Consider the following 243,793-nt stretch of genomic DNA (forward strand, 5'->3'; position numbering starts at 1 on the left):
TGTGCTTTCTGTTTGGAAATGGCGTGTGTGTTGCAGGAAGAGAAGCAGCGGGACAGTAATCTCGTACACCAGCTTCAGGCAGTTGACATGCAGAGTTCTGCTTCTGCCAGAGCATTCCTCTGTGGCTCCAAGAAATTCACCTGAAGCAAGCTGCTATGATCATCCATTAATGCTTACTTCATTTTTCTAGGTGCCCACTTTGGGATGCTCACTACCTATAGGTGGAAGACATGCATCTAATTTTTGACATTATAGTTGCTCTCAGCAGGTAAGAAGCTGACTCTCTATCATCATGGCTGTATCTGGAGAACATCTACTGGTGCTACAGAGGCAAAGAGAAATGGTCTTAATACTTTAATGTCATGGCAAGGTCCCTGAATTCATGATAATGTTCCTGAGGAATCTTGTGCTTCAATGTTAAAAAAGAAGTATTAAGACAGATAAACTTCTGTACACCTTCCTGTTGCTCATTCCTGTTTCCCCTTCCACGGTGTCTAATTTGTCTAGTCACATATATAGTCAGAGTATGCCTTTTTGCCTCTTTTTTTCTAACCTTGCACAGTGTTGATGCCCTATCTTAAAAAAAAAAAAAAAAAAGGCCCTTCACTATTCCTCTCTCCCAGTGCAAAAAATGTCCACCAGCTTAAATGGAATTGAGTTTGTGAAATCAAACTCTCAGAAATTAGGAAATATACAATTTCTTTATCAGTCTCACAGAACAATCATTGAAAATGTATTTCTAGCCCCATGAATCTCCTTATGGATCTTCTTACCTCCTACACTACTGGAGTTCTTTAGAAACTTCCTCTTTATTGATACTTCTTCAAAATTTGTTTGAGAGGCTTGAGGATGGTATTGTTATTTGGTTGTACCAAATTAGTGAATATATATTAATATTGGTTGTCATACTGTATATCCTTAAAGCCTAGAATACTCAGCATTTTTATAGCACTCAGCATTTTGATATCCTACTTTGCAAGAAGCAGCCACATAGTGGAATTTTATTGTCTTTTATAAAGTTATGGATTGGAAAGCCACATAGCAGGAAGAATGTTACAGGGTGATTAAGGCTTATTAAAGGCATAAGCAAACGCTGAAAGGGAGTTAGCGAGAACTGTTCAATAACCTTTTCAGTAAATGGCACTAATTTTTCTGTCCACGCTGGGTAAAGTCTCTAGTGTAGATCAGAGTCAGCCTGCTGTTCTGTCCTGCACAGAAACCAGGGAAAGCCTCCTCCTGCATGGAATCAAAGTGGTTTTAGTGGGCAGATGGCGGTGTGGTTATATGACACCATGTTCTAGCAAAACACTGCTCAAATGAACTGCTTTTTTGGAAATTGTCAAGTAAAACGCTAATGACCTTTCCAAGAGAAATCGGCAATTTCTGATTCACAGTAGAACATGGGATGGAAATTTTTAGATTGCAATTTTCTTTCATTCTCTAAGAGTTTGTTGGAAAGAAAGCACTACTAGTATGTCTGAATCCTCAGACACTTTATGCAGGAAGCTGGCATCAAAAGTTTATTTCACAGTGTTTAAGTTCATGTTGATTCATACCGCAGAAGTAATTTTTTTTTCCCCCTCTAAATTTCTGCCAAATCGCATTTACTTGCTAGGGCTCATCTAGTCTCTAGCATTACAGCAGGGTTTCAATTGTCTGTCTTACCCAGAGGTAGTGCTAATGTCCTTTTTTGTCCTTACAGAGAGGAGTGGTCTGTGGATAGAGTACCATGAGTGAGAATCAAATCTCAAGAATTTGGAAGTTGATCTAGTGTCCCACTCTGGCACAGCTTTTCCGTGAAACATTGAGTCACTTACCTTGTCTGTGCTTTACTGGTCTTTATGTGTCTAGCTATCTATAAAGTGAGATGGTTAAGCACAGAAGTGCCTTGCAAGGTTTTAGGACAGCATGTGTTGATATTTCCATGGGGAGCCCTCAGATGTTTCATCTTCTGTCCTTGCAGTGACTGATGCTTTTGAGAACTCTCAGCCACAGCTGCTTGGCTAACTGTAAGTTGTATAAACACTGCGGTTTCAATCTGCTAGTTTCTTGAAGGCTAAAATTACTTTTCTTCTATGAAAATATGGTAGTTGTTTTTGATCTGCCTACAAATTGAAGGAAGGGATTTCTTTTACTCCCCACCTCCTGAGTTAAGGTTAACAATGGCAGTGAGTGACAAATACACCTTTGCTTATGTGTTTGGGACAAAGAGCTGTTTGCAGATCCAGGGCCTAAATAACTTCTACACCATGACCTATTTCATCAGTGTCAAGAGGCAGTCAAAAATTACATGATAGTAAATGGCTTCAGCTGACAAGCAGCTCTCATGCAAAAAGTGTTTTTATGGTTGCTTAAGCATTAAGTGCTTTTCTCCATAGTTGTACATTTGACAAGCAGGGTTTTTTTTAATCTTATTTATCTCTATTTACTTGATCCAGTAGTATAAAAGCAAAACACTTCAATGAGGAAATAGATTTTTTTGACATACCACCCCCCTGCTGTTTCTTAAATGACTAGTGTTTCTGCCTCTTCAGTTTTGTTTACTTGATTCAGTGAGTTAGTCAAAAAAGGCCCTGCCTATAAGTGCATGAGTTGTCCCATTCAGATTCTTGTTTTTAAAGTCAGACAGTTGCTCCCTTGCTTTGCCAAATCAAGGCTATAAGCACTGTAAATCACGTATTTCACAGGAGGCTGCTGCCCACAGAACATCTGAGCAGTTCAGTCTCTCCTTAAGCGTAGAGCAGACTTGGCAAAAAGCATCAGAATTGGTGTAGCCAGCGTTCAGTGGTTCACCATTACTTCTGATGACAAATGTGACTTGGTTTTCTGTGTGTTTTGGGGAATTGTGCACCAAAGAGAACAAAATACCATGCCAATTTTAGATGCTAAGAACAGACACAAGGACGTGGAACAGATCCCCTAGTCTGATGGTGGTAATTTTCTCCTGTTACTTTCCTAAGCTTTTGTTTGCCAACTCTTTGAGGGTGGGCTTTTACTTTGATGTTTTATTGTCTTTCAAATCACTAGTTTTACTTCTACCACCAGTAATTTTTGGAGTGCTTTGGAGGGAGGGGGGAAGGGAGAAAAAAGAGATGTAGTAATTATGAATGTATTTGGTTAGATTATGAAGTCTCAAAGCTCATTAAAAATGAGAAACCATGGCAACCTCAACAATACATCCCCCACATATTATACCTACCTAACAATGTGCAAAGTACATTTAGAAAAGAGAAATTAAGCATAAAGAAAAGGGGAGAAAAAGCATTCACTTTTTATATTGCTATTTTTAATTCTCAGATCCTGAATATTGACATAGTTGTACTGGCAGCACTTCTAACTCTTACATTCAAAAAAATAAGTAACTGATTATTAGGTTGAATATGGGATCTCTTCTCAGTATTGTTCTTTATTCTCCTGAGATTTCCTATGTTTTATTTTTAGTAAAGGACAGATTTAATGGGAGGTTGGTAGCCAAGGAAAGAAAATGTGAACATTGCAGTTCCCCGGACCTGTCCTCTCTTAAGAGACATTTAGAGTTTTTGATAGTCCTGCCTCTCCTTGAGTCTTCAGATCACAAGAAAATGTGCAGAAATTTCTCTCTCTTACTGTGCTAGTATATGCCCCATATGTAGTGTAAATCTAACATCAGTACTGGTCATGTAACTGAAAGATTCTTGATCCCTGGAACCAAGTCTCTTGCAGGAACCGTGCAGAATTACTGGATCCATTTGCACATGAATGGTTGAAGAATGAAGAGGTTTTTGATTTGTAGTTTGTGGCTAGGCTTCTGGAATTCAAAAGCAGGGTGTCTGAGGAAAGGCATCCCCCTGTTCTAAAGCTGTCTTCCCTCCCCCCCCATCCTTGGAGTTCTGGGGAGAGTCATCAGGTGGGATTGAGGACAGCAGCTCTGGACTTCTTTCAGGTAGGGAAGGAGCGAACCAGAGCATGGTGGTCAGTTAGCAAAAGTTACCTTTTGCGATTTATAGAGGGATAAAAATTTTCTAGTGATGGGTATCTGTGGTCCACAGTGAATTTAGATCTACAGAAAACAGTTTTGCTTTTTATTGGCTAGTGGTCAAAACCTTGCAGAAGCGATCCACAGCTCTCCAGGGTATAGGACTGTAAACTGAAAAGCACTGCTGGACTATAAACATTGCCTTGTCTTAAAGGTGAAATTACAGCTCTGTTAAGATCAATTAAAGGATTTTAGACAATACTGGGTTTCACTCTGGTTCTTATGTTTAATTATGCCTATTTTCTGTTTTAAAATACAGAACGTTCACATTTGAAGTTTAATTAAAACTGGTATACCAGAGGATAAACATGAGGCGGATGTAGCTTTCTCTTAAAATACCTCGATATCATGAGGATTAATCATGCATCTCTTGTTCAACATGAGACTCTGCATTGTAAGAAAACAAAAATCTGTTCTAGAGGCTACAGCAGTACTTGATAAAAGTGTGAATATGCGAAAGTGGATTCTGGAAGTGGCAGAAGGAGGTGCAGTCTAACTGCTTTACTCAGACTTTACAGACCAATGCTTATATATAAAGAGAATGAAACAGCTGGCCATTTCCTTTCTAATTTTGGTGGAGTTACTGTGATTAGTCTAACCTGAGAATTTGGCCTTGAATACCTGCAGTATCTGTATAGAATATTTTCTCAATTATGTCTGAAAAGCTGTGCCACCAAACAGATCCTGAGTGGAAAGTTTACGTTGAGTATGGAAATCTCTGTGATTCAGGACGGATAGGGTTGTGTGAAGACTGGTGTCTGACTTCAGAAGAAAGACTTTTGAGCAGTGTGTACTGGAGGGCAATCCATCTGCTGCATTTCTGATTTTTCTTACCCTCATAAAGGTAAAATTATTTTAAAAGGCTGTAATTAAGGACAAGAAAGGGGAGTGGTTCCCTTATGCTGCCTGAGATTTTGTATTTTGTCAGTTGTAGGACAGTGGTGACCCTCTGTCATCTTTGGAGCAAGGACTTCAAAACTGTCAACAGGAAAATGTTCTTTGTGTCACTGATTTTACTGTTACCAGTATTCCACTGTTGTAGAAACAAAGTTTCCTCTGGCTTTTCTGGAAAGGTATTTTTTAAAAGTGGAATCTATGCATAAATGGGAAATCTTTTTTTCTAGTGGCAATGGCATTACACATACAACCGCTGTAACTGGTGACATAGAATTGTGTTCCTTTTCCTGTGCCATGTATATGTGCCAATCAAGAGATTGGGATTCCTCAATTCTGCAATAAATTTCTGTATGCATTTTATGACTAACTTGTTTATTTTTAATATGCTTGTGGTTAATTGTATGAAATGTTACCTGTGAATCTCACAGCTTGCTTGGCTGCACTATGAAGAAATGGAGTCACAAAGATTGCAATGACCTTTTGGGAAACTAAAATGAAGCTAATGCAGTTGCTGGATTTTGTTAGGAATGCTTTAAAGGTACAGCCAAAAACAAGCTCATAAATGTTTGATTTCAAGTAATAGCACTTCAGTGGTACTAACTGATACAATTAAAACATCTTAAAATTTGCGTGGAACAGAATACAATTTTCTAGATAACAGTGCTAGGTAAGTATTGGTAATAGATGTTAACACAAAAGCCAAAGGGCTCTGACCTCCATCAGGCCTTCCTGATAGAGGTTTTTAATTTTCTGTGTCTCTGTTGATCCAGGATGTTTTGTTAAAAACTTGGAATAATGACCCTGACATCACACTTGAACTGTATTGGCCTGCTCAGGAAATGCTTCCTGTATTACATCTCTTCAAAAGTCACACTTTCTGTAAGGGTCATTCATTGCAAGTTTATCTGTGTTTTCTATAAAAGCATCTGAATTCAGATTTTTTTTGGTTTAGTAAGGCAGAAGATGAAATCCTGATGAATAAGGCCTAGGAACTGAGTAATCTAAAAATGAATAACTGACTGACCTTTCTGACACCCCACACTACTCTTCCTAAAGGCCATAAGTGGAAGGCAAAGGAATAATTTTAATTTGTCATATACTCCTATTAAAAGATAATAGACTAATACGATTCTGCAGCCTCAACAGCAGCTTTGCTTTAGCATAGGCTTCATTTCTATCTGGCTTTTTGTTTGTTATGTCTGTTATAGTTTTACCAAGTTTTTAAAGTCTTAATCCCATTGACTGTTGTTTTTGGATATGATGTAAAGAGGTGACAATAGATTGCACTGCTGTTGCACAGAACCAAACTTGACTTGCAAGTGATTTGCTGAACCAGCCTGCAGCTGGTATTGCTAGATTCTTACTGGAAGAACAAGAATAGAAGGTATGCTGGGGGGGGAATTTTTTAAATGAGGACACTAACACATGTCTTCAATTAACCAATTATAAAGACTGGAATGTACTCTCTAGTCCTTGATTAGTGATCCCTACACAATCTTAAAACAATGTAAGCCCTTTGGCTTGAATGTCCAATATAGAAGGCTTACTACTGGTTCTGACTGATCAAAGAAGCTCCACAGATTGCTATTTGACTGATGATGTAGCTATTTCTAATTTAAATTAGCAATTCTGCAGACTCACATGTTACATCCTCTCCAAAATACAATAATTTTCTCTTATTGTAGTCTCAGTCTTTGACAGAGTAAATTTTTAATGACTAATCAATATGGAAATTTCAGGTAGAAACAGAAATTTCTGCAAGGCCCTTTTTTTTCCTAGGGCTTGTAGATTTCATGGATGTTTCTTGAGAAAAGTTGTTCGTTGTCTGAACAAGCTGTGCAGATCCTACTGGTTTTAAACTGGGAGGGCAAAAAACCCCAAACCCCCAAGCTAACAACCCATTTTCCCCAAAAACAGTTTTTCTTCAGCTGCCTCGTCACACTCTTGCAGGAAGTGACCCTGGCAATCAAGCAAAACCCCAGCAAAAATACAGCTTCATGGGAATAGCAAGACAGTCTGTTACATAGATGCTAACAGTACCCGATACATTTCAGTTTCGATCCCTCTGATCTAGTAATTGTGCTTATTGTGTTTACTACTGCTTTCAGGCTGTTGCTTTCAGAGTCTCAGTGAGGCTGCAAGTGCTAGAGAAATGGAAGGGGCATACTGGGTAAAGGATGCCACTGGCATTCTAGGAAGATTATTTGGAAACTAAACGGTTTGCTTCAACAGCAGTCATACACTTTCAGAAAAGCAAGGTTGAATTTGCAGAGTTTGAAGAGTCACAAGAATGCAAGTCTCTGGCATGCTATCAGGCTCTAAGGAATGTTCTTTTTCTTTTTGTTTACATTTTCCCTAATGGAAAATCTTGTAGAATTGAGTAGAGTTATATGCTGCCTGAGAAGGATTCAGTCCTGTAATCAAAATACTTGTTATTACAATTTGTACTTTTCAGACTAACTTCTTTGATTTTGTTTGGTCAGGGCTGTTTCTAAATTTTGGTCACTAGATTTTACCCCTCCCATAGAAATTATGTCATGTCATGGTAATGCTCAGGTGGCTGGGAGCAATATCAGAATTGAGCTGAAATAGTTTACTATCTCAGTTTATAGCTAAAGACAGCAAGTGTACATTGTGTTCTGTATTTTTCTGCAACATAATTAAAAATAACCTCTAAGTAAGCTTTTTGTTAAACCAGGAAAAATAGAAATTAACCCATTGGAGGTAAAGGCTTGATGTTATGAATTAAAAGGGCAATCGTAACCATCAGGGTCCTTCTACTGCTTGTTAGTGTTTGGGTTGAAGGGTTGGTAGTGACCTAGTAGCAGTGTCTCAAAAAACCAAATTTCACTATCCAAAAGGTTCTGTACTAAATGTAACCTTGAGGGTGCAAGCGATTATCAGTGGTGTTTGTACTGTTGGTCAAGGTAGTTGAAGTTGAGCACGTATTTCCTAAAAGTGTAATAAGCTGTACTGCTATTATCTGTATTAAAATCATTAGTTTCAGTCAGTCAGAAGCATGATTTCATTCTGAGACATTCTGGATTATCTGATTGGAATAGGAAAAACATGACGAATCCCCAAAAGATGGTTCCAAAATGCAAGCCCAGCACTCTGTTAGTCACTAGGAAACTTAATACAAATACATTTTGTAAACTGCTTCAAAGAAATAACAATCAATTTATGAATTTTGGTACTAAACTTGTGAAGTGATCCAGTCCCATTGAAATTCATGGAACTAGCATTACTAAAATGTAAATACTCTTTTTAATAGTCTCAAATACTCAAAAATTACAAAGATCATCATGCTGTTGTAGATGGGCACCAGTCATAGAAGAAAATATTCCCAGTTTCTGAATAAGGAGGAATTAAATGACAAAAAACCCCAGGAAAATCCGGAAAGCAGCAACTACCGATTACCTGGATAGAGAACAACATCTCTGTATTCTGCTGCTGTATTTTGGGGAATGAAGGACTAGCAGGAGGTAAAAGAGGGAAGTACAAGAGGAAGAAGTAGAGGGAAAAGGAAAAGATGACTTGCATGACCAGTCTCTCTGATCTGTAACACAGTACTTAATAATTTCTTAAAGCCTTTGCTGCTGCTGCTATGTGATTAACAGGATTCTCTTTTTGGGAGAAAACAAAAAAAACAACTAAACAAAAAAAAAGTGGGAAGAGTGAATAATCGGAGGGAAAATCAGTGGCTCAAACCCAGGAAGTAAATAAAGCCATTCATACAGAAATGGACCCAAGCTTTTCTCTCTGTTCTCACAACTGACCAGAAACAAGAAACTCCCAAAGCTGTGTAACTGCCTCAGCAGGTGCTTTAGTTATGGAGCTCAGTGTGTACTAATGCAACTTTGTAGCTTCTGGATGGGATGTTTATGGGCATGCCTATAAAATAATATAAAATGACTACAGTTTGCGTATTTTAAACCTTCCTTTTACAAGAGGTTGGATGTGACTTTTAAATGCTTAGGATTGGCATGCTGAAAAATCTGAAAAGGAAAATGCAAAATGCAGCAAGTTTAGCTCTGTTGGCAATGAATAACATTATGTGACACTTTTAGATGCTCAAATACATCACTAAATCAGAACACTACTAGAGAGTCTTTCTATAATATGAAGAGTAATTGCCTAACTTAAATTTTAGTCAGACGTTGGCTTAGAAAAAAGTCCTAACTATTGTAGAATGGGGAAGGAAATTATTGTTAATTACAGTACTCCATAGACTTAGAGCAGCTTTTATGTTTTCATCTGCATAGGCTGTGAATTCACAACTGAAAGAACTGGTGCTGGCATTTTACATCTAATTAAATATGATTTTTTTTTTTTTTTTTTAAGAGACAGAAACAATATCTTGACTTGATCTATCTTTGATTATCAATTAGAACTAGTAGGGAAAAATTTAAAGCCACGGTAAGTGGTTTGAAATAATTAAAATAATTTTAACAGTCACAGCTTTTGTTAAAGTGCCTCAGAGTATAACCTCAGAGTTAGCTGCCAGGCAAGAGTGCAGCCCTTGTTAAGAAAGGTGCCAGTGATCTCTGTGTTAATCTGGAAGGATGCTGTAGTACGTAACAAAAGCTCTAAGAGAAGAATCTTGTCAGCTAGAATGCAAATGAACGGGCTGACAGAAGGGCATTTTCTCTGGCGAGGAGCTGGGTTCCTGATGGGAGTGTGTGAATGCATGACTGGCAAAGCTTTCCGAGTGGCAATCTTTATAAGGTGTTTTACGTTGCTTGTCTATTAAAGGGGAGAACAGTTACGGTAGAAAACATATGTGTGAAGATGAGATATGACAATGCTATAACAAGTTGTCCATTAAAGCTTTTCTTATTTTTTATCTCTTGGAGAAAATATTTGGAGAAAAAACAGGAGGAAAATGAGGATGGATCATAGCAGAGAAGGACAAGATTTTCATCACATTTCACACAATTCTGTACAGAGTTTCAGATTTTCTTATAAGACCAGAATCTGGCTCACATTTGGCAGGAGATTGTGACGATAAAGGCAGTCATTCTTTGGCTCTGAAATCTTGCACCATTTGTATGGTTTTGATGTAGAGCAAAGGGAAATCTGGTGACTTTTAAATGGGTTTTTACAACTTAGCTTTTTCATTGAAGTCTGATCGAAGGTCACACAGCTGCACCGAATCAGAGCAGGCAGTGAACACAGCTAAGTCCCTACATGGGAGGGAAAGAGGATTCAGGAGAGCATTACAGGGAAAGACGGTTACAGGCTTATGGGGAGAACTAGGGCCTACTGACACACTCAGTCTCACAATTTCAGCTCCTGTGAATCAGGAAAGCGAGACCTTTTTAGCTTTGTATCCAGGTAAACTTCACAGGCCAACGGGATTAGAGTGAAAGGCTCTGATGGAGAATTTCAGATGAATACACCATCTCTTTCTTCAAGTCTATAAGTGTAAGTTTGAGGTTCCAATGTCATCTGCCATGTAATCCATCTAATTGAGGGTTTTTTCCTAAACATGAAATGGTTCTAATTTTACTTAAACTGCAAATATTAATTAATTTTTTTTCTAGTAGAGCTTGTATTGCTGTTTCCTAGACCTCCAAGGTTGAAAGCAAGGCCTGTAATAGTTTGTAGCCCTTATGAGTCAAGCACACTGGAGGAATGTGATGCACGTTCACCAGTATACTGCACTAGTAGCCTGTTAGTTGGTGGAAGAGAAACTTCTCTGGTCATTCTTAATCACTATACATTCTCAGTACCTGTATTGGAAATGGGAAATAGCATTCAAGTGTCCTTTTCTATTCCCAGGAACAGACCCGTATAGATTTAGAAGTGTTACATTTTTCTGTCACTGGCCCGATGTATCGCTTTCATTTCTCCCAAAATTCTGGTACTGTTAGAAAGAAGGGGGAAAAAAGAGGCATGGGTGAGAGAGACAATAGGGTTTAACAAAAGAGGAAGCCATTTCATTTTAAGCCTTCTCTCTGATGGGGTCCCTTCATCTAATGTATTCCAGATTAAGCAACTGTTGCATAGCGTGAATTCCATAGTGTCTGCCAAATGTAAACAAACATTGTGTATTTCAGTGGAAAGGCATTTGATTTGATGTTGAATTTTCTTACTAGTGATTTAACAAATGAAAGATTATCTTTTTTTTTTTTTTTAAAAGGGTGATATAGTTGTGAAACCACTTCTCTCTCACTGATTAATCCATCAAGCTTCCATCATGCACATGTCCACTATTAAGTTAATACCAGATTTTCTTCAACTGGATGGGAGATTTTTTAGGAAATTTTAGGAATGTTTTAGGAAATAATGAAGAGCATAGCTTTCTGTGCTCAGTCAATCTTTGTATAACTACTTCAGCATATCGTCTAGTTATAGAAACATGTGTGTGTATATATATATGTGTGTGTGTGTGTACAACAACTCTAGCATATTTTAGCTTTTGTTACCGCTTCAGCAATCTCAGTCTCTCAGATACTGCATAAAGAGGAAGGAAAGCATTGCAGGTCTTTCACCTTTTTTGAAGGAAATTTGCTGAAGTAAACTGATAAGTATGCCCTTTCAGCACTGACTGCTCAATTGTGAACCAAAAAAAAATAGTTTGCTAAATCAGGGCTCACTAAAACTTTTGGTTTTTCTTGCTCTCTACCTTGTGGTATGACTAATGACTATTTTGTTGCTGGGTATTGCTGCAGAGACCCATCCATAGCAATGATAGCAGCAGAGGTAGTCACAGCAACAGCTGTAGAAGGCAGAACTTACCCTCCTGCTGTGGTGTTTCATTTGTGATCAAATATTGCAGGACTGGAAAGTACACTGATACCAGCACCATTAGGTGTCTGGAGTAAAATAGATCGTTGGGCCTGTTTGGGTGTTAGGTGGAATGAGAAAGAGTAGTTTAACAAACACTCAAACTGGTACTTGTTTGAGGAGATATATCTCTGTCTTGATAATAAAAGCACATTTCCTCTTGTCAGGCACCTTAACAAGCCACAAGGATGGGCACGTGATGGAACCCTCTCCCCTTTCTGATAATTTCTAATATAAAGGGCATCTTATATTATGAAAACTCACTTTACAAGAATTTTCCCAAGCAGAGCAACAGTAGTATTTGTTTTTATTATTTTTTAAAAAGAAAGAACAGTTGTTCTTTCAACAAATACTCTTTTTTCAGCAGTATTTGCTTGGATCAGAGCAGCATCAGGACACTGACAGATGCTGCTTGAGAACCTGGGCCTGGTGCAGCAGCTACATCACTTAAGGCTCACACTGGAGATCTGTTTGTGTCAGGAAGATTAGGACTGGGCTTCTGGCCTCACTGCCATTGGCATTTTTATATCCATTCTCACAACTTTCTTGGATGAATGCAAACCTGGATAGCCTAAAATTTCAGTTAGTATAGTGAACTCTTGAGCAAAAAATGGGAAGTGTTTGATGCAGGCTGGTTTTGGCATTCACAGGAGTTTTTTGTTGCTTGGCTTCTTTCCCACCTTCTCCTCCCTCTGCTGCACATCAGTGTAGCTCTCTCCTCAAATGGCACTGCATCATGTTCTTCCCCCATTCTACTCCTACTCCAAGATGTGCAAGTAGATTTAGTGACAGCAAGGAAGTCTTGGAAGAATAACCTATTCCTGTTTTGACTCAAGAAATAATGTGCATTTGGAGGAAGAATATGTATTGTAATGTATGTTCAAGTAAAATACCAATGTGTTCAGCAGCTAATCATGTTTTTAATGGCACATACACGTGCTGTGTTTCATATGCTTTTGAATGCTTGTATCTCCTTCCATGCCTAAGGTAAGGAACAGTTAAGGACAAGGCAGCACTGCTAATAGGAGTACTTCACCCAACAGAGAAAAAGTGCCCCAGCGAAGACATTACAGATCTTAAGAATATGACTGTGCCTTACATGCTTAACACACTCTTAAACGAAGCCATAGACATGAAAAGTGCAATCTTAAAGATGGGGCCTTTCCCATCTCTGAGTTGTTGTAAGCTCTCTGCAGACTCAAGCAGATTTTGTGGGAGAGGGAAAGGGAGATTGCAGAATAGCCAGAAGCCTGCCTACAGCTGGACTGTCATCTCCTCACTGAGGAAAATGCAGTAATTTGGGAAGATCCATATTAACTACTACAAAATGAAACTATCAACATGACTGTGTATGGAAATAAAGACATCTGGCAGGGTGTCCACAACCAGCCGTGGACTGAAATAATGATGTAGGGATAGCAAAACTTAATATGTGGGAGAGAGCAAGGTCAGAAAGCAATGACTGCATTTAGTGCAGTAACAGGCAGAAGGTGGTTACGATGCATCTTCAACCAGGCCCTGCACTGTGGGGAGATCCTGGCTCCACTGCATGCTCTACTCTCCAGAATGGATGTAACTAGCTGAAAGGTTCTGGTTTCTTCCTTTTCCTCAATCATCTCCAGTGCCCTGACAGGACAGAATAGCGTAGAGATGTAGGACTTCCCCAAGAGTCAGTAAATTCTGCAGAAGGGAAGATGCTGGGTCCCCTTTGTAGGCACTTCAGGTCATTTGCACTGCAGGAATGGAAATTCCCTGCAAAACAGGAGGGATTTTACAGCTTCCAGATAATCTGTGTAGAAATGCGTGCATTTTTGTGAGTAAGCATAGTAATGTTCATATACAGTAAGTGCAAACCCTGTATTTAACCAGTAACGGTTAGATGACTCCTGAAATTTCATAGTAAGAAAGAAGAGAGTTCCTAGTGACTAGAGACATCTTTTAGACATTGGTGTATTAGGCAGAAATCTGTGTGGGAGTACTGAGCTTGTCGTTTGTACAGTACATGCGGTACAATACTGAAATAGCACGTTTATCGCCCTAGAGACTGCCTGTGGACACTGATAGTTTCTGTGCTTTCTTTGCAGTAAATAATTTTTTTTTTTTTTTCAGCAGAAGTCTATTTTTATATTGGGGTGGTATAGCGATCTTGGGCTAAAGGAACCTTTACGTTAGCATAGCTCGAGCTCTGAAAGGGTGTAAAAACGGTTTAGAGAGAGCTTATGGGTAACTGTTTTTCCAAATGCTATGCATAGAGAGTTAAGAATCCCAAGGCCAAGGTTGATTAATTTTATTTATCTAATGTACCTTATGCATGCTGTGTTCATGGCAACAGTTAGTATCATATGAAATTTAGGGGCACTTTTAGGAGGCTGTTTAGCTACAGGGAGCTAAGCATTAATGACCGCCCCCCCATTTCAGTTCTTTACAGTACATGGGTTTTGAATGGCAAGGCACTGTATAAAAAAACCACAGAGTGTGTTATAATGGATAGAAACTGAAGAGATTTTATCTCTGCATGAATTCATAAAATCTGATGATTATTACTTTCTTAATGGCTTCTTTTCAGCAAAAGTCACTATCACACTGTGGCTTTTCAAGGAAGGATGAATTCTGCTTGTTCTACTGCCAGCTTGTTATGAAATGGCATGTTCTGCTGCTTTTCTGAGTGAATAATACTTTAATTATAAGGGTGGGCAGTAACTGCATAACAACGAGGAAAAAGGGATTGGGTATTTGGGATAATAATATTAGAGAATAAGGGAGCTGCCATTCTTGTGTGTCTGTAGTCCATTTTGACTGGTATTTGGACTGGTTTGAAAGACAGTGGCTTAAACTAGTGACAAATGCGTCACCAGAAAAGATAAGAAAAATCAAGTTGTCTGATAGTAGATAACCTGGTTGATACAAAAGTTGTATACCCTAAAGTTGGAGCCTGGTTTGCTCTGAAACATGTTGTTTACTGACTTCCAAACTTTTTGCTTGTGTAAGCCATTATAGTTCTGGTTAGTTTATTATTTAACTACATAACCAGTCTTGCTTTTTACATTTGAAAAATTCTTCAGCTCAGTGGCATCATATAATGAGAAATAGCAGAGGCTGATTGCACCTCATATGGGGAAGTCTTTCCATTCATCATCTTTCAATGTGTGACCTTTCAATGTTGTCTAGGACCTCCTTGCTTCCCTTTTTCAAGAGCTATCAGTGCTTTTTTTAGCTGCAGGTTTTTTTCTGTGGCCTTAACTATACTCTATATTTTGAACTGTGATTTAAGCTAAAGCAATTATTTCACCTAATATTTCAGATAGTGAGTTGTTGATTTATATACTGGAATTGTAATATTTCCTGTCTTATTTCCCATCATATTACTCTTGCATTTTTCTTGGTTTTGTAATCACAGTTTTTAATTCCTATAGCAACACCAAGCTCCTTGGTGGAGGAGGAGTAAGCTCATGCAGAGTCCTGGATAGATTCCCTGGCTGTTGAAACCCACTGGTAGGCTTGAAAGATTTAATTTACCATCACAATTTTGCCTAGGAATTTCTGAGGGGCCTTGGAGAGCATTTGGCTCAAATATGTAAGTTTAAAATTAGACAGGTTTAATTATCTAGCCTGGTAAGTGGCTTCTGTTCAGTTCTAATTTGGGGATCAACCAGATCAGCACAGTGGGAAAGGTTGATTATTAATTTCTCTGCAGTTGCATGCTACTAGGTGTCACATGGTTAGCAGAAGAGAAACAGATAAATAATTATATAATTGCATGTGGATAATTACAGGAGTTCATGTTTTATTAGTAACCTGCATTCAAGATTTTCTTATGTGCATAATTACAGCAAAACACAGTAGTATCGTAGTTCTCTCTTTACTGCACTGTATGATGTCTGGCCTAATAAGCTGGGTAGAGGCCCTTTCTCACCTTTCAGCATACAGTTAATATCTAAAAAGCTGTAGCATGTTTTAGTCTCTTAAGTCTCTTTAATCACTAAATATGCTGCAGTACATTAGTACACTGTAGCTGTTGGAATAAATAATTAAGGTGTGGTTGTCAAAATTAATTAATACATTAATTTTTTATGTGTTATTCTTACTGCTTTAAATTATGTGTATTCAGTTTATGATTAATTCACAGATTTCAGCCATTCTTAATTGTCATGCATGTGAATTTTCGTTTTAAAAGTCCTGTATATCTAAATGTGCGATTTTTCTTGCATTACAGTAGAAGAGATGAGACTCCTTGTTGTTGATGGAACACTTGGTTGATGGACTGTCTAGATATTGTATAAAGCTAGTGATGGTTTCAGTCAGTATTACGTGCTCAGAAGGCATAAGAAATAAAAAGAATCTAAACTTTATGTATAAACACCTTTAATGGTTGTGTATTAAAAATGCTGCCATCTTGAAATAAGCCAGATTCTTCCTCTGAGAATCTTCCTGTGAGAAGAAGGTGTACAGCATATTAAAGGTAACTGATGTGCTTCTATGTATGAGTTCGGACATCAGGTATTTCAGTTGAAATGGTCAGGTTTTGAGGATAGGCTCCTTAAATATTTAGGGATTTCTGATTTTGAGTGATCATACATTACAAGTTGCAGGATAATTTAACCAATGAGCAGTTCTGAATGTTTTCATGGTGTTCAGGCTTTTTACCTATTCCTAGTGTAAATGTTTTCTGCTTTAATGTATACAGTCTTATCTCTGAGCTCTTCCAGTTTAACACTGGTGGTGTAGTTGTGGCATATTTTATTATATGTTTGTTTGATTTTATTTTCATACTCTTTGAATTTATTTTCTACTGCATTTAAGATGTATTCATATGCTTTGTATGAATTGTACTGACAAATGTCTAGAATGTAAGGAAGACCAGTAGGTCCTTGGTTGTTTATATACGTCAGCCCGTTCTCTTTAGAGGTGATGGTGGATGCTCTGAAGAAACGATTATACCTATGGAGCAGTCCATGTATGTTCTGTAGCATGACAGAGAATTCCCCTGTGTGCAGCCAGCCCTGATGTACCACCTGACAGGCTGAACCCTAGCAAGACTGCTGCAGTTTGGGCACTTGTAATGCAAAGTTACTGGTGAGGCCCAGTAAACAGGGAGGAGAAATACTGCATGCTTCTGAATCATACAGTCCTCTAAACAGACTGCTGTATAGTGCATGGCTTGTCCTTCTTGAATTTGCCTTTCTTTGGATTTAATTAGTTTAAATATTTGGGGTGGGGGTGGGTGGTGGATTGGAACCATTTGCCAGGTGAATCAATATTGACATCAGAGATGAGCCATCAGGGGTGTTAATATTATTTATTTAAAGAAAAACTAACTTAAAGTTAGGAGGAGCTTTCGTCATTCCTAACAATGATGGGGCTTTTGTGTTTTTATTATTAGTTTAGGCAAATTTGTGGGCCTTTCTGAGAGTTACACATATGAAGCATCTCTAAGTTGAAATGCAATTCCTTTGTATTATAGCAGATCAACTTTATCATTATTTGAGTTGACAAATGTATGGTTTTTAATGAATCACATTTGGCTGTGTTAATTGAGCACAACTGAATCTATTTACGTAAGTAATGTAGAACTGTGGTATTTTTTTGGTAAGTAAAGTAAAAATCTGCCTACCTTCTGTATTAATTACCTCAGTGCTTGCTTTTATTAGAATAAGAGAAATAATTGTTTTCTAACAGAATACATTTGCCTTGCAAGTGCGATTTCAGTGTTTTTATTGATCATGACATATCATATATAGGAAGTGTATGGACTTGTTTTTTTTGTATCTGATATACTGATGTTCATACTTCATGAAAATACTTTGAGGTGTGTAATGGTGGATGGACTCTGCCTTGCAGCCATGCAGTTGTGATTGCCTTGATTTTTCTGGCTTCACAGCTGCTCTTCTTGAGCTGTTTTCATATAGACTACCAAAAACCCCACTGAATACCAACTGCTTCTCTCATGAGATCATATGGATCCAGTATGAGAAGGTTCTCTACATAAACTGTCCTCTGACACAGGCAGCCCCAGGCTGATGCTAGCACATAGGCTGCCAGGTAAGCTTTCTGTAAACTTTGATGTAGTGGCTGGAATGCCAGAGGCGTGGTTGCATTGTTTCTCTTCTGAGCTGTGGATTAACCTACTTCAGTCGCCTACCGGTGGGTTTTTTTGTTTATGAAAAAGAATGTGTCTGGTGAATTGTTTGGCATGTTTGCAGAACTCAGCCATGTTTCCCACTTTCACTTTTACAGACTTAGTCTGGAGAGTGTGGTAATCTACTTAGTTGTTGTCCTTATCAGATTGACAGCTTTGCTTTTCACATCCCTGGAAACATTTCTTGAATACTAACTAGTGTGACATTGCAACAAACCTAGAATTGTTGAGGAAATCCATGTTTGCAGGAGAGGTAGGATATACATTCTTTTAATCCAGGTTCCAAACTTGTCTGCTAGTCAAGCACATGCTGGACACAGCCTTGTATGTTGTGGACAACAGGAATCATTTCAGCTGAAATGCAGACTGCCTTTTGCTGCCCTGACAGGACATTTTGAGTTTAACGTGGAGAGACAACACTTGGTGAAAGATCATAGTTCAGTACGTAGGTTCATTTTGGTCTTGGTCTCCGTTACCACTGTTCATTACTGAGCAAGCATGAAAATAGTCTGAGATACAGACACCTGCTCCCATATGATTTTGTTTGTAAATTTACTTAATTATTTCACATAATTGGCTACTGAAAAAGCATCTAATTTTGACAAACATTATTGATTATAATGTTAAGAGATCCTCATGGTTCAACTAGGCACATATTGACAAATAATAAATAAGGTTTTAAAAAAGTGCAATTCAGATGTCATACTGAATTCAAGGATTAGGCTGTGTTGGTGCTTTCTGCAAACCACAGATAATATCCAAACGGGAAACAGGAAATGAAATATTTACAATTTGGTCTGTATTTTTACAGGGAAAAAGGCTAAACAACTCTAAAGGGAAATTAAACCTTATTCAAGTAGACCGTAAATGACGACTCCTTTGCACACTTCAACTATCAAACTAAAAAGATTTATCATTCATAAAATTAGAATCTCTACATTTCTTTTCCAGCTACCACCCTGAGCAGTATCATTAAAGAATTTAATCATAATTTGTGAAGGTAATACATGCCCATGTACGTGCAAACGTTGTGGCAAGGAGGGCCGTAATGTCTCCAAATCCATAGATATGGATAGGGAAAATATTAAATGGTGAAAGTGGCATGTGGAATTGGTGTTACATGTGTGAGTCTCAAAATAACACAAAGGGTAACTTCAGCAAGGAATGCACGGAAGTGTAATTCTCAAGTGCTCACTAATGAGCCTTCTTCAAACAATTTATTCATTGACTCTGGATGACGGACCAAAATGGCAAGTGACCTTGGTGTCACAAGACAGTATCTTTTGGGAGAAGAGCTGTTTTTTCATCAGCCATGTCAGTCCTCTGTAAGAAAAAAAATCTTTGTGTATGTAATGAGAAGCAGACGTTCTAGGAAATCGTGTTATTTAGGATCCTGAGAAAAGGTTTGAAGATTACTTTTGCTCTGCAGAACCTGAAACAAGACAGTATCATTTAGAAAGGTGCACTGCCCTCCCACAGATAGATTTATCCCTGCACTGCCACTGGTGTGAGAACTAGTTCCTAGCTGATACAAAGGTAGCATGGGGTGACATTTGCTTTGACTCATTTCCCCCTCCTATGTACAGACCAAGTCTTAAGTTAGAATGCAGATATGCCACTTAAATCTGCAGAGAGGAGACATTTAGATGTTATTTCTATTTAGCATGTTAGCATGTTTTATCTCTTGAGAGAATAAGGAGGAAGAGTTAAGCCTTTTTTTGGCCCAAAAGCTGCCTTGTTGGGAACCCAAATGCATTGCTGTTTGTTCTGCTACCTACTGAGAAAAAGACAGAAATTCAACAGCTGCGAGCAACCTCGCAGCTCAGTCTGGCAGTGTCCTCTGTCTGTGCTTCTCTGTGACCACCTGGGAATTATGTCAGTTGGAATGTTTTTTTTGTTTCCCCCCCGCAAGGCAAGATTCCACCCCCCTGCCTTCTTTCTCCTTGGGTTTCAGTAGCGTTTAGAGTCTCTCTAAAATCATCCCTATAAGCCTAGAGGCAAACTGTTTAAGGCATGCTTTTTAAAATTTTCTCTAGACATATGGAACTTTTCTGACACGGAATTATTATTATGACACATAATTATGATTGGATGTCTTCATTCTATAATTGCATGATATATAATGAGTAGCAAAAGCTTATTTCCTCTGCTCTTTGAATACTGAACTTCTGAGATTAATTAAGCTGATACTGAAAATGCTTTTAATTATATATGCTGCGTAAACATCACTGTTAAGATCAGATGAGAATATTATTGCCTGAACAGTTTCAAAATTTTTTCAGGTACCCACTGTGTGTTTTATATTACTGTCTGAAGAAACGTGGGGGGGTTTTGGGGGAAAAACCTCCCCAGACAGTGGATGAAATAATGAAGGAGTACCTGAATATTTGCTGAAACATAGGTCAGCTACTTTGGTCTAATTGCAGTGTACAAAAGCAAGCCACTGTAAAATTAAGAACATTTTATTTCAATAAATAAATGCTTCCACATGTCTAATCCCTGATCTAATGTCCCTCTGGAGGTAGGAAGTTAATGAAATATGTTTCTATCCTTCCTTCTGAAGCTACAGTCACCGCAAAATCATATTAATAGTAATGCCAGAAATTATACAATCAATAGGACATCATCAATTCCCATGACTATTCTTCTCAGTCTCCCTGTGCCATACTTCATATGCACCAGTACCTAATTCTGATCCAGTGTCAGGCAGAGTCAGTGTTTGTTTTATTTCCATAGGAGAGACTCACTAATGTAAGCAGGCACAGTGCCTGCTAAGAGAAACTGCTGATTGTCAGCATGAAGACAGCTATCAGCCGGTCTGAAATAATGACAGTTGGCTTGTGGGCACGCTCATCACCTGTGTTGTCCATGAATCTCTTTAAAGAAGGAATTATTGAGACTGGCTAAGTGATAGAAATTTATGTGCTTTATCCGTAATCGGATGCATTTCATATACTTACTAAACTGGTGGAAACCCTTTGTGAAGAGAATTATAGCTGGTTTTTGGTGACTGAGTTTGTGTGATAAATTTCAGTTCCCTGATGAAGACAAACATCTCTGCTGAAATCATTCAGATGGAAGAAGGAATCTGAATTTTAATAGCACTGAATTAACTGATGTACTAACATAATGGAATAGAGATCTTGCCATGTTTAACTTTTAAAAGATACGTTGTTAGGTTTTTTTAAGACTTGTCAATATGCAGGAGTAATGTAAATGAGGCAAAAAAAATTAGTTAGATTTGTGGATTCAATACATTATTCAGTGTTTTTGGAATAACTACTGCACACCGACAGCTGTGATTTCTACCTGTTCTCAGCCATGCAGTTTAACCATGGGGCCACTCACTGTTATCAGTGATTGCACTAGTACTTTTACACATACAGTGTAAGCATACAAAGTCTTATTTGAGGCAATTAACCCATGAAAAGGAATATATGAAGTGAATGCTTCTGTTTTGATGTGATTTGGTAGCAGTAACATAGTGATACTCATGGCAACCTACTTTCTAGCCCTTCTCTAGCATGGCCATTGTGTACTCCAGCCTGCCAGTTCCTCTAACTGTCCTTTTGATGGCTTTTCTCAGGAGTTAGTCCTGCTTTTGCTTCTGTGTTTTCAGAGACTTCCTTTGAATTCTACTTTTCCATTTCATCTCATGATTAAATGAGAGCATGCATCTGTAAGTTATAAAAGGACGTACTTTTGAATCATATCTATCATCTCCATCACATTAGTTCACACTTATTACTGGTCTTGAAATGAAACATGACAAAAATAAGTTGTAGTCTACAACCCAGCCATCTTGCTGTCTCTTAAGTTCATAGCTCTACATGACATAAGGAGTATTTTATTATCAGTTGAACATTTAGAGTATTATCAACATGCAAAAGTAGTATGTGCGCAAAAGAGATGTGGGAAATCACGACATGTACTTGAATTTTACATGAGCATTTTTCATAGGTGTTCTCAAAAGCACGATGTAGCTTTCTAGTGAAAATTGCCCCAGAGAAAAACTGCATTTTTTTAAGGTAATATCCATAGTCCTCACTGAGGGTTATTGAGGACAGTCTGTGAGCATGATTTGAAGTTTTTTCATTTAGATCTGAGTTGGCCACAGTCTTACCACCTGAATCTACAAGCAGTTTCTTCTCACCCTCTTCTTTCTGACTTCAGTCTTCAAGAGATATCTTGTTGTAGGCAAAGAGGTAGGCAGAAAGAATAGATGAAGTAACAGTTAATAAATAGCAGATGGTCTTGTGAACTTTCCATTTCATTGGAGGTTTTTGGGAACATATGCTTAAATTAGCAAAAGGCAATAGGCAAGGTAATTGTTGCCATATGTACTGAGTATATGAACATATTATGGCAAAACCAGGGACTCCATATCTTGTAGTGCATGCTAAGGCTCCTCATTTTCCAAAGAGAACTTCCTGGAAAGTGAGCAGAAGGAATTGTTGAACATCTCACGTTCCATCTGAACATAAGAAAACACCATTTTTTTTACTGTGACGCTGATTGAACACTGGCACAGGTAACCCAGAGAGTTGGAGTCCCCATCCTTGGAGATATTCACAGCCTGACTGGATGGGGCCCAGGGCACCCAGCTGTAGTGGACCCTGCCTGAGCAGGGCGGTGGTCTAGATCTGCAGGGGTCCCTTCCAAACATAACTGCTTTGTGATTCTGTCTCCTCCTTCAAGACTACATTCACTAAAAAGGAATTACCATAGCTGCTCACTCACTCTTTAAATAGAAGATCTCAAAAAAAAAAAAAAAAAAAAAAAAAAGCTCTCTGAGTACAAGTTACTCCCAGGGAGATTCTGATTGAACACAAGAGGAAAATTTTTCACAATGAGAACAATCAGCCATTGGAATAATCTCCTCGTTGAACTAGATCCTTGAGGTCCCTTCCAACCTGGTATTCTGTGACTCCATGATTCTTACTTGAGTCAAGGAAATCAGTTCAGTGATTCTAATACGCAGAAGGATGGACTTTGGACAGAAAACTACAAATGTCACTCTTCTTGGTAGTATCCTAAGACTCATTGATTTATGGGAGTGACTGCCAGTTTGTTCATGAACAGCAGAATTTTGTGTAAATGATTCAAGTGTAATTGATTATTTGACTGAAATTAAGTTCTATGCAAAATGTTGCATAGAAAAGCGAAACAAAAGGACTAGAAGTTACAAAAGATTAAGCAAAGAAAGAGTAGGCATCTTGCCTGATAGTTAATATGACAAGATGAATGAGGAAACTTCATTGTCATCTTACAGGTCACAGCACTACAAGTGACAGACTACGACCTCTACTTGGAACAGCTGTGAAAGATATACTATAGATATCGAAGCATTCATTCAGTATTTTAGAAACAAGAGAAGCTGTCAATGATACCTTCTTGAACAAAACACAGTCCATCAGGCTCTTAAGATCATCCGCGTGTGTGTACATGCAGACACAGTTTCTAGGTTTGAATGTGATGGGAAGATCTCCCAAGGTGTAAAAGTTAACACCTGATTTCCTCTGCCTTCATGTAGCAGGGAAGCAGTGGAAGGGAAGCCCACTTGTTTTCACACTGAGGTGTGGGCACATGGTGTTCCCTGTTTTGCAAAAAGCCAGAAGACTTCAGGTGTTCCTTTTTCTCAGGACCTGTCCATGTTTGTGAAGACTGAGGAACGAGCTGAGGCAGAGATGCTCTCAACTTGAGATAAGCGTCCAGCCACAAAATCTGTGCTGAATACTGGCTGAATAATGAACTACATTAAATCACCTTTGGATGAAATATGCTCAGTTAAGATGTTTGAAGTGCTTCTAATAATAACGGATGATTGAGAAGATAATCCTCAGCATTTATGAATGGTTCAGAATGCTAACTGAAGGTCAGCTTTGAACAGTTAAATAACTACTGTTTTCATCACTTTGTGGTGAAGTACTTGAGAAATTTTGGGTTGGACCAGTAGAAGATAAAAACGTACATAGACACTCCTAGTCATGACAACAGCTTTACAACCAACTTAATGATTCTGAGGAAATTGATTTGGGTTATTTATTTTTTTCAGTCACCCTAGCCCACTTTGCAGAAGCACGTTTCTTGCAGTACCCTCTTGGTTGGTTCATCCGTCCTTTTTATCCATCCTTAAAAAAACCTCAAATGCATATTACCTATGGTAGGGAAGGCATTCGTCCCACAGTGCTGTGGATCCACCAGTCCGAATTCTGCAGAGCAGTGCTGTGCTTTGGGAACAGGCCCACTGATTCTGTAGAGTTACTACAATTGCTGAAGTAGCATTCATTGTGCAGGCTGGAATACTGGTGTGGCAGATACTTCTTTCCTGTTATGCAAAGTTCTGTGAGCTGACTGCTTCTAACAGGCCACCAGCTCAGATAATTGTGCAGCTCTCATTAGAAGCTTAGCTCCGCATAAAGTATTTATTCTCACAAATCTTTGTGGAGCTGTTTTTCAAAGGATTCACCTACTATGATAACCATGGGATGTTGTCTGTGGCTGAGTGGTGTTAACTAAATGGACTACTGATGGCATTTACTTTTCTCTGTTCGTAAGCAAGACATACGAAGCAACACTTTGAAAGAATGTAATTAGGTAACAAAATAACCTCCAGAGCAGAATTTTAAAAGAGCATGCCTGAAGTTTCAAATCTTTGTATCTATGTAATAGGTACATTTAATTTTCACTACTGCACATGTTAATTTGGTGGTATTTATAGGTTAGATCTATTTTTCTTGTTGTCATAGAATCATTTAGGTTGGAAAAGACCTTTAAGATCGAGTCCAACCATTTTGTCCTTTGTCATCTTCATGCAACAGTTGAAGAAAACAGCAGAATTTAGTCCAGTACAGTTTTCTACATGGTTTAGTTCTCATGTGATCTTGCATTTCAAAATGGTAGATAATTGGCAGAAGCAGAACATACTGGAGCCTGTTGTGGTTTTGAGTTCTAACCAGAGTGACAAATGGTCTGTGAAATTCAGAAGAAATGTGCCTTGATATTATTTCTGCAATTCCACTTAAACAGAGGAGAAGTAGAGTCACTCTTTGTATTCAAAATTCACTCATAGTTTGGGGAACAGGAATTAGTCTGAATTCCCAGCATTCGATAGTATAAATTTTCTCAAATTTCCCAAGACAGTCCTCTTTAGCTGTTGAATGTACACAGGGCAGAGTGGGCCATCCTTGCAATAAATTATGAAATACAGTGAACCACTTCACCCTAACATAATATGTGGGGAAATTCTGGAAAGAAATCTGTACTTCTGGGTATAGAGAGCACTGGAGTGTCTAGCGTAGGAAAATCCTCCTTGAAGTTTCAGAGTTCACAGTACCACTTGGCAGTTCCACCATTAGCAGAGTTGCTTCAATTCTGAAATCACACTGTATCCATGCACATAATCACAGCATTGGAGTTACTAGGGGAATGCTGATTGCTCAGAATTTTGAAAAGCTGCATCTCCATTTTTAGTGCCTTTTTTTTTTTCTACTGCTTCTCTTAGAAGTTGCTTTTGAGTGATAGCACCCAGGCAGGGAATTATATGTTGCCTCTAATACATCATCTTTGATAGGTCCAGATGCCAGAAACATTTTAGTGGTGTTTGAGTAGTTCTTCGCCTCAGCCTGTCCGGCTGCCTCAATTACGGGGTGTATGTTTTTGAAGGAAAGGCAGCTGGGAGGTCACTGATAACCAAAACAGTTGGCCAGTCTGTGTGCCAGATGGCAGTGCAAGGCTTGTGAGACTCCATCTGAACTTGCTCTTGACCTCAGAAAACAGAAATAGCAAACTGCAGGACCAGCTTCCCCTTGTCTACCCTTAGCAACGGGTTGCAATCTTCTGTACTCCTTTGGGCCAATGTAGGGAGCATTCTGCCTCTCTTCAGGAGGAAGTTCAAAATGAAATTAATGGAATTTATTCTTAAGCTGGTTGCTACATCTCGATTTATTGGCCTATTTTATTTTCTAATTGATAGAAGAGGAATCCTATCATTTGGGGTTGGTCTTACTAGCAATCTTTTTCCATTGACTATCACTTTTTAAAGATCTGTCTAGTTATGTCTTTGATGCACTTTCCAATGAAGTATTTTTAGCATGCCTGCAGAACATAGAATAAACTTTGATTTTTTTTTTTTGAATACAATTTGTTCTTTTCTGTCTCAGAAGACTTAAAAGGTTGACCAAGAATTACAGTTCTGTTGACTACACTGCTTTGTACTGCTGTCTTTGTACATTTGTATAGCTTCCCTGTCTCTTCTACAATAGGCATTTTGCGTATCTGTCAAGTGCTCAGAAAAATTGATTCATTTATGTTTTCTCTTTCCCTCTCACTAGTCATTTACAACCATCTGAAATGGATGTGTGTTTGCAGCAAAGAAGAACTCAAATTCACTAATTGATGCACAAATACGCTCATTTACATGCAATTTTGGTTTTTTTTTTTTTAGAAATGCATCTATTTGCATAAATAAACCCTCTTTCCCAAATATTAGTGTGAACAAAAGCAGTTTTCATGGATGCCAAAAAAAAAGTGGCTGAATAGAAAAGCCAATTCAGAATTTGCATAATAGTTACTAATTGTTTTCCTTGCTACTAGCCTGTCTCTGCTTAATAGACAATATTGGCTACTATTTCATTTCTGGATACAGTTTGATGCCTGCAATTCTAGGACTTGGTTCTGTACAGGAGCGCAGTAGAGAATGGTACTGACAGAGCCTCAGTCTCATGATGTAATCAGTGCAAGACTTCTCACCAGAAACGTACTTCCCTTAGTATGGTAGAACTAGATAATTATTTATTCTCACAAAACATTGTGAAGTTTGGAGAAAATCTGTTTTCTTTGGGGGAAGGAAGATGTATCTTTGTTGCAGCTGACTGTGCCAGCTTTGGTTTAATGTATTGTTCTTTCAAAATGGTATTGCTAAAGCCTCCAGAGAGATTATGGAACATACACTGTTTAAATTGGGAATAAATAAATAAATCTCCTTCTATGTGGTTCGAGTATATTTAATCAATATCCTTCGTTTAGAAATGCAGAGAAAGACCTAATGTGTTTTTATTGTTCTTCTTGGTATTTATTGCAGCGTTCTTGTGTTAAAATGTAGTAGTCAATGGCTTAAGACCATTAAGTAAGACTAAGCTATCAACCGTCTTCAGGAAACGGAAAGCAAAATTGGGTTTTCTGGACAGAGGTTTATCAATAGAGAACTCTATTGATTCTCCATTTAAAGAAAGGGAAGAAGAGTAGACAAAATATGTTTTATTCTGGAACAAAAAGGATTGTTTTATTTCAAGGATATTCTGATGCACCTTTAACTTTACTGTTAAAAACTAACTGCTTCATTTCAGCGGAGTTAGTGATTCCAATGCACTCTGCCCAGAGAAGAAGGGAACAGGGAAGATAGAACAAGCCATGCTTTACCTTCATCATGGCACCATGGCAAAGGGACTAACCTGGATTTTGAAACACTTGCAATTAATTTACAGCATGCACTGTGAAATAATTCTGAGTGGCTGTTCAGATTTATGAGTTGGAAAAGTTTTGTAAAACACAGGAGAGAGGAAAACCTGTTTGGAGGTTTTTATTAGGAAATGTAACTGGTGTCACTTTTAAACTCAGGTTTGTCTGTGGGCATGGAAGAAAGTCTAGTTTGTGAAACAACAGTTATTAATAGAAGAATTGTATTTCCTAAAAAAAAAAACCAAAACCAAAAACAAACCCCCAAAAAACCCAAACAAAAAACCACACAAACCAAAAAAAACAACCCCCAAAAAACCACCCAAGATTTGCAATTATTCTTGAGAGGAATGTGTTGGATTTTTATTATAAAGACCAGTTTCTAGAGAGGATCTGCTGTGTTTGTGTAAGATTTATGTAAGTACATATACAGAGAGAAGAAAACAGTGTATCTGCATTTGTGTACACTCTTCATCTAATATTCTGGAATACTACATTTAGGGATGTAACGGCCTATGCAATATGTCCTCATCCTCTTAAATGCAATATTACTTTGGAAAGTTTATATTCTTTGTAATTAAATGTTATTTCTAGAGTGCCAGTTTTGGTTACAGCAGCTTGAAGCTGAGTATACCTTGGTAAAAGTTAACTACATCTCTGGTCCAGATCAACTCTTCTGTTTCTGTGAGGATGATGAGCTTGCTTGGGAAGGGGTGTTGCCTCGGTGAGAAGGTAGAGTATTTCATCACAACTCCTCTTCGTACTGTGGATCCTGAAGTTGTGAAAAACTGGCAGATGACAGAAGTAATACTACTGGCTCTTTGTCTATATTCTCAGGATATAGCGATGCCATTAATGACACCTTCAGTCTCATGTATAGCAGCATTCATCATTCCAGCCAATTTTGGGGGGGAACTTTCTTTTCTCATGTGTAACTTTCTTCCTCTCTCTTGCCTGTACTTCCTGCTTTTCACAGTAGTAGCTGTAGAATAATTTCAGGAAGTGCATCTATTATCGGTCTTTACAGATGTTTCTTCAGCTTGCCCCTTTCTGAAGCAAATCTGTTTCCTTTAAAGATGCAGTGCCCCTTTCCGCTGCCCTGACGGTAATTCAAAATCTCTCTGAACAGTACTGCAAGTGGTTTCAGAAACATCTTTATAAAGTTATGGTTGAACATGTGTAGCTATGTTCCTGTCTTCTCAGGAAAAGTTTGACATTGTGGTTTCCTTCATAAGAAATGTATCTCTGTTGAAAAGGAAACATACCTTCCTTTTAAAAAAGTATGCCGTGAAGAAAGCCGCAGGAGAGACAAAACGGTAAAGCTGGCAATACTGCCATGTAAGAAGGTCTGCTGCCCCACTCTTCATTCCTGGGCACAGGCCATACATGGATTTGTGTGCCATGCAAACCATATGTCTCACCATGCACACAGGATGATTATGGTGGATTTTTGTGTAATGCTTTTCTCAGTAGATTTCAGAATGTTTAACAAAAGAAAAAGGGTTAGTGGTATCATTCCCAGCATGCAGAGGAAGAAATAAAGCAAGAAGGAGTTAAATTTCTAGGAAAGAAATGGTAGAGTGCAATGTAAGGTTCAAGTCTCCTGAGACTGATATTTCTGCCACTCTATTACATTATATTGCCATTTATGATGGCAATGATCCTTTTTTAGAAATATATGGTGAATTGAAGCAATATAGATGAGGTTTAATTTGTTCGTTGGCTAGTGACATTCATCCCTTTTTTGTTGGTTACGTTGTCCAAGGTGCCAAATATTTTATTTTCATGTTTTGTTGTCAATTCAGCAAAGATTGATGTAAAGGCTTCACTCTCTGCAGTTTTTAAATTTAGTGTAGATAACAAAAAGATACATTAATCTTTCTACATTTCACGTCTAGCAGAGGTCACCATCCCTTTTGGACCAGTGTGTCATTCAGCTTGTTTGTTTTGGAGGTATATGCAGTGAAGTGTAAACAGGAGGTATTGGAGCTATCAGTACTAAATGCCTCATGTACCCAGATTCTCTAGATTGCAGAACAAATTGTTTTGCTTTAATCTCCTCATTCAGCAATCATATTTTAAAGCATAAAAAAAATTATGATCTAAAAATTGAGATGTACAAATACAGTATCGGAAGGATTAATCATCCCGTGTTTCATCCATAGTGATTTCATATGATGAGATTTGCTTATTATTATTATTGGTAGAAGTATTGGGGATTTTCTTCTGCATAATACAACTATTAATTTAGGGCTTAAAGACCCATATGTTTTGCTTTAATTTCTTGTCATGAAACACACAGTGAGCTTTTCTACCCAAATATTAATTAAAGGCAAAATGTAATTTAGCTAATCATAAGTGTCATTTACTTATTGGAATGTATTAATAATTCTCTGGAAGAATGAAGTTACCAGTTTTGTTTTATGTGAACTGATCTTCTACAGCTGAAGCCAGCAGGTCTGATGACTTTTCTAAGAGCAAAGCCAGTTAAAAAGGGGGACAAACAAACAAGTCTACAAAACCTGATCCTGTATCTTTACTGAGAATTTTAAGTAGCAAAAAGTCAGGATAAGGGTATGTAAAGATGCCCAAAAAGTAGTGAACTGTGTGCCGTGATTAGATGTCACTTGTCGGCCTTCCCTGTCATTGGCGTGTACCAGTGCGTACTGCCAGGCCACGCGCTCTCACCTCTCTGTGGTGCCGTTCTGCGACTGTGATAGGAACGCAACTTCTCCTCTGTACCACGCCTTCATTAACAGTGGGGATCATATACGTGCACTTACACTTCTCTAGAAACTAGTTCCATTCCTCTTGCTCTTCAGTTGCAGGTCTGAATCAGGTCCTTTTAGCAAATCTGAAATCCTGAAGACTAAGAAAGAATTTGTTCTTCTAAGAAGGATGTATCTCAGCTTCTCTTCTTTGGAGTATTTGGATTAAAGTAGCAAATCAAATTCCGCCAGTTCTCTTTCTAAATCTGTGGTATCTTGCATGCTTTTTTAACAAATACAACATAAACCCGTAGCATAAAGTAGCAGGAATAACAGGATAAGTAAAGAACTAAATTCAGATTAAAGTCTCTTGATACCTTTCTCTTTTGTCTGTATGCCATTAGTATCAATTATCATTATCATAATTAAACAAAAAAGGCACTGTGTGAATTTTACATTATATTCTCTTGATAACGCTGGAGAAACAATACGCATGAAATCAAATTTTATAATAGCTATAAAGGCAACTTCCATAGTAGCTTTTACAGTTTGCAGTAAAAGTCTTTGGTGGTTGTGCAGTTCATAGTAAATCAATCTCCCGCTTTTTAGTTCATTGTATATTTTGAGGCTATAAAATGAATATTTGCAGCTATGTTTTTCTAATTCCTCCAGACATTGGTGTGCCTAGATTGAGCTAAGTATCACATCTTCACCTGATAGTTTTGCTTGTCCTTGAATGTCATGGACTTCATCTTGCATGTTTCAGGTGATTTGTAAAATTCTTGCTGAATTTAGTGGAAGGGCCAGGTCTTAAATAGTTTCAAATCTTTTTTTAATTACTGCTGCAACAACAGAGTAAAAAGACCAGAAAAGCTGTATCGCTTCTGTTACATGACTGCTGTCACCACTGTAAACACCAGGTATGGAACAGACCTGTGTATGCATGCAGCTGTGATAATGAAAGAATCGTGAGGGGACAACAATTTACATATGTCTAGAATAATCCTTGACTTCATTTGGCCTCTTTCCCTACCTTATCATGTGCTCAAGGTATTTTTAAGATGTAGAAGAGGTAAATGTATTTAATACTATACACTGGGGGGGGGGGGCGTGTCATAGCATTATTTCTAAGTTTTGAAACTGTTTTTGGACAATACAATGTCATCATACAAAGCGATGAATAGTTTAGACCTACTTTTGTAAAAAATACCATATATATAGCTTAAACCAGCTTGTTTGTAAATTGTGACGAGAATCTTGTGAAGCCTTTTCTTTGTGCAAAGTAATTGCTGCTGGCATATTCATTTAATAAAATGTGCCTTCCTCTGGCACAGTGAGTAATAATGCATTAAGTTAGACCTTTCATTTATTTGAGATAGACAATAGATGACATGTCCAAAGAGGGAACCTAAAACATTTTTTCTTTGCAAAGTAGGAAATGCAAAGTAGGACTGTTCAGGCTAAGAGAGGTTAAGAGCAATAACTGATCTACTTGCATTTTTGGATGGAAGTGAGTTTTTCCTGTAAACAAATAGCTGAGAAAAAAACTCATGGGAAGTGATCCAAAACAGTGATAACTTGTATAGCTTATGAACAAAGCAGCCCATCTTATGAAGTTGTTTGGAAAAAAACCTAAAAATGCTATTTTCCGCATGGTTGTGACTACAGAAGGTTGATAAAGTACCACAGTGTGGTATTTCTCTCAGAAGGACTCTTACTGGATCTGTAAAGTATCACCTCTTACCAGGGATTTGGCTTTTATGACCAGAGGATCCTCTTTGAGGATTGAGGACTGCTGGCGAGAGACGGGATCCAGTTGACGAAGTGGGGTTAGAGCATCATTGCCAACAGATGGGCCAACCTGAAAACACAAGCTGTATATTAGGAATGAAGAGGGAAGGAGATTGTAACTGCAGTTAAGTGAGGAAGCAGTTGACAGGCTTGAAAAGCAAAGGTTGTTGGGTAACTGCAGTTGAGACTTGCAGGGGACATCAAGGGCAACAACATGAGCTTCTACCACGAAAGGAAAATGTGGGCCCACTGCTGAATGTAGTGGGTGATTTAGTGACAGCAGGCACACTTAAGGCTGAGAAACTCAATGCCTTCTTTGCCTCAGGTTTCAGCAACTTCTTTGGTTACAAAAAAGGTAGTCAGCAGTGTGAATGATAAAGTTCTGAACACATTACAGTTGAACTGCGCTTCTGAAATAGAGGGAGGTGTGTGGACAGTATCTGTACTGCCCTTTTTGTAGAGGGGGGGTGAATTCCTATCCATTCGTAGCGGGAAAGGGAGACATTGTTAGACCAGTCTCTTTGTCAACAATCAGCAGACACAATGAGGAATCTTCAAAAGCAGCATGTGCTAAAAGTGCAGCACATGCAGTGTGTATGTTCTGCCAATACAGCTGTCCACTCTAGTTATTGCTTACAGGAAAACAATGCTGTGCTACAGTTTACCAGTAACTGTAATGGGCCCTAGACCTACCATTGCCTAAGCAAAAAAATCTGGTCACTTGTTTTATCTTGTCCAAGCTGCCTGCACTCTGATGAATTCCATGAAGAGGCTGTGGGAGATGGGGTACACAGGGGTGTCAAGAAGCAGAAGGAGCTCATTGCTCCACTGCTTTTCTTTCATTAAGTATATATGCAACCTGTCTGAAATAACCATGCTTGTGTGCATGAGAAAATCACACAGTTACAAAATCTTCATGTGATAAACTGTTTGAATTTAGAAGTTCTTGGAGGCAATCTGGAGGACCCATTTCATGCAAGAGAAAAAATGAAGCTAGTAGGTCAATAATAAAGCATGCATGACATGAATGAATTTATATACACTGGTTTTATCAATGTGGCAGGATCCATAGAAAAGATGGTTAACGTTTCTTATTATTATTTGGTTCTACTCAAAATAATCTTTCTCTCATAAAGACCTTGAAGTGTCTAATGTAAACATGCTGTTTTCCTTACTAAACGTTCGTGTGTTTTCTAGTTTCTGGCTCTGGATAGACACTATTCTTTCATTTCAAAATGGCTGTCCCTGTTGAGTGACCCTGCCACCCTTCCAACCCCATTGCTACTAGGACATGTACGTGTTGCCTGCTCTTACTGACATCTGCCTCCTTTCTGCCATCACCTGCAGAATTAAAGAGAAATACTAATCTAAGAACAGAATTTCAGACGTAGCACTAAACAGGCATAAATTCTCATTACATTTATTGCAAAGATGCTTTAATTTTCATAGTTAATGGTAGTTGCTAGGCAGAGCAAAGGTTGTCCTAAGATCAGAACAAGATGTTTAATTAATTTTTATATGAATCTCTTACCATATTAGAAGTGATAAATTTATGCCTTTTGAAGTGTACTTTAGTGATGAATTGAAACTAACATGCAAAATATCCACACCAATATTTGCAGTTCTCAAAATCTGACTTTGTTCTCCAGCATCTCTCTTCGTTGCCTTTATGCACTTTCTGTTAGCAGACACCATTGAAGTGACCAATAATAGCAGGACAGATAGAGACAGAATTGGGAGACACTGTTATTATGTAGTGGTTAGAACTGGAATAGGGTTTACAGTATGGCACTGTTCACTAGAATCTTTTATTTAAATTACTGGGTTGGAGAGCCCTGGTTCTGTGGTGAAGAATCAAAAATAGTTGACTAGACACCAGATTTTAAGGGTTACCACCCTAAGTATTTATGGAGGGATTTGCAGGGAAAATGAGGCGCTTCTCTCATGTGAAAATCATCATGACTGTTGCGCACAGGTGTTTTTGGAAATTCCATCTAATCTCCTACACGCTGTTTGGCGCCAAAATGCTTTTATAAATATGGCCTTGGATGTTGGTTGGTGCAGATGCCATTTGATGGTATATGCAGGTTGATACAGTGCAGCTTGTCACCTAAAGCCATGGGAATTAATTCTTCTCACTCAAGCTTTTTGGAATATGTTTTCCAAAACAAACATCTAAAAATGAAAGAGGGAAAGAAAATCATAGTTTCTGTGACAGCTACAGTTAAAGAAGATTTAAGACAGAATACTAATATGACTTACAGAAATTATATTTTTACAGAAAGAAATCACTGTATTCATTACTGTATTAATGGACTGTTCATTATAAACAGAAATAATATTATATTCTCCTACAGCCTACTTAGTTTATGGTAATATTATTTCTATTATGTTATTTCTGAAATCCTCACCTTAAAAGCACTTACGGCAATTTGTAAATATTCTTCTGGTTTTGGTTAACTGGGTAGGACTTGAAATGCTCAATAGCTTCAAAATTACAGACCATTTTCTCTTTGCTGTTTAGAATGTGAGCTACATATAATTTTAAATAAAATTGCTATACCAAGTGTCATATGCAGAGCAGGATATAGTCTTAACACATTGTATTAAATGTGATATTTTAGAAAATATTTCACTGCAAGGAGATATTTCATTTAAACCCACGATGACATTGTATTTACATCTTATTTTCTTTCAAGAACTAAAAGTGTGTTTTGACAAGAATTTTACACATAGAAGTACTAATAGCATGTTAATTAAGCTCAGAAGCTGACAGTGTACAACTAGTAAAGCTCTTTAAGATAACCCCTTTTCCTATTCTGAATTATAATCAGCCTTCAAAATTCATGTTGTTCAGGAGACATTGTTAATCTGCCTTGTGTTTATTCACTTTAACAGTAAGATTAGTTCAGGATTCCCTCAGGCAGACTTTAATAATGATTTGTCACTTTTGGAAGAGGACCTTCCCATTTATTAATTTGCTCTTCTTACCAGTGATTTTGGCTTCAGTGGTTGTGTTTTTTGAACACACAGTGTTTTGTCTGATTTAATTTTTCCCAACATGTTTGTGTTCAATTTGTTGTATGGCAGAACGTCAAGACTCTACAGCCATATCAGAAATTCTGAGAATTAATTGGGCTTAATTCAGTGGAAATTTTATTTCACAGCTGGTAATTCTAGAGCTGCCTTGGTGTAGCTCTTCTGGAGTGTGATACTGGCTGAGAGGAATGATTTTCCCGATCGTAGGATGCCTGCTGTATTGCTTTCAGTAGAACCTCACAGACTGTGCCATGCATGAAATGTGACTCGGAAGACACCATGGAGCATTTGCCACAAGTCATAACCTAGTGGCCAAGCAGCGGGAAGCCATGACCGCTTGTGTTAAATCTGTGAAAAGCAAAGGAGCGGAAGGGAGATGGGGAGATAGTGCAACTCATTTGCTCCCCACTCCAAGTAGAGATCTTGTGCCTTAGGCAAATGAAAGCACTATGAAAACTGCTGGATGGGCAGAGAGTGCTGAACAGCAGCGGAAATCACAAGAGTGTCTTTTCTGTGTGGCAAAAGGAGGAGTCTCTTATCTGAAGAGAGAAAGGGATGGGAAAACCATTATAGCTGGGAGAAATTTTAAAAGGATGTGGAGAAAGTGTGAAAGATTACAGGATATGTCACCTTGTGCAGCCTGTCCTGTGTCACAAGAGAAAAGCAGTGACAAATTTTCAGGAAACTTTCAACCAACTCTTCTTAATCCTATGAATGAGGAACTGGGTCTTCACTTCTTGCTGGCGAGGGTCAGATCCCAAATAAAGCTTTGAGTCTTTGTAATTTCATACTTCTTTATACTGTCTTGATGACACCTGAGAAAGTAGTCCAGGCTCACAGTATGTCTTACCTAGATGTTTGCATCTGCTTCTGTTTTTCTATCTGCTTGTAGGCTGGAATGTTATTTTCATTGCTTCCTCAAGAAACTGCTCTGTGTTCCAGGTGCGCTGTAGCTTTCTCTCCTCCCATAGCAACTAAATTTTAAGATTCTAAGATACTTTGGCTTTATATTGAGGTGTTACCAGGGTGGACACAGTTGAGATCTTTTGAATTTTTTATTCACCTAATATTTTTGTGTTCAAATTAAGTCTTACAGCCAGTGCTAGAGCTAAGCTACCTTATTCTTAGAATAACATGCTTCTGGCAATACCGAAGGTCTTACCTTTTTTTTGCCTTTTTTTTTTAACTTTTGAGTTGCAAATAAGACAACCCTTTTTCTCTGTAAAGTGATTGGCTGATGTATGCATGCCTGAACACACAAAAATAGTGTCTATATGTATGTTACATAGATAAAAGTTTTATTTGTGTCCAGAATGAAGCAACCACTGAAGTCCTGCCATTAGCTTTAAGAGTACCCAGTGGGGTTCACCTATCTGCAGACTTGAGCAGCAGTAGTAATAAGTCTGCACAGAAAACCAGACAGCCTGATAATTTTGGATTGTGAAATCAGACTGAGCACAGAGCCTTTCAGTGACTGAAACCTAACCATGCTAACAAGCTCTGCAAGATGGAAGAGGGTCATTTCCCTCAGTCCATCTGAAACTGTTTTTTATCTGGTTTGCTTGCTGTCTACTATGCTCAGTGTGACATTAAAAAAATGTTGGCAGGACTGAAGGCTGTTTTCAACTCCAAGATACGTAAGCAATCTCTAATTTCTTCTTTGTAAGTGTGCATCAAATCATATATTTGGAAAAAAATTACCTGAAATGCAATTATTACATGTGCAATTACATACATGCTGGATGTATAGTTATGTATCATTTAAGCTTGCCAGTAATGTGTAAGAATGAATTCTAGATGTTACTGTTATCTCCTTTTTCATAGGTAATACGTGTTTCTTATCTTATTTTAAAATTACAGCAGTGGTTTTATGAGTTATACTAACATTATTATTAGCAGTATCAAGCACAGTATCATGGCAAAATGGGAGGAGAAAAAAAGAATTTTGAGCCAGGGCCTGAATCTGTGTTATTTTTAGCACTTTTCAAGTTACTATTCATAACTGCCAGAAACTGACAAGCAGGAGAAACACAGTGTGAATCAAGATGTTCAGTTGTCATCTGTTCACATTTTTAATTTGTGAATTTGACATGCAAATAGTTCCTTTGCCGCTGGTGTTGATGTTGTTGAATGATGTATGCACCCTTGCTGATACATTCATGATCAGCTATATGGGGGCTTTGGTCTAAAATAAATTGATGGCTTTCTGTATATACTAGCCATTACATGACATTCCCTGTGGAACTGAGGATAAGACATCCTCTGTTGGATAACTAAGGATAAGACATCCTAAGATGTGTTAGTTCTTATTGTGAATATGCTTCTTTATAACGGGTCACAACCGGATAAATAGTCCTAAGAGGAGTTTTCAAAAAAGTAAGCAGTATTCTTTATGTATTTCTTAATTGGGGAAATAGTAAATGACCTACCAAAGAGAATGCCTCTTACTCTCTCATAGTCTCCAAGATAATTCACCAAGAGAAAAAAAGTTTACTTGAACGAGGCCATTATTTTCTGGTTTCCCATCACAAGCTTTTGTGGTGTGCCTACCTAGCCCAGAGAATGAAAATCTAAAGATCTCCAGGACAGTGCTGTCCAGTGCTTCATTTCAACATCATGCCTGTCAGTGTAACTGCCAAAGAAGAAATAGAAGGCTTGTCACACAGAATAGAAAGAGGCATTAAAAACTGACAGTTATACCAGAAAAGAAAACGGAATAATTTTGTGGAAGAGCAAAGATACAGAAAGGGGAAGAGAGTAACTAGGAGAAAGAATGCAGTGGAGATCAGTTATTACATGTTAGGAGAGAATTTAATTGTCCTGGAAGTTTGGAACAAGAGAATGAAAGAAGATACAAGCAAAAAAGTGAGGTGAACCAAAAGGTAAATGGAAAGAGTGAATTTAGCAAGGAAAAACAACCATAACTTACTAAGAATGGAAATCAAAATACCAAGATGTTGCATTAAGAGGTATAATAGTTCTATAATACGCTTTGTAGAACGTACCAAACTACAATAATTTTATATATTCAAAAAGACTATAGAAATGTTTCTACTTCCCATTTCTCCAAAGGCTTTTTTTTTTTTTTTTAACATTTTCTTGTCGTATGGTATTTTTCCATACAGTCAAAAGATTTTCCAGTGTAATGGGTATGAAGACTGAATGGTGGGTGTAAGTGTGGTCTAGCAAGATCTATAGAAGTGTAATGAGCATCTGTTAATTCTAGATCTGGAAAGAATCTAACCTCTGTCCTGAGATCCAGTAGCAGAGTCTGCAGTAACCACAGAAGGGCACATGAGATCATGGTTTATTTCTTAAGTTATGGCATCCATTGTGGGTCTAGTCGATGGGAAGGGAGCAAGATCCCTGAGCTGCAAAACATTCAGAATGACTTGCAATAAGGATTTATTCTCCTACCTACATACTCACTGCTATTAGTGCAATTTTATCTGAATTTTTTTTTAAATTCCAATTAATTGCTTGAGTTTAGTGCTAGCTTGAAGCAAATGCTGTCCGGCATATGGATTGTGTCAGCAGTCCCACTGCAGAACAGAGGATGGTTCAGCATGTGCTTCTGAAGCTCGTTGCCTTGGCACTGCTGGGAAGAAAAAGCAGCACTGTCTGTTGCCTGAAACTAGAAGGATTCTTTTTGTTTGTTTTTGGCTTTTTATCTGAAAGAGAAACAGCTTCCACATTTTGTGTGGAGTAGTGGGGAAACGGTTCCATTGCTTCATCCTCTTCTGAAAGGGATGTTATTCCAAAAGCCTCAGCAGCTGATTTGGGGAAGAAACAGGAAAACATGTATTCCATATCATAGCTGTGCTCCAATTTTACTGGATTTTTTTTAAAACACTAGTTTAACATTTTCCTCCGTGAATCAAGTTAGCATTAAAACTCTTTGACAACAGCTGTTGCTTCGTTTAGAAGTGGCAAATAGATTTTAAAATCTGAGACATTTTCCTTCCCAAATCAACTTCTATTCTTCCTACAGTACCTAAAATGATCATAAGGGTTGCTGCTGGTTCACTTAGCTAGTGAATTGGATTTTAAACTGTGTATTCGCTACAGCTTATGACCCTCAATTTAGAAGATAAATGAAATGTGGAAGATGTGTGGAGAAACAATGTTCCACTATTTCCATTCACTTATTTGGTGGTACGTTAGGGACTGATTTTTTTTAAAAATTTTCAGAGTTAAAAATATGCAGGCATGGGCCTGTACTGATTTTATTATTATTGTTATAAACAGCCAGTAAAACAATTCCACCTCTCTTGGGAAGAAATACTGATATTTTAGCCTAAAGTTAAATTAACTGTTACAAAGTAAGCAAAATATTTCTTCAAAAATATCCAATGGTCTTGTGAAGGGCTAAACCTTCAGCACTGTATCTGCTTTGCACTGTTTTATTACTGTTGTATCCCAATAATGTCTGGAGGCTTCAGTTGAGATCAAGATCCTGGTATGCTATGCCCTGCATAAGCTTAGAAATCAAGACTGTCAGGCCATCTGTGTGTGCTCTCTGAAGGGTATCTTAATAAAAACCTGCCATTTAAATTATATTTCAGGTGATCAATAAAATCAGGCCATAACAGTGCCGTTGCAGTCCTGCTAGGCATTCATCCACTTGTAGCTGTTTTCCTAATTAATGCACATGGACCATTTGATCTTTCTTATTTAGTTCAAATAGAACAGAGCAGAACAGATGCTTTCCAGAAGAGTCAGATGGTCAGGATCGCTTACTGGGAAACTAGCAAACTGAAGCAGAGCAGGGACTTAAAATTACACCCTGCTGGGATTATACCCTAACCACAGGTCTAGTAGCTGTTCTGGAGAGCGACCCTTTCTCTGTAACTTCCTGCCAACTGTTACACTGCGGCAGGCGTATGGTAAGAAAACGCCATCTGCCTGTTCGGCACCCTCCTCCTTCAGATCTTTTGCTCTTTCGGACCTTGAAGATTCTTGAAAAGTGTCAGTTTTGCGATGGGTTCTGGAATGTAGTCACCAAGTTAATTTTGCATAGCAGGCTACATTTCAGTACGGAAGTGTTCGTCTTGAATAAAATGTTGGTATGGAGTGCCTGTTTCCCATACCCTCACCAGTGTGAGTAGGGATTTCAAACTGAGCTGTGTGTTCTGTGTTTTTAGGTACCTAAGTGGCTAAATAGCTGAAAAAGCTGTTTTTTAAATGACTTTATTTTCTTCTTACTGGAGTTAAAGTGAATGACTACTTCAACTCCTTTATGCGTAAGCCAGAGATATGACTGTGCTGTCACAGTAGATGGGAGGATTAATGACTCATGCTAATAGCATGCCTGGAATATGCTGTTTGGAAAACTGTAAATATCCAAGATGAACTTGAAATGATCTGAAGTTAATGCTCTGACTGGGCATTCTTCAAGCTGTCCTGATCACAAACTCTTATTGTGTCTACCTTTCAGCAGATACATCAGACTTGCCAGTAGGCTTGGCCCACTGCACTACCAAGGTAGCACAGAACTCACTGTAGTTTAAAAGCTATTTGTGTCTTAGTGTTACCACTTGCAGTGTGCCACTACATTGAATGGTTTTAATCATGTCTGTTCACCAGAGGGTTTTTTTTTAAGCTTTGGAGGTGTTGACACAAAGAGACAGAGGTGATACAGTCACCAGTTACATTTTACTGTCAAAAATGAGGATTTATAAAAATATAATTCCTTAGGTGATCCTAAAACAGGGAGTAATTTCTGTGACACAGTTGTTTTTTTTCAATAATACAATGTTAAAGGCATGGCATTAATGGTATTTGGATAATTTTTTTAACCCATCAATTGCAACAATCATATCTTACATAAATAAGGAAATTTTTTAAAAAGATAAAATGGATGTTTACTATGAAAAGTAAAGAAAAAAATTAATATCAATCCTGTTTATTACAAACTCATAATATACGAAGCTGTGGATTACCATGCTACATATACCCATTTTGCTCACAGGCTGATGTTTAAACAAACGTTGTCTGCCAAACTAAGACTATGTCTTCTATCATCTGCTGCTGCTGTTCTAATGGCTAATGAAACTGGACCCAAAAGGTTTTCTCAGCTGTTCAAGAATTTTGATTGGACCCAATGAATATATCATTCATACAACAGGTTATTATTATGTCTAATATTCAATATTTTTCTTCAAAAGACAAAGCAAAAAAATTATTAACACTTAGAGTCAAGCATACGATGTAAAAGAAGTTAGAATTGTTTTGAGGTTCTAGAAATATCTATTGTGAAAGGACTTGAATAGCAGCTTGCTTTCTAAAGTGACTGACTTCCATATTTTTGATAGCTTTCTGCAGGGGACTAGCAGTCACAACTCAGAAGTTTCTGTTTCTGATTATACTTCTGATTTCCTCTGACCTAATCTTTATTTATCCATTTGTAAGTAGATACAGTAATAGCTATTTCACAGGGGCATTGTAAGACTATGACTTACAAAGTATTTCCAGGTCTTTGAATTGAAGGCATGAGAAGTGCTGTTACTACTATCAGAGATCTTACAGTAAGTCTGATGGTTTCAGATAACTCTGTTAATATTTGGGTAATATCAATGTATATTAATATAAAGTGTGTATACATTTTGTAAATTATTTTTCAATATCTGGATTGTTGTCTTCTGCTTAATTTTGTGTTGCTCTTTTCATTTATTTTTATTGTATTACTCCTTGAGGCCAGCATGTAGGGCAGTGCATAATTGTGTTGATAAAAACAGATTGTTAGTGCCTTTTACTTATGCTGTGCTTTGACAACAGGTAGAGAGCAAAGGAGGGAACAAAGTAATGTACAGAGCCGGTAGTAAGTTTGCCTCAGGCGTCCTGTCTGTTCAGTAATCAGCTGAGTCTGGAAGAGGTTTTTATTTAACCTTTGGCAAATGGTTCTCTCTGGTCACCAGTATGCAACATGCACAGTACTGTAAACCAAAGGCTTTTGTGAAACCCTTCTGAAGATACAGTTCCCTCTTCTTCTCACAGACCATATAGCATTAAATGATGATTAAAAATCTGTAGCAGTACAAGAATTTCAAAGTCTTATGAACTGTCCGCTCAGTCACGTAGTTGCTTTCGGACAGAGAGTCTCAGAGATGCGTGGTTCCCCTCAGAGACCGTGGGACTGACTGTTATCGTCTGCCAGCGATAAGTTCTGTCATTAGTTCTGCTTGTCTAAAGTGATTTCCCTTTGGCTGTTGTGGCTGCTGGTTATTTAAGACATTCCTCAGGCAAGCTGGCTGTGGAAAGAGCTCTGATCCACCTCCTTCCTGGAACTCTGACAAACCCACAGCAGTGGGTTCGCAGTCTGCCTGGAGAGCCTCCCCTGGCTCAGGGCTGCCTCGGGGGACACCCCAGCTGTCCGTGTTAATGCCTTCCGATCGGAGATACGCACTGCCTCCTGGGAGGCTCTGGCAGTTCCCAAACTTTCAGATTGTACTGAGTTCAAAGTTTTGTTTTGTGTATCTTTTCAGACATCTGCCATGCCCTCTAGCCCTGACTTTGCTTTCCCGCCATGCAGGCATTCTTGTCAGTGTTCCACTGAGTGAAGTGTAAAAAGATGACAACCTGGCATTTTTTCCTGCTACTCTGTAATTTAATGGCTAAATATGGATGAGGGTCTGACTTTGCTTGTTTTGTAATAGCCTTTTATTATTTTGGCACCGTTTTCCACCAGTATATTAGGTTGCCATTTGTATAGTCTGTTAGCTATTGTAGATGCAACTGACTGTTCACTTTATACAGTATCTGAATTATAATCAATCAATAAAATGTAACCTGAATTTCCGTACAGCATATCTGGCTCTGCGTAGCCATCCTGAAATGTCGCACTTATCTAATGCTCAGTCTGGCACACCACAATCCCTTGTAATTAACATTAGGTGTCACTCTCAGGTATTACACGGCTTTTCATGGTTTTCAGATTTGCTTTACTTGACTCTTAAAATTCCTACTTAACACACCGGAGTCTGATTCCCAAGTGATTACAGAACTTTTCTGCTTCAGCAAGATTTCCTTTTGACAGAGTGAGTAAGAAAATGCAGACAACATAAAATGCTGATAAGGGCTGAAAAAGCCGTGCCAAGCTAAGCTGAACCCTAGGAATAGGGGTGTGTAGACTTCAGGCCCTGCTTAGAGTATCAGTTACTCCTTTTTGGAAGACAGATTCCAATATGACCACCATTTTACTGTTTTTGTTAGCACAATGTATGTATTAGTTACTTGTTGCTTAGATGGTTATGTCAGTTTGAGTCAAATATTGTCTTTGAATGTGTGGATTGTGCTGTAATAAGTAGAAAAGTTAGTCCTCTGCATGTGCTCATTATAATGTTCCTGGGCGAGGGAAAGTAAGCTAAGCAATTTTGAAGACATACCAATGGTTATACAGTATGAAGACTTTTTACCAAGTAAGTGATTTCAGTGAGTTCATTTGGGTAGTTTTTCCTCATTTCTCAACTCCGAGGAAGGCAGCCAGATTTCGGAAGATGAGAGTGCTTCCAGTGAAAAGTTTACTGGCAGTTTAATAGAAGAAATCTGTGGTTGCAACACTCACAAGACCAAAAATGGTTGCATTTGTTATTCTGATAATAGAAGCAGTATTGTCAAAAATGTTGACAGTGGGAAAGCTCTTGTGAGCGCTATCAATAGGCAATTTTCTGAGCAATAATCGCAGGCTTTGGCTGGTGCCTAAAGTGGATAAATTTCCTTTTCATTGGCCACCGTCGTTCAATACAGCTTTCAACATTTATAGTTCAACACTTTAGAAGAAACCCAGAATTTTCATTAGGGACAGTGAAAATGGTCACATTCTAGCATTCACAAAACAGCACTCATAGCCATCTAATTGAGTTTCGAAGCGCTGCTCTCTATTGAAAGTCACCATTTTTCCTTCACCTTCGTGAGGTTTTCCTTGAAGCATACATCTGACTACTGTCATGCTATGGGAAAAAATTTTTGACAGAAGTTACCCGTTGTAAAGGTAGGAGAGGAGGACATGCCTTGTGGTTCAGTTGCAGGAGTGGGATTCAAGTGTCAGACTTGCCGGCGGGAGTGCAGGCAGACCACAAGGGCTGGGTTTTGCAACAATACAAAAATAAGGTTCAGAATGTCAAAAGTTCCCACTCTTACTGCCTAGAAAAATCATCCTGAAGAAACAGGTGTCATTCTACACTTCGTCTACGTTTAAGTGCTGATAGATGAGAATAGTATCAGAAAGAAAAGCTTTAAATAAGCCGTCATACGTATGCAGTATTTGTTTTCTCAGTGAGTGGGAGCCCCTCCCCGTGCTTGTTGGGGACTCCGTGACGTGATAAATCAGTCAAAAAATTGCATCTTCTGTTTTGCTGAAAGCGTGCCACAGAGTACCACAACGCCAAATGAAAACAGTATTTTACAGCAAGTTGTTGTAACGCCGGCCACTTACTTTGCGTTTGGAATAGAGTGCCGTTCTGGCAGCGTCCGTGGGCCCAGGGCTGCTGTTGGCGGCCCTGCCCAGCCCCGGTGCCCCGGGAGGCTGGGAGGCTGGCTGCAGCCCCGCGGGCAGAGGCTGCGCCGCAGCGGGAGCGTTATCCCGTCCTGTGGCCGGGAGCACTCTGCTGACCTAGTGCTAACAGACGGCTCTTATTCTTCCTGCCCTTCAGTAAATTCAAGCCTTATTACGTGACGGTAATTGCAAACAGCTCTTTCTTTACATTTTTATACGAACTACAGCTGACGTTTTATTTTGTTCCTTGCCTTGAGTGTAGAGAGGACTGGTCCTGGCAAGACCAAGGAAGTGCTCATGAAGCACTTGCTCTTTACTGCTCCTTGCTCCACTTTAAGAATTAACTTGGGAAGCCCCTGAGAGAAGTTATTACCTTAATTAAGCACTGGTGGATGAAACATAAAAAGTAATGCTGGGACACAATGAAGGGTCTGCTTATTGTTGTACTTTGCCATATCATCCCCGCCAGCTCATACTGCAAATAAAGCAGAGCTTCAGTGGAGAGGTCCTTCTCTTCCCTGTGCTATTTCCAACACAGTAGGTAGTCCGTGCCTGTTATATAGGATTCCTTACATAGGTGCAAAACAAATCCTAAATAGCAATCACAGTTATGTATGGAATAATGTCTTACGACTGACAATAAAAAAGGAAATCCACAATGAGTTGGCACGCTCGTAATACTTTGTTTATTGAAAATGCTCATCAACAAGTGAATGCTCGTAAAATAACTAAAACATACAAGAAACAGGAATATAGTTCACCAGTATTCGTAAAGTAGAAATATGCCCATCATGGACTTCTGGATAGGGAACAGATAGGTGTCACTTTTGTATACAAAGTAGATGAGGATGCTGTGAAAAGCATTCACACATTTTTCCATGTTTTGCGACAATTTTCATGTTAGAGCTCGATATCTTCAGTGGTACAGAAACTGCGCTGCATTAAATACTCATATGAACTATTTTAAACACAGTACTTCACTTTGTTTTGTCTGGATTTGAAATCCAAATATGTCACAGCAGAAAGCTCTTGATAAATACAATGTTTCCACAGTAATAACACTGTGTGGAAGAATACATTACATTTTGGTTATGCATTTTGAATGAATGTGTTTAAAGTTGAGCCACCTAAATTCATGGCGGTCCAGTTGTTAGAGAAGTTGAGCACTTCAAGTGACAAATTTCTGTGACACATTTGAATACTCTGGCGTAAGTGTTCAATAGTGTTTAAGCAATGTGTATGTAGCATATGTGTGTTATGTCAAAAAGGCAGCTTTTCATATCAGTAACGGGTATATGCAGCTTGCTCCTCACTGTCACAGGAAGTGGTGGATCAGCATGGCATAGATCAGCATGTAGGTCCTGTGTGGAAGTTTTCTGTTAAGTTCATTGTTTTTTCCCGTTGTGACCCTCTGGCTGACGAAACCCCTGCAGTGACACACAGAGAACTGACTGAATGCCTGCTGCCTCAGAAGAGCTTGCTTGGTCATTCTTCCAGTTGAATACATGGCTAAATTTCCTGAATGATCAAGCTGCTGTGGCTCCCCGATAAGGTGTCTGGAAGCTGAGAGGCCTTGTTTCAAGGCTGCTGGCATGCTGCAGGAATGAACTGGCTGGGGCTGTTCCTGTATAACTGAACATTACTGCAAACTTAACCTATTTCTCATTCTTGAATCAAATTTCCAGCATAGCTGTGCTGTTCTATTATTGACATGTAGGTGATGTAAAGTAATTAAAAAAGCCAGATGACAAGTCACATGACTTTTGTAATGGACACAGGGTAACAGCCGTGTGTCTTGTTGCAATTTCAACTTTATCAGCTTTCTGTGTTTCAGGGCGTATCAATCCTGTTCTTTAGACACATGCATTACTTAAGCATTTCCTAAGCAGTTTTCTTTAGATGTGGCATCTCTCAGTTCCATGGGACACTCCAGCATTTACAGAGTACATTTCCTTCCTGTCGCAACATCCTGGAGCTATTTCTTCAGAGACAGATTGTTTGAATTTCTGCAAATCAAAGAATGTTCAGTACTGCAGAAGAGTCACTGAAACTGCCATCACACGGTACTTCTGGCTGCACACGCCACATTCTGTTCATTTCTTTCACCTTCCAAAACCTATTTGGAACGCACCCTAGGAGTGCTTTAAAAAATGTTAACACGTTGTCAGTCACTATGTTGTCAGAACTGTTCATTTGTCCTTTCTTGCTTACTTGGAGCTTAGAAATGATTAAAAAATGGAGCTGTTCCAGAAGCTTGTAAATACTGACAGGTTTTTCACTGCTCCCTGTTCCCAATAGATTTGGCCAAATTTAAGATTAGCTATCAGATACATAGGTAGTTCACGTACATAACAGACCTTTCTGCCTGGTTTTGCGTCTATTTCGTGCTACAACAGATCCTGCGTGCTGTTTGGAGTGCAGTTCTATGTGCTAGGTACAGTATTTTTCTGGAGAAAATGAATGCTTACTCTGAGCCCTCAGATGCTAATAGAGGTGCCAGATCTGTCTAAGTATGGCTGCACTGGCTGCATAGTTGTTGGCTATCTTTCCTTACTGCCTGACTTCCCCACCCCACTTTACCCTCTTCCACCACAGCTGATGTATAGCGAACCCCAGGGGAGCCTGGCTCCAAAGCAGCCGCTCAGGAACCCTGCCTGTGCTCCTGGGTGCGGCAGAACCTACGCCTTCCTTGGGGTCACTCCGGCATCTTGTCTGCATGTACAGAAAGAAGTAATGTATTTTCAGGGCTGAAGCATGCAACTAACTGCATGAATTTAAGATGGTTACCTTTCCTTTGTGTGGGAAAAACAGACAAGACTTGCTTACCTTTCTAAAACAGTTAAGAGAACAAGGCTGAAAGTTATGAAATGGGCAGAAAGTAATATTTACTAAAGGCATGATTATGTGCTGCAAAATCAACATATGTAACAATTGAACTAAAAAGGGATAGTGTTCTTTAGGAAGCTCCAAGGTAACTGTTGAGATAGCAGTGGCCACTGTAGAAGAAAAAATAACTTTCTTTAAACAATCCTTTTACTATTGGAGGTCCTATGTTTTCCAGGAGAATCCATACAATGTTTTTGTCATAGTTGATAAACATTGTGGAAAAAGCTCGGAAAAAGCTAATAGAATGGATCAGTCTCACTTTAAGTATATTCTCCCACTCCAATGCTCTTACACTTGACATTTGAAGGAGCATTCCAGAGTGGTTGTTCAAGAGCAAATGTGGTCTTCAGCAGGGCACTGAGCAGCCCCTGCGGGACACTCTCTGTAAGGAAGAAATTCATGCATGGTGTCTATACTTTCCAACCTGTAGCTCTCTTCTGTGAGAGTAGGGCTGTGCTCACAAGTCGGGCATATGATAAGGGACAGTGAGTGCTTTAGTTATTGTTTATGTTACTGATAGCTACCAAAGGAAAATAACTGGTTCAGATGGCCTTGCTTTGACCAAGGGGTTGCGTTAGATGACCTCCGGAGGTCCCTCCTGACCTAAACTATTGTACTTCTGTGTGCAGCAGTGATTACTGTGATCTGGTTCCAGAGGTTGAAAAGTAAGATGACAGTGCAGAGATAACAGTCCAACCTCTTTTCTCTGCTAAATGCAGATGCATAGCTAGGGCAGGAGAGCTCCATACTACACAATCCAAATGTTCTGTAACTGTTAAAGCAATTTCCTATGCCAAAATAATTTGAAAGTACATATTCAAACATTAAAAATAGTAGTTCTGTTACCCTGTTTGTCTTTTTCCCCACAAAGTAGAAACTTGAAAATGTGTGTTTTTATTTAGAGAAACTTCAAGGATTTATTTTCTTTTTGCTGAATTTTAAAACTCAACAGTCAATTTTCTCAACCAAACAGCAGGAGATACCAAAATTAATGTGAAAGGACAGTCCAAACCATCTCACCCTCCTTCCAAGGCCTACTTTCATGTAATGACTCTTGTGCTATAAACACTCCGTATGTTCCAGCTTCAGTTGTCAGAGCTTCTTGCTGTCTGTGCTCTGGAGGCACTGGAACAGATGGTAATGGAGCTGTGCCACATTCAAGGTTTGCACATGCAAGTTTCTAAACAGAGACAAATCGGCTGAAAATGGGAGTACATGTTAACTGTGCTTGATGGAACTGAGTAAGAACCTCTCTCAGGTGTTTGCAGAAAACACTGCTTTTACTCTCAGTCTGAGAGTTCGGAAAAATTTTGGGACACCTGTGAAACTCCGCAATAATCAGGAGTTCAGTACAAGATGAAATTATGTCTTGATCCTAAACTCATTCATTGTTGTGAGTTGGTATTATCCATCAAATGGCTATTAAGGATTCTAAATTGTGAAAGCTAGTAGGAACAAATTCTTTGAAATAAAATCACTCTGTGTTTGTTTTCACCCTTAGAGAACAGTTTTCTCTGAAGTGAAAAGCAAGAGTTACAAATTTTTTACGTTTCATCTTCTTGCATGACAGATTAGGTTTCTTAAGAATCTTTGGTGAAGGATCTCAAGAAAGGTGTTTTGAAAATGCATGTACACTTCTTTGTTTATGTTACATCATTATGGATTAAAGAAAATCAAACAGAGAAAATCAAACAGGTATGTGAGACGTGGCTTTCCTCTACAAAAGCTTTGTTGACCCATCTCTGTGATACCTGTTTTATCCGTTTCTCTGTTAATCCTATCTATTTGGCTGGTGCAGAACTCCAGCATCTCACATTAGGAGTTTTAGCACAGGTGGTTAGTGTTCGACTGAAAATGCAGACGTACTATGAGAGATTTCTGGTTAGCATTTGAGCAGTGGTATCCATACCATTTTCATTCTTAATGAACCAGGTATTTTTCTTCCTGTGATCAGTAGTTAATACTGTAGTTAACAAAGGCAGATATTTTTCTAGTATAGTTCCAGTGCTCCTATATATGCAGAGGAGTCAAATTAGTAATCGTTTTTTCTTGTGCATATTTTAATTGCCAGTGTTTTACTGAGGCTGGCTATCTATTACCACCTTTTGTACTTTCAATATTAAGATAATATAGGGGAATTCATCTCGCCTGTCAGGAAGCAATGAGGGCTGGCTGCTCCCTATGGCACAGGGTGCTGGGAGCCAAGGGGGACCCCACGCCAGCAAGGCAGGATCTGTCCCACCGTCCCCAGTGAGGGAGCAGGGCAGGCCAGGAGCAGCCCAGAGCCCAGGTCTGTGGGCAGGTTTGTGGAAGCAGAGCAGGGCTGTGAGAAGTCAGCCCACGGGTTGGGGTCATGGTCAGGCCCGATGAAGCACAGCACCAGGACTGCTGGGCAGGGCCACGGTGATGGGGCAGGGTGGAGGCTAGGCTGGGATGGCAGCCCGTGGGCTGGGCCCAGGGTGAGACCTGACGAAGGGAACCAGAGTCAGATGCAGCCCCGGGGTCTCCAGGCAGGGCCGCGGTGATGGGACAGGGCTGGGGACGAGCAAGGCAGCCAGGCCCCTGGCCCGGGTCTGGCTGTGGAGCATCTGGGGTGCAGCTGGGGCTGGAGCTCAGCGGGGCAAACGCTAGGGCCTCAGCTGGAGGCAGCTGCCAGGGACAGGGGGTCAGCCCCGGCCACGAGCTCCTGCAGCGTTGTCCCCGTGTCCCCAGAGGGAAGGGAGCAGCCCCCGGCCGCGCCGTCTCTGAGCTGCCGGAGTGCTGGCAGCCGAACCCCCAGCAGTGGGGAGGGCACGTGCAGGGCCCTCCGTCATCAGCCACCTCACGTTAGATGTCTGATGGTGTTCTGCTCGTGTCCAGGTGAGAGTCTTTGCTCCTCCTTGCAGTTACTGGGGTAAACCCCAGTGTCTTCCGAGGGCGGTTCATCCCCAGTGTCTTCAGCCCTGATGTAAAATGATGGTTTGACTAGCTAGCAGTGCTCGTTTCTCCCCACGTTCCAGAAAGCCAAGTTTAACAGGAAAGTTTTATGACTTTTAAACACCTACAGTTTATGAATGTGGTAATGTATGATTGAACTTATGTTTTCTGACACCAGGCCTTCTCTGTAATGCTAATGTGCTTATATTTAATTGGGAAGGGAATTAGGTAGAAAGAAATAAAATTTTATGAAGATGTATTTTTGCTTTAGATCATTTTGTCCTTCCATTACAAATTAAAATCAATATGTGGTTATGATACTGGTTGTTATTGGGGTCAGAGTGAAACCTGCATTTTGGGTGAAGGAGTTTGTTGTCTTTTCTGTAGTTTTTGGTTCATAGGAGCACAAATACAGCACAGTGTTGAAATTTACTTATCCGTTGAAATGGGAAATTTTAGGCAAATGGCTGGCTCAGGTTCTGGGCAACCTTGGTTAGATATTCTGTAACTTCAGAGGGGAAATGGCAACTGAGTAGCAATTGGAATGAATCTGATCAAAGGGTTTTTATCAGAAGTTTCTGGAGGCTGTAAGAGAAGGCCTCTGCGCTTGCACCTTCTCAGGACAGGGAGGTGAGGGCAGCCATGAGCAGAAGGGGAGGCCGTGCAAGAAGGCAGTGCTGGTGACACGGCCAGTTGTCCCGGGCGCCAGTCGGTTTGTAGGTGGGCTGCAGCGTATTCACGCCCAGCTTTGCTGTTCGCAGGGATGATGGCTAGGGCTCACACCTAAGGACCGCGCCTGGGAGTAACATGTAAATGATTGTGTTGTATCTCAGCAACTGGAGATAAAGGTGGTGGTGGTGGTACTGGAGCTCACTTTTATGAATAGAAAAAAAATCAAAGTCATAACTGATTAAACCATAGCTAAAAGTAAAGAGCCAAATTACAGCATCACTGTTTAAGCAAGACTGACTGGAATGTAAATGATAACCCTATATAGGTTGTTTTGCGTGTGCACGATGTTTACAAACGGTACGTTAATGATCTCCAGCATCCAGCAAGAAGTTTTATTTTAAAATCTTTTTTGTGTTTTTATTTAAAAGACTGAAATGGAATGTTCAAAACTTACCCCAAAACATCTGGAGGCTGCAAAAGAAAAAAATAGCTTAGTTCCTTATCCACACGAGCACAACTTTTCAAATTAGATGTTGTAAATGAAAGGTTGGGCCCTGACAGGCCACTGTCAGCACTGTGAATGTCAGGCTTTGGCCACAATGGCAATGCTTTACAGTTACATGAAGGCTCTTTATTGAAGCCACTTGAACAGTACATTTTAGACTGTTTAGTCTCAAATTGCACATAGTTTCACAAGGTAAACATAGGAAAAAGTTAACCCTTCCTTAAAAAGCAGCTAATGAAGGAAAGCAAAACTACAGATGTCATAACTGCTTATTATGCAGCTCAAGCACAAGTTCCTTCTACTCTTTTTGGTGTTTGGTCATAATAGATTACATTCTTTTTCTGATAAACAGAGGCTAGCCTGCAGTGTCAAATTTGCATACAATTATGCATCTGAAAGGGATGGTGGTAGGACCCTAATCAAACAGAAATACAAGCAACTGCATTTGCAGAGAGGATGCTCATGTAAGTTTTGATTAGGAGGAGGTAAAGGTGCTCCTTCAAGGAGCTTAAATATTAGAAATATCAGGGGCTTTTTCTGGCCTGCTGTATATTATAACAGCAGCCTAAACTATAAATTAGTATCCCATTTTAGAAGCTGATGCTTGTTTTCCGTGGTAATAGCTCCGTTCATGAGCAGCACTGTGGATGTCAGAATAATTCCCCTTGGGAATTGCATGTTCTTAATACAGCTATTTTGTTTAAGCAATAACTTACAGGCATATTGGAAATATGAGGTAGCAACCATGTATTGCATGCTGAGTATATGCAGAGGACATGCACCAAAATGTTTATTCAGAGCACTGCAGGGCCCTTTTCCTGCTGAGGTTTACATTGTGCCTAGAAGCAGTGTTATATTCAGAGTTGAATTTTTACCGAAAACAAAGTCTTGTGAAAGAGTTTATTGCTATAAACTTATATGTCAATGCTGCAGAATTTCCACAGTAAGGAACTTTTAAAAATACAGGATTGGGTCTATGCTACAAAGGAAAGAATGTCTTTAATTAATTAATCTGCTGTCTTGGCTGCATTACTTTTTAATGGCTGCAGGATTGCATATTCAGTGAATAAACGGGTTGTCCAGATGGTCCTTAAATGATACTTTGAAACTGATTTTCATGAGAATATCTAAAGTAGTCACCAAAGGAGACACTATTCTAAAATTAAGTCATATAATATGTTTGCTGCAAGGCAACTACGTGTCCTCATAGCCTCATAGCTTGAGTTAATTCAGTATCTAAAAGTGAGCAAGGAGGAAGGGACAATGATTCACAGCGTAACTCCAATGCTGGATACTCTGGTCCTGTTTTCAAAAATGGTGTTTATTTCTCATGGTTTCCCTTACTCCCAACCTGACAAAGAGTAGGTCATATCCCTTCTTGAAGTGCTTAGTGCTGTATGCACACTGACTGTTGCATATCAAAATGACAGATAATTTACATACATGTTAATTTGGATACCTTTGGGGAACATTTTGACGTTTTCTTAATGTGCAGATAAAGTATTCTTTCTTTATGTCACTTTTAAAGATAAACAAAAGTGGTTTTCAGTTCTGAATTGAATGCATGCTGTATCTTTCATTCTTTAAAAAGACCTTAAACCTGAGACCTAATAACCTAGATCTGAGTACAACTGATGCCCGTAGCCTTGTTCATAGCATGATTATGCTGTGAGTAACCCAACTGTAACTAATGGCAGAAAATCCCCAGGGTGTAAATTCCCATCCAGCATGAAGGGATTATAGTCTAACCCTTAGTGATGAAATGATCTTGTCAGAGTTCACAACCTTTAAAACAATATGGTGCCTAGCAGCAAATCTGTTTAATACAGGTAATGTTCTTGCATTTTTGTTTTGTTACTATGCATACTTTAATAGAAACATCACCATTCTCAATTAGCCCATGTTTAGTAAGATTTTATTGAGTTGTTCAGTGTTAAATAAAATTGGTGAATATAAGTTATGTACAATTTATACAAACAAAGCAAGGAATTCAGGAAACAAATCACTAGGTAGTTGAGTTTTTTATAAGATGTCTGACAAATTTAGATGAAAGGAACTACTTTCAGGTTAATGCTTTTTTTGACAGATGAGCCTCTCAATATTCTTAGAAAGTGAGTAAGTAAGTACGACTGAGCAACATACCAGAAGTTTAGTCTGGGTGGAGGTAAAAATGGTAATCCACATACTTCTCTGTTTCTTTGCCAGTGTAAAAGTCTGCTTCATCAGTGCTTTGTTTCCCTTTTCCTCTTTAGCTGATAGCTGTCTCCTGTGTGCTTTGTCTATTAACTTAATACAAGCAATGTTTACTGAAATGTCATGCCTAATTGTAAGTGATAATGCTGTATGCATGAGAAATGAAGAGTAGAAGGGAGTTTTCTTTAACCTATTTCAGCTGCACAGAACAGTTTAAGATGCAACCTAGATTTTATGGGTCTGAACTAAGATTAAAGGGCATTTTTTTTCATGTAGACAAATGCGCTTATCCATTTTTATTCTGTTCACAGATTAAATCCCAATATTCAGTCTGGGAACAAGCTTTTAGATACCAAAATGACAAAGAGTATTTTTCATGGGAAGGTAGGAATCTGGAGCCTGTGCTTAAAAATACCATGCACATCCTTACTGTTAAACTCACTTGTTTAAAGCAACAGGATAAAATCCTGGTTCTGATAAGGTCAATAAGAGTCTTTTGCAAAAAAAATCCAACAATTCAATACCAAGAATTTCACCATAGTCTGTTTTTCAAAGGCTTACCTTGGAAATGTCTGATCAGCTATTACTCTTAACAGCCATCATACTCTCTCTCCCAGCCTTGTCTGACAAGAGAATAGGTCCTGAAAGGCTGGAATAATACCAGAATGTTTGCCTGTCCAGACGAAATGGCTGAGAATTTTACTGTTTTCTGTTCCAGTTATTAGTAGTTACTACTGGTTTTATTACTGAAGAGTATGACTTTCCTTTGGAGTGGGAGCATAGGCTTAAATCTCTGAGGTTTAATTCATAAACTTAAGCAGAGATTTAAGTAACTCATCTAGCAGACACTGGATGGAGCCCTACTCTCTGAGGATACCCATTTCAACTATATCTGAAGTGGAAACGCGGATCAGAGATGAAAAGCCGCCCTAATGAATCCTTCAGGCATTTTCTCAAGATATGTTGAATCTAAAAATAGCATGTCGAACAGCAGATGTGTCTCCACGTCCAAGGCAGATACTTTATGCCCACCACAGGAAGGACAGGGCCTTCCTATGGGGCCTGTCTTGTAGAGACGCAGAGTCTGTGACTGGGGGAAATGCCTGAAGCGAAAGGGAATGATAAAAATAAGTTAATTCCAAAACCCAGTCAATCTGGGTTTGATTGCTGGGTTCCTGCACTGGAGAGGGGAGTTCCTCTGAAGCTGAATGCCTAGGGAAGAGGACTGTGAGCCAGCAGCTGAAGCCCCTAGGCACAATGACAACATGTTTTGGAAAGTTCTGGATGGAGTCTTTTGTTTCTTTATTATTCTGTGGTTATGTGTATGCCTGTGCTGGAAATGCAGTTTTGCTTCATCAACCACACTTGTCTATTTATAGATTTATTTTTTAAATCAAAATTATAGAGTAGCTTTGCCAGTACTTATTACACAGAAATAGTCAGGACAAAGCCCTTTAAAACTACAAACATTTTCAGGCCTTTCACTAGTATATTGAGGGTTTAATTCTTAGAAAGAAAAAAGTAGCATTGGAAGCATAAAGGTAATATTTCCTGTTTTTTTAAAATGTAAGTAAAGGCATTTTTGAGTATTCCAAATTTCCCTTTCCTCTTCTTCCACTTCCCTTGGGCAGGCAGTGGCAGCATCTGTCTTGGGTAAGAATGGATTATAGGTCAGTCAGCACGCCAGGGCTTTAGCTAGCACTCTCCTTCCTTAGCTAAAGGAGATTAAACTGCTTCGTCTGGCTAGTTCATTTTCACTGGCTTGAGAATTGGTAGATTGTTTTTATTAGGCCCTGATAATTTTAAACATAGTCTAATGTGGTTAGTGCTTGTTTTGCTAATAGATTGGCTGAATGGCTTACTGCTTGTTGCGTTCTCATTTTTAATTAGTTCAGAGGCTTAATGTGTAACCCCTTGGTTATATTAATCTTTGCTTTATTATAGCTGAAACTCTGCCAGCCAGTTTTTATTGAACAGTGTCCTCTTATTACCTGGAGATGCATTCAGATTTTCTTTTAGATTATGTTGCAGATTCAAGAGATTGCACATACATAACAGAATGTCATGGGCTGGGTCCCATTCTACATCTAGAGAGGAATGTCTGTGAGTTATTTTCCAATGCATTCGAGGAAGGGGAGTCTCAGCTTCGCTAGTACCGTTCTCTCTTTAAGCATATAACTTCCTGGAGAGTCTGGAAGAAACAGTTACAGACAAGAATGTGTCCACATCAGGGCTGAGGAGGTAGGGAGCAAGTATAGATCTGCAGAAGAGCACCTGCCCTGCCTACCATCCCTCATCATTCTCAGTCTCATCAGAATCCAGCTGATGAAGAGGGAATGCAGCCACTCCAGCATTCCCAACTGTTGTAATTTCAGTGTTGAAGCCAGCTTCATGAGACAGCCTGTCTTTTACTGAGGGATTCTCTGACGATTATCTATTGAAAGCCCCAAAAAGATGATTTTAATAGAGAGATGCTGCAGAGGTAAAAGGGAAGCTAGAGGGAATCAGTAGAGAGCACAGAAGTAAGGAGGTAAGACCTCAGTGCAAATGGTCCTTACCTTCGCTGGATTACAATTCACATCCAGTTTGCCTCCGCAAAGGCATCTTTGCCTCCTGCCTGCTTAGCTTTGGACCCTGACCTCATGCTTTGCACGTCTCACTGACGTAATAGTGTCGTGAAAAATGTAGTTGCGTGCATATGTACAACACAGTCTGCCAGTTCCAGAGCTTTGTGCTATTCCTGTGTTTCTTGTGTATGCATGAGGTTGTGTTCTTTATATCTTATTGACTGTAAAAATGGCTGACAAATGTTTGCTTAAACTTCAAAGCCAAGAAAATTGAAAAAGTATATCTTTGATATGCGCTAGACCTAGACTCTTTAAGTCAAACTGTTGCAATTCACAGGGAGTTTTAAAAACTTTTGAGTGAAAGATCACCTGATCTGGACATAGATCCACTTCTGTGGTAAATACAGTTCTGCTATCTTTTAAACTAATTACTTCAGTTTTATCTGGGCAATTGCTTTTCTTGGAGTCTAAAGTAGCCCACTTGGATGGGTATTACACCCATCACTGGCACTGACTGAAAAGTATCTCTTAGAATTACTTGTACTTAGATCTATCTCCTTTAACTTTAGTTTAGCTTGTTAGCCCAAAACTATCAGGTTGACTACCTGCTGAAATGACAGCTGACAGCTTCAGATTCCTACAGGCTTTAAACCCTGTCTTATTTTTGTTCAGGTTGGATTTATTGCAGTCAGAGTGCCAAGATGTAATTTACAGGAATGAGATCTTGGCTGCATTGAAATGTATGGAAATTTTACTTTCAATGTCTTTTCTATTTGATGGCAAAAGTCTCGCAGTCTTAAAAGGGGTAAAAATTTATTTCTGACTCCCTAGATAAGCTTTTCAAGTTAACCTGAAGTTTAGAGAGGTCTTTAGTATTTCTTCTGTAATCATTTCAAACTTACCAAAAATTTTGTGGTTAGATTTTTATGTCTAATATTAGTTAGTGAAAAGTTTAGGAGATGTACCTTCAGTTTGTAAGAGTAAATGAAACTAGGATGCTGATGAGTCTGCTCACTGCAACCACTATTCATGTTAAATCTTGCCCACCTAGTGAATCATGTGTGATATTCCTGTGACTTAGAAAACTGCAACACCTGTTTATGTAGGCATGATCTTTTCTGAATTGAATGAAGACAGTGGGAAACAGTAACCTGGTAAGTTGTAATGAGGTTGGAAATGGGAATGGGTGTTCTGAATTTTCTGATGTATTTGTTCCACTGGAGATACACCAAAACTGGAACATGGTGCTGATTGCTAAGTTTTCTAACGGAAATCAGGCAAGTTTGCTGTCACCTCACGAATGCTGCCTGCCCTGTACCCCTTCTCCCCAGAGCACAGCCTGGTGTCAGAGCTGGGAACTCGGGCCTGAACTGCAGCTTTCAGGACTGTTTGTCATAGCAAGGAATCTGAGAGGAACATCCCTGAAATTGTATCCCTGTTCATATTGAGCACTGGAAGCATTCCCTCACATACGGGATTTAAAAGGAAGCTCACGTATTTACTTTGTCCTCTCCAAGTGCTGCAAAGTGTTCTGTGATGGTGGCACATAAAGGAAAGAGGCACAGAAGTGCACAAAAGCTGTTACAAATTTCTGAGCACTAAAAACCATTACTTGTCTCTTCACAGTATCTCCCTCCTCCTCATTTTCTGTGCCTTGCAGAATTTATTTTTGTCGTCTTTGTGGTAAGTACAGATTGTTAGCAGTGTCCCTGTAAAGCCCAAATATGAAGGCAGTTTGGAAAACATTACTTAGTTAAAAAAATATTCCTACAAGTATTTTTAAAAGTTGTTTATTTAGGATGTAAGTAAAACAAATGGAAGAAGTGGAAAGAAACAGACATGTTTAGAGGCTTGTTCACATCAAATAATATGTAGAGCTATAGAAATTAATTGTTGTATGTGTGAGGCCAGTAATAACCATAAAAATTAAGAAGTAAACAGGCCATCTTTTTGCCTCACTGAAAAGGCTTAACACTGACCAACAAATGCTCCAATAGAAGCTGTGCCAGAGTAACTGTTTGTAAATTAGTTCTTCATTCTCAAAGGCAATGTTATTTCCATTAGAGCCATATTGAATAATAATTTAAAAGCTGTCCAAGGTTTCTTACTGTTTCTATGGCTTTGCACATGATTATCAACTAAGTTTGGTTTTTTGGATTTTTTTATTTATCGACCTAGGCTATTTCAAACACTGTTGGACAAGTCAGTATTTTAACTTATCTTTCAACATGTCTTCCTCTCATGAGACAAACATTTTTTTAACCTTCACATGAGTATATACTGTCATGGTATTTGCACAGTGGGCTTGTAAACTTCAGTTAAACATAAATGCTATGTGAGCTGTTGAGGAAAATCTTAGGTGTTACCCAGTTCACTACAGTAATATGGTATACAGTAATATTGTGTGCCATGTACTAATACTAGGCATGAAAAATACATAAATAGCCTACCTCTTCGCCTCACAAAAAGAACTGAAAGGACCCATCGGTAAGAAATGCAGAAGAGAGGGGTGCTGCCCTGAGAGGTGTCCTGTTGGAGTCCTTGTCCTGCCCTGGGCTGAGCCTGCCTCAGGACATGTGCTTCCCTGCAGTTGGGGGCTTGCGTATGCATATGCATCCCAAAAGGGATGAGCAGAGGCTAGGTCACATGCTGTGCTCTTGATCCATATTTGAATACCATGGAGTTTAGCCCTTTGTCCATAAGGGTTAGTATATGCTGCATCATCTTAAAAGCAGCTCAGAAATGTCATTCCTCAAATTCCCAGTCTCTACAAGGGACCTGCCACGAGGCAGCTCAACTGTTCATCTCCCACCTCAGTGACACAGTCTGATATCTCTGGCAGTCTCTTCAAACTAATTTCTTTATTAGCCTAAGCACCTTCAAGTAATTAGATATTAAAGCTATTAGCAACAATTCCATATGCAGCGATGCAGCCTGAGTTCAGAAAACATATGGACATCACAAACTGTAATGAGCAGGCATTGTCTTTAGAGGAGAAAGAAAAGATGTTTCTTTTACTCTGTAATCATGAAGTGAATGTTAATCAGAATAGTTACCATTTCAGCTAGTCTCCATCAGGATTCAGAGAAACAGAATATAGTAGCATTTCAGTCCATTCCCTCTTGGACACCAGCACCACTAATACAGGCCAATATGTCACCTGGGAGCTTGCTCGTCTGGGTAGGAGATCTGGGAAAATACAAAGTATTAGTTGTCAGATCTCCTTTCATTCCTTTAAGTGCATTTCCTGTAGATCAGCGTAGCTGCAGTGTTTGTTGGGACATTGCTGTCTTTAATAAGCTCTTCTCAGTGATCTTTTGTAATAGTACAAAGCTAAAAAGCAAAGGTAGTGTGCTGCCAAACTATCTGACATACAGATATGCAGTTGTGACCTGAAATAAATGACCTGCCTGCAGGGCATCTTCTCTTTTTTTTAATTTTTAATTGATAAATCACTACAACAAAATCTACCTACCCATGGGACAGCAAGGTAGGAGAGTGCTACTTTAGTCAACTGCAGTGTAACTGGGTGGAAGTCATCTTTTACTAACTTGGAAGCAGGAAGAATGTAAATCTGCCCTCTGATAGCCCCCAACCTCAGTTAAGCTCTTTGATCAGCACCTGGCTGAAGTCCTAGCTTGTTCTCTCTTTCTGTTGTTCCACTTCTTTCTTCTATTTGTAATCAACAGGCTTTCCAAGCTTCCTCCTCTGGGAAGCACAGGAACCATTGCTTCCTTTTTTGCACTGTGCTGTCCTTTTTTTTTTAAAATGAGAAAAAGTAAAGTTGCTTGGGAAAGATAATAATGAGGTTTCTCATTTACTGACACTCAGCGCGTTTGTCTATACATTACAATACTGTCAAGACCTGTCCAACCACTATTTAACTTGTTCTGTGACACTTTTATCCTTAAGCTCTGTCCATCTCAGTATTGAATTAAGATCACCTTGGAGGAGTTAGCATGGTCCCAGGTTTGATGCTTCCTGCATACTTCAGTGCTGCTGCAGACCAATAATTACAGTGGTAATTCTGCTCTTATTTAAAGTGGAGCATTATTATTTTGTCTTTCATGGCAAAAATAAGCCTTAACTAGTGTAAACCCTATGAACTTCATAGGATTGTGCCATGATCAACATTTTTGCCGCCAAGTATAAGTGTGTGGAAACTCCAGACTCTCCAGGTTAAGCCTGAATAAACTGAGTAAGTCACTGAATCATTCCAGCCACTGACATGGGACGAGCAATCTGTGAGCACTGCCTCGCAGCCACAGACACAGAAGGACACTGACAAGGACCACATAGAAGCTTTCCTCGGTGACTTACATGGTTAATTTTGGTTTTGCAATAAATCAACACAAACTTACTAAACTTGAAAGAGTACTTGCTTATCAGTGATGATGAGCATTGTGTAAGTATAGCAACATCTTTGTATTTATTGTCTAAACTTCCAGGCTTATAGGAAAAGCCTTGTTTTTTCTTAAAGCCATAGAATCTTTGTCTCTTTCTAATGGCTTTAATTGCTATTTTGGAGGGGGTTGTTTCTTGTAGAAAACCTAAATTTCTTTAATTGTAGTATCTGCGAAGCAGATGCCAAGCCTCCTGTGTCTGAATTCTGTCTGTGTTTGTATGTCTGTAGTGAATCATAGAATCATATAGGTTGGAAAAGACCTTTAAGATCATCAAGTCCAACCCTAAACCAAACACTGCCAAGTCCACCACTCAACCATGTCCCTAAGTGTTCTTCACTTAGAATAACACACATATACAGCTGGTTGAATTTTGTCTCATTGCATTGGATGTATCTGAAGCTGAATTACAGAAGCATATGCACTGTCATATTGCACTATCTCCACTTCATATGCATGCCTACACTGTATCCACTGTGTATACCACTGCGTGACTGAAAAGGACGATGTAAGCAGATCATGGGGCTTACCAGCCATCCTTTCCAGTAGCTATGACTAGTGGTGGCTGGCACCAAATGTGTAAGACGCTGAAACACTCAGGAGGTGGTTTGAAGACAGTGTGCCTTCTCTTCTCATTTCATCTCATTGTGAACCAGTGGTTGTAAATTTTTGAACTAATGGTGCAACACTTCTGGTGAACCAACAGCACAGCCACATGGACCTGAGAATTCATACAACTTTTTGTTTAATAGTAGTATTTAAACCAGCTGCAGAGCAGTTACCATAGCTCCATTGACCAAGAGGAGCCAACTGTCTACAGTTTGGGAACTGTTGATTTAAAAAATTATTAAACCATTTAATGGTGGGTTGCTACTTCCTAGAAGTTAGTTATTGTTAAGAAGGATAACAAGATACCAGTAGTTAAAGAAACATTTTCTTTGTAAGAAGCATCTTTCAGGTGTGTCCATTCTTGGCTTCAGTGATTTCCTTTGACAGTGAGTTCTGAATTACAGGCTGATGTAAAAGTGTTTCCTTTATGAAATTCTGATTGTCCACATTTTTATTTTCTGAAGAACTAACTGCCTCTGTGATTTCAAGTCTGCTTCACCTCACAGTGATTTTTTTTTAAAAAGCAACTCTTCCTATTAACTGAATTACATACTTTCTTTCATGTGTCTCTCTTCTGTGGTCAGGAATATCAAATTCAGTTAACACTTATTAGTTATTTGTCTGTACACTACTACTACCAATACTTAATACATAAAGCAGATTAGTTCTGATTTGAGGAATAAATATATTGAATGTGTACTGTAGCTGTTCTTCGTAAAATAAATCTTACTGTTGTTAAAGTAAACTTATATTACCATGTACTGAAGGAACTCTATTGAGTGGTTACTGTATTTGATGAATTACCACTCTGATGCTTTGCATTTAGAGAGGTGATCTGCCACATTCAAGGAACACTAAAGGTAATGGAAGTGTATTTTTCAAACTGTAGATCAAGGACAGAAGCTTGTGATGCACTCTCCTACCTTTTGGAGAGTAGCCAAGCATAATATTTAAAACATCTTTTTCTTCTGTGGACCATCCAATTACTACATCAGTTACTACATGAGTAAGATTAAGCAACATTTTTCAAGATTAGCAGAATAAAGAGCTAAATAAAGCCATCAGTGAATTTAAAGTAAATGCAAGGTGAGCCAACAAAAATGGAGAATGAGCAAAGATCTAAATATTCCATCTGGACATTCACAATCCAGAAGGGATTGCAGCTCTGTCAGAAGAGGGTTAGTGTAAAACAGCTTGACTCTTAGAAATCAAATCAAGTTCAGCACAGTGCAATTGTTGTTGATCAAATACACATTTTCCAGTGAAACCATCTGCAATGTGATTTGTGTGTTGCCTGACCAGAATATATTTATGAGAATGCACTAGTGTGTTGCAGTAAATGAGTTTCTGTGCTATTGTTGACAACTTAAGTGATTCTTTTCATAAAATTGGAAAATAATCATAGTGCTGCCCATCTAGAAAGTGGGAATATTCAGAGAAAGTTGAACTGTCTTTGAGATTGCTATTTAAAAGAGATGGAGGCAATGCGACACTTTGAATTACCAAAGGATTGCTAGCCATGGAATGGCAGTTGTCCAGGTCATGGGAGGAGAGGAAAACACAGCATTCACAGATACCACCTGGTTGGCCTTTTTAGATAATATCTTGCAAACCTGTAAGAAGTGGCCATTCCAGTGCCGGCTTCGACATTTGCAGATTCAAGTAAACGTCTGAGGACATCTTTGCAGTTCTGAATTGAACAGCTGCACTGTTATTAGAAGATTCATAAAACCTACAAAAGACCTCATGAATTTCTAAAGACTCTGAAATGAAGAGTGTGCAGAATAACATCTGCTCATGTTTCCTAAGGTCTATTGTTGCATCTGCCCTGACAAAGAATCCCAAAGAATGCACATTGTTAATATGTTTTCTAAACACTTCATGAGACATCGTTTCTAACAGCTCATTTGAATATCCAGGAATATCCTTTCACATGAATTCCCTCTGCAATCAAACAGGAATTAAGAGGAAAATCTGTTCTTGTTTTAATATTTGAAAAAGAAATCTGCTGAAAATCAAACACAGTTGCCAGAGGCATTGATGAAAATGGTTGGGAACCAAACGACTAGTGCCTTTCTTTGATTTTCCTTTGCTGTTACATGAAGCTTTTGTAAGTTTGCTCTCACTAGTGTTTGGGGGGAGGGAGCATACGCTGAATTTTCAATGCCTGTAAAAATCTTACAGGGCTTCAACAGCACTGAAATATTTTAATTATGTTAACAGGAGTGTTAGTGAAGAGGTTATAGGGAAATGTATCACCTCTGTATTTTCCTCTTCAAAATACTCCAAACAATAGCAGAGACAATAATGGTAATAATGAAAGTAAAATTAACTCATTATTATTAATTTAGCTTCTGAACCAAGTTTTAGTTCTTCATCCTCTTCCAAGTGTTATCGAGGTTGGGGGGGTATTTTGTAAGATGGAGGATTTTCTCTGGAGAAGCTTGAAAAAGGTAGTGCTGTAAGACAAGCTTTGTAAAGTCACTGAGCTGTATGGGGATTGTGTAGTTAAAATAGAAGTACCACTACTGCCAGAAAAAAAACATACTGCAGCACATCTGTTTAAATAGAGTGCCAAAGAAAAACTTCCCTCTTGAACGATTTGATAGTCTGAAGGATTTTCTTGTTATCGGCAGTTCATTCTATAGGTGAGTGTTCTCACAGCAACTCCACTCTGCTCTTCTGTCCAAACCCAGATTTTCTTTTCTTGCTGGGCATTCCTGTATTTTATTCTGCCTAGTCTTTCTTACACTGCCACAGAATTGGCTCAGTGCAGCAGTAGTGGCCAGTGCAGTTAGATTCAGGCCCTGTGGATGCTTTTGTTAGATTGCGTTTTCTTTCTCCATTCCATCACCAAGGTTAATGAGTAAACAAAGGCTTCGTTTAATGTTATGCCGACAAGATCATGAGTTTTAAATTTTTAAAAGCGACAATGTTAAGAAAACTTAGAACATTTGAATTTTTCTAACTAGATAATTCTGGCTTCCTTCACTATTACCTTCTGAGTATATTGGGTACGCTTGCCAAGGTACTGGGAGTTCCCTCTTGATTGACATTTTCTAATTATTTCGTGACCTTTTCTCCTGTCTCTCTCTCTCCTTCATTCTCAAGCCAGTGCTTTTTAAAATAAATTCAAACTTTTTGGATGTAATTCATGTTGATTATTGTAGGCAACGGTGCTGAAATGAGTGTATTTATTGGATGTGCTGCTTCACAGACCCTCCTTCAAGAACCTGGCTTTGTAGGTCAGAGTGGTGGGTGCTCCTCCCTTTGGGATCTGCACCTCCAATCTACTCCAGATAGGTTCAGACGACAAATATGGCACGCTCCCTGCTCCTTTACATTGTTTGCCGTAAAAGGAAGAGAGCAATGTGTTGTGTTCATGTTAAGTCAGGGTTTTGTTCTCCTCGGAACCGCTAGTGTTGGATATTGGGATGTAAGAAATTCAACTTGTACTTAGGAACTGCAGTTTTGTTCAGTACATACAGTCCTGGTGTTTAGCAATGCTGCTTCTGAACTGAAGCTCTCTGACTTTCTAGTACTGCCAGGAGTTTGTGAAAGAGCCAAGAGTAATTTTCTTTCCCAGCTGATGCTGGAGTGGAGCAGACCAAGGACCCCACCGCACTGCAGGGCTGTAGTGCCACAGTGGGGAGTATCATCATTCTTTACAGTACTCCACTTGGATTAGACTGGAATAGGATAAAATTTCAAACATGATAATTTTAATATAATCCAGATTAATAATATTATTTTAATGATCTTTTTTGAATATGCATAAATATTATTTCAATATCATCTCTAAGTTATGCAACAGGCCTTTTTGTCACTTTGAATAATCGGTAATTGAAAAATCTTTCCCATCTGTTTATAATAAAAAGCATCTGTTCAACATCTGCCAGGAAAAAAGTCTTTGGTGGAAGAGAATATGTGGATTACGGAAAACAATCTCTGTTCAGAGGCCAGAAATCATTGAGTGAACCTGCATAATCTACATTTTCAGATTTTAAAAGAATGCACTTTCAGACAGAGATAGTTACCTAGGGGAAGAGGAAAGGCTGCTGAGCTCCACCTCAGCCTTGACACACAAAATCCTCCTTTTTTAACTCTGCCTGAATTTAGTTTATTATAGCAACATTAATGAGAATCACACATTCATCCTAGAATCACACCACTTCAGATATTGACCTGTATCTTAAAAAAACAGTTATTTGCAATTATATGCTAAGTCAAGTCTGCTAACATCTTTGCTTTGGGCCTTAACTGAAGCCTTTAAAATCATCAGTCCCTTTGCAAGGTGGCCATCTACATCCGTAATCATTCTTTTTCTCTGTCCACTATGAGAAGAGGTTAGTTCATGTTCCTCCAAAATTTTTATAGTATTGTAAATACCATGCCATTATAACCTAACATCCACTCCATTCTCCTTGACTTTTTTACCCCTTTTGAAGCAATAAGGAAATTACACAATTTGTTTCTTGATTCTAGATGAAAGTTTTTTACTATTGATATGATCCCAGTCTGTAACAGAAAATCAAAGAGAGCACATCTCTCTTAAAATATCAGTGTTTTTACCAAGAACCATATACGTGAAACACTTTTTCTGAGGAAAAAAGAGATCTGGGCTGAATTGCACATTGTAGTATTTGTAAATAAAGCAATAAGTGGAATGAAAAAAAAAAAAAGTATTTTGCTATTTTTGTTATGTTTCCAGAGTCTTTCAACATAAAGGCAGAATAAATCAAAATTTGGAATATTCTTTGCTAGTCACCTGTATATGCCTTTCAAAGCACATGCACGTACTGTCTGCTAAAGAAGCACTGGAAAGCAGCAAAGCTAAGCTCTCCCACAGTGCTTGTGTTCCCTCTGATCAAACCCAAACCAAAGTGGGAATCTCCCCTTCATTTCCCGATGTCATTGCAGACACATGACCATATGAAGCTTTTCTGAGCAAGTTTGGCTTTCTTAACAGGTAGCAGGAACACATTGATAAGCAGCTGGGAGTAAGTAACTACAAAATCATAATCCTTTGTTTTGGTTTCAGAGCAGTAGCCCTCTGAAATGCATGAAAATTCAAATTCTGTTGGTTACAAAGCTAAGCTAATGCTGTTCCGAAGTGGATACTCCATAAAGCAGTGGAAGCTCGTACAAGACAGCAGAGCTAGGCAGTATTTAAACACAGGCTTCCAAACATTGCATTTAGGAAATGATAAGGATTTTGATTAAAATTAATTTTTTGCCTTTTTTTGGAAAAAAAAAATCTAGTAAAGTCAATTTACATATGATTTAGTCCATTCATAGTATGGAATCTTCTATTCCATCTTCCATTGGCTCACATACGTGAAGGGCTTGAGGGACTAAATAAATCATTATATATTCTATAGCACACTATTCCTCTGATAACTTTTCAAAGAAGAATTAGGAAGCTTGCATATTAAACACCTGCAATCCGTGATAATGATAAGGTCAACTTCAAAGATAAAGATAGATTTGTACTTGGAAGTTTGTAACTCATTATGTTCATATAAAATTTCAGTTTGATCTAGAAAGATCTCTTCAAAATTAATTCAACTGAAAATTCCATTTTTCCAGGTCAAAAATACCCCTAAAGAAAACTTAAACATTTCTAATATTCTTGAGCAATGTACTGGTAATAGAAGACATAATGGATTCAAAGAGGAGTCTGGATTGTATTCCATATGAAAAGGGTTTTTCCTTTTGCAAAGCAAATTAAACAGATGTTGCAGGATTATGGTATTTTATATTTTTCTTTTTACTAGAGTCTGTGAATTTGATGTTGTTTTAATCCAAAGAACAATCTATTGCATATTAAATATGTATCTTTAAAATACATTATTATACATTGTTATTATTATAGTAGAATAATAGAATCGTTTAGGCTGGAAAAGATCTTTAAGATCATCGAGTCCAACCATCAACCCAACACCACCATGCCCACTAAACCATGTCCTGAAGTGCCACGTCTACGTGTTTTTTGAACACCTGCAGGGATGGTGACTCCACCACTTCCCTGGGCAGCCTGTTCCAGTGCCTGACAACCCTTTCAGTAAAGAAATTTTTTCTAATATCCAATCTAAACCTCCCCTGGCGCAACTTGAGGCCATTTCCTCTTGTCCTATCAGTAGTTACTTGATAGAATAGACCAGTACCCACCACGCTACAACCTCCTTTCAGGTGGTTGTGGAGAGCGATAAGGTATATAGCTGCTGTTATAGTGTTGTTTAATTTATTAAATATATTACACTATATTAGGTTAAATTAGTATTACATTACATATATTGATATTTACATGTGCGTATTTAAAATAGATGTGTATTTATGTGTGTTAAGCTGTATCAGTGTTGTTGCATGGTTTTGCACAGATACGAAGGCAGGCAACTGAAGTTTCTGCCACATGTTCTTTAATGGTGCTAGAAAACTGCATTCAAATAATACCAATTAGACGTGGGCAGGCTGTCCCAAAAGAGCTTTCCTTTCTCTCGTTATTGCTAATTGTACAAGCTTTAGTCAAGAAAGAGTGGAATTCAGCCCTAGGAAGCAGTTCTCCTGTCTTTTCTAATAATGTCTCAGAAATCCTAGCTTGCTGGAGTTTGAAAGACGACTCACACTAAGCAGGCTGAGGTAGAGGAGTGAGTGGGATGCATAGCGACGATGTACCATAAAATGGGAGGGATTTTTTTGATTACTGCTTTATCTGAAACACACATTAAAACTCCGTTGGTTCTGAGATATCTTACAAATAGCTGGGTACTTCTGTCATTATCTCATGGTCCAAGAATATTCATTTTCTTTGCAGAAATGCAAAAAGACTGAGGATTTATGGTGAGAAGGATGGGAGGACGGTGCATGAATGCCTAGAATGAAACCTGTTTAGAACTGTGCAGTGTTTCCTGTTGATGTTAACAGCCAGTGCCTGGTGTAGCTACATGTGTGTGTGGTACAGGCAGAGGCAGGTAAAACCCTGTGTGTGGATTGCTCTGCTTGAAGCAAGGAGGAAGTGCATTGATACAGGTCACTTTTTGTAGGAGTGTTGCCTGATGCTACAGTGGTGCTACCAGTTAACTCAAACTCTAAATGCAGACGTACCACAGGAATTCCTTTTAAGCTAATACGGTTTTCTTTCTTTGAAGCAAGAGTAACTTGGGACTGATCTATTTCAATAGAAGAGTTTTGCAAAAGGTATCCACATACTTCAGTGTTTTATCAGTACATCCTGTAAAAGAAAATACTTGAAAGCATGTTCTGCTGCTAGCGAAGAGTACTTTGAGATGGCGCGACTGCTTCGAGATGGCATGCATTAGCTTCATTGCCCTTATCGCTGTGGAGAGGCAGCGACCCTGAAAAGAAACAAGTCAGCTTAAGGCACAAGCTGCAAGATTTCGTGCTTGTTTCCTTCACAGTTTTGAGTCAGTATGCAAGGGTTCCCCAAACCCACAGTTCAGATCTCAGACTCTTCCAGAGTCTAAGGCCAGCTGGCATCCTGGCTGCTGGGATAGCTTGTCAAGGAGCCAAGAGTGCAAGCTTACCTGGCAGTCTGGGAGACGTGGCCTTGCTTCAGTCTGCATAGCTGTCAGCACTGACAACGCCAAGGTTCTGACAGAGCAGCAAGCCTTCCAGAAGGCAGTTTTGTAAGAAACAAAAAACCCCGCTTGCCCAAAATGCAGTATTTGAAATATTTATTATGAATTCAGCTTGTGGAGCATAGGGATTTGACAGGATGTACATGACTTCGACTTGCAATGATACAGTTACTTGATGTGATACTTGAAGTACTAAGGTATATCTTCTAACATAAGCAGATTCACAGGGTAAGGTTTGTCAAGAATTGTTTTTACAAAACCCAGCTACTCCTGTCCAGGGCTCTTGCTGATGACCTGCGCAAAACCCCCTCAGATTCAGATATTTTTCTGAACTTGAGATATGGACAGTTTTTCAAACACCATCAGATATATACTGCTCTAATGCTGGATGCTGAATTCACATGCATTTTATAACATTTTACTTTTTAAGTGTAAAACTAAATGAAACAATATTGACCATTTTTAGGAGCAGCATTTAAATACTCATCCAAACACGAAGTTTAGCAGAACTTTGGAGGTGAGTGCAGAACCATAAAGATCCTGGGATGTTTTGCACAGATTCTGCAACGCTGGAGCTGAAGAGAGCAGCCAGGAAGCAATATTGCTGAGCCCACAGGGACTGTTGCCCCAGCTGGGAAGCGGGTGAAGGCTGTCTGCTGCCGCCTGCCTGCCCCTGCCCAGCTCTCCTGGCTCCGCTGGGCCCCCGGCATGTGCCCCACATGGAGAGGGGAGCAGGTGGCGAGTGTCGGCACAAGGGGAATCCTCATCCATTGCTGCCTCCTTAAGGCATCTTTCTGCTTGCTTTGTTCTGCCTCAGCTGGGGCCAAGAGTCTGACCATGACATCTGAGATCTGGCGTAAATTGCCCTTGTAGATGTTAACCTGATAAATTATTCTGTAGTTCTCTTCAGTAAATTCTCATTTTGCATTAAAATTGGATGTTGTCTCGTATCATAATCCTGTATGTTGTTTCCATGCAAGCAGAAGTTTATCTGTAACAGAGTATTTTCTTATCAGCTAATGTAAAGGATAACTGCTCTGTTCTGTATAGCTCAGTCCATAATGAAAAGTTCATATAGTTTTGCATTGCTGTTACCTCTCATCTTCTCTTTGATGGTGATACTGAGTTTAATGTGTGTAGGACAAGAGTTGTAAAAAGCTGTTTTCCACAGCCATCCTTTCCTCTGCTGTAGTGTGCTGTTTCGTGCTCTCAAAGATTATTAAATCCTGCCTGCATTTATGTTTCTCTTCTGCTATATTCACAAATGCTTTTGTTAAAACTGAAATCAAAACAGTAAGATGACACATATGTCTGCCCTATAAGATGACACATATGTCTGAACCTCTTCCACTCATTCACATTCTCCTTCTAGCCACTCGGGTAGAAAATATCTTCAGCTCTAAGAAACAGGAGTCTCTTCTGCTGGCCTGATTGACAAAGTTGCGCCTTTAATCCCTTAATCAATGTCAAAGCCAAATACACAAAAGTATTAGTGGAATAAAAGCTTTGGTAGCGTGGAATACATTAGAATGCTGCCCTGGGGAATCAAAGACAATGTCTAGCAGGTGACTGTTACAAAGCAGGCAAACACAGGCTGAGTTTGCGTGGCAGACAATCGGAACAAGCCATCTACAGCTCCGGGTTGTTATCATTTGCAAGCAGTGGAAACAGTGACATATGAGGTGCAAGAATGTCCTTTGAATGGTGTTTATTGACACAATTTCAGATCTTCATTTGATTGTATATATATTGAACTGCTCAAGTAACACTGAAAAGTAATTATCAAGCAATTACAGTGACCTAATCTGCCCTTTCAAAATTTGGTTGTATGTTTTGTGTCATCTTATCCTGTCACTCAGTGAAATCATAATTAGGTTTCACTGCAGCATAAATGTTAGTGAAATGTGCTGTCCAAGTCAATTAGTGTTATGAAGAAAATAATCTAATCCAGTTCCTCCTCCTCATGAACTTCTTCATTAGTTGCTAGATCTTATCTCTAGTCTGTACAGGTCAGGCAGAGAGTGGCTTCAGCAACAGTGTTGTTACCTCTTTGTCTGGGGGCTTTGTCATTGCATCCCCATGTGAAGAAGGCAAGAAGCGTACCTTTTTATGGAGAGCTGTGTCCCATGGCCATAGATCAGACCATGGGCTTTTAAATGTGGGAGATTTGCTTGTGACATGGTTAGAATACAAATACCACAAAATGAGATGAGGCCTGAGCCTAGCACCATTGATGACGATAGTGCAGGGTTTACCTCTCACAATCCTATCCCATATTTGACAGTACCTTGACAAAATATTTAACTACATAGCAATTAAAGACCAGCAAAGAGTTTACAGTATAATCTTTTGTATGTAGATATCACCAGATAATTTTGGTGAGAAATTTGTTTTCTGTACTGATCCTTTTAAGATTGCCATGTTTGTTGCCCCAGTCATCTGAATATCAGTAACTCAGGAGTGTTGAAGATGCAAAGACAACAGTGTTGTCAAGATGCAAATGCTACAAATTCGTGAATCCCTACCCTTTGTGATTAAGTTAGACACAGGGTTCATTACGTGATATTGGTCTTTTATGTACAGCTGTAGGATAAATTATGATTTGTATCATATTTGTTGATCAAATTATTATTTGATAAAATATGATTTAAGGTGCAATACAAGAAAAAGTAAAGTGCTCAGATGTAGCTCCATTTTTCTGATCATTCCCTAGCTTTTCATTCTTCCTATTGTAGTTCCTTTAACACTATAGTACCTCTGGTTCTGGTATTAATTATTCAGCTGTTCTCCAACAAAGCAGTCAAGTGCAAAGACAGTCTTCTGCTTATTCTTATTTTGGTGATGACTCTGTACGTTGCAGTTAAGCATGCAGTAAATAATAGTGTAGCGTCCTTACTGCAGCTTCCTATATGAGTCAGCAAGCATATAGACAGGAGGGTTTTAGTCTTTATTGCTTTTTTTTTTTAGCATATGATTAGTATCAAGTTTCTTTTCAAGTGCTTTGTTTATGGATATTTCTTGTTAGAGCTTTGGTTTCCAAGATACTATTCTTCCTCACTGAAAGGCAACATAATTTTTCCGACTAAATCTTGCCTTTTCATCAATTATGCCATGAATTTCCCCTGATGGTATGGGGGTTAAAAGATATTTCATTTCTGTTTTGATGACAAAATTCGCTTATAGCAATAGTGAATGGTTGAGATCCTGACCTGATCTAAGGTCTGCTGAAATCAATGAGCATCTTCTGTTGGCTTTTGTTGTCTTTGGATCAGGCTGTGAGAGCATGATCCTGTCCACTGAAGTCAGTGGGAATTGTGTCTTTGATTTCACTGAACAGTGATGAAGACATTTAATGAACAGTGCATTTAATAGCAGTTGGCTGTTTCTCTGTTAAAATGAGCTACTTGCAAACACTTTGTTTCCTAGGTACATAATGTTATAGGTCGAGAAATGAAAAGTCAGATAGTCAAGTCTTCTGGAAATTCCGTGGGCTTCTCATTCTCCTCTGTTTAGCATTTCTTTATGACCAACATGACAGCAGTCATTATTCCAGATACTGTTATGATAAAGCCTCATGTATCATTCAGCAAACTGAAAACACAAAAGTTCTGTCCAAATGCACTGTAATAAAAAATCCAGGAGTAGAGCTGCTGGGGGTGCATTTCATCATGTTTAGTTTCAACATCCTCCCAGCAGCCCTCACATCTTAAGTGATGCATCACACCCCTGTATGGGCCCATTTGTTTATTCATTTTAACGAGTTCCATCATCTGCAATCACTAATATTTCAAATACATTGGTGCACAGCTGTGAAATTACTTTCTATTACTACCCCCTGGGCTGGAGTCTGGCCGTGTTACTCTGCAATCTACAAATCCCATTGCTTGTTCCCCAGGGACATTCAATCCCCTCTGAAGAGTCATTTCAAAATATTTTATTGGCACTTTGGGTCTATGGATTAACAATAATTTGATGACAAATACAGTTTTTTCCTTTCCCTTTCCTGTTCTGAAAGAATCATCTCCTTGCCTTTTTTTTTGTGTCTATGGCTGTAGAGCTATGGCACCTTTTCTGCCACAGGGTCACATTATACCTCTGTGTTATCACTCCTCTTGCTTCTGTGAAATCTCCACAGTCACCGTAACAGATAAAGAGAAATGTCTATGATTTATTTACTGCCCTTCTGTAAACTGGAGTACAATACCCCTTGAAGTTACAAAAATCCAAAGTGCAACCTGAGTCTCTCTGTTCTCAATTGCTCTGCATTTCTACAAGAAACGAAGTGCTACATCTGCTTTTCAGCTTTGTTTGTGTGATCTCATGATCATTAGTCCCGTGGGACAGAGCACAGACCAAGAGCTCAGGTGATCTTTACTAGCAGAGACAGTACATGACAAACACTTCTGCATATCTCATGTTTCTGGGTTTCTGTCAGAAAAAACAGAGCCACACAATCTGAATTTTCTATTGCTTGGCCCTTATTCAGTACGATGAAGACAGACTATATGTTTTCATACAGAGTGCAGCACATATGCTTTACTGTAGTTAGTCACATATTGTAAAGCTATTTTTTTTACATCATCTTTTACTGTTCCTGTTTAATTTTGGGTTGTCAAAGAAATAGTACTAGATACTGCATAAAGACTGATGTCACGAGCCATTCTGTTGTTAACAGTATTTTATGGCAAGTGACTTGAGGGTACATAGTTCTGTTCTACCCTTTTCCATAAGGACAAATGACCTTTTTCATACTGGCATGCATGCTTGTAGCCTCATGATGGAGGATTCAACAGTTTTGGAGCTCAAACAGTGGGCTGGACAGGCAAGCAAAGAGCATTGTACGAGTGAGAGTGTTGAGGTTGCTTTACAAGCTGTGTGTGATAGCTGTCCGTCCTTTCAGATGTAGAGTGGTGCAGAGGGCCTTGTGGGATTCAGTCCTGACATGCTGGATCTGCACAGCCCGAATCACCAGGGAAAGTCTTTGGACTTCAAAAGTATCCTCCATCAGGCTCCAGTAGCACTAACACTTGCTCAGTTAATAATTCTGTGATGTCCCTGTAAACTAAGATGTACTTAAACTAACAAAGGAAAGCTTTAACCTGGCAGCAAGTGGCAGCAAGACCTCCTTGGTTAGTGCTCTTCTCTGGGAGGTGGGAAGAGACATGCGCCCGCTGCAGCGATTGAGGAGGAGGCTGAGGGGGCACCACAAAAGCCAAGAATGTCCTGTCGACTCTCCTGGAGCACCCAGCACAGGCGATGGGCAAGTGCTTGGGCAAAGCGAGCAGGCTGGCATCAGGAGGGCACTGTACTCACGCTGAACTGCTCTCCGTGCCATGGCAGCAGCAGTGTGACTCTTGGACACCTCCCCTTGTCAGCTGTGCCTTTGCCATTTTTTTCATGTCAAATCTAGCAGTGGCCTAGGTTGCTGGCTCTTGCCATTACTGCCAGCCATACCAGCCTCAGCTGTTTGTCCACCGATCTCTCAGGAACTTAGTTTACCCTTTTCTTTCCACCTCTCTCTAACTGGAGTATAGCCCCAACCCTTTCTTCTTACCATTGGTGCTTGGCAGTGGGTGAGCACTGGGAACATCACCCTAGTTACTCTCCTAGCTTCTCAAGCCCCTGAGCCATTCAGGGATACATCTGCATTTCTCTTAATGATGTCATTTGTTCTACTGTGCGACTACAATGAGGGGAATTCCCCAGTGTTCCTCAGGATGTCCGGTACTGTCTTCAACCGGACAGCCTGGAAGATGTCTCATCCTGCTTCCTTTATGCAGACACCAGATTCTTTGGAGCACATCATTTATTACCATGGAGTCATCAGTCAGACTTAATAAAACAATAGCTTTGATGGGGCATTTAAAAATACATGGCTGTTTATAATGAGATCTGATGCCGTGGAGTTATAAAAGGAACTGTAGGGGTACATGGGTGATACTGCAATATCGCTTTGGCCTCAGGGGATTTATTTTGTAATTTAATCTTAACGTAAGCAAATGGCATTATACATTCCTGAGTTATTTAATGAAGAGCATGACAAAGTGGTAATTGTAAAGGCTGCTCCTTCCCCAGGAGTACATTCCTTTTCAGCTGGCTAATCCCAGCTATCCTGCTAGATATAAAATTGTCTCTGTGCTGCAGCTTTTTCTGTTTCTGTCTATGGACTTTGATTACAGTCCACTTGGACTTTGTTTTTTTTTAATTATATGTGAGCAGGTTCAGTCTGAAAATAATAACATTTTTCAGGTTTTCTATTTTCAGTTCTTTTCCATACTTTTTCCATTGGGATGCCTCACCTTAATTAGTTACAGTAGCTCTTTAGTTTGGCACATTATGGATCATTGTTTACTTCATTACTGAAAAGTCTAGGACTGATTGATAAAAAAGGTTTTGCATTTTGTTGTTAGTTATAGTTCTCATAATTATTTTGGCTAATTGCATCCTAGAGGTTTTATCTTTGTAGGCCAAGATGAATTTATTAATATTTATTATTTAGAAAAATTATTCAGAAGAACACTGACCTTTCATTTTTATGTGAGGAATAAATCTTGATTCTGCCTGTTAGTACCTGAAAAGGTTAATATCATAGCTAGAAAAACTTTCATTAAGAAGACACTGAAAGAGGAGATAACGTACCAGCAGTGGCACATACAATAAGTGTATATAATGCGATGTATCAGTCTTTTTGTAGATGGAAGTAAACAGGTATTAGTTTGTCCTGGGAGGAATTGGCTGTTTTCACTGATCTATGTTATGCAAATTCCCATAGGCCTCAAATGTTACTATGTCCCAGCGATTGAGGTGCTGCGTTGATGGATATTGCACTTTTCTGTGGTGAAGAGCTTCTTGACTAAACTGGTTCATAGAAGAGAGGACGACAGTGAAACAAAGGCAGAGGTTCCCTAAAAATTGTTGCGCCTACACAAGACTCCCATGCTTCTGCTGTGGTGCTCTGTCTCTTGACTGTGGCACCTTTTCTGATTTGCTGGGACTACTGTGAATGTTACTGGGCAAATGCAAGTACATATGTAACAACGCAGAGTCTTCTCTCAGTTTCCTCAAGGCAATCACAGAGCTTAGGACAAAATATTTTGGCAAGGGTTCCTTGATTCACTCTGCAAGTGTGTTAGATGAAGGCTATAGCAAACATGCATTTCTGTTAGAGTCAGAAGACATTCAGCTGCACAAGTTCGTGTTTGTATTAATGAATTATGTGCAATAAAGCCGTTTTGGGGTTGATCATGGGCATCTGCTTCAGAGTTTGGATCACTCCCCAATCATACTGCTGAAAAAAACATCATTGTCTACCTCTCATGGTGTAATGCGTTTATGAAAAAATGCAACTGATTGATTGTTTATAACACACTTTGTAGATTCTGCCTTGTGACTGAAGTTTAAGTTGTGAATCTAAGTCAGACCACTTGGTTGATAATCTTTGGCTAATGGATCATGGTTGATCTTCCATCCTCTGGGATTACCATTCACTAGTGGATACTTTTTTCAACTGATTAAGTATAGCCTCCCAGCAGCCTGGTTTTAGTATCTGCACTATCCCTTCTTGATTTTCCTGTGCTAGCGTGGGTTTGCTCTCCCTCCTGGATGACATGGCAGGTTCACTTCTTGCATCCATTTCAAACTTGGAAAAACTCTGCTGACACAGCTGAAGCTGTACGTCAGACCAGTGCAGAAGAAAGAAAAAGCACATAGACCAACTCTCTCATCAGACTGACCCATTGGCTGTAGTGCTGACAGCACAGAAAGCCTCTAGTGAAAACAGAAAGTCTTTTCCATGCAAACAGACCAAGGCAGCCTCAGCCCAGCCCTGGCTGTGCCCAGAGTCAGAGGAGCAGAGGCTGGCCCTGGTTCCGCAGCCAGCCGTGCTGAGAAGCCTCCCCTGTGCGGCTCTGAGGCCAGAGCTGGCCTGCAGAGTGGGCACAGTGGTCAACAGCTGTCTTGTAGCTGATGGTACAGATGTGTCCCAGCATAGACCACACGTAAAATAATGCCTGGCTACATTTGGTCACTTAGCATTAGTTTTCAAGGCACTTCTCGTTTTCTTACAGGAACATGTTTAGCTAACCCCGTATTTAATAAACTGTAATTTTCTTTCCCCTTGACAGCTGTTGATTTTTCATCCTCAGTGTTTTATAGCAGTGTAAAGGTAAAAACCACTGAACAAAACAAAAAAATAAATAAAATGCCTCTTTTTCATTGACTAGAGAAAACAGTGAGTAAAACCCACTTTATTTCTACCCTGTATTTTTTTATCCCAGAGGGATTGTCTCAGGAACCTTTGTGGTTTCTGAAAGTTTCACTTTAAAGGCTCATTGAAAGTTTACAACTTTTGAAAATAATGCCAATAAATAATAGAACTAGTTGGTTTTCTTTGTTTCCTGGGGTTAATATTTATGTACTTCACATCCCAGTGCCCTTGATCCGTCTGAACTTACCAGTCTAGTTTCCGCTATGTGTGCCCTGAAGGCCCATCACTGGTTGTAGGGCTGCACGCATTCAGTGAATGTGGTGTAATACAGGACCTCTTTCCTGACACGGGGCCTCAGATGCCACATAGGTGTCTGGTCCTGACTTTGTTGCTGAAGAATAGTTTTGTGAGCCTGAGGAATACAGACCAGGTTCTCAAAGCACGGGCTGTTCCTCTGTGTACAGGGTAACCAACATGTCCGCACCACAGCTGTACGTAGAGCTCCTCAGTGACCAAAAATGTGAAACCGAATGTAAGGGACTGAATGGCCGTGGGGTCCATTCTGTTTCCTCTTCAATGTGTGGGGAGCCTCTGGCAATTGTAGAACATTAATTTTCTGTGTGTGTATTATTCTTAATTGTATGTTGCATCGTTGCCATATGGTCTATATCTGGCACTTAGCTTTAGAAGCCAGCCGATTTCTTATTATTACTGTAAGCAGCAGGACATAGATAGCATGACCTAAACCAGCTGGTCTCTAAGGTGTAACTCCCTTGGTACTTAACTTGTGAGGCTTTCTTTATGAAACTGTGTAATTAGTTTAAGGCAGTGGGTTCAAACCTTATGCCTTGTTTCTGTATTTAAAGTTAATATATTTAAGTAAGTTATGATTGCAGTCATACAGGCATATGATTTTAAGAATGTTCCCTTGTTTAGGTTCATTGCAGGGTAAGTATAATGACTTCATGTTATCTGGAGCAACATTTGGATGAGAGATCTGTCATCAGCTGAAATTAACCTGCACATGTCTCAGAGGAAGATGAAGAGCATTTAAATATGCCAGCTGGAAAGCATTTGCTGTTTCCTTTTATTCCCCCTCTAACACTGAAAATCCCATAATGTGCATCTGTGTAGGTCTCATAGTGTTCCAAGTAGCGGGAGGTTTGTGTGGCATTAGGACATGTTAAGCCATTTAGACAACCTTGATGTGTCAATAATCCCTCCCGTGAATTAAAGCTGAGCAGCATCTCCTGCTCAGCCTCTCAGGCACTCTTGCCTACTCAATTTGATTTGCTTAGGGTTAGCAATGGCTTTATTAGGAAGTGAAACGCTTTTGTGAATATAACCTCCTGACCAAAGCTGGTGGCAGGCTGCTAAGGATTAATCCCACCCTCCAGTCTCAGACAGCATCTCTGGATACTGCTTGGAACAGAAATCACTCACCATTAGAAGCACACACAAAGACATAACTAATGAATCCAGTTTATCTTACATGTTGGGCCAGAGCTGCTTTTCTCCTTTTGAATGCCCAAAGCCTTCCTTTGTGTGGGGTGGGAACTTAGCTGAGGAGGAATTTATTCAAATATCACTGGAGTTTCAGTGTTGCCCGAGGATTAAATGAAGCCAGTCTATTTTGCACCACCCTATACCAAAACAGTTTAAATCAGAAAGCTAAAACAAGATAGGTTGATATGCGCTCCATAGGCCCTAATCATTGAATAATAGCTGTCCTTGCTTTCTGATTCTGCAGGAATGCAGACATATATTTCAATATAATTTTGCTGACAGAACAAAGCTGGCCCCTCACAGCTCAACTCCAGATGTCAGCCCTGTTCTTGGCACGCCTGCTACACAAGACAATCTTCACTTACCACTTCATCTCTGAAGACCCCCTTCATGTGGAAGACATCTGCTTAATCAGCAGCAAAGTTTTGGCCATGTTTTGACATGAGAAAACTCTTTGTTTTCTTTAGAAGCTTCATGCAATTCCCGACTGTCTTCAACTGCTGATGACAAAAATATGACAAAAAGAAATCTTTCCCACTTCTCTAGGGATGTAAGTCATAACCTGTCTCTCCAAATGAGGGAGAAGGCAAAGACACAGCAGGCCCTGAACAGCTGCAACTTAAGGAGTGGATCTGCACTTCCATTAACTGCCCGAACAGTAAATGAGTTTAAATATCCGAAGCACTATTCATTTTTGTCTTCAAAGCTTTGGAAATCCATCTTGCTTTGTAATAATATGGAGAAAATAACTAAAGCAAAAGGACTCTTATTTACAGAAATGTACAATAAGTTGTAGCTAAAAATACATTTAACCTCAGCTAAAAAATCAGAATAGCATATCCCAGGGTCTGCTTCATCATTGAGAATGGAAGGATAAAGCATTCTTGATACATCAAAAGAAAAGCCTTGTACAGTAGGTCCCTCATTTTGGTCCATTTTGGGAAATGTGTTCAGCAGTGACAATGAAAGGGCACACACTGCTCTGGCTGATGAAAAGCAGGCCTAGATGTTTCAGATTAACATTCTAGTGCAACCAAAGAGGCTCAGCATGTCTGAGTAATTTACTGCAAATTGGCAGATGGCTGTAGTAAAAGGATTACCATGAATCAAGTAAGATGGCAAGTGTAACAAAGCAATAGCAAGTAAAAATAATATTGATTTTCTTATTCCTATTAAAAACTAAGTGAACACCAATAGCTTCAAAGCATATTGAATGGCAGCAGCTTTTGATGCCAGCTAAGAGCTCACCCAAAGCTCCTCTTCAGTTTCTCATATCCTGTCCTGACCTCCCAGTGGCTCTGTCCCCGCTGCCTGCACTTGCACTGATTGCCTGGAAGTTTCTTCCTGCCGAGTTGGTCTGACAGCATCTTGGCTGCTGCCTAGTTACTGTTGCAGGCAGAATTGCCTTTTAGGTGCCCCAAGAGAATCACCCCAACATCCTTTGTTCTTTATATCATCACCTAAAAGCCTCCATAAGTGGAATATGTCAGGCTTTCAGCCATTCGTGTCCAAACGCCTGAGTATGTAGAACTTGGGCTTAGGGACTGTTCATTAATATAAGTGTTTGCTCTGGCATCTCTTCTTTTGTCCTTTCAATGTTTGGTCCCGTCTTCACTTCCAAGCAATGGAAGAGCCCACTCCAGATGGATCTAAGACAGCCTGTATTAAGTTTTAATGAGATGATCCCCTGGGTTGGCAAGAGAAGGTGGGACAGAAATCATCTCTTCCTGTGCTTGTCCTGCAGGATACCCAGCCTTGAGGTAGGTCAGTGTGAGACGTAGCTGGCGGTGGAGAAGGCACGTAGGTGCTGTTTCCTTCTCCCCTTCCCCAGCACCAGAGTGACCCCGTTCAGTTCCTGAAGCTCTTAGCTTTTTATCCCACTTCCAACTGCAAGAATTTCAAGAGGACATACCTTCCTTGTTTGGGAGGATGAGGTTAGTAGTTATAAATGAAATGTGAACGGATGTTGATGGCTACTTTTCCTGGGCTGCTGATTCTGAGTAATTAATTCTGTATGGCATCCCATTTGACATTGGAGGTGCAGCTGACAGCCTGTGATGAATGAGCTGTATGCCTGCTTTCACACTCGCTGGAGTTTGGTACAGACACCCTCTAGAGTTTTACACCACTGCATGCTCCCGTGTCATACCGTGTTAATAACACGTCCTGTATCCCGGGGGGGACTGCAGCATTAATGGTTGTCTGATCTTCCTAATTAGCTTGACAGATTGAGAGGTCGGGGCCCTATTAGAAATCTTGTGCCAGGTTAGTTGCACTATGTTATTTTACTGTTGTATTTATCACATGCTAGGAATTCCTAAGTGCAGTGTCAGATGTGTTCTGACTCAAGGAAAACCTGGAAAGTAAATTTGGCATTCATTTTGAAAGAGCTTGTTTGTTAAAAGTAACAAAATTGACTTATTTTGAGTCAGATTTTCCACTATTTTCATTGTCCGTGTACAAATTAAAGAAAAATTGAAATATTGTTTCCAGCAGAGTAACATTTAATCGGGGGTAATGTGTTTATAAAGATATCCGTTTCATGAAAAAGGTGATAAATAATAACAATTTAGTATAGGTGGTGGCTTGTGAGGAATCTGCTATCATGTTGTAGTGCTACAGCTTTACGCTTTGTGGGAGCTGTGGCTTGTTGCCAGAAAGTGGGAAAAATCAAGTCTCAGGTGTATTAAAATGCATTTAGCATTTTAGCTGGTGATACTCTTGTCTAACTGCAATATAAAAACCTGCTGTGGGAAGCCAGCTAGTTACATCTAAAAGGAAAAGCTGGCATGATGCCATTTAGGTTTACAGCAATTTCTATTGATTTAGTATTTCAAAAGTGAGTGTGTGCTTTCTGAATAGGGAGAGCACCTCAGTGAGTCATTAGTCTCTCTCCACTTTCTAACACAAAGGGGGCCAGTGTAGAAGGATGCAGGTTTGTAAAGAGAGAAGGATTGCTTGGCTCCACAGACCGTGAATTTCACATGAAAAAACAGAATTGGCAGAAAGCCTACCAAAGGACAGGTCTAACTGGCACATCGATTACTTGATTTTTCTGTGGTAATTACTATTTAGTTCAAATAAGTACCCAAGCAAGGCCATAATTACATGACACACATGTCCATATCGCATCCAAATTTACAAAAGTATAAAAATAACATCTGGCATCTGAAACCCAAAAAACCAAGTTAGCTCAGAGTTAAGTTTTCTCTTAGGCAGGTTGTTGCAATACAAAGCTTTTCTCTAAGCAGAGTTTGTTGAAACTTACTGCATTTCGCTTTCAATTGGAAAACATTTCACAGGACTCCTGACCAGGAGTCCCGTTTCCCCATGGTGTTGGGGTGTACCCTGCAATGGCCATCAAGGGACAGATTCCCACCTCAGCTGTACGTGCAGAATTTCACCCCACTGCTTGGAAGCCATTAGGAGTCAGTAAGATGGTGCCCAGGATAAATCTCAACAAGAGATTTCTATCAGGCTTTCTGTTCTGGAGTCAACACTGCAGATTCCTGTCCTGGTAATGCCTACAGCTAGGCAGTGGAGTGAGGGGTGACTCCTGGTGAAGGTTTCATCTCAAGGAAGACAAGTTTTCCTACTGAGCATTGTGCAGTACAGAGTCTATTTGTCACATTATATGTACAGTGCAATGCGTTGCTTACTTTTGAAGTTGTGTATGTCACAGATGTGTATGAAATAATTAAATAGTAAGGTTGAATAAGCAGTTGTATTTTGCTCTTGCTTGATGAACCTCAGAAATAACAGTTTGCTTCCCTCTCTTGCTTTACTGGTTATTTGGCCTTTTGGTTTCAGACTTAGATTTCATTCATAACGAGATCGCTTCGTTTGTGTTTCTATACTCTAACTGCAGCATGGGAGGATGAGCCCACACAATGCATCTTCTGTTTTAAACACTTTGGTGATTTCAAAGTGCTGCACCCCAGATGAATTAAAAGATGAGCTCATATTTTCAGAGCAAGCTAAAGCATTAGAAGAATGTGATGTGGCATGAAGTATCAACCTTTTTGTTGATGAACTCTGTTGGTTCCTTCATTCTCTCTCTCTCAGACGAATTTTAGAGCATTTTCAGTAATAAGAGTCTGGAGTGTGTTCAGATGTTCTTACATACTGCTTAATCAGAAATTTTTGTAATATTTGAACTATCTGCAGTGCAGTTGCTTTAGCTCAGAGGACAGTAAACAGGTAAATTAGTTAGACACAGCACTTTTCCTTAGTTAATAACTGTATTTTAATCTGTAATGTTTATTACTCTTACTATTTGTGTCAGACAAGATCCAGGAAGAGTCAGTAACGGACAAGGTAGGTAGCTTGTGAGATGCTGTACAGAAGTTGAACAGAAAAATGATCACCAGCCCACAAGTGTCACTGTCTTTCTGCATGCTGTCTTCTCAGAACTTGTTGAAGGACTTTTTTTCCCCACTCAGTTGAACGTATATTCTGTTTCTCCTCTAAGTATTTGATCAAATAGTTACAGGATACTTAAGTATCTGGTACTGATTAATTGGTATGTGATTCACAAACCAGAATAGTCTGATCAAAAGATCAGTCACCTAAACAAGATCTCTTCATTCCTGTTTCACTTCAGAAAGACATTGTATTACCTTTTATTGACAGTGTTAGAAATTACATTGGCATATTTTTTCCAACAGAGATTTTGTATAAATACCTGCCCCTTCAGATTTTACTGGCAGTTATTGTTTCATATGACTGTTTTCACATTAATTTTATATTAACAGCAGAGTTTTAGATGATCTTCATAGCATCTGTAGCCCTTACATTAATCTTTTCTCATATCTGCCTTATTTTTCAAACTTTTAAATTTTCTGATTTATCTGAAAATAATTGCTATTTAAATACATACATTTAATGTATTTATTTTAATAGTGGGCTTTTTTCTCTTATTTAGAGATAAGCTTTAGTTTTCACAGAATTATTTTATATCAATATGTCATAACACTATCATCATAATGTATCTCTAACCATGGATCTTAATCAAATGCAATTAGAAAATGACTGGTTGAGGATAAATTGCCACTAGTGTAACAGGAACTATTAAAGCAGTGAGCTCTAGAAGGAGGGAATGTGAGCTAGTAGTTAGTTGCCTAAGCATCAAAAGCAATTCGATTTTATTTCAGACTCTGTGTTGTCCTGAGTAGCAAGGGCCAGCTTGCACTCTACTCATACATAGCAAAACTGGATTCTTTACTACAATGAGATGATTAATGCCATAAAACTGATTAAGCTCTCTTACCTATTAACAAATCAATAATGATCCAGCTTTGAGCAGCGTCTGTGGCCCTCTTCTGTACAGCACTTTCTTACCTTCTCAAAAGCGTACCATACACATATTGCTGTGTTACTACTCTGTGAATAGTCCCTCTCTGCCAGAGAAAGAAGAGTTGATACCCACTTGGGCAGTTACAGATTTCACACATCCAACACATTACAAATCTCTGAATTCTGCTAATTGTTCCAAGGTTCATTAAAGGAAGACTTTCCCAAAGGGAAATGTATAGAAATGAGGCTATCAGGTGAAGTCCTTGCTGTGCCTTCCTGAGCAGCATTTGCTTTTGCGTTTGCTTTGGTTTTCCCTGTTGAACTCTGCAGTGAAGATGCTGGGTGACTTTCCTCCTCCTCTCGCTCCATCAGCTGGAGGGGCTGCCCTGCTCTCGGTGTAGCACTGTGCGTGGGGTTTCTGCCCGAGAGGGCACGCTGAAGCTGAACGGCTGCTTTTGGGATCCACATGCAAAATCACCCTCCAGTGCACAGCCTCCAAGGGGGCTGCCAAATGCTTAGAATGACTTCCAGAAAATAATGAGATGTAAACAAACAGCAGTGCTGTTAGAGAAGCATTTCAAGCCCCGCAGCTCTCCCATGGGCCACCCCACGCAATTGAAAAACCCGGCATATTTCTGGGTTCTTTTTTATATAAACTCTTCCTTTTATTGGAACTTTTCCTGAGAGCATCTGGCTTCTCCTCTCTGTCCCTTTTCTCCATTGGCTTTTTAGTTCCTTTAGTTCTCACGCCACTGCTTTCCCCCTCCTGCAGTTGGGGGCTATTTTCTAGCAACTGCAGTGAGATTAGGACTGGGATCATGACTTCAGCATTGCTGGGGTCCCATAGCCAAGCCCTGGCTGCATTACACAGCAAGGCAAGGCTGGCTCCAGCTGACAGACAGGGCAGGCAGTTGCTGAGAGCAGCGTCATTTCAGTGGCAACAAATCATCCAAAACCAGTTCTTGGACGAGAGGGAGAAGATAACTGCAGGCTGGTAGGGGAGGATATTTGCCAGCTGGCCTCAGGGAGCAGGACCGCTAGAGCCAGCTGTATCTCCAGCTATCGGTAGTAAGGAAGGCAACAGAGGAGTGGGTGGGCCAAGCCAAAAAGATAATCCTTGCTGTGGCAATATAGCGTGTCTGGATGCAGGTCAGGGGAGCTGGCCTGTATGAGGATAGCTGTAAGAGAGTAAATTCCCAATGCATGTACCAGGGAGCTCAAAACTGCCAATAAATCTGGGATTGCTGGCAAGCTCTTCTAGTAAGACTGCTTGATCATAGCCTTGAAACTGGAGATGAATAAGGACGAAAGTACGATGGATTTGACTGCTTCAGAAATCGCTTTTTCCCCCCTCACTTTTGGGGTGATTCCAGCTGATGGCCTTCACCAGTTGGACACTTGCACAGCCTCTGACAGCCCTACCAGCACAGGGTTTGTTCTAGTAGAAGGGAGTCTAATGCGGCACAACCCCTGGTACAAGTGTTTCATAACCAAATCCCATGCTCCTTGGGTTTTATGTAAGGGGTCTAGCACGAGGGTAGAAGGAAAAGTTTTAGACTGCCAGTAGACATAAAGCGTGTCAGTAGTGCAGTTAAAATAGAAATAGCTTTAAATCTGTTATCTTGGGTACCCATAGGACAGAGCCCTTCTTGAACTCTGCATTTCCACAGCTATACTGTTACCAGTATGATTTTGGGTATGTCTGCATGGCCACACATTATAGCCCCGCATATGCATGTCCTCGAGTGCAGCACATGGTGCCGCGATGCCGGACGCGGCAGACCTCCATCACCGCAGCGCTGCTGACGGTGCCGCCAGCGTGATCCCTGACTGCCTCTCAGCATTGCCGTACAGCTTTCAGGCGTCAGCCGCTGTATCCACATGTTGGCAGGTGTACAGTGTGGATATAAGCTTAGGCACCTCCTTTCCTTAGGAAGTAAAGAGGCGGTCTTTTTGGTTTTCCCTTTTTTGCGGTAAGCTCCCAGGCATCAGTCCTTGGCCAGCGCGTTGCAGTAATGCTGCTTCCTCGCAGCGCAGGGTGGGATGGTGTTCCTTACTGCCAGCAAGCAAATGTCAAAGCTGATGGCATGTTCAGGTACAACAGTCATGGAACTAAGCCATTAAGTAAGTTTGTGCGTTCATGTAGGTGTATATATATGTGTATGTGCACGGAGAGTGGGAGAGAGATTTAAAAAACAGATACTTTACCTGTCCTTGACATTGTTTTGTCAAGTGGGTAAAACTTCTGGTGGTTGGACTGAAGGAAAAAGTGTGCATTGCCCTTAGTATACAGTACAAATGCTAAGTACTATCCATTAGAAAACAGCAAGCCTAATTACATAAAGCTTTATCTGATGCTAACATCAATGGAGATCTTTGCAAGAGTTTCAGTGGGCCCAAACCATTAAGTCTTCAGAGGAAGAAAGTACACTAGATTTTGAGGGACTCTTTCTGTTCTTGTTTTTCTCCTGGAGTTGTCTTTCCCTGCTCAGTAACTAGTGACTTTGATACTTTATATTTCTGCTAAGGCAAATATTTCATTTTACTTTTCATTAGTTCAGATTAGCCAAAAGTTGAAAGATGGACTGAGCAGGAAGTACTGCAAGATATTTTTGCCATGTAAACGAGGCAGGAAACTCCCATCTAAATTGTTTGTGCAAGTTTAACGAAGTGAACCCTCTGTAGGGGTTCTTATGGCATGAGCAGAGGGTAATTAGTGGTGACTCAGTGCAGGAAAAAAATCCACAAACCTGGCTGTCGCAAGTTGTTCATCATCCTCTGACTGAAATGAATGGCAATTGCTGTAGTGCCACTTTGTGGTGAAATTGAGAAACAGATAGACATAAACCTTTCCTTTACACATAAACAGTTACCGAAGTGAGGAGCTGAGATTCCGACCCGTGGTTTAACTCTGCTCAGCTCGGGTGCCCTGGTGCCCCTGATCTCTGAGCTCATTGTCCTCGTCGGTGTCAGCTCTACATCGAGAAGGGTCACAGACTTTGCCCTGAAGGTGAATGACCTCCAGGCACTTTGGCCAAAGAGGGCAGATGTTCTCAAAGCACTGCTGACTTCACCAGAGTACCACTTTTCAACCTCTCGAGAGCAAGGACACTTCCAGCCTTTTGAGCTTGAGCACTTCATTGGCTTCATCCTAATCTAAACCTGACTTTGATCCAAAGATCTTTTATACTGTACCAAATATCTTTTAGGCTGTGCTATGTTCTAAATTGTAAATTGCCTGCAACTAGTAAAATCTCAAACCAGGCACTTGCATCTTGACTAGGGCACTGGGGCCTGAGCTGCATGGAGCCATCACAGCAGCTCCTCTGGATACGTCTGTGTCGGTGGGGCCTTGCTTGGGACCGTGTGCTCTGGAGACGGTACTGTGGACGATGTGGCAATGCTCGGTTGCATCTCTTTTGGTGTCACAGCTGTCAGGCGTGATAACAGCACACAGGAAAAGTATGGTATTTGCTCTTTGGGCCCCAAAGTAGGTAATTTATTTTCATTTTGTTTTTCAAGTTACTGTATTCATGAAGGCTACTTGAAACCAAAAAGATGGGCAAGGCTTTATTCTCTCTTTTCTGGCATAGGCAAAAATATACTCTAAAAAATCATGATATATCTAGAAGACAAGATCAACTCAAAACTGCATGAACTTCAGAGGTGTCACTTTCCTAAAACTGAAAGCATATTCCTGAATCTATTTCTCAGACTTGAACTTCATGTTCAAGTATCAGGGAGCATTATCGTATCAACTGTCATGACATCAAAATTAAATCAATTCACATTCCACACATGCTGCGTGCACACAATGCTGTTCCTACCCTGTCCAACAATACCGATGTAATTTCCCTGGTTGCAATGGAGCATTACATATAAAGTACGCCACCTTGCATCAGGACAGAAAAAGGAACAATATACTGCTTTTATTAGCACAGATACATCCGACTTCTAAGTGTGGGCCAGTATCTGCACAGCTTTGCTGCTATGACACTGTCAGCCAATATTTATATCATTTCTTGCCCAAGAAATGTTCTTTGCTGAAGAAACACATTCGCATAGTAAAAAGCTAAGGTCCTCTTCAGTTCATGGACTACTAAATGTTTCCAAGAATGACAGCGAAGGACTGTAATAACCACAGGTTAAAGGATTTTCTGTTCAAGGCCAAAAAGCCATGAGGTAACACTATTTGTATTTGCTGGGTTTTTTATTGTTTGGCTTTTTTGAGAAAGGAGAGGGGGCCACACGGGGATGCAGGCAGTGGATGCCTCTACAAATCCCAGGCTGTCTCTTTCCAGCTCTAGCATGCAGTCCCACAAGCCAGCCTCAGTGAAATGAAAGCTGCATCCTACAGAAAACAGGATATACGCAAAGAATCCTTGTCCCACAGCCCCAGGGTTTAAGACTGCGGCTGTTTGCTGCAGCTGCGGATCTCCACTGGTCTCCCTGCTGAGCCACCCCACTGGCAAGGAGTGTCACGCATGCCCAGGGATCTGTGCGGCTGGCTTGCCTTCTCCTCTGCTGCTCTACTTGTTGATCTTTCCTACCTTTTATCAAGTTTCACCTTTTGTACCTCCTGTAGACAAGTCCTGACTTTCTCTTCTTGTCCCTTTTCCAGGGAACAACATGAGCTTTGCTGTGTTCAAGGCTTCCTGTTGCTATGAAGTGATAGTGGAATTATGCTGTGGAGGACTGTGCTGAGATAGGTGAAGCAGATTGCCCATTGTACTACCTTCTCCCTTCTAGCTTTTAATCTAGAAAGTGTCTCTTCTGCATCTCCTAAGAGGATCAAATCCCCTCGTGTCCTCTTAAGTGTAAATGTTGTTGCCCTATTGATGAGCCATGCTCTCATGTACTGCAGCAGAGTGGGATCTAGCTGGGCCACCGAGCCATTGCAGGCAGCTTCTAAAACAATAAAAGGAGGAATTCCTTGTTCTCATGGCATTAGTGTGCCTTCAATGGTTTGTTTTCCATTCAAGTGAAATCTGTCTTTCATGGTAGATAATATATGTATTCTTTATTTTATTACATTCTCTTCATCAAAATCATTCAAATGTTGGTTTGGGTAGATTCAAGGTATTAGTAAGAAAAGTTCAGTGCATTGCCGTGTTTTCATGCTTAAACCTTGTGAGAAAACTTCTCTGAGACTTTTTATCCTCTCTCCTGATAAACGATAGGTGATAGGAGGCTAACAGGTAGATACTTTACAGCCTGATGGCCAAAGAGAAGTGGCCTAAATCAAGCCTTGATTGCTGGCAAATCTGGAACAAAGTGCCCAAGATTAATTGTCAAAGGATGACAATCTCTAGCCATAGTTTCCAAGGCTGTTCAAAGTGAACATTGCATTTTATTGCTTGCTGGAGGCTATGGAAAAATCTAGAGATGCTGCTTTCCCATATTGGTCTTTACAAGTACCAAATATTAATCTGGTCTCGATGACTCTAAGGTCTAGGCATCAACTAGATGTAATGGTAGATAGGCAGGTACAAAAATGTCTGGGGAGGGGGAAGAATGGACACACTAGAGGAAAAGCAGGACACTGTTAGTTGGATGCAATTGTAATTGAATTTTGTATTGTCACAAATTAACATTTTCTCTTTAAGAATTACCCAACTGTTCTACAGTGTAGAAGTGACTGGTTGGACCTTGGTCCTATAATTTAGTAGCCAGAAGAGCACAGAATTAAAGGACAGCCCATGTACCCCATAGAGAAGTGTGCTTAATCCTCTGGCAAATGTGCGCAAACACATAAGGGGCTGGAAAATTCTCATTCTTCAGGTTTTTCTGAATCCTGTATCACAAGGGCCGTTTGTGCGATTAACTGACAAACTTCCATCAGAGATTTAGTTTTTTGTTTACCAGTGTTTTGTGCTACATCATACTCTCAGCAAACCCTGACCCAGTATGAAACACAGAGTTTCACTGAATGTGATGGTACAATAGATATTTATATTACAAATAAGGTTTTTTTGCTGTGATTGAGATTTCCTCGAATACCCACATAATCTTAATGCAAAAAAGCCATAGCCCTACAGAAAGTGAATGTCTAACTTTCTAAACCACCTGCAAGATTTTGTTTGCCATCAGATTGTCACCATAATGCTTACAATTGAGAGTTAGATATTTTTAATAATCTCATTTTGCTGGTGATTTAATCTCCTCTTGTGCTTTTATAGTGCATCCTTGCGACTGAAATCCAAGGATCAGGAGTTCGTGTCCTCACAGAAGTCCCACAGCAGAACCGTTCTTCAGGAAAGCAAGTTCTGGGCATATAAGGTAATGTTAAATTCCTAACATAGTTCCACTGAGTTGTCTCAGAGGATGAATGAGCTAGAACAAAGTGAAACATTTCTCCCCTAGTTAGAATGTGAGGGAATGTTTTTTATACCCTGTGCTTTGATCAGATTTTGAAAAACAGATCAGTAGCTTAATTTCAAATAAAAAATGAGAAATGTTGCAGGTAAAGTTAATTCTTACTCCTGAGATATTGTTTTATGTGATGATAATAAACAACCTTCTGTTTCGATGGTTTTGGCAATGTCACAGAGCCAAAATAACAAAAATCTGTGTTTTCCTTGGAAGTTTATGAACATCTGATATCTCAGGTACGTATGAAGAAAATAAACTCATTGTGTCCATATTGCAATATCTAACTTTCATTCCAAGGTAATTTTTCTAAGTATGTTTTTCAAAAGATTATATATGCAAATGGCTTTGGCACCAGGATTAGCAGTTTTAAAATTGGTTTTTCACAAACCTCCATGAAAATATGGCAACAGAGATAAAAACTCCAGGCAGAAGGCAGAATGAATGGAAACAATGCCTCTGATTGAATAAGGTTGAACTTTGCTTCAGTCTGTTCAGCCTCTCACAGTTACGTTCCCACCCCCACGAGATCAGAGCTCCTCACGGTCAGTAAGGTATTCATCTGCACAGGCGATTGAAATACACAGTTACTCATTTACAGAGGGAAAGTTCAAAGCCAGGCAGGAAACAACTGAGTGGAGACCCAAGTTTCCTTATGGAGAAATGGCAAATTCCAGAGTTAAACTGCAGGAAGCCTAATAATTCCTGGGCCAAGCAGTGAGAAAAGACCGTAACAATGTCGGATAGATCTTCACAGGGCGAGTTAGTGGGGGGGGTATGTTCTTTTTTTTTAAAAAAAAAAGGAGGTTTGTAGGAGAGTAAATGTGCAGCAGTCCTCTATATCTCTTTTAATTGTCATTTCTAAACAATAGGTCAGAGTGGTCCACCTTCAGGAAAGGTCTCCCATTAATCTGAAAGAACTGGAACTGGCCTTGGCCTCTGATTTCATTACAAGTAATGGAGCTCTTTAAAAATTTAGGTGTTTGAAGGCTTTAAAAAAAAAGAATCACATTTTTGAATTGCAAAAGGAGCAAAATAATTTGGATGACCTGTATTTAAAGATCCCAAGGCTTGTATACCAGGATGGCTGTGCCAGTTTTGGCAATATGAGAATGAGAACCAAAGCCAGCTGAGATGAAAACAGTTTCTGAATCAGATTAGAGTTTAACATGAATAAACTTCAAGTCAATACCACAGAGTTTTGCTGGAATTTGGGGGAAAGGAAGTGAGGGAACAGAAAAGAGTTAAGTTCTAGTCTTCAAATTTTTGCTAGGGAGTAAAAACTATCAATTAAGAAACGAGTCCGTATTGCTCTATGAAGCCTTTTCTAAGGTTTTTGAAGTTCTGCTAGTAATGCAGAACGACTTTTCTTTTGTACCTCATCCTGTCTCGTTCAGTCTGTCTTTGTCCACCCAGAACACCCCAGGCTCCTGTATTTGGCCATGTCGACAGTTTTGCCTTCTGATCCTACCGGCTGTGTACCCATGTCTGTATCTTTCTTGAGTGTTTCTCTTACACACCTGCTGACGCTTCTTTCTGCCTTACACATCTTCAAAATCTGACTAATCCTTTGCCAATGTCCAAAGATCATCAGAGGAACTGACAAAGGAATCATCATTTCCTTTTTTTTAATCTCCACCTGTGTATGACTGGTCCCTCACTGCTTTCAGCTAAAAATTCTGCAAGAGGTGATGAGGTAAGGTGCAAGAAATGCCACTGAGTTCAGAAGCTTTACAGAAATAATTAGTGCTGGAAATTGCAAAGACTAAATTAGCCTCGTTTAATGTGCTGATAGGTAGGCTATGCCCCGTACTTTGCCCAGGGCAGAAGGTAGAGTTCAGCTCTTCTGTCCTGAGTGGGCAGAGAGCAGGAACCTGCCATCTGCCTCGTAACCCACTCCTCCCTGCCGGCAGTGAACGCTGCTCCGCCATAACCCCTCTCTGCCCTGCGTGCATCAATACCGGCACAGGGGGGGTGTGTCTTGGCCTTGGGTCTCAGTGGTGTTTGAGGGGAGAAATAGTGATGACAGAGCAAAAGCAAACTGCGCATTCAGTGCTTGTTTTATTGTTCAAGGTGAGTAAGGAACCCCAAGTCAGACTGAGTGCTTCTATCTCACCTCTAGTTATTGCTGAGCATGACTTTAGTATGATAGGAGGATAAATAGGGAAGAAGCCTGGGTTTGACTGGCATTTGAAATACAAGTGCAACTGCAAACTTGTAAAAAGTATCTTTGAAGGAATCCACACAACTTTACACTAAAGCTTCATAGAAAAATTTACTTGATGTAATATTCAGTTGTTGCTTAAAAATACAGTAATATTTTGGAGTCCTAAAAATCACAAAGCTATCTCTAATTGCCATGCTTTGTCAAACAAAGTTAGTGTCAAAATGGCAGTGATTAATGCTGACAGGGGCCCTGTAAGTTACACGGACAATGTTAGAAGCAGGGGCTGCCGTGGTATGAGCAGCGTGGGGTATCTGACACGATTACAGGCAGCCTTCCAAGAAGGGGCAGAGTTACACCAGGCACTGGTGAAGCTCTGCCACCACAGGCTTGTTTTCACATGACGGAACTTGCTGTTCTCCAACTTTGTCTTGCATCACTTTTTAAGTCACTAGGCTGCCGGTATTGGCAAGTGGTGGTTTGGGGGAAAAATGAGATGTTAATGGTATATTCATGTGGGCTGCTGTGCAGCTATGCTGCGCAGCCATGCTGGAGGTGTGTGCAGCTCGCTGGGAGGCAGTGCTGGTCTGGGACCAAGGCAAGGACTGACAGAAAGTAAGTGGGGAAGTAAGTAAGATGTAGCGGAGTAAGTGAGAAGAACGAGCCAAAGGTTTTACAGGTGCATTCTTAAGCAACAAATGCATTACCTAAGGTCCTGAAGTGCGATGTGTAGACAGTTTAAGTCCTGTTGTAGCCTTTACTTATCCTCAGAGACAGTCCCTCTCCTAGCAGGGGCAGTTACCTGCCTCCACACTTACTGCACCTGACACTGAAATGGAACCTAAAAACCTACACCCAATAGCAGCAGAGAAATGAATTAAAATTTTTGATAATGCTTACACCAACTGTATTCTATACGTGGGCTGTACAGGAACGTTGGCCGACAAGAGCTGGCTGTGGCTTCACAGCTGTTTAAGTCGCAATCACAAGATGAAATCAATGCTGTAGCTACAGCTGCAGAAATTCCAGAAATTCCTGCTCCGGGTTGCCTGCAATGCAAATCAGGGTGTGAGCGCAGGAGAGCCAGTGCTAATGCTGATCTCTCTCTCTGCTTCCTCCCAAAATGAGTGCTTGCTTTTCTTTAAAGAAAATGTGTTTTACCCTAAATTTATCAGAAAGACCAGATAATTGGATGATATAAACTGGCATAGCTCCAGGAATGTCAACAAGCATTTAATTTCTGGGGTAATTTCTGTATTACATGGCAGGAGGAACTGCTGCTTTGTGATGGACGGTAGGGCACGTGGATACTAAAGCATATGCAGTAAGACGTATTGTTACCTAGTGATTAAACTATGATATTGTATTTTAACAAGTTTGCATTGTCTTAATCATTGAATCCAATCTGCTGGCACTCACACTTAATGACTTTCTGAATGTACATTACCTACCTGGAATTAAAACTTTTCTGTTTTTCAAAGGTACCGTTGTTTGCGCCTTTCCAAAATTCTGGCAAAATGTATTTGACAGTAAGCTCTACAGTCAGGGACTTGTCACAGTGCTTTTAGATCTCCAGATGTTTTGCTTATTTTCAAGTCCAACGCATACACTGTAGTTTAATGAAGAAAAAAACACATTTTTTTTTTTCATCTCTCATCTCTTTATCACTAGCTCTTGGTGAATGACTAGAGGATTTATGAGACGCAGATGCAGCCCTCAGCTCCAGTGACGAGATTATATATAGTGTAGTGCAAAAACTACACCCTGGCTGCAAATGCCATGCAGTTGTTACAGTCATGTGCCATTTTTCTGAAGGAGTCTAGAATACAAACTCCTCTTGGATTTCTAGCACATCACTGGGCTTATAAATATTTCTGAGGTTAAAAATAAGATGAACAGCTCTGTCTAGTGGCAATTTTAATAACTACATCAGAAGGTCATTATTTCTAACAGAATTCAGCCCATATGTGTTGAATCAAGTGAGTTTAAAAATAGCTGGTTGGCTTTCTTTTACACATGGCAAATGCTCCAAGTACTTCTGGAGAGACACTGGATAAACATGCGAGGCCATATTCTGCCATGAGTTTTCTGCAAGTTCTTTTAAGAGATTTGCTGCCTTTATTTAATTTTCACCAAAAGCAATAAAAATCCCTGATGCTTTGCCATTCCTAAAGCTGTGGTTGTAATCTGTAAGGCCCTGCACTTTCCCTCCCCCCTAAAGTATTCAATGCTGGATGTTCAAAATCCATCCCACGCTCAGAAGCCTGTCATACTGCGCTGGAAGCCTTGCAGGACCAGATGTCATTTTGGTTTGGGTTTTGTGCAAGTTCCATGATACTTCCCTACATAGTTCTTAACAAAACCACATAAATGGGTAAATTATTCTGGACCCTGCCAGAAATTGGGGGTGGGGGATCCCCCACTTGAACTTGAAGTTCTGAGGCTGGAAAGGTCCTGTTTCAGACCACTGCTGAACAACTCCCTGTTTCGGGCTGTCTGTGCACTCACCTGATGTGGAAAGCGTAAGTATATTTTAGTGATCTTAAAATACCATCGCTCCGTTCTCTGTGTGCCGTAAGGTCAGGAGTTGAGGTGGCTCCGCTTTTGGGATGGAAGGTAATACCTGGCGGGTGGGAGCGCTCCGCTGGACCAGCCTGTGGCATCTTCACCTGGCTCCATCTTCTCCCACCCCATCTGTGGGCTCAGAGCAACTGGCACCAAGGGGATGTGGGAGTGTGATGGGGAGAGGGCTGCCTTCAGCTGCCTGTGGATATTGGAGGCAAAAAAAAACCCAGTTCCAAATGGGACATTGATATGCCCCTCTCTGTGGAGAGTTCTTAGCTAAGAGTTGCGGCCAAAGGGTAAATTATCTCTGGGCCTTTTGTTTTATACAGCAAGTAATACATGTATCTAATGATATTGTGTATTCTTCATGACAGCCCTTTGGATAGCTTGCTACAGTCTGAAGGAAATTCTAAAACACTAAAAATTCTAAGTCACTTCACATCTTCTCCAAAATGTCACGAAAAGATTTTTTTTTTTCCCTGAAATATCAAAATTATTTATAAAAATGTTCTTCAAAGAATTTCATTTAACTTCATGATTTTGGTACCGTAAAGTGCATTGTATGATGTATGAAATGGGAACAAAACCATACAAATCAGCTGGTGGCTCTTCTGTTAACAATTTTGGTTTTTCTATCTCAAAGGATGCTTCCGTAAATTCGTAACAGGCTAATGAGGCACATCCATAGATGCTACTGCTTGTCATCTGTGCTAAATCACTGTTCTGTTTAAGAACATGGGTCCTGGGGGAAAAAAAAAGGCTAAGTGCAAGGTGGCTCAGGTGAACCTTTGCAGAGACATTTGAAACTGCCAGAGAACTAAGATCATGCCTGTAGCAACTTCAAACGGCAAGAAAAGCAAAAATTCTTTTTCTATGGTGTGCTCATAGAATATTCTCAGGTTTTCTGTAGTGTGCAAAGCCACCTTTTCTACAGTGCTGATTTAGGTTGTGCCTGTGTCTCAATTTTTGATAGATTTAGACTGTGTCTCAATTTTCACAGTGGTACTTTGTAATAGAACACTTTCAGAGCCCTGCAAGCTTTAGATAAAATATATTTTCATGAATAAATTCTTACAAGTTAGGAAAACAATGATCTTTCTTTGAACAGATCATCTCTGTTAATAAGTTGAATGTGAGAGGTGATTAAAAAATACTGATACAAGCACTTTCACACCATTAGGTTACAGAAATTTTCCATGAGCTTTATACTGCATGAAATATTCCAACGTAGTCAAAGCAGAGAAACCTTTGAGTGCAGGCACAGCAAAGAACTGCATGTGAAAGGCAGCCTGTTCTACTTCGTGTCTCTGGTTTTCTGTGTCGAGGGTTTTACCCCAGGTGTTACAATATGTGGTCATCTTGTCTGGTGACCTGTTAATAATGAGACTAATTCCAGCACAGTTAGATAATACCTAGGTGACAGTCAGCTGCAAGGCAGGGTGATGGTGATCACCCGCTCCTTCGATTCAGAGTTTGCACCTCGGGTTTTGTTCAGGTTGGCATAAAGGCAAGTGGCTAGTGTTCCACTTGATAGAAGATGAAAGGGCACAGCAAATGCTTACTTTATTTGCAGATGACCCAGTTATCCCAAGTTTTTGGATGCAAACACTATTAGCTTGAGTATCTTGAGGTTCAGTTAAAGAAATGTGCTGCACCCAGCAGCCGGTTAAAATCCGTCTGCACTCTAATAGAGATGAATTGGACTGCGGCATTTAGCAATCAGTGTAAGTACTATGTCTGGAGTAGAGCATATTGCGCAGATCCTCCTTGCACTTGGTTGTTAGCAATTCCCAGGTGCTAAGGTGTTATCTCTGGTCTGTAAAGTTTTAGCAGCCTGACGCCCACCTACTCGGTCTTGCTTTTCTTGCTCTGTCATACTGAGTTGTGTGCTCATCAAGATAAGAGGTTTTGGAAACCCAGAGCCAGCCCACCTGCCCTCCTCCACACCCACCCACTCCTTCTTATCTACTTTAATTGATTCTTAGAGAATGATTCAAAGCATACTTGTTCTTAGGATGTTGATGGTAAAAAATACCTTTCTATCAAAAGGGAAGATGGGTGTGAAGGGAGAAGTTAGTGAAGTTGTTGGAATTATAATTGTGTTGTATATGTGCATATGCATCTGTGCATAGTGCTGCCTAGATCTGAGACTACAACTGCCTGTATTAATTGTGGTAAATCAAAATAAGTAAGCACAGATAATAAAGACATTGTATAAAGCATTTCAGGGTAAAGATTCAGCATGCTATCCTTGTCTAATGACTTCAGTTTACAGGAGGATCAAAGGTCAGCCTAAAAGATGGAAGATGAGGTCACTAGAAGTGGCTCAAGATTTCAGATGAACTGCATACCCAGCAGCGGAGCAGACAACACGTCTGTGCTGCAGTAAGAGGTTAGAGCTAAAAAGCAGATGCTGCATAGATGGCAAAACAAGTGGCACAATCCTTTTATATTTAAAACTCTCTTGAAACAAGGACTCTGCTTTTTCTAGGCAGGCAAGGCTTTATTTCTTAATCATGGCAAGCAGGTAGAGACAGAAATAAAGCTGTGACTAGCTGAAAGAGCCATGTGCAGCAGAACTTTAATGTGAAGTCTAAACTTGCACGTTTGTCTGAAATGTCCAATGAAGTCAACAGAATTTTATAAAAGGAATGCATTCTTGTTAAATCTGTCTCCTCCCTTGCAACACCTCCACTCAGCAACATAGCCTGCAGCCTTGACTCGCTTTTTGCATAAGCAAAGACTGAAGATAAGGAGAGAGAAACGATAATAGAAACCTGCAGTTTGCAAATTGCCCTGCCCAGAAAGAATTCCGGACTTTGATTCAGTTGCTTTCTCTGGACTATTGCTTTATCCCAGTTCTCTGCAAGTGCTTTTCCCTGTGTGCCCCATCACTTCGGGTTGTTGTCTTTCTCTGTCATATACCAGATCGAATCTAGCGAATTAGGTTTTTCAGTTATTTTTGTCCAACATTTAAAAGCTGCAAGTCCTGGATCATGTCTCCTTTTTCTCATTCTCCCCTTGTGCTGGGCTTTCTTTCTTATATCTCCTTTTATAAGTTCTGACTCATTTCACTCTCTTTGTGTGCTCTCATTTGGCATCTCCCATGGTGTCTGCCTGCCAATTCCTTGCAATCCCCATGTCGTCTTCTGCACTCGGTATGTTCTTGGCCGCCTGCCAATTCTCAGACTTTAAACTTCAGTATTTCTAGGATCTGCTCTCTTGAGATTTTTCTCCTTTTTTATTTCCTCTCTCTTTTTAATATTTCTAATCATTTCTCCTTTGGCCCTGCATTGAACTCTCTCTAGGCATAAGGAAAATAAGAATATTCTTTTGCAGCCTGACTTGGACCATATTGAATTCAGAAGGGTGGTATAGAGATTTGTTTAAATATGCTCCTGGAGGGTTTATTCAAAGTGCAAGGGTCTTTCAGCTGCATCTTTAATGAGAAAGATCTGTAGATAACCCAAAATTCAAAGTTTTAATATGCTCCAATGATCTGTATATGCTAAACACTTCCCTTTGTTCACAAACTTGGGGAAGGCAAGAGATGACAGGCAGCATTATTCTGGCAGTTTTATTTTGTTCTTCCTATTTGCTATAAAGGGCGTTTCCCACAAGCAATCATGTACAACTGGATGAGAGAAGCTAGCTAATTTAACAGGGAAGAAGAAATTCTGGGATTTTTTTCCATGCCAACACTTTGATAAGTACTGCAAATTTGAAACAAGTATGTCAATTAAAATGTTCACATCTGTACCTTTTTACTAATAGCTCTTCTGTTCTCTTTATAAACACATTTCTAAGCCATACTTTAAGCTCACTGCTGCTTTGGAATTCTGTTGCTGTTCTGGTGGTTCCAGTTCGTATCAAATGGTGGTTTTGCCTGCTTTTTTTATATAATAAAAATTGTGTATTTCAATAACATATAAAACAAACTTGCATATTTTAATATTAAATGGTCACAGTCACTCTCTCATACTCTTCCCTTGTCTTTATTCTACCTCCATGGGAAACAGGGACACAGAAAGAGATTAAGTCTGTGGATCTAGAAATAAATACGTGCTTGCAGAAGAACTTGCCAGTCTATACCTGAAATGCTCCAATCTGCATGAGAAATCTGTATCAGACTTAGTAGCTGGATGAACATTTGTTGCAGGCTTGGTATTTAACCTGTAATATTAAGTCAGTAATTTCTCATGTCATATTTGCCAATTAATAACTAACATAATAATCACATACTGACATATACAAATAGAGAGGGAAACTGTCGTCTCATCCTTAGGCTAGAATATTGTGTTATTCATTAATCTGTTTATACAGTTGTATAAATAGGCCATATGGACACTCATTAATGAATGTTCTTTGCACATTTAACCCCTTCTTTCTCCATCTAATAATTCGGTCTTGACTTCTGCAAAGTATTTGCACAATTGGAATAAACGTGCTGGACTAAAAAATTGTTTAAGTCAATAAGAAGCTATAAGTCTTTCCACTCAGTTGAACTAAGTTGGATTCATATACAGTATAGATATATTTATAATCAGATATTTCTGCCTATGGGTTTTTTGCATAATAATTTTGATCATATTGATCACTCATGATATATGACTTATCATGTAGGTCAGACACTACTGGTTTTTTTTTTTAACTTGATTAGATATTTATAACCTCTTTTGTTGTAATGTCACCTTCATCAAATTGCCTGAGTAAGGATGTCTACTATACATGTGTGTATGTATATACTTAAAAATACAAATTCCTTTCTATATATGTGGTTTCTGTGTGGGCAGAAAAATACAATTTACAGACATTGCTCCCAAAGCTATTGTTTCTGGACAGGCAGAAATAGTTCTGGTGGTTAGCTGTCCTACACTTAGTTCCTTTAACAGCTAATGTACACTGCATTTTAAACAACCCTTCAGCCATTCTCGCTGGAACAGACATCCTTCACGCAGCATTCGGTGTCCTTTGCCGAGCTGAAACCTGACCAGTAGCTCGAGTTCATGCCAGGCAAATGATGGCTCGGTAAGCATTGTCCACAGCGCAAGCCCACGGTGCTGGCTGAGTAGCCGGCTTCCCATGGCAGTTACACAGACCTGCTGGATACACACTGTGCACGTCTGTGATGTGCCACGATTCATACCGGCTGCTCAGCGCTTACCAGCCAATACCAGTCAGGAGGTTTATTTACCTTTGCTTTAAGGTCATATAAACTAGAAGTATAGTGATAAACTGTGCAGATTTTTCCGTTACAGACTCTTGAATACTCTCTTTACAATTTAGTGTTTTTATAAATAACTGTTTTCTATTTACTTTCATGAGTTGCAATTGACAGCAGTGGGACTCAAAAGTATGTTATGTTTCTTATTAATGCCAGATGTGTTCATCACAGCTAAAATACTGCAGTGAATACCAAAGGAATTATGCCTTAAGTGGAGTCTGAAATATAAATCTCAGGGTACTGTTCTCCAGTGATTCATGTAAACTGTCTTTCGTTTGTTTGCTCCTTAAATTCTTGTATTAAAGATACCCTAATCTGTAAGTATAACTGTCACTTAACAATGCTTATATTTAGAGCACTCTGCTAAGGATCACTGCTCTTTGCAGCAGCCATAGTAAACAGAGCAAGCATAAAGGTCCTAGAACCAAACACTGAATTTTGGTGGAGGAAGAAATCGGAAGGCACAATAGATTGTGTATGAGGGTTTGCCTGTGTACGTTTTTCAAGAAGAGTCAGTAACAAGGCACCAGAACATGCAGTGAATGGTTGATAATTGCTGCGGTATGCAAAGTGGAAATCAGTAAAAAGACCATTCCTTCATGTCTGCTCAGTGGTAGGCATTAACGCAGAGAATATTGAGCAGGAATGCAAGATGGAAGGCTGTAATAGATAGGGACAGTGTGCAGTGGAGGCATCTCAGGAGTCAAAGGCAATGTGAGAAAAAACAGTGTCTGGAGCTCAGGGTCAGTTGATATGTTTGCAAATAATACATGTGTTGCTGGTTGGATCTGTTTAAACTAGTTTATCTCTTACAAACCGATTTTTTGCAAGTGATTTAATTGCTAGTTGGATGAATGCTTGTAACTGCCTATCAATCGTTGTTTAAAGCGTTGTTTGCATTTTTGTGCCTCAAATATCTAGCATTAGTTCTGGAGTAATATGATGGGCAAGCTAACATGTATATATTATTCTGATCTGTAAATGAAAATAACTATTAATTAATGTCCAATAGCAATTATCACACTAGATGTCTTAGCTGCAGCTCTATTTTATGTGCGCAGAATTTAAATGGGGTTGGGTCAGCAGTAATTCAGCCTGATTAAGAATATGGGTTTTGGACTCTTTGATGGACTCCTATTGCTGAGCTGTATGCACATTTGAAAAGAATAGCATCAGGGAACTAGCGTGGATGTAAATGAGAACAAAACTTAACCCATAACTGTTTTCTTTACCCATCTGCTTCTTCTTTTATATGTGCAAGGGAAAGGGACCGGTAAGGAAATATAAATCTGTGATTTTGTGATCTGTGAATTAATTGCATTGATAGATTTAAAACCTCATCCTATGGAGAGAAGTAAATAGGAATGTGTACTGGATAAATTGCTATGTGGACAAATTTCATAATACTGTGCGTTAATTTTTTTAGGAGAGGATTTTCTCAAAAACTAAGATTGCTGGCTTAGCTTGATTGTCAGGCAAGGATACAAATCTTGCCACTCACCTAATGAGAACAAAGTTATGTTGATGACAATTTTAGAAAGTTCTAGACCTAATACATATTTTGCATAACAGAAAAGAATAAAAGCTGTCTTCCTTTCTTAAAAGCAATTGTGTAGATAATTTTGCATACAGTAGAATGCACCATATCCTGGCACTTTGCCTGAGTTGCCAAGTGGTGTCAGATGCAGGTTTGCCTGGGTGTTATCTTGAGGTCTTTTCCTTATTTACTGCAAAATGCGGGCCTTCACAGCATTCTGCCAAACCAGCCTAGAGAGGTGGCACAGATGCATCGGCCTTTGTGTGGAAACCCCTCTCTGGGAAAGCCTCACAAGAGAGCGACCTACCTTGGCTCAGGCTCTTTCTCTTCTGGGTTTACATCAGACTATAATACTTGGGAGCTGTGAGTAATTAAGATGGGGATTATGCTTCTCTAACAAATAGGCAGAGAAAAGCAGTAGATTTCTCTCAAATTTTCCTATACCTTTAATGTTTTACTTTATCATCTGTCTCCAGGTGAGATCAGTCAGTTGTGGAAAAACCTCCATGAACTCAGCTTGGGCAGTTTTTGGCAGTAGATGAAAAATGCTGTTACGAATGAGCCTTAAGCTGCAAGGGAAGCTTGGGGAGAAAGTTTCGTTCATTTATAATCCAGTAGTTTAACCAGGGTAACTTTTTTTCAGAATTTTATCTCCTCGAGGACAGGGAAATCTAGCTTTCTGTTCTTCATTTGCTTCTCATGTTTCTGCTGCTGCTAGGCTCTTTTTTGGGCTAAAATAAGGTGAACAAAGAGTGAATCTAGTTCTTTTGCTACTAGATGAAGCAATGGCTAAGGTCAAACACTTTCACACTTTTTCCACCTTCAAAGTTTTAGTCATACTACATTTTCAGCTGGAGGCTTGCCAAGGTTGGCTGGAAACAAGCTTATCAGCCTAGGAATGTAAGTCATGAACTTCTTTAGCTCTTTATCTAACATAAGAATTTGAATGCAGAAGAAACAAAGGATTAATAGGCCTTGGATTTTTATGTCACAGATGCTATGATGTCTATTACTGTAGCATACAGCACAAGGAATCCTTGAGCAGCGATCTAACTATAAGCCTATAATTTCTTTGTACGTAAAAACTAAACTCAAGTTGTGTATGGTTAGGCACTAACGAGTTGGGTGCTGATGACGGACAGGTGCTGCTGGCTGGACACTGGGCGAGAGTGTCCTGGAGCAAAGAGAATCTTTTCCCTTGTTCCTTTCTAGCAAGGAAAGAGCAATGGTGAAACCATTCTCTGAAGCTACTCCAGTGTGATTTCTGATGTAGCTTCATAAGCCTTTCTGCACCTGCTAATTTTTCCATGAGGTGAAGGAGATACCAGGTGCATGAGCCTGCTGTCCATCCATGTGTTTACAGAACAAAGCAGCTCTCTGCAGAGCAGGCGTGGTGTATGGCTCGCACACATCTCCCCAGTGAAAAGTAGTTGCCTGTGTTCAGTTACATCTTTGCTTGCAGACTGGTGAGCCATTGTCCACCAGCAGAAAGCAGATAAGAGGACATTCGTATCTTAATGATTCCTGGAAAAAAGTCTGGTATTCTAGCTCAGGTCCTGGATGGGACTTAGAAGACTTGCTCTAAACATGATTTAGATTTGATTGATGCATGAACAGCACCTCTTGTAGGCTGGGGACAATGCTCCATGGCCCTGGGACCACCGCGAGGCCCACGTTACACACCACACAGGGAGCCACGTGGCAGCTGTGCTGGGGATGTGATGGACCATAACCGTTCCTTGTGACTGCTGATGATGGACCTTGTGACTGCTGCCCTGCCGAAATCCTGTACTGCAGCAAGGTGTGGCAGAAGGCAAATGAAGAAGCCCGGCAGAAACTTTCTCTCAAACTGTGGAAATCAAAACAGAGGCCTTATTTATTAAAATAATTAAGTCATGTATTCATTTTCACTGACTGGGTTTTTGCCCTGTGAATACAGAATTTGGAACTGCTTGTTCTTCACTTGTTTTTCCATGTCTTGGACATTCTCACTCTGGTCATGTTTTGTTCCATCCACATCCTTTTCCGTGTAAGAACACAGTGTCTGCTGAGCAGCGGCTTTATAAAAGAAATTAATCTCTAAGGCAGTACACTTGTGCTTTTTGTCTTACCTTTAATAGGTGTTAAAATGTATGAAATATTTCCTAAGTTTTTTAAGAATCTTCGCAACTATCACTACTTTACATATTGTTATTTTTTTTTAAAGGACTCCTTTACTAATTTTACTCTTTATTAAGTGAACAGTCTTTAATAGTGTTTATCACAAATGCACATTTAAATCTATTCTGTTCCATTCTGGCTTTTCAGAACAGTCTTTTCACTTCTCCATAGAGAATAAGAAGGGACAAAAGGTGAAGCATGTGTAGGTGAAATGATGGTGTACAGCCTGGTGGAGAAAGTGGATCTTTTTTTTTAAAAAAAAAAAGTCTTGAAATCTCTCTCTTAATGGATTCAGAAGTTGCCTGCTTCCTTGCTTGTTAATGTGGGTCTATTATAACTGCGAGCTCAGCTGCCTCTGTTTAGCTTTGTGAAGAGCTTTTCATACTGTATTTTTTAAATACAGAACTAAAACCATGCTGAGCTTTTCTTTTGCCCTGACAAGAGCTTTTATGTGTGTGCAGTGGCTGCCTTCCATTTGCTATCTTGTTCTTTAGTCCTGGGCAAAGTTCTGTATGTTTTAGAAATAGACAGCCTTACCATCCTGGCATCACCTCTGGTTACTAGGAGCTTCTGGAAGCACCCATTTTTGGATTCATTATTTGCCTGTCCTCCCTTTGCATAAATAAGAGAAATATGTGTTCCCTTTGGGAGGGATAGGGACAATGGAAAATAGTACCCTTCTTGATAGAGACCTCAGACTCTTTGTCAGTGACAAGTCAGCTGTGAATATTTGTATTTCCCCAAACAAACATGTACTGTACATATATGCTGATAGTCTATTAAAGATCCTTAACCTCAGCTGCTCTATCCAGCAGGTTTGGAAGTATGCAAGGCATGCAGAGTACTCTTCTGGCAGGTAGCAATGATGCGTTGAGAAAAATAGTCTATGACAGAGTGATTTCTAAGCTAACTATTTTTTTAAGAAAGGTGTATAGAATCATAGAATTGTAGAATAGTTTGGGTTGGAAGGGACCTTTAAAGGTCATCTAGTCCAACCCCTCTGCAATGACCAGGGACATCCTCAACTAGATCAGATTGCTCAGAGCCCTGTCCATATGTAAGTATATGAATACATACAGGTACAAGACTAATGAAAATAAACATGCTAAAAGAAGAAAAGAACTTGCTTTAACTTTAACTTGCTAAGCAACGTGTTTGGCATTGTTTTGTACCTCTCTTAACAGTCTGAATAAAGAAAACAAGAGCTGAATGGGCAGAAAGCCAGAGCTCCCCTTTCAGCTCTGTTTCCCTTTGGGACTGCTGTATCATTCAACAGGGGACTTTTCACATGCTTCTATAGCCCTGCCAAGGGCCTCTTGAATCCTTTCTGTACAACTCGCTTCCAGCTTCTCCAGCGGTCCCATCCTTGGTAAATGGGATGTGGCCATTTGGTCTGCCCTTTCAGTTTTGGGTGCATTTGTGTAAGTGTCAGGAGTGGTGTAATGACATCTGTCCTTGTCCCTTTTCCTGCCTGCATACCTTTCTCTGAGCCCGGTTCTCTGTTATTTTTAAGCAAAAAGAGCTTCATGTGAAAGCAAGTCTGGGAAAGCCAGGCAGCTGTGGATGCATTTGGTGATTGTGGACAGAAGGAAGATATATCACTACGGAAAAATATATGTGCATTTATACATATAAACATATGTATTTAATAATGTGTCCAAAAAGCCCAAATAATTCATTAACAGAAGTATGTAGAATAAAAGCAGCATCTAAATGTTCATCCCAAAACAATACATCCCTCTTTCCTGTTTCTGTGATGAATGCCAGTGTATAGCGTCCTCAGTATGGACTGCAGCCATGTTTCCGTTACACCCTGATAGAATAAGGATAGGGAATTTACCCTGTCACTTGGCTCCTGCTGGCCTCTCTTAAGAATGGTGAGGGCTGCCAACAAGATCTTAGAGGCATGTATTATCACATGAATGAGATTCCCATTGCAAGGATGGAGCCAGAGGCTCACAATTTAAAAATCCATTTTAATGTTTTTAATGGATTAAGGCCATACTTTTATTGTGCTTTCCTCCGAGGAAAAAAAAGAACTAGACTTGTACTTTAAGAAAAAAAGGTGAATAAGATTTTAGATAGTTCAGGCTGATCTTTTTAAACAGACATCATCTAGTGGAAAGAGCAGAGTAGCTGCAATTTGTTGCTCTAATTTTTTGAAGACTGTGCAATTAATTGAAACATGGTAGAAAAAAATTATTTGTATGGGGTTTATAAAAGCAAGATCTTGCAGGATTAAGATGTGTGAAACTAGAAAGAAAGATTTTCCTTATCATTACCATCTCCCTTTCTGTATCAATTTCCTATTTGTATAGAACTTCACATAACAAATGCAGATTTTTAAACCAAAGATTTCATTTCTCTGCTGTGTTTGAACTGTGTCTATGGTGACATAAAATAGAGAACTGAGAAACCCTTTTTTTAATTTATTCCCTCCCCCCCCCAAACTGGTTCAAAATACAGTGTATATAATGCCAAATATATTTGTACTTAAAATCCCTCCAGGTGCAATAATGCAAGGAGTTTATTAAAACAGGTATGGACTGTTGTTAAAATAGAGTTTTCTTTCTGAAATCATAACCGTGAATTAAATCAGTTGGGTAATTAAGAATCAGAATTTGACTGCACAAAGGGCAAAGAAAGGTTTCTAATCATATTGCAATTTAAATAAATCTTTCAATCAGACTAGGACTCTGTGAGAAAGGCTGTTTTTAGACTTAGTTTTTAGACTTAATTTTTAGAGCACACCTCTTTTGTTGTAAAATGGTATACTTCTAATAAATCTCCTGTGTTTCAAAGATCAGCTTTCAAAACTTTTGTGACACAGAAGCTTGCTCTTTGTATATTTTTTCCCCTATTGGAAGCGTCTCAATTTTTGTAGCTCTAGTTTTGGATGGCTAGTTACAGTTAAGTAGTTTAGTCCAAGAATATTCGCGTGGTTTTTATCATTGTGATTGCACTGTTCTGTTAATGGTTTACTTAAAACAAAGATATATATTTGCTGTGGAGTTTGCTGCCCGGTCATAACTATCTGGAGTATTGCAAGTATTTCTAGGTTTTCACTCACAAGAATAAGAACATCTGCAGCTGGCTGTCCTTTCTAATTTCTCTTACTTCTGGCTTAAGTATTTCTCTTGGAATTCTCAGGAGATTTGTGAATGGCTTTTTAAACTTCAAATTGCTGATTAATTTTAGCCTGACACCTAGCAGGCTGTTCTGGCTGATACTGTGCAACAAGACTCCACTGCAAAGCCTATTAAAATGAGTGAAGAGGCTTCCGATGCCTTGACTAAACTGCCATCTAAGTGATCCAGCCAGCTCACGGATGGCAGAAAACAATTTATTTCAAACTCCCTGCAAAAGATTTTGCTTATCATTACGAACATGGCCAAGTTAGAAGGGGCCATCTAGACTTTTTCCCTGTACATTGTCATGGACTATTGCTGCAGCAATCAGCAAGTACAGCTGATGTTTGCCAAAGGTCTCTTACAGAGCGCGGCTGGATTCTGCTCTCCGTGGGAGCCAGGTGCCTGCTGCTGGTGACTGGAGCATTTGTGATACGGTGCAGTGGTTAATAACGTACACAGCAGTGATTAGTACTGTGCAGCTGGTCGAATGTTTCTGCCTTGTCTTCAGATAGGATCTGAGTATTTCCGGTTCTTGTGACTTTTTGGTGCTGAGGGCTTATAGTAATGCAGAAGATGGCCTATTTCAGAATTGGTTTCCTCATGCTCTGAGGTACTACAGTGAATGTTATCATTAATAGAAATAAAGTTAAACATCAACAGCAAAGAAAAGAGAATCAGGGTACAAGAGGAAAGATCATGTGTTTGTTTCATTAAGGCATATCTTTATGGTCTGCAGAAAACTTCCATACATTTATTTAGTGTTTTAATTTGTTCTTCGGATAGTTAGTTCCTCTAAGAAGTTATTTATTTTTACCCCACTAAAAAAATGAAATTGAAAAACCCCTGCCATACTGTTTATAGTGGATTATAGTTGATTTGCACTTTGCTGTTTCTCTAGATAGCCTAAATTCTGTCGAAGCTACTGCAGGACACCCCTCCACATCCCAGTTGTACATGGTGAACTATAATTTTTATTGTATCGCCATTGGATGGACTTAAATCTGTTTAAAACTAGCACGTATAAATTGAGCTTAAAAATTAATTGTAAATCAGTAAACTCATTTAGGAGTATTTACAAAGGAGTTTGGACAGGCTTAACTGAACGGATCGTAAAGAATTATTAGTTACACAGCTTGAGAGGTGTGGATTGTGCCATGGCTCAGACTGTAATGCAAGACCAAATTCCTTTCCTATGAGCTTTACTGTATGGTTGTTGCCAAGTCACAAGAGTCCATAAAGGCACATACAAACTAGTGTACAGTAAAATCCATAGAAAGGATCTGGATAGAGAAACATGTTGCTTGACAAAAATGAACATTCTCTCCCATTCAGCACATGACAGTTCACCTCTTGCAAACATTTGTATCTGATATTTAACATCCCTGAGCTAGGTCTTAAAAATAATTGCTCTTATCAAAGAGCCTATATAACTCAAAGTGACATGACTTAAGATCATTTATTTTGCTTATTTTGCTACTTGAAGAATTCATTATGATACAGAGCAAGTAGGTATCAAGCTAAGTATACTGGGTTGTAACACATGTTCTTCTCTTTTGTCTTATAGAGAAAAACGTGTTCTCTGTTTCCTTCTAGCTTCTGGCTTTTATCACTGAAAAAATCAAGAACATAAAACGCATCATAACATTGCCTGGGAATGTTATCCATTGCTTCAGTAACCTCCTGTTCAGCCAGTGAACACACTGACACTGCAGTGGGGTAGTTCTAAACGTTGGCCTGAGAAGTGCCATCTTAATTCAGTACTGTAGGACAGAGGATGCCAGCAATTCAGTATCTCTTTTCTTATTTGTCTGATTTTTTAAGAGAGAAAGAACATGCAGAAACAAGAACAGGAAGCACTTTTCAGTATCATAGGCAAACTGCTGCTTGCAGTTCTCTTTTTAGGTTTTCCAAGTAATGACACAAAGGTTAAATTTTTTTTTCTCTTGCTTTCAGACTGCATTTTAAAACATTTTCCGCCACTTTATTTGTCTTTCATCTCCTGAGAAACTTTGAATAAAATTGTAAATGAAACATAAGCACTTTGACACCACGCATGAATCCAGACATGTATATAACAGCACAGAGCTTGCTAGGAAGGAGGCAGGCAGAATTTTCTGAGAGCTACGAAGAAACATTCTTGCTGTATGTGTGCATACCTTAATCCACTCTTTACTTTTTTTCTTCTCTACCCCAGAGGAGCATAATTCAACATTGAAAAAACCTCCATATAATATGCATAATATCAGCCTGTAAAAATAAAAACCCAAAGCACAGTAGGTAAGACCACGTACAAATACGAGCAGTATTGTAACAGGAACCACAATCCACAGAGCTTCTAATCATTCAGAAGACCACTGAGCATTGTCACCTGTGCTGTAAAACCACTGAGAAGTCTCAGTCCATGTACTAGCTCAAATGACTTTTTTCAGCTCCCTAAAGCCAGCTGAAAACCAGCACTGCTAATAGTTGCTGCTCAGCTTAATGGATCATGAAAACGTTAGAGGTGATGTCCCAGCGCATTCAGGGCAGCTCATGTTTTGTTTCCATGGCCATCAAGTGAGTGCCATGTTTGCTTCCAGTTTCAGGTACTTGTAAGGCCTTTACAAAGTCAGTGGAACTCAGCTGAGTAAGTGCTCATCCTTTGAGAAAGGCTCTTGCCTATTAAAGCTCTTCCCAACTAGGTAAAGTATGTGGACTTGAAACTGCGCGAGCAGTCTGCTCTTTGTTAGGCCCACTCTTACGCACGCTGGCCAGCTGACCTGCTGGAATAAATAAGTTCGCATGACTCTCACGCTAAGTTTTTTCAGAGTAATTTGAAAAGTATTTAAACTCTTTATTAACATTTATAAAACAGCTTATTCTCCACGGCAGCTATGCTGGGCAAGGTTTCTGCTTATTTTGGGTCCAATATTGCCTCTCTGGAAGAATGCCTTTTTCAAGGTCTTGATCACCTTCAGTTTGATTTAAGGGATAAAATTAGTCTGTGACTAATTTTGAAACCAACTTAAAAGCAATAAAAATGTTTTGTCTATAGGGACTTGTTTCACAGATAAAATTAATAATCTCAGCCAAATTTACTGCTTAGGCAGAGTGCACTAGCTGTTCTCGTTCAGACAGAGGCCTTTGGCAAAACAGTACTTTGTCTATCTACTTCTTTTTTTTCCTTCCTTTTGAATCCAGAGTTCTCGTCTGGGATTCTGTTCTGTTCTTGGCTCAGTAAGTGTCTCTACCCCCATCTTTTCTCTTTTTAGTCTTCTTAGAAGTGTTGTATGAATTCTCAGACTTCTCACTCTGCTTCTAATTTGCTGTTGTTTCAGCTGAAGGTCCTTCTTTTCTTTCCTGCAATATTCTGTCTTACATACCCCCTCTCCTTTTTGTCTTCCTCATGACTGCACCTATCAGTTCTAGAATTTCAATTGCCAGAACTACCATTTACAAACCATGCAATAAATGTGCTTCCTAAGTTGTGCTTCTGTTAACACTTTGTGGTACTGAGATCTGTGCAAGCACATCACTGTCTCAGTCTGTTGAGACATTCGCCTCTGCTTTGCTGCTGCAGGAGGAAGTACTTCCTGGTATCTGTTACAATGGGAGATGTAGTGCTGTCGAAGTTGTCTTTGAAAATAATCCCAGATTCTCTGCTATTGCTTTTATGAATCTGCACTGAGCGCAGGCCCTTTGGGAAGGAGATGTAAAAGGACAGCTGGAGATCTCCTTTGTATAGGGGAGATACTAAGCTATAGAAAGCTCTGGTGTTGCCAGTTGTGTATTTCTTATTGCAGCAGTGATGTAGTGGACGTGGGGCTGAAGTGTATGACTCCCTGACCAATCCTTCTTTATATAATGATTCCTGGCTGGTCACGGGCATGTCATTTATGTCTTCATGATTTGACAAGAAGCTGGGGAGAATGGTCCTTACCAGCAGAGCAAAATACAATAGCAGCGCCCAAGCTGACCAGGTATTAAGACGAGTACTTTTAAGAGATGATTGAGTTGCTTAGTTAATGCTTCTGCTTTCAACATAGAAGTGTTACGTCTAAGTGCTGAGATGTGCTTTGGGAGTTTGTGTACTTGTTTTATATAGACATATATATACACACATAAAAACATGTATAATTTAAGAATGAGAGTTATTTTGGTAGAGCTATACAGGTTCTTGTGCATTGTGTATCTAATTGTGTTCACTATTAGTAGTCTCCCACCTTAGTTAACATAAAGTTATTTGAGAGAAGTGAATAATGAAAATTATTTCAGAAGGGCTTATTGTCTGAAGAAGAAAGAGAATTAGTGCTGAAAATGGTGGTGTGGGGGGATGAGAAAATGGAAGGTTCAGTCTGGGATGTGTCTTTTCATTTTTAAGGATCTTTTGAGAAGCAGAGATGTAAATGAACTTTTAAGTTCTGTATGGTAGGTTAGGAACTAAGTCACAGCCAAGGTGAAGGATGAAAAAAGGACTTAGATAATATGATAGAAATTATTTCCAAATGAGAAGAACACTTAACTGACTGGTATAAAATAAGAACATGAATCTGACTGGAAAGGAGACAACTTTAGAAAACTTGAGCTTAGAGAAACCATATAGCTGAATTTTGGCACACACAACAACAGAATAAATCCCACTACTTAAAATATATTTGAGCTAATTAGTGGGTTCAGAGTTGAATTAGGAACATTTCTAATAGCTTGAAGAGGAAAGATAATAAAAGAAGTGCCAATTTTTCAAAATGTTTAGGAAAGGGACAATCTTACATATACTGCTATTGACGCATTATTTGGACAATATATTGTGCATAGCACACTGCCCTGTAGGAGGGACTGGTGAAATTTGAGAATGGCCTCTCACTAAGTAGATCGGGAATTCTATCAAACTCACGGTTATTCAGGTCCAATTAGTCCTACTGCGGCCAAAATCATGGTCTTGTTGAAGTCAATAATACAACTCCCACAGCCTTTCGCAGAACCAGGATCTCACCCGTTGTGCATGCATTGATGCATAGTTTCCACTGAAGGAACTTCAGCCAAGAAGCTAAGTGAAGCATGGAATCTGAATGTAGAGAGTACAAATGGGAAACTTGAATTTAAGGAGGAAAGGCACACTTCAGAGTTTCAGCTCATTAGAGAAAAACAGATACAAGCTTTCATGCCTCACAGTCCAGATTTCCTCATTTTCTGATTCTGTTGCTATGGCATTCATAAAATTCCAGCGTTTTAATGCAACAAAGGGGGAATCTGGTGCATAACTATGGGTTAATCAGTTGTCCAGTTGTTTGAAACTAAACCAGGTTCAGTGTTTCTGAAAATCAGCCCAATTTAGGTAAGCCATTAAGTAGGGCTTAGGTATCTAACCTGAGAGATTCAGGTTTGAAAATCTCAGCCTCCATTTACAACAGCTACCCCATCTGTAGAGGCCATAGCACTGAGTTCACAGTGCTCCTGTGGAGTTACGTGGTATGTAGGTTCAGCAACCAGCAGTGGGAAAGCGGAACCGCGTCTCACTTGAAACTGCAGGGCGGGCTGGCCAGGTCCAGCGACGCAGAGAGGCTGCCACCACATAGTGGTTCCTAAATTTTATAATGTAATTTCTGTATGAGCAGAATGTTCATTCCTTAAAAAAACCAAAACCAAACCACAAAAATCCCCAACAAAAACAAACTTAAAGAATAAGAAGCAGCTCTTTGGAGACATACCCACAGTAATGATCCTCTCTTCCTCCTGTCACTTGTTCGGGCATTTTCTGTGCAACATGCAGACAAAGAAAGAATAAAGAAAGAGCAGACATAGAAAATAGTGTCCTTTAGCTGCAAAGACATGTTTGTGCAGGCTCCCAAGCTTTCTTTAGTTTCTAATAGCAACCAGAAAATGTCTTCAGCTATGGCAAGCAAGGCTTCAGTCCTTCTGTCAGGAAATGTTTGAAGTACCATATCTTCCTGCTAAACTGTTTAAATAGCAACATCTTATGAACTATAGTAATCAGTTAAAAGAATTTATATCTACATTTTTCAGAGACTTCAACTGTTCTCCTATAGAAAGGATGTTCTTAGAATTCCTGAGATGAAATTCACTGTCAGAATTTCAAACATGTAAATGGAATCCTTAAACTGGAAAAACAATGTATATGAATAAACTGGAGATGAAGGGACCCCGTTTTCAGTTTCACAGTTCTCCTTTAAAATTCAGATTCATTACACATTCGCTGAACAAAAATTAGAAATAGGTGTAACTTTTGGAAAGTTTGATAACCTTTTACAGAAATCACCTACTTTAACAATAGACAGGCCTGATACTACTGGACCTAATTATTTATATTGAAGTCCATGAGAGTTTTACTAGTGAAGATATTGTAGATATAAACTTTGTTGGAAAATAAAAAGTAACAGCAAAGGAGGACATATAATTCAAGCAAGGCAGGAAATGGCTTTCACATCAAAATTTGAAATACCACATACACACACAAAATTTGGTTAAGATATTGAAATCTCAAATACTTCCTGTTGGAAAATTCCCAAGCACCTCTACAAATGATGGAGTTGTCAGGTAGCTTCCTTCTCTCGCAGCAGATGATCTCTGGACCCACTTTTGATGCGGTAAATGAAGAGACATTATCGGGAAGTACTGCTGTGAAAGCATTGGGGTAACAAGTAATATCAGCTTAAGTGTTAGAAAACATAAGTTTATTTTTATGATCATGTAGACAAATTTATAACTTGCATTACAAGAATCAGAGGTAGCAGTACCTCAATCATTAGTCATGTTTCTCAGGGTACTCGTTCTTTCTTACTCTTTTTCTGCTGTTCTGTTCCAAGCTACATCCCAGTTTAACAGTAAAAATAGCATCTTGTTTCAACTTTGATACTCCATGAGCATTAACAAGTTCTTTATTACTGCAGTACAATGTGATTTGGTTTTCCCCTAAAAGCTTTTCGTTAATGCTGCAAAGCTTTCTACTATTGCTGATTATTTTAAAACCAGCAAAAACAATTAAGAGGAAAATAGAAATAATTAACCTATCTTCTGCTGTCTTTGGTTGATTTATAGTTAAAGTTTAGCCGAGCATTATTCAGAGTAAAATCTCACAGTCTACGGTTGTATAGAAAAGAAAGAGGAGGGGAGAAGCTACCCTTTCTACGTGGCATGGCTGTGACTGCATTGAGTTTGCCTGTGTTGCTGGAGTAACAAGTGTCCTCCTCAGTAAAATTCTGTTACTCTTATTGGCAAGAAACTTCACTCCCTTGCAGTTCATGTCCCTGCCAGAGTGGAGAAAAGAGTAACAGAAGTATTTCACCAGTGGCCTGGCTCCATCACACTTACATCTCGTCTTTTTTTCAGTTTGTGGTGACCTCTGTCACTCCTGTTGTTGTGGTGGGGTTTTTGTGAGACAGTAAGAGTCTTATTCCTTCATGCATGCTAATTACGAGATAGAGACTTCCACTAATCTTCTGAGAACAGTTGGCTCTTATTCAGCTGACTGTAAACAGACTGCCCGAAGTCATGAAAAGAGAAGAGTTTAAAAAGAATGTAATTTATATTAGTATTTCCTAGCTGCCAGTTAATACAGATGGGACATACAGTTGATTTCATTGCAGATTAAACAGCAGCTAGGCACTTCCCTTGGGGCCATTTCATCCCCTTCACCTCTGCTTGTAGGCACAGAAGGGGACATGTTGCTGAAAATGCCAACTGCAGGAGGCTGGCTGCAGCAAAAGAGTTGCGGACCCCAAAGAGCAGCGAAGCTCACCTGCGCCGTTCTGGAGTTTTAGGGGCATGGCTAGTTCAGGACCTGGTTTTGGGAGAGGACAGCTTCCAAAGTAACGCAACTTGCAGGACATGCACGGGAGTTATTTCTGCTGCAGTCAGTTTCCACTGGCACAGGTTCTTGCTTCACACCTCCCTACACCCTAAAACTGACTGGGAGATAGAGAGGACTGATAAGAGTATGGATTAAGAAGCACTGATACAGCAAACAGAGTAAGTCAGTTTATTTAAAAACACTGAATTACAGGTGTTTCCTGAACATCTCTAGGTATTTGCAAGGCTGAAGAGCTATAGCCTAGCACACACCAGAGAGACAGCCCTGAGCTTGATGATAGATTTTAAATGTTTTTGAAATTGAACATACAAAGTGTCCAAGTATTTTTCTTACTTTTCTGTTGTTTGCCAGAAAGCACAGTCCCAACTCTGAGTTTTTACACATCTCCTGTAAGTTACTGCATGAAAATTTGAATTTGATTTTTACATTAAGATCTTACAAAAATGTATATATTGAAACCTGTAACCTTTCCAAAGCTATATTTAATCTTCCAGACTTGTTGGCTTGTTATCCTGAGAGAATCTCTCATTTGGATCTGAGTGACAAGATACAATTCTGCTGTACTGAGCTGGAGGGAAGAAAATGGTGTATTTAATATAACTAAAATGTGTAGAGAATGATACTGATTACACTGCCATCTATTAAAATTATCCTACAGGACGCATACAATGAGCACTGCATTTGGGACTGTGAAGCACGGGCATTTAATTCATAAATAAAGCCAGAGTCTCACTAATGCTTTCTTTCTTTGACTTCACAGAGAGGAAAAGTGTGCTCTCGATTTGGATGTGGGGAAAAGATGAATAATCCTCTATTTTTCGTAGTAGATTTTCAGGGAATAACCACATTCACCACTGAAAATATCTGTGCGTGTCTTCTAATCTTGATCTGTCTCATACTGGTTATGATAAATGTAGTCTTCTGGATGTCAAGGAATGTTTAGTGGCAAGCAGGTACAGAACTGCTTTCTGGTTTGGTGCAAATTCATAACACTAGCTTTTAGGTCTTTTGTATTAGCTAGGAAATGGTGGACTGACTTAAAATTTTCACTGGTAAATGTTCAAGGTCATTAACTGGATTAACCCGATTGCTGTGAAGACATGGCTGAAAGCTTTACTGGCAGATTTCTTCCCTCTACATCCCAGGGTGTACAGTGTTTCAGGTTTTACGCTTGGCAAGCAACTGTGCTTTGTCTGTAATGGGCCCTATAGAAGGAGGAAACGTTCTCCCTGCTGCTACTTAGTTCCTTTCAGGTTTTTTCACTTTTGGAAAAGTATCTCAGTGATTTGATACTGAGACCTTGCTTTGTATGAGGTGTTAATAACTACATTTAAATTTCTTTCTTCTCTTAAATTATATAGTTGATTTTACATTTCTTATGATGGCAATTTTATTGTAAGGGTTTTCTTTCTTTTTTACTGTGTATGAAATTGAACACTGAGGTGGCTGTTCAGAATAAAATTATTCTTGTAATTGCATCATAGTTAATAAGTATGTGTAAGAGAATAAGCTTGTAAAAGCTGATTACCTCAGTTATTAATAATTAGGATCTACGAGTTAAGTAATATGCTGCAACTATATCCAATTCCTTGGCAATTTCATGTGGAAAGTTGAAAGATAATTTTAGAAATAATGCTGTGTGTGAATTTTCTTTATAATTAATCCATAAGGCTGTGAAATCCTAAGTGACAACTGAACTAGCATTTTAGGTTATGCTTGTGGCTTCTCCTTGTGTGCTTTGGCTGTTCGAAGCTGGTGTAGCAGTTTGAAGCTTTGTCTCATTTGTGAGACATACAAATTTGTCAATTTTAATTTCATTGTGCTTTGCTTTATTTTACTCTTAGTAAGATTTTTGTTTTTCCTGGATTCTTCTGGCAGAAGAATGAATACATCCAAAGTTTATGTGTACGTACATGTGGCTGGCTGTTCCTTATGTTTTCTTCCATATTTTCTTCTGATTGTTTACTACCTACTAAGCAGGCTTAGTATAAATAATGGTTTTTAGTATCTTTAAAAAGATAATAGAGTAATTTTAATCTATTCTCAATTTTTCTGATTCAGTGATGTATGAACTCTTGCAAGTCTGGAGAGAACAATTAAAAATCTAACAATTTTTTTTCTGGCCCTTCTCCTTTCAAGTTTAGCCAGGGGCTTAAGTGAGTGCCCATCTTCAAGTAAACGAGTTATTTTGTTGAACTTGAGTTGGAAACTTTGCACTCTCGGAAGTCAGGCATGTGTTGATGCACCAGAGTGAATTACAGCCTGCGCGAGGCTACCCTGGCCCTTTCTCCTCTGATTCCATACTCACGCGTATGTTTAGGGGGGGATTGGTTAGACAGCCTTTGCAATACAGTTTGCCATCAAGTCTGATGATAGCCCTTCTTTTTGTTACAGTTCTCTTTTCTAATTAAATTCCTTTCTTGTAACAAACACGATCATCACCTCAGCTTTCAGACTTCGTAAGTATCAGTTCAGGATTTGGCATCTGCCAAGTAGAATCCCGGTGGGGTTTTTGGTTAAACATACTCTCAGGGAGACAACCGGCCCCCCCTTGCTCCTGCCAACCCTAGTGACTTGAACAGTTTTCTAAATGTGTCTGCTTTTTCTACCGTGAGGACAGAGCTCTCATTGCTCATTCAGGAACTGCCTGTGTCACAGATGCATAGCGCAGGGCCAGCTCCGTGCCCCCCAGAACTCTCTCCTGCAACCCCCCCAGTTGGTCTCCAGCCCTAAAGAAAGCCCTCCGAGCAGTTGCTAGGTGGCAGGGCTCCACTAGCGAGGCATCTGCCATATTGTATTGCTGGTGTGTGTTGCAGGCCCAGTCTCTACATCAAAGCTTTTTGTGTTACTCTTTTTCAGTTAAAAGTCTGTGGAGAAATCAAGTTTGCATCTTGCAGGTAATGAACGCAAACTGCCCTCTCAGCCGGGTGTGAGGAAACACGTTCAGCCTAACAAAGCTTTTGCTGCTCCCAGCTACTTAGCCATTTCCTGAAGGTCACTTAGATGTAAATGACCTGAATGTTTCACCACTGATTTGGGTGACAGAAAACTTGAGAGTGAAGGCCAAGATGAACAGGAATAGGCACGCACCGCATGTCCTTTGGTGCCTCATTGTCCCATCGCCAAACCTCTGGATTGCAAAGTGTCCGGGGCTGTGAAGGCAGGGTACTGGACTCGAGCATCTTCAAGCATTGGAGGCATTTCTGTTCTGCCGATCCGGGCTGGATGCATTACACAGGAACAGAAATCACACCTAGATTTGATCTTTGATGCATTTGAGGGAAGCCTGACAAATAATTCAGTTTTGCGATTCAGTACTAGGAGAGCATTCTAAATTATATTTTACATTCATATCCAATGTGACATTTAATAGTGCAGGTAAATAATTACTCATGCTAGATGCTCCACATACTGTGACAAGATAGGGATCATTATTTTTTTCCAGCTCAAGTGGAGACAAATTTTAATTGCGGAGAAGCAGATAGTGAAGTAGGGGCATGTTGTAATCAGTATTAAATGTAAGAGAACAGAAAAAGTATCCGTGTTACTTATTTCAGGGACCCTGCTGCCGAGGCTCTCCCCTCCTGGCAGCGCAGGGACCTGTGGTGTGGGCAGCAGGAGCCGGGCAGAGCTCGTACCCCGCTGAGGCGAAGGCAGGGCAGCACCCTGCGCAGGCACAAAAACGTGAACCATGTGTCTTGTTCTGCTTTTTAAAACCTACTCTGTTCTCCTTCTGTCTAGGTTTAAGTTCTGTGATGTCCCCAAGTCACAGTTAAGTTTCAACGTTTTTGCAGACACAGGTTTTTCAGGGTGATGTCAGAATTCCCAGCCGATTCACGGTTTACGTCCTGTTTTCTAAACCAAGAAGCTGCTCCTTTTCCCAGCTTTCCCCCAGCACGCCTTCAGCAGACAGCGAGCCAGCCTCAGCTGGCCAAGTCGAGCGGTTCCTCCGAGCGCGGCGCAGGTGCGCGGGCCGTGCGAGCCCGGGCCCGGCTTGGCCCAGCCGCGGTGGCACACCACTCCTGTCGCGGGCGCGCCTCAGGTGTCAAATCGGACATTTTCCCGGCGTGGAGGGTATCCGTGCATTCCTCCAGCGAAAAGCCCGGGGCTGTCGTTACTAGGAATCGCAGGGGCTGGAAAAAGGCCCCGAGCGCCTGGAGCCTGGTCTGCTTCTCCACCCACCGAAACTGGTCTGGATGTCGTTGCTGCCGCCGGCAGCCCATACTCCGCGCGGGATTACGTCAGCGCCGAGGTAAATTAATTCAGCTTTTGACGAGGTGCGACTCCAGCTACTCCCGTCGAGTCCCGGGCTCCTCGAAAGACTGCGCTGCGCCGCCAGCCGCGGCGCTTTGCCCTGCCTTGCGTTTCGCTGCAGCCGGGCCGCCCCTGCCAGACCGGCGCCCGCCTCCCTGCCAGCCGCGCTCCGGCGGCGGCCCGGCCCGGCCCGCCGCCCGCTACCTGGGCGGCGGGGGCCGGTGGAGGGCTGCGCGCCGCAGGTGGGGCGGGGACGCCGCCATGAGGTGAGGCTCCGGGAAGGGAGCGGGCCCTCCCCTCCCCTCTCGCCGCCGGGCGGCCCAGCGCGGGCTCCTCGCAGGTGGGAGCGGCGCCCGCCGGCGGGAAGCGCGGGCTGGGGGCGGGTGCGAGCGCGAGCCGGGGGTGTTGCTGCACCTCCTCTCCCCTCCCCTGCCGCCCGGCCCGGCCCGCCCTGGCCCGCCGCCCGGGGAAGCGGCGCTGCCCGCCGCGCCGGTGGGGCTGCCGCGGCCTGAGGAGCGGTGCCGTTTGCTTCCCCTTCGGCGAACCGCGGCGGGGGGAGGTGGGGGGGTGGAGCGGCGCCGGGCGGGAGGTGTTGCCGCCGCCGCCGCCCTGAGGTTTCGCGGCGGCCCCGAGGAGCGGGCGATGGATGGGGAGGGCGAGGCGGATCTCTGCAGCGGCAGGGCGGCGCCGCGCTGGAGGAGGAGGTCGACCCCCCGGCCGCAGCCCCGCGCCTGGAGCAAGCCCCGGCCCCAGTCGTACCAGAGCCCCAACGGCGTGCTCTTCACCGACTTTCCCGTGGAGGACAGGTGCACCTTCACCGTGACTCAGCCCGCCGGCACCGTCAGCACCTGCCCGGGCAGCGGAGCGCTCCGGAGGGGCCCCTCGTTTCTCAGTTCCAGCATGGGGTCGGTGTCCCACGGGAAGGTACGGCCTCCAGCCTGTAAGGCGGTCTCTCCTGAGCGGTCCTCCCAGGTGCTCGCTCTGGTTTCGAACAGTTCTGTCGGCTTTACTGCCAACGGCACCATTACCTCACCGGGAAGCCAGCTGGGTCACCCCCTGAGGATTTCCAGTCAGTCGGCGCTTACACCGCAGCAAGAGCAGGTCGTTCCTAGGGGCAGCCCTCGGCTCTCGCCTGCTGGAAACGCGCCTTCCTCCGACAACAACAACGCGGCAGCGCTGCCCCTGCCATGCAGCCGGCTTTCCAAAATGCCAGAGAAGGTGCCGCTGGGGCCCCCCCTGGGTTCCCAGGCCGCGTCCCCGGAGCAAGGCGTGACGCCGCAGGGGCCGGCGTCCCCTCGGGACCAGCCCGTGGAGCAGCAGCCCGTGGTCCTGAGCACTAACAGCCCCGCCGCTCTCAAAGTGGGCACGCAGCAGATCATTCCCAAGAGTTTGGCGTCCGAGATAAGGGCGACGAGCAAAGCTAACAGCCAGAACGCGGAGACGAGCAAGAGGGTGCTGAAGGTCCGCAGCATGGTGGAGAGCCTCAGCGTGCCCTTGGTGGCCGACGCCGAGGAGGAGGCCGAGGGCGACCTGGACAGCCCGGGGACCCTGCGGCGAGGCCTGAGGTCGACGTCCTACCGCAGAGCGGTGGTGAGCGGCGTGGACTTGGACGGCTCTTCCAATTTTAAGAAAAAAAACAGAATGTCCCAGCCCGTACTTAAAGCAGTTGTTGAAGATAAAGAGAAATTTTCGAGCCTGGGGAGGATAAAGGTGAGTTGTGCTGATCGGTGGCACGTTGATTTGAATGGTGTAGGCTGTACAGGAGCGTGATTTGTAATCTGTTTTCCGTAAATGCTGGGGGATTTTTCAGTTTGCTTTTTGTTACCGCAGAACTTCTCGTAGTTATTGTTGAGTCTCTCAGATCACTTACAAGTGTTGTTTTCAAAGTAAAGCGGTGGAGGCTGCAGGGACGCAGTTCTGTTGAAATCTGGGCAGCTCACAGATGTGTTGATGGCAGCCTGATGCTTGCATTTCCTGCTGGATTCCCCAGCACATCGAGGTTTTCTTTCACAATCAAATTGATGTTTTAAAACTTGTTTCCCAGAAAGTAGTAAACAGGAAAAAGAGAGACATTGACTTAATACAGTCTGCCTGCTAGAGTAGACAGACTGACAGAAAAATTAACTTCCTCCCTTACTCCTCCGAGACATTACTTTTCAAGTATTTTTAAAAATCAGAGTGTGATTTTTAAATTGATAGAGACCATCTCATGTATCTTTTCGTAGCTTAATTTTAATGCCTGCAAGTAAAAGCAGAATGCCTGGTTTTAATTCTCGGTTGTAATTCCTTAGGAGTAGTAGATTTATATTGCATGTTAATGTATGAAAATTAAATTTTACAGACTTACTGAAAATAATGTTACCTGAACGTATCATATTGTAATCTTGTATTTCCTACTTTTTAAATATAATTTGTTACTTAAAATATATTGGTAGATTTCTGCAGAGTCTTTGGAATTGTGTAATAAAGTACTCCAGGCTAAGGGCTAATGCTGTAGCTACTAAAATAATTATCAGCTTTATGACAGTTTTCAGCCAAATTAAAAATTATGGTTATGGAAGCTTTTGTGAAAATCCTACAAGTGGTGGCGTAGTAATTGATCACATTGTGAACTACTACTGAGTAGGGAGGTGGTTTGTTTTGGTTTGGTGTTGGTAGTAGACTTTAACAGTAAGTTATGTTTAAAATAGGAGGACATGACATTGTCCTGTCTTTACACACAAAAGTCTTTTTGCTAGTAGCTTTTTTTTAAATAGACTTCTTAGACCATAGGACTTGTTGCACCAAAACAGCTGTTTTATTTCGGAGGTTTGTTTTGGCCTCAAAATGTTAGTTTACAGAATAATTAATGTGGTGGTTCTTTGCAGAGTGTGTGGAAAAAGACAGCCGCTCAGTCGTGTACTTTATATTCTCGTAGAAAAGCCTAGTGACAGTGAAATGAGTTGCAGGGTCACTGAACTCTTGCAAAGCTAGTGTACTATGCTTTTGAAACACAGGAAAAATGAAGCATTTGGGACAAATACGCATAAACAATGCGTGAGAGAAGGAAAACTAGAGTAGCTTTTCACTTTCAGTGACAAAACAATTGTTTTCATGAATACTTGTCCAACATCAGAAGTTTATAGATTAGGGCCTGTTAATTTGATGCCTAAGTATCAAACAAAACAGAAGTACTTGTTACTGTTGGGTATTTTGCATTCTTTTAATGTGTGTCTATCTCTTTCCTGTTAAAATCAGAAGAAAATGCTGAAAGGACAAGGGACGTTTGATGGGGAAGGTAAGCCCTTTTCTGTACAGAAGACTTGATAATATGCTTGATCACAAGAGAAGGAAACTTCAGGATCATTTTGCACACTACTTTCATACATAGTCAAAGACTAAGTACCTTGTTTTTCAGTAAACTGACTAAAATATGGAACCATAATTTTGGCACTAGACATACTTCAGGGAATATTTTAAAGAATATAGAATGGCAGGCTAAAAGTGGGGTTTTGTTTGACAGGCTTCTTTTCACTTAAACTTCTGTCCCTCCTAAAAGATGAACTGATTGATATGTCTATCTCAGCCCTAACAGTTCTGTAGAATTACATAATGAGGCTTGTTCTTCCAGCTGTGACTCTTTCCAGGTGCAAGACATAGCTTTTGTGGATCAGCTTATGGGTTTGGGGTCATCACTTGCAGCAAACACCTGAATTGTTATTCTCCTAGTTTATGGTTCATGCAGCTGTTTCTCTTTTACTCATCAGGCAAGGGTGCTGGGATAAATTCTTTGACCTTGTAATCTTGCTAGCTAGGCTTCAAGTTTAAGTGTCAGAAAAACACTATCCATGTATCTGCTTTTTTATGTTACTCGTTAATTCTGGGCTTCGCCAAGTTTGCTGCTTTTCCCAATATTTCAACAAGAAAAAAATTCTTTCCTGGCTATGAGTCCATGGAAGTTTCATTATAATAACTACTACTCTCTTGGCTTTTCTCTGCTTAATGCCTCCTTAAGGTCATCTCAGCTGCTGCGTTACCTTCCTTTTCCTCTTGTTTCTATTTTCAAAACTTTCCACATTGTTCTGTTTGCATCACCCCCTATCTTACTCTTACTTTCATCTTTTCTCACACTATCTCCTGATGACGTTTTCCAGATTCTCTTCCAATGGCTCCCTTCTATTTTGGACTGATCCCAACTAATAACTTTCTCTGTAATGCCTCTCTCAATTCAGTTGCTGTACCCAATTTCCTGTCTTAAAACTATATAGACACATTCCAAAGAACGGATGCAGAAGGCCAGACCCTGTATAACACTCAGCCAGGGCTGTATGGTCTGGGCAGGTGAAACAGATCCACCCAGCCTGGAGTAAGACTACAGGAGTTGCAGCTGTGCATGGAGCAGCCAGACCTTTCACTTCTTTCCCCTTTCTCTTGTAGGGGGAGATTGGATATTGTCCAAAGCCTGGCCCATCTCTAAAGTACCTTTTAGAGCTTGCTTTCTTAACAGCTTAATCTGTCTGTAGGTTATTCTGATCTTGAATCTCTCTGTCTTTTCTGTCTGCTTTTGAAGAGGGTGTGTGGTCAGGGAGGTTGGGAAATGGAAAGGCTGTGATCCACACCTGTGTTTCTTTGCCATTGATATTACTGAATTAATACTGGCAGTACTGTAACACATAATGAGTGTATTTTGTCATAGGCCTCATGCTTATTCAAGCAAGCTTTGAAGTTTCTATTTGGAATAGTTCTGATCTCAAATTTCTGAAATTTGGATCATTTCCTTCTCTTAGTGAAGTGTGAAGGTGGTATTTAAAGCTGACAGAATACAAGTTGGCATGGGTAGTGGATTTACAATGGTCTTGTAGATTAAAATAGGTAGACCTCCAGATTAGTGACTCTGCACTACTGACACGCTTGTTCCGTTTTTAAATTGCTGGCTAATTATGAAACACTGTACAGCAAACCAAGGAAGAAAAAATTGTTTTCTGTTTTTTCTTGACAAAGGACACATCTGTTCTTTAATTCAGTCAGTGTGGATCTTTTTGGTAGTGGTACAGTGATCCATTGTTACTGTACTGCACCATTGTCCATCCTAAATAAGATACTATCTTTGTCTGTTGGAGTTTGTGAACAGCACATTGACATTTTGGTTTCTTTCATTGTTTAAATGTTACTTACAATTTTCATGAAAGCAACTAAGCTAACTTTCTAGCAATTAATGACATACTGTTGTTGTTTTATAGAAAATGCTGTATTATATCAGAACTATAAAGAAAAAGCTCTGGACATAGATTCTGATGAAGAGTCTGAGCCCCGAGAGCAGAAATCGGATGAAAAGATTATTTTTCACTATAAGCCCCTGAGATCAACATGGAGTCAGCTGTCCATTGTGAGTATTTGATCATTGTATAGCCAGACAAAGACAGAGTATCCAGGAATGCACTGAAGCAAGTCTTTTCACTTGCTGCTGGAGTTTTTGGCTGAAGTTTGTCATCTTCTTTTCCCTTCCAAAATATAAGGTGTCTCTGAATATTTTTTTTTTATTGACAAGTTTGCAAGTATTCAGATGTTACTAATCCAAATCCGGAGGTCTCAATTTAGCTTTTGTTTAGGTTTTATGTAAGGTAACTCCAACAGCTTAAAGAAAGCATAAATCATGTTTTCTCAGTCAATTTTAGTAGATATAGACTGATGCTCCTGCCAGAATCAGTTTTCCTCGTTACCTGACACCTTGCTTTTTCTAGCGCAAGTGTTTGTAGGCTCATGTGGCCACATAACAGACTGGTTAGAGTATGTGATTTGAAATTAGCAAGAAAAAAAATTGGTCTAGTTTATGATGAAATTCAATACAACTTTGAAATGCAAAGGAATTCATATTTCATAGTTTTATGCTTTAAGATACTTTTTTTTCCCTTTTTAAACTGTGCTGGACAAAAAAAAAATAATCGAGCATGCCTCTCTTGTTTGCACACTGAATTTAAGACCCTGACTTTGTATGTCCCACAGTCACTCAAGATGGCTGCTTAGGCCTTGCCTGCACAGGTGTTGGCAGCCCTACTGATGCAGGTCCTTAGCAGAGTTACAGTTTACGCTAATGTATGTTACTGTATCTGGCTGTTCTGAATGAGATAGTGTCAGAAAGCCTGAAAACACAGGTTTAAATCTTAACAGCATGTAAACTCGGGAGTGAAATCTGTGCTTTGTAGTTCCTTTCAATAAATTGGAGTGGTGTGGACCAAACCTTAAACAGGATTTAGTCCTGTTCTTTTTTTTTTTTTTTTTTTTTTTCCTAAACTTTGTTTTTCATTTCATAAGAACAACATGGAAGTCCTGATCAATTACTGGTCTTTGTTTTACATAAAAAGCAGTGCAATTGAGAAAGTTCATTTTAGAGTCCTGTATTTGGCAAAGACACAGCTTTACTGATTCATAAAAGAAAAAAGTGTTTGAATTCACTAAAAGGGTGAATTATACTAAAGAAAAGCTGCAGTTAGTTGCAAACAAGTTTCTGTTGAATTGTTCTAAATTGCTCCAAGCCATCTCTAAGTTGATTTGACTGCCTATGTTTAATGGAAACCATTTTAAAAAAGCTGAGTTCAGATGGTGGTATTCTGCTATCCTTAATACAGTCTAGGAGGCATCTGCAGTGTCTTTTTCTTAGTAGCATCGTTAAACAAAGTAGAATTCAGCTGTTCTAATCAGTACTGTAGTCTTGCTAGCTTCCCTGCTAATAAGCTGGCAAATTAATGATACTAGCTGATATTTCCACAGGCTTTCATTGTATGCATGATTTTGAGACTAAAGAAACTAAAAATTCTGTGTTTCTCTGGTTAATTTTATCCTTTGATAGTTTGTGGCTTCTGGAGCGATATCCCTAAAATGAAGGGTTTGGGGATTTTTTGGTTTTTGTTTATGTAACTTGTAGAATGTTGTAGAACCTCATCTCTGTATGTGGCATAAGAAAGATTATTACATATCTGATCACCTAGAATATTTGACAGTTGGGGCCACTGGCTGTATATATCCTATATAAATTAGTTATTAAGCCTCAGCAAGATCTTTTAAGGATATTTAGATTTTCTGTTTAGAAGAGCTGTCTTACAGATGTTGATGACCTTTTGCAGTTTAATGTATTGAAATACGAATCCCTCTTTGATTCAGTAATTATGAAGAAGGCAAGACACTGTGGTTTTGAAAAGATTTGCTTTCAGTTTTTTTTTTTCAAGAAATCAAATACTTCAGATGTAGTTAATTTAGTTAATGTTACAAAAAAGTTTGTTTATAATGAAGTCAAATTGGATTTTTTCTGCCTTCTAGGCAAACTAGCAGTTAAATGTTCAACAGCTGAGGTATTTTGGAAGGAATGCTATTCAGTAATAATAATAATAATAATAATAATTTCAAAACCACTAATTTGTCATGAGACCAAAATAGTATAAAGATCATCTTGGTAAGAAAACCATTCCTTGCCATGCTTACAGTTACATAAACCAAATTGTTCTTTACGATTTCTAGCACAGCAGACTTGTTCAGTGTCTTTACTCGATTTACAAAGTTGGAAGTGGGGAGTATATGGGAAAAGGTAGTGCACTGTGAAAACAAAATATGGGAATCTGAATCTCATAGTGTCTGTGTTTATAACTCTCTGGAAAAATTACATGCTGTCAATGTGTATTAAAAAGTGAGTGTGGAATTGTAACAGGAAGTCAGCTGGAAAATATCAAAGTATTGGGTTTCAACATGGGTTAGGAAAGGAGGAGAATAGTAAGTTTATGCTATTTGTTAGCAGTGACTATGCTAGGAAATGGAGGGGAAAGACAGCAGAATGAATCTACTCTTTCTGCAGGATGTTTATTTGGCCATATAGGCTTGACAGCTGATGCAGTTCTGACCAGACTTTCTGTCTGAGGGGGGTAGTGAAACCTTCATGTATGGAGTTGTCAAATCCTTTATGATAATAAAAAAAAAAGGGTGTTTCTATCTTCCTGCAGTGTACGCACACATGTGAAAATAAGATTGAGCTTTTTAGACAGCATTTAAAGTCTGAAATAGAGTACTATTTAAATCCAGTTCCTTTCAAATTCCTCTCTTGAACCCTCTTCCTCTTTAGATTCCTGTTACAGATTAGACAGCTAGCAGTAGCTGAGCAGATGATTAGGTAAAGAGCTACCTTATGCACTATCTCTGTTCCTTCCAACCTTCATCTGTTAATTTAAAAGTTTAATTTAGGGAGAATAACCAGTATTTCCAAAATATATTCCAAAAGTGTCCTTCAATATTTTTGAAGAATTTCCAGCGGTCATAGGCATTGATACTAACTTGTGTGCTATATTAAATGTATTTACTTCCCAACAAATGCAGCATTCAGTTGGTAATGAATAATGGCAATGTGTATTATTGTGCATGCAAAGAATCACAGCATCAGTTAGGTTGGGAGGGACCTCTTGAGATCATCTTGTCCAGCCCCCCTGCTCAAGGAGGGTCAGTTAGAGCAAATTGTCCAGGACTGTGTCCAGTCATGTTTTTAATATCTCCATGGGTGGAGACCGCACCTCCTCCCTGGGCAACCTTTTGCAGAGTTTGACCTGACTGGTGGACTTTGAACTTGAATGTCTGTGTTTTCAGGTCCTTACTGTCCAGCCTGGAGAATATGATGCATGTTCACTTTTCATTACTACTATCAGTGCTGCTGTGATTCTTAAAAAATATTCTTGAGATCTAGCACTGGAAACAGATGTCCCATAGCTGTAATGCTAATAATTACTGAAGTATTTAATATTAAATGGGTGTTCTAGCATCAAGTCCTCCATTTCATGCCCAGAAGATTCAATGTGTTCATAGCACTGCATCAAGATTTTGCATGTTCTCTCAATTGCTGTCTCTCTAACCTGAAACACTTTCCAAGCTTTGGTCATCTTGTGTTTCATTTTTCTGATAATCTCTTTCTCTGGTTTGGGACAAGCACGGTTGTGACTTTTCTCATTCATTTAAAAAGCTGCCGCAAGTTGCTTTACCAAGCCACTCACACTGTCACCTTTCCATGGCTGCCTCTTCTGTGTGGTATCAAAACAAAAACTACCTGGATTTACTGTCAAGGATCTTCAGGGCTAATCTCTGCATTAGCTCTCATTTCTCTCCCAGTATCAAAGGGCTCATGTTCAGTTTGGTGTATGGTGCAGCCACTTACTGTATTTCTCAAGGAAATATTTCTGGTGAGTTTTCGCCCTGCAGCACCTCCTTATTTTGGAGGAACTTCTTGTAAGTAACCACAGAGTTAACCTGTCATTCTTTCATCCTTTCCTCCTCATCTCTATGGTTGAATCAGTCATAATGGAGTTGCTGGAAAAAAGCAGTCCAGTGTGACAATAAGAACATTAGTAGCTGTAGCGTTGGGCCTCTTCCATTCTTTCTGGTTATGTTCTTAGCTTATATTAAGTTTTTGTTTGCATAATATCACAAATGTGATTTTTAGGGTCTTTCAGCTAAAACATTTTGGACACCTCAAAAATAAGAATTGAATCTTTCAGAGTATGCCAAAAATAGTCTCCATATTTGGGCCTCTTTCTCTTTGAAAGTGTTGCCGTTGATTAAGAATAGAAGGTTGAGCCATTTGCTTATGTGATGAATTTATATGTGTACTTTGTATGTATGCACCCATATATGACAAAGTAATGATCATGAAACACAGCTACAGTTTTTTTTGAACATGAATACAGTGGTTGCTGCATTGACCTCACTGGAAATTTGCAGTTGCTGTATTAACAGGAAGCATTGAAATCTCCTGGATATGTTCATAGGTATTTCCGGCGTCAGCATATTTTTAGAAAAGTCTTCCACTGCATCCAGAAAAAAGTGACATTGTACTCCCTAATGAGTGCTTTAAAGCTTTCAGGTTGTTGATTGAAAGGTACTTTAATAGAAAGGCATCTAATTAGTTCTTGCTTGGTATTCAGACGTGTATGCTTGCGGTGACATAGGGATCTGTAACTTGAGTTCAAAAGAACAGTTGCTCGAACACTGGAATATTTATGTTATTTTTGTAAGTATATATGTGTGCGTATATACTTCTGTGTGCATGCAAACCAAAGTGCAATGCTTCTTAATGTTGTGCCATCTTTACTCTTGAGCCTGCTGTCCAGGTTTGTGGTGCCTGGTATGCGGGAATAAAAAGGAACAATATATCCTTCAAAATTCCAGGGAACAAGTGGAGTAAGGAGAGAAAGCTGTTGATTATAGTATGTTAGGAGCATTTGGAGAAGACTGAAAGAAAAATGGGAGAATGGAAGTGCATCTGTTGGATCTCATGTCCTTCTGACATACTACTGCTCCACAAAGAGAACAGCATCTTGCATGTGTGTAGTGCTCTGCAGCGACCTCTTTCCCCTTCCCTGGTTCAGCATGCCGTACACAGGTGACCCTCCTGATTTGAGGTCCTGTGTTTAACTCTCCTCTAGGAAATGCATAAAGTCAGTCCCTCCTTGGTGCTTTGCTTTCTGGTTTGTTTGTTGGGTTTTTTTTGTTTGTTTGTTTTTGTTTTTTTAACGTTCTCCTGTTAAATGACATAACGTGTGCTATTTGCACGGGTTAAGGATAAACTTCAGGGGTCTCTGGTGTGGAATTTGGTCGCTGAGCATGTGGCTTCAGGCTGTGGAAAATGTGGCTGTGGCTGGAGTTCATGATGGTTGTGTATGGAGACCTGGGACAAACTTGTCTTGACTGATGTGGCTTTAGGGTGCAGAGTGGGGAGAGACATCATTCTAGGGTTGAGGATAGAAATACAGGGGTATTTACTCAGGCATTCGCCATGTCTGTTTAGGGTAAAGCTGGAGCTCCTCCAGAATAATTTTTTGGCCAACGAACTGTCTAGGTAGTTTGTCTACACCTTTAGGTGTGTTTAACAAATGAAGACACTAAGATTTTTCAGGCTGACTCAGAAAATGAACCTTGTGATGTACGTCTGTCAGTCAAGAAATCTAACTTAAAAGGAGAAGGCGGCTTTCATGCTTGTGTGTGTGTAAAATCCAGGGAGGTTGTGCAGGGTGACCGTGATTCAACTGTGCATGCTTTTGCTGCAGTAGTTCTGTGTTTGTGTCTTGGGACAGTTTTTAATGAAATTATTTAGTTCTTTCGATAAGTCAAATGGCAGATGTTACTGACATTTTTTTATTTCTGCTGGTTGATTGCCGTCTTTCTGAAGTGGCCATATTCTTTAGCTGAATTCTTAGTGCAATGCTTTGATAGTCCTGTTTGGTTTTTTGTTTTTTTTTTTTTAAATCACATTTTTCTACAAAAGATGTTAAAAATTTTCATTTATGTTTTAGGTAAAGAAGAATGGATTATCGGAAGCAATTGGCCAAGAAGAAAGAAAAAGGCAGGAGGTACTCTTTAAAGTCACACATTCTTTTATGTTGATTGTTTAGGGATGCACTGCATGCCTGATTTAATACTTTCTATTTGTTGATAAGGAGACAAGTTCATCACACTGCTTTGTGTCCTAGAGTGAAGCGTCTTCTCTCCCCAGGGAGAATAAATAAACAAAACCTGCCTCTTGCTGTTGTGCGTATGTCCCTGCCATGGGTCTCCTGCCAGTATCCCACGGCTCTTGCTGGAGGAGTGGCTCCTAGGTGTGCTTGCTCCAGCAGATGCAGCCTGGTTGATGGCTACTCAGCAGCAGCAGACAGTCACTGCTGCAGTTGCTGCTGCGTGCTATATTGGGGAAGGTGTAAAATGAACCTTGGGTTCACAGAGGGTAGGAGGTGGCACATAAATTTTTAAAGGCAGTGAGGAACAAAGAACAGCATTTTACAATGCCCCTCAGTTGTAACTAATCCTGTGAGCAATTGTGAACAATTCTGAACATGTGAGCACTGTGTATCTGATGTAACTAACCTTTTTTCTTTCACACTGAAATGGAGTAGGTGCATCCATGCTGTCAACAGTACAGACAACAGCAGCAATTACTGATGTAGTTATCTTTTCTCTCTCTGTCTCTTTCCCCTTTGCTCCTTTTGTCCTCTTTATCTGCTTCCCTCTTCCACTTTGCTCCTTTTGTCCACTTTATCTGCTTTACCCTCCTTCCTTACTTACAGGGTCTATATCAAAATGAATGAGAGGTGTTGAAAAGAATAGCCTGACCTAGCCAGCTATATACCTGCAGTTCTTGAGGTATGTCCTTCAATAGGAAAAAACCCCAAGCTTTTTTGAATAGAAACGCTGTAGCATTACCTGCCATGGTAATTTGTTCCAATATTTTCATTTTGCTTCAGGACATACCTCAGTGAATGTAGCTGAGTGAGACCTGACTGGGGTTTTCTGTGAAGTACACAGATGTGTATAGTGAGCCTCAAATATTAATTTAGCTGCATGACCTACAGCTGTTGTGTTCATACATGGAATACAGAAACATCTTGTATTGCATATATGAGATTTAGACAATGGTTTGTTGGGGTTTTTTTTTATAATGCTACATTTCTTTCGCTATCTTCTTTGGCTTTTTTGGGGGAGGAGACTGTGCAGCAGTTCAGGCCATGTGTTCTGCTTTTCTGTCTCCTCCTGCTGGGAAGCTTTGAGACACAAGGCATTTATTTCAGTCATATTCTTTAGGACCCTTTAGTGTATGTTTCCTAGAGTCATATTTACATCCCTTCAAAGAGAGCAAGTTCTTTAGATGCCTTTTATAATGTAAAGTCTTTAATGTTACCAAAAATGTTTTCAAGCCTGAGGGTTTTTTTCATTTGAATATTAGAGGCCCATTCTTTCAGAGGGAGCCTAAATAAATATTCTTAAGATGTAGCTGTTCTACCAAGTTGTGCTTGTGCTGTATTTCTTTTAAATTGCCTTTTATCAATTATTTTTCATCTATTTCTTAAATTGCTTTTTAGAGCCTATTGGATTATATTGTCACTGCAGGAAAATATACTTGTTTGCTTCCTACCTTGATCAAATGGCAATGTCATGCATTCATATGCATCCCACTTCCAGAACACATTAGTGAGATGGATCTCTGTGCATCTTTTGTCTAGAGAAAATGTGTCATATAGACAGACTGATTTGAAGGAAATTTTCAATAGATCTTCTTTTCTTGCAAGCTGGAAACTCTAACTGTGTATGTGTGTACAAACTGTAGTATACATCTGGCCTCTTAAACTGTCCATCAGGATTCAAACATCTGCTTACCTTGATATCATGCAAATGAACCACAATATGGTTTCAGATGTCATTCAGAAACACTGTTAGCAAGCACCTGGTAAATGCCACCCTAGCCTCTGAATGTGGTGTAGTTACTGTATGTCAAAGTCAAGATTGTTTCTTAATCCTTTTTTATTTTTTATTCTCCAAAATGTGTTTGGGTCATGGTAGGATGATATTCTCTCCCTTCCTTACACATTAGAAGCAAAGTATCTTTCTTTGACCCATTTATTTCTGACTATGCTAATGACTTACTGTTACCAAACTGGAAGAAGTCCATGAGGGTCCTCAGTAAAAGCATGAACAAACCCCCTCCAGAACAATAATAATAAGAGAGCTTGTATATTTTCCTGTGTTGAAAAATGTCTGCATAGAAACCAATTAGCCGTGGAACTCCACAGTAATCGTTAGGTAAATCCTTTCTTTGTGAGCACAGCTGGGAGAAGTACAATGAGGCTGAAGATTGGAAATGTAAGTTCTGGGCAAAGGCCAAAATGCCCTTTTTAGGCACCTTTCTGCACATTGTTAGCCAAGCAGTAGGTAGATCTGCCACCAGAGTTTGGCTGACGTGTGTTTTCTCTAGATTCTTGAGGCTGATGGAGTTGGCAGGCAGGCAATTTAACGTTATGTTAAGCATCACCTTTGCATATCTTTTTGCACAGCAGTATTCAGTCGTGAATAACATGTAGTATGTGGTAGCTGTTACGTAGCCGCTGCTGTATCTTTCACCAGATCCCTTTAGCTTTTTAGGCAGGTAATAAGATGAAGACACTACTGATACGTACATTAGACTTCCTTTCCTTGTATGTGTAATGGCCCTGTAGGTTTTCTGTGGAGTGCAGTTGTCTTTGCACTGCATAAACCTTTAAGGCTTCAGCGAAAGCAGATTTTTTTTTTTTTTTTCCCAAAGAAGTCCAAAACTTGTTATTTCATTATTAAAATCTCAGTTCTTTGAAGAAGACTTTTTAGAAGGTTAGAAGGGCAAAAATAATTTTGAAAGCACAGTCTGGCAACGCTGAGACTCAGGATACCCAAGAGAAATTGTATTTGATCAAAAGCTTACCTTAGTAACACCAGCAGAATTCACTAGACTTGAGCTCTTTGAGAAATCTTATGAACAAATGTCCCCAGCAGAATGTTTTGCATTTTTTTCCCAGTATGGTTTGTCTCAGTGGGCAGCTGGGAATATTCAGGAAGACTGCCTTCAACCCGCCCATAGTCTCCCTTGCCTTTATACCTGATCATGGAAGAGCAGGGTTTCTCTAGAGCACGTACATCAGACCATCGAAGTGAACTCCTCCTGTAGACTGTCAGGTGCAAGACCCTCTTGCCGTCTCTCTCTGTGTTTGTAGAGGGATGGGCATTAGCCTTTCTAAATACTCAGATCTGCACTGCTGCATTTAAGGTATATATTTCTCCTTTGGTTTGAGAATGCTTAGAGAAGTTAGTTGCAAATAACTAATGAAATTATACATGCAAGTACCAACATTAGTTACATTGAGAACAAAGTTACGTTACCTCTGCTGATGGTATTATTCTGTGTTAGTAATGCCTGGAAGGCATTGATGACAAATGTGACTTGGAGCTCGTGACAAAAGGCTTCATGAAAATTATTTAATTTTTTTCCATGTATATACGTACAAGAACTCTATTAGATTAACAGCAAATAAAGCCTAGAGAGGTAGAAGATGTCTAAAAGCTGAATAGGTTTCTACATGAGATGTGAAAATTTCCAATGGAACAAGTATGGGGATGTCAAAGTCCAAGAGTCCATTAAAAGTTTGCTTTGTATGTCAGCCAGCTGATGGAAGTTACAGTGGCTACTCCTTAAGTGGTAGGCTGATAAAACAGAGAAGTTGTTTGTGGGAGGTGAGGGAATGTACTGGAGGACTGCCTGGCTGGTGTCTGGTCACTAATCGCTAACGGGGATAGTGGCTGCCACCCCCTCCTGTCTGCTCTGCCTCCAGGCTTCTGTCCCAGCTGCAGATAGCTCAGCTTCTCATCTGCCTGCTCCTAACTTGATGTTTTAAAAGTAATCGAGGTATCACTGCTGATACATGACTAAAACCTTTTTTTTGCTTTTCTGCAGATGCTTGGGTAAGCAGAGTTCTGTTACCCAAGAACGCTTTCAAGTAAATAACTTAGCAGCTTCCGTTTAAAAGGAGCAAAAGCAAAACTGGCTGGTCAACAGTAGTCTGACTGATATGAAGCTTCCAACCAGACCACAGAAAGAGACATGGGGGGGGGTTTGGGTTTTTTGGGGGTTTTTTTTTGTTTGTTTTTTTGTTTTTTTGTTTGTTTTTTTTTTTAATTAAAAAAAAAAAAAAAAAAAGAAACCCCACCTCTCAGGAGTATGAATGAGTGAAAATAGTTTGTGTTAAGTTTTTCGTTTTCAAACTTCTTGCAGTTGCATTGAGAAGTCTGAATATAGACTTTTTAAAAAAGTCTTTTTTACTAATATTACATCACTTATTCGAAGTAAATGGTGTAACTATAATGGAAATGAATATTTATGTTACAATCTCTAGCTTACATCCAGTAACTTTTTCTTTGCACCCTTCCTCCAGATTTTCCTTTTTTAAAAAAAAAAAAAAAAAAAAAGGTGCCTAGTCAATAGTAAGTCTTTTCTCTCCTCCCTCCACTTTGCAGGCAATATTTGAAGTGATATCTTCTGAGCATTCTTATTTGCTGAGCTTGGAGATTCTGATCCGGATGTTTAAAAATTCCAGGGAACTGAGCCTCACAATGACTAAAACAGAGAGCCATCACCTTTTCTCCAATATCACAGATGTTTATGAAGCAAGCAAAAAGTAAGTGTAGCAATGCATTTCTTCTACATTTTAAAAAAAATTATGCATTTTAAAAATTATAAATTTAAATTAAAAATTTAGCAATTATAAATGCATTTACAATACTGGGGTTTTTTAATTGTACCTGAGGGGTGATTAGTGGTAGTCAAAATATCTTTCAAGCAAGTAATGAAATGTATACAAAATAATGTCTTTAGTGTTACCACAAAATGCAGGAACAGCTGCAAGGTAGGAAATTCTGCAAAAATTTAGGCCTGACAATTTAAGAATGAGATGTCAAATGTTGCACGTGTTGATATGCAGAGTTGTAGTTTTTTATAAGCTGTAAATAAATCAGAATGAAATTTGATTCTCTGTTCTTTGAAAGCACCAAAATATATGTGCTCTGCAGTGCTAAAGAATCATTTCATATAATACCAACAGCTAAGGTTTTATTTTGCTAACCATAGATTCTGTTTTTGTAATATGAGTAAGCCCCTTTTTATTTGGATTGTATTTTCCTTATATATCTCACAGGCAGCTCCTTGAATAGTAGAGCTTTGGTTAGTACTATCTATGATATGTGGTAGTATTTGCAGAGGCAGGCTGTGCCTTACCTTTGCTCTTGTTCTCCGAGGCATCTTGCTTTTATTTGGAAAAATCTTGACTTTTCTTGCCAGAACACTCTCTATTTTTGAAATTGAACAGTTGTTTACTTTTCTGGCTGTACTGATTTAGTAAGGAGAGCTTACAGGTAGGCTGAACTAGAGATGTCAGGCTATTATTTTAATACCTGTTTGAACATAAAAGCAAGTTTCTTGTTGGAATCTCAACTAACCATTTTAGAGTGGTAACCATTTCTTCCAAATGTTTGAAGATGGAAAATACAAGTAACAGTGGACATGCACATGAGTTTGACAGACTCACATTGCCACTATGTTTGAGCTCACATTAATGGGGATAGGCATGGTATTAGTTTCCCTGAAAATTGGTAGGGAAGGAAAGAACATAGTGTATTTTAGTAGAAATAAGCGGGTTAATCCTTCAAATCTAAACAGTTCCTAAGCTAAATGTTGATACATTAAGCATTCTTTACAGTCTATCAAATTAAGCTTAGTCTGCCCTTATTAAACTGTTAAAAATTGAGCAAGAGTTTCATACTTGCCCTTAAGAACTGACTCTTGCCAGTGTTTTCCTTAATCAGATGAATCACTGTTTACTTTCTACTGAGTACTCAATGTGCAGCATACTGTGTGACTGTGGTATCTTTTATGTAAACAACATAGGCATTTTACTGTTTATGAACAGTGCTGTGCATGCCATAGCACCTGACACAGAGACTTGTATTTCTGTTAAAAAGATCATCTGCTGTGCTTTTTTTTTTTTTTTTTTGGTAACTTTCTTCAGTACAAAGTCAATAACAAGAAAAAAAGTTACAATACAAATAGTGCCTAATGAAAAAGAAATGTTGGCAGATCTTACACAATACGAATGCTGAAAAGTCTGTTTTATGATTGCTGATAATTACTGCTAGCATTACTTAATACAGGACATGCATATGTACATGCACTCACAGTGTACTTCAGGGTTATGAATACTTGAAGGTCTATTTCAAAAAGTTGTTTAATGAGGCTTTGCTTTGTTATAATTTGTTTGTTATCCTAGCCTGGTTAATAGCAATATCAGCAGGTGAATTACTGTGGTCTACATAAGGTATAAAAAAACTAAAATTAAAAAAGTCTATGCTTCTTATTTCCAGCTTGAAATCAAGCACATGGCCTATTTAAGATACTGATTGATCTTAACTGTAGCACTGTACAACTTTAAATGTATCTCTCTCTACCTATGGAACAGAAAAATACTAGCCTTCTTTCGGAAACGGGGCTAATGGTTGGATAAGGAGTCTGTCAGGCTAGGAATATTTTTGGAGTCAGTCCTTCCCACCCTTTCAGCTTTTTTTTTTTTGTGGGGGTTGGGGGTTTTTTTGGGGTGGGTTTTTTTGTTTTGTTTTGTTCCCTTTTTCTTTTGTCCCCTTTGTTTCCTTCTTGTAGAAATAGTGATGTTCTGAATTCTTCAGCATTAAACCCACATTTACCTTTGTGGAACTTCTCAAGTTTCATGTTCCCAGTCATGGTAGTGTCCTTTCTTGGCTTCTCTTTCTCTGAAGCCCCACGAAGTCTGTGGATTTTTACATCAGTTGTGCAGCGGTTTGACTTTTTCTTCTGAAGTTTATGCAGTAATAAGATTTGTTTCATGGGGGCATACATGTGAAAGTCTAATGTATTGTGTCAAGTACAAACCTAATTTAGGAGCTATATAAGAGGTGTACATTTGGACTTATTCAGTATACCTTCATTTCTCCATCCCCCTGTTCCCTTTTGTTTCTCTCTCATTCTTATAATTGAGGTCTTTTGCCAGAAGTTGGATATTGTCTGAATCCACAGCCACCACAGGAATGAGAGTTTTATGACAGCAGTGTTGTCAGGGAGTGCAGGTTATCAAAGTCCTTATTTTCAAGCAATAGTACTTTTTAAAGACTTCTCCTACATTTCATGTAAAATGTGAATTGTAAAGTATCATGAGCCTTTTTTTTGCTAGACAAGTGTTGATGTCACAGAACCATCATGTACTAGAGGGTAATTGCCATCTTTTTTAGATAGCTTAATAGAAATCAAAGGTTTAATTAGCCTGCAGTCTTTGCCTCTCCTTTGGATTTTTTCTGTAGGACACAGCTGACTATACTAGTACCGCTATATGCATAGGTGTGTGTTTGGTTTTTTCCCCTGTGTTTTTCCCTGTGTTGAATAAGCCTTCCAAATCATTAAATCCAGTTTCTTACTTAAAATATTTAAAGCAGAGGTGGGGGTGGGGAGAGCAATATTTTTAGGGGAATTCTTATAACCCTTTTGATTAATAGTCTTCAAAGGAAGGGGGGGTGGGGGGGGGGGGAGAGAATGGAAAAATACCACACTAGCCTAAAATTATAATCTTACTCTTTCTGGTGTGGAAAGTCAAATGGTTTAAGAACTTGTTTTTTTATAACTTGGAGTAAAAACAGAATTCATAACTCCTTTTTAAATTTAAATGAAAACATATTTTGTTTCCTGAGTTATGTAATACTGTTAAACTATACCAAAATTTTGTGTTGGCTTTCTACAACCTCATTTGTGTAAATAATGAAAATTATTTTGAAACAGAAGCCTCTTTCTTGGTATCTCCAAACTATTGCTTCCCATTTTCAATGTCTTTCAAGGTAGCAAAATCCATCCTTTTGTTATAAAATTGTAATAAAGTTGAGGATCTGTCCCATTATGCTGTATTTTAAGCAGCCTTTCCTTTACTAAAAAATACAGTGTCTTGAGTATGAGTGTAGTTATCAGTGGTTTTGGTTGCTCAGACAAAAGTTTGGTGAGCTGAAGAACGTGAACTGATAAAAATACTATCTTTTAGTCAAAATTGCTTAAAGCTTATATCTAGGAACTTTGACTTAGAACATGTTTAATGGAAACTCTCCAGAAACACCAAGATAGGCTTCTAATGCATGACAAGGCCATTTCTGAGGGAACAAAGCTGCCTTTGTTAGAAGCAGAATACAGACAGCAAAGACTGTCTCTGCTTTTGGGAGCTCATTGGAATGTCTCTAACAAAGAAGAGTTGATCTGAATAATTTGTGCAGCATACAATGTGTTTGTTTATGGAAACATCTTGTAAGGTGGCTTCAGAAAGCTTAAGTCTTTTATTGCGTATTTGCCTGTACATGTAATATGGGAGTTCATAACTGATAGAACACAAAATCACACAAGTTGCAACCCGAGTCAGTGTGAGCTGTTAGATTGAGATGTAAGCTTGTGGGGATGCCATAGGCCAGCTTATTCAGAAATAAAAGCTTGTGTAGTCTGACAATACTGCACAATCAATCTCACTAGTAAGAAAAGCTCTCTCTAGTCTAAGTATGTGGTGCAAAAGAGGTCAGTTTCCCAAGAGCCTGTCTTGGGAAAGAGGAGTTAACGGGGAAATTCATGAAATGTCTTGAAGAACAATTGGTCTGACAGGTCAAATCATCAAATTTGTAGGAGAAGGGAAAGCTTTAGCATATTGTTTCTCTCTGCCATTAGGCCAGCAAAAGGCAAAAAGCTTATGGAATATCAGAGGATTAGCATTAGCAGAAAAAGACACAAACAAAAAGTATTTTGACAGGTTCTGACTGTTCTTAAACTCTGTGTCTTGATTTCGGTAGAGAATCCCCTGTGGGTTTGTGGGGTAGGTTAACATTTTGTCTTGAGTATCTTAATTTAATTTTATATGTGTGAATGTATATTAGGAACCAGGTAAGCTTTCTCATAGCACTTTTTTTGAAATTAGGTTAATGTTTCGCCTCTTTCCAACATACTTTAAATGATGCAGCTTCATCTTTTTCCATAGGAAAATACAGTCCTAGTGTTCATTTAAGAAGTGTGTGTATTGAATCAGTTAAGTAGGCATTAAAAACATTACTTTTAGAGAATGCAAAGTTCTGTTGCTCAGTTTCTTTGGAAGATTGCAAACCCCCGCCCCCTCCCCCCCCCCCCCCCCCCAAAAACCCGCATATAATAAAAAAAAGTAAAAATAAAAATTTAAATGCTGTAAGTAGACCCTGGGTGATTCAGGTGAACTCTAATGAAAGAAAACTATTCATATGTTAGAGATCACCAATTTGATTTCCAGGTAAGACAGTGATACAAGTCATTAGCATCCTTTTTTCCTATTTGGTCTAGACTGATGGTCTTGGTCTGTGTTATGTATTTTATCACAGTTCTTGCCATTAGCAATTTTTGAAGAAAGCTGAGCAATGTCTCGAGGGCATCCAGCTGAGTGTGGTTACCCTGTTGGATAAGTGACACTGAGGTGTGATCTGGGGGAGAATTTCTGTGCTCTTTCAAAGAAAGTTGTTCATACTGGATGTTTTGAAGCAGATAAGTGGCTTGCTTATCAGTAAAGCTGAGTGATTATGTTGGACATAGTGGACAGAGTAATGGGAACAAGAGGGACAAAAGTCCTCCCAGATGATTGGGAAGCAGGATGTGAGGCACCTGTGGCTCTGTGCAGAAGCTGGTGTGTTGCCCTGACCCACAGCAGGTGCTGGTGAGCACTCAGACCATACATATTCTTGGGTTTTCCAGGTGTTGCAGAGCACTGCTGAATTTACCATTTGTGGTTTCTGCCTTTCTCCCAGCCTTGCTGCATGATCTGCTTTTACTGCTGATGGGGCCTTTTTTGATTGTCGGGAGATTCCAGGGATTCTGGAGGACGTGTTGTAGAGCAGTGAGGCCAAAATGGCGTATTTTTTTTCTTTACATTTTAGATGCCCACAGAACACATTTATGGATTTGCATCATATTGATGAGTTGGGACCGTGCATTTATCCTTGTGTTTACTCAGATTGCTTCCTTCATGGTTTGTTCTGACATAAGCGTTCTTTGCTGAACTCTTTGGCTTTAGTATGTAGGAATTATTTGTTTAGAGGGTTCTTCTGGCAGCTGAAATAACTCTCTGGGTTGACCTGCACTGTTTCTTTGCAAATGACTAGCAGTGTTGGTAAACAAACTTTAAAATAATATGCAGTTGGTACTTGCATTCCTAAACCAGTGATTGTTTTATAATTTAGCTTCTTTACTGGAGTCAAGATTAGATATATGACTTCAATACTCGGGAACAACAAATCTGAACAGAATCACACTTCCCTCAGCTCATTTTCTTGGGTGAATGCAACTTAAGAGAAAGAATGCCTTTTTTTTTTTTTTTAACGAGTTTAGAAATTTTTTTACATATATATGCGTTGTATAAATAATTAATTTAGTAAATACCTGGCAATTACCTATACAAAAAGTGCCCTTGAGGAAAATACCTAGTTTTTCAGAAAATACAGTAAGCCTTTGGCTTCAAATTATTCACGTAAACATATTGAAAAGAATACCCCAAACTCACAGATCTCCACCCATCACCTTCATGGTATATTTTCATGCTATATAATGTTGCCAGCTGCTGATAAGTGTAGGAGGAGGACACAACAGGAAGATATTCAGGCAGCGACTCTGCCACGGTGACTGAAGAATGATGAGGCTGTGCACTCGACTGTGTGCGAGCCTGTTCTTCCTGACGCTGCTGCGCTGCCCTCCTTGGTAAACCCGGACTTCGATCCCAGAGCTCTCCTCTCCCAGAGCTCTGACATGTCGCCTGCGGTCACAGGCGTGACCAAAGCAGGGAAGTGCTTTTTTGGCCGGTACCTATGGAGAAGTTTCTCAGCCCAAGATATTCACTGTTGATAGTGAGCTGTGGCGGGGTCACCAATGGGGATAGGTTTAACTCTTAAACGATGTTCTGAGAACAGTCAGTGGTTTAACATAACATTGTTTTAGAGTAGGAAAGAGAGAAGTGAAGCGTTTTTCAGTATGTTCCCTTCTGTGCTGTGTAAAGTCCTGTTCAAGCTGTCCGTTGTGTTCTCCATTTCAGATGCCCCTCTGAAGGAATGTCAGCTAATCATAAAGAAAACTGAATCTGTTCACAATTTGCTTGTCTCTGACTTGTGTGATCCTCTGTGAAATTAAATATAGCTTGTGTTAGATTTCACAGTCTCTACTCAGGCATCCTTATCTTTGCCTTCACGCCTGCTCAGAGGTGTTGTAAAAGATCACTTTTGGAGAGGCTGTCTGAGAATCCTCAGTAACACTGCACGTGGCACAGAAAGTGTTGGTGGAGGGCATTTGCCGTTGTGTGTCTGTTACCAGTGAATTTAGCCTGAGCCTGAAGTCAGTTATTAAAATCAGATGAGACTAGAAGCTGGAATAAACTTGCCTTACTTTGTCAGTCTAACGGATTGTACAGTATCTTCAAGAAACACCAACATAAACATAAAACTTAAATTGTCTTTATGGTTCTTTTTTTTCCGATGCTGGATATATGAGATTTAAGTATTAGTTGCATAAAACTTGTATTTCTTCAGAAAATCTTCGGTATCCGAGGGGTCATTTGTGGTATCATTTAAATGCTGACGACATAACCATGTTTTTGTTTCTCTCTAGCATCCTGCCTCCGTGGTGTTTTACCCAGCAGATCTTTAAATGCTTGTCAAGCTTTGCATAGACACAGTTTAATCCCTTTAAAATAGTATTAGCTGGTGCAATCTGTTAAGGAGACCTTCGGAGCGTGTTAATGACTGTATTTACTTATTTTGCTACTTAAAATAGACACTATGTGGCTGGATTTTGTTTAGAAAAAAAAATTTAAAAAAATCAAGGCAACTGATTTGCCAATGTTTTCCAGATCCCTGGAGTTGCCATCTCATGCTTTGCTCAGAGTAGACCCTTCAGGGCATTGTTTCTGAAAGATTACATGATTACTACATTAGTAGTACATTAAGTATATTGTTTGGGTTTTAGGGGTTTTTTTTATTTGGCAGTGTTGATATACCGTGTATATATCAGCTGTTTTTACCATGTAATCAAAACCTAAATGACCTCTGTTTGCCGAGATAAAGAGTAACAGATGAAGGTCCTCTCATTAGAAACTGCAATACTGACTGAAGGATAGAGGGAACCCATTCTTTTGATGACTTTTCTCATGAGTTTTCTAGAGTAAATCAGGGTGTTTTTCAACACTTTCTTTTTTTCCCCCTAATTTCCTGAAATAATATGATTGCAATATTCTCAAGCATTTGCATGCCAGAGGAAGAAAGAATTGAACAGTCCTGCTCAACCTTCCTCTGTGGTAGGATTGAGTTCACCTGAAAAGACACAGGATACAGGCTGCACCGTTAACCACTTGGCTGTTTTCTGGGTTACTCTGGTTTTCTCTTAAGGCCTTTGCAATCTCTCCCATGTAATACTGTCTCTGGTTCTTCTTTTTTCTTCCCCACAAAACGTGATTCTACTTCCTTATCTCACTTGAACTGGCCTGACAGCAAATGCCAGTGAATAGTGAGCAGTCACGTGTATATTTCTCGGAAGAAGGTTCAGTAAAAGAAATGGGAAAGCACCCAAGGCTGTGAGATATCAGTTACAATTGCTGTGTCATCTCAACTGCATGATTGTAGGTGTGCATTTTTATTGATTTTTTAATTGTGGTTGCTGAAGCTTGACAATATTAACAGTGTTTGTCAGATGAAAGGTAATTAAGTTTCTATTTTAAATTTATAAAAACGGTATTCTTAAATAGTGGCCATTGGAAACTTTGTTTTACCTCTCTCTATAGAGAATTCTAGTAATTTTTTTCTTGCCTGTATATGCTTGTATTCAAAACTTCATCTGCATGCTGTCCTCTCAGTATGCTTTATGCGTTGTATTAATGCCAAAATTATTTTGACAAATTAATTGTCTTTGTGTCCCTTTCTGAAAAATTTCTGACTCTGAAGCTCTGTACTGTCAATTTATCTTCCTGTGGAAATGCAGCGCAGATGGTGTGTAACCCAGTGTCCCAGATTCTTAAGAGGAGAGACTCACTGTCAGGTCCCCTTGGAACTTTTCCTCTTGTAATTAGATTACTTTTCAAAACTCTCCTGCCAGTCCTTGGTCTAGGACTTCGTGTTCAGTTTTTCCTTCTATCATTAAGTATTTTTGGAGATAACTTTTTTCTTTTTTCTCTAGCTGAGGTCCTCAGCCTAAGAACTGATACTTCTCTACTTAATTGTCTTCTAATGACTGTTTTTAATGTTAACAGTGTAGCTTCTTTTCTTAAAAGAAAAAAGCGCCACCCAACCCCCCAGTTTTTCGTCACCAGTGACTGAAGATGGTTTGTGTTACCCAGCGACAGATAGTTTTGGCATCAAATAAAAATAACTCATTTTGAGATGAAATATTGTTTGAAGCAAGGATTGAAACCATATTTTAGACCATAGGATTGAAACCATATTCTAGATGAATGGCCTTAAAATTGTGAGTTTAACCAAAAGAGTCATAACAGCCCTCTCTGTTGTAGAGGGCTGTTGTAGGACCAGTATAGTAGAGTTTGTTTGTTTATTTGTATCCTTTATTTTTTGCACACTGATGTAAAGGGTTCGGTTTTGGTACCAGTGGTGCCTGGAGGTTTCCCTCCTTCCCTACTACTCCCTCAGTTCAGCCAGCTGCTAGCCAGGTGAGATGTAGCTGAAAAATAAACCGCAGAACAAACCTGGTCATAGTTTTCTTTCTGTCACCTCCTTCACATCCCCGTTGGAGCAGTTCCCAGACCTCATCAAGTGTCAGCCCACAAACAATTGTGGTGACATACCTGAAAGAGCGTGGTAGGAAAAGGAGTTAATAAGTTGGACGAGAGCTGTGGAAGCTGGCATTGCCAGAACTATGGCATGAAGCTGCCATCTGCCATAGCATTTATTTGTACTGAAACCCATCTGTATATTATGTAAACATATTCTCTGTTTAATTAAAAAAAAAAAAAAAAAAACCAAAACCAAAAAAAAAACCCCAACAAAAACCAAACCCACAGCAGCATTTGTAGCTGACTTCTTGGAGCCTCTGGCTCTTCTTCCATGGCCTAAACTCTGCATAGAGAGTTACTTATGTGAACATTTGTGTTTAAGGACAGTAGAACAAAAGTACTTAAAAAATTTTAAAGCCTTCTAGTTGTAACCCAAAAACTATTTATCTAGTAGGTGTTCATGCATCCTTTCTTGCAGAGCATCACTGTCATGGACATCTGAAACTTAGTGCCCACACAGATCGTCTTAAGCAATCATGCTTTGTTGTTGGGTCTTGCAGGGTTTGTTCTAGTCGCAGCTTACGAATCTTTCACCAATTTTCAGATTTACTGTTGATGCATGAAGCACAAAAGTGGAAAACTGTATTTATTTGCGTATTTCTTTGGTAGTAAAGTGGATGGATGTTAAACAGTTATTTGAACTTGCATCTCTGCTTTCCTTGTACAGAGACTGATAAGGAACAAAGAAGCAGCCTTTCTTAGCTGAGACTGAGCAATAAGTCTTCAAGAGGTCAGTCTGGTTTCAGAGAACTGCCGTTGCCCTTATAGCATAAAAAGTATGTGTAGCTTTAGCTGTTAGTAAGTCTAGAAATAACTGTGTTTAGCAAGGCTGTCATAGTGGGAGGATATATGTATATTCCCTTGGCTCCTCTCCTGTATCATTGGGTCAGCATGCTTTGTTTAAATGAGATTTTAAACCTCAAATTCATGAGATGAAAGCTTGCATTGCAGATAGATGAGTTGTGTTGCATTGCACCACATTACTCTGGACGACGGTGAGGCTGGTCTGTGCAGCATTTATACCTAGGAAATCTTGCCTGCCAAAGTGTGGTATTTGCTATCCTATATGTCATACTGTAACTTCTACTATGGGTGTGGCCGTATCAATATGAAGATCATGTATACAGACGTTTATATATACATTTTATAGGACAAGCAGCTGTACGTGCAGCGGTATCAAAACCCGCAACTTTCTCCCTACCTTTAAGCATGTGTGATAGTTTGCTGCCCTGCATAACTTCCTCTACAGATGTGTAGGAACGAGGCTGAAGCGCCTGCGACAGCACAAAGAGAAGCCAGACGGCACTTGAGGCAGCGCTGCGTCATCTCTGGCAGCGCTGCGTCCTGCCCCTTGGCCTTTCCCGTGACGGGCATCGCTGCTCTCCCTTCTGAACAGCACTAAAACAATGTAACGTGCTGATTAGTACACTTGCGCTTTGAACTTTGAACTTGCGCTTCTGCTTTCCTTGGGTTATGGAGGTGAGGCGGTTGCCAACTTGGCACAGGTGCCCTCGTGAGAAAGATGAACCTGGGAGAGTTTGCTGTCTCCGTCTGCCGCGGGGCTGGTGGGAGGTGTGCGGCCGTGGCGGTACCCACTGGGCTCTGAGCGGGAGCGGGGCAGGAGCCTGATGGGGGAGTTTGTCATTTGAAATGAAATGACACATTCCAGACTTTCTCTGGAGAGTTTCCTGGGCACTGTCTAAATCACCGTTATTTCTAGACTGTGGTGGAGAGTTCCCTGGCTGATACCTTCCCTCAAGACTAAGCAATGCTTAATTTATGTTTTTGTATGGTTCATATTTTTGTATTAACAAAAACTTCTTCCCAAATATCAGGATGATTGGTTAGCTCTCTTATTGTGAAGGTGCAGGTGACAGCCCAGGTTTGTAGAGCATGAGGGAAGTTACGTGTCCAGTTGTTCTCCGTTCTCCAAGGTCTTTGCTTTGCTGTGTTTGTTAGTTTAGCCATTCTAGCAAGTGTGTTATATGGGAATAGCCTTATCCCTGTTGCTAGAAAGTTCACAAAATGATTTATAAATTCATTGTTTGTGACATGCAAGAGATCATTTTGTTCTGTGACAAATGAGTATGTAAGTAACTTTTCAGACTTGGGGAGAGGGGCAGAAGCACCCTGCTTCTTCTCAGTAGTATAAAAAGCATTACTTTGTTCAGCATGGGAAAGGTTTTTAAAATGAGGACTCCTGTTGTGATGTCTTCATAATTTATCAAAAAGATTTACATTTCTAGTGCCACAGAATGGTCTTTATGGGTTCATTTGTCAGTGGGTATTAATCGGTTGAATCAAGATTTGTTTTTCTGAAATGCATACCATTGAACTAGATGCTATGAGCACTTACCCGCTATCTGAAGAATCTCGCTGTAACAGAATATATTGGCAGGGTTGCCATGGCCTTTTTATTGTTCTGGATTCCTGCCAGAATACTATAAATAGTTGAAAAGGCAAGTGACTTGCCGTTAGGACAGTTACTTGTGGGTAGGCTAGCTGAAAGTTGTTCCAGTTTGTTGCAGAATGAACGAATAGGCTGTCAGGGTTTTTTTTTTTTTTTTTTTTTTTTTTTTTTTTTTTCCTTCTTGTTTGGCTTTGTAGTTGCTCAGTGGATATTGCCTAATAAAAGGTATTTTTATGGACTGTTAGCTTTGTGGTGTTTAGTGTTACAAATATATGTGGATGTATGTATTGTTTTCCATTATTTGGATTGTGGTAATTCCTGTACCAAACTGATTAATTTCAAACACCTGTGGATGCAGTCCCTCACTTGATTCACCCTGTTTTCAGCCATTGTTTTCCTAAAAGCTGATTCAGCATAAAAATTCTATGGAAATAAGGCTGTAATTTTTCCCATTTTTACTATTTTAAATTCCCTCCTTTCCCTGCCCCATTCCCCCCCCGCGCCCCCCCCCCGCAAAAAAAAAAAAAAAAAAAAAAAAAACAAAAACCAAAAAAACCAGAAAAAATTGTGATGCAGATGTTAAGCTTCTGTTCCTGATGGGAAGATTCAGATTTGGAGAGACTAATCAGAATTTTTTATGACTTTTATCTGGAGTTATCTGGAATTGGTAATTGTTTTTTCCAGTTCCTTATCTCTAAGAGGAGGAAGCTAAATTGTACTTGCTTCCACTCCAGTGGCTTTTCTTTGTTACTGGATAGTAGTGTGTCAGCAGCAACATCCCTATGAAGCTAAATCTTCATTATAATCTTCTTTATGCCAGATACACAGGTCATTATAACTTGGAAAACATTAAGCAAGAATAATAATAATAATAATAATGAACTTTGAAATAAGTGATCTACGAGCTAGATCACAGGTCACTTCCACATACAGAATGGCTTTGGTGGTGATGGACTGATATTTTCAGTGACAGAGAGGACCAGTAGCACTGTACAGAACGGTGAGCAATAGAGGATTGCATGGACCCGCAAGGAGGTAAAAAATTAGTACTATAAGCAGTAGGAAAATAGTCAGATAAATGTTTGAGAACCTTGATTCTATGAGTGCTATGTAACCTGTATACAAAACTGCAATGACATTATACTATCTGGCCCTCTCACCAACCTGGTAATGCTATTACGTGTATTCTGTCACTTTGCAAACAGAATAAAATGATTTCATAGTGACTTTATCAGAATTTTTTTTTCCTCTTAGCTCTCTTGGGTGCTGTTCACCTGGTTCTGGTAACTTCTGGTGTTCCACATTTACTTCAGTTTCATACAGAACTTCATCAAGTCTGTTCGTTCCCAGTCTCGCTCACAAAAAACGCTTTGGTATCAGTTTTCTTCTATAGTGACCCTTGATGTAAATGAACTATTTAGATTTTTTGCAGTACCTCCGACCTTTCTGTATATTCCTTTTATGTGCTGTCATTTGATTCTGCATGCTTTTTGCTCCCAGATAATAACTGATTCCATAAAATAATTGTTTTTCTAACTCTAATTTGGCCTGCCTAGTTAACGTCTCTTTTACCTGCCTAATTAGATTTTTTTTTTTTTTTTAATCCAGTGCAATCTAGTTTTGGAATATCCAGATAGCAAGATACAATATTCGTAAGCCTGTAAGTCCTGCTCAGTTAATATCTTTATCTAGGGGTGAAGGGAGAGTAAATGTTGAGAAGAAATGTGGATCAAAATGATTGATATTAAGGCATTTATTTTGTGTATTTCTTTATGGCATCTGTTTAAGTAGAACTTTGTTGATGGGAGTTTTGCAGTTGTAAATGAGACATAGTTTAGGCCTTATAAAGGTGAATTGTATGGAATAGTTCGTAACACTGTGCATATACCACTGTGTGTTTGTGTTTATACAGCTGAATTAACTAGAGTTTTTGAGAAAGTTGTGGATATCAGTAATTGATTAACACAGTGCTGATGAATGGGAAAAAATAGCTTAAGAAAATTGCCTGAGCAAGTATTAGGATGTTGTTCCTGATGGTGATTACCAGCTTGTTAATGATCTGCCTAAAGACATGGGAAAACCCTTAACACTAAAAGTTCAAGGAGGAAACTCTTGTCATAAAGACAGGGCAAACTCCAGTGTTGGTGAGAATCTCTAGTGTTTCTACATCTTGTGCTATAAAAAGAAACAAACAGGAAATTAATTAAACCTGTGTTTCTAAATTTGGCACGTAGCCTTTAGGGGAGGGGGAGTTTTAGAGTATTACAAATTGGATGTTTCTCTTTACACAACATAAGGGCAAGATGAGGGAAATCAAATGCTGTCTTATGATGCTGTTTGACTTTCACTTAATTGGATCTAACTTTAACCAGAAAAGTTCCAGACTTAACAGAAACAAATGTTTTACATAAATCCTTCTGGTGTTAAGCTAAAAAAGCCAGTCACACAGCACAACTAATTGCAACTACTAATTTGTAGTTGGTTAAATGGAATGTAATCACTCAACCACTGATCTTTATGACAGAATCTGTCCTAAAATTTTAAGTAAGAAGTTTTTATGATGTGTGTGGTTCACTGATTATATATAGTAATTAGGAGATTGGATGCAAAAAAAGACAACCTTTGATTCAAGCCTTGATGCATGATTTCCAGAGGTACTATTTCTTGTAGTACATGTTGTGGGGGATGGGACTTGGGTTTGCTGCTTCTCTCTGCCCCCTCTTTTTTCTTTTTAAATCTTCTACTCTCCAAGATTTTTACTGTTCCTTACAATGACTGTGACTGATGATGTCATTGATGAAGCACCAGATAAATTCTAAAAGTGGAAGTTCTAGCCCAGCATGGTCAAACACCTTGTCAGCATGCCATAACATACAGCAGGAAGAAATGTTGTATTTCCTAATTTCCTGAGGAAAGTAAATTGGCAGCATGCTGAGAAGTTCTCCCAACTATAGACATCTCTTGAGTAGAGCAGAAACGAATTCCAGTTGTCTGCGGTTTTTGGTGGTCAGCGGTTGAAATCTGACTGTTGTGGTTCATGAGAAATTGTAGACTGTGTGACTTGGAGACTTTCCTTCCCTCCCACCTCTTGGACCCCAGTGAAATTTCAGGCAACTGTTAACTTCAGTATTTGTCCATGTATTGTATGAGATCGCATAGCAACTTAGTATGCTTTGCCAGCTAGTACTGTTCTTGATACTAAAAAAACAAATACGTAGCATAATACAACTCAGTGACAACGTGAAATATTTTGTGGTTTGAAATAAGATGGGTGGAGGATAGAAGGATGCTGGAAGACTCTGCCTTCCAAATGTGGCAGGCTATTAAAAATTACTGCTGCACCACTTAAAGGGGAAGAGTGAGTGGAAAACTGTGCACTGTAGTAGGCAGCGTTATATCTATTTGTAGGCAGTGTCCTGTTTTTCATTAAATGGTAATACTGATAAACATCAGTCAGTTCAATCTGCAGTTAATGTATCAGAACTTCAAAAAACAAACCAAACAAAAAATCCAAAACCAAAACAACTCCCCCGCCTTGATTCTTTTGACTGTGTGATTGACCAAGTGAGAATCTGGCAACCACTCAATTCGGGCAGCTGCTTCTAAGCACACCTGGAAAAAAATCTTAATTTAGTTAACCCATGTTGTTAAACAGTGTATGATAAGCTTCTGTTCATCCTGTTCTCCTCTTCTTACATTTGATGTTTGTAAAACAAACTATAGAGAATATTGGTACAGCACTTAAAAATGAAATGCTGCAAGGTAACAGATTTTGAAGAGCCAGTGTTAGTAATGAGAAAATGTAATAAAGGACCAAAATAAAATAGAACATGTTTAAAAATATTTTAGCTTGATGTGAGATGATGTGTTCCAAGAATTTTTTTTATTAGCTGGTTTACTCTAGGGACTTCAGGATTCTTCTAGTGAATCATCTTGTATAAAGGCTGCAGGCAAGACTAGTATATGAGAGATTTTCAGCACCTTCTAGATTTTTAAGGATTACACTGATGTCAGAGTATCAGTGCAGGTAATTCTAGTGACCTGCAATAGTTGATCTGTGTGAGCTCTTACACCCCAAATAGTAAGATATTTCTAATGAGTATCACAGAAATAAAGGCTTTTTTCCCTGGTAAAATCAGAAATGCAAACAGCAGTGGAAAGTTTTCAGAGGCCAAAGGGACTTGCATGTGGAACAGAGGACAAACAATAGGGAAGTTCTTAGAACAAGCTTGTTTAGAGGAGAAAGTCGGCTCAGAATTTTGGTTTCTGTTCCCATTTTCACTGTTTCCAGTCGGTGTTTGTTTTCAGTGGTAGATGGAAGTATTTGGTACGTGAGCACCGTGTCAGCTCAGCCTGCTGTATGTTTTTTTTGCTCTTAGTTCAGCAGTTCACACATAACTTTATTTCATTGAACGTTCTGGTTTTGTACATCCTTTATTACAAGAGGAAATGTGTTAATGTGAGCTTGAAGTTGTTTCGTTTCTTTTTCAGCCCTGTTTCTGGACATTCTAGTCTAACCAGATCAGTAATGCTGTTTCGGTTTTGGCAGCTAGAGAATGGGAAGTAACTTTGCCAGCATTGCTTATATTGAGCTCTGCCAGGTGACACTGGCAGCCTTTGACTTCCATCGTGTAAAGATTTCCCTTATTGTTCTGCCAAAGGAGAGATGATGTCACCCTTTCACAAACCATTCAAGTTGTCATTAGTTTACAAAAGTCATGGGTTGTGTCAGGTGAAGTGTAAAATGTTGCGAGAGAAAGTCTGCTATTTTTTTTGTAAAAATGAGTAATTCATTTTCTTTTTTCATAGGTTCTTTAAAGAACTTGAAGCAAGACATCAGAACAACATCTTTATTGATGATATCAGTGATATAGTTGAAAAGCATACTTCTTCAACGTTTGATCCATATGTAAAATACTGCACCAATGAAGTCTATCAGCAGCGAACACTGCAGAAATTACTGTAAGTACTGATTTTAAAATATAATTGCAAAATCACCCCCTTTGTAGTAGGAGTGAGTAGTAGGCTGTGCAAAACCTATGGCTTCCAACTAAGCATGTACTTACATGCTTAGCTTTTCTTAATATACACAAGTTCCTTTGAAGTAATCGAGAGCGACAGTGTGGCTGGCTGCATAGTCCAATCCTATTTGTGGTCATGTGTTATGTTCCCTTTCCACTGGTAAGTACAGCTTAATCAGTGTCAAGATATACTTTCCTTGTTTGTTACGTATGAGTGAGTCTGCGCTCACGGTCATGTATGGGAGTTGAGGTTTCTAAATCTCAGTACTGGTCTTGCATATCTACATAAATAAAGCTGAAGGTTTAGTTGGTATGACCTCTTCAAATCACACTTTCCTATTAATAAAATTATGATTTATTTAAAATCTAGCAGCTGTCACAATTCTTTGGTAAAACATACTGTTTAATTCTCTCCCCCTTTTTCCCACCAGAGCCACAAATCCAGCATTTAAAGAGGTGTTATCACGGATTGAGTCCCATGAAGATTGCCGGAATTTACCAATGATCTCTTTCCTCATTCTTCCCATGCAGAGAGTTACTCGTCTTCCCTTACTGATGGATGTAAGAACAGAGTTATTTTTCTGTTTTTCTTTGATGCGTGTTCTTTTAATGTTAGCATTCCTTCCTATTCCATTCCTAGTTCAACCCAGTCTTTCGTATCTTCTTACTTACACCAGGTACAGGGCTGTAGATACTGGTCTATTGATTATGAAGTGCTGTAGCATTTGTTTGGTTACTGCGACTGGTACCTCCTGCTCCTGATCCCTCATTCAAAAGTTAAATATTTAGACATTCTAATAGAAAAATTGTACAGTAAAGGGTCAAAATGATCCTGAAACCAAGGAGGAACCTAGCACAGAAATTGTATATAGTGTTAGGATTAAAATTAAACCCTGCAGTTTAGAAAACAAGACTCCCTATCATATAGATTAGGTAAGGGTCCTTTTGCAGTAAATACTTACTTACTTTCAGGAACAGGGTCGTTAAGCTCCTCAGTTAAGAGGGTCACAGTGTAACCCTGCAGAATTAACTCCGTTCTCAAGGGCACATGAGCTATTCGTGACTGGAGCAGTATTGATACACTCGGTTTAGCAGCAGCGTGTTATGCTGTGAGATGTTCCTTCCTGTGCAGGTTCCCGGGTGACTTAGGAAGCGTGATGAAGTGCAAGTGAGTATTTGTGAAGCAAAGTTCACACCAACGCTCATGGTATTTCGGTTAAGATGCTAGAACTACATTTATGAGCTGGACAACCAGCAATAGTGGTTGGGTTTTGGTCGTCCAAAAATCTATGCTCAGACTCTAGCATTGGTAGGATCCAGAAACAGGACTAATAATTTTGTTCTCCTATATATTTGCAAATTGTTCACTGATGAGTTTGATCATCTGGATAGTTACTTAGTTCATTCATGGACGTTGAATACTCTCTTCTTTGCAGTACATTTCTAGGTAAAAAATGGAATAATAATCCAGTATTACTTTGGTGTTTCACTAGGTATGCCTTCTGCTTCTTGGTTTTTTTTCTTTTCTTCACCTCCTTCCTCTCTTCGGCTAAAAGAATCTAAACAAGCGAACTAAGCATTTTATTTTCCACTGTTTCAGTTTTGTTTATTTGTTTTTCTTGGAGATGATTGTGTAAACCTTTTATTGAGACTTCAAAGTGAACTTGATTTTTAAGGCTTCAGTACCAGAAATACGGCTCTAACTACATTTAGAGAGGAGGGAATGTAATTAAACCAAAGACTAATTTAATGTGAAATATCTTACGATGTTCTTGTTTCTCAATGAAAAAAGTGATTTAACTGGTCTGTCATTGATTCAAAATGCCTGTTTCTGGTAGGGCTTCACCTTCACCTCTGACTCGTATCTATTGACAGAGTTTATTCTTAGAACTGTCATGTAAGTCATAGATCAGATTTACTTTTCATTACTTTCCAGCGCTTCCTGTGTTTGGATGCTGCAGCCGTCTTCCCTTCCATGTGTTTTTTTGTTTTAATAAAATAATACTGTTATGTATATTTTTCCATGTTACACATAACAGTGTAGCCTTAAGAGCCTTTTCTGTTTTTCCTTGGAAATACTTACTGTCCACAAAGAGGTCAGACAGAGGAATCTGGTACAGTTTTCTTATTGCAAGTATGGTTGTACATAAATGGGTATTTCAACTTCCAGGAAAAGCTTAACATTGGAGCAGGAAGAACCTGTTACGTACAGCTGCAATGGGATTTCATTGTGGTTTGCAAGAAGTTGAGACACGAGATGGCAGAAACTTTCCCTTTCCTGGAAGGATGCAGCCTGCCTCTTCCGCTGCTATGGCTGGAGGTTGGCCAAGAGGTGCCAGACATCACTGTGCTCCCAAAAGCTTTCAAGGGAGACATTCCTTAGTGTGACAGAGCACTCTGAAGAAGGGTCCTAGTGTTCCCTCATTTATCCCAGTCTACAGCTGTGACTTCACCTCCTTGATTTCAATTAATATGTATATAAAATTCTGTATTTGTTACAATCTGTGCTGCTTAGTCCTCTGAAATAACTGACATTTTATTTCAGACTATTTGTCAGAAAACTCCTAAGGATTCATCGAAATATGAGAACTGCAAGCAAGCTCTGAAAGAAGTGAGCAAGGTGTGTTCTTAAAATTTTAATCTGGATGCAGAATTTTTTCTGCTCTGTTCTCCTTCCTAAATTGTACTGCATGCTTTTGTCACTTCAAAAATCCACTGTGAGAAGTGGCTGCTTTTGGGTTTTGTTAGTCATTTGATGTTGTGGTTTAACCCCAGCCGGCAACAAAGCACCACGTGGCTGCTCGCTCAGTCCTCCCCCCTCCAGGGAGATGGGGAGGAGAATCGGAAGAAAAAGGTAAAACTTTGTGGGTTGAGATAGGGACAGTTTAATGGGACAACACAAGGAAAGAAGTAGCAATAATGATAATAATGCTGATAAAAGAATGTATAAATTGAGTGATGCACAATGCAGTTGCTCACCATCCAGAACCTGATGCTCGTCCCCCACCCACCCTGAGCTCCCCCAGTTACATACTGAGCATGACATCATATGGGTATCAAATATTCCCGTGGGTAGTTCTGGTCAGCTGTCCTGGCTGTGCCCCCTCCCAGCTTCTTGTGAAAAATAACTCTGTCCCAGCCAAACCCAGGACACTTGAGAGTTAATGCTCATGTTTATTATTCATTTTGTTCGCCTGTTTCGTTGTGTAGTTGGACAAATGTATTCTGTTGCTGCCAGTCATTCCAACAGAAAGCCTTATGGTGGACCATAAATATAGGAAAAACCCAAAACACTGTCCTGACAGTAGAGAAAAGAAAGTCTGAATCTTCTAAGCAAACTTAAGCATTCTTTCTTCTTTTATCGTAAGTTAACCAGGTCACCTTCTGTCAGTTGTTCAAAGTTGTTCTTTTCTCCTCCTGTAGTCATGCTTTTTTGCCAAGAATCAGTGGTGGAAGAAGAGCACAAGTCCATTTTCTTTCCATGCGTAGATTGTAAATTTTAGCAGCATTTACTTGTATAATAAATTCTGGTTCCTTCCATTTGAACCTGAGTAATCAGATTACTGATTTTTTTTTTTTAAAACTGGTGGGAAATTCCAATCCATCTGTTTAATATATTTATGTTCTGGAAATAGACAACTCTTTAAAACAGAACTTTGTGGTATGAAAAGAAAACCTAAAGATCTAAGGACTGGCTCTTTTTTGCCTCCAAGATCTCAGAATTTCAGAAACTATAGTGCATCATAGACTGTTGTGAAATGTGAAGTACTGGGTGCTGTTTATTAAAACAAAAAAATCTTTCTCTGCATGTTGGGCTAGACATTACCTTGGGCCTTGAACATTCTTGCCTACTTTAAGGCAAAAATTGATGTTTTCCATGCATAAATAATGCAAACGGGAAGAGCACTGAAGCATTAAAAACTAAATTGTTTTATTTAAGAAAGGCCACTAGGGATCATTTTTATGCCTAAATTACTGTCTGTTTATTACTTAGGAAAATACCCTAAACTCCGCAGCACTGTACTGCTGCCAACACAGTTGGGTTTTTCTGTAGGAACAGTGCATGGTGTGTGAAGTGTTCAATTATAAAAGGAGAAAAGGCCCGTTGCTGGCTGGGAAATCCACGTGTGATGTTGCGGGGCTAAGGGGAATGCATTTTCATGTCTTTCTGTCTTCGCTCCCCTGTTTCTACATGCTCCCCACCCCCATGTGCAGACTTCAGTAAAACTGTAGCCTGCTTTAAAACTGCATTCTGAAGGTCAGCTGCAGTAAAACTTTTTCTGGGATACTGTTTGCCTTAGTTTAACAAGATGGTACTGTAACGTTTGCGTTGGAACTTCCTCCTGTCAATGAGTTGGGTGTGCATGGTAGACATGGCAGCATGCTGCACTGATGGGTTGGTCTGGAAGGTTGTTTATTTTGGAATTGGTCATTAACTTGGATCAGAGAGCTAGAACTCTTCCCAGAGCTTTGGGCTGAACCTTTGTACCATCTGGACTCCCCTGAGAATAAATAAATAATTATCACAGTATCATAGGATAATTCAGGTTGAGGGGGATCTCAGGAGGTCATCCAGTCCAACCTTAAGGCAGAATCAGCTATCAAGTCCAACCTGGTCACTCAAGGCTGCATTCAGTCTGGTCTTGAAAGCATTATGTCTGTGACCCAGTGTGAAAATGTCAGTTCCTTTCGGAGTTTTACGCTTCCCCAGAAGAGCATTTTATAAAGGAACAAAAGTTTGTATTGCCAGTCTTGAGTACATTAAACCTGTTAAATAAATGTCTTGTTTCTAGCTGGTGCGTTTATGCAACGAAGGTGCTCGGAAAATGGAAAGGACAGAAATGATGTACACAATTAACTCCCAACTGGAATTTAAAATCAAGGTATGATGATGATGATGTTTCTGACCACAAATCATGTAGCATATGAATAGCTTTGACTACATCTTAAGTTTTGATAGGTTCGTTGCCAGCATAAACAAAGTAAATTGTTGTATGCTGTGATATTGACAGGACTTTTCAGTCAGGGAGGACAAGTTCATATTCTGGGATTGCTGAAGCCCTGGAAACTCAAAGAGTAACTAAAGGGCTGTTGCATCTAACCAAGCAGATTAAGCTTCAAGTTGAGGCTTTTCAGGGAAAGAGAGTATCGGGTTATATATTTTTAAAAAGAATAAATTAGCATTAATTACTGCAGAATGGGGTACGTCCAGACTCTGGATTTACCTTTGTGGATGAAACCCTGTCCCTGTTGGAGTGACAGTACCTACTAATAATATCAGTCATGGCACAGTTTTATGCTGTTTTATGTAACTCATAACGATGTGCATGATGGTCTTGTCACCGTTCACACGCAGAATCACATGTTGCCTCTGTGTCCCTCCTTCTTGTCATCCATTTCCTCAAGGCTTGCCAGGCCTTGAATTGTTTTTTTTTTCTCTCTTCTTCCTCTTCACATAAAACAAAAGCAGAAGAATGGACAGCATCATTTCTAATTTGTACAAGAATCGTTGCAGTTCTCCGCTGCAAATGGAGGCCGTGTCACTGAACAACACACCTGGTTAATTAACTGATCTGTTGAAGTCGTTTGTAGAGTGGGAACTTGCTGGATGGATTAAAGAAATGTTTTTGGGGGAGGTGTTGCATTGCAAAGCAGTTCTGTTTCTCATTTTGGCATGTTGTCTGGCAGCGTGTGAACAAGGTCTGATAAATTTAATCACATGTGAATTGACTCTTTTCTGTGAGCTGTAGGTAGTTTTGAAATTCTGCTTAGATTTCTAACTGCAGTTGAAGAACCAACCATGTGTTTCTTTAAAGAGTGAATTAGGATTTGTAATTGATACAGTAAACAGTGGAACTTCAGTAGCATCTTCATATCACACAGTAATTCTTGCAAAGAAATGATCTCTTACGGCTGGATAAAAAAAAAAATTGGTCAAGTACTTTAAGTAGAAGGGTTATGTTAGAGCAAAATGTTTTTCTAATATATATTGAATTAAGTATTCTTTGCCTTAAAGACAAAGTTAAGTTGCTGTGAAGATTTTGCCATTGGGAGAGAGGCCGACTGCTGCTGCTTGGTGATGAGATGTTCTCATGTATGTGATAGGAAAAGTATGCCCAAGTAAATACTTACAGGCCAGGGAAGGTTCCTAATGGTATTTGACTCTCCGGATTTACAGCGGCATGAAACAAAAAAACAGGCCTGTTTCTGGTCACCCTAGGATGTGTTCCTTAGAATTATGATCCATTTCTACAAGATTCTGATAGTCTGCTGCAAAAACTGTCAGTTTGAGGAGTCATCCTTTTTGCGGGAGATGACTGAGAGCAGGGAAGGTTAGAGTGCCGCACACTGCGGAATTCAAGGAGGCAGCGGTGTGAAATACGTCAGCCCAGCTGGCTTTCCCAACAGCTGGGTGCGGCGGCTCTCGGGTCACACCTGCAGGCAGGAGTCACCCTGCTTTGCCTACGATAGCACATCTGGCAGCATCAGCTGCGCAACCAAAATCGTGTGATACCTGCCTGGAACAGCAAGCTGTGCAACGGCAGACTTCAGTGTAGGTGGAATTACTTAAGCTAAACTACACCTTTATTAATACAGTTCACTTCAGTAATCCCAAGCTTTTGTCTTGCTAGTGCAGGTGCTGTTAACCCTCACATAATTTTAAAGAGTCTTAGGATACTGAGATATTCCAAAGTTTTTTTCTTTCTAGTACTGAAAATACAATTTAGGCTTTTATTAAAAAAAAATCCTCTACAATCAGACTTTTTGGTAGGAAAAAATAGCAGACATAATCATAGTTAGTAGGGGTTTTAGTGTACTTCCAAGATACTGCAAGTACATTTACTTTTTTTCTAGTCAGTGTTTGTTAAAATACCATTTCTGTAAATAATGTCTCAAACCGTTATGTAATGAGTATTCTTTTGTGAGAAGAGTTTATTATCATACATGTAGTAAGAAGAGGTTCATGTTTTTAAAAACACAGTTCTTTAAAGGGTCTTGGTCAGTCTTTGAGGAAATGCTGTCTCCAAAAACTAGTTTTTCAACTTGTCCGAAGTATTTTTATTTTCAAACTTTGACTAAAATAATAATATTTACTTATAACGACGACAACAACAATAAATAAAACACTTCTTAACAAGTGGCATCACTACATTTGCTAACAATGGTGATAATAGTATCAAGTCTTTGGATAGTCTAAAATAGAGTTTTGGGTAGTCCGAAGTCCTTGGGCGATCCGCTTTGTGGTTTTATTCATAGTTTTCAGATCTACAGAAGTACCTAACGGTGTTTAAAGTGCTTAAATGGTTTGTAGTCTCTTGCTTTCCCCGTGGAAAGAGGATGCACGCTATCGATCCTGACTTTGCAGAAGCGAAAGGCCCTGTATAATTCTCTGCACGTGCTGTAACTAGCAGCTCTCGCTAGTTTCATGGGAGTAATAGCAACTTCATGTATTTTGTTTTTCTGTATTTTTTTAATGCAAGTTTTTTTTTTTTTTTTTTTCCTTTGTGCATCTTAAATATAACCATTTAGTGGTTTAGACCTATCTGTGGTTTGAGAACTTGCCAGCTGGCATATAAAAGGCTGCTTGGCCACATTTCAAGACATTTTTAAGTTCCAACAGTTTGTTTTATGTAGAAACGAGATGGTATACATGATGTACTCTCTTTGGCAATTAAGGAAAAATTAATATTAAAATAAAAACAAGCTGCCTCTGGAACATAGTCAATTAGGAAAATGTGATGAACTCACTTGGAGTACAGATTAGAGGAATTTTTAGTTCATCCTCAAATAGAAATTTTTAAAGTACTTTTTGTCTGTAAAACAATCATCATGGTGCTATAATTCTGTTTTATAACCATTATAAATTAGGTAGACTATTTCTGTTCTTGCTCAACCTCATGGAGTGTTTTGCGATTTTTGTTTAACTTTATTATTTTATTAGATGTAACTGTAGAGTATTGCATGGGAGTACAAGAGAAGCTACTCAGTATGTCACTTGTACATGGCTAATCTGTAGAATTCAATTTTTAATTAAGATTCAGAAGTTTTTATTCTTAAATTTTCATCTTTAGCACCAGAAAAAATCATGTGGGTTGTTTTTTTTTTTTTTTCTGCAAACATGCTTTTGTGTTCATGAAACAAACTTGTTTGTGACTTCTGTGTTCTAGGACCATCTAGCTCAAAGTCTTTCAATTTTGTAAAGTCACAAAAAGCGCGATGGTGTCACACTGTTAGGGTATGGGCCGATGTTTCACAGTCCTGTATCGTCACATGGAGCCTTTACTGCACTGCAGGAAATGTAAAAGCCATTTGTTTAGAAAATTCGTTTTCATGTTACTTGAAGGTACTGAACCAGCAGAGTTTTGATTGAAAGTACGCCAAATTTTTTTAAGCCGAATGTTGATATAAAACTTTGATTTCAGCGGTGGAGCTTGGGAGTTCCGCTGGGAGTGTCATGTCTGCGTACTGAGCTAAATCGGCCTGTCATAACCTGTGAGTTGTCTGTAACAAAATGACCACCCATAAGAAAAATTACATGATACAGTCCTAGGAGAAAGTAATAAACTTGGATTGATAGAAGTCTTAAGTTAGCCACTGATCTGAGATGAGTGACAATATCAGTCAACGAACTTGAAGCTGCAGTGATCTATAACCAGATTGATTTACTCTGATTCACTAACACTTGGATAAAAATCTATTTATGAAATACGGATTTGAAACAAAATTCTGTATTTCCAAATTGGGGAGTATACGATAGCAAATGCATTTAATAAACTGATGGGTAATACAAAACTAGAAGCCCGCAAAAAAGTCATATACATCAAAACAGAGTATGTGAGCTTAGATAAATTGGGAAGAAACGTCCGAAGGGAATTTTGTTGAGATTCAATTCACTAATACTGTCTTTGGTAGCATGAATGCAAAAATACTAGGAATCATAGCAGATAAATGAAATGTGTTGGTATTTATCAGTAGTCACTTTGAAAGAATACAGGTTTTGAAAGGTACCTGATGTAGGGCTACAGTATAGCAAAGGCCGTGTTCCAGTGGATGTCTGTGTTCAAGTACCAGGTGAGGGTGGACATCCATTACTGCCTGTTCTGAGTATGTTGGGACACAAATCAGTCTAGGGCAAGGTAGAAAGTGTAAGGCTTCTTTAATCTGTAACAATTTGCGGTAGTTCCGGAGGGCTGCTACGCTTTGCAATTTTGAGCAACCTTCATCTGCCATCAGTACGCTACCTCCTAAGGGAAAGCACGAGGAAGAGAGTTCTGCGGTGCTGCGTGGTGGCAGAAAAAGCATCTTTGGAAAAATTGTTTTGTTGTGTGCCATTTCAGAGTCACTGTAAAATTGTACCTTAGAATTCAAAAACAAGGGGGTGGCTGCACATGAAATCAGGGAGTTGTTAATTTGTTGTTCCAACAGCAAGATCACAGTCAAAGCACTGCATTTTGGTTTTGGCATACTACTATGGGGCAAGTATTGACAAGTTGAAGTTAGCTTAGTAAAGGGCAGCTGAAGTGATTAAAAGCTATAAAAGAATGAAGATGACAGCTTGACAAGCTGAATGTAGAAATATTTTTTTACAAGCATGTGAAAGGTGCTTTAAATGAGGGGAAAAAAAGCTGTCGTCTTCATTAGTCTAATCATGCAAGACCGATAATGAATTTGAACAGCAGCAAAGAAAGTAGGAAGTTTGATAAGCAGAAAGCCAGTTACATTGAAAGTAGAAACAAAAATTTTGTTATTTTGCTTGGGATGAGTAAAAATACATAAGCTCCATAAAATTTAGCAGTAAGCACCCATTTACTGCAGCAGGTCTTAGGTACAAATGTTAGTAAGCATGGGCAAAGTGGATGCCTCTTCTTTTCCAGCGGTAGCACGTACCTCCTGCTGGAGAACCTGTAAGGTACAGGTTGTGCAGCTCAGGCTTCCCTTGCTGAAGTTACCCCCTGAGCCCAGTCCTTTTCGGTACCAGCGGGGGGAAGGTACCAGGCATCTTCAGATGCCCTATCCAGCATGGGGGCGATACCCAAAGGTACATAGAGACAGAAGTACCAGCATCTTCAGTATTCAAGTTAGAACCCAAAACAGGTCATTCCAGCGATGAGGGGTGAAACCTGCAGAGGAGGTCAGTATCTTTGCTTATCATATTGCCTAGTGACAGCACAGTCCAGCAGAAAGAACCTGTCCACTGTGTGCCGTTGGAAAAAATGTTCCCGCATACCAGCTCTGTTGGGTTCGGTGCTAGCAACAGTCAGTGAAATCACTGACTGAGGAACCCTGGTCAGTGGGACAGCTGCAGCGCTGCAATGGACCTTCGTCTTTCTGGCGTCGTATGTCATGGTACAGCTTCAGAGATGATCTGTTCTCTGTATGACCAGGACATGCAGTCTTGCATCTCCCTTCATGGTTGTAGCCCAGAGAAACAAAAGGTCCTTCTGTGGTGTCTGTTTCTCCCGCAGTTGGGAATAATTGGGATTAATAAAGCCTGGTCTTCACATTAGGCAGCTATGATTCTCTCTGGCGTGCTTCAGCCATTGCAGGTGTCGGTCCTCACCATAGAGAGAAATGGAGATCCTGCTCCACAGAACGTCTAGAGTTCAACTACATCAAGTAGGTAAAGAGTAAGAGGAGCTACAGTATCCTTAATTATCCATCTTAAATAAAGCTATGACAGTGGACAGATAACTGTATGATATTTCAAGAGCTCCTAATGAGAATAGCAAGTATGTGGAAAACTTCCTGAAGTTCATCCTGAGGAAAGACAGTTATTTTTTAATATGGCCTTTCATAAGCAGATATCTAAAGAGACATGCTCTAAAATCTTTCAGATGTGTCTTTCAAACCACTGGTGAATTTATAATGTCATGAGCAAACTGTTACTGTTTTGGCATTAAAATGGACAGCTTGTTCAAACCCTACATATCACATACTGCTTTATGTATTCTTTCACAGAGCGGTGTTGGAACTTCAGTTTATTTAGAGAGTAGAAGATGGATGTTGCCACATTTGGTTGCTAAGCCTTCTGGCATTCCTCACTTACCTTACTTTTTAAGGGGGAAAAATGTCTGCATACTCTGAACATCTCAATAATAATGTTCAGTACTGTATTAGGACCAATCTAATCTTGTATGCTGTCTCCGTATCTGTTTATGTCTGTTTTAACATACAGAATACTTCAAAGTGGATTGTACAGTGTATTTCTCTGTTAAAGGATTTTACATTTCTTTTGTTCTGCGTGTGGTACAGAATGTACCATCAGAAAGAAGGCACAGCATCATTTTAGCTGCCCTGAGGGATGTGATGAAATGCAGTGTGCAGTAGTCCTCATGTTGGAGATGAGAAGCTGAAGCTCTTCTTTCCAACTGTTTAGGTAGAAAAGCTGTGAGGTACCTAGAGGAAAATCCAGTGTTTGTATGTGCTTAAAGAATGACTGCTTATTCCACAAAAACTTACATATTCCTGGAAGAAAGTCTTTTTAATTTCCTTAGGAGACCTTACGTAGTCTGTTCCATCCCAAGTATGACCAATCAAGTCTGTTCGTTTTTATCTTAGATGAGCAATTGTCATGTGCATGAGTGATTTTTCAAGTATTTGCAGGCTATTACTTGTGTATTACATGAATTATGAAGATACCTTAAACCTTGATAACCTCTGCTTTGTGCTTGTACTTGTGATCTCTTGAGTTTTGAGTTTATTCAAGCATTTTTCCCAAATATATATAGTAGTCCGTTACCTGATTTTTAAAAACCTCTACTTTTGAAGGATTAAAATGTTATTTTCTTGCTTTGTAGCCATTTCCATTGGTTTCCTCTTCACGATGGTTAGTGAAAAGGGGCGAATTAACAGCATACGTAGAAGACACTGGACTTTTTTCTAAAAGAACTTCTAAACAGCAGGTGTACTTCTTCCTCTTTAATGACGTCCTCATTATCACCAAGAAGAAGAGGTAAGAGCTTCACCAATATAAAATTGCCTTTGTGTTCAACTCCTTGAATCACAGAGAGAACAGCTGAATTATCCTTGTCTTTTAAAATTATCGTGACTGTTGTGCGTGCCTCACCCTGGGCGAAATGAAAACTGCAGCTTTCTGGCTTTGGAACGGCAAACTTGATTGCATCCGCAGCATTTTTACATATTTTCTAGTTGCTTGTTTGAAAGAATGAAGGAGATTCAAAGAGAAGTAAGTGGACCTCGTACATTTGCAGCATGAAACAGGAGGAGATACGGACTAAACAAGTTTGAAGTCCAGTAAACATTTTTAAAGCTATTTATATGTTTTAATATGCTGTGTGGGAGAGAGTAAATGAATTAAGAAGTTAAATTTGAGTTTCTAATATTGCTCTATCAGACTGCGTTTAGAAGTGACAAGTAACTACTTGTTAAACAGGATTTATTTTTGGCAAATGCAATTGAAATTCCAAATTGTCAAACAAATTGCAAAGTTCATCCTTGATGCTTTAGCAAAGGGAGAAGTTTTGGAAGGATAAAGAAGTAGTAATTTTCATTACCCTCCACTCTTTCCACAGTTGGGCTGGTTTTAGAATGATGTATGGGATACAACTTATAACAGTCTCCATTTAAATTTAATTTATCACTAGATTTGAGGGGAGGTTTAGAAGAATTGAATTGAATTGAACTTATATCTTCTGATGTTGCTATTAGATGATACTTGATAGATAAACCTTATACCTGAGGCAGAAAACTGTTTTGAAGAACAATTATTTTGCATCTGGGTTGCCCAGTTAAGCCTAATACCAGCTATTTTTAAAAGACACCCTTCCGTGAAACTTGATATCCATAATTTAAATAAATTTTGAGGAATGAGGTATGATATAAAACTTGGGAAGAAAATGCCAATATTTAAGCAAAGAGAAAGCTAAATGAAAGTGGAGGGGAAAAAAGCACTTAAGTGAAGGGGATTTTTTGCAAAGATGGGAAAAAAAATGAATAGATTTCTCGCCAGCTATCTTACTGAAGTTTCTCTTTCTGAGATTCAGTGTTTATCAAAGCTTATGCTGAAATGTTTCTGTGAAAGTCCCTTGTTAAATCACTGGCAGCACATCACAGAGTTGTATCACACTTTTTTAAACAGTGCATTTCTTTTCTCATGGGACTACCGTTAACACATATTATTGTGTTGGTAGCTAAGTAAATGTTTGAGTTGGGAAAACAGTAAAGAATATATTAACTGTGTTGTTACATTGTTTATTGGTTTCCTATGTGATGGCTTGTTGTCCAGATTATAAAACAGATTTTTATAACAACATATCTTATCCAAACTTTGGGGTTTTGATTTATAACAGCTTCCAGCTGTTGGAATTGAAATGTCCTAAATGGGCCCAGAAGCCAGAATTAAAGAACACTTCATGTTAATGGTCAGATTCACACAGTCACTCTCCGAACACCCCCTAAACAAATGGATGTAACTGAAAAGGACTAATTTCTGTGAGCCTCCCAGAGATTCTGAGTATGAAGCATGTACTTTGCCCAAGTGAATAAGCTTATTAATAATATTTGAGCTTTTGGTGTTCTGTTCTCCCACCCACAGTGTTACCATGGATGCTACAGCAGTGGACAGAAATATTTGTTGCTAGTTGAGTTTAAATGTTAGTATTTTTACTTGAGCAGTTGCATTTCAGAAGATTCTTAACATTGCACAAAAAAAAAAAATCACTCCTCACTACTGTGCTAAAAATACCAATTACTTAGTGCTCCAATCATGCTGTTTAATCTTTACCCAGAAGTTAATCTTCAGCTATCCCGTCTGAGCAGTTTGCCATATATGTAGAACCTCATGCACGCAGCCAGCAATGGCTCAGTCCTGACTTCTTAAAGGCCGGGCTTGATGGTACCTGCTGGAGGAGTCATGTTGGTGACTGTGAAGTAAACTTGAGTTTACTTGAAGTATACTTGAGTGAGTAAGCTTTCCAGAAACCTTTTCATAATGAGAACTGTTACATTTTCACCACAAAAAAGATAAGGGAGGTCTTGTATTGGTGTATACTTAGGCATGCTCCAGAGTTCTTATGTTTCAATTTTAATGATATTTATTCATCATAATCTTCCTCAGCTACAATTTCACCTCCTGGTATGAAATTGCAAGGTTTAACTGTCTTCTGTTGCTCATTAAGTAGATTAAATGGAATTTAGCTACCAAAATCTCTTCCTTTTTAATGGATGCTGTGTGGCTGTATCTCATGCCACTATGAAATATTTCAGAGGCTTATGCTTTCCATGTCAGCTACCGGATGGTCTGTTTTTGTGTGTGTTACAGATACCTTGGTAATCATTTAGGCTCTGATTTGTGTGCTGTAAAGCAGCAGCGTAGTCAGTTGCTTCATCACGCTTCCCCTTCGAAAAAGTAAGGCAAACAGCTACTGAATAATACTCAAGACTGGTTGTTGGGATTAGGCCAAAAAGGGACACATGAACTTGAGATGTATGTCATTCTGCACCAGATTTTGGAGAATAATAAAAATCTGCATTTCCACACTGCTCAGCTTTTAGTTTATTGGGAACTTTTTTCCTGTTCAGTAGTCCTTTCTTGTAGCTCCTTCTGCTGTGTAGACACAATCTGATTTTTTTAAAATGTAATTAAAAAAAAAAAAAGACTCTTAATATGTAAAGTTTTAATGCATTACCTTGAAAAGAGTAGTCAGTGCTAGCATGTGTCAGGATGTCCAAATCTTGGTGGAAAGGCCAACTTTTATATGGTTGGTGCACAAGAAGATACCAGTTAATTCTTGTTCATGTGAACGCGGATGTCAGTTGGATTATGGCATGCAGCGAAGAGCTGGGTGATGTCAGGACTGCTCAACGTACTCTTCCAGGGTTACCTGTGCAGTCAGTGGAGAAGGCAGGTCCCTTTAGAGAGCAGTTCTAAGTAGCAGCCTAACTCAGCTTGTCCATATTGACCTCTTGAAGAGCATCTTTCTCTGTTTAGGTAGCTCTGGGAAGTTAACTTAGAAACTTGTAAAGTTAAACACTGTGAATACTCTGCAAAGATCTAAGTGTAGACTGACTTCAAGTAGCCTGAATATTTCATGTATTGTTCATTCAGCTTTGTGGTAGTGTTTTACCCTTTAGTTTCATTCTCTTAACTCCATTCTCTTTTTGCTCCTTTTCTGGCTTCTGTTCTTTTTTTATTTACCTCCTTGCTGTACTGTGAATTGTCACCATTTTGGCCATGACATCCACTCCAGGGACCAGTAAACCAACAGCTTATGCTGACATTGGATTTTGAAGGTAGCATTCTGACAAATGGAGTAACAGGCAACATAATTCATATCTTAGAGTTGTTCTTCCAGGCTGCCTCACAATTCACATGCACTACAGGACAATTGTTACTTGTGTCATGCTTGGGAGATTTGCTTTCTCTTGGGCTAGTGAAGAAACTATTCCAGGTTCCATGAAGAATGATGAAATTGGTGCTTTATTAAAATACAGAATACTTAGTTGAAATATACATGCTACTTTTATGTTTGTATGCATTTCCTTCATAATGAGTTCCCAGTTTTCTCCCTCCCTCTAAACCACAGGTATGAGTGTAAGTGTCATCCATACCTCTCCTGCACAGCTGAGGAGTGTAACTGTTGGGTTTAGACACCTATTTGTCTGTTGCCAGGCGTGGTAGAGTTTCTATAGTGGACACTTTATAACTGCTGCAGCAGAGAAGGCCAAGCTGAGGAGATGTTTTCTCGAATACCTTTTGCAGGCTTGGAAGCATACACTGCAACAATATCCTGCTAAGAATAGGATACAGCTAGCTTTGAACTCTACCAAAAGTCAAATGCCTCCTTTTATTCCTCACGCCCTCCTGGGACCATGAAGATCTGGTTACATATTTTAGTTATTAATGCTGCCTATGAGCTAGCTCTGTGTTCTGTGGAGTTCAGGAGAACTCCAGAATTAATAAAGTTTTGTTATATACAACTAAATAGCTGCCTTATGTGGCTATTCACAAAATCCACCAGTTACATCCTCAGTGCTTTTAGAAGATTTCAGGTGAACTCCAGAGAGGCTTATATTTTTGAATGAGTGTAGATTTATTGAATATTCTGTTTTCCATAATCCCCTAAGGGTACCACTAGAATCCTGTCTGTCTTAATGGCTCTGTGGCTTGTCAGCTCCTGAGATACCTTGACAGCGGAATGCCGCTGGACTTCATGCACTGGAAATCACCCAAAGGTTCACTGCTACTTGGGAATGTTACCAGTTCACAGCTGCTTGCAGAACTATAGTTTTTCTCAGGGTGCCAGTGGTGATTCTGTAACTAAAGGCAAGCACAAATGCAAAGTAACTTCTATGGAACACCAAGGATTTCAGAGTAGCGCAGCTGGAAAGAGGGAAGGAGGTAGGGAGACTGACCACATGCTTTCTGTTAAAGTATAGGTGGCCTAGAACAGATGATACTGCATCAATAGATATTTGGTCTTCATACAAGTGCCTCTAAAAGTTGCATGCATTCCCTGCAAAGGGATATAAAATAGTCCTGTTGTTTCATGTTCTGAATCTAAATAAAAGTTCAGCAAAAAAAGTGCAGTTTTAAACTGAAAATTAATGTTGGCATGTTTGTATTACCTGATTACAGTAATTTTAAAGAATGTCTTAAATGTCCTTCCTGTTACTCCTGACGGAGTGGATTAAATTTCTGTTTATGTACATCTGCTCACTCCAGCACTGTCAGCTTTGTCAGCATATTTCATTATCTGTTTGGAAGGAGGAGCGTTTGTGGGCCTCACAGAGGGCACAGCGGGTAAAAAGATGAGGACTGTGTAATAGTTTCAAATCAGACTATTTTGTTGACTGGAGATAAGAAATAGGAAGGACTTGTAGAGGTTTTATCTCTGTTGATTAATTAGTAAAGAATGCATTTATTATTTGTTACACAAATGTGTAACTACATTTCTTTTTCAGGTGCAAGATTCCCAAATAACTACAGCAGCATCCCTAGCTGGTTTTGCTAGTTCCATCCTTGGCTAAGCAGGGATTGCCTAGACTAAAAACAGTGAACTGACTTCTTTAAAAAAACCAAAACAACCACAAAACAAAACACACACCACACACACACCCCCAAACCCCACACCAAACAAACGAACCAACCTTTGCCTGTTGTAGAGTGTATAGTTTAAGAAAAAAGAAAGAGGGAGAAAGGGACTGATAAATATTAGATATAAAATGTTTTTTCTTCTTCAGTAGGGACCCACAGCTACTACAGATGGCACTTGAAACAACTGTCCTCAAGTGATAATTAGCATCTTTTTGTAGAGAAATGAATTAATTGAATCTAGGGGTGGATTTAGGGGAATGTGAAGCCTAAATCCACAGTCTCTACTCCCTCCCCTCTCATAGCCTCTCTTAAATTAAGATTCCTTTTAGCATCCCTGGGTTATATGTGTGGAAATTAGAATTTAGCTTTCCACATGCTGAAATATTGAAGATTCTCCCAAGTTCTCAGTGTGCTTATGTTAACTTCTCAGTGTGCTTATGTTAAATTCCTTTAATTAGACCAAAACCTATTTATAATCTGTATTCTTTCTACTTTGGGACCCAAGAAGTCATGTGTAATAGCATAATTAACCTGGCTTCATTTTTGCAGAGCTCTAAAAGAGTTTTCTGTCTCCATCTTGTTTCCTATGTGATTTACTTTTTAATTTTTTTACTCTGAGGAACATGGAAACAACAGTCTGATCAAAAGCTAGGTTAATCAAAACTGTGTGGAGAGTTTTTAAAGCTATTTTAAGTTCTTTTGGAAGTTTTGGGTATGTTTGTGCCTTTGTCAGTGGTCCCTTAATGGGGAGTTGTGATTCCAGCCCTCAGAGTGGAAAACACCAGTGGATTGTGGGGAATTGTTGGGACCATTTTGAGACTTGGAGAAAAAGAGACAGGGGAGAAAAATGTTCTCTTCTCGTGAGCTACAGTGATTTCAGTCCTCCAATATGATAAATCTTACTAAGCTTGTCTGTTGTTGGTTCTGCTTCCTTTTGTAAAGCCCTCAAACTCCTCAATAAAAGATGAGAAGAAAAAATACTTGCCAGAAGGATTTAAAAAGGAAAAAAAGAAATCTGCATCACTTACTCAAGAAATAGCAACTGATCACAAGAAAAGAGAAGCCAGCTGAAAAGGCTTTTGTTTCCACTGAAGCTTGCGATTGTATTTCCCAGAATTGACTTATGTGTGTTTGCAAGTTCAGCAGGATATATCGTGAACCCAGAACACTGAAACTTAATTACCTCATAATTTCATGTAAGCTTGTAAACTTCTTCAGATTTATTGCCCTACACTGGTGCAACAAGAAAAGATAGAAAAAAACCTGCTTACGTAGGCATAAAGCCAGTTCTCCCTCCTAGCCCATACATTGCTGTGTTTGTCAAATTTTACAGTAAATCAAATACATCAAATTTTAAGGTGTAACTATACATACTCCGCCTTAAAGTAAAATCTGTTTAGACCTCAAGTCTTGAGTGATGAAAAGCTATGCTAGAGCCTCAGATTACTTAATGTGGTTCATTAAAATAGTTTAAATTGAAAAAATACTTGAGAAGATTAATTTTGCTGCCAGAGATATACAGAAACCTAAGCACTGATCTGATGCGAATCAAATCCCAAGCACCTGGAACTGAAGCCCTCTGAAATGCTGATGGTGACATACCCCTTTCTGGCAGGTGCAAATGAAGCATATTCTTCCTTTATGGTTGCTCAAATATTATAAGAAAACGGGGAGATGATGACTTAACATCTGTTGAGATATGTTATTGATACAATATTGATATATTACATCAACTATGTTTCATGACTTTAAAAATCTGGAATGCACAGTTATTTTCCACTTGAAAAAAAACATGTTTCCAGTATTACCTTGATATGAATAAGTAGCAAAACCAATAGATACGATAACTGGTGGAACTCATGTAAGAGTGCTGAAGAATGCTGCTTAAGATGACTGGATACTCTGCACCTGAAGCAGATGTTGTAAATATATAGTAATGGATTGAAGGACAGGGGGGTTGAAGTAACTGTTCCCTGCTACCATCTATCACTGGTGTATGTGACAGTGTGCCTTGTCCAGACATGCTTCTTCCTGTCTTTGCCATGTCTTCATCTGTCAAGAAGATCTTGATTAGCTGAAGTGATTCTCACATTTAGAAATAAAAGGCTGCTTTTCAGGGATGAGTGCATTATTTTCATTTAAGTCCTTCTGTTGTTAAAATCAGTAACACTTTTATGTTCTGATTTGTGGTATCTGATGTTTTGTCCACCTCTCCACCTACATTTCAGCCATAAGGAAAGCAAAGCTTCTAACTTGCATCATTTCTTAGAATTCTTTCTAGTCGTTTTTGGGAAGTTATTAAGCACATGTAGTAATGTTTATTTGTATCACTTAAGAGTTGGTATATTTATTTACAAGGTCCATTCCACAAGGCAAATTGCACAGTGCATTTTGCAAGACCAGTAGTGTATGACAAGCCTTTGCCTTTGTTCTAAAAATTCACAGTTGACTAAGGTTGTGTTTCAGAATATTGTAAATAGGTTTTGGACTAGACCTACATGCAGATGGACAAGAAGTACAAGCTGATCCTGTATTTAAAATGAAGATCAGTAGTGTTTATGTGGAAGCAGTATATGTACCCATAGTTCTACAGGTACAGGAAAAGGGAAATTTTACTTTTTTTTTCCTATAACATTCTAAAATTAAGGTCTGTTGTTCATTTGAATCTACAGAAGAAAAAAGTGCAATTCTCTGTAATCGCTGTGCCTGTTTTCAAATTTAGTGTAGTTAAGTTGAGCTTACACCACTTCAGGAGCACCAAAGTCATTTAACTGTGCCGCTAAACGAAATTCCACAGGGCTTAAAAACTGATCTACTTTGTATCTTGGAAAATTGGTAGTTTAAAAACCAAATAAACAGAAAAGATGAAGTTCTGAGGTGTCAGAAGGGTCATGTGATACTGTGCAGTTAAAAGTGGATTCTGTGACTGAGTTTGCTTCCAGACATACTTAATGGAAAACTATAAACTTGTGGGTTTTTTCCTTCCCTTCTTTGTTCTGCAGTGAAGAGAGTTACAATGTCACAGATTATTCTTTAAGGGACCAGCTGGTGGTACAACAATGTGACGGCGAGGACCTGACTTCTTCTCCTGTAAAGAATGCTTCAACTATGCTCTACTCGCGGCAGAGTTCTGCAGCTCACCTCTTCAGACTAGCGGTCCTCAGTAACCACGCGGGAGAGAAGGTGGAGATGCTCCTGGGAGCAGAGACTCAGTAAGTAAATAGTTCCCGTTTCTGTAGTTTTTCACCTGATGATCTCAACAGGCTGTTCTGCCCCCGCTCCTGTCAAGATAGTATGAAATGCCCAGCTTCTGTCTGGCAAGTTTAAATCAAAATGAAATGAAACAAGTTTCCAAGCAGGCAGCCTTTGTGACGTGTGGTCAGCAGTGACCAAAGGAGCGCTACTGCAGAAAGGATCCCTTATTTGTCGTGGACCATGTTGGTGCCCTGCTCGGTAACACTGAAGCACTCACTGTGACACCTGCCAACTGCTCCGATTTGCACTGTTTGTATTAAGTGGATACTTTCAAAGCAAGGCAAGGTAACCTTGACAGGCTTTTCTGATTTTTAACGAGTGGCAGAGGAGGAGAATGTGCAGCTTCAGCTTATGTAATATCCTTCTAGATGCTGGAATAAATATTTATTGGAATAAAATAAAGCCTCTGCAAACCTAGTGCAGTTTCTCTCATGTAATCTTGTCATGAGGGGACTCAGCGGCTGTAAGCCCATGCCATGTTAGTGTCACTCTCTTTCCTTGAAGTTACAGTGTAGGAATAATGGAAAATTGAATGCATATGTTGAAATTCTGTAAATTGAAGTATCTGTTATTAGGTGCTGCTGTTTTGGGTCTTCAGACCAAGAATTAACTATGTCTCTGCCTTGGAGATTGCCAGCTCCCTAGCCAGTGAAAAATGGTGTGGCTGTGCTTTGTGGAGTGTTACTTTAATACCATTACTGAGAGAAGTAACTTAATCCATTAGAGGGTAGAACAGAAGGGAGAAATGACAAGCAAAGCATCACATGTATGTGAAACCGCTGTGGTCTGAAACGGAGTTCTCCACAAAGGCACCATTCTGACATTCTGTGAGCAGCCGAGTGTCTCTTCTAGACCTACAGCTGAATGGAGAAGTACAAAGTTGTTGGTAGTGTGGTTTCACCAGGTGTGTTCAGTAAGGAACAAAGGAACAAAAAATAGGTTGAGGTAATGCAAAGGGAGTCTATGTTGATGGAAGGTACAGTAAATTTTAGTCATAGATTGCTTAAGGTGTTAAAGGATTATCTGTGATAGCTTTGCATAAAAATGCTTATAAAATAAGGAGGAACTGAAGATCTTGGCGTTGAACACATTTTTGCAAAAGAGTTGAGAATTGACATGTGACCATTCATAAACAGTGCAGAGTTCTGTCACTTTCTGGGTGGAGGGAGTTTTTGGTCAGAGGGAGAGTACAGAATATACACAGAAAGTGTAATGTCCCTGAAGTCAGCAGAGTATCAAAGTGTAATGCAGGCTGAAGATCTGACCTAAAAGAGGTCTGTGGAGAGGAAGATGCACATTTGTGGCATCGAGTGAAATACTGGGCAGATATAGTTTGTGATTTGATTTTGTACTCTGTAAGCTGGAGAGTTGGCCTAATAGAGCTAGAGTTATTCAGACTTCATCAGTGCAGATTTATATGTAAAAGGGAAAGTTTCTGTATGTTACACTCTGAAGTTCAGGCAAGACTCGGTCTGTATCTTTTCTGCAGTCCATGCAATAATAATGCTGGATTACTGAATCCCTTCTAGTTGTTACTGCTGAGGCAAACAAGCAAGGGCTGCAGGACAGAGATTTAAGCAGTTTGGATTTCTTGGGGGTTGTGGAAGGAATTTCCATTAAATTTATTTTCAGTTTAAGTGATATCATGGTAAAGAAAAAAAGAAATCCAAGTTTTGCCACATAACGCAACTGTTAAGTAAACTACACAATCTAGTGATTACATATTGCAATATGGAAGTTTCTTATTGTTTAATTTGAACTACAAGTATCACTTAAGTATCTTGAGTCACCACTGGGTTCTGTTGTAGCATAAGTACGTTTTTTTTTTTTTAAATACTTATGTAACAAACCTTCTGAGAACTGGAAGTCAAGACACAGGTTTTCTGCCTAGCTTAGCTGTTAATATAGTGCGTTTATCTAATAATCATTATCTCCAGAGGGTGAGTGCCTACAGTAAACCATAACAGCAAATAGTATACTGTAGTTGAAAGCACTGGATATATATGCATTCTGCAGCTGGCTTAAATATATAGCTATCCTACAAATAGTTCGGAACATTACAGACCTCTGTCGTGGTTTCAGCCCAGCTGGTAACAAAGGACCACGCAGCGGCTCGCTCACTCCTCCCGCCCTGCTCCGGTGGGATAGGGAGGAGATGGAGGAGAGAAAAGAAGAAAAACCCTGGAACCTCAAGGTTTGAGATAAGGGCAGTTTACTGGGACAACACAAAAAAAAGTTACAACAACAACGGTACTAATGGAAGAGTATACAAAAAGAGTGATGCACAGTGCAACTGCTCAGCACCCGGAACCCGACGCTCCGCCACTTCCCCCACCGAAAGTTGAGAGCGCTCTCCCCCCGGCCCGCTCCCCATTTATATACTGGGCATGATGTCACATGGTATGGAATAGCTCCTTGGCTAGTTCAGGTCAGCTGCCCCGGCTATGCCCCCCCACCTCCCAGGTTCCTGTAAAAATTAACTCTATCCCAGCTGAACCCAGGACAACCTCAAAGAGCAGAACTCAGTGCTGGAGAACTGCAGGTTCTTAAATTTCTAATGAAAGGTCCATTACAAGCAGTCGAGAGTCAGAGTTCCAGGCTCTCTAACAACATTCCCATCTCATCCCATGGCGCACCATGCTGCTGTGCATGCTGAGTAATTGAGCATGCAAATCTAAGTGTAACACTAAGCATGCGAATCCAAATTACTATGAGGAAAATATTGCTTCTACTGTTGTAGTTAAGGGAGGCTTTCTTGATACTTATCTTGATGAGAAGACCTTGAATAATTTGACTGCACAGATTCAATTAAGCTTGCTCTGTCTCTGGTACTTCTCTGCGCTGGTTTTTCTTTAAAACAATAAAGTATCTCACCCTAATCTCACCCTCAGTTTTAGCAATGTGGCATTTATACCATGTTATCTGTATGTAGAGCACAGTAGTAGCAGGAGATAGGCACAGGTGCATCCTATGGCATAGTGGTGGTAGCAGGCAGACATTGTTAGGGTATGAATGCAGAATGCACTTGTCCTGGAGCAGTGATTTGTGAATTAATTATAATGGTTGGATGGTACAGAAGTGGAAACAGTACTGGATTTAATGGGAGGAGGAGTTTGGCATTGCTTTGGGGAAGCTGTGGAGCTGTGCTGGGATAGAGGTGGTCCTTGTTCTCCTGATGCAGTTTTGAAGAGTGTTCTGCTTTAGAAACGAGCAACAAGAAGTGTCTTGTTCTTTTGGGTGCAAATATCCGAGAGGCCATCATTTCTCTGTGGTGCCATTAACTTCCATAGAACCCTTCACAAAAGTGAAAGATTTTATCTGTTTCAGTTGAAGCTGGAGGCGGGACAGAAGACATGAAACAGACTGCTCTAGATGTATCCCAGCCTGGAAAAATTTACAGTTTTAGGTTTGCTTTCGAAGTTTAGAATAACCCTGAAAGAAACTATAGATTAATGATTTCTATTAAAGGTCTCATTATAAAGTAAGCAGATGATTCAGACTTGTTTGGAAATGCATTTTTAGTTGTCTGGGCTTTTTATGAAAAGACATTTTGTCCTGCAGATTTATTATTTATTTGCTATATACTGTTTGTAATAGAAATAGCAGTCTAGCAGATTGTCATTCAGAGGAAGAGATTCTGAAAAGAATTACTTTATTTGAAAACTACCTATTTTTATAGAGTATTGACATGTATACAAAAGGTACAGAAAAACTTTCTCTTAACTTTGAGAAGGATGGGAGGGCAATCTACAATAGGGAGGCCAAGCTAGGTGGTTTAGAGGGCTTATGGAATGGAGTTTTGCACATGTAAAAATTGAATGTTTTCGCTGATGCAAAGATTCCTAGCACAGTTTGATCATGTTTTGTCATTTCATGTGGTGTCTGGTTCCCAAGTACCAAAGTACCAGTGTTAGGTCAGGAACTTTATATTGCCCTGTGAATAAGGCACAAAATATACAGTACACATAGATTATGAAGAAGTATGTACTTAAAGTGGGAGAGAGTCTGGCATTATCCCATTTTTCTCAGAGTTGTCTGAAAGGAAATGCAGTTTTCATGTTAAGAATGGTTACAGGGAAAGGAAAACAAGAATCTAAATACGACCTGTTTCTAAAAAAAAAAAAAAAAAAAAAAAGCCACAAAGTTAATTAAGCTCATGCAAAATTGTATACACTTATTCTTACTTTGGCTGAAACAGAACAAGTTCAGTACCACCTACTGTTAAATGACTGAAATGTCTAAAGTAGCATGTGTTGTAGTTTTGGCCATCTGTATGAGACCAACAGGTATCAAATGTTAGTAGGACATGTGCAGTAGTTCCATCTTTGAGGAAGAATGTGTTGTTGGGATTTAAAAAAAAAAATAGATCACAGTTTCTTACTAAATGCTAAAAAACCAGTATAAATATTTCAATTCAAAATAATCACTGGGATATTTTTTTTTCATTCTGAAAGAAGCATGCTCAAAGACTTCCATTCTGAATCCCTTCATTCTCAGGACGTTTTGCTAGTCTGTGAACAGAGAAGAGATTTCTAGAGCTAGCTGGAAGAAAGGCCATGAGAAAGTGTCAGTGTTCTCGGAAGAGACTGATGAACTTTATCGTGGAATGATGCATAGTGGGATGTTGCAGATTGGACTTCACAGGCTAACTACAACCCCTTGCTGAATCGTCTCCTCACTTGCTGAGCGATGGTGCATCTTGGAAGATGTACTCTAGAGAAGTCTCATAATTTGTCTAAATGTCCCACTTTCTGACACTTGAAGATACCATAGTGCTGTTTCCAAATGGAATTTTCTTCCGGTTTCAGATGTTTGACAAAATTGGGTCTTGGCAGAAGGCAGATGTTTTTCATTATTTTTAGCTAAAAAACTGAAGTTATCCAAAGATAGCAATGGAAATTTTTTTTGGGGTAGGGGGAATAGGAAAATTCAACCCTGCAACTCCCCTGTGTTATCTAATCTGTACTGATAGCAAAGCCCTTCAACAAACATGGGATAAAATCTAATTGCACTGAAATACTTGTTTTGGGAATCAAGCTCAAATTTTGGTTTGTCAAAATTCAAAGTTATAATGGTTAAGTTGTTATAGCTCAGCCACTAACAGGGGTGATTTAGGATTAGCTTTCTTTTTCCTTTACTGTCTGACATCACTTTAGCTTGTTCCACTCCCTTCTAAAATTAGTTATCAGTAATTTTGCATTTCTGTGATTAGAACCTAGGTAATTCTTTCTGCTCTCCTCAGAAATACTGACACATGTAATCTGAGATTGATTATGGTTTTCCTAGGTTATATAAGGTGAGATTCAAATGACTAATTTAGGCTTTTGTTGGGTCCTGGTTTATTTGTGCTGGCTCTCAGATTTCCCAAATGGACACATCTGGAAACATAAATGTGACCTTCTGAAAGCACAGAGAAACCTTGGTTTTGGGTTTTTTTTTTTCATTCTTGCTTTTCATTCTAAGATAGTTCTTACTCACAGGAAACCTGTTGGTATTGTATATTAAAATTTCTGTATTGCATTTATCAGATTCTTTGTACATTAGATGGATTTCTATTTTAGTAAGATTACTAATAAGTATTAGTCATAGACACTAGCGGAGAAATTTACCTGCATTACTTAAAAATAATTAAAATTAGAGGTATATAAGACATCATGCCAGTACATCCCATGTTTATAGGCTTTTTTGTCCAATCCAACCTGCTTAAAATAGTTAAATATGTTTGAATAATATGTTGCTAGAAGTAGTATCACACCTTCTGGCCATATCTTGAGAGGAGGAAAAAGGAGGTTTTGTTTTGTTTTCTTTAGTCAATAAGAAAGAGGAAAGATTTAAATACAGAATCTTGAAAAGGGGAGTAGTCTTGACCATTATCAAGAGTGTGAGTTGGGAAACTGAGTTTTGTCGTTGCTGTTTGCAGGAGTGACAGAGCTCGCTGGATTACAGCGCTTGGACAGGACAGAGATGGGCAGAAAACAGACAGGACAAGTAAGTTACAACTAACAGCATTTAGGAGAGCTTTGACAGAAGAATAGAAATGCACTGCCCCTTAGTGGGGATGTGAGCAAGTGTAGACTATAAATACCCTTAGAAACATTGTCTGTTTATTTTCCTGGGCTCTGTTAAGTTGCCTTCTCTTCCTGTGTCCATGGGCTTCTTTGAGGAGTTCTATTTCACAGAGTAATTTCTGTTTCCATTCATTAACTCTGGTTTGGCCAGTGTTTCAATCTGCTAGCAAAAGTGCAAAGTCCCTTCTCTTATGTGTTTATCCCAAGTTTGTTTGTGTGTAGTTGCTCAGGTAGGAAGCCATTTGCATAAAATGCTGCCTCCTTTGGGTTTTTTTGGGGGGGGAGTATACTCTAAATTTTTTAAAAATAAGTTGTATATATATATATTTTAATAAAAGATACTCTGTTATGTGAATTGTTTAATTCAGCCTCGCTTATTTCTTCCACAGCTTTGGCTCAGGTAGAGATCATCAGAACTTACACAGCAAAGCAGTCAGATGAACTGTCTCTTCAAGTTGCTGATGTTGTTTTGGTTTATCAAAAAGTAAATGATGGTGAGTGAGAATTTTGCTGTCAGTAACTGTCTGTCACCACTGCAGGTGAATCCAGCTAGAAAAATTTGCTTCGTAATAGCATTGGCTGTACAATGAACAAAGGTTTAGCTTCCAAGAAAAATGTGAGCATTTCTGTTCAGGTTTCTGAAGGACAGCCTCTGTTTAAGCAACAGTTGTTCAAAGTAACTCATCGCCTATCAGAGTTGATAAACAGCTGCAAAAAGTATGTGCTGGCTGGTTTTGATATGTCAGATGTCCACAGCTAAGTTTTTAATTCAACCTAAAACCACGGACCTCAGACATTTTAGCGAGTGAGCACCAGGTTTGTCTAAGAGAAACATAGATATTGTTGTGTCATATACTGTGCTTCACTGCCTGTTCAGTACAAGGGGTCTAACATGGGTTTTGCCTAAGTTTTCTATAATATCAAGTACACTGAGATCAAAGCTGATTCTTGCCTGGATGTGCAAGGGATTCTACTAGTATCTCATGTGTTAACTCAGGGATGCTTGAAGCTGTCAGCACTTGAAGTACTAAACCCTAACTTAATGATGTTACTCAATATTACATATGAATCCAAAGATCCCATCAATTGTGCTCCATTGCTTTCTTTAGATTGCAATATTATATTCTTCATACCATTTCAAACTATATTTGAATTACAATATAAAAAATTACACTTGTTTAATATTTATTTTTACATACTATTTTGTGTCTAGTCTGCCTTTATTAAAAAAATATCTGCCAGACTGATCTTAGTCTAGTACTTTATTCACTACGAAGGTAAATGTATAATGCGTGTGATGACTCTGTCAGCTTTGTCTCCTCAAGTGCAACACACACAGTTCTGACGAAGACTCTTTAACATTACTTGAAAAGGTTTGTTACTCCATGTCTGTTCACCCTTGCAGGTTGGTATGAAGGGGAACGATTGCGGGATGGCGAAAGAGGTTGGTTTCCCATGGAGTGTGCTAAAGAAATCACATGTCGTGCCACGATTGACAAGAACATGGAACGGATGGGACGCTTACTTGGACTTGAAACCAATGTGTAGACCGTTTTTGCTTCTTTGTACTATACTACAGGATTTGCACTAACTGCTCTCAGTGGGGGCATAGATGCGTGCCCTATGGCACTCGCATAGAAGATGCAGGTCACCAATGCAAAAAATGTAGTTAACAGAGCACTGATGTTTTGGATACTCATCCCTTTTGGTCTTGCGTTTTGAGAGCTCTGAACTGAAACCTGGCTTGACCAGTAGCAGACTTCAACTAGAAGTAGCTTCTTAGGCACTGGAGATCAGCCATGCATCTTTTTGACTTGACTTTAGTTCTTCCATCCCTGCTTCTATGTATTCTTTCTCCATATGTTTGAGCATTTTGACTTACTTTCAGAAGCAGAACTCTGTAGTACTGCATAGGAGACTGAACACCAGGAACTCACCCAATCCATTGAGCTGGAGGTGAATAGCAACGTTGGGGGTTTCCTGCTCCTAAGAAACGACAGTATTACATTTCCAGTACCAGAGAAGTATGTTAACGGGATACTTCCCAGTTGTGTCAAAATCTGCATGTAACAAACTAGAATAACCAACCCTGTAATTCATAAAGGACTACCTCTCCAGCACAAATCCAAGGACGTCCCAGGCTTTGTAAGAAGTAACTAGATCTCTAATCGATGTTAGCAAAGCTGATGCAAGTTCCAGGGAAGAATTTGGAGAAGTGCCTCCAGTGGTGGTGGTGGTCTCTAATACAGTGTATTACTCATTCAGGCAGCTCAGACTTTCTCTTGTTGTAGTGCTGCAGTGGTGAAAGGACTTCTGAAAACAAGAAAGAGGTACCAAACTCTGCAAAATATGTGATGTTGATTATGTCATTCTCAGATCCATTTTAGTACCGGTATTTTAAAGGAGTAGAACTGCTGGAAATCTGTCCATTTTGTTTCTGTCTTCCTTATGTTTTAACTAGGTCTTCATAATAAGTTAGTGCTTTAGAGCAAGGGTTTTGATGAGGACTGCAGAAAACAATGAAATACTCTGTTCTGAGCTTGGGGTGTTTGTTTTGGTGGTTTTTTTTGGTTTTTAGTCTTTCTGCTCTTCTGTGCTAGAGGAGATGATTATTTCCTTCTGTGGAGGCAAAATGTTCAACTGAACTTCAGTTTACCTACATCTTTAGCATTTGTTAGCATCATGTTGAATCCACAGGCAAAAAAAAGAGGGAGAAGTAAGATCTGTAGAGTGTTGTTAAGGTGCCAGGTCTTCTCATCTCCATTGTATATATAAATGGTAAGACCACCACTGAGGAAAGACTGGGAAGCAAGATAGATAACAAAATACCAAGTTAAGGTGCTGAGCTATCTTGGCTATCCTCTACTGCTGACTTACTTGATGATGTCATTGGATGCTTCAGGCAAGAGATCAGGAGGGAGGGCAAGAGCAGGATAGATAAAATAGTACTAGGACCTCGCTTTCAGAGGAGCTCACATTGGTGCTGCTGCACACATCTGCTCTTCTCTGCTTTAGAGAAGACTTCTCACAATTGCACTACACCCAACACCTGCTAAATTTTTGCATCTGCAGTTTAGCTTTGGAATTTCACAGAAAACAACCACCACTTCATGGTGTGTGAACCAAATGCACTCAAAAATGAAGTAAATTTCAGTGCATCTTTTCTGTATATAGGTGTGACAGTTTGTATTATAATATTCTTCACCTTTTTAAGGACCAGCTGATAACTCAGCAGGGTGGTAGAATACATGTTTAATAAAAATGAGGGAAGAACTTGTAGTACAAAGGCTTTCTTCTTGTTGCATTCCCTGTCTTTTTCAAAGGGGCTGGATGTTGTTTTATATACTGTAATATGTTGATTCAATTTATGAATGAATTGGATGTTTATAAAAATGTCTCTGTAACATTAAAATATATTAGGAAGGCAATAATTTTGTACAAAAATACTTACCTTGACAGTCTGACAGTGGTTATACACCCTTGTAAATTAATTTAAAATGGACTGATAAAATAGTAATGAGAAGCTGTAAATTGAACAAAGACTTATTTAACATAGTAAAAATACTGCTAATATTTTAACAAATTTTATTGTACACAGGCAGATGTTTAACACATAACTGAATGTATAAATCAAGACATTAATTTTATTCAGATTTTAATACATTGTATATATTTTTCATACCTATAGTTTTTCCAAAAATGCTGTAATGTTTTTTAAAGACTTTTTTCCTATTGGACACAGCTCTTCAGGAATTAAAGACTTCTATGATTTTACAGGACAACAATCAATAAAATGCTTTTAAATCCTTACTAAAAAAAGCTTCAATTCTTCTTTAAGAAACACCATTAAACTGCAGGTTGTTAATGTCATTCTTATCAAAGAAATTAAATCTGTTCTGTAAAGATAAATAGCACCATCATTTGTCATAGATCCAATTTACCTGTATGCCCATGAACTTGGAGCAAAGGCATAAAATGCAGGTCTAGGATGCAGCCTCCTCTCCAACTAGACAAACCCAGAATGCTCAGCTGCTCCTTCCAGCCCTTCACCAGCTCTGTTGCCCTGTATGGGATCCAATACATTTTGCACACCTGATTTCTAGAAATGATTGTGCAGAAAATAATTCAAAATTAATCAAGAGAGAAGGACAAAACAAGGCCCTGCTGTGGAGCACTCAGGAAGTCGAAATGCTGGATCCAGGTCTTGTGCTAAACATGACTGCATTAGTTCTCAGTTAACAATAAATGCTGGAAGACTATTGCAAGTATTTAATACATAACTTACCTGGGGGATAGTATACAAAGGAAGATGACAGCTTGGGGCAGCAGGAACCTCAGAACTACCCTTTCCTGCCCAATGCCTGCTCTCTGCTGGCCACAACAGTGGCCTGGGAACCTTCTCAGGAGTGGTGACAACCTCCCCCTTAGCCTAGGAGATGTTACAACCTTGCTGGTGCAGGTGTGGCAGCTACAAATTAATTCATTCCTTTGTATGTTTGTCTCACCTATTTGTTTGCATAGTTTTTGCCCCCACCTGCACAATGCCTGAAAAAAAGGATCAAAATAAAAAAAAAAGGTGGCCTTTTGGTGAGCTGCCGAAGCAGCACTTTGGACAAATGAGTTTTTTAGGGAAGCAGCTGACACCATCACAGTGTTTTCTAAGCTACACAGCTCCAGTCTGTGCTATGTAATTCCCCCATGCACAGAAACAGACTCTGCGCTGCACTCTGTTTAGCATCAGCATGTGCCTGGAAAAGGCATCTAGTAGGTACAACACTGATAACTGGTATGACCTCTTAAAATCTTTGACTTTCACTCTAAATTCCATCATAGCTCAAAGAGGTCTTAGAAATTTAAGACAGCATGACAAGCAATGTATCTAAAAGTTTGTATAAACAAGTTTTCAAAAGCTTAAGGGTTTTGTTTTTTCATTTTGGTTTTCTTTTCTCCCCTCTAGCAAATCCACAGTATTTTCATCAGCAAAAAAAAAAGAAGTAATCTTTTAACTCTGACTTGCTCTGAGCACTTCTATTGCAAAGGGAATGATCTAAAAAACTCATTTTCACTAACCAGTGCATGCACACACACACACGCATGGTCTCTCTTTCTCTCCTGCCTGAGGAGGACATGACACCAGTATCTCCTTTTAATTAAACAGCCCAGCAGTGATGGAATACAGCTGGGAGTTTGTTACTGTAAAATTAACTTTCATTTTTGCAGGGCCTGGAATTTGTACCCCTTCCTTACGTGACTTCTCTAATCAGGTTTTAAGCAAGTTGACCAAAAATAAAAGGCGCTCTCAGTTCCCTGAATCAAAGTTTCATTTTATAGGACGCAGTTAAATACACATTATGTAAGGTGGGCAGAAACCCTGCAAAGTCCAACCCATGTGACTGGCCCAGTGATTAGGTACCAGCATGCATGAAAACAAAGCCTCAGGTTCGCACTTAGCCCTCACTGAAGCCAAGACCACACTGAATGTCAGCACTGCCAGGGGAAGGAACCCACTCAGTCTTGGTAAGCCTAGATGCCCATATGGGGTCTGTGTAGGCTGCCAAGCATCCCCTTCAGAAAACCAGTGCCCACATGCCTTCAACCTGTCTCAGCATTTCCAAATACTCATGACACAACTGGAGAACAGTTATTAATACCTTTTCTGCTTCTTTACATCACCTCTGCAACATAATAAATAGAACATTTTTATCTGCTGAACTTTTAAAAAAGTAACACTATAATGCAGTATTGTTCTTGACTTCCATGTCAAAGAATACATTTGTTCTCCATTAGGCAAAGCTAATTTGCTGAAAATAAAAAGGTAAAAGTAGCACTTTTAGTCAACCTACACAACCTCACAAAATGCAGTCTTCATGGAGCATCCTATTTACATGCACATACCTTAAACTCTGTATCTATAGAATATATTCACACAAGCTTCTTTTTTTTTTTCCTGCATATCCTGTTTCTAAAGTAACACACTTAGTCAAGACTAACAAGTCAACAGAACACAAGTGTTAGAAAGAAACATAAATTTTGACACCAAGATAGAGCAAATCTGAGGAGGTCTTGTTCCCCAGGAATTACACAGATAGTGTTGCTCTTAGCTCTACTGTAGTCTGCAAATTATTTTCAACAGCTGTATCATAACAACTACATCATTTAGGCAAACTGGAGATAACACAAAGGTCAGGAAAAATTAATTGCCATCCCTGAATTCTGTTCTATTCCATAACCCAGAGTTCCAGGAGATGCCAGAAACACTAACACACAGACAGAAACAGACTTCATTAAGTGCACTATGAACTGGGAAGAGAAACATGGTCTCTGGCTAGCCATATGAAAAAAAGTTAAAAACCTTACTAAGCATTACCTCATAGGTTGCTTAATAACCCAATGTCATGGTTTAAACCTGGTACACAGCTAAACCCCACACAGCTGCTCACTCACTTGCTCACTCCCTCCCACCACTGTGGGATGGGGAAGAGAATCAGAAGGGTAAAACCGAGAAAACTTGTGGTTTGAGATAAAGACAGTTTCATTGTTAAAGCAAAAGCCACACACACAAGCAAAGCAAAAGCATTCATTCTCTACCTCCCATCAGCAAGCAGGTGTTCGGCCATCTCCAGGAAAGTAGGGCTCCATCACACATAGGACTTGGGAAGATAAATGCCACCACTCTGAATGTCTCCCCCAGCTTTTATTGCTGAGCAACATGGCCATATGGTTGGTGTGGGATATCCCTTTGGTCAGTTGGGGTCAGCTGCCCCAGCTGTGCCCCCTCACAGCTTCTTGCACACCCCAAGCCCACTTGCTGGTGGGGCAGCACGAGAAACAGGAAAGGCTTGATTCTGTGCAGGCACTGCTCAGCAATACCTAAAACATGCCTGTGCTATCAACACTATTTACATCACAAATCCAAAACACAGCACCGCACACAGCTACTACGAGGAAAACTAACTCTATCCCAGCCAAAACCAGTACAACTACCATTGGGAAAAGGCTAATTTTCAAAGTTTGAAAAACACAGAGGTTTCCAATACTTTTCTGCTTTAAAACAGAAGTTAAGCTACATGCTTTAAGCACAGTTGGGAAAGTACAGCCAATATCAATATTTACACATTAATCATGTTTCTTTATAAGCAAAGATCTGCCCATACCAACCCATGACCACCTCAGGGTGCATTTCTTTTGGTGATGGCCCCAATACCACAGTCTGATCCTCCACAATCTGGGGAGGCAGAGGAGAGAACCATCTGATTTGTTGAACCAACACTGGTATTTTCACCCAGGCTCTGCTATTGCTACCATTTCTTTTTGCCCTTTGTATTGTTAGGTAGACGTTTAGCCATCATTCCTTTTAAGTACTGCAAAAACCAAGAACAAGGAGAATGAAACTGGTACCACCTGCCAGCCTTTTTTTTTTTGTGACTTTTAATCCAACCCTGCCCAGTAACAGCGCTACTGCCAATTCTTCTTCAAGAACCTACAAATTTGTAACGTGGAGCAGCCCACCCTGCTTCGCTGCGGTAACTGCCCCTGCCACCGCACACCCCTCTGCCCCAACGCTGAGCAGCCAGGTACAGCCAGCCCGCAGCTCCTCTCTCAGCTCTGGGCGCCATCTTGCTTCCTCCGGTATCAGTTGCACCTGTCCCAGCGCGACACCCCGCGTTTCCAAAACCACAAGCCCGAGATACAGCACTACAGTCAAGTTATTTAATTTCCATTTCCACACAAATTATCACTAATTTAATCTCCTCCCACCCCCCCGCCTTTGATTCCAGGGCTCACCTTCAGCGGTGCCGCGGCACCCCGGATTCCCGCCTCCTCACCACCCCGTTGTGTGGCGCAGCCCGCGGCGAGACCTTCGCAGCACCTCGCCGCCCTGAGGCGAATGGACCGGCCGCCTCCCGCCCTCACCTGCGTCCCCGAGGGCGTCTGGAGGGTCCCGGCGGCCTCCGGTGGCTCCTCGCAGCCCCGCTTTTTCCCCACACAACCGCGGGCGGCTCCGGGGAGGGGGACGCCGGGGGACCGGGCGCCGGCCGGGAGCGGCCGCTCCCGGTCCCGCGGCGTCCCCCTCCCGGGAGCCGCTGAGGCTTTTGTTTTCCCCCTTTCTTGCATCCACCGCCCCCAGGCCGGGATGTTCCTCCTCCTCCCTCCCTGTTTGAAACACCTCAGCACCTGCGAGGGGGTGAAAGAGTAAGTGTTTGGGGGGAGGGAGGTCGAACTGTATATTTTTTGCAGCTGTGTTGCATAATGAGCTTCGCATCCTCCACTCCTTGTTAACCCGATGGAAAGCACGGTCCAATCACTAAGTTAGGCTTACTGCTGTATGAAAAAAAAAAATTAGTTTCACCTGACCAGTTCTGTTTTCTTCAGAATAAGGCTCATAAATCCTCCCGAGCCTGTTGGTCAGGATCATTTTTGCAAAGCACAAGAAACAAAACCAAACCCCAAGAAGGGAGAAGGCGTTACATTTCCAGGCAATCAAGGCACAAGAGCTTTGTTCCTTGAGGATAATCCTAGAAATAACTATAGCTACAGCTGCAAAGTGAACTACCAGCACTTTTCAGTGCCTAGTTGAACACCCTTCATCAGTTTTAGCTCCATCTCCTGCCCCTGGTCCCAGCAGTGGGGAACAGCCCAACCCCAGATCCAGCCCCCAGGCTTTAAAGGAAACAGCAGTTTGATCAAAACAGTATTTCTCAAACTAGTCACCCTACTTGAAATCCTAAACAATGTTCTTACATAGTTGGAAGCATTCAAAACAGAATGACATTCAAACCGTTAAGAACAAAGAACAGATGAAATAACACTTTAAAGAAAAGACTTTTAATGTAATAATATAACCCATACATGGGCTGTTTTTAAAAAAGAAAAGTTAGAATGCAATGAAACCTTAAAGTGTATTCCACCATGACTTTTATCTAACCATGCTTCCTGTAGTCTGAAATTTTAGTCAGTACTGATGACTGATGGGCACAGAAAATAAAGATTGAATGAGATGAAAGGCAGAAGAGAATATTTCTGAAGACTGTTTCCTCCCACAGTACAAATTTACCAAGTGTTTTCAAGTTTAGTTTAATTAAGCTATAATTACCTTCTGTGGAAGTGTTGGTGAGAAGACTGCTGCACAGCTGGAATAACACAGTAAGTATAATTACCACACCCAATTAAAAAAAAAAAGTCTTTTGAGATGTTTCTAGCAGTAGCAAGAACAGTTTAAGTATTATTAAGCAGTATTTTAGCAGGTTTTTTGAATATCTGTTACCTGATGGGGGGGGGGGGGGGGGGGAAAAAAAGCTACAGCAGGACAAGAACCATACATCAACTAACATTGCTAGCATTACATTTCTCTTATTTAAAAAGCTACACTGAACACAGAATACCATGCATATACAGATATTACCAACTATTTTGAAATAACTGCTCTTCAGTATGAGGGAATTACCAGCTTACCCTAAAAAAGTTTTTCCTCTAGCTAAATAAATGATATAAAAAACAAAACAAGGTGAATATGTTGGCTTTATCAATACAGATGAAAGTGTGTCAACTATAGCGTTCACTCTGGAATCGTGGAGCATAGTTTCTGGCACTTTCATTCTCCTGTGTTGTGATTAAGTCTATAATAGCTGTCAGTACTGCTGTCTCCCTGGATTTAACATCATTCCAGTCCACGGGATGTGGGTTTTCTATTTTTTCTTGTAGAAGATCATCGAGCTCTTGTCTTAAATTCTGGAAAGAGTTGTTGGAATGAAGAAAAAAAAAAGAAAAGAAAAAAGAAGAGAGACAGGCAATTAGAGCTACACACAACAATGTTACTACAGTTAAGTTCAAACCCTTGGGCCCTCTGTTCTCCTAATCTTCACACCTGCTGTTCTCCTATCAATTCATTTCAACATTGCTATTTTCAGGATCAAAAGCTGCTTCTCAGAAACTAGTAGTTTTACCTTTTATGACAGATGACCATCTCTGGATATGATGGCCTTTAACAGCCTATATACATCCATTAGCTGGCTATTTCGGGATTAAAAATATTTGGGTTTAAAAAAAAAGACATGATTTCTAGAATCTAATATTAAACAGAGCTCTATTCAGCTCCTCCTTCCACTGGAACTTACTACTGCCAGCTGAAAAGTCTCATCCTCATGTTTCCATATCCATGTGGACATTTCACAGACTGATCCAAGTCATCCTACAGCTTCTGCTATGGAAAACTACAGAGATTAAGTACTTCAAATATCTTACTGTAAGACATGTTTACAAATTCTTTAAATCCACCCTACAACTCTTCTCTGAAGCTTCTACAGTTTTTCAATATCCCCATGAATTTTTCAGAGGCTGCACCAGCTGAACATCAAGGCCATACTCCCGATGCTCAATAGGCACACAGCCTCATTCTCTATTAGTCAAGCTATTACACAGGAAACAAAAAAATAAGTAAGTCTGACTGCCTACTTCTAAGGCCAAACATAAAGGAGTACATTACTGTTTACTTCTGCCCAGTTTACCATGTGATGCAGACTGTTCAGAATGTTATTTTTAGTACTGCTTTTTAACTTGCATTCATCTACACACCTTCACTAGATCTCTTTTGTTTACTTTGTGTACTTGAACTGCTTACTGGGAATGCATTTAAAACATTATCATCTCCCTATACTGATAAATCAGTAGGCACACAGTAATACCTAATACAGAAATCTCTAAGAAGAATCAGTGTTATACTAAGTCTTCCACACACATTATTATTAAACAGTCACCTTAACTAAGTGCGCTATTCTTGCCGGAGACTGGAAAACAATCCATTCATCCACAGCGATGGTATCCTGATCTTTATCCTTCTGAATGGATATATCTCCTCCGAAGAACAAGAGACAATACGGAGAGACCTCTGTACAATCATACAAGTAAATCTGCAAGAAGATAAAACCGTCCAATCACCCTTCAAAACATCTTAAGAGACATCAATAACTCTTAATGAAACTAAAAACAGAATTCCAGAAGATCATTATTCAGAGCCATTCATAAATTTGCAAGACATACACGAAGCAACTCAGTTGGAAGTGTTACATGAAATCAGTTTGAACAGGAGCAAAACTGATCCCAAATGCAGTCCTTCACACAAAGTGCTGAAATCAAACCAACTACTCCATAACAATCAGAGGAAAACAAAAAAATTTCAGCATATTGAGACATGTACACTGGACTGAAATAAAAATTAAAAAAAAATTACACCTGTTATTGCCAGAACCTTAAACCCCCCCAAAAAAAACCAACCACAGAAAAACCCAGTAGTTAGTTATTTGTGGAACAATACTACCAGTATCACAAAGAACATAATCTGATGGCATATAAAAGGAATGACCCAAGACAGGAAGGCTTCAAAACAAAGACACTGTTCACATTGCCTTTGAACCTTGATCCAACCTTATTAAAGAAAGCCACAAAAATAAATTCCACAAATATAAACCCTTCACATACACTGCTAGTTCTCATCTTCAAATGGTACACAAGCCAGTTATAATGGAACTCCGTTTCTTCCACATTAACCGATTTCGGATGAATATTAACTGTCCCATCTGTCTTGGTGCAAACTTTCACCCTTAGAAGGAAAAAAAAAATATTTTTGTTTTAGGATTGAAATAAAATCTTGAAAGTTTAGTATAGTCATGTCCTAAGTTAAAAAAACCCTCCAGATCTCCACTAGCATACTAAACTCTGAATGTACAAGGATGTTCAAAGAAATTTTAACTCCTTTCCCAAAAGATTACAACTGAATCTATAGTACAAATTTTTAGATCTCTCTCTCTCTGCATTTAAGAAATTTGATTTTTTTGGTCAAATTTACTCTCTTAATAAACCCTGTCATTGTCTCAAGTAGAAAAAACAAGTGGAGTCCTTCATTTGGAAGAAGAATGCCAAGCCACTGAATTTGGTTACATAAGCCAAATTTCAAGCAATTTCTTGGAAACACCACTTAAGGAACTTACATATCTGAATTTTTTGCTCGCCGTTAAGCAGTGTCAGTGTGAAACAAGGGACTAGCTATACCGCTGTCAACCAGTCTAGAGTGGTGAACCTCTATTTGTACCACGTGCCTTTGAACAAATTCTACTCAAGGGATAACATTCAACTGCTTTGGTTATACTTACTCCCCAAAATCACATTTCCCTTCTAACATAATCATGCCATCTAACAATAAAAAGCAGAAACCAAGCACAGTATGTATGAAGCACAACTGTTCTCTTTCTCACATTTCAGAGATGTAATTCTTTGGGTGTGGATCACTGAGCTCTCTACTCCCTGTGTGCAGAAGTATGTTGCAAAACATGAAGTTCAGTGTTTTGAAACAAACTGGCAGCCTGGGAGAGGCTCTCCAGCAAAGTGGTTAGTGTAACAAGTCCCTTGCTTAGTGGATCATAAAATTGAGCCTTCCTGGGCAGCTGGCTTACACCTAGCTCCACCATGCGGCAAAGATACAGCGACACAGTAACTTGCATCAGGTTTGCAAACTTTACTGCATCGAGCACACTGGACTCACTTTAAAAGGGAATATCAACTGACTAGCAGTGTCAGCTACAGACAGGTCTAAATTATGCAATGTAAAGTATAATTTTGACTACATGTTCTTACTCCTTTCATAGAAGTGATCAGTCAGGGGGTTTTTTGCTTGTTTTTTTAATTATAGACACAATGCTTGCTCCTATAGTTTGCTGTTTCTGCATTATACACCCAGAAAAATCAATCCAAATGTTCAACACCTCATTCTGTCTTAAATCAGGTCCATAAAGAAGGTTGTCTATATCCTGATGAGTATACTGTTACTGTGAGTAACAGTTAATAAAAATAAATAGTCTGATAATATTAGTGATAAATCAACAGACCAGAATTTCTGGCTTCTATCTTGCCAAATAATAAGAGAGGACAGTGTTTCAACTGCTGCTGTAGATCACAGATAATGGTAGGGCTCCTTTAGCAGCAGTGTTACTGATATATTGTAACATTATCCATGGCATGATACGGTCACACAAATTATTTCACAGGTATCCAAATGTTAAAGTGAAGATCAACAATCCCGTCCCCTCACCTACCCTTCTCAAATGAAGTAACCCACAACCGTGACTTGAGCTATAGATTCATTCATGCACTCAAGCCATTGCTTCACCTCACCAAACTACCTAATGCAGAAAACACCTTGAATACAAACCAACAAACCCTCACATTTTTCTCTTTTTGCTGAAACTTGGCCGGATCTTTGCAACTTTTGGATATAAGCCAGCACAGATGACCGCTTTGAGCAACTTCTCATTATCTGTAGAAGACAACAAAGTAAATAACACAGTTCTGCAAACTGAGATTTCAGCTATCAGAAATTTTCCATTTCCTTCCACTGTTTACCTGAGTTGGTATTAGATTTGGGATCCTTGGGGTCTCTGCTATTCACAAATCCAGCTGCAAGGAGATGCTCAGCAAACTGTCCTTTCATGTTATGCAGCATCTAGGAAACAACAAAAATTATCCCAGAATGATGCTGTGCAAAAGGCTCCTCCCCTTTTCCCCACAGACATGATCCTCTTTTTCAAACTGTCAGCATGTTACCTGGAGTGTATTTGAAGACAGGAAATATTCCCAGCAATAGTCTTTCTCAGTTCTGAAACCACGACGCCGAGTCTCTTCCCAGCCCTAAAAGTGAAAACCGTAGTTCAAAGGTGTTTCTAAGTGAACACATACTAAAAAATTATGGACAGCAAAAACTATTGTTTGTTGTCAAGAAACAATATAGTTACATTTTTCTCTGCAAGAGAGAAAGTAAATCCTTTGATCTCTTTGTTTATGTATATGCAGCACAGAGCAGAAAAACACAACTTTACAACATTTTGAAACAAACACTTCCTTTTTCCATGGTGAGGAGTGAAATCTAGCTAAGTTTGCCAGAACTTAATTTGTTGCTATTAACAGTCCTGGGTAGAAACTGCATTCCAGGCCATTTATTTCCTCTTCTTCTCACCCCAACACTATACAGCTAAGTCTCCAACAGTTTTGAAGACAGCTTCAGCCTCTTGTAGAGGCCAGAAGGGCAAAAATTAATTACTTCAGTAAGGTAACTATAACATTATGCTTTGTCTCTTTTGTAGACTTATCCACAAGAAATTAGGTTACTGAGCCTGAAGACAAGATTCCTCAACACTAGAAGGGTGAAAATTAATTTGGTTTTATGTTTCTGTAGAAGCCAAGAAAGAAATACTTCAGAGCATAAACTGACCAGTTTCTTCTTTAGAATAATCCATATTGCTCAAATTAAAATTCTAGAAGAAAAAAAAACCCCCAAAACATTAAAACAAGCCTACCGTGAAAGCGTTCACCACAGTTAGATGATCACTTTTAGTGTTCTTTGACAGTTCCTTTCTTCTTGCATCCGCTACTTTCTCTTTGCCCTACGAATAATTAGAACCTATAAAATATTCATGACTGACATGACAGTTCTCTTTTTCCTAATTAAGGTACATAGACAGCAATACTTCGTATGCTGCATACACAAAAATTAAAGCTACTTCCAATATTCTGTAGGCAAAGACAATACTTCATAGTAGGTGAAGGCAATCTTTTACTAATAAAAATGCAATTAACATGAAAATAGTAACTATAACATCTCAGTAAGTCCCAATATCCTTCTGAGATTCTTAAAATCTTATGTGCAATTCTCCTCTTAGAAACTTTACCAGAGGAATGACAAAAGGGTCTTTGAAGCTGAGGCTAGCTGCAATTGTAAGTACTGGATCCAAGCAACAGAATAAAGCTCCAAAGAGGATCATCTTTCCAATATGTGGTTCAACTGGTAATCGTGCTAAATGGACACCTAGTGGAGTCAGTTCTTCTTGTCTGTCCAAAGCATTCTGTCAGAAGAAAAACAAAAAAGGAAAAAAGCATAAACACAGCGTTTGAAATGGGGAAGATTTCCTCAAAATAGCCACTAGTATACCTAGAGAACAAAGGAAAGCCTAACAGCTGGAGAACGCAACTAGCTATAACAAGGTATGGTAGGAAAGTGATCAAGCAAGTTATGGAGAAACAGAAATGTTCAATTAGATCCAAGAAAACTGCAACCATCTTTAATTGTGTTTCAAGTGGTTTGTTAGGGGTTAGTGTCTTTCTGGATGAAAGTATGAAGAACTTTTAACACTTCAGTGTCTTCCTATTCTCCTGATCAAGCTTATTTTTAGACTTGTATCTTACCCTCAATATCACTTCTGTTTTTATTTACTCTACCCTTTACTAGTATACAGCACTGTCACAGAACACCAAATGTACAGCTGAATTCTAACTTTAATCGAAACATTTATAGAATCATGCCATCAGTCTAAATACTGCCCTTCAACTAAGTCAGATGTTTCAGTTTATTGCTACAATTGATTTGTACAAATACTACCAGTGCAAGAAATCAGTAGTACAAATGTGTCGTTAACCTCTCCTTCCCCAGCACCCAAAGGGGCAATGACACACAAGATACTTTCTCTGTGGGCAAATAAGGCATATAGGAGAAAGATCTCAAACTCTTCACTAATCTGACTGGGATAGGAAGGCTTGGTGGATGCAGCCATGAGCAGGGTGGTAGAGAAGCAGTGAGTTAAATAAGTATCTGTAGGGAACATAAATGTGAGGTGCATGTGTATGTTGTGAGTCATTTAGAAAGTTCCTCAGGAACTACTCTATGCAGCCCACTAACACCATAATTTCACATAAAACATTTCCTCTGTTCAGTGAAGATACGTAAAGGATCTACACAATACCATAAGGGGTTGGAAATGTCTAGACCTGTACAATCAGAACTGTCTGATAACAAACAACGCAATAACATGGTTCTAAACAAATTTTTCCTTGCGTGTACATTAAGCAATACTTTACCAGCTCCATTAGATGATTTATAGCCAACATTACAGCATCACGAGATGGTGGATCCATTAGTTTGCTCAGAAAATAAGCAATTCCACCAAGCTTTAGAATCTGAAAGGAAACAAAACCAAACCAAAAACCTCAGCAATTGGAGAAAGATGGCTACCTAAAATTAGTAAGCAGTAACCACCCGAATTAAAGTGAATAATTCACAGCTTGAGTTAGAATTTCACTAATTAAGAACTAAGGACAAAAATAAAAATATATTAATGATGAAATTTGAAACATAAGGACCTATTCTTCATTCAGTATGCATACACATGGTATTCCTTATGCATGCATAAGGAATTCAATACAAACTGCCAAAAAGGAAACTCATGTCAGTTTTAAAACTACTTTTTAGTAAAATTCTTTTAAGACATCATATCCCTTGACTCACTGACATTCTCACTGAAGCTCCTCTGACTGAATGACATTTGGGGGACAGGGAGGGAAGCACAGTCCAGACTTCAGCTTTTATTTATACTAGACAATCCTATTTTTCCCGGGTTTGATGCAGCTAGATACAAGTATGCATTTTTCAAAAGTTGCTGCAATTATTACCTAAATATATTGTGCCTCTGGTGTAACTGAATTTTGACTTGAAGACAACCTTAGGCTCATAGTTGCATTAACTTAATCTCTCAACCTCTTATTCCAATGGAAAAGTAGATTATAAATATGTTTGAAGATTCATATGGTTACCTTGATTTGTAAACAGAGCTCTTCCAAAGGTGTTCTCAAGATCTCTGGTAACTGATAATCATCTAGAAGGCTAGCACGTAGTCCATTGTACAGATGATAACAGTGGCCTGGCTGAACTCTGGAATTATTCAAGTAAACAATTGTATTTTTTTTCCCCTATGACACTGTGACATGATGATTGTTTTTGTTTATAAACCACTTTCCAAAACACATCAAAGAATTAGAACTGAAGCATATTCAATTGTAAAGGCCATTTCAGCTTTCTGAAACACAGACCCATCAAGAGGAGAAAAGGCATGCAGAACACAGAAACCTCCTATCAACTGCTCAAAAGGAGTAATGAAGAGACCAGAGAAGAACTGTAAATCTGAACAAGAGAGAAAATATTCCACAAGGTATTTTGAGAGGGAGAGACATTTCAGAAAAATTTGGTATGTGGCTAGGTGATATTAATTTGTAGGCAATTTTCACTTTAATGTATCATAGCCTCATAAATCAGGTGTGAAGGCAAACACTACCAACAAAACATTTAAAAAAATGCAGGACTTATAGAAGAATAAGGAGGGAAACTCATGAGTTAAATGCAGCACAAGTTAAGTCAGTTTCCTAGAAAGACAAAGAAACCATTCTTTCCATAAGAACAAGAGACAGTTGTGCTAGCATCTGCTGCTGAACATATGAATAACAAAGTAGTATCTTCAGCAGCATGTGCTCCAAGATTGATGGAAACTTAATATCACAAAACTCTTCTAACTTTCCCCATTATTCTTACCTTCCTGCTCGACCTTTCCTCTGCTTGGCATTAGCTTTACTAACCCACTCTGCTGCCATTGTGCTAATGTTGTTCTGTGTGTCAAAGTGAGTTTCCTTTATTTTTCCACCATCTATAACAAACACGACGTCATCTATTGTAATGCTGTTAAAAAAAAAAAAAGAGAGAGGAAAAAAAATGCAACTCTTCATATCTTTGCAGGCTTGACCTAGGATCTGAAAGGGGTTTAGCCTCTCTTTATCCCCTCCCAAACTGTGAGCCAACAATAAAAAAAAATAAAAATCTGTGTTTGGAATTTCATTAAGAATTACGTTACTAAGCAGTTCAAGAAAGAGCTTGATTTATTCTCCTAGGTCTGGCAGAAGTCACCACATGGGGTTATGAAGTCTGCAGAGAGGACAGGCAGCTCAGATTTATCATGTACAACAAAGGCGAGTCATTATATCCATGTTTTAATTGTTTAAAACAATTAAAGGCAAACTCCTGTTTAGTCTATAAACATTTCTAAAAATAGCGTTATAAATGAACAGTACAAACATGAAAACATGTATTTTTGGAAACATTAAACAGGTTTATAATTTAAATTATCAATTTCACTTATGTTACTAATTGTATAGGTTTTTTTGGTCTGTATAGCTAGCTATTTACCTAGTCTCTGCAATGTTGGTAGCAATCACGATTTTCCTTACTCCTGGCGGGGTCTTCTTAAAAACCTGTAATTATCCATGGCCCATTTATATGTTTGCCAAAACCAAACATATGCTTAATTTTTTTTGCTGTAGTTGTGAAATATTGCAATAAAAGGAAAGCATACCTGAGTCTGGTTAACAGTAGGCATCAATGAATGTAAAGGTATGATAATAAACCTATCTGAAAATTAAAAATCAGTAAAAGATATGGTGTAAGCACAGAAACTTTAATTTTACAGGAAAATCAACTATGCAGAATAGAGAAAATATGCTGCAAGTTAAGTCTACTGTTTCTTATTCTGAATTCACAGGTGTATGTATCATAATGGCAATTTCTAAAGTAAAAAGGTATAAGGGAATTTTTTTATTATGCTATGATGACTTGACAAGTTTAAGAAGATATAGGAAGTTACATACAGTAATTTATATTTAATTTTAAAATTCTCAAATTATTTAATAATTTATCAAGTTTAATAAACTGACAACCTCCTCAATCTTTCAATAAATTGAAATTCTTTATCTATGGAAGGTACACAACATGAACTGCAAGACAACTACCTGAATAGTCAATAGCATAGTTAGACAAGTTAGGTGAAAATGAGTTATGCAAACAGGACAAATTAAAGTGTATCCGATAGGCATAGAGTATTTTAGTGTCCTATTAAAAAAGCTTCAAGGAATAAATAGGATTTAAAAGAACTACCAGCAAAGCAGTAGACAGAAGCTGCTGAAGGATCAATAAAAGAGCAAATGAACACAGAATGAAGAAAGAGTTTAGTTTTGGATGGAAGTTATCATAGCTACAAGAAAGGGCGAAAGGAAAAAGATGCAGGTGTGAGATTCTTTTTCAGATTGTTCACTCCTACACTGAGGAAAATGAGTTATTATCATTAGCAAATGAAATATACCACAGAAATACAAAAAATGCTGAACACACTGCAATCATTTTGAGAGGAGAGATGAGAAAGTGAAAAAAAAATCCAGTGCAATACCAGCAATCACATGCAAAGAGTAAGAGTTTGCCACTAACACTACTGCTAGAATTCCCATGTAAAATTTTGTTTTTACCTGACTTAAACATGACTTGTGACATCAAGAGATCATGCAAAGTGCTAATGTTGTCCCAGCCTGGAAGAAACACTAGAATTGCACCATCCTATATATAAAAGAGGGAGTGAAGGGAAAAGAGGTTAGAATAAATTACACGCTATGCAAAGAACCAGCTACTTCCACACTAATGCACATGTTGGATATGTGATATTTGAAACCTCATTGACTCAAATTTGGAACAACATTTATAAGATTGTTTTCTATAAAAGACTTAGCTACATATGTTTATCTGAACTTAATAAATAAAAATTTGATTTTAAACATTTTTCCCCTACAGTGTTTTAAACACAGCCATGTCAACACTAGAAGAATTTGAGCTGCAAATAAAACACAGAGAAACTAGTGTACAATTTTCAACACAGGAAGCACAAAATAGGAAACAGCAACTCATCCTCATTATACCCAGCTTAAATGATCTATCAACTGAAATATTAAGTTATTTGATATTCTTAATAATCAAAATTCTCTTTAAGGAATCAGCCAAGGTATCAGCTCTTCCACAGATGTTTTTGAACACAGAAAAAAATATATTACTTCAGGTTATGACAACCTGTTACCATAGGTATAATGTATGTAGAAGTTATTCTTACTTCATGCTCGTCACTGCTTCAGGCAAAGGATCCTTCTGATATTAATATTCTGATGTTATTACTAAATAACAAGGTAAGGCACATTTGGGGATAACTATTAATGCAGCTGTATTAACTACTAATGTTGACAAACTGAAAGTTGGAAAAGTCTCCTAGCTGTGTGTTTGGTAAATGTGACTAGACTTTTGCTGGGCTGTATAAAAATTCAGTCTTTGCTGCATCTAAGTCTAAATATGACTACTCAGGCAGAAAAAACATTAAAGCTAACTGCACAGTGTAGGTATCAGGCAGTGAACATCAATTCTAAGTATTGCTTTTGCCCTCTCCCTCCCATTGCTGAGGAATTAAGAACAGAGATTCAGCTGTACACCAAAGAGGTTTTTGGACAGTTTTCTACAGCTGTTTCACAAAACATAACTGTTACTACAAAGACTACTACCTTTGACAAACACAGTCACAGAAAGAACTAAAAGTTAAAATCTAATTTGTAATATATTACTTTACATGAAATAACTAAGATGTATAATTAATTTGAAAGCTTATTTAAAAGCTTACCCAAAAGAAAAAAATGCAGCAATCTGAATCAAAATGGCACCCAAATCTTCAGGTATCTATCCCATTTTGTTTATAAGACAATCCCTACTGTCAGTGAAAGAATTCAGCTCCCTTGCTCAGAAGGGACCACAGATGAGTGTATCAAACATATTTGTAAGTTTTCCAAGTTTCTTAGGTACATAGTTCTCATTAATACCCACAACCCCTATTCAAGAAAATGCTTAGATATGTGCTCCCCTTTAAACATGGATTCTATCCCATCATTTCAATAAACACTGTAACTAACCACATTCTAAACTCAGGGCTTAAATAGTAATTTGGTACTTAAAGCTGCTAGACTACTTCTCAGAAGAGCAAAACAAAAAATTATTCTTCTTTATATCTGTATGATAAGCCAAACTAACTATCAGCTCTGACATTCCCAACAGCCACTGATCACAATTCAGCCACATCATTAAAATGTGATGATAGGAGACAGAGTGTACCTCTTCTTCCAAAACGATGTGTCTGATAAGTGCTGCTATAAGGTCAAGGTCGACCTTATCATCATCCATCATTTCCAAGGCATCTATAGTACTTGCTGAATACCTACAGGCATTGAAAGCATACATATTGTTAACTTACTAACATACAAAGTCACGCACTTGTGTTTCTGTTATAAGGCTCTGCAATCACACATCTATGTAACCCACTGCTGATCAATTTATTTCTTCGTCTGTTCAATTACTGTATCTCCAGTGTACTCTCGAGATTTGGTTTAGTGCTATGTGCTCGTTTTGGCTGGGATAGAGTTAATTTTCTTCATACTAGCTAGTATGGGGCTATGTTTTTTGCTGAAAACAGTGTTGATAACACAGGGATGCATTAGTTATTGCTGAGCAGCACTTACACAGAGCCAAGGCCTTTTCTGCTTCTCACCTCACCCCACCAGCAAGCAGGCTAGCGGGGGGCACAAGAAGTTGGGAGGGGACACAGCTGGGACAGCTAACCCAAACTGACCAAAGGGATTTTCCATACCATATGACGTCATGCTCAGTATATAAAGCTGGGGGAAGAAAAAGGAAGGGGGGGGACATGTTCAGAGTGATGGCGTTTGTCTTCCCAAGTAACCATCACACATGATGGAGCCCTGCTTTCCTGGAGATGGCTGAACACCTGTCTGCCCATAGGAAGTGGTGAATGAATTCCTGGTTTTGCTTTGCTTGCGTGCGCAACTTTTGCTTTACCTATTAAACTGTCTTTATCCCAACCCACAAGTTTTCTTACTTTTCCCCTTCTGATACTGTCCCCCATCCCACTGCGAGGGAGGTGAGTGAACAGCTGCATGGTACTTAGTTGCTGGCTGGGGTTAAACCACGACATACTATTCTAAACTGATGATAATAGCAAGTTTAAGAATTACCATGTTATGACTGAACTGCATCTGAAGTATTTACATGATCTCTCTCCTCCTCATGGATTAGCTAGGACCTAAGCAAGCTGCGTTTACCCTTTAATTTATCTCTCTCTCACAGTGAGCAGAGGAGGCATCTCACCTGTTCAGCCCTTTGATTTCATGAAAGCTAACGCTATAGAAAGAATTGCCGATTGGTTCAAAAGACAGGGTGGGAAAGGGAAGGAGGAGTACAAATGGGATGAGCAGAGCATGGGATAGGCCAGAGGTACAGCACTGAGGACTTTCCCCTTAGAAAAGAGAGATAAAACTGAGCCACCTTGTCCTGGTTTCAGCTGGGATAGAGTTAACTGTCTTCCTAGTAGCTGGTACAGTGTCTATGTTTTTGAGTTCGGTATGAGAAGAATGTTGGTAACACACCGATGCTTTCAGTTGTTGCTAAGTAATGTTTAGTCTAAAGTCAAGGATTTTTCAGCTTCTCATGCCCAGCCAGCAAGAAGGCTGGAGGGGCATGAGAAGTTGGGAGGGGATACAGCCAGGACAGCTGACCCCAACTGGCCAAAGGGGTATTCCATACCACGTGACATCACGTTTAGTATATAAACTGGGTATCGCCGCTCCCGGACTAACTGGGCACCGGTCGGCAGGTGGTGAGCAATTGCATTGTGCATCACTTGTATATTCCAATCCTTTTATTATTCCTATTGTCATTTTATTAGTGTTATCATTATTAGTTTCTTCTTTTCTGTTCTATTAAACTGTTCTCATCTCAACCCACGAGTTTTACTTTTTTTTCCCCGATTCTCTCCCCCATCCCACTGGGTGGGGGGGAAGTGAGCGAGCAGCTGCGTGGTGCTTAGTTGCTGGCTGGGGTTAAACCACGACACACCTATATTCATTATTGTTACCAAGCTGGATGTATAGACAGTCCCAAAATGCAGAGGACAAATAAGACAGGAGAAAAAACAGGAAGATGCTATTCTTGAAATAAATCAGCCAGGCTAGCCAATTAATCAACTTATCCAGATTACCAAAGTAGTCAAATGCTGGCAATCAAAAGAATGTTTCAAGTGGACAATCTCTACTAGGTGCTCAAAAGGCAAAATTATTTACCTTGGTTTTAAACCACTCTAGTGGAATATTAAAATATTCTGAGGAAAAGGCTGTGGTGGTTTTTTTTTTTTTGTTTGGTTGGGGGGTTTTGTTTTGTTTTTTTAAACCAGCACATTTTGTCTTATGTTGACTATGAGACTAAAATACTGTGAGATCTCTCCCAAAGAAAAAGACTGAAGAAGGGGAGAATTCATCAGAAAAGAACTAATGGCCAAAGCTCAAGAAGCCTAACGTTATGCTGAAGACTGCGATGGACAATACCGACATCAATAGCAAGCAACTTGACAGCTGTAGTTCTCTTACAGTTTGCACATGCAAAAGAAGCAAATCCTCTGTGACAACTCTAAAGCACTTCAGTGGTTGCCAGCCAACTGTACTGGCAACTCCATCATTACTGTTTTCCACAGTACCAATTATCACATCATTAATAAAAGCACAGTAATAGAATGCAGCACTAAGTTATGCTTCTTAGTTAAGAAGCGTCTAAAAACCTAACACAAAGAGTAACTTGAGAACAACCTGCCCCGCAGCTGCCTTAAGTAGTCCGGCCATCGTTCCCTGTAGATTTCCTCTTTCTCTTCTTTTTCTGGTCTGCTTACATGTCCTTGCATGAAGCCTTTCTTCCACCGTGGCCGACGGTCTGTGTTCTCTGGAGTATACCTTTCAATTTAAATAACAAACATAATTAAATTTTGAAACTAAGTAATTTAAAGCCAGCTGCATAGTAGTTTTCCAAACTATGGACAATATGTCATGCTTTAGCTATACCATGTAAATAAGATTCTTAAATTTATTTTCTGAAAGAAATCTCACTTATAAAAACAGGTACCATGTCTAGCAAGCATGAGAACATGTAGGGAAAAAAAAAAAAAAAAAGCCTGAACAAACAGAAAGACTAGCTCGATTTAGTACTCTAAAAATTCCAAAAGACAGACAAGGTTTTCTTCCCTCCTCAAGACAACATTTCCAGGTAGCTATGCACCATTCTTAAGTACTGTAAAAGCTACTAACCTTTCCTTGAAAGGTTTTCTGTTAAAAAACACAGCTAATTCTTCCACAGGTTACTTATGCCAAGATAATCTTTGAAAAGACACACTAAGCAAAAACCCCCAAAATACTATCCATACTGGTGTTCAGAAAATACACTTACCTCAACTTCTCAATTACATCTTCAAGAAGATACTCCACCACAGGGAAAGTGAACCCAGGTATGTGAATCATTGGACAATTATCTGTCGAGGAAGGCATAACTCTGTTTTTAAGCAGCAAATAAAATACTGTACTGAAATAATAGAGGCAATAAACATTCTTCACTATTTTTGCAATACAGTTGCCAAGTCTATATATAGGGTTTTTCTGTTTGTTTATTTTGAAATTTTCACGGAAGATGCCAAATTCAATTCCAAATAAAGTTGCTGAATAAAAAAAGCATAGGTAGCAAGCAGTATATTGTTCTGCAGAATGTTCATCTGGTTCCAGCTACAGGATAAAGCTGGAAGACTGAACAACTAAAGGCTTCAATCTGGTTGCCCACTCACACAAAGACTTCTAAAATACAGTAAATATTAGTAAATATTTAATATGAAAACACTCTGGAGATACTGTTTCCACGATATGTCTGAAAAGCAAATATAGAAGCAACACATACTTGTGATGAGCTAAAACTAAGAGAGTAAGCATCTCCAGCAGCTGGCAACTATTTGTAAAATTGAAGTCATTATGCCTATTAATAAAAATCAATCCTAAAATTTGAGAACCGCATTATACTGCAGAAGCCTAAATCACTTAACAGGAACATTCATAGGAAGCATTTCACCTACCAAAATACTCCGAAAACTTCTCTGCATTTAAAGTAGCACTCATTAGTATTACTTTCAAATCCAAACGAATATTCAAAAGATCTTTAATAATGCTCATTAAGACATCTGACTGAAGATTTCTTTCATGAATTTCATCAAGGACTACATGACTAATGCTGGACAAGTGCCTAAAATAGAAGAGCAGGAAGTTAAACATTTGTTTTTAGCAGAATTAAAAAAACAGAGACGAGACTACTAGAAAAAGCTCAGTAGCCAATTCATTTCATAATTGTATTCAGTTTCTTATTAAACAAGAAAACTTACTTATCTGACTGGAGCCACTGTAGGACAATTCCTGTGGTACAGTATAAAATTGAACCTTGTTTCCTTGGTAACCGACTGAAAGAGATACATTAAGAATGCTTCAGTTCTCTTCTGTATTTTACAAAGTACTTTAAAAGCTTAAAATCAAAATGCAGATAGTCATTATAGACATTATGAAGTATGTCTCATTCTCTAACTTGCTCACTTACAGTTCAGTGGAAGAACAAGGAATTAGGCCACTGTTGCAACAATTTTGTTGATGGGGAATGAACTGCTTGTAATCTGACAGAAGCCCTGACTTCCCAGACATTTTTCGTCATTTGCACGTTGATCTGCTGACCCCAAACTCTGGCAGCTATTTAAGTTCAGCACAGATGACAGCTAAATATACAGCAGTATAACATTCCTGATTAAATAGTAAAGAAAAATATAACTGAGATTCTATAAACTCAAAATGCTGAAAGGACTAAGCTGTCATCTCTCACCAGCAGTTTTTCTTCAATGATAATTGAGATTCCATTCTTTGCTGGTAACATTTCAGGTATTTTTTTTAAATTACAGATGACTCCAAATGTAATAGCTTTTGCTCTATGGCACTAGGTCTATGAACTCTTGTCAATGCACCTAACTTTATTACCTGATCCCAGTGAGATTACTCAACAGGTTAAGTGTAGCAAATACATAGTTTTCTACAGAAATACAGCTTATAGCAGTCTCTCCTTTAGCATTTCCATTTTTCCTTGAAATTCATGGATTAGGGACATCAATTTTATCTCTGTCTATAGCAGAACCTTTTAGAAGAGCTGAAAAAAGGACTTACTAAACAAAGTACAACTTGGTGCTAGCCATTGCTACACGCTACATAAAATACAATAATCACACTCAAACTTTTTGCTAAATTTCAAAAACCTTATTCCCTACACCAGGTCTTCACAGGAATTCCTTTTGGAGAAAAAAATCAGAATGAAAGCAGTCACCTATGTTCAGAACTATTTTTCAAATTTTCTTGCTTGAACAACAATAGATACTACTTTACGTGAATCCACAAAAACTGTCAAGGGAGCCTCTCTCACCTCTGCAGACGAATTTGGTATCCTGTACTCTTGCCACTACCGCATGCTTCTGCCCTTTCAGCAGCAACTCTCTCAGCCACCTTAGAAAAATAAATAAAATCAAAATAGTGCATTAAAGAAAAATTTAAAAATCCCACAAGGCCGAGCTATGACTTAGCTACTCATCAACAGGAAATAACCTAGAACCAAGATGTTATGTAAACAATAAAGAAACACCCTGAAAATCACTTTTTCTCCTCCACTGAGGACTGTGTTTCCTGTCAGCAACCCAAGAATAAGTTTGCAACCCAGGACATATTTTAAAGGAACATAACCAGTTAGGCATTAGCCTAACTCATCCTTTTAGCAGGGTGAGCTTTTTGTCATGGGAAGTAAGGTTCTATAATCATTTGACACTTAACTATCATGAAGAATAATTACTGTGCACTTAAAAGCCAAATTCTTTCTTGCTCATTAATATACCCCTAAAGGGCCTTACACAACATTAGTGTTTACCTTAACTCACATTTGCACTGCCCAAATCCATTAAAACCACAGATATATACCATGATTAAATTCAGGGAAGAATGAGGCTTGCAGTGCCAGTACTCTATTAACAACAAAATGAAATATCTAATTAGTATATATTAACAAAATTGTTATTTGCAACAGAAACTAGGATGGCTGAAAACGAACACACAAAAAGCCATCTTCACTGTCCACTACAAGCTGAATGCTTCTCTTAAGCTTTAAATTTAGTATCAGTACATGTGACAGCAGAGCAGTTTCTTTGAGAGGTGCACAGTACCTATCTGGTCATTTGGAATTTCTTCAAGATCTTAACTTCAAATAATCTAGCAGATTGTACACTCAGTTCATAAGCTTGCCCATGGATCCTAGGCCCACTAAGAAATATATTTTCCTTCAATGATGCTGAGTAAGGCAGTAATTTTTCCTCTGATTTATTGGGAAAAAAAATAACCATAAGAAATAAGTTACTCAGTTTGTCAAAATGGCACTTACCGAAATAGCACTGATCCTCCTAGGCTGAGTACAAACAATCCTGCACACAGACCCTTTCCCTCGCTCTATGTAATCATCCAAGATGAACTGTGTAACTTGGGTTGTCTTTCCACAACCAGTTTCACCACTTATCACAGTTACTCGATTATTGTTTATAAGGTTTACAAGTTCCTGTTTCCAAACAAAGAAAAAACATTTATTGTATTATTGTTCAAAACAGATTTTAGGAGGATGTTGACAATTCTCTGCTACTGTGCAGTGAACTTAGAAGAAAGCGTCATAGCAACTAAAGAAACAGATATTCATCTGTTTCTCGTAATACTAAAAAAAAAAAAAAAAAAAGTTTAATTTAAACCACACAGAAGTAATTTCTGCACATTTGCACTTCATATGTGTAAGGCTTAAAGCATATCAATTCTGAATACTAGTTTTAAATACTTAAGATCCAGCATGAAAATAACATAAAATAACTAAAACCAAAGCCTGAAATACATTGTTAAACTTTCCTCCTTCCTACTTGCCTTCCGTATATCTTTGGTGACTGAAAACAAGCATTTTCCCTTTTGGACTCCAAGACTATACTAACTGAAGATTTTCAGCACAATATTTTAACATTTCTTATACTGACAGGAACAGATTTCTTACACTTCTAGCCTCCACCTCCCAATCCAAAGGATTGTAAAGGGGATTATAACTATTTTGAGAAACAAACACTAACAGGAGGGACGACATTATTACAAATACATTAACTTTAGAAAGGAAGCTTGCTAATCATTCACTGAACCTGCAAAAGAAAACATAACAGAATACTTGTAATATCTGATTCATACAGGTGACATCAAATGAAGAATTACCATCAATTAATAATAACCCATGCTATCATTGACTTTATATTCTCACTGGGAAATTAATGGCAGTAATGGCCAGGAGTACAGCCATAAAGTCTGTGATTAAAAAAGAAAAATGTTTAATCTGCATTATATTCAATTCTAAATTGGGCAAGCATTCAACAAATGTCCACAATTTTATATCTATAAGAAAGCATGACAATTTATGTAGTGGTCAATTACTCTATATTAAATCCAAGTAACTAGGAACAACATAGAAGTTTAACTGGCAGAGAAAGAAGAAAAGACCTATACTTAAAAAAAAAAAAAAATTACTTAAACGTATCTAGCATTCAAAACCATTTCCATGAATAATGCTGCCCCTACTGATAAAACTGGATATAGCCCCAGAGTAACTGTCCATATGAAGCAGTAAAGCTGAGCTACTTTCTGGAAAGAAGTCAAACTCAGCATCAGAACTTGGGAAGCTTCAGCACCTTCATAAAAGGCAACAAAGATTTCCACCTAGTCCCAGTTACACATCTGTTTTCTCCTATTTTACAACGGAGCAACAGAAACACATATTCTTTCAAATTAAATACACATTTACCTGTCTCATCCCGTATGAAGGGAGTTTCTCTCGGAATCTCTGGGGAAAAAGAAAGTAATAGTATGTATCTTTAAACACCTTTTCAACACTAAGTAATATAACAGATTTCATCTGTGATCTAGGCTAAACTGAGAAATAACAGGACAAACTGTTCAGCTAATACTTATATAAACACAGGTCCACTAGAAATAAGTTTAATTCCATGAATGTTTTCAGTTTCATTAAATTTAGCAAAAATATTTAAACCCAACAGTTCAGTACATGAAAATGTACGTACATACAGCTGTAAGACTAGGGCCTTGCATCAAATGGAGAACTGCCTGGTCATGGTAAGACTATTTTATTTGACAACTTTATATAGGGCTATTAGAACAACATAAACTACGTTTTTAAGAGGCAATTCCTTAAGAGCCCATTTTTGTGCTTTCAGTTTTAGACATAAATACAAGGATACAACCCATTAAAGAACAAATGGAAAAACCCAGCCAACTAAACAATGCGTAAGCTTAAAATTTTAGATTTTATGCAACCAGAAATTGCCACTGAAAGTCTGTTTTTTAATCGCTCTCCTCTTGATAGGTATGCATTTTGTAAATTCTGAAGGTAATTTTTAGCAAAAGTAACACCACGACAACTTCCTAGTAAATAAATTGCAGGAAGTTATGTTTTCAGGTTAGTTTAATTAAAAAAAAAAAAGATAAAATCCAATTAAAAGCTTTCTACTTAACACATGGAAAAGTACCTGCATTTCAATATATCGCGGATCAGATTTCTTCTTTCTTAAGTCTTCTTTAAGTTGCTCATCTAAATCAGTATCTTGCTCATTTTTTTCAAAGAGATATTCCACATCCCGATCAAGAAATGTTTTTTCCAAGACTGGTCTCTGTCTTACAGGAGCTTTTTCAGTATCTGTTTTCACTTTTGCAGGCTGTTCTGGAGTAGGTCTGAAATAAGTGCAGGGAACAGAAACTTCAAAGATTATCCAAGATGTGCTTGGCCGCTGCGAAGAGTACACTGAACCATTCAAGGCAAACCTTAAATCTGTTTTTGAGACATTACACCCATGAGTTACTTGACCATCAGCCGATGAGAATATGGCGTACGCCATTAAAACAATTAAAGTCTGAAAACCACCAGCCATCAAAAATTTTACATCTGTATCTAGAAATGTAACATGCTCTTTTGTATCAAACACAAAACTAACAAAGCAATAAAAGATCTCCAGAGAATTACTGCTTAACCAGCTGTCAGAACCACTGTCCTGTAATTGGATCATTCAGCAAAATGGAGACCCAAACACCTCATTTCAGTGGACTCAAGAGTAACACACCTGGCAGCCCATTTCACTGCTATTACTTAAAATCCTTTAAGTGTTAAGAACGGACGCCATTTCACAGAGGCCAAGAAAACATTCTAAGAGTGCAGAATAACTGAAAAACAAAGTCAAATGCCACTCTGCAAGAGTAATTCCAGAGGCCAGGGGAGCTGAAAAATTCCATATATCTACTCTAGTAGGCCTGGATATCAATTACAGGATTTTACGATTTTAAGTAAAAATTTAACAGCCCAAACTCAACAATAACCTGGAAAAGAGTTTTACAGCAATGGTTACAACCATTTCGGTATGACAATACATGTCAAGAAAACTGAGTAGATCTGTTAACCTAATTCACTTGCTAAACGTAAATATTTTCTGATATATCTTCCTATCAGCTTGTGGGAATTTTGTTCCATTCCAGTAAATAAAAGGATTAGTAATTGTTTCTCTTTACCCGTCTTCATCCCCAGACCACCAGGACATGGCTTCTTGCTCCTTTTCATTTTTAGTTTGGACAGTATTCAACAGCTGCACAATTTGCTCTTCCCTGCGTTCATCCATACGCACAACAGCTCTCTAGTAAAAAAAAAAAAAAAGTACAATTTTCATCACCGTGTACTCAGCACGTCTTACTTAGGTATCAAACTAGCGAGACTCTTCGGCACGATCAGAAACTTCTTTTTGAGTTGCTCCTGACGAGGCATTTCAAGGCGCAGAGGCGAACACCTCTTTTTCATCCTGCCAGGCAAAACATTCCACGAAGTAGAGGTGTCCGACACCCACACCCCCCCACACACGCGGGGCCCCAGCCCCCGAAGCGGGCCGGCGGGGCAGAGCCCGCGGCCGCCCCTCACCTGCTGCCGGTCCGTCTCCTTGCTCTTCTGGCCCTGCTTCCGCGCGTACCACAGCCCGATCTCGCGGCCCTTGAGGTGGCTGGGGTGGCGGCCCCGCCCGCCGCCGCCGCCGCCGCCGCGGCCCCCGTGTCCCCCCGCGGCAGCGGAGGAAGAGGAGGAGGAGGAGGAGGACCCGCCATCGCCGCCGCGGCCCCGGCCCCAGTCGCGGCGGTGCTCGTAGCTCATGGCCGCCCGGCAACCGGCTCCCAGCACCGCCGCCGCCCTCCGCCTCATCCGCCGCCTCACTTCCGCCCGCCGCCCCGCCTCATCACATCACGCCCCGCCCCCGCTGGCGCTGCCAGGGCCGCCGGTTCGAGTCCCCGGCCGCCAGCAGGCGGAGGTCAGGGCGGCGGCGCTCGTTCGAAACGCGCCGGCGAGCGAAGCGACACAGCGATTCAATGAGGCGACCTCATCACCGCGGTATGTCACTCGGGTGCACCCTGCACGAATATCTCTTCTCGTTTCCATCTCCACGTCTAAGTTCTGAGGTCCCTTTCCGAGGCACGATTTTAAGGAAACGTTAAAGGTTGGTCTCCACCATTACCTGTGGGGTTACTACCCTTTCGGTGTACCAGACGGGTGTCCCTGTTGTTTCTTTTTTAGGTAGAATACACGCATTTACATAGGTACCCATTCTGGGTCTGCTGGTCGACTGCTGCTGTACGTGGTATACTTTGTCCAAGTTCTCTGGAGTGTCAAACTAAACCTTTTAAATTAGATAAAATTATTCACAGAATTATTACTCTTTCAACGGTTAATTGCTGTTCTTTTTGTTTCCTTGAATACCATTGTGCAGCTATAAATGCTTCTTCAATCTCGCTTCTTTACATATTCTTTTGCCTTTTCTTCCTTGCTGGTATGATTACATTTGTTTAAAAATTGCTAGCATTCGGATCTCTGAAATATGATGTTATGCACTGATTTTCACACTTCTTTCAGGTAAAGGGTCTGCTGCTTTCAAAGTAAACAATTTTCTCTTTTTTTCTCTGCCTACAGTTTACCTACAGTTAGTCCAACAACTCTCAGCAGCTGGATATGTAAAGAAATAAGAACTGGGTGCTCCAGTTAAAGATCTGTATTTTCTTTTTTCCTTTCCCCTCACAAAATGCTTTCTGCATCCAAGCATCCACTTGTCTTGCTGCTAGGCTCATCCTTTTCCATGCTTAAAGAAATGCTTATTTCCATGGCCTTAAAACATGCAAACCAAAACCACAATGACCTATCATAGCATACATCTGTATTCTTTTACTCGGACACCTCAGGTGATGGACCTGAATGACAAGGCAGCCACTGGAGCTCTTCTTAGTGATCATAGCAGTAGGTGGAAGATGGCTGACGGGGCCCGTTCTTCCAAGGACAAAACTGCACCGCGCTGGAGATGAGACCCATGGTGCATCGCAGTGTCCTGTATGGATCCACCAACTCACCCAGAGCTGATCTGTACATCTACCAAATGGCACAGCGTCATGCCGCAGTCTTGCACAGGAGGGTTCGTGCAAGAAACATCATGTGGTCTTTTTTTAGCTATACCCAGTTTCAGGTATGAGGAAATCTCAGAGAAGCTTGGATTTTAATTTGAATAAAGAGACCAGTAAGGAATACAGAGCAAGATCTCTGAGTCATCATCACAGCAAGCAGCTGAACTCTGGGCGAGGTTACCCAGAGAAAAGAGGGAAAAGGAGGGGACCAAGAACAGAGAGTACAAGGGCTGGAGGGTACTGACGAAGATCATCTGAAAGGCAAATTACAGGAAGGAGCGTGGGAGAGAAATGAGAAATCTAGGAGGAAATATACTTCTTCCTTACTTCTCTCCTCATCCTGCATCTGTGGCTTAACGCAGAGTAGGGAAGCACACTCCATGACTTCTTGCATCCATCATCCTCCATAAACTAACAGTAACTGCAGAGCATTCTCCAAAAGCCTCACAGTGACAACCAACTAGGGAGTAAAAAAGAGCCAAAGAAAATTAGCACAAAATTCTCAGAAATCTAGGAAATGTTAAAAGATCCCCTGTTGAAAGAGGTCACTGGCATACCTATACAGGCCAAACGAGGGAGAACAGCACAAGTCCTTCCAAAAGGGTGGCAGGGGTAGGATACTAGATGGGAAAACACATCCTGCTGCTCAGGTATGAACTTCCATGTCAGTGGCACAACATTAACCACACACAAACCAGCCTGCCTTCTGGGCCTTCTTTAGCCTGTAGGTGAATATAAATTGGGGCAATTATTATCTCTAGTTCTGTTATTTAGATACACCGGGACAGGAGAAGTGTCTGATGCTAATTTGAAACTAGCAAAGCCTGGAATGAAAGGGCCCCTGGTGACCATCTGTAACACATACCACCAGCCAGGGCTCATGGTATGTATCCCGTCAGCAATGTGTGTGTGTGGCCACACTCTCAGATGCCGCTTGACTTAGACACACCGTTCCACCTCGTGTTAGGTTCTGCGTGCCTAAGCAAGCTGTCAGAAAGCTGGTTTCGTCTGTTGTATCTCCTTAAAATTACTGAAGAAAAATGTTCTAGGCTTACCTTGAATCACTTGGGTGAGTTCAACAGATTCATTCTGTTTGATCCAGTATCTCCCCATGATAGTGTATTTGGACACCCCAGCAGGGCACACATTGGAAATAAATGGGATTTTAGTGCAAGAGGACATTTCCATATGCATGCATGTAGCTACTGCATTTCAGCCATGTCTTTTTTAAAAATGCAAAACCCCCACACATTCTAAAGAAAACATTACAAATTCAAATATTTTTAGTAGATTTGTAGATTTAGATGTTGGAAAGATAGGAAATGTGCATCTATTCATGTAAAGATAATTTTCTAATATGTATGAAAACATACATTTCTTGAAATTATCTCACTGGTTTGCCTATTACTGGGTCTTTTCAACTCCTTTTAACCACTGTTCACCGTCAGTTTTCATCCACTTCAGTAGCACACTACCATGATGTAAAGTAATGCATGTGCACATAATGGTCTCTATGCAGCAGCATGCTCTCAAAGAGGACAGAAGACGGTGCTCTCCTTTCAGTACTTTGAAGTGAAATTCCTTGAAGTCAAATTCCTAATGAAGAAACACGAAACAGATCAGGTAAACACTGAGAAGGGGGAGACAAAATAAAAGAGGATCCCACGTTACAGCTCTCAATCCAGTGAGTAAATCTTGCTACTGCACACTAGCAGTACTGCAGTCAATAGGACTGTCTCTATGAGTAAAGATTGTTTGTGCAGGGACTGAAGGTCTTTAAAATTAGTTTGTTTTATAAAACATAGAGTGTAGAACATACAGGAGTATACAGATGTGGGTATTGCAATTCTTATAGGAGCTGTTGCTGGAGTGTAGAAAAGCAGAATTTATTCTGCTCTGACACTGAAATCTGCAAAATTCATTAAGAGAGAGGAACATAACACTCACTTATAATGATACATACTGGGAAGTGAAATCATATTCTAGAATCTATGCATCAACCCCAAATCTATAAAGGTAAAATAACGCATAAGTAACATTTATTATTTTTTATGAAATTACTGTATTTTGAAATAGTATGATGCTGTAAGATATATTTTCTATCAAGATTAGTATAGAAAATTTAAATTTCAGCACCTGGCTGTATCTTTTGTTTCAAGAAGCACAATCCTTTGAGGCATTTGGGGTTCTTGGGCCTGGCCCTGCGTATTACAGATTTATTTTTCTTGTAACTCCGTTAACGTAATGTTATTCTCAGTGTACATGAGTGCCACTGTAAGGAAACTCCAACCCACTGGATACACTGCTTACCGAAGATTATCTCAAAATTATTTCCCAGTTTCTTGTTTTCTATCCTTTGCATTATTCATCAACCCATGTCCTAAGAGCAGGGGAAGCCTGGGCGCTGATTCAAGTCACATTTTCCAAGGGATTTTTTTTCAGTCAGTTGCTGTGGTGTCTGAACAGGGATGAGGTCTCTTTCAAGTCACCTTCAAATGGTCATTGACACTTTGCCCTCAAATGTTAAGCTGTGACTGAAATACTTTAAAAGGTCAGACAGTGGAAAAATAACAGAGGAGGAAGAAAAAAATTTTCCTTAAAAACTCTTATAAAAGAATTGTTTTAAAAATTAAGCCCAAATTATAAATGAAGACACCTTAACACTTATGTGAATAAAAAAAAGAGGAGCAAATTTTCTCAAACAGCAAGTTTTCTGGTGTGTTGTGCAAGGAGCTGATATCTATTCAATAATTACAACTTGGGTTTTCAGACACTTTAAATTGTTTAATGATGTGAGTCATTTAGAGCAAAAAATAAAATAATCGGACATTTGTACATTATCAAATTTACAGATTCATTACCTATATTTTATTACAGCAGCAAGACAACACTCTACAATTAGGTCAAGCTCTGGGTCACAGCTATGCAGAATTTTAATGTCTCCAAATTTTAACCCTTTGTAAACACATCCAACAGAGATTAACACATCAGCACATAATCTTATTAACATAGTCCAAATCGCTTCCAGGGAAAACAGAACACCTGACCAAACTACAGTTGTGATGAACTGCATCCTCCATCACAACTTTGCTACCTTTACCTGGATTGAGTGTGTCTGTTGCTATGAAGATACTTTCTGCATTCCTTCTACAGAACACAAAGAAAAGCAACGTACTCAGAGACAGCAGAATGTGTCTCTGCTCTGCATGTATGGATATAGATTTATTCGATAGACTTACCACTGATTGTTCCTTCTACTGTAGTTTCTTGTTAAATCTGAAATATAACATAGCATCTTAGTGGAACTAAGAGCCTTGAGGCAATCTTACAAGAGCTCTTGTTTTCATCTTGGAAAGGCAGTACATGGAAAGCACAACTTGCAGAGTGATCCACCTCCATCACAGCAACCTACAGTCTTCGACCACACCAGCACAGCCCCACTGATAGTGACGGCAGGCCTGATTTACGTTGATGAAGTGAGAAGGCAAGTCGTCTGCTTGTTTTCATGCCTCTGTATCGAATGCTGAGTGCAAAGAGATGCAGTATTTGGCCCTTTTGCTCTGTCTGTTCATAACCCATAAAGGAATCCTGAATAGGGTTGTGCTTATTTTGCATTGCATGTTCCCACTGAGTGGACAACAGTGTGACTGCAGACACCTAAATGATTATGTTGTCATGCATACCACTGGAAATTAAATCCATTCCTTAAAGAAGCAGTGTAATTTTTAATCAAACTGCTGAAAAGTCCTGAGAGTATATTTACCTCTGTTTAACTGAAATGAATGACCAACGCTCAGAGAAAGAGGTCTTGGTCAAAATGCACTAGCATTTCAAGCATATGCAGCATATTTAATATAAGACTTGAGGACTCCATTCACTGTTCCGCCTTGGCTTGTCTGAATTTGACACAAATTAGAGTACTCGCTGGTTTTAGGTTGGCTTTAGACTTAGTTCTAGGTTCCTTGTAAGTCAATAGAGCAATGAGCTCCTCCTGAGGGTGATACAGGTTGGGACCTGATTTAGGTAACCAGACCACTCTCTTGAGGTTGATGTCTAAGCTCAGTCTCTAAGTTTGGCCACCTTGAATAGCTCATTTCCCCTCTCCTAAGGAGTCACAAATCAGTTGTAACCCCAAGCTCCTGACTCAGATCTAAAGCATGAGGGTCCATCCAAAGAGGAGTGATGACAGGTTTACTGACAGAATACATATGGCAGAAAAAACAGTAGTGTTCTTTCTGTGAGCCAGTGGGACTCCTGCAACCATCTGCAAGCTACACCCACTCTCGTGGTTGTGTTGAGAAAAGTATTAGCTCCATGTGGGCCTTGAGGAGGAAGACAACATTGTAAAACTATTCCTTGCTTGGGACAACTCTGACATGAAGCATTATTCAAATTAATTTTGACTTCCTAGCTCTTCAAACATTTCAAATGCTGCCTTTATCTGGATGCAGTTGCAAATATTCTGTAAGGCTGGGAAACTTCTTAACTTGGTAAGAGATCATGGAGGCAAAAAAGGGGACTCTTCAGACTAACTGGCATAAAATTAAGCAACATTTGTCACATTTGATCAAAGAAATAACAACCATGAGAACACTCATAAGTTTCACAATGTCGTATTTACAGAATGTGCATGCTTACATTTCAGCCACGCACATTCAAAGGTCTATACAATGGCCACTTACATAGGTATTACATATGAAGCATGTATAGAGCAGTAGAAAATTAAACCATTTACGTATCTTTTAATCCTCTGCTTAGTCAACTAAATGAGCTAGTCTTAGGTTTGGGCTACATTTTTTCAGACAAATGTTTCAAGTTGGGCACATCAGTAAGAGCAGAACTGCAAGTCAGCCAAAACTGTTCTAAGTTCACACCTGTGGAGCTGCTCCCTCATTTTCCGCAGGTTCCCACAGACAGATCACCCAGTGCCGACAAGCAACCAAAGCTGGGTTTTAAGACTTTATTTAGGATTCCTTTTAGACACACATTCCTCAAATAGATAGATATAAAATAACTTGAAATTTACTATGCAAAGCTGTAAAGCACTTAAATATTTGTTATCCCATTCATATATCATTAGAAGTTTTAATCTATTTAACAGTGTACCCAAATAAAATTAATTTATATATTAGGAAAAAACAGTTGACATTGTATTTGCTAGGGTAACTTGAGTCAAGAGGACCAATGTCTGTCAAATCAGTTTAAATGTCTAGATTAAATGCCTTTTAATTGCTGTTGCCATCTTCTTCTCGTTTTCTGTAAGCTTTATTCAACATTTGTATTTCTTCCTGATAACCACTTCTTTCCATATGCTGCTTTTTACTATTCTGCCGATGAGCTTCGACAGTGTCTGGAATTGATATGTTAATATCGCTGTCAGGATTGTTTGATGGTATGAAGAGGGAGTAGGAAGCAGTTTCCCCTAAATCACATGAGACAAACCTGTTTTCTTTCCGTGAATAACGTAAGGATGGAGACCTTACCTGTGTGGAGGACTGGCTGATATTACTGATGATTGACACAGTATCCAGGGCCTCTTCGTTGTCACAAATTTCAAGTACCTCTAAATGAATTTTAACACTTGTGTCAGCAAACGTATTAGGAGACTCCTCTGGGTTTGGCTCATGACCAACACTTTTAGATCGATATACTTCAATTTTCTTTGATGTGGGTGTTATTTTTTGCCCTTCAGTGCTTACCTCATATGTAGATAAAGAGAGAGTTTTTCCTGTGGGTGCCTGAAGAGATACAGTTCCTTGAAATGCACACAGAGGGATAGCTAAGGCCCCACCTGATCGCTGAAAAAGAGAAAGAATTACCTTTTCTAATGCTAATTTTTGAAGTTAGATTCCATTATAAATAAACCAATTATGCTTAGTTTGTTAACTTATTTTACTGTTGTAGACTTTTCCTTGCAGTATTTTAGAAACCTGGTATTTATGACTTTAAAGAGTAGAAAGAAGTGTTTTATAATGATACACTTTAGTATAAAAAGTGAAGTCCCAAGTGACTGTGACTCAGCTAGTTTATGGACACTCACACTTTATTAGAATAGTCTACACTTAATGTTTCATTGCAGCCAGTCCACAACGAGATGCCAGCACTAGCAGGCACCTCTCTAGCTAGTACTCACAGGCACTTCTGAAAGTGTTTTCACTCTGCTTCAATCGGATCAAGATACTGATCTCCTAAAGCTTCTCATACAGTGACCAAAAGGACAGAAATGACACCAGAGGACTGTTCAAAACCAGGAACTTATGCTGACAACATCTGTCTCCCTTGGGCACCCTGTCTTAATTAGTCTTAACTAAATTAGGTGCCTAAAGTTAGATGGCTTAGCTACCAAGCTGAACTTTCCAAATCAACTTGTCAGATATTATTCAAGGAACTCTTTTGTGCATTTTATTTTTATAGTGGAAATAACATTCATTCAATGGTGTCAGTTTGAAATCTATAATAAGGATTTACAGCACCACTCCTACCCCTCCCAATCACTCCTTCCTACCTCCTGCTGCTGCTGCCTGGCAGGGCAAATCACCAGCCCAAACCTCAGCCTCCCCTGTCCTTCCTCTATACACACACACAAACACATGCACAGAGACCCTCCTTAGTAGCATTTAATTTTCTGGATGATTTGGGAATAAGAAACAACATTACGGCAATCAATGCATGAGTTGAAAAAATGACAGATGGTTGATTTATCAGGATATGTAGGTCTGAGGCATTTAAGGAGTCTGGATAGCACTCACATTTCTTCCTGTCCATGCAAGGGAGGGCTAAGATGAGAGAGGGAGACAGCTGTCTAGAAAAGCAGGATATGCCTCTTCGTTTGTGAGTGTTGTGATTAATCTACCTGCAACCAAGAGACAAACCACAGAAACCCTGGGCTTTGGAAAGGACGAGTCTTTCCCAGGCAAGTTACAGGGGGATGCCCTGAGCTCACCCTCGGAAGCAGAAGCTCCAGTATTGTCCTCCTGGATACTGATTTGTCTTGTGCAAACTGTGTGAATAGAGAGAGAGGAAGAAAAGGAGGAGTGACAGAAAGACCAGGTCTAATAATTGGCAGTATGGAGAAGTGCTAGCATTATTTCAGCACTGAAAGGACCCCTTCCACTTGGACCAATTCTGATTAATGTTGCCCTTCTAGTAAAATTGAGAAAGTGAGTAAAAACAGAGAGGTTTAGGATACCGATCGGAAAGGTGAAATTGTTCACAGGGAGCTGGGAAGGGCAATTATTTGCTGATTGCTAAAGGAAGCTGTTGTGATGAGAGTTTTATGGAATTAGGCACAACTTTACAACCACACAGCTAAATCAAGTGCCACATTACCTCACCTTCACTAAAGAGGAAATTAGGTTTCATTGCATAGAAAAATCTTGCCAGACTGTGACTTAATGTGGTCCTTCGACAAAGGAATTTGCCTGACAAAACCCTAGGAGCTGGCTTGCCCCGCTGGAAGGAAATCAAAGTTGTATTAGTCTCCTTAATAGATTTGTCAGAGAAAAATGGTCCTCAAGTGTTTTTCCAATGTGCAGTTACAGAGGCAGCTATCGTGCTGTGCATCGAGCCGCCAAAGGTCCTAGATTGGTGAATGTTAGATGACAGCAGCTCACTGCCAGCTCCCGGCTGCTGCTGTTCGAGTACAGAGCCATGGCGGATACAGGGGCTCCCTCAATGGTAGCTCTCCTAAGAGTAAGCACCAGCAGCCTTTGTTTCAAAGCAATGACTAGGGAGATTTTTTTTAAAGCACAGTTAGGTGTTGGCACTTACATTTTCTGTAGTAATTAATGATTAGGATCACTCCTCCAGGAAAGGAGAGATGTGAGAATAACTGTTTTCTCAGGTTGAGGAAGCTCTTGTCCACTTGTCTTCCATCCCAGGTGCTTCCTAAGATCATGAGAGGACAGAGCAACAAATCCAGCTCTGGGTAAGATCAAGTGGGCAAAGCCTACTATTCTAGCAGCACAGACACAAGGTTAGCGTCTTGGATATTGCAATAGATAGAGCCTGGATACCTACCAATTTTGGTAACGCACATTTAGAATGGTGTTTCTGTTGGAGACAAGCCCTACAGTTCTGTTTCCAGCCTCCTGACTAGTTTCTGCAATCAACACTGAAAGTCCTTTGCAGGGTCCGTCAAGAGTGTCTGCATTTCTGGCTGTTAATCAAGCTCAGAATCTGAAGAACAGTCTAAAACAGCACTTAGATTATACAGAAAGACATCTAAAGAGTATGAAAAAAAAAAAGTTAAATAAGAACTGATTACTTCAGTGCAGGTTTAAGTTCTGCTTAATGAAACAGCATGGATTTGTCAGACTGAACGTCAAGAAGACGGAGGATATGTCTGAGGCACCTGGAGGGAGAGTGAGTAATCCTCACTCACTGGAACGAATACTCCAGTTGTGGAGAATGAGAAATTTTCCAATGACCACAGACTAGTGGCTCTTTCCGAAAGTCTGTTTTCTGTTGAGAAATCAGTATTTACTTTTAGAAGTGAAAAGGATATGCCAAGTCTTCTATGCCACTTCCCAGTCACTAACCAGGAAGCCAGTAAACTACGTCATTTTCCACTAGACCAATTCCAGTAGAAATATTGTTCAATTACAGACACCTTCACCTGTTTCCACAAGTAGAGAATCCATTTGTCTCTTTGCAAATCGTGCATCATAATGCCATGCACTCGTGACTGTGACAGGTGTCTGCCTAGTAACTGATGCCCTCGCAGGAAGCAGCTTTCAAATCACAGAATAAACTCCCTCAGTGCAGCAGCTGAGTTGCAAGGAAACTACACTATTAACTGCAAGCTTTGATGAAGTACATGTGTGAGAAACAAGCCTATTCATCAACAATGCAAAATGTTGAAAGTTTAAAAAAGTCCAACTAATTACTGAAAAAAAATAAGCAGCATTTTCATGACACTACAGAACTTAAGCAGAGTTTATCAAAAATTAAATCAAACCCTGGAATTACACGATAGGGGAAGGCAGGAGAGATCGGAGCCACTGAACTGTAAATTCACTGAGTGCTGAGGGGAACTAGCACTACCTTGGCTGGCCTGAAAGTGCCACAGCCCCAGGAAGACTTCTATGCTCCACGCTGGAGGGGAGATGCTGCGGCCACAGATGGTGACTGTCCCTCTCCAGCTAGAGTACCTGAAAGGACTCTGCACCAGAGCCAGAAAGGGGCTAGCGACCAAGAACTGGATCTGGCCCCTCAGCTCGTTAGCGATGCACAGGGCACCAAACACCACAGCCAGACTCCCTCCTGGGTTCAGAGCTGTCACCCACCTTGTGCTTGCTTTGCAAGCTTTGCTCTGGAGTCAAGCAGCCCAACAGAAAAATGCTATAAATAAAACCACTGTTAACCCAAAAGACGGAAGAATGCATTTCTCTGGTTTTATGTATAGCCAGGTAAAACTGATTATTATTGCAATTACTTTCAGTATAAATTACTATTAATGAGAACAGAATGTGACCCTTATCTTGTCCTTGATATCATTATTAAATATCCATTTTTGCTTCTTATGACACATCCATGGCAATAAATAGGAATCTACTAGTAAGACTATACTGGTGCATCCTCTGAAGAAGTATTTTATCTTCCACTCCCATTGTTACCTACAGTTCAGCTTTCTGATTTTAAGCCTTACAATGCAATTTAATTCTAAAGCAATAGGAATAGGAAGCAATCTGAGTAATGCTTAACAGTGGCCTTCAGTTCATCCATCCAGGTTCCTGTTTCTCATCTCTGCGTTCTTCCAGCATGAACAAGAGCATCCACAGTTGTAAAAGGGTTATGATTCATTTTTACTTCAGTGAAAATAGAAAGAGGTCCACTGTGCTGTTTCTGAACATCTGCCATCTCACTCTCCACAGCCTGGGCCCAAAATGCTTTTTGAAAGGGTACTGCTCCACCAGGCTCTTTCCACGCTCTTTTGCCCACACACTTGGTATTCCTGTATTTAAAAGAAAAACTAGTTTCTAAAAGAAATACACATATTAACTCTTCCCACACAATTTATGCTATGTGTGCTCTTTTTAAAGCACTTCTACACAGATGTTTTTAAGAACGTACAGAAAACTTACAGCCACTTGTTTCTTGGATCTTCTTCAGAAAGGCAATGTTTTGATGGTATCCTGACAATGCATGCAGGAATCAGGCACTAGCATAAAGGTAAAAGAGCTTTGTGAAAGAAAAGAAAACCCTATCTTTTCAAAGTGCCGTTTTGCAGGTTTTGTGTCTCAGCAGTTTTGCAGTGTATTAGATACACAGATAAAACTATCATTACTCCTAAATAAAATGTAGAAATTTTTCTACAACTCCAGTATTGTGTTTGTTTTATCAGAATTACTTATACCAGGATTTGTGGTATTATCACAAAGACACCCCACAGCTGACGTGCATGCTTTGTAACTCTCATGCATCCCATACCAGTTTGGCATCCATGGCAACTACACAGGACAAGGCAGCCTTGCTATCAACGATTCTGATCCTGTGAAGTGAAGACTTGTCTTTCTGAGACCTTACTCACTCTCAGCTAGGAGAGGTGAAGGAAGGATCAGACACTTATCTGCTTGAACACAACAGATTTAAAATTAAGTCTGTTCTGGTTCTTATATCCACTTACAGATACTTTTTCTCTGCATGCACACATGCATAAATACATATAAGTATTTATTTATTCATTTTACCTATGCACATATGTATATAAAGTATTTACCTTTTTACAATTAATTTCTTAATTTCTGGTAGGATTGAAAGGTTTCAATTTGGAAATGCTCAAATGTTTCAATTAAAAAAATCATGGCATTCTCCAATCAAAACATTCTGCAAGCCAAAATCACTATCTTTATGCTGAGGCCAGCTTTAACTGAATACCACAAAATATCTGCCAGGTCTCATAAAAGTTGCAGCCTAGCACTAAATCTGAGCTATCCCTCTGGTGGACTGTTTTCTGCAGGTTTGCATCACAGAAACAGCAAGTAGGTAATTTTCAAAGTTGCTTAATATATATCCACATGCATTTCATCATGCCAGAACGCTGCAGGATCTCTACTGCCGTGATGCTTGCCATGAGCTCCTGCCAACAGGAGCTGGCCCTTCCCTTGCCTAGTTTTACTTTTTGTGGAGAGTGTTTATTTCTATCACGTCCTACCACAAGGCATACCCCCTGTGCAGCTCCTGCCCGAGATGGCTGGAGGCTATTCTGTCTGTTAGAATCTGGGACAGGGATTTCACTGGAGAACTACATGTACCAGCACATGCATATTTCACAAGCAAAGACAAAAAATTACAATGAAATAAATCACGAATGTACTTGTTCCTTAAGGAGTGCTGATGCATTCTGAACAGAGAAATCTCTGCATAATTGATAAAGCAAATCCTTTCATTATTAAATTAAATTATCCACCTTTCAGATTTCACAGAAGACAGAAAGTAGTTGTTGTTGCTATGAGGCAAACCTTCCTCATAATCACTGTAGTTTTAAACCAGGCTCCCCTGTTCTGTTCCAGCTGCCTGAGCAGAGTTTGAGGCAGGTTCACAAGGGAGGATATTGTAGCATAGGGGAGGCTTCAGCCTCTGCAGAGGATGTAACTGAGCTCCACAGCGGCTGGGCAATGGGTCCTGGCAGAGAGGTTTCAGTTTCGAAATGCTCAAAGCAGTGAGAAAGGGCCCACCAAGAGCCATCTGACTGAGAGTTTTTAAATGATCCTACTATGGCCATTTACGGAACCTAGAAACTACACAGCCTTCCCTGCACAGAAAATAAGTTTTTGATCCCTATGGCTTTCTTGTGGGAGAAGGGAAGGAAAGGGGAAGGTAACTTTTACAGAATCTGTTACTGTATTTCTCCTTGCAAACTGGCAGAAACCAAAGCAAAACAGCCTCTTCTACCTGGTTTGCCATGAAATACTTATACTTTTGTGAAATATTAATAAAGGGGTACTAAGCTGCAAGTACACTTGAAGAAAATTTTAATTTCATCACTTGCCAAAGCAGAGCCTCATTCTGTATGCTGGTAAGTGCCTCCAAAGGGCGTACGGCATTCCCTCTGCTTCCCTTTGGTGTCTGCAGGAGTTGATCAGCAATTTGCAGAGCTGGGCACTTACAGAAAAGTCAGGAATGTATGACTGCAATCAACTTTGAATACTGTTTCTGATGTATTTACATGTGATGGTAAAAATAATTTAAAACTCTAGTTTACAAGTGTCAAGAATTTATTCTGCTAGAGGAAGCCTAGAAAATTCTTTAAGGCTAACGTATTAATATTTCAAGTATCAAACATTTCTACATATTTTTGCATTTTATATTAAATGTAACTGGATTCATCCTGTTACAGGTATCTTAAGCTCAGTGGTCCTAGTTCTCCAGTGCTTAGCACCTGCAGAGACCATCATCCAGTCTGGATAAGCATATACTTCCCAGGACTTCCTGGTAATTTTTTGTTTCAGGGAGCGGATGACTGCACAGCAGGGAAAGGAAAGCGTGAACAGCTCCATTCCCCAAACACAGTTATCATTTAATACTTCATCTCCTGAGAACAAAGCTGACTCTGTTCCAGAAGTGGATTCTTAGCTAGGCAATGCTTGTTAGCAACTGAAAGCAAAGATAAACTGTTCAGAGCCACATGACCTGAATGGTGGCTCACGTAGCTTGCAAATCAGTTTCATTTCAAAGACAATAAATTGCTGTTGCAATATGGTAAAGGCCAGTGGAGAAAAAAAGGTTAACTGGTGGAAGAAAGAAAATGCCTAAGAGCCTGGAATTCCTACATGCTCCAGGGGAAGAAGAAAATTTGTTTGGAGGATACTCCGGTACACCTAAGTTAGGAGCTACCCTTGCTGACTCTGCAAGAAGGCTGCGTACTCAGACATTTAGAGTTTGAACTAGTTGCCCAGACATGGTTGTCTAATGCCATCAGAGATGCCACAGAGGATTTGGGATATCCTCAAAAAACTTTCAAATATAACAGAGGACTAATGGGAGACCTACAGCCTCCTGAAGCAGCAGCTGGAGGCCAAGTGGGACACCCTAAGGCATCTCAACTGTGTGCCTGTGTCTGGGAAACGGACTCAAGCACAAGGTAGTTTGTAGACTCTCCCTCGTGATTCCTAATTTTCAAATGTCATGAATCACAGGCCCTGGAATAATAAGATAGGTGTTACATTAGTGTTACAGTGAAGTAAAGATCATACTAGAGTGTGTATCTCATCTCTAGAAAAGGTAGGAGAGCTCTGATGTGAGGTCCCAGAACAAAGAGTGACTCTCCCAAGCCTACAGAATGGCACAGTGGTAGACAACAGAACAGACGGCAGGTTTTGCTGTGTCCCAGTCCAGTGCTAATTCCACTGGGCCATGCTGCGTTCCCAAAAAGAAATATTAGCAATCTAAATAAAGCTCTAATGAGTTTGCATTCCTAATTACTTTGGTGGAATACAGCTCTAGCTGAAAAGTTCTATTTTTAGAATGCTTCCAGTAACAATCCTGATGTTTCTTTCCAGAGACAATGTGTTTTCTGTTTATTTTAAAATAGAGGCTTAGTCTTCCACTTCCCTAAAAATAAAAATTAGCTGCAGTAAAATTAATTACTGCAATGATTTGCCCTTTGAGAGGCTGACTGCAGTAAATTTAGAGCTAATAGGGTATGACAAGAATAGACAAGCTCACCTCAGATGACCTGAAACCCAGTATTTGTCATTGGCCTGGCCGATGTGGACAGTCCTGTATTTGGAGCAAATTAGTAACAGAAAGTGCAACAGAGGCATCCAAGGTAAGAATACTTGCATCCACACACCAGAACTTCTGTACTCAGTTGTCTGGGGTGAAGTAAATGAGCTCAACAGAAAGCCCTTTAATATTCCACAAATAATTAATATGGCACCTTTAGTGACCCCCTGCAGTATGGGTGCAGCACAGACAGAAGCTCAGAAGGTGCACGGCTTTAAGGCCATTCAGATGAGTCCAGGGCTCTCCTGACTGCTGGCCTTCATGGGAGTCATCTGTCATGAGCTTTGGTCTCTCTGTCATCTCTAGTTGCTGCTGTCCTACAGAAGTTCAGATGCTCTGCACCTACTTATGCTAAAATTATTACAAACAATCTATATTTTCATGTAAAGATTTGTTGTTTCAAATCTATTATATTTAAATAGTCTTCCTCACAGACAGAATAGCTGATTTTACAAGAAACAACTCTCTTCAGTATGGAAACAGGCTTGCCTGATGGGCTTTGCTGGTATGTCTGGCTTTCACCAAACTACTTGCCTTCAGGACACCTGTCTCACATCCTAAACTGAACTTTCAAAAATAACTGGGAAAATGCACATCTGTTTTGATTTGTATGTTTGCTATTTTTAATAAGATTTTTGGAACAAGTACAGACTTGGTCCTTATGTAATTCTGTGCGTTTGTTCACACAACACAGCGTGAAATATTTACGACAACTTCTAATAATCTATTTGCACTTTCAGGTAGGAAAGGGTGCACAGAATTAAAATTTCAGTGTAGTTTTAATTATTTGCATGAAGATAAATATTTGGGGTATGTGCAAGAAACAGAGATATCAAAAATCTACACTAGAGGAACATTTAAAATGTGAAGTCATGCATTTGAAAGTATTAGACTGCCAGCAGTGTGGCTACCTGGGCAAATTAATTCTAGCTCTTGTATTTCTATCTTGTGTGGTTTCCTCATGTGGTACAGTGAATGTGGGCAACAACTACCCATGCAATTGAAGGCCAAGGTCATGGTCTATGTGTACACCTATGTTCATACGGAGAGGTGGGCGGAGAAGCTACCTGAGGTTTTAAAAGCAGAACAATGAGCCTAGCACTGCACTGAGGCAACCACCTCGCTCCTAGCTGTAGAGATAGCTCTGCCCCTGCATCTCCATTGCACAGACACAGGTCAACTGGACCACAATTAAAGCAGTGTTAGTGTCCACAGAACTGAAATTTCCTGCTTTAGAAAGGTGTAACTCTGCAATCTACATATCACACTCTGAAGAACAGGGCTTTTGCATAGTTATATGTATGTGCCAAAGCTTTCCAGCCATGAACGTTTGAAAACTATTTCTTATGGTCTTGACTGACAGGGCTGATTGCATTATTAACTGTCTGAAGAAGGTTAGTATTGCAGAAGAGAGAAGAGGTCTATCGGGCAGCATGTGGTGGGTACAGAAATCAGAGCTTGGGATGTCTGATCGAGCTCTCTCCATCACCCTGCTACCAGGAGGCGGTCACTCTTTGCACAGGGGATGGTCTGCTGGCATTCATTCTCTTTTTTTGTAATAGCTGCAAAACTGGGCCTTACCCTGTTCACCAGATTTGGTGAAGTTTATTTGACATGTGTACTGCCAGTCCTGGAAAAAAGTTCCGAGTTCATTTGCAAGCATCATAATAACAGGCTTTCTGCTGAGCTGCAGGTTATTGTAAAGTTAAACTGAAACGGTGCTTTTGCTTACTAGGAAAATGTAATGAAGAAAAATACATTGAAGAATAGCCCAAGCCTTTAAAAATGGAGAATATATCAGCCTAGAATGTAATGGCTTTATTGGAAGGTGTCTAAATTGCACTGCTTTTGTAACTCCTATTCCATTAAGTGGCATTAGGGCCAATGTACAAGGATCCCTTGGTCAGTGTGATATTGATTTTGTTTGTAGCATTGTCTGTTCTCTCAGAAAAGGAACATTGATACCAATCAGTGGCAGCTCTTTGCAGGACTGATTCCTGTAAGAGTCTCTGACATACAGTGTCACTAGTCAGCTCCACAAGGCTTATTTATCCTCATTATTTCTCCACAGCCCAGTTTTTTATTTCTTTTCTCTAGTCCATGCATGCACGTATACTTGTACCTAGCATTCATAAAAACCTGTTTAAGCAACAGATCTGATTCAGACAGAATAAACAGCAGCCATAGGAAGCTAACTGCTTCACACGGGTGCCAGCATGAGGGAAGTGCTAGGAGCTTGCCTATATTCAGCCTTGCCCTCCTGGGCAAATGTTTCTACTCTCAGTGTTTCTCCTGTTTGTGCAATTCAACAGAGTGCCAATTGCAGTTTAACTGCAAGCAGAGAGTCAGCAAGCATCGCAAGGACTGCACCACTTTGTCCCACTTGGAGCAAAGTTAGAAGATGATGGTGAAATGCTACATTGATTTTCCAACCAAGGGAACACCACTTGCAGGAAGAGACCAGACAAGAACATCACAGCAGATTAGCATCAGTACAGTTGTATAGGCCAGTGGGAAGCAAATACAATCTTCAAGTCCATTCGTAACTCAGCTTCTATGCTGTGCCTGGTGTTTACGAGAATGTTTAGAACTTTGCCGGAGTGAGAAAGATCCTGTGTATTTATCACTGCTAAAAAACCTTCAAACTGCAGACATCCAGATATACAGGGCTGACGACTCCTAAGTGAAAAAATTTACACAGCCTCCCTCTCTTTCTCTTTGCAGGGCACATAAATGGGTTCCATACAGAGAGCCTCTTGAAAGAGTTTGCTTGAGGCAACCCATAGATAAGGTATAAAGTCAAAGAAGAAAAATAATCAGAAAGCCTGTAACATATTGCAAGCCTGGGAGATTTCTGTTGCCTGAAGGCACTTAAGTATAGGCAAAAAAATACATGACATATTTACACTCAATCTCTTTAGGAAAGGGAGATACACTGGTATTTTATGAAATGTTAAAGGTATCTTTCAAAAATGCAGCTAAGCAAGAGTTAGAAATGACAAGTACCATTTTTTCTCTCCCTCTCAATTATAGCTAGGCTAGATGGGTATTAAATAAAACCCACTGCCTCATTCTCCTTTCATGTCACTTTTATTCCACAGAAATCACTTTGATGGAGTAACTCTTTACTCACAGAACAGACGATGACGAGACAACCAGCTGCAGCATCATTACTATCACTCCAAGGTAGTGCCATCTTCCAAGTAGCACATAGCTTCAACAGAAAATCAAAGGCATCACATAGATTGTCTGGCACCCTACTCTTCAAAAAGCTAAATCAAAGTAATTGATACCTTTCTTACTGCTTATTTAAGGTCTGAAAATAACAGAATAAAAAATACTGCTTTCACAATACAAATTAAAATGGGCAGCCTTCTGCAAGTATCACTTGTTGCTCAGAGGGTGAAAAAAAAGTAATGTAGGGAGAGACTTATCCCTGGTTTCCCTGAACCACTTCAGGCAAGCGAGCAGTGCAGGCCAGCCAGCACGCGCTATCCCTCCTCTCAGCAGACAGCACTGAAAAATATTCAGTCCTGCTAAGAGTTACCTTCCCCTGAAGTGCTGGAGTGGTTGCTGGCATCAGACATGGGAAATACCAGCAGTTTTTCAAATGAAAGCTTTGCACAGACTGTTACAAAGCCCCACTAAATATAATGGAATATTTACCTGACTAAAAGCTGGGACGTCTGGACTTGGGATGCTTTGGATCAGACCCACTGTTGACTAACCTTGCTATTTACAAACTTTAGTAAAACATGGTTGGATTTGTTTCCCCATTTTGATAAAATTTGAGTTGCTAAAGGTAACCTACCCACATCTGCTTCTGACTTTCCAATTTCTAAAGCCAACCCCAGTTTACTACCTGAGGTAAGAGGTTAGTTATCAGGGGAAGCTGTACTTTTTAACACTATTCCAATATCATGCCTCTATTGCTGACATGCAGTCAGCAAGTCAGCCTGCAACTCTCATCTCTTGTACAGTGTGTGAAGAGGCTGTCAGTGAGGACCACCTCCACAGTAACTGCACGATTGTGTGTTTAACTATTAAATCCTTATGCCTTTATCCCACTGTGTGAATCAGATAACCTTAAAATCAGCAAAGTCATATTCACAAGGATCCAGTTCCAGTTGTTATTGGCAAGTTTAAATCTCAAACGGCAGAGTCCTCAATGCTGGCCAATTTCCATTCAGCTGAAACTAATTATCTTTTGTCAAGGTGGTTGACCAAGTTTTAGCCAAGCACACAGGTTTTCACATTTTAATTCTTAATCACAGTGCAACTGAATGATTGGGTAATGTAATACCAGAACACCAGAGACTATTTCCTACTGTACCTGACCTAACACTGAGAGGAGACCAGCAGTTCTAGTTCCTTACTCCGTTAATTTTTTATCAGAGATGCAAAGCCTTTCACTGGATCCTTACGCTTACCAAGCAGTGCAAACCACCTTCAAACGAGATAGAAATGATCACCCAAAATCCAGTAAGATTTCAGCAAGTTCTTTGCCTCAGAGGCTTTTTTTTAATATTAAGAAGTGGTATGGGCCGCTGGGCCAATCTGCCCAACACACACTGTAAGTTTGTGGGTAGCAAAATAGGAATTTAACATTTCTTTGTTACTGAGAGAATAGCATGTATGACCATCAGCATGATGGCTATAACCATTTAACACCTCTGAACAGCTCCTGCTATAGAAGCAGAGCTGGGGGGAAATGCACAAGATGGCTTTGTAGGGCAGAAACATAAGGGGGCACGTTTCCAGGGCATGGTGTGTGGTTCAGCCTTTTGACTTCCATTAGTGATAATGGGAAAAACACAGCTATGTCCCTACCCTCAGGATGCAGCCCAAAAGGATATTTTTGCCTGTAAACACTGCGATTTAGTACACAGCACTGCACCCAGTATTCCCACCTCTGCCTTCATTTCATCAGCACAGCCACTGCCATGTGCTAGCTTTGCAGCAAGACAAGATTTATGGAAGCTTTATTTTTGCGCTTATTTTCCCTGGGTTGAAACAGAGGCAAAACCACAGCTTTTAGGTGAAAGGGCTGAGTAAATTTACTGGAAAGTGCTGAAGAAAGAAAGAAAAAAGTGTACGTGACATGGTAGGAAGGAGCTTGCAGGGAGGGGTGGAATAGGTGACATTTCTCTTCATATACTGACAAGCAGGAAGATACGTCAATCCAAACTCTTATAATATGTAAACCAGTATTAAAGAAATATATGTCTTCATTAATGTGCTTTACACTTATGCCATGTTGCTCCTTCCACTTGCTTCTCAGTCACAGGGGAGCCACATGGTGATGTCCCCCTTCAGCTGTCATCAGGTTTTGTTCCACTGAAACGAATGTACTGCCACTTGCAGTACTTCTACAGTGGAGCAATGTATCAGGCTCTGGCTATGAAAATAAAAGAAAATTAGAAGAAAGGCCAAACACAAGCCAAGGAAATTGTTGCATTTCTTTAGGGCTGTGATATAGTACGGATAAAAGCATTTATAAATGGAGTTCCAAGGATGGATTTACTGCAGTAGCCTAAGAGAGCAGCTGTATCTTCCCTTTCCTTCCTAGTACCTCCTCTAGTACGTGTCCTCCCTCCTATGGCACAGAAAGGCTGTACCAGCCCCCATGGCCCCCACCCCATCCCAGCTGCAGCCGCCCTTCAGCTGCAGCACTGAAGTCCTGGCAGGGAAACTCTGAAAGTCTGCCTCAGGCTCAGCTTCATCTGATCAGACATGCTTCCTACTCCACCCAATGAACTGCCAGCCCATATGACAAAAAAAGTAACAAGCAAACATTGCATCTCTACGGGCTTTTTGTGGCACTGGTGTTGGGCTCCTTCCAGAAAGCAAAGACAAAACTGTCTCTAACCAAGCAACTGGCAGGCAAAGGATCTGCTGTCATTCAAAGCCATATAAAACTTTAGTTTTGCTGGGTATTATAACTGTGCTGTGACCGGAGATCGCAGCCAGCAGCAGCCTGTAGTACCGCTGGGCTATACGTGTATTTTGCCCCAACTTGACTTGTGGGAAGCTCAATAGAGTTTATCCAGATGATATGCAGGACAGAGCTGAATTCCATTTTCCCTCTATATTCTCTAGAGGATTCAGTACTGGCCGAGCAAGCAGACTCCCATCTTCAGTTCAGCCTGGGGTTCCTTCCCCTAGGCCCTCCCAGCATGGGAGCCAGCAGAATAATGAGCAGAGAAGAGGAGAACTGGTCACTGCAGAGTGACTGCTGCTTCACACATTGTTCTCCTCCCTGGCAGAGGGAATGTATTAGAGACACCACAGTTCCAGGAGCCTAGACCTCCAGTTTTAGTACCTCACAGTGTTTGCATTGCATGCATCTGGGTTTCAGAAGAAACCAGTAGATTGTCAGCAGCATAAAGCCGCAGGGGTAGAGGAGCTGCCTGTGGAACTCAACCCACTACATCAACTCCTAATGTAACCCAATTTTTTTTAAGTCCAGAACTAGGATCAACTCTCAGTGAGAGCAGCAGTGTCTATGATCAGGCAAGGGACCAACTAATTTCCATCAGATTAGGTCAATTCTTTTTGATGGCAGCCTGCAAAAAACTGCAGAGAAGTTTGAAGTACTGCCAGTACAGGCAGAGCTTATAACAGATGTATTGCAAAATAATCAGAGGTTTTGTTGCTAAGTAGAAAGGAAAACACAGTCTGAACGTATGGATGTTTCTGGAAATGAAAAACAGAATGCTTCATACCCTGCTTTTGCAGTAACTTTTTTTTGTGGTCTGTTAAAAGCTTGAAGAGCAGCCACCATACAGTCACTAGAACTGGCTAATAGCACAAGACTGGGTGAAGAACTGGAAAAAATTAGTGAATGCCAAAAAACAAAAAGGTATATAGTAAATGAGACACTCCTCAAAAAAGAAGGCTAAAAGAAGATGGATCTGTCTTGAATTGTATTGCATTTGACCAGCACTATTCAGTGGCTTTGGAGAGTGGTTTTTGTCAGAGCAGACATAAAGCCCTTTCACTCTAAACTACATTCAATGCATGTGACTGAGCTTTCTCTTTCCCATCCTGCTTTTCTCTGTTTTACCCCAACTCTGAGTAAGCAGAAGCACAAAACTAACAGCTGCAAGATCTTGTCACCAGTTCTCTGGTAACACAACTTGCAAGGCCACAGAGCACTGGTGCAATCCCTGCTACCCTCTCAGAAGCAATGTGCCGACAAAGCGCACTGCATGGAACGCAGCTGCACTGCATCTCCCGAGCAGCATCATCATTTTAATGTTACCAGATTAAGGTATTTCTACCTCCAGATCATTACAGTTACCTACAAAAATAGCATAACTCATTAACCAGCCTAATACAAATCAACATGCACACACACACACACACACAAATTTCTTTAAACAATGTCAATTTTATAAATCAATGCCAGTAAAAATCTCACTCACTGCTATGAACTCTGGAATTCAACATGGCCTTGACGTGATATGCGGCAGAAGTATACATCCTAATTACGTTTCCTTACATAAGCAATACTAAATAACAGGATCTACAGAGAAAGCAGAATTTATTTTAAGTTAACGGTTTACCTTTTATTGATTTCATGGCTTTTAAAAATAACATAGAGTGACATGTCTCTGTGTTTGAGACAGGTCCCTCAAATAAAACACGAGCATGGATGTGCTCTCTTTTGTGGGAGAAGTCCTCCTTGCCTTTCCTTTCCCCTCATACCCATCCCTCTACTGAAATGGTGCTCAGACCATTCTGCACAACCCGCTCGGATTCTCATCACTGCCACTTGTGCCAACAGCTTCCTCAAGCCAAGTTGTGTCCCACATAACTTGGGTCATTTGAAAGGCTGAAGTAGTAGGTGACCCTGTAAAGGATAAAACTGCTGCCGCCGGTACCCTGAGCAGGATGTGTGCTGGGTTTGTTTCTGGACCACAGCACGCTCAGGCTGGACTGTTCTCCAGTATGTCGCTTCTTTTCCTCCTGAACTTTCTCAGAGAAACTTTGGGCAATTATTCTTTCATGAAACGACGCTTGTTCAAGCCTGCTTTTATTTGCACACTACATCTCATCTCCCTTTTCTCTCTCCTCTCCTGTTCAGACTGCAAAGTGGCTATGAGAAGGATTAATAAAAAGGCATGACAACAGGCCCTTAGAAAGCTGGTGACACCCAGCTGATTTCTGCTGACCTGCGCAGTGCAGGAAAATGTTGTGGCCAGCACTAGGCAAACACCGAGGCAGTTACTTGGTGCTTCATCTGCGCAGCAGAAACAATGCTGATGCACTGATGGAAGCAGTAGGATTATATTGTAAAGAGTTTACTTGTCCTGCTGCTAAGAAATACTTGTCCTCTGTGAAAAATCTGTGTGCCTGGCTAGCTGCTGTTTGGAGATCAGGATGAGACTATTGCACCTTTTTGGCCCTGACCAAAATGTTCTGGCTTACTGCACTTGGCAAAGCAGGTTTTATTCCAAATGGGACACCCATCAGCTACAGCAATGCACATTGTATTACTCATTCAGCAGCAGCAACTCTCACAATGATTTCTTCAATACCTGGCTGAAGTTGACTGTAGTTCTCCCAACTGTAACTTCAATCAGCATGGAATTTTCTAGATTTGATTTCTGCAATGCTCTCCATTTTGCTGCAGAACTGCAAATTGTTTGGGTGTGTAAGTAAAAGATCCTCTCCATGAACATACAAGAGCACAAAGGCACAACAGCAGGACGGGGAACCCCAATAACAGCAATGTAGCACCCCGACCCAGCTGCTCTCAGGGCTATCATGGGAGCTCTTAATTTCAAAAGCTTTCAAACCACGTAGTACAACAGATATGACAGAAGAATTTTAATATAAGAACAATGCATTCTAGTTTTCTATAAGACAACTCACTGTCCATTTTCAACAAGTATGTGCACGACTGAGATTATGTTTTTCTCAAGTTCTCATGTCGAGCATCTATGCCCTTTGCTATGTGGAAATTCAGCATGTAAGGACACATTTACTGCATCACTTAACAGCTAAGCTGAAAATCCATGCATAATTGCTATTCTTCCTCCTACTGTAAGTTATTACAAGTTCTGCTTATTGAAAAGAACCCTGGAAGTACTCTAATAAGAACATCTATATTTATTTCTGTGATCAAGCATTTATAGTCTGAAAGTACTGAAGATGAGGAACTTTCATCCTATTAGGATAATCATCCATTTCTTTGTAAGGTTTGGTACCTTCTCCCCAGTTGGCTAGCTTAATTGACAAATTAAGCAGAAGTACATGGCCAATAAATGATAGGGAAAGACTCCTTTTTTAACAAAGGTGAGAAATGGAGAGTGATGTGGAAAAAGTGACTTTTCTTAGATACCTAGGGACTTCCAGACAGGATATATAAAAGGGATGGCTTTCAACTTATTTAATGTTTGGTCCAAATTGATCTTTCATCCAACATACATCTGAGAAATGCATTAAAGTTATTTTTACAACACTTGCTGGAGTTTCATATTCTGCCCTTTTTCAGCAGCAAAGCAAATGTCAGTGCTGTGAAGCTCTGGAAACTCATGCTGAATGTCAGAAACAGTGAGATCTGTAACTTGGAAGCCTTGAACTTTTAGACCATAGGAGCCTTAATGCCTGGCAGCTGCACACCAGGTTATAACTTGGAAAATGTCAGGGAAGGATGAATTGGGATTCCTTGTAATGCAAGTAGCGAAGAAGTATGTCCAAAAGTGACATATAAAGCCTCAGGGCACATAAAGCCATCCTCATGCAGTCGTTGCCAGCTGCTTCACAAAGAGATGCTCGTACCTGCTGTAATGGAAGTCACAGGTCTAGCAATTTGAAATGGCAAAGACAGGAGATGGGAAGAAGAATTTATTTAATTTTAAACACCATCTGAAAACTACTGCAAGGAGAGCCACAGTTAATGATGAACCTAGTGATATACTGACTTTATTAATCAAACTATACATGGCGCACGAGGCTAGCAAGAACTAGTAGATTAAAACCAGGTTGAGTCATCATTTACTTTCGCCCACAAACACAGTAGTTCATCACTGCACACTGCAACAGAGTGAACATTTGCTTTTTCATGAAAGGGATGATCAGTCAAATTTGAAATATCAAACAAATTCCTACTTTGACTCAAATGATAAACTTGTGTTTATCAGAGGGAGAGGGGATTCCCTTATTTAGATATAAAATACATCTTATACATCTTATCTACATATGTGCCAAAGGTCGAGAGCAAGTTGATCTAGCTTTGAAGTCAGCCCTGCTTGGAGCAGGAGGTTGGATTAGGTGACTTCCAGAAGTCCTTTCCACCCTAAGGCCTTCTGCAGCTCCTGTCTTGTGGACTTCACACAGGCTCTTACCCCACTCCCACTGATTATAATGCCCAATGTCTACTGAATTCCACAGTGCACACTCAAACCCTCAGAATTTAGTTAACACTCAGACAGGTAGACTGGCTTTGGCTTCTGACTTCATCGTGCCCAAATTCCTGCCTCCTGCATCACCTCAGGGTTGCGGTGGGAGGAAGACTGGGGTTCTAGGTATCAGCAGGTATCGGAATTCAAATAAACAAGGAGAGACTGTACTGACTGTGGAGTTCACTGAAGTGACACATTGGAAAGATTAACAGAAGCCATGCTTCTGCAGGAAATGCTAAAAAAGCTTGACAATCTCACTTAGCCCAGGCAGCATGCGCTCCAGAAGACATGGTTCTCATAACCCAGGCAAGGTCAAGTCCTTCCCTCCCATTTGGACCTTAACATTCAACTTCTTTAATGCAAGTTTGCCCTTCCAAACATTGGCAGGATAGCTTGGGAAAAAACTAAGCCTTCCAGGAAAATTATTGACCAGCTTCCATTGTCCTTGAATAGGGCATAAGCATGTCACTACATCACCTGGAAGCGTGTTTCTCAGATTTACAGAGACTTCTGCTTATTTCAATGGAGACACTAACAGGCAACTGATACTTTGGTTTCTGTGACCACTGAAGGACAGTGGGAGAGTAACTGCTTCCATATGACACAAGAAACAGCTTTCCCCAAATATAAAATCATCCTCCTGAGCATTTAAATTTTCAATTAAGTTTTTGTTTATTCCTTAGAAGAGAGATACACACTCTTGTTTACTCTCAATGTCACAATCCTAGAGAAAAACTGAAGATATGCTTTTCCTTTGTCCGATATGAACTTCTCACTGTGCAAATATAGAAGAAAAGCAGTAATTTTGCCAAATACTACAAAAGCTCCTGAAATTTAATCAAATAAAATGAAAACTCAACCTCAAATAGTATTACTATTTATTACTCAAATAGTAATAAAATATTTTAAAAAATACTTCAATGTTCTTTGGTTTAGTCCTTCTGCATGTGTTTCTTGGTTGCTCATGCATAATAAACTGAAAGCCAATACTGGCTCCTTTTGGATTCCGCCAAGGGAGACTTCGAAAGGTGAGCAGGCAGAACTGACATTTTAAGTTGTCTCAGAGTCAATTTACAGCAGCAATATGAACCTATGACTGTGTCACATATAAAACATGAAAACTGTACTTATACGTACACAGAACTGCCCTGGTTTATGCTGAAAATGGGTATATATCTATGCTGCCAGAAGACCATTATATATACTACGCAGACCAAAACTGTGTACTGGAGCATAAATGCCATAGCACAGGAAAGGTGCACACAGAAGGAACAGATAATTGCATGATACAGTACTACCTCTTTTCACTCCTTAGGCCACTCTGAGATGCTTTTTAGAGTCCAGTATGTGACGAAAGCAGCATGTAAATTCTACAGGAATAAACACTTGTTGCTCATTTCAATTTCCACTACAGATATCACACTGCAGGCTCACCTGGTGCCTCATACCAGCATTTGGCCTTTGGTTCATAATCATGAATTTTCAGGAGACAGAAAATCCTCATACTCATTGCCCGCTTAATAGACAGTTGACAAGGAATGGCTAACAATCTTTCCCTTCTTCCATTAAGGGCATTCCACCCGCAGTTGTGAAATTTTGTCCCTTAAACAAACACTGATTATAGAAAATAATAGTAAAGCTTTGCAGTTCTCCTTGAAGTCCACGTTCTTACATGAGATAATAGCTGTCCTTTGCTGGATCCAATTTCAGTCTGCCATTCTACAAGTAGCAGTTTTGGGCAACTCTCTCTCACAGCTCTTCCTTAGTGTTGAACCCAACCCTAGTCAGAAGTCAGTGCAGACCCTCCCAGTATGCGCACTAACAACAAGGTTTGTCATGGCAGAATCAAAACGCCTCTAAGCTGAGGAAATCGGTAATCCTGCTGTCCTTGATATGCCATTATCAGCATGGCAAGGAATAGGCAAATGAGTAGTCTGCACTTGGAACAGACCGTAGTCCTGCAATCTGATAACCAAAAGCAAACCCCAGCTTTTGTGGCAATGGTGGTGCATTCAATAGGACACCTCTTTAGGTGAAAGAGTTATACAGAAAGATTGGAGTGCTCTCTAGTAATTTTAGATGGCATGTCCTTAAAGCCTATGGTTTTTGATATTCCCTTTCTCCCAAGCTGTGAAAAGCTGTTGGATTCAGTACAGTGCACAGCAAATGTGAGAGAGCAGAATCAGAACCTCTGTGCAAAGAACTACACAAGCTGAGGTTACAGACACCTTTAACGAGTCTTTCAATTGAAGCACTAATGTATTAAGACTCCACCTTCACTTTTCCCTCAGAGCTCCTGCAAACTAACACATTTCTCAGAATTTCTTCTTGCCAATAACTGTCCACAATCTAAAGGAAAGGGATGAACAATATAATATTTGGAATCTTTTTGTTTGAATCTAATACAAATCTTTGTGCCCAGATTGAAATCTGCATTTCTCTGTGGACTTACCATTCATGTTTGGTTTTGCAGTCCTCTTTTTTCCCCTACCCAAAACATAAGCATGACAAAAAAAGTCACCAGATGCTTGGAAATACTCTTGAAAATATAATCTTTTGGAGTCTTTTGGAGAGAAAATTCCTATTCATTAAGATGAATTAACATAATTCATGCTGAATTCTTACCATATACAGATCATGCAGGTGCACACAAAATAGTCAATAATAATTAAAAACCTATGACTGAGAAGACAAGTGAGAAATTATTGCAGGATCAGAATCTGCAAATAGGTGTGTGGTTACTAAAATATACAATGCTGGGCATGATTTTTACTAAAAGTAACTACACTGCCAATAGGACTAATAGTAATTTCAATGTAAGTGAAAATTATTCTTATTTTTTGGTAAGGTAATTCTTATTATCAGAAAAAAATAAGGGCAAATTCATATTTTACCTGCCGAGGGGTCCTCTCGGATTTGCTCCTGCACCATTCCCAGTCTGTGAGTTCAGGTTTATGGCTTTCCTCATGGGACAGCCTCCTTTCTGGCCCCTCAGAAAAGGTCGACTTCTCAAAGTTTCTGACCTCTTCTCTTCTCGCGGTTCCCGGTTTGCCAGGAAGGAGGCGGTGGGCTCCCGGTTTGTCGGGAAGAAGGAGGCGGTGCGCTCCCGGTTTCTCGGGAAGGAGGCGGTCGGTTCCCGGTTTGTCGGGAAGGAGGAGGCGGTCGGTGCTCCCCTCCTGGCCCGGGGCCGGCACGGCCGCGGGGCCCGCCGGGGCGTCCCGGGAGCTGTCCGCCGGGGCCGTGGTGCTGAAGTCCGCCTTCCCACAGCGGGGGGGATCGTCGCTTCCTCTCCGAGGCTCGTCCGCGTTACCGCAGCCGTAGCTCACCAGGTTGTGACAGGACGTAGATTTACCGCCACCGTCGTGGCGGTGGTGGTTTTCGCGGGATATTTTGTAGATTCCATAACCTTGCTGGAACGACAGGTTGAATTCGAAACCCCTACGTTTAGCTAAGGGGAAAGGAAAGAAATGTCACATTGGAAGAGTCAAAACCAAGAAGATAAATGAGATTACACTCACAGTGAAAACGACATCCTAAAACACGGAATAAATTGTTTAACTACTGCTAGAAACAGACAATTTTCTATCCATAAAAAGAATGAATTGTTGAGAAGAAAGACTTTGCAGATAGTATGTTATTATACTGCCTTCTTAATGAATTCAGAAATGATACATTCCAAAATTAATGGATTACCAGATTCCCAGAAACTGGTAGATTATCTGCCATTTTCAAAACCACTACAATATATGATATTTTGTCGGATATACACAAGAAGAAAAAATTTAAATTTTGTCATACTCTTTTTTTTCACAGCCTGTTTCAGCTATATTCCTGAAGGTGAAAAAATGTACAAAATGATAAAATATTCCTGAGAATCTATAACTAACCTTTGATATCAATAGTCAAGCAAGAAAAACAGAATTCTACAATAAAAAAAATAAATATTTGAAGTATTTACACAATGAAATTTTTGTATATTCTCTATTCTAAATTCAGTGCTCCAACTAATCTTACACAGTGATTGAACAATTAAATAAAAATTCTCAGTCATTATTTATACCCTTTCATTCTTCCTCCCTTCTAACACAAATCACCTGAGATTCTTCATCCTCTCCCTTTTCATCTTACATTATGTAGTAACTAAAGAAGTGCCTTTTATTTAACTAATGAAATCATCTTCCCACCGAACCTTTCATGCTAAATTTTAAAATAAAAGGTATGGGGATACATTTATACAACCTCTGTTTCTATTCAACAGTTTGTGTGCTTACTAGATCATATTTAATTGTGGGTGAAATTCTGACCTTAGCAGTCATTACATTAAAACTTGAGAATAGTCTTCAGTACAAATATCTAAAAGTCACAGATTTATTTTAAATGATTTTGTAACTGCTACTTTTCCATCTGCTGTACATTTATCTCTCTAAATAGCATTATCAAATACATCTGAAATAAACTGCCTTCATGATGAACTGCAGTCATCCTCTCTGGGAAAGCAGTTAAAATGGCATCAGTTGCAGCACAAGCCATTCTGCACTTGGAGAATGTGTTCAAAGCAAGTGAAAGCCATGAATGAGAATGGCTTTTCTCTAGGATTCAGGAGCTTCTTTCTCCCTAAACATGCAGTGAATGTCAGGAATTCATCCACTGATGTCAGAGGACTTTAACTCCAGAGAATGGGAAACAACACCCAAATCCTGAGAAGTATTTAGCTCTTAACTTTTGCAGTTGGACTAGATGATCCTTGTAGGTCCCTTCCAACTGAACTATTCTGTTCTATTCTATTCTATTCTACTCCTAACTTTCTAAATAAAACTTGCCAGCACTTTCAATTCCCCTTGGACCAGGCCTCAAGGGACAACTGTATCAAACTCTTGCACTGCGACTCTCACTTCTGAAAGATTAATGCATAAATCTATTATTTTTATATACTAATATAATTGCAGTATTATAAATAGGAAATTGCAATTATTTTTCTGTTAAGTTATTCTTGATAATAATTATGAATGTAAATTAAAAAATCAACTATTGCTCTATCCTCCCTCCTTGTACACTTCCTTACTATATTTTTACTGGAACATATATATTATATGTTAACAGACATCTAACAGATACAGATGTATTTAATATCCTGTGGCAGATTTCTATCCTTCAAACTTTCCATAATTACCTACTGTTGAATAGCTGAATTTTTTTAAGTTCATACATTTTCAGTTGTCCCAGAAAGCAAACATGTATGAACATAAATTCATACATTCGTGTGTAATTAATGTAAATTCATCACTAATAAAGATACTAAACTTATATTAGTAGGTATAATAAGCTTCAATAAAACATTTAAATAAGAAACACTTCTTAGAAGAACACTGGAAACGTATTTTCATTTGTAATTCAAAATGCAGTCCCTCTGTGCAGATACCTCAGTCTCCGATGTTCATGTATTTCATAAGTAACCGTGGCCACGAAATTTACAGGAAAGCATTATGCAGTCTTTTAGCCACAAATATGGTGATGTTATTCATGTTCACAGAAGCCTAAATGTGTTTTTCACTAGCAGTAAGTTCATGGAGTGATTGCTGTATTTCTTCTTCTTCTGTTTCTCTGACTGACTATTACCACATGATCAAGTTCTTTATGAAAAGAACAAAAGTCGTGTAACTGCAGGAGACAGGCTGTGGCAGTCAGCGTGTGCAGGGATTCCTCCAGATGGTTTTACATGGAGGCCCAGAGAAAAACAGGGCTTTAGAAGATTCCAGGAAGGTTACCAGTGAAGGTCTGGCATCCTCTGTTACACCAAGGTAAACTTTATAAACATGCAGGGAAATATTTTTAGGCAAAAACTGTGTAGGAGTTCCTCAGCTTTCAACAAGCGGCATGAACACACTGAGATACAGGCCCCTCCCATAAATCATGTCCTTCGCTCTTTGCTTATTGGTGTTGCTGTGATTTCTGGTTAGTAGCTACAGCACAGGTGTACAAACAATAGCTCCTCTCCTTCTTATAATTTGCTCTCAATTAGCATGTTTTTTTCCCCCACGACGTTAAACATGTTTAGCATGTTCCATGTATTTGATTAGTAGAAGTCAGATTTTGGTAGATATATCTTTCCCATGGTAGGAAAGGAGAGCAAAACTGGGATTCAGAGTCCATCAGAATCTGCTAAAAGATCTGACAGCGACCTGGGAAAATCAGCCAAGCTTCTGTGCCTCAGCATCCACGATTTCCCTCCAGCTGTCTCGCATGAATGTTGTGAGTCTCATTTACTGTTCTGAATAATGTCTGTATAATTCACGTAAATTATTTCAAGCAGTACAAAGTACTGCTACTGACACTAACTTCCTATCCTGTTTACTACAAGATACATTCCAGCTGCGTGTCACCCTTCCATACTTACTTTTGAGTTCTTCTGAAGACACTGCATAAGAATCCCTCCTGCAATTAATGATGCAGCCACAGGGCAGGTGGATCCAGTGTTCTGAGAGGACAAATACTGGGGTGACTGTGGCAGCCAGCAAAGTCAGCAGGAAGCTAAGCGTCTCAAATGAAAGGCTTTGAAAACCAGTGATGTGCTGGACAACCATTTGTATCTGAAAGGCAGAGCATTTTGAAATTTAAATCGCTTCAGGCACATGAGATACTTCCAGGAATAAACAGAACATCTCACCATTAATATGACACAAGTAAAAGACACAGGTTGTCATTAATGTTTGCTGAGCCTAACAATTTTGTTTCTAACAAAGAGTAGAGAAAATACACTGACAAGAGACTCTCTTCATTCTGCATTTCTCAGAAAAACCCTTGCTTAAGCTAAATATAGACATCTGAGCACCATTAAAACAAGCAACTCGCAATCCAAGCAACTTAGAAGGCACTGCTAGCGCAGTCTCTCCTGCATGGTATTGAGGAACCCCAGCTCCTGGTGGGGAACAGGAGAGAACTTAGCACCACAGAGGGCTGCACTGCAGATGCTCTGTTATGCTCTCTTTCCCTTGAGAGAAGCTCAGGTGCTGACTCTGTACACATCCTGGGGACTGGGATAACACTGCCCCAGACCCATGTTCTGTGTTCTCAGCAGACTCCTTTCTAATTATACATGAATGTAACTGTTCCCAAATATAGTAGTGCATGCACACGGACAGCACTCCCTCCCCCTGCCCCCAGTACTACAGAGATTACAGAGATGCAAGCAAACCTCATTTTTCTAACAAACTTCTATTTTTTAACCAGTCTGGCAAAGGACGTGACTCACAGCTGTGTGGAGGGGCAGAAGAGCTAGCTTAGTACAATTCACAGACCCCCATAATGCTGAACAAATGCTTGTCAGACAGCTGGCAATACAAAAGGGTGGACCTTATTCATCCCTGTATTCAGGTGATACAAATGATGTGATGATAGAGTAACATACTGATGAATCAGGCTCTGCCAAACCTGCTGAAAGCCAGTTAAATTCATGTAGTGACAGAGACCTGCTTTAAAGGACTTTTGCTGGCACAAACTATACTGTAAGGAACAATTGCAAAGGCTACTGCTCATCTGTTTCAATACATGGCACACCAACTCACATCCCATTTAAATGTAAGTAAAAATTAGAAAGTAAAGCAATCTGACAATTTACCATCATGGGAAGCCAGAGAATGACTTTTGTCAATGCAAGAATCAGCGAGAATCGTTTCTGGGCAAAGCCCACCGTGAAGCTCCTGCTCTGCATGCTGTGCATGCAACGGGGCTCGAGTGCACCGCTCTCAGCCACACCTTTCCTAAAAACTGCCTCCGAGCTTGGACATGCGTTTTGGAAATGCTTCAGGGTTTTATCCACAGGGTCCACCGGTGACAGAGATGGGGTAGCAGTACTGCAGCCTGCAGGTGTCCCAGGGGTGATGTAGCCTCGAGAGATTTCCTGGTAATCAATGTGTAATAGCTGTTGCTCATCTGAGCACAACAGCTGGTAAGTTAGAGGAACAGACAGCACTGTGAGGAGGCAGAAGCACAGCGAGTAGACAATAAATAAAAACAAGACATAGGAACTGGCACAGTCGGTGAAGCAACCCCAGGAGGTGGGGATGTACTTGCCCCAACCACAGAGAGGCAAAATGCAGATCAGCAAACTGACAATCCAAATGGTAAGAATGGCCCATACCATGCTCACTTGTCGCTTGGAAGTGCTGCAGCTCATTGTCTCCGTTTTATTGATGGTGTAGAAGTTGTAAGAAACTATAAGAGACCCTTTCAGGTTGCTAGAAATGCCCTGGAATAAATATATAAGGGCTGAGGTGGTGCACAGAGGCTGGGGAAGGACATCACTTGACCACTGGGTGAGCATGAAAATAATCACTGGCACGATGCTGATCAAATCATCTATTGACAAAGAGGTCACAATCATTGAAACCGTGGTTTTGTTTTGCATTTTCAGCAGGGAAACTAGTGAATAAATGCTGCCCAGAAGTGCTGTGAATGCAATGATGAAAGTCAAGCAGAATAGAAAGACATTCAAAGTTCTCTGCTCACTAGGCTTATCCATAATGCTATGATTTTCAGCGAAGAAGCTTGTCCCATTGAGTGACAAATTACTAGGCGTTACCGACATCGTCCTTGGCAAATTTTTTTCTTTGCCTTCTGACTCTGCAAGTTTTCACTAGCTGAAACCAGAACAGTTAGCTCCGCATCACAAGTTTCTTTGTTAACCTAGACTCTCTTCTGTGGCATCCGATGAAGAAATATTCAGGTGAAAGCACCCTTGATAACCAGAACAACTCATGCTCTCGAAAATTCAGGCAACAATGAAGTATCAAAGGTGCTGAAAAAAATGCAGTTCTTCATAATCCCTTCAGTACTGGAAGATGGTTAATTTAGGCTCTTCAGGTAATAACATGCCATTCACTTTTGACAGATATCAGGCAACATGCCTTACTCACGAGTTCAGGTGAAACGAAGGCAGAATATCAGGTATGTTCAAGCTCTAGTAGCTCGGGGAGAAACATAGTAGAAATGAGAGGCTGTTGGATTCACCCTGCGCTGTTCTGAGCTGCAGGAGGGAGGAGTCAGATGCAAGCAGGATAGCAGAGACGAGGGGAGTGAGTATCTTCTCAGCCGGAGCTGCCTCTTAGCTGGATCAGAAGACTGAAACAGTGTCCCTGCTAAGCCACACCTCCAATGCTGACACTGAAATCCAATGCAAATACTCAGATCTGATGTCAGCTGTAAATGTCATTCCCGTAAAGCCCATGGCTGCTCCAGGGCTGTGCATCATGAGCTAGAGCGCTGCTTTTATTCTTTCGTACTTCTGTACTCCAAGCTTAGCAAGGGGAAAAGCCACAGGAGCCTTTTATGAAGATGAAACAGAAGGGGTGTGCCTGCTCTGCCTTTTTGTATTCCTACTCCCACTGCAAGTGTGTGTGTGTGTATGTACATACACTGCACATGGATGCTAACCGTACAGCTACATAGTGACAACCTTTCATTAATGACAGGTAAATGCCATTCATGTTAGCCAGGTGTTGCCTGCCTATGTGGTATCTCAGCTTAGTCTGGGGTTTATAAAACTTTCATTCCCTGCGTGATTCAAATCTGACCCGCATCAAATGCTGACTATCTGC

At 39.7% G+C, this 243,793-nt stretch overlaps 3 protein-coding genes and 3 long non-coding RNA genes across 9 annotated transcripts; 1 reads left to right on the forward strand and 5 right to left on the reverse strand.

Moving 5' to 3' along the window:
* Positions 1-49,388: 49,388 nt before the first annotated feature.
* LOC115347079 lies at positions 49,389-59,247 on the reverse strand. The gene is made up of 4 exons (XR_003925370.1): positions 59,123-59,247; positions 51,256-51,272; positions 50,034-50,155; positions 49,389-49,679 (listed from the first exon to the last, which is right to left on the reverse strand). It is a non-coding gene; the product is annotated as an uncharacterized LOC115347079 (long non-coding RNA).
* Positions 59,248-119,373: 60,126 nt separating this feature from the next.
* On the forward strand, positions 119,374-181,674 carry ARHGEF26 (Rho guanine nucleotide exchange factor 26). Its single transcript, XM_030028010.2, has 14 exons — positions 119,374-120,604; positions 122,132-122,171; positions 124,114-124,259; positions 130,192-130,248; positions 134,708-134,868; positions 151,295-151,447; positions 151,938-152,067; positions 154,052-154,126; positions 156,300-156,389; positions 163,305-163,459; positions 171,565-171,774; positions 177,738-177,805; positions 178,275-178,379; positions 179,291-181,674. Exons 1-14 carry the CDS (start codon positions 119,537-119,539, stop codon positions 179,431-179,433), a joined length of 2,601 nt encoding a protein of 866 aa, XP_029883870.1. The 5' UTR covers positions 119,374-119,536; the 3' UTR covers positions 179,434-181,674.
* Positions 173,163-185,910, reverse strand: LOC115347078. The gene is made up of 3 exons (XR_003925369.2): positions 181,827-185,910; positions 174,325-175,201; positions 173,163-173,882 (listed from the first exon to the last, which is right to left on the reverse strand). It is a non-coding gene; the product is annotated as an uncharacterized LOC115347078 (long non-coding RNA).
* Positions 185,911-186,695: 785 nt separating this feature from the next.
* On the reverse strand, positions 186,696-208,833 carry DHX36 (DEAH-box helicase 36). The gene is made up of 25 exons (XM_030028803.2): positions 208,544-208,833; positions 208,144-208,265; positions 207,114-207,315; positions 206,372-206,410; positions 204,935-205,105; positions 203,933-204,012; positions 202,860-202,934; positions 202,557-202,723; positions 201,887-201,968; positions 201,256-201,396; positions 198,716-198,818; positions 197,044-197,131; positions 196,101-196,156; positions 195,935-195,999; positions 195,287-195,430; positions 194,515-194,632; positions 193,783-193,881; positions 192,600-192,773; positions 192,228-192,314; positions 191,479-191,562; positions 191,278-191,377; positions 191,101-191,191; positions 189,361-189,481; positions 188,640-188,792; positions 186,696-187,614 (listed from the first exon to the last, which is right to left on the reverse strand). Exons 1-25 carry the CDS (start codon positions 208,814-208,816, stop codon positions 187,429-187,431), a joined length of 3,021 nt encoding a protein of 1,006 aa, XP_029884663.1. The 5' UTR covers positions 208,817-208,833; the 3' UTR covers positions 186,696-187,428.
* Positions 208,834-210,260: 1,427 nt separating this feature from the next.
* Positions 210,261-211,285, reverse strand: LOC121233610. Of its 2 annotated transcripts, none has more exons than XR_005933466.1 (3): positions 211,116-211,285; positions 210,618-210,782; positions 210,261-210,520 (listed from the first exon to the last, which is right to left on the reverse strand). It is a non-coding gene; the product is annotated as an uncharacterized LOC121233610 (long non-coding RNA). The 2 variants fall into 2 exon arrangements; XR_005933465.1 differs by having other exon boundaries at positions 210,926-211,285.
* Positions 211,286-214,064: 2,779 nt separating this feature from the next.
* Positions 214,065-243,282, reverse strand: GPR149 (G protein-coupled receptor 149). Of its 3 annotated transcripts, XM_030029218.2 has the most exons (6): positions 241,816-243,282; positions 240,595-240,787; positions 237,095-237,648; positions 215,760-215,858; positions 215,544-215,623; positions 214,065-215,410 (listed from the first exon to the last, which is right to left on the reverse strand). In XM_030029218.2, the coding sequence occupies exons 1-6, from the start codon at positions 242,782-242,784 to the stop codon at positions 215,383-215,385; spliced, it is 1,923 nt and encodes a 640-aa protein (XP_029885078.1). In that variant the 5' UTR covers positions 242,785-243,282; the 3' UTR covers positions 214,065-215,382. The 3 variants fall into 3 exon arrangements, with proteins under 3 accessions (XP_029885078.1, XP_029885077.1, XP_029885074.1); XM_030029217.2 differs by having other exon boundaries at positions 215,544-215,858; XM_030029214.2 differs by having other exon boundaries at positions 214,065-215,858.
* Between the last annotated feature and the right edge of the window lie 511 nt (positions 243,283-243,793).

Source organism: Aquila chrysaetos, chromosome 10 (genome assembly GCF_900496995.4).
Source record: "Aquila chrysaetos chrysaetos chromosome 10, bAquChr1.4, whole genome shotgun sequence".
Taxonomy (NCBI): Eukaryota; Metazoa; Chordata; class Aves; order Accipitriformes; family Accipitridae; genus Aquila; species Aquila chrysaetos.

What these genes read in the sequence shown, in the direction of transcription:
- ARHGEF26 (XM_030028010.2), top strand. Translation starts at nt 119,537, where the DNA reads ATGGATGGGGAGGGCGAGGCGGATCTCTGCAGCGGCAGGGCGGCGCCG. An exon ending in CATGGAGTCAGCTGTCCATT is followed by an intron (nt 124,260 to 130,191) that starts GTGAGTATTTGA and finishes TTTATGTTTTAG; the next exon opens with GTAAAGAAGAATGGATTATC. An exon ending in CTCTGAAAGAAGTGAGCAAG is followed by an intron (nt 154,127 to 156,299) that starts GTGTGTTCTTAA and finishes TCTTGTTTCTAG; the next exon opens with CTGGTGCGTTTATGCAACGA.
- DHX36 (XM_030028803.2), bottom strand. Translation starts at nt 208,816, where the DNA reads ATGAGGCGGAGGGCGGCGGCGGTGCTGGGAGCCGGTTGCCGGGCGGCC. An exon ending in TACCAAATTCGTCTGCAGAG is followed by an intron (nt 202,935 to 203,932) that starts GTGAGAGAGGCT and finishes TATCTCTTTCAG; the next exon opens with TCGGTTACCAAGGAAACAAG. An exon ending in ACAAGTCATGTTTAAGTCAG is followed by an intron (nt 196,157 to 197,043) that starts GTAAAAACAAAA and finishes TTTAATTTTCAG; the next exon opens with ATAGGTTTATTATCATACCT.
- GPR149 (XM_030029214.2), bottom strand. Translation starts at nt 242,784, where the DNA reads ATGTCGGTAACGCCTAGTAATTTGTCACTCAATGGGACAAGCTTCTTC. An exon ending in GTCTTCAGAAGAACTCAAAA is followed by an intron (nt 237,649 to 240,594) that starts GTAAGTATGGAA and finishes CTTTCCCCTTAG; the next exon opens with CTAAACGTAGGGGTTTCGAA. An exon ending in CCGAGAGGACCCCTCGGCAG is followed by an intron (nt 215,859 to 237,094) that starts GTAAAATATGAA and finishes TCTCTTTTTCAG; the next exon opens with CGATCAGGTGGGGCCTTAGC.